This window comes from Anastrepha ludens, chromosome 3 (assembly GCF_028408465.1).
Source record: "Anastrepha ludens isolate Willacy chromosome 3, idAnaLude1.1, whole genome shotgun sequence".
NCBI lineage: Eukaryota > Metazoa > Arthropoda > Insecta > Diptera > Tephritidae > Anastrepha > Anastrepha ludens.
In genome coordinates, this window is record NC_071499.1 from 28,730,125 (window position 1) to 29,018,482 (window position 288,358).

Sequence of the window (288,358 nt, forward strand, 5' to 3'; positions counted from 1 at the left end):
CCTTTTGAACCACCTATTTTTTTGAGAATGGTAACACAAATGACATGTCAAATGTGTTCATAATTCACTTAAAGGTTTGACATTTACGAAATGGGACGCTATACGCTTGAACAAAATTGGGAAATATTAAAAACCTATTTCCAAAGTGGTGAGTCTTCTATCTTCTACTCAAACTGTGAGAAATTTAAAAAAAAGATTTGCCAACAAGACAGTCAATTTGTTAATCGTTTTCGTGAAAGTGGATCGTTAATGGATAAAACAACACGTGAACGTGCTCCTACAGTGCGTACATCCGAAAACATTGCTGCTGTAGCCGAAAATGTGCGTCAACATCCAACAACCTCAACTCGTCATCGTTCTCAAGAATTGAACATTTGACGCTCTTTGAGGAGAATTTTGCATAAAGGCCTCGGTATGAAGGCTTACAAAGTTCAATTGGTGCAAGAACTGAAGCCTAATGACCATCCAATGCGTTTTCGGTTCGCTCAATGGGCAGAAAATCGTTTGACCGAAGATGAGCATTTTCACCGAAAAATCATCTTTTCTGATGAAGCTCATTTTCACATCGGTGGCTACGTCAATAAGCAAAATTATCGGATTTGGGGCTCAGGAAATCCACATGTTACTGTAGAGAAACCAATGCATCCACAACGAGTCACTGTTTGGTGCGGTTTTTGGTCTGGCGGCATCATCGGGCCATTTTTTTCGAAAATGAGCGAGGAGCCGCGGTTACAGTAAATGGCGAGCGTTACCGTGACATGCTCAACGAGTTGTTTCCAAAAATTGAAGAGGATGACATGGACGACATTTGGTTTGTCACACTGCCAAAGTTACACTCGAACTTTTGGCTACCGTTTTTGAATTCCGATATCAATTGGCCGCCTCAGAGCTGTGATTTAAGCCCGTTGGACTATTTTTTGTGGGGAGCCGTTAAGGACAAAGGCTATGCGAACCATCCAGAGACGATTGATGCTTTAAAATACGAAATCGAAGTTGCCATTCATGAAATTGGAACCTAAACAATCGAAAATGTGCTTAAAAATTGGGTTGATCGAATGGCCTACTGTAAAGCCAGTCGTGGGAGTCATTTGAACGATATTATTTTTCTGTCATAAATGACAATGTTCAATCTTCAAAATAAAAAAAAAGTTTGAAAAAATATTAATTATATTAGTTTTTTTTTTTATAGCCGATTCAAAAAGCAAATTTTATATGGCCCACCCTATACATGAATATAATTGACGCTTACACTCTTTTTAGGTGTTTGAGCGAGCTTCTCCTGGTAATTCTCCTTAATTATGGCACTGTTAGTAGAACTACGTTTTCAGCAGCATTTTCAATCCAAATGGCACCACTGCTAAACCGACATTAAATTATCACTCCGAGGCATGTATTGGCTTCTTGACAATTACTTACAGATTTTCTGATCACCAATTGTGGCAAAGACGCCTCATCTAAAACTTATTTCCATTGAAACAACGCAACACTTGCCTGTAGGCTACTAATCACAGATTTCTCTTTTAAGGGCAATATCGCTATTCTTTCGGATAGCCAAGCTGCAATCCAGGCACTGGGTTCGGCTACAATAAACTCTATGGTGGTGGAATAAAGTAGTAAAATCATAAAGTTTCCTTAATCTGGGTCCCAGGACATCGGAATATTGAAGGTAACGAAAAAGCAGATGAACTGGCAAGAGGAGGATGTGCTATGAATAACGCTCTTCCACACCATTAGGTGCAGTCAAGAATGCAATTTCCCTAAAATACCTTCGAATCGCAGATTATAGACGGAGAGACCAGACGAAATGCAAAACCAGCAGGACGTTAAGGCCCACTTACAGCCTCAAGCAATCGACGACATTGATAAACATGAAACGACGGGACGCCTGGAGACTAACGGCAGTCATAACTAGCTTCTGGTCTATCGGAGAACAAGCCTCCAAAATGGGCATCCCTCACAACACATACTATCACAGTTGCAAACAACCGAAGAAAAAAGAAGTAATCTTCCATTTCCTCTGCGAATGCCCTGCCCTATGGAAGTACAGAATGTTAACCCTGGGCCAACCGCTGTTCGAGAATCTCGAGCAACTGTCTGGTTTAGACGTCAACAACCTAACAAAGTTCTTAAACCGCATAGGCTGGATATAGTCATGCTGTAAATAACCGTTAAACTGGAAGAATCACCACTTTAACCAACGCAACACTTATTTGGGAGGTAATTTTTCAATATTTCCAAAAGTTTTCGTATGCAGTACGATCCATTCGATATTGCGAAAGCACCACATAGCTGTTAGTGAGCCAACCCTTTACATCACCAAAAATCAAACCCAAAACATATGGAAATACAATTTATCGAGTGGAACTCATTCGATGAAATTCTTTTTCCTTCGAAGCTTTAAGGTCACAAGTCCTGAACATCCTGTTCATTTTTTTTTTCTTTTCCTCTCTCTGGTGATTCCTCATATTTCATTCCTTTATCTTGCTAATCAGGAAACCATATTTTCCGCCCACGTAAAGCTTTAATGTATACTCATTTATGTATGAACATATTTACTGTTTCCTTAGGAGATAAAGAACGAAATTCTTTCACTATCTCACCCACTAGCCACTCTCTCGCCCTCCGCCAAAGTCCAACCCAAAGTGAGCAAGAACAATTGCAGCAAAAACACCCGACAAAAGCGAGAAGCACAGAGCAGGGACGGCAGCCACGAGAGGTGCGTAAGTACTTATATATGAAGGAAATGTTGAATTGTTTGGAATCGACGACATCATTTCCATACGAAATCAGTCAAACGGTCAAATGTGTCTGCGGCAAACAACTTCAACGCCTCAAAGCAAATGATTTGATTGTGGTGCTGCCTTTGCCGGCTGCAGTTGGTTCTGCTCTTTGTGCTGATGGAAGATGGCTATGCGACCATTCGTGACTCTGCGTCGTGTGTCGCTGCTGTTACGTTTTCCGCGCTTGCCGCCTTCTGTTGTTTTTTCTTCTTGTTTTTTTTTTTTTTTTTATTTGACGACGCGGCGAGGCAAGATGAATGAATTTATTATAATGTTTTTGCTGTACGCATTGTTGTTGTTGTGTTAATTTTTATTGCGGTTGCGCGAATTGTTATTCAACACCAGCAACTTTGTCAACGTGCAGCAGCATTTCTCTACTGCCATTCGCCGCGCACTCCTGCCCCACTCTCCAACGTCTGTCGCCCACACTTTCAAAAGTCTGTCGCTTTTCTCTTCCATTTGCCACTTGTGAATTCCACTGCCAATCGATCTTTGATAACTTTTCTCGATAAACGGTTTGCTCACCTTTACCTCTCAGCCACCACTTCTCGCTTGCGCATTTCTTCTTCACCTACAATGGCTGGCACAGACATCCATCAGCCTGGCCATGGCTTCAGCGTCTTTAACGTCTTTGATTTTTGATTCTTTGTGGCTATTGGATGCGTTCGCGTGATCGCCACCGGGAAATTTATCGCCATTCATTAGAATGCAGCGGACAACATGTGGCTATTGTGGATGGAAAAGGGCTCGGTCTCGAGATTGGTAGATGCGCATTTATCCACATACTGATGGCCGAGCTATACTTGAATGTAGCCACATACATTTAACAAATACACACTCATATTTTTAATCGCACGCATAGAGAAGCCTCAGCATTAAAAACTCAGGCACGAGTGCTTATGTATGCGCAGATGTGTTGGAATGCTGGAATTTATGCATATTTTGACCTCAACGGTTCCAAAGGCATTCAGTTACTTAGAAGCGAGTGGAAAACAGAAAGCTTGCTTCTACTCAAGCTTGGAAAACTCCACGAAGGACGAAATGCTCAAGACTTTATTATGCAAAGCCTTAAACTCTAAGCCTTTAAGATTTGTTAAATTTATAATTTGGTTTCAGAAAACCCCGATAAACTGTTTACGAGGCTGTCAAAAATCCACTACCAATAGAAGCTGATGCTACCGCTCAAAATGACAGTTGGAGAAAACAAGTATTATAATTACTACGAAAAGCTGAAAAATGGTAAATAAATTTCATGTAAGCCACTGGACAGTGCAAAGTCTTAAAAAAATATAGGGAAAAGTTTCCCTAAAAAGAGAAGAAGTAGACGAAGAAAGGTCAGTGACTCAGCGAGCATCGCCATCTTGCGAACTTGGTGTCTAGCAGTGATGTTGTCGCTACTAAATAAATGGCTAAATAGTAAAGGTTTTGCAGTCTTTAACTTTCTTGGTGTTCAAGAAAGAATGAATTTTGTTGTGGAAAACAGTTGGAGAGGCAGATCTATATGCGTGACAGCAAAGCTGCGCTTATGGTCTTAGACAGCCCTCCAACCACTTTTAGGGTAGTTGAGTCCTATAATCCATACTGAACTATGTCGGTAGACATAATATCCTATTGCTAACATGGGTTCCGGCTCACGTGGGTATAATGGGTAACGATACTCTTTAGCTAGGATGAGCTCTGAGGCCAACTTATCCGCAGATCCTCCTGTCATTAAGCAGAATGGACTGTAGGCAGCTGGTCGGACTGATGTCGGGCCACTTTCTTTGGGCGAAGCACATGAAAAAGGTAGGCAACTCAGACAGTTCAGGAGGATAAGATGGCGGACCACTTTCTATGCGTCTACAGATCTCTATGCGTCTCGGATCTAATTCTTATCTCTGTTTATGAAGATGAGTTTCATGATCAACTTAAAGAGGCAAAGCATATTTTCGCAGTTGCTAACGGCCCTATTTTTCAACGGAATTCAAAGTTTTTGGAACCAAACGTGGTAAGCAGCATCTGAGAGCCAAATATTGGGAGCTTTTTTAAGAGCTTGAGATCTTGAAATAATGAATACAAAATAGAAATATTGTTGGAATGAATTTTTATTATAATCTGGTAAATAATTTGACAGTGTTTATTTTTTGAATAATTATTATATGGTCCATACGAACACACTAATTTTTGACTTCTTTTTCGATCAAATCCCAATAAAAAATCTAAATGAGCCCAATCAGCAAAAAAATGTGATCAGTTGGCTTCAATTCTTGTACGAGCTGCATTTTACAATATAGACACGCAAGCCAAGTTCCTTACGTAAAATTTTCCATGTTGTCGAAGGTCAAAGCAGACAAAGTGAGAACGACGGCGAATGGACATTTCAAAGTCTTCTTCAACACTACGTGTTATGAACTTCGTGAACAGTTTTTTTTTAAACTAAATTTCCACAATTTGGAAGCGTTGTTCTGCCGTTAATCGATCCATTAAGACTTGCCAAACCCTCTTGTACAAAAATGTCACTACAGTTATCGATAGTTCCCATGCATCCAAAAAAAAACTCCCTACATCTGTATGTACAGGGTGGGCCAAATAAGACCTACTAATGTTAAGCACAAATAACTTTTATAATTTTTTGCCATATTAATTTTTCTCTTTTTGTAGGTTATAATTGAATTGTTGGAAATTTATTATGGAACCCTACAGTATAACACAACGCGCAAAAATTATCGAGTTTTTCTATTCTTGACAACGATCAATTGTTTTAACGCAGCGTAAATATCGGCAACATTTTAATTCCAGATCAGCTCCCACAGCCTTCACGATTAGATTATGTCAACAAACAAAACTGTAGATTGTGGGGCTCTGAAAATCCAAGGGCAGCACACCAACATCAGTTGCACCCATCTAAATGTACTGTTTGGTGCGGTGTTATGGCCACTAGAGTTAACGTTCCATATTTCTTCAAAAATGAGGATGAAACGCCGGAATCGATATCAGGAGCTTCTTACAGAACATTGATTGAAAACTTTTTGCGACCAATGACGGAACAGTATCCTAATTTGTGGTTTCAACAAGATGGAGCAACTGCTAGGCAAACAATGGACCTGCTGCGTTAAATTTTTGGCGAACGTGTGATTTCTAAAAATTCAGATTTCCCTTGGCCATCTCGACCATGGCCACCAGAGACCATTAGACAGCTGAAGCAAAATATTCTAAACGAAATACTGAGCCTTCAACCAGAAACAGTATGTGATGTAATGGAAAACGCATTAAAAAGAGCCAATCTTTGTATCGAGAAAAATGGTGGACATTTGTCTTATGTAATATTTCATACATAATTTCCATAAAATATACTCAATGTATAAAAACAATTAACCAAAATAAATGATTATTGCAAAAGTTATTTGTGTTTAACATTAGTAGGTCTTATTTGGTCCACCCTGTATAAAACCTTGCGCTTACTTTACCTTTTTACAATATTTGCAATATTTTTCTTACTAGATTTTTTTCAGGCCGATTAACGCTCTCATAGTATAACAAAAATCTTATAAATCAAAGCTCCAAACATTATACAAAGTTCACTAAAATGCAAACAATTTTCATAAAAATTTTCTGGGTACTCAGTTTTATAGCCCACTAAATCACCTCAATTAAAACTTGTTTTTTTTTTCATACGATGTTGACTATTTTTTCCATATAAAACTCTTCCGTACGTTTGATTATGTACTGTATTGTGTCACGGAACTGCTGATGGGCTGGCTTCCTAAATTTATATATGCAATGTACAGACAGATAGATCAAAAGGTTTGGCCATCCGAAGCAAGAGAGGTTAACTTCGGCTGTCACGTCATAAGGAACTCGGCAAAAGAATTCCGTTCGCTCATTTCACATGTATGATGATAGATTTACAAGGTTTGCTCTTCAACCGTGGTGAAATAGAAAATTGTGAGGAGAACTTCAGTTGCTACGTCACATGAGAGATTTGGCACTCGAATTCTCGAATTCGAATTAGTCGTCAGATAGCAACGAAGTGGCATTGTGTTTATTTTTTTCGTATATCAACAACATAATCTCAGTTTTTTTATAAACACATCTCAAATGACACATCCGAAGTTTTTGGTCTTTATGTGTTTTGTTTTTTTTTTTTTTTGTACGGAAAATTAGTCTTCCAATTTTGTTTTGAAAAACTTTTTACTGAATAAGGTTAAGTTAGGTTGTGTGTGGCTGTCATCCAACACACTTAAGCCTGAATGGTCCCATTGCGATACCACTAAAGTTTGTCCTTTACAATCCGAAGTCGGCTTCGAACCAACCTGTGGATTTAATGAATTTTATTCATTTCGGCAACCCTACTTGAGCGACCTCTTCAATGCTGTCAAGAAAGGCGAATGCGAGCGTGAAAAACCTCCTGTATAGAGCAATGCCTGTACACAGGAGGTGTTTCACGGTTTCCTCTTATTCAATATCTTGACAGCTTCGACAAAAGTCATTATATAGTACCCCCGTATATTTGTATACCTTCCAATTAGACAATGCCAGATACTAAATAAGGAAGGAAATAATTTTGAGTGATGGCAATCTTTATTTTGACGCGTTCCTTTGTTTGCCTGTTTGTATGCTGCAGATGCGTGATTTACAAGTGTGAAATATGATTGACGTACGACGCCATTTGCAAAAATTATAAATCCTCCTTTTGTGAAGACATTTTTTTTTATTTTCTAAAAATAAGAATCTTATTTCACAAAAACACCCAAAAAAAGGCATAAAACCATACAAAGCCAAAACTTATTTAGTTTCAATAAAATCCATAAATCATATTATTTCATAGAAAAATGAAATATTTTAATTTAATCTTTTCTCAATGAATTTTTAAGCCAAAGATATGCACATGGAATATCTGGTATTTTAAAAACCGGCAAATTTAGTGCATAAAAGCTAAAAAATGCGAAATTGATTTAGGCTGTTTTGCCAAATGTCCACACATATATGCATACATACATACACACATACCAATTTCATTTACTTTTATATTTAATTTAATTTATTTTTTGTCGCACGCCATTTTTCAATGGTCAAAATAATTTGCAATTACTGTCAGTTGTGTAGTAGGCGTGAGAAGCATGGAAAACGCCAAAAGCGAATGGAATTGGAATGGGTGGTCAAGATGTTAAAAACGTAGGTGCACATTTTGCATACTTATGGATATATACACATACTTATGTATATTTACAGACCCTGACACATGACAGCACATCAACTGTTAACAATTTTTCTTGTTCTTTTTTTTAATGTTCATTAATTTTGTGAAAAAGTATAGGTAACTGTTTAACTAAAACTATGCAAAACAAAGTTTCAAATTTATATAAAAATGGAGTAAATTCCATAATTTTTTTTAACAAATTTTTTTGCTTTATAGCTTATTAAATCCTAGTACAATAAAGTGCAACTTTGCGGTTGCATTCCCGTTGATTTTTTATAGTCTTTGTACAAAATTTAGGAATTTGATTTATATGGTTTTTGTTCGATTTTTTATAATTTCTATCATTTTTTCCCACACTATGTTGCCTATTTTCTCCATAAAAAAGTCGTGCATTGGAAATGAAAACTTTGTGGAATTTTCCCAATTTTTGTATAAAATTTAGAAATCTTACTAGATTTTTTATAATTTTTTCTTTGACTATGTTCTCTATTTTCTCCATATATATATTAATATTATATTATAAATACAAATGTCGTGGAATTGGGCTGGACATTTATTGAAATTTTCTATCTTTTGTGTAAAATTTGGAAATTCGGTTTATATAGTTTTTGTTAGTTTTTTATAATTTATCTCCTTAACTGAATTGCCTTTTTTCACCATCAACAAAAATTTCGTGAAATCTAGGTTTTGTATACAATTTGTTAGATTTTTAAAATTTTTTTCCTTAACTGTGTTGCCTATTTTATCCATATTCAAAAAAAGTCGTGGAATCATTTTTTTTTCTTAACTGTGTTGCCTATTTTCTCCATATAAAAGAGCTTCGTAAAATTGAGATGAAAATTTTAGCTTTTGTATAAAACTTAGAAATTGGATTTACATATATGGCTTTTGTTATATTTTTTATAATATTTTTCCTTGACTATGGTGCCTATTCTCCGTATGAAAAAATATCGTTGAATTGAGAAGAAAGGTTTGTGGAACTTTTCTAGTTTTTGTATAAAATTTAAAAATTTCATTTATATGGTTAAATGTTAGATTTTTTGAAATTGTTTCCCCTTTAACTGTGTTGCCTATTTTATCCATACAAAAAAATTTCGTGGACTTGAGATAAAAAGTTTGTGGAATTTTCCTAACTTTATTATAAAATTTAAAAATTTAATTTTTATGGTTTTTGTTAGACTTTTTATGATTTTTTTCTTAGCTGTGTTGCCTATTTTCTCCATTAAAAAAAAATTTCGTGGAATTGAAATGAAAAATTTGTGGAAATTTTCTAGACTTTCGTGAAATGTAGAACTTCGATTTATATAGTTTTTGTTAGACTTTTTATAATTTCCCCTCTCCCCTAACCATGTTGCCTATTTTCTTCATTAAAAAAGACGTGGAATTGAGATAAAAAGTTTGTACAATTTTCATAACTTTATTATAAAACTTAAAAATTCGCTTTAAATGGCTTTTGTTAGATTTTTTATAATTTTTTTCCTTGACTATGGTGCCTATTCTCCGTATGAAAAAATATCGTTGAATTGAGAAGAAAGGTTTGTGAACTTTTCTAGCTTTTGAATAAAATTTAAAAAATTTATTTATATGGTTTTGTCAGATTTTTTGAAATTTTTCCCCCTTTAACTGTGTTGCCTATTTTCTCCACAAAAGAAATATCGAGGAATGGAGATGAAAAGTCTGTGGAGCTTTCCTTGCTTATGAATAAAGTTTAAAAATTTTATTCATATGGTTTTTCTTAGATTTATTATCTTTTTTTCTTAACTGTGTTGCCTATTTTCTCCATTAAAAAAAAAATTCGTGGAATTGAAATGAAAAATTTGTGGAAATTTTCTAGACTTTCGTGAAATGTAGAACTTCGATTTATATAGTTTTTGTTAGACTTTTTATAATTTCCCCTCTCCCCCTAACCATGTTGCCTATTTTCTTCATTAAAAATGACGTGGAATTAAGATAAAAAGTTTGTACAATTTTCATAACTTTATTATAAAATTTTGTTAGATTTTTTATAATTTTTTTCCTTGTCTATGTGGTCTATTTTCTAAGATGGATTGAGATGAAAAGTTTGTGGAACTTTTCTAGCCTTTGTACAAAATTTAGAAATTAGATTTATATGGTTTTTGTTAGATTTTCTTAAACTTTTTTTCCTAAAGTGCGTTGCTTATTTTCTCCATAAAAAATATCGTAGAATTGGCATAATTTTTTTTTGGAATTTTCCTAACTTTTGTATAAAGTTTAAAAATTGGTTCCTTTTAAACAACGAACTATACTTTTAGACAAAAATAATGAACATTAAAAACCAAAAACCAAAATAGTCAAAATTTAACGAAAAATGTATGTGCCATCGTTTTGTCGCGGAGTGTACGTTTATGCTATAAACGCAATTGATGTATTGATAGGAAGCGATAAACTTAAATTCTTTTCGATTTTATATTCATTAAATTTGATGGAAACAACGCCAAAGATTTTTGTCGAGAAATCCACAAATTAAGCTAAAGTGGAAAATTAAGCAGAGCATTGGAAATAAATTTTGGAATATAGTGCGCAAAATGCTTTCAAGATGTGCGTTTGTGTTGTTATGCAATAAAATAAAAATTGATACAATCTTGAATTCGAAATAAAGGCTTAGATGTAGATATAACTATAAGCCCATACATGAAGATATTTAAGCACGCACTTAAATGTAAAAATATATGCCTGTGTACATGTGTATGTGCCCCCATAAAGTATATTAACCCTTTAAGAGCCAAGTTTAATTTTTGTCATACTTAATGAAAAGGCAAATTTTTTTTAAATTCTGTTTTTGCACCCCGGCAGAAAAGGTTTTCTGAAATGTGTTAGTCCACAGAATTCAGCTGAGAAGTGCCTAAGACAATTGTACTTGTTATAAAATAAATGACAATTTGTTTCATTTCATTAGAACAAACGAAACTTTAAAGGAAACATAAATGAATATTTTGAAAAATTCAGCTTATGACATTTAGATTTCAGCCATCTTTTGTGCGATAATAGTTCGTATGACATTGTAAAGGGTAGTTTATAGAGTGTTTGTTTTAATTAAAAAAAATGATTTTTGTTATTTTAAAGGGTAGTTCATACAGTTGTGACTTTTTAAAGTTTCGGAAAAAAAATCATTTTTGTTGTTGTAAAGGAAGTTCATGTTGTGATTTCTTTTTATAAATAAATTAAAAATGTTAATTTTTTTATTGTAAAGTGTGGTTCATATAGGTAGAGGTTTCTTATTAAAAATTCAGAAAAAATTAATTTTTTGCCATTGCAAAGGGTAGTTCATGTAGGGGTTACTTTTAAAAAATTCCAAAAAAAAAATATTTTTGTTATTGTAAAGGGTAGTTCATATAGCGATTTATTTTTAAAAATTGAGAAAAAAATATTTTTTTCTATTGTAAGGGGTAGTTCATGTAAGGGTTACTTTTAAAAAATTAAAAAAAAAATTATTTTTGTCATTGTAAAGGGTAGCTCATGTAGCTGTTTCTCTTTGAAATTTCAAAAAAAAAAATTATATTTGTGATTTTAAATTTTTTTAATTTTAAATATTGTAAAGGGTAGTTCATATAGCGACTTATTTTCAAAAATTCAGAAAAAACTATATTTTGTTATTGTACTTTTAAAAAATTCATAAAAAAATTATTTTTGTCATTGTAAAGAGTACCTCTCTTTCTCTTTGAAATTTCAAAAAAAAATTGTATTTGTGATTTTAAATTTTTTTAATTTTAAATATTGTAAAGGGTAGTTCATATAGCGATTTATTTTTAAAAATTCAAAAAAAAACTATATTTTGTTATTGTAAAGGGTAGTTCATGTAAGGGTTACTTTTAAAAAATTCGAAAAAAAAAATAATTATTATTGTAAAGGGTAGTTCGTCTAGCGATTTATTTTTAAAAATTCAAAAAAAACTATATTTTGTCCTTGTAAAGGGTAGTTCATGTAAGGGTTACTTTTAAAAAATTCGAAAAAAAAAAAAAATTATTATTGTAAAGGGTAGTTCGTCTAGCGATTTATTTTTAAAAATTCAGAAAAAAATAATTTTTGCTTTCGTAAGGGGTAGTTCATGTAAAGGTTACTTTTAAAAAATTAAAAAAAAAATTATTTTTGTCATTAAAAAGGGTAGTTCATGTAGCGATTTATTTTCAAAAATTCAGAAAAAACTATATTTTGTTATTGTACTTTTAAAAAATTCATAAAAAAATTATTTTTGTCATTGTAAAGGGTAGCTCATGTAGCGGCTTCTTTTGAAAATTTCAAAGAAAAAAAATTATTTGTAATTTTAAAGGATAGTGGTTCCTTTTCAAAAATGAAAAAAAAAATATTTTTAAATTAAATTTTCGGTATACGTGTTATTGGTTTGTTCGAAAGAGCGAACAGCGAAAAAGTCTACTGGCGTCAAATCGCAGCTCTGAGATGGCTAATTGACATCGCCGAGACGGCTGATAAAACCATTACCGAACTTGGTGTCCGAAAGATCGATAGCGGAATTCCAGGCCATCCTGCTAAAACCAAAGATCGTCTAAGATCTTATCATCTTCTAAGGATGCTTTGATTTCTCGACTATCACAAGCGGGCTTTCTGATCCCCAGATGCAGTAGTTTTGCTTTTTAACATGACCACCGTTATATTAACCACCCTGAGAACATTAAATATTTCCATATTATATAGTATGATATTTTTTAAATCACTGTTTGTCCATTGCAAGGCACGAGTGTTGTCCTGAACTTCTTTTTTGACTGGCCATTCATCCATTTTGGAATAGAAAACGACGTTTCTTATTTTGTACCCGATGCTGTACCGATAATCGTTGCACATATAAACGTAACACTTTTTGATATGATAAAATATTTGTTTTCAAGAATTTTCTTAATCCATCTAACAGCTTCGCTTATATGGATCTCAATGGGTTAAATAAAAATGGTATACATCAATAAACAAATAAATAAATAAATACTTCAGTGCAATTGAAAAACATTCAATTCATGCGCCGCAACAACTGCTGCACGCACGCATGCGCAGTTGAAAATCTGCAATCGAAAAATCGCCATAAATACACGCGATCAATATCCGTCGATGGTTGATGGGCTGATGGTGGATTGTTGATGGCCAGTAGCATGCCATCACCAGCGCCATCACATTGCATACAAACATACACACATACATACAAACATATGCATGAGCTTCTGAGCATACATAAGAGTGCATACACAGGTGTGTAGAGATGTGCACGTCTGTGCATGGTGGCTGACCCAAAATGCACGATCGTCGCCGTCGTCCACTTTAGCCAAGGTGAGAGAAGTAAACAGTAAATAGTAAACAGAAAAGTAACTGAACGGCCGCTGATGAATATGATCGTCTCAATGATTTCTTTGTAAATGCGCGCATGCGCAAGTACCCATTACCTACCTAGTACCTTTGAGCGATACTTACGTCTGTATGTATATATGTGTGTACATTCATATCTACATGCCGCTGTATTTTATATGTTTGTGCGAAAACAATTACACTTAGCCAGTTGGCGCTCTGCATATCGCACTGACTTGACGCCTTGAGAGCACTTTTGCGCATGCTCAACACGTTTTACAGTAGCCAAACGAACAGCAGCAATAAAATCGAGCAGAGTTTCATCATCACATACAAGGGGAATGCAGAATTTGCTTCTGATCAACTTTTTGTAGTTGGGTGAATGGATGGATGGGACGGGTGGTTGAAGAGGTACATGCATATATTATATATGTACTTATGTATGTATGGATGTATGTATGTATATATGCAGATGAACTAAAGGCAACTTCAAGTGAGCAAGTCGGCCCTTTTAATACTTTCAAATGACATTGAAGCATTGAATACATTTTCGTTGCAGTGCCCAAGTGATTTAATAGAGTCAGTATACTACATACCCATACTATGGGGCGGTATATATTTATAAATAATTTTCAACGAGTCATCTGCCTATATTGATAAGATACTAAATGCGTCTCTTTGGCCAGCTAAATTTAGAATAAAGCCGTTCCATTTTTTTTAAAGCAAACGGTTCAATCGCGACCAATGTGACACTGAATGAGCCTAGTGAAGTTACCGAGACAAATGATTGGCCGAAGGTCTACTATCACAATGTTTCGGGCATAAGAACAAAATCTTAAATAGTGCATCAGTTTTGTACTGAAGAGGCTTATGACATTATTGTTATTGTTGATACGTGGTTGACCTCGGACTTTTATGATAGTGAATTCTTTCACTCAAATCTTACGATGTTTTTCGTAAAGGCCGTGATGCCACTAAAACATGTCCCTTTAGATGGTAGGTAGGTAGGTAAAATGGCCTGGCACTCCTCAAGTAGCACTAAAGCGCTGTTTTGATATCATTATGAGTCCTCCAACAGGTAGATATCTACAGCCAGCCAGAGCTGTTGATATAATGGAGAAGATTGATTGGATTTAGGTTGGTGCACGGCCCCAGTGACCTTAGTCGTCTAGCTGCCAAGCCCGGGCATTTACAAAGAAAATGCTCTACAGTCCCCTTCTCTGAAAGGTCCCCACAGCTTCTGCAATGGGAGTTAAATGGTAACCCTAGCTTTTCCACAAGTGTGTCGATCATCCAATGACCGGTAAACACAGCTAGGAGTTTGAAAATTGAATGGCGACGACTCCAAGGGACTTTCTGAGTCCTTCGTATATTGTACTGGGGCCAAAGGGTTTTAGAAATAGCACATGAAGAAATGGAGCTCCATCTTTTCTGCGCTTTCCTGAGAAATAATTTGTGCAATTTCCCTTTAACAACTGTCAAGGGGATGCCGATGGCCGGGTAGGAGATCTCACAGCCCAATTCAGTCGACCTCCTTCACAGCAAGCTAATTAGCAATTTCATTCCACTCTATGTTCCTTTGTGTTGGAACCCAAATCATAAAAATGTTACCTGCACAACCAACCTGGTCGCCTCCTTAAAAGAGTGGACTAGTTGGGATCTGCCCATGGCCTCGTCAGAGCCTTCATCGCGGCTTGACTTGTGCAGAAAATGTTAATATCTCCCTCGCTCCCGCGTTCCCTAAGCATTTTGTATGCGTGCAAGATCGCAAAGACTTCTGCTTGAAGAACACTAGCAGTGTTTGGCAATTTAAAGGAGATAGATAAATTGGCTGATTTAGAGAAAGCCCCTGCTCTGACTCCCGATTCCATCTTGGAACCGTCAGTGAAGACAGAGGTGCAAGCTTCGGTGCAGATTTTAACCGATCCGATCCTGCCTATTTGAAAGGATTGCTGTGCACGACCCTTCCTTGAGATATTAAACTAAAATTTCATCAGTTTTTACCATTATCGTGTATCGAGAAGCTAAAATCATTCCCTTTTAGAATTTAAATGAGATGAAATATTATCCGACTTGGGCATTCATAGTTGTTTTTCTTATTTAAATCAGTGATGCTTGAATTTTGCCTTCATAATTGTTAATTTTTCGACATTACTCTTCGTGGATGATTTAAAAGTTAAATTTAAATTAAATTTTTTTTTTACTCTTCGTGGATGATTTAAAAATGTTCTCATCTGTTAAGGACTCAGTAGATGCTTGAGTTCGCGTCCATCCTTGAATATTAAAAAATGTTTTCATTTAACATTTTCGAGGCGTCAGTATATTTATCAAACAACAAACAAAAAAAATCCGTTACTAGCGCACACAATTAACACCACCTCACCAAGTACTCACCCCTCAATTTATGGCAGTTACCATAAAATATAAGAAAAATCCGCATACTCACATCCAGATGTCGCTGATAACGCTGGTAGCTCCGCTTATGGAAACAACTTACAGATGGCGCCGTAAATTGTTTGTGACTTATTTAATCTGACTATTTTGCGCGCTAAAGTCGCGGTCATAAAGTTGTGGCATTCTCCATAAAATGTAATTGGCAAAGTGCGAGCAACTACAGAGAACGTTTAGGTATTGAGAAGTCTGAAGGGGAAATTCTTAACATTATTGGTTTTTGTTTCTGTACGCAATCAGATCAGATAGACTAACTACCGACGGGCTTTTGCCGAGCATTTGAATATGTTTTTATTTTTATGTTCTTATGTAAAAAGAAATTTTATTCATCCACATTTTATTGCAGGGAATAAAACATGGATTTTCTAGTCCTAAAGTCTTTTTATTGCCCAGTTCAGTCTTGAGGCGTTTAATAAAATTGAACATCGGAAGAATTGTGTCCCATGGCATTGAGATCTTGGCTGGTTGTTGGACCAACACTGTGCGTAGTTTCGTCCTGATAATTGCCTTTTGCGATTACCGCCGAAATGTCTTTATATATACATATATATATATATAATTGGCGCGTACACCCTCGTTTGGGTGTTTGGCCGAGCTCCTCCTCCTATTTGTGGTGAGCGTCTTAGTGTTGTTCCACAAATAGAGGGACCTACAGTTTCAAGCCGACTCCGAACGAGTTTTCATGGCAAAAATACACTCGGAGGTTTGCCATTACCTGCCGTGGGGCGAGAGCTATTGGAAAAATGTTTTTCTTAATTTTGGTGTTTCACCGAGATTCGAACCTATGTTCTCTCTGTGAATTCCGAATGGTAGTCACGCACCAACCCATTCGGCTACGGTGGCCGCCAGTCTTTACTTGCTTACTTAATTTGCCGTAAGAACCCGTTACCGAGTTAAAGCCTGCCGAATAATGTCTCGCCAGGTGTCTCTGTTTTTCTCATACCTTTTCCAGTTTCTTAAGCCAAGAGAAGCTAGGTCATCTTCAATTTTGTCCTTCCAGCTACAGGACGCCCTCGTCGCCGTCGACCGCCAATTACCGTTTGAAACGCCTTCTCGCTGGAGCAATTCCTTCCATACGAACGACATAACCCAGCCACCTTAGTCGCTGCAGGGTAACTCTTTTATCTTCGTAAAGCTTCTACAGCTGATTCGTTGGAATGCGTTAATCGTCATCTACGCGAGCAAGGCCAAAAATCTTGCGAAGTACTTTCCTCTCGAAAACTCCAAGAGCGGCTGCATCTGATTGCTTGACTGTCCCGGCTTCAACGCCACAGAGAAGCACAGGGATGACGAGCGTCTTTGTTAAGTGTTGTTTTCGTTCGTCGAGAGAGGACTTTACTATTCAATTGCGCACTTAGTTCAAAGTAGATCCTGTTGGCAAGAGTTATCCTTCGCTTCATTTCAAGACTGACATCGTTGTTGCTGGTACTAGCGGAACCAAGGTAAATGAATCCCTTGACCACATCAAATTTATAATTGTTAATTTCGATCTGTGGTTCAAGATACCTCGACTCCCGCCAGGACGCCAGCATATACTTGGTTTTGCCCTCGTTTACCGTCAGACGTTACCGCTGAGACGTTTTCGGCATCGTGAAAATTTATGTAAGCGATATTAGTGATGACCATCATTTCTTGTTCTTCTTCACCGCTTTTCTTCAAACTGTTGTTATGATCTCCTCATAATGTCTGACAGTGATACACCTGCGAAGCCTTTTATACAGAGTTAACGAGATAGCTGACAATAACGACTTTCGTGAGGTAGCAGCGAGACGTCCACAGTCACCTTGCTTTCGCCCACTTTTCCGGCTACCTTTGCCGCTACGTAATCTGGTATTTTGATCCCAGTGATGACACCGGATTGATTACTGTATTCTTCTTTAGCTGAGCTTTCCGCAACTTCTACGGGTGTTTTTAATGCCGATTTCGCTTCAGTCGCAGCTTCTTTATTACCTCGTCCTTTGTGTAAGTGAACGACAATCGCGTCGAATCTGTAGGATATCCTACAGTTGCTCTCCCTGTTTGCTTTTATTGACTGGTTATCGATGTCTATAGTTAATATTCTCCCAGTTTTCAGCTCCTTGCTGCTGAGTACAGCAGCCTGCTCTAGGTGATGATGTGGCCCAGAAACTTCTTAGCTTCAATGCCAGCTGCTGGTAGTAGGTGCATGATCATTTGGTGGGCACTCGGTATATTGCCTCCGTTACATGTGCCTACCTCTGGATCTTCCCAGCCGGACAGTTATGGCGCCACTTCATGCAACCTGTCGGTGGCTGCATCTGTTTCATGTTGGATTAATATTAAGCCTGGCCGCTAACTGACTCTCAGCAATTTTTAAGTAATTAGCTGATTTGCTGACGTAACAAGGCATGTGACAGCGGATGGTATTCAACTAACCTCACTTTACACATCCTGTTTTCATTTCATTCTCCTCTCTCTCTCTCTGCCAAATACCCTGTGACGTAGCAACCAAAGTTATGCTCACAATTTTGCTTCGAATGGCCAAACCTTGTAATCTCTCATTCTTGGCTATGGTATATATCTCTGGATAATGGCAGGAAGACTTCACATTTTGGTGATAGTTTCCTGCGAGTAGCTCTCGAATATGTAGAAGAGGTCATCTGGCTTTTGAATGTTACTCCCAACTTCTTGCAATGATCCATAGTAACAGTCAGTGATTTCCCAAATAAGCTCAAGTCACTTGACCGAAACGTGATCGATATGCGATCCCGCATAACTGTTTTGTAAATGCTGATGCAGTAGCAGTTCTCGGCCAGATGAATAATTGGGTGGTGCTGATAACATACAAGGTGAACTCCAAAATAAACAAAACTGAGCTAAAAAAATAGAAATGACAGGAGCTTTATTCTGATAACTTCGAGTTTATTTAATCAAAATTGTTCCCTCTGACCTCGATACACTGTTTTGCGCGATCTAAAAGCTTTTCGAAAGAGTGTTTCAGGTCATTGACCGGAATTTCCTTCAGGATGTCGGTGGTACAAGCCTTTTGGATGGCCTCTACGGACGCAAAACGTTTTCCTTTCACGGCCAAATACAATTTTCCGAATAGGTAGAAGTCACAAGGAGCCATATCAGGCGAATACGGTGAGTGATTGATGGATGGATTGATGGTTCAAATGCGATTTGTAGTCAAAAAATCAGTCACAAGAGTGGATCGATGAGATGGTGCATTATCATGCAATAAATGCCAGCTTCCTCCTTCGCGGTATTCAGGGCCAATTCGACGAATGCGATGTAACAAACACTTCAAAACGCCAAGATAGAAAATTGCATTGAGGGTTTGGCCCTTTGGCACGAACTACTTGTGGAGCATCCACTTGATTTTTGACTTCTCCAAACGCGATATTTTGGGTGGTGGCTTGTCTGGGGTCTTCTATTCGGCACTTTGACGCTTAGTTTCGGATCCATGTTGGAAATACCACGTTTCATCGCCAGTTACAATGTTGGAAAAGTAAGTTCTCGTCTCTTCTCGCCTCTTTAATGAGGTTTTTCGAATGTTGAATTCTGAGCAATTTTTGGTCCTCAGTTAACTTGTGCGGACTGAAACGTGCACAGACCTTCCATAAGCCCAAATGATCAGTTAAAATGCAATAAATCCATGCTTTGGAGATATTCAACGCCGATTCCATAAATTTCAACGATGATTTCGGTTCATTTTTTATAAATTTACGAACAGTTTCGATGTATTGTAGTTTTCGGGGATTACTGATTTAGGGCGGCCCCTATGTTCATTGCCATTTATGTCCTCACAACCATCTCTGAAACGTGTAAACCACTCTTGAACTCTGGCTCGAGATAGACAATCAACGCCTTAAACTTTTTTTATCAATTCAAATGTTTCGGTAAATGTTTTACTGATTTTAAAACAAAATTTGATGATGTTGTTGTTATAGCAGCATAAACATTCCCCGTGCATATACGAGGAATGCTGCTGAAGTGACAGTCCTTGGCCGGATATAAATTCGGGTCGTTCCGGTTACGTAGAACCGACTGTCGTGGGAACGTTCTTGAATTTGATCTTAGCTATTTGTTCGAAACTCATTTTTGTACCGACGACACAAACGGACTGACACTTTAGACGCAATAACTTCGCTTCCACCGAACCGAATGTCTCCAAGCTTTCACTGGAAGTCAGCTAGGGGTGTAACTTTTAACGCACTAACTCCTTCATTAAATAAATGGCGCCATCAGCAACATTTTTATGACGCCAGTCTTGGTCTTATTTATTTTGGACTTCACCTTGTGGAACCGACATCTCGTACATATATTTGCCTCCCAAAAGAAAAAATTGAACTTATTTTTCCATTCTTTCTTTGAATTTATTTTGAATGATCAATTAATTGCATAACAAACTAAGATAAAATTTATTGTAAATCTGCGATTGTAATTATCAAAAAAAAAAAAACCTATAACATACGTTTAAGCATTAAAGAAGCTACAACTACGAGTATCTGACGTAAACTGTAAATACAACTACATGCACACATGTAAAAGCATGCCTTAGAAATATTTTTAAAACTAGATGAAAGTAAAAACTCTCCACTCATCCATTCATTTGACTACTACACATACACCGTTTCTGGCTCTGATTTCTTTACTTGCTGTTCTGAACAGCTTCCGGCAGCCGGCACAGCAGTCGAGCGATATTTGTCAAAGAGCTCTTGCAATTTCTCCGTCGGTACGTTCGCGTTCAGACCGTATCCCCAATTTTTCATAACCACATTTGAGCTGCTGTTGCTCATGTTAATATCCATAATGAAGCGCTCGGGAAATACTGGCTCATTTGACTCGATACCTTCACCTACCGATTGGTTCAATTCCGATGGCGTTTTGATATTCAATTTTTTTATAGGTTTTATAGCTCGATATATTTCGGACATATGTTTATAGTAGCGATGATTGAGACGACAACGATTCGCAGGATCGCGCGCTGCATAAAGACGATAGTTTTTCAGTGCGTATTGGAATGCGAAACGGCAAGAAGTCACTGGAAAGAGAAAATTATTGGTCAAGGATTTAATTGAAAGCAAATAAAATTTTAAAGAAAAACTGTATAGAAAATTTGAAAAGAAAAATAAATATGAAAGTAAAAAAGAGAGTCAACGATTCAACTCAGATGGCATTTATTCCTATTGAGACACCGTTTTAATCCTCTAATACCCAAGACCGCCTTTTGGTGGAATCTACAAAAATACCTCTAAACACTACAAAAATAAAAAAATTACAAAAATGGGATTTCCAAAACTTAAATTTGTTTTTGTTCAAAGCCCACGGGCTTGGCTTTTTTCGATTCACAGAAAATTCATTTGAAATTTGGCAGTGCGCCGGACATAAAAAAATAAATTTATTGGAACAGTGATTTTTATAATAAATAAAAGAAAAAATATAGTTAATTTCAACGTACAGAACTAAAAAAATACTGGTGAGTAGAAAATTTCAAATATAGGGTTTTCCAATAACAGGTGTTACAGGTGAATGGATTGCGCTATCGAGAGATGATTAACGATTTTTTATGGCCGGAATTGGATGGTATTGATCTGGATAACGTTTATTTTCAACAAGACAGCGCTACGTGCCACACAAGCAACGAAACCGTTGATCTTTTACGGGAAAAGTTTCCGGACCGTGTTATCTCTCGAAGTGGTGATCACAATGTGCCACCGAGATCTCTTGAGTTAACACCTTGTGACACCACGTGAAAAAGAAGGTCTACGCCAACAGCCCAGGGTCGATTCAAGACTTGAAAGATGGAGAGGCTATCGAGGACATAGGGCAGCCACATTGCAATTCGGTTATGGAAAATTTCATGAAAAGGATATTGTCCTGTAACCGTGGGCATGGTGGTCATTTGCCTGACGTTATTTCCCACTATTAACGACATACCTTCCTTCCTTCCTCTTTATGATGAAAACAACATTCGATCATTTATATTAAAAAATAGCATTTTTCCCTCTGTTATTATATTTATGAGATGAAAAATATACCGGCATTTATAAATTAAGCGTATTAAAACTGCTCCGAAAGAGAAACCGCCCAAAGGTGGAGCTGGGCATTGCGCTCTAGATATATAGTAATGTGTGCTTTTAAGTTTTCGTTTTTGGCCGAGCAAATGAATTTATATGCTCGTCATAGAGAGAGCGCGCGAGAGAGGGCGAGAGACAGAGCGAGAGAGAGAGAGAGGGAGAGAGAGGGCGAAAGCACATTACCGATATTTGGCCGTTGTAGCTCTTTAACTCGCCTTCTTTGGGATCGCATAGAACATTTGAAATAAGTAGAAGTGCTTTTTCCCGAAGATTTTGCGCACCATGAATCTATTTTACCTGTTTATTTAAGCAATTTTTGATTAAAACGAGTTCCTTTGTTTCGACAAAAAAAAGGACCTACGCACCTCTGAAACAAATGTTCTGTGAAACCATTCTTCAAAAGCTTTAAAGCTAAGGGCATCCAAGCACTTTTATTTGCTTTGTAGACAACTGACATATAAGTAAAAATTTTAATGAAAGCGAATTCACAGCAAATTAATCTCTGATCTTATGCCCAGGAGCCGAGATTTTTTTTAGAGCGGGTAAGAGCTCTTTTAATCGAGTAATAGCTTCCAAAATAAGCCAAACTCGTCGTCATTATAAAGGGTGGTTAAATTTCAAGGCCCTATGTTGAATGTGAACCACACCTAAACGTCAAACTTTTTTCTGCATTTCAGTTGACATTTTTCAATTTGAACAATGGAAAGATACACAATCGAGCAATGCGTCAAAGTTATTCAGGCTTATTATGAAAACGGGCGTTCAAATCAAAATGCATATCGCGCACTTCGTGAAGAAAATCATCTTCAGTGATGAGGCACATTTTCACCTCAGTGGATTCGTCAATAAGCAGAATTGCCGCGTTTGGGCGAATGATAATCCAAGAGCCGAAAATCCAATACACCCACAAAGAGTGACTGTTTGGTGCGGTTTATGGGCCGGCGACATCATTGGGCCGTATTTTTTCCAAAATGAGGCCGGTCAGGCAGTTACTGTAAATAAGGTTTGCTATCGTGAGATGATAACGAACTTTTTATGGCCCGAATTGGAAGATGTGGATGTGGACGATATGTGGTTTCAACAGGACGGTGGCACTTGTCACACAGCTAAATAAACAATGGCTTTTTTGCGCGAAAAACTTGATGGCCCAATAATCTCACGTCGCGGCGATGTCAATTGGCCGCCAAGATCATGTGATTTGACACCGTTGGACTTCTTTCTTTGGGTTATTTGAAAGAAGAGGTGTACGTCGATAAACCAGGAACAATTCAAGAGCTAAAGGATGAGATAATTCGGCACATTAACGGCATAGAACCTCAATTATGCCTCAGCATCATCGATAATTTGGACCATCGGATGGAGGTGTGCCGCCGACGCCGTGGCGGCCATTTGGCCAATATTTTGTTCTATACGTAATTGAGCCATACCAATATTATCATAATAAAGAGAAATGACAATAATTTCCTAAAAAAATTGAATTTTATTCAAAATCAACACCGGCCCTTAAAACTTAACCACCCTTTATATCTCCGCTTTTGTCTAACTCAAATCCATAATTGTTTTGCTAAATTTGTCCAAAAATGGGTTGATGGAGTCGATCTTATTTAATATTTTTTCTCCACAAATTTTTAGCCATCGTTTCATACCTCTTTTTAAACATTGCAACCCAACCATTGCTAGCGTGGAAGCCTAGAGGTTTTCCTGAACTTAGCTTTCTCTTTTAGCATACCATTTGAAATTGATAAGTTTTTGACCCTTTGATCTGCAAACCAATTGAACAACGCCTTTTCCATTTTTGGAAACTCAGAAATCTTAAGAGTTTTCCTTTTACCTGAACCGGCTTCAGATCGCGTAACAAACTCTTTATGGCAGGTTCATTTTTTTAATGTGCGTTATTGTTGATCTATGCACGTGAAAACTAATGCATTCATGGAAATTCCCACATTTAATTGCTTCAGAATGTCAGCTTTTACTTTTATTCTAAGCAGCGTAAATTTTCTCTTTGCCAATATGAGGCCACACCATGCAAAAGTTAACTCAAAACTGTTATTTCGTCAGCAAATGAATTAGACGGTACGTCCTCAAAATTAACTCAGCTGATTCAATTCAAAAAATGTCATCATCACAATGACATCGACGATATTTTCCTGAGCTTTTTGCTCAAAAATACAACGTAAAAAGAGAAAAAGAGAAAGGTAAAACTACAAAAATGTTGTAAGTATCGAGGTAAAAAGAGTCTAATGTCGCAAAGTACTTAGTACGCAATGAAAATTATATCGCATGTATCGAGTTTCTACCGTATATACATCCTATGTTGAGTGTTGCTGTTCCACAAATCGAGGGACTTAGCATTTTAAACCGTCGTCGAAAGGCAGATATTTTTTACGAGGAGATTTTTTATCGCAGAAATACACTCGGAGATTGGTCATTGCCTGCCAAAAGGCGTCCGCTATTAAAAAACACTTTCTCTACCATTTGGTTTTTCATGTCCGAGTCCAAACAAATAAAGTCCCGCACCAGCTCATTCGGCAACAAAAACCGCTTAAAATATGAATTGAACAGAAAAAAGAAATAATTATTTATTTATATTCGTTGGGCACCCGGGTCTGGACGTGACTTTAATATATTTCTATTATAGCTAAAGACTTGAGCTTCCAGGTAGCTTTCTAAAATTAAATTTTCTATCGATTTATGGATATAACTTTTGAAAAATAATCCTTAAACAGGACGAAAAAAAGGCCAGACCCGGGTACCCAAACGAAGATTTTAAAAAAGGTTACCAGCGGAGGGTTAAATTTCCTAACATAGAAAATTTTATCAACCACCCTGTATTAACAGCATGTATTGGCCTGTGGACAATCGGTTGTACGCAACCGAAACGAGCCAGGTTTATAGCCGCCAAGGAGACTGTCGTTGTTGTTGAAGTGGTTGAGTATTTCCACTCAAATAATCCTAATTAGTGACCAGCACCGTTTTACTACCACCGTCCTCGTATAATAATGTTTTTTTTTTTTTGTTGTTCTAAGTCAAATCCATTTAGTGAGGTCCAAGTATAGCAGCAAATTCTTTATCTCGATGTCTGAGATTTCATTAATTTGCTGCAGGAAAGGCTTACCAAAACAGCGGAGTCGTGCCCTAGCTAGCCCTGGACATTCACACAAGTAGTGGAAAAGACTTTCCTTCACACCTTCCGCTTGACAGCTCCTGCAGATAGGATTGAAGGGTAGATTGAGTCTAGCTGCATGATCCCCTACTTTCCAATGACCTGTAAGGGTTGCAGTGATGCGTGTGATGTTTGGCCGGGAGCATCCTAACAGATCGTTCGTCCTTTGGATTTTGTATGACGGCCATGAGTTTTTTGTTGTAATATTTATATATATATATATTAGTTAGTTGCTTCCATCTCCTTTCGGCTAAAGCATGATAGTGTTAGGCAATGGACGCTTTTAATGTGTTGAGTGGGGTGGAGACTGTCACCGCCTCTGCTATTTCTAGTGTCGAACCTTTTCTTGCTAGCTCATCCGCTATCTCATTTTCCCGTATATTCCTGTGACCGGGAACCCATATCAGAGTAACTTCAATGACTGAGCAATTCCAGCTCCTCTCTACACTGTAAGACTAGTTTGGATGAAATGGAGTTGAAGTCCAATGCCTTTCCTTGTACAGTTTTAGTGATTTGCATGCTTCTCTGATCGCTAACAATTCTGCCTGGAACACGCTGGCATAGTCAGGAAGACGAATTGACTGGGATAGGTTGAGCGGCTCCGAATGGAAGCCAGCTCCCGCACCATAGTTCATCTTAGAACCGTCGGTAGTCTGTCACTTCACACTTTTATGGGAATGTTTATGCTATTACAACAATAAAAAGGCACCTGTATAATTCTTTCTCTATCAACGATCTGTTACACTATAGATTTTGTTTGGTCTGTGACCCGCCGTAACCTGCATTTCACTCATTCGCTCCATTTTATGCTTACCACTCGTTTGCAATTCCATCGCAACTTGTTCCCACGCGTTATTCTTCTCATCCTCGGTGGCCTTTTGGTAAATTTGCGGATAACGGCGCACGGCCTGAATCACTCGGTAGCTATCTATGTCGGGTATCGTTTGCAGCAACGGCTGTACAGTTTCCATTTTCAATAAGCCCGCATTCAATTTCTGCTCCTCCCTGATACACCGTTCACATTCGGCAAACATTTTATTTCGTATGATATAGTAAAAAGGTTCCATATTATGATAGAGTTCTTCTATGAAAAAATCCAGCTTGGCCAATACGCGCCACCATTCCAGACACCAGTAGTTGACGACACCGACCTCCAAGTCGCGCATAAATTTAGCGAATGCGCTCCTGAACAGATTCCATGTGGCGAACCAAAGCTCTGCAAAATAAACAAAAACAAAATTATTTATAGTTTTTTTTTACTTTTTTTTCTAATCATAAAGATTCTTACTGTTGGACACGCGCGCATTCGTTTGTCTGGCTGCCTCTTGCCAATCGACGGCAAATGTTAATTTCTTTCCAGGTATTCGGGGAATATTTTCCGTCTGATCTCTGATGTTGTCGAAGAATTTTTCAACGGCATTTTTGATGTTTGGCAATCGCAATTGGGCTGTATTGAAGAAATGAAGAAATGCAAAAACAAATTAGTTTATAACAAACAGCAATTCAATACAAAAGAAGTTAAAAAAAAAATTAATAGAATTGGGTTCAATATAATCAAATATGTTGTTGCTGTTGTTGTTAAATGCAATGCACGCACATATAATTATTTAACGATTGAGTCCGAGTCTGTGCTTTTTAATTGAAATGAAGTCATTTATATTTCTTCTTCTTCGTAGTGGATTAGGATAGAAAAATGTGTTTGTAATGGTTGCCCAGATAGTGGGCCCACTTGGACGAAAGAAGTTTGGTTCATCCTTTGTGATACCATTGCAAGGGGGAAAAAAGGGGTGAGGTAGAACAATAGGACGAAAGGGAGAGGGGTGGGGGTTGAGGATTTGTGGACTATGAACGGTGACTAATTTGCGGCTGTGTTAGCCGTTTTATGCTGCTGATGAAGTTCATCAGATTTTTGATATCAAAATCTGCTATATCAGCAGGCGCAGAAAAGAAGTGAGAACCAAGATGCTGAAATCTTAGTTCCGCGAGAGCGAACATCTAAGAGCAGGGGCTGCTCATCCTCCATACAACTAATGCAAAAAGGACTCGAAGTAATTCCGAGTCTCACGACATGTTTGCCCCGCGGATAGTGCCCACCAAATTTGAGAGCTGAGATTTTGTCATCCTCCCACTTCGTAGTTAACAAGCGAAATTCGCCACGAAACTGAGAATAATTTATGAGTAGACAATACATACGAAGAAAATCAAGAATAACGGAACTTTTTTCTGCGAAATTATTCTGTACCATTTGTTGTTCTACAAATGGAGTGGCCTACAATTTTATGAAGCTACCGATGGGCAGATATTTTTTCTATAAAATGACTACCGAACATCGAATGCTATTGAAAAAACGTTTTCTATCATTTAACCTTTTTTAAAACCTTCGGTTGGGCACCCAGGTTTGGCCTTTTTTCGTCCTGTGCGAAAATCCTTTTTAAATGGTTATATCCATAAATCGATAGAAAGTTAAATTTTAGGAAGCTACCTGTAAGCTCAAGTCGTTAGCTATAATAGAAATATGTTAAATTCACGTCGAAAGTCGAAAAGGCCAGTCTGGCAAGATCCGGGTGCCCAATGGAGGGTCCACGCTGGATTTCAAATCCAGACCCAACTGAAAAAAATCACACAAATTCACTCGCCTGCGACCGTATAAGAATCCCCGCGAAATTCACGTCCAAAGTCGAAAAGGCCAGACCCGGGAGCCCAATGGAGGGTCCACGCTGGGTTTCAAACCCAGACCCAATTGAGTAGAATCACACAAATTCAGTCGCCTACGATCGTATAAAAATCCCCGCGAAATTCACGCCCAAAGTCGAAAAGGCCAGTCTGGCCAGATCCGGGTGCCCAATGGAGGGTCCACGCTGGATTTCAAATCCAGACCCAACTGAAAAAAATCACACAAATTCACTCGCCTGCGACCGTATAAGAATCCCCGCGAAATTCACGTCCAAAGTCGAAAAGGCCAGACCCGGGAGCCCAATGGAGGGTCCACGCTGGGTTTCAAACCCAGACCCAATTGAGTAGAATCACACAAATTCAGTCGCCTACGATCGTATAAAAATCCCCGCGAAATTCACGTCCAAAGTCGAAAAGGCCAGTCTGGCCAGATCCGGGTGCCCAATGGAGGGTCCACGCTGGATTTCAAATCCAGACCCAACTGAAAAAAATCATACAAATTCACTCGCCTACGACCGTATAAGAATCCCCGCTAAACGGCGGGTTATAATAGGTAATGAATCCATTCGGCGCGACACACAGACCACCAGTAGTATTTATAAAACAAAACGTATAAATCAGTTAAGAATTACAAACAAATGTTGCATTACCTGCTTTCTCATTGAATGTTTGAAAGTATACGGCCGACTCTCGCCACACTTTAATGCCGACCTTGACGGGTTTCGTTAGCTCTTCTATAGGCGCGATTTGAGGGAAATGTGTGAAGTTTTCTGATAGGAAATTCCAGCAGGCCTTGCAAATATGCACTGTAACGGTAAAAAAAAAATAATTTCGTGAGCACAATTTTGTACATTCCATCAGGAAAAGGCTCCCTCCCTCTACTTACCGGGCAAGTTGAAACGCTTAGCCAAATATAGCCAACACATATGAACCTGCGCTGGCTTATTGTAGTCCTTCTTGTGCAGGTATGGAATGGATAGCACTTCTCTGATTAATAGCGCTGTTGTGCTCATTGGCAGCGAATATCTCTGTTCCAATGGTGGGCCATGCACAACCAATTGATTGCCATTCACCGAACTAATTAACTCGATCATAATTTCGTTAGCATTCAGCTGTGAGGCTGGTATTACACGAGGACGAGGCAGAACTGTAGTTGGTATTGCCGGTTCGAGTGAAGGCCGTGAAGCAGTCGGCTGGGCATTTGCAGTCGGCTTAGTATTTGCAGTTGCAGTAGGCCGTTGCACAGTGGGAAGCGGCGCAATAGCATTCATGTTTGGCACGGGCGCCACAGCGGTGATCGGATTACTGTTGAGCATATTTAAAGGTGGTGGACATTTGACAATATTTGTATTATCCGGCAATGGAAATGGTAGATTTAAAATGCCTGCAGTGCCCAACGCCCTTGAGAGTGGCTCCAGCGTGGGCAACGGCGGCCTAGACGATGTTGGTGCAGCAGATACGGGCACAGTTGGAGCAGTTGCGCGCATTGGCAGGAGTGGTGGTGGTGGTGGTGGTGGTGTAGCAGAATTGCCCGATGCGACCGCAGTTATTTGTAAACCTTTATTGGTGAAAGGCGCTGAGAAGGATGCACGCGGTGCCAAGCTAACGGCCGACACAATCTTTGGTGTTTTAATCGTATCTAATGGTAATGTTTGATTTTGGACGCATGGTGGCTCGATTGCAACAGGTGGCAATAGCTGGCCCATATTGGTGGGTATAATTTGACTTTGAGTCTGCATATTTGATTGAGCTTTAGATGCCGCCTTCGATTGCGCTTGGATTGGCGTGAGCGGGAGCATTTGAAATTGTGCTTGTTGTGGATGTGGTATGCATGGCAGTGTTATGGTTTGCAGTGGATTTGGCACCTTCGGTGGTGCTTGTAAGCGTAGTTGAAGTTGCGATGTCTGTGGCACTGCCAACTTAGTCGGAGCTGAATTTTGAGCTTGAATTGGGAGCTGTGGACGCTCTGAGACAAACATTTTTACTGGTGGCGATTCTGCGTGCAGCTCTGCATGTGATTTTACGCGAATCTGTGGAGAATTCGATTGTGGGTAGCTGGGTTGCGAATCAAGTTGCGTGGTTTTGGTACGAGCCATCGGTCGTGCGGTTCTCAGCGTGACCAATAAGTTCGACGAGGGTAAGGTGGTGGTAGTGGGGGTCGTAGTAGTAGTAGCAGTGGAGATAATGTTTTCGAACTGCTTACTTTTCGTTTCGATTTTTGAACAACTTATTTTATCCTCATCGAAGTTAACCGGTATAGGTACGATGGTGCTTGGCATTGGAGGTGGGATTCGTGCTGGAATAGTGTCCATAATGCGGTTTATTGGCGTAACTGACGCAAGTGACGTAACTGGCAAAGCGGGCGCAACTGGTAAAACGGGCGGAGCTGGCAAGACGGGCGAAGCTGGCAAAACGGGCGGAGCTGGCAAAACGGGCGGAGCTGGCAAAGCGGGCGCAACTGGCAAAGCGGGCGCAACTGGCAAAACTGGCGCTCCCAAAGTAATGGTGACGACTTTTGAATGACTTATTGGTTTTTGATTGATCAGTTGGTTAGTATTACTTGTTGGTTCAGATGCAGGTGGTGGTAGCGGTGGTGGTAGCGGTGGTGACGGTGTAGGCGACTCATCCGCACATATCGACGACAAAATGTGCGTTCCAACGTTTTGCTTCGATTTTGTGCGCAACATTTTTTGCGCCTTCGCCAGCGCATACAATTCGGAAATAATCGTCTCAAAATACCACTTGTCCTGCAGCTGATAGCTGTGTTTGCGCATATTGACCAGCTCCCAGTAGAATGTGCGCAAAATAATCCAAGTGGCTTCACATTGGCCAGGCGTTACCGAACCACCTAAGGGTAAATTTAAGGTAAGTATACAGCTAATTAATTAATTTAATCAGAATATATGTATGTGCATACCCTTTGCCGTGGCAACATCGCCCCAAATGGTTGCGTAGTTGGCACTAACAGCGACGCCGTTGTTTGATGCGAATCCTTTCGTGACCGTTTCGGTAAGTGAAATTACCGCTGGATATTTCTTCATAGCCACCAACAGACTAAAGATATTCTTAAAATGATCAATGGGCTCGTGCCAGGCCTGCTTAAGGAAGTATGAAGATTTATATACAGTATTGGGCCTGAAATGAAATGCAAATGGAATAAGCAAATGAGAAATATATACATTTTTTTTTTTAATATCACTAACACGTACATTTTCAGTATATGTGGCTTGAAGAATGTCAACAGACTTTCTAGCTCGGTTTCAGGCCGCGTAGCTGACTCGTCACTATAAAGAAGCCGTTGCGTAATTTCCCACTCATAACGGGTTTGTATTTGAATCCAACATTTCATTAATTTGGTTGCTAAAATGACACAAAGACTGTATAGAACTTCGAATAAGATTTCGTTAAAGCGCACCACACACCTTTGTCGCCCACTTCGTTCGCAATCGCATTCCAAATGATGCCCTTACGTCGGTAGTCTTGGTAATATCTGTGATAGCTGTCATACAATTCTTCGTAGGGTTCTATACTAGCCAATAGCCGCCTGATCTCGGGCGTGATTTGGAATTGAGTCTTGAATTGTTTCGTGAACGGTCTTGCAATATTAGTCGCATCGTCATCCAAATCAATTACTTCGACGTCATCCTCTAGCACTACAATATCATCATCCTCTACGATATGTTCTGCTGGCGGCTCTTCTTTTTCCACCTTCTTTTCATTATATGGCAAAGGACAAGAAGCTCTAAATATGAAAATGAAAATATAGTTTTTTTTTTCAAATTCCCACCATTTTCTTTTGTATTCTCTAAACTCACTTGTCCGAAATGAAGCGCCAAAGAAAGAGCATTTCAGTCTCGAATGCCATAGCCGGCCTATGCAGGCGCTTATCGCCTCTTTTATTGGCAAAGAATTTACGCAATCGACGCACATATTTCTGATAGCAATAACGTAAATTTATCCAAGCATTCCTACAGACATCAGCTGGAAGTCATGAAGATACACGAATTCGCAAGAGTTTAGAAAAGTAAATGAATTTCATACTTAAATTAGCACTAAGAGCCCCCTCCCTCTACTTACCATCACATCTCATTTGCTTCGCTATTTTCTCCCACACTACCAATTTAGCTTCGGCGCTGGAAAAATTTGCGTACGCCGGATCGTAGAGTATTCGATGCCTTCGCACGTGGCGTATGAGTCGCTTATTGAACGCGTCATTTTGCTTGACGGAGTCCTGTGATGTTCTGTCACTTAGGAGCATGTCATATACTTCAATTGGATCTTTCTGGAATTAAGAGGAAAGAGAGGAAAATTATAAGGTATTCGGCTCTTTCTTCCTCCCTGGATTCATAGGAAATAATATGGTGGGCACTAAAGATCTTTTAGGTCTAAGTGTCGGCCATTGGACACACTACAGATACTAAATTATTTATAGGAAATAATTTGAAAAATATTCTTGGCGGAAGTTAAGTTTCTAGGAGTGATACTTGACTCCAAACTCCACTGGAAGCTCCATATTGAAAATCGAGTAAAGAAGGCAAAAAATGGTGAACCAAGCCACAGGCCGTTTTCCGAATGCACAACGTAGTGTTAAAGGAGGTTGGCCTCTGGACGACGATCTCTCAGGTGACATTATAGCATTTTTAGGCAGTTAACACCATGGTACTCTTAACTTCGTACAGAGCGCTCTATCCGCAAACTGGAGTTCGACGGTCGTGCCAGGGCAATCTTTCCAAGTAGGCAGGACTGGAAGGTTAGGTTAGGTTGAAGCGGTTGTCCGGTGGGACACATTCAGGCTCATAGCCCATTGTGATGCAGCGTAGGGAGCTTGTCCCTATCACTCCTAAAACCAGTGCGAGCTTTTCAAAAATTTTAGAATATCTCATATTTCTGCAGAACTGAGGAATTCCAATTTGATAAAAAATTGTCTGCCTAAAATAGTTAATCTCCGTCTGAATAGAGCAGGACAATGGCACAGAAGATGCAAGCTTGTCTCTTCCTCGTCCTCATCTAGACAACTTCTACAGAAGTCATGTGCTTGCACACCCATCCTTTGGGCGTGTCTACCTATTAGGTAGTGCCCCGTTTTGACTGAAATCAGTGTGCTAAGACTGTGTTTATTTTGGCTTCTGTGCGTTTAGCATTGAGAGTCGGCCACAGTTGACGGGCGACTTAGCAAGTGACTTCATTACGCCATCTTTCGTTTGCTTTCCTTACAATTTCTTCAAGGATGAGAAGCTTGCATGTTTGTAAGAGTATGTCTATGTCATTGACATGTACTCATGGTTCAATTTGGTGCCGAGTCTCACTAGTTCATCGGCTCTGCAGTTACCCTCAACGCCGCGATGGCCAGGAGCCCATATTATCCCTTAGGGAAATGACTCAATCATCTCGTTAGGAAATCTGCGGCATTTCATGGCTACCTTGGAGGTTGTCGACTGCTTTGTGAGAGATTCTATCGCCGCCTGGCTATCAGTGGCAATGTCATCTCCAAGTATCGCATCACACTGTCCAATGACACGGCTTTCATTATTGCCATCAGTTCAGATTGAAAAACACTACAATAGTAGGGGAGGCACTACAAATGAAAGAGATCCGAAATTTTCAGAATACACACCTCCGCTCACCCTGCCCTCGAGCTTTGAGCCATCTGTATATACATGGATGGGCTCGCCCCGTCTTACATCGTCTCGTTCCCACTCTTCCCTCGAGGGTAGGATGGTCGTGAACGTTGTAATGACAAGTATAGGCAGGACTGTATAGTCCACCAATCCGGGAAGCTCCGAAGTGCCAGCCAGGATTTCGCCCTCACCGTAGCTCTTATTTGACCACTTACTTAGAGTGTTCAGCCTTATTCCCACACTACGCTATATTTTGCCTGCAGATCTAGCGGCTTATAATGCTTTCGATGGTGTGATTGACATCGCGCCAGTCATGAGAACAGATGTTGGTCTTTGAACCTTGTCATGTTTTTTGATGTTCACACCCTTCTCAAGGACATTCCACCATATTACAATCCCATAGTAGGGAATAGGCCTAACCATTGCTGTGTACAACAGTCAGTATATCATTCTGGGTTCCAATCCCCATTTCTTTCCAATTAGCCTTCCGCAGGAGTACAACGCCATCATAGATTTGCGTACTCTAACTACGACTGTGAGGACTGAAAGGAAGGGGAAAAATCTGCACCGAAGCTGGTACCTCTATATTCCGATGGCTCCAAGATGGAATCGGGAGTCGGAGCAAGAGTTTTCTCTAAACCAGTCAATTCATCTATTTCCATAAAACTGACCAATACTGCTAGTGTTTTTCAACGATGCTGCAGGCATGCAGAATACTTAGGGAATGCGGAAGCGAGGGAGGAAATATAAACATTTTTTCCCACAGTCAAGCTGCAACACCATGATGCAGCTCCCAATTGGTCATCTCCTGTCAGGAAGAAATCAAATCTCGTGAGTGTACAGGCAAAATGTCTCCCCGCTGGACCCCAGGACATAGGAACCTGGAGGCAAATGAAATTGCTGATGCGCTTGCTAGGAAGGGAAGTCCACTGAATTGGTCTCAGAGATGTCCCAGCCGGTCATTGGCATCCCCCTGACTGTTGTTAGAGGGGAATTGCGCAATTTATTTCTCAAGAAAACGCAGATCAGATGGAGCTCCATTTCTTCATGCGCTATTTGAAAATTGCTATGGCCCCAGTACAATAGACACAGGACGCAGAAAGTCCTGGGAACTTCACGCCATTGAATTTACAAACTTGTAGTTGTGTTAATCGGTCATTTGACGATCGACACACATGTGGAAAAGCTGGGTTTACCATTTAATCCCCATTGCAGAAGCTTTGGTGTCCTTTCAGATAAGGAAACTTTTGAGCACTTTCTCTGTAAATGTCCGCATTTGGCAGCCAGACGATTAAGATCGCTGGATGCTGCTTTTTTCGACAGCCTGGAGCAGTGTTCCCACCTAAATCCCATCAACCTTCTCCGTTACATCAACAGCTCTGGTTGGATGTAAATATCTGCCAGTTGGTGGTCACAAAATGGTATCAAGATTTCCTTTAGTGCTGATCGGAAAGTGCCAGAATAGGAATAAGTAATATTTTTAAGTTTATTAAAAACTTGCTAATACCCGGTAAGCGTTGCTCTAACTCAATAAGTAAAGCAAAAACAACCATTTAAAAAATTGAACAAAACTATTCTTTTTGTTTTTGAATTTTTATCTCAGTTCAGCGGATAAACAACATTTTTGGCCTTCCCCATGTGGCATAGACGAACAATTTACCAATGGAAAACCAAGAGTTTTTGGGTTCTATCATTGAGTAAGTAATAACATAGAGTCACAATCTCGAACAAAAATTATGTTGTATGTGGGGTGCCAGTACATAAAGTAAGGAGTATAAAAATAATTGGATACGCAAATCAATCGTGGCGAGTAATAAAGCCGACCAATGGCTTTGCTCGTAAACACAAAAATTAAACGCTCAATATAAACAGTGGGCAAAAACGGATGAGTTTTGACACAAAATTGTGGACTAGACTACGCTGAATCATTGATATTCGGGTTTATTTATTTTATTATTTATTTCTTTATTATTTTTTTTTTTTTTGGATTTTGCATAGCTCACTGAAATTAAATCTAAAAGGTGGGTTAAACAATGTTTCTCTGAAGCATTTCAACAATCCAAATACCTCCAATTTCGAACAATAAAATTTTTTAATTGTGCCCGTTGAGAAGACACTGTGCGACGCAATCAAGCAAATTCTGTGCCGGGCACACAGAAAAATGTATAAGCAAACATAGATGCACTGCAGCAAAAAAAAGCAGCAATCTGGTTTCAAAGTAAATTTCTAACTTCATTTTTTTTTTTCTTAACTGGATAATCCCATACCTGAAGATATATCTTAATTCAGTATTTATTTTCTATAAGAGAACAAAAGGAAGCAATTTGAAGTTTTTAGTAGTATGAAATAATATCGAAGACGTGAACTTGTTTTAAGTCAACGGCGGCTTTTCTTTACATCATTAATGTATGCTGCTGCGAGCACTTGACACACACACACAGCAGCTAAAACAATCACCATTCGCTGCGACTATCGCCATGCTGTCGCGCATTTAGAGAACACATTCACATATATACGAAGATTCACGACAAAAATTTACGCTTTATCAAATGTCTTTGCCTTCCTCAAGAAAAATATGCTTATGGAGAGCAGAGAACGTTAATGTATAGCGAAATCTCAACGACAGGAACGTATGGAATTTTGAGGGATACTCGTCCCACGAAGACTAATCACCACCACAAATGCATTTTGCACCAAAAGTTAACAGCAATAGAGTGAATTATGTTAATTTAGCAGCAGTCGATTAGAATTTGTTCATGATTAGAAACAAAGAATGTTAACGCTGTTGGCGAAATTTTTTGCAAATCATCCAAAATTATATACACACATACATATGTATGTACATACAGTGGCTCACAGCTATTTCATACAGTTTCAGTTTATGCACTTAAATTAGTGCAGAATGAAAAATTGTCGCAATTTAAGAAAAATTTTTATGTAAATATTTAGTTAAATGATTTGCTAATATAATGAGTAGAACAGAATTCGTGGAAATATAGTCCCACTCACACTACGAGATGAAATGCAACCACAATGCGATGTCTTTGCTCACAGCTTATTTCAAGCAAGCAGTTGTTAAATGTTGTGGCGGCGGCTAGTCGCTTGGTTAACGGTATTTTGAATTTCTAGTTTATGTGACTAGCGCATAGTTATTGTGCAATGCAAATTTTAGCTTGTTTGTGATTGTCAAGTGGACAATATAAAAATATATGTATGTATGTATATAAAAACGGGCCGGCGTACTACGATTGAACAGCAAGAAGTGGTCATCAAGCATTTTCAAAGTAGTGCTACAGTACAAAGAATCATTGAACGCTTCGCTCATGAAAATCAGGTGCAAAATAAAGGTCGATGTGCCCCAAATAAAGTTTTTGACGAACGTGATGAGCGTTCATAATTGTTTGAAAAATAAAAGAAAACCCAATGCTATAGGCTCCAAAACTGCTAAACGAAATTCAGCAGGAAGTGGGCAAATCATGTTGCGCCGAAACAGTGCGACGAGTACGAGTACTACGTGAAAAGGACTTTAATGGTCGAGTAGCACGAAAGAAGCCATTCATAAATAAAAAAAAAATCATGTGCAGCACTGTACACGTGATAGAAGTGAAACTTCTGTGTGTGAATGAGTGTGAATAAGAGAGAGGGAGTTGAGCTCACACACTGAGCAAATACTACCAAATGAGTTGTCGAGAAATTTTACTTTGAATTCACGGTGAGCTTGTTCATGGCGATGATATTCACTATATTGCACACTTGAATGTTCATTTTGAATGTCATTCGCATTATCATTAACTGTTGATGTCGGTATACGGTTGATGTTGGTCCTTGGATTATGATGAGTCGATGGCAAGGGAGATGTCGCATTGTTGAATTGTACACTGGTTAAAGATCCGGGAGTACATACTGGTTCGTCAAAATTTCGATATGTACGACTTCGCCCTGCGCATTCTTGACTTGCGGTGGCTGTTGCCGTGTTGATTACTTGTTGAGATGGTTCACCAAGTACAGAAAAGTCATCAACGTGTTGCCGGTTGGCAGCATTTTTTGCAGCCTTTTGCCGTTCTCTATAAGCACGAACACGTTCTGCTGATGTTTTCGGAGTTTTGCCACGTCTCCCCAACTTTGATGTGCCACGCAGAACTTGTGCATTACTGCTCGTTGACGGAGCATCCGAAAGCGATGGCAAAACTGGTTGATGAACATCAACTCGAACAACAAATTCTCGATGAGTATTCCCTGCTTCCTGATCACTCTGGCTACTCCGTTGACTGAGGCCAGCAACATTGCTTATAGATGCAGCCGCGGCTACATTCTCGAAAGCCCTTATGCGCGCTCGGTATGCGCGAATCCGCTCTGCTCCCGTTTTGGCTATTTTTTTTACTTTTTATGCGTTATAGTTATCTGTGATGAAACACGTGGCGTAAATCAACTATTTTTATTTTTTCAGCCCAATATAGGCTTAGAAATATTATTTATAATAATATTTTAATAATTTAAATATACTTACATTATAGCGGTTCAAGGATATTATCAAATAATCACAGAATACAGATGTAAATAACGTAAATAATCACAACAAAATACAATGATATGTATATCAAGTATACACACGTGCTGTTTCAACTGCTAATATATAGCGTCTGACGCGTACATCTATAATACCCGCATGCGCGATAATGTAGCTATCCTATTCTATTGCTTCGTACTGAGTGTATATATCGCTCTCCCTTGCTCCACTGTCGTATGGTGTCAGAGCTGTACAGAGCTGTTATTTTCTTCTAGTGCCTGGTATTCAATGAATACGTGGCTCTCTCTCTGTTGCTCGTACGATGCTTCCTAAACTATTCCCCCTTCAAGCAAGTTAGACTCTGGACTAGGACCGCACAAAAGGGAGACGCGGATAGCCTAAACTGATGTACATATATGATGTATAGCTATCTTTCTCTCTATGTTATATATCTGCATACTCTGTCTTACAACGAAGCCTATGTCTTAGGTATAGAAAATGTATAGCTCTCTTTCTCCTTCTCTCTACGTTGTATCTTTTTTCTCTCTCGCGTAACGAAATTTCTAAACGTTACATTTTTTCCAATTCACTCTCCATTCTCGCTCAAATATCAGACCGCCGCTAAAGAAGTTTCACTTCAAAAAATCAATTGAGCCAAGTTGCCTTCGCCAGAGAGCTCAAAATTAAAGATTTTGATTTCTGGAAAACGGTAATTCAACCTATTCGGCTTAGATGGAATGTCTTACGTCTGGCGGAAACCTAATACAGAGCTCCACAAAAGCAACATAAAACCGAATGTGAAAACATGGTGGCGGCAGTGTAATGGTGTGGGCAGCCATACATCCCCAAACCATCACAGAGCCCCCTCTATGCTTCACAGTGCCGGTGATATTGTTTGGATCCAATTCCGCGTTAACTTTTCTCCAAAATTTTTCACGGCCATCAGATCCACAGATACTGAACTTACACTCATCATAAAATATGACTTGGTTCCAAAACGTTTGGTCATATTTTTCATGATCTTTTGCGAATGAAATTCGTTTACTCCGATTGACACTACTCACGATGGACTTTTTCCTAACATTGCGCCCATGATAACCAGCACTATGAATTGTTTTCCAGTACCATTTTCAACTTCAAATTTCAATTTGGGGGCACTTATTTTGGGACTTGTCCTGATTTTCCGTACTTTCTCTGGAACTTAAGAGCGGCGGACGTCCACAACGCTCTTTGTTAGTAGTGCTTCCCGCACTTTTATATTTATTCACAATCTTTTGAACTGTAGCTAAATTCCTATCTATCAAACGACCGATTTCTCGGAATGATTTATGTTCCTTGTGATATTTTATAAACAGTTTTTTTAAATCATCAGAAAGCTCTTTTTCTCTTGGTGCCATTACTAAAAATGTCGCAAAAATTAATACAAAACGTACTTCCCTAAATTTTTATACTCACTTTAATTATTTCCTTTTAATAGTTTTAACTTTTTTAATCAATGCGTAAAAATAAATGTTATGCTAACTGAACAATCATTTGCTGTATACTAACTATTGTGACATAAATTTCCCTGGCATCAAAGACAAGGCAAAGCGTGGATAACGGTACCTAAAATTTACAACTAAATTAAGGCGCGTAGGAAAGCTTATCCCAGTACACAATTATCATGTCTAAAATATTTTGATTACATATTAAGGAAAGCGTTATCGTCAAACAATTCCTTAAATCAGGCTCCAGTATACTTATTTATGTTACTAACTGTATGTACTCGTATGTACATATGCGCCTATACCATCTTTTTCCGAAAATAAGACATCCTCCGAAAATAAGCCCTATCGTGATTTTCGAAAATAATGTGGCAAAAAGAATTCGTTAAAAAATGCTGTTGATTTATTAAGTATAAGTAATAATATCTAAAAGAAAAATGAGAGACAAATGAGAAAAAACCCAGAGTTGGATTAGGTCGGCAGCCGTTACTTTCTGAGTCGGAAGATTGCAACTGGGAATGGATTGCAGCCAGGAGAGCAATGGTTTGGGTTGTGCGCAGGGCTGATATTCAAAAATTTGCCCTTGAAACAGCAATTGAATTTGAAATACCCACAGAAGAATTTAAAGCATCGTCAACGCTTGATTTATCGATAGTTATTTCGAAAATATGCGAAGGCTATTGCAGAAAAAGTTAGCGTACATCATTACGTACGGGACTTCCCCTGTTAAATTTCGTGATCGCTCTTCCAAAATTTTTAAAATAAATACGTGTATAGGTTACTACAACTATAACTGTGCTAATAAATAAACTTTTCATAAATTTTGTAAAATAGCTCCAACACGAAAGTCAACAAGCTCTGCCGAAAGAGACATCATGGTCAAATTATGGAATGAAGGAAAGTCTTTGCGCGAAATTGCCGAAATAGTGGGCAGAACTCATACTACAGTGTAAGGAGTTATCAAAAATTATAAATGTAGAGATGCCACTGCATCAAAGCCGAAATCAGGACGCCCAGAAAAGTTAACTGAGCGGGAAAAACGACATATTCTAAACGAAGTGCAAAAGGAACCAAAAATATCGGCTTCCAAAATCGCAAAAAACGTGCAGGATATATTTCATAAGACCATTTGTAGTGATACTGTGTGCAAGATTTTTAAGAAAACAGGTTATCGTAGTCAAATCGCACGCAAAAAACCATTTGTATCATTGGTAAACAGACAGACTAGCATCTCTTTCGCCCAGGAACATTTAAATAAGCCGATTGAGTTCTGGGAAAACGTAATTTTTTGCGGTCAAAAGCAAGTTTTGTATATTTGGAATCTGGGGACGCAAGCTGCTATGGCGAAAGCAAAGGACTGCCCTCGACAAACAAAATCTTGCGGCCACAGTAAAACATGGTGGTGTAGGCGTAATGATGTGGGGTTGTATGGCCAGTAACGGTGTGGGCATACTTACATTTGAACATACTTAAATCAAATTTAAAGCAGAGCGCTACCAAATTAGGTTTGGGGAATACTTTTATGTTTCAACAAGACACGAATCCCAAGCACACTGCTGAAATGGTGAAGCTCTGGCTACTGTATAATGTCCCAAAACAGCTGCGTACACTACCACAATCACCAGATCTCAATCCAATTAAGCATTTGTGGGACTTGTTAGAACGTAAGATTCGCCAACATAAGATAACATCAAAATCGAGGTTAAAGGACGTAATTACTGAAGAATGGAGCAAAATAACTTCGGAAGAAACGTCAAAGCTAGTAAAATCTATGCCAAAGCGTCTAGCAGAAGTTATCAAGCGCAAAGGCTATCCCACAAGCTATTAAATGAGTTATTTTCATTTTACTGTCAATGACTTAACTTTTATGAGCAGTGTACGTTAACTTTTACTGAATTAATTTTCGTATGTATTTTATTTTTGTTATTGTTGTTGGAATTAATTTAAGTTTATAATTTTTATTTATCCTTTTACTTAAAGACTGCACTGTAATATGTAATCTAAACTATTTTTTTTTATAATAAAATGTCAATATGCATTATAATTTGAAACTTGTTTCCATGTAAATATAGTGTACGTTAACTTTTTATGACAAGTGTATGTATGTATGTATGTACAGTAACCTCCAAATAAGCCGCATTCTATATTTCAGAGTAAGTTTCTAACCTTGCTGATATGTAAAGGGTGGCGCAAAATTAATCGGGTGGCGCAAAATTAACCATTCAACTTTTTACTAAAAAAAAATTATTTTGAATGACGGAAATCTTTATTTTGACCCTTACGTGATCCATTGCTTGTATGTTTGTATGCTGCAGCTGTCTAGCTCACAAGTGTCAAATATGATTGCCGTAGGACGATATTTGCAAATATTATAAATCTTTCCATAATTGATTAATTTTGCGCCACCTGTTATATGCAATGTTTATGCGCACTTTTTATCAATTGAAGAACTATATACATATGTACGTCACGTAATATACTAATTAATTATTTCCTACTATCAGAGAACATATAATAATTCTTTCCAAATTTTCTCCTAGTATCGAAGTGTGCGGGACAGAACTTTTTTTATACGCTACATACTTATTCCTGTCCTCTGCATCTTACTGTACACTCATGCGCGCACCAGAGAACGTTAACGTTCTCTGCACACACTAGACGAAGAGCAGCTGCGGTCGTCGAGCATTTAGAAGACATATTTACATACATAGATGAGTGCAAACATATACATAGGTACATATACGGAGCCGCGACCATTCGATATGCCAAAAATTCACGATTCAACAAATATGGGTAAATACTTTTTCTGTAAGAAATACGAGTATTACAGTAATGGCTATTTTGATTTGATTTCTTCAATCTTAGAAGTAAATTTTTGTCATTGTTGAGAAAAATTGGCATATGGGTGGCTCGTTTTATGAATGAAAGTACTTTGCTCATAGAAATATGAGCTCGAGCTTATCAATGAATTGGTTTTGCTTTTATTTGAAAATGGTCAGCGTCATGGCAACTATGTATTTAGAATCATGGCCGCTACGGTTGCGCGCCTATGAATGCATTTTGTTCTTGTAGTCGCTAGGCATAGAATTTTAGCTTTGGACGGTATACGCATTTAGCGGAATAAAATGAGAGGCCTGTGTGTGCGGTTGTATGTGCATGCATATGTGTATACTAATAAGCATAGTTTTGCTGGAAGTTCAGAATACAAATACATACATATGTACGTACATAAGTTAGGGCATGAAGTGTGCATACGCGCATACAAATATGAAAATATGCATATGCAAAAGAGAATTGTTTTAGCATTTGGTAGGCAGGAATTCGTTCGACCATTCGGGCATTTACTCTCTAATTATTTCATGAAATATGATAAGGCGATGCTCGTGAGGTAGGTCATGTTGCTTCAGTGCGTATGTACATACGTAACACTATAAGCATTGAAGATGCAATTGAACTTAGTTGTCCCATAGATGCAAATACGTTTCCTTGAAGTTTTCTTTTATTTATTTTAAATTTCAAAGTTTTATACTATCGGGAAAATGCATGCCTACATTATTCCCTGTAATAAAATGTTAATTGGAACAGGAACAAATAAATGCATTTGAATGCCGTCGGCAATTTGATTTCATACAGAAGCCAACAACTGAGCAGAGCCAATGTACTTACACAGAATTCACTGTAATCAGCTCTGTTAAGAACTTCTCCGCTGTCGAGTTGGGCGAGGGGAAAAAGTCTGCGCGGTTTTACTTCATTTTAGACAATTTACACTATTCGTAGCCGGTGAGACGTTTTTATACATTAACGTTCTCTGCACAAAATTTGGAATATCCACTACCAGGGCTGGCGGAAGAGGGAAAATTCCGAGTATTGGGCTAACGAACCATACCCTTATTCGTTCTAATTAATCATATTTTTTAAAGAAATTTACAAGCAATAAGAAATCACACAAACGATATGCTTTTATTTTCCAAATAATAATAATTAAATCGTCTTACAACAAAACAATCTACAAGATTCAACGATTTATCTACTTCATGGCAAACAAAGCTGATCGTTGAGGATTTTTCAAGATAAATTCGTTCAACAATGTTTTAACATCCAAAGTGTCAGTGAGATCTGAATACAGGGTTTGATTGAAAAGTAACGAGTCTTCCCGCGCGGAGCGTCTGCCAAGCGATCAACCGAATCGACTGGCGGGGGAAAATGATCGTTGGACCTTACCCTTCCACTAGAAACCGGTCCCAGTTCGCTGGCAACAGCGGTGCAGTCACCATCGCTCCGCGCGTGAAAGCTGTTTTAAAAGTGTGTTAGGATTTTGCAGTGGTCAAAACTATGCTGATAATCTTTTTCCGACTCTCGAGGCATCGTCCACAAGGAATTTGTACCTCCAGGAAGGACTGTAAACGCGGCATTTTACAAAGAAGTGCTCCTTCGGCTGAAAAACCGCGTCGCCCGGGTTCGGCCCGACCTCGTCAACTATTGGACCCTTCATCCCGACAATGCGCCGGCGCACACCGCCTTCCTCTGCACCTCTGCATTGGCCAAGATGGGGGTTCCGGTGCTTCCCCACCCTCTCTACAGCCCAGACCTGTCCCCTCCGGACTTCTTCTTGTTCCCGCGCCTGAAAAGAGAGCTGAAGGGGAGGCGTTTCGACTCCATCGAGGCGATCCAAAAAACTGTGATAGCCGAATTGAACGCGATTCCGGCGGATGAGTTTAAAAAATGTTTCCTGCAGTGGAAGGACCGCTACCAGCGGTGTATTGACACTCAAGGGTCCTATTTTGAAGAATATTAGTTGTATGGCGGACCCTATATAAGCCAAAAGGTTTAATAAAACTGCTTAAAAAAAATAAGCCCCATTACTTTTCAATCAAACCCTGTATATGTGTAAAATAGCTACATCGTTCAACCGCTTTTGGGTCATAGTTGCGCGAAGATAATTCTTCAATCTTCGGAGAACTGAAAAAGATCTTTTGTTCGTACAGAAAGAGTCAGGTATAGTAGTCATCAGTAACTGTACAAATTTTAAATATTCATTTTCGCGGAAAAAATCAGCAATATCCTTTAATTTTTAGAATAGCAATTATGCATAATCTCGTCTACTTACGAATCTTATGATCCTATTTAACATTTTTCTCTTGATTGAAGTCTGCTTTGTTGGCACTTTCACTCGGTGATGCCGAATTTTTATTTGATTGCGAAAAATTGGGATTATTTTCGAGAATGGTAACACAAATGACATGTCAAATGTGTCATAATTTACTTAAAAGTTTGACATTTACGAAATGGGACGCTATATTTCCAAAGTGGTGAGTATACTTCTTATTTTCTGATTTTCACATCGGTGGCTACGTCAATAAGCAAAATTGTCGGATTTGGGGCTCAGAAAATCCACACGTTACTGTAGAGAAGCAAATGCATCCACAACGAGTCACTGTTTGGTGCGGTTTTTCGTCTGGCGGGCATTACCGTGACATGCTCAACGAGTTGTTTCCATTAAGAGGATGACATGGACGACATTTGGTTTCAACAGGACGGTGCAGCAATTTGTCACACTGCCAAAGTTACACTCGAACTTTTGGCTACCGTTTTTGAAAACCGAATAATCAGCCGAAATCCCGATATCAATTGGCCGCCTCGGAGCTGCGATTTAAGCCCGTTGGACTATTTTTTGTGGGAAGCTGTTAAGGACAAATGCTATGCGAACCATCCAGAGACGATTAATGCTTTAAAACACGAAATCGAAGTTGCCATTCATGAAATTGGAGCCCAAACAATCGAAAATGTGCTTAAAAATTGGGTTTATAGAATGGTCTACTGTAAAGCCAGTCGTGGCAGTCACTTGAACGATATTATTTCTTATTCATAAATGACAATGTTCAATCTTCAAAATAAAAAAAAAAGTTTGAAAAAATATTGATTAGTTTTTTTTTTTATAGCCGATTCAAAAAGCAAATTTTACATGGCCCACCCTATATTTATCCATTTTATCGGATTTTCCGGTGCACGAGTAGCACTCAATTTCAAAGGATTTTACCGGCAATGCAATTCGTGGTGACCACGAATACGTATATGAAATGACAATAATAACGAACAGCTGATATACGCATACAGAGAAACAGAGAGGCATGAGAATTTACGCTGGTTCAACAAAGGTGGCGCTTTTAGCTAGGTTAATTCACATGGACGGACATTTGAAATGTAAAATTTTGAGAAAATGTTATAGTTTGTTTTGGTTTTCATTAATTTTATTGTTCTTCAGATAAAAATTGATCTTTGTTTCAAGATTCCGAGTATTGGGCACCCTATACCAACAACATATCTTTCGCCGGCCCTGTCGACTGCAAAATTTCATTGAATAAATAATAATATTTGTATTAACCTTTATAGAAATATGCATACACACGCACAAAATTATTCGCACAGCAACTAATTTTTCAAACGATAAGCTGTATCTTCAGAAAAAATTTATGTAATTAAAAATGTTATGCTAAGAAATTTACACAAATTTATTATGTATTTAAAACCAACATAAACTTAACAAAACTTTACTCCATGAATGAAAAATTAACAAAAATCACAGAATTCTTCAAATTTAAATTCTAAACCTCTTCTAAATTATTCACACAATTCAATTTCACAAATAAAATACTAAGTTCAATGATATATTAAAGTAAAGTGATTTATTCATAATACCAACAATAAATACGAGATTACCCACGTCTGCCGTCGACATGCATCTCCATACCATTACAACACCTCCACCATGATTGTGACTGTACTTACTGTATCGCTTTTATCGAATTCGCTATTGGGTTTTCTCCAGACTCGAATCCGTCCATCCGTTTGTAAAATGTCGCTGAAAATGGCGTTGCTTGCCTTATTTTTATATTCCTTTGTGAACTCTATCCTTTTATTTTCATTGACTTTGCTGATGAGTGCTTCCCTTCGAGCTATTCGTGACCTATACCCGGCACGTCTCATGACCCTGAGAACTGTTTTCGGATGGACTTTTTTATTAATTTCTTCAAAAAGTTTTGCTACTACTTGCGTTGTTGTAATTTGTGGATTCTCTTTTATTTGTCTTATTATAAGGCCTTCATCACTCAGGCTCAATTTGCGAGGTCTTCCAGTAAGACATCGGCGCTGCAGATTTATTTCCCCTTTAGAACGTTTTATTATGCTATAAATAGTAAAACGACTTCGATTCAACGCTTGGCCGATTTCTCCACATGATTTGCCCTCATTATACATTTGCAAAATTATTTTTCTTTCAGCTTCAGTTGTGTTTGCTTCTTTCCGACCCATGATGTACTAATATAACGCCAAAGCAAGACTTGAAATGCCAAAATAAGTTGAGTTTCGAATGCTCTTATTCACAACGGGACTTATTCGAAAGCATACATAGGTTGCTTTGTTAGAAAAATTAAATCAGTTAAAATTTAAAACTCATACTTTGTATGAATAATTCTGTCCCCTGAAAATATGAGGAATCGTATGATTTTCGTTAATATTTCATTCTTGAAGTAAAGTTTTGTTAAGTTTATATTAGTTTTAAATAAAAAATAAATTTTGTGTATTTTTCTTAGAATAATATTTTTAATTACATTACATACAGCTTTTTGAAACCAAATTTAGTGCTGTTTGAATAATTTTGACAGTGGGTGTGTGTGTTAATATATATCAGATCCTCTAACTCCTAGTAACAGTAAGTACAAAATATACATATCTTTTGAATTTGTCACGTTGATTATCCTTTTTTTTTTTAATTTAACCAGTTTTTTTTAGAAAATTGGCCGAAACTCGGATTTGACATCGGGACAAAAGCAACAAATTGCAGTTCTTTTGAAAGCCAAGAACCTGATTTATGCAGACATAGCAAGAATCGCTGGAATATCCAAGGCGTCTATGGTAAATATTGCCAAAAAGTGGAAAAATACTCAACAACGTTTTAGCGGTAACTTGAAACTATCGCCAAAATTGTCCCCGAAAACGCATCACCTCAACCAGGTAGGATCGCAAAATCGTCCAAACAGTTCCCTGGAACAGAAATGTTTCAAGTCGGATGATTTTAAGAGAGGATCAGGAATCTGGAGTAAATATTCCGGAAAGAACGTTACGTCGACGTTTATACGAAAATGGAATTATACGAATTTGCAGACGACCAGCAAAAAAGCCAAAACTGACACCGTGTATGCGAAATCGGCGGAAACTTTGGGCACAACTTTACAGAGACTTCGACGCGGAATATTGGAAAAAAGTAAGCTTCATTATCATTAAGGGGACCTGGTGGTCTAGAAATTTCAAAGAATCTATTTTTTGGTTTTTCGATATTTCGAAAGTATAGTATCTTTGGAATATACTGTGAAATTTTCATGCGGAAGTTCCCAATATTATAGCTTCTACAGCCCAGTAACTATGTAGAGAGCGGTCCGCGCGCTTATGTACCTCAAACTTTAAACTCATTGATCTCGAGACAGCGGGGATGTAAACAAAAAAGCTATTCAACCGAATCACTTGAAATTTGGATATATTGTTCACAACATGTATTGCTATGGTCGGAACTAGAATAATTTTATTTAAATAATTTCCTATTTTTTAAACTAAAAAACTAGTGAAAAACCCCCGATTATACGAACTTTTTTTTCAAAAGTGCGCCATTTTTCAATTTTACATTTTTTCGATTTAACACAAATGTCTGTATGCAAAATTATGAATGGCAAAATTTTGTCGATATAACTAAACACAAACCCACGCAAACCGATGTATTGTGTAAATATGTAACCAAACGAAAGCAGCTGTTTTCTACGGGCTCAATTGTGTCTATCTCACGACCATCAGACAGGGACTACGGTAACGTCCGTGAGTGTGGGCACTATTAGGCAAAGACAAATCAACAACGCACTTTCTTCGTGTTGCATTTTTTTGTGTATACGAACAAAGACATCGTTGCTCGTCTACTGCGCGTCGCGTTGCCCTTCCTCTTCTTTTCTCCCTACCGACCGCATCAATATGCCCGTTTCCATTTACCAAAAATTTAGTGATTGCGACCATATATTATTATTTACTCAACGGTGTAACTCAAATATAGCTTTTTCTTTCTTTTTTTTCAAATCCCTAAATTTAATTTAAAACAAACAACTTTTCATAATTTCACAATTCGTTCACCATATTTGTTTTTTGTTTTGTTGTAATACCACACTTTACACTTTTTGTTGTGCATTTTCTTTTCATTTCATTCGCCTCTCCCAAGTGACGTGACAGCCAAAGTTCCCTTCACAAGTTCGTTTTTTTTTTCTCAGCATAGCTGTCAAGCAAACCTTATAAATCTATCATCCTTGATTTCATTCATAAAGGCAAGCATATATTTCTCAAAGTAAGGCTCGTTCATTCACTTACCACATCGTGAAAAGATTTCAAAGGTGAGCTCTTTAACAGACCCTCATTCGGCTCTGAGCGAATTTGACAGAATCGATTGATGGTCACGAAACGGGTTCTTTACGAAAAAACATATACATGTATAATTGGCACGTACAACCTTTTTGGTGTGATTGTGTTAGTGATATACAAACAAAAAAAAAAAAACAAAAAAATAACCAATCGCACTTCGTTGCTATCTGGACAACGACTTGAATTGGACGAGTGTATGAATGCACGTGAAAATGATCGTGCATAATTCGGCTGCCAAATCCACAATTAACGTGGCAACCAAAGTTCCCCTCACAATTTTCTTTTACCCCATAGTGAAATACCAAATCTGGTAGTCTATCATCCTTGGGTCTGGCCAATATCAGACCGTTAACCGGCTCTCAGCGAATTTGAGAGAATCAGCTGATGGGCTGACAAATCAGGGGATATCTTAACAAAAACAACTGAGATTGGGCGGCGGTATACGAAAAAAACTCAACACAGTGTTTGCTCATGCTGCTGCTCTGCTGTCTGAATAACGACTAAATGAAAGAGTATATGAATATGTCCTTGCATTTACCAGGTTTGGCCATTAGCTATGGTGAAAAAAGTCTGTGCAAGGAAATTCGGCTGCCACGTCACAGGGCCCTCGGCAGCCGACTTAGCGCCTGGGCGATGCTACTACTAATAACATTCCGATGTCCTTCGATTATTTCTGTGATTTTATCGACATTTTCGACATTACGGACATGTTCTTTAACATCAAAAATTCCTGAACGGAATTGAGAGAGAGAGAGAGAATACAAGATATCGATCAGTATTGCCATCTACCATGAAAATAATGGATTTATTTGCTGCCACACTAATATTGTGTCGAGCTAAAACAGCAAGTGGAATTACCTAATATAACTAACGAAATCACATTGTTACAAAAACAAATATAATTATGGTATGTTTACATAGACTGAGTTATCGCCATTTTTGAGCAGAGCACGCAAATTAGCGCTCTTCAAGCAACACTGTTTTGTAAATTGTTTTTGCAATGTAGACGAATGACTACAATAATCAAAAATGAAGGCTGGCAAGGGGAAGTAGAAAAAATTGATTTATAAAAAAATATTTAAAATTATTCATTTATTATCGTTACATTTATTGAAAAAAAAAACAACAATACTAATAATTATAATAATCACAATGTCACAAAGAAGTATCTCAATTTCTCAAATTATAGGATAGTTAATCTTTTGTTTGACTGTGGTAATCTAATTACAGTAATATGTTAAAAGTAAACATAATTTGTCTTCTGTAACTCAGACACAAACCACTTATTCGATGATGCACCGGATCAAACGATCCCAAAATCATTCGCTACCTACACGAACATATAATACACTTGACTCTTTCTAACAAACAGCAACAACTTTTCATAATCGTATAATCACCTACGACGACCGATCATTCGTCCCCTCTCAATCCATTCCAACATTCAAATTTACTATAGCAATTCTCTTTACTAACAGGCTGTTAAATTTTTCTCTCTCTTTTGTTTTGTTTTTCCTTTACCCGTCATTCGTTTGTACAGCCCTTAAAATGGTTAATACAGCAGCTACAATAGCATATCTAACTTGAAATTTAATTTTATCAAGACATTTATTTATCTTTTCACTTACCATTTCATCACACATTACACAAAATGTTGATCGTTATTGCAACTACTTTGTCAAACGTTTTTACCCGTCTGCTTCAAACAGAAATTATTCCGCGACGCACAGCATAAAACACAAACTAATGCATTGAATCGACAAAACAGACTGAAGCCCGAAAAAGAAATAACATGAACGAAAATGTGACCCGAGCCGCTGAGAAATTTGTACAGCCCGAACATGGACTATGCATATATGTACATACACACAAACACATGTGATTGCTGCGAGTATATCGTATAAAGCACGAGATGCCAAATATCCAGCAACATTCTGAGCATGCAAGTATGCGCATACACACATATGCACACATATACACACGGAATTGCTCTTTTCAGAGTAACTGATAAACTTAACAGCACTCTGCAGCTCAAGTAATATGTAGTTATATCAGAGAATGTTAATGCAATGAGAAGGAGCAAATGTTAAACGAGCTTTTTTCGAGTTCTAATTTGTAGATTCATAATAAGGTCATTTCAAATTCAACTTTGCTCACGAGTGGCGAATTGCAGATATTTACCACGCGAGTGACGCGAGTGGAGGGTTTCTATATTTACTTACCACGCTAGGACAGAAATTCAGATTTTTTCTGCGTTTACCATACTACTGAGGAAGTTCATAAGATTTTTCGGCACACTACTAAGGAAATCGAAGCGAATAAATTAGCGATTAAGAAGACCGCGCGGCAGTTAGTTTGTGGTGCAGAAGCTAAAGTCGGCGGAATTATTCGTTTTGTTTTTTGGCACGTATATAATTCAGGTTCAAGTCCTGAAGTCATATTTTTTTTCTTGCACATTTTTTTTTTTACAATTCAAACCAGGAAAGTTTGGTAAAATTTTTGAGTTTATTTTAATTAAAATTTCTTTAAAATACTGTTTTTTTTTTGTATTTTATAAATGGAAATTTCTTTTCGGTATAAAATAGTTCATACTGGATATGACCTGACTTTTATATAAATCAATCAAAACAGAAAATATGTACATATATCTATAATCTATTTCATCAAATCCAAATTATATTGATGAGAAAATATCATTCTAATATCCGTCCAGAAAGCCAAACGCGCATACACACATGCATATTCATATAATTACGCATACAAACTTTCAACTAACGCAGAATATGTGCATATAAAAGTACGAATCGAATAAATGAGTGATTTAGAAAAGTTCATTAATAATTGTAGTTTAGCTCAATCGTGAAAGACGTGTCGTGTATGCAGTAAATCGTCTCATGTTTGACTCAGGTTCAAATCCTGTGCACAGTTTTTTGTTCGATATTTTTATTTCATTTTTTATATTTGGTTTAATTAGAATTGATTTAAAATAGTGTATTCAGGTTTTTCTAATACCTGTTATTTAGAAATTTATTTTCTATATAACATTATTCATACTTCTTTTGAATTAATTTATATGTAAAACAGCCATAAAGGCAATCATATGAATATGCATTCCTATATTTAATCTCTTCAGTCAAATCTGAACTACTTACATACACATATTGATGAGAAAATATTCTAATATCCATGGATGCATCCAGAAAGACAAACGCGCATACACGCATATGTATATAAATATATACAAACCTTCAACGAACGCAAAATGTATGCATATAAAAAACAGCAACTGCGACCGTCTTCTTGTCCGTCAGTGAAAAGATGGGATATGTATACCCTATGAGCAAAAAGAACCGGGAAGGTGATGTTGACTGTTTTCTTCGATTGCCAAGGCATAGTGCACCATGAGTACCTTCAATCGGGCCAGACAGTCAATAGAGAATATTATTTATCCGTTTTGAAACCTTAGAGAGATGCTGTGTGTTGGAAACCCCCGGAAATGTGAGCAAACAATTCCAAGATTTTGCATGATGATAACGCGCCATCGCACTGATCAAAGAGAATACAAATCGGCCTGCCGGGGGTGTTTGGAGGACTGGGTTAAACGTTGGCACATGTGTGTTGCTTCAGACGGGTCAAATTTTGAAGGAGATAATATAAATTTGCCTTAAATTTAACTCTGTTTTGTTTAATTTAAACATTCCCGGTACTTTCTGATCATAAGGTACATATATGCGGCTTTGCGGACAGCAATGTGTGATTCGCTGGAAGTCGCATTAACTCGCGACTGTCGCACAGTTAGAAGACATATTTACATACATATAAGGGTGCATACATACATACGGAGGAGCGGCCACTCGACATGACAAAAATTTAAGATTTATCAAATATTGGCAAATAATTCCACGCGAAATATTCCAATATTGACTATTTTCGAATGGTCGCGAAAATTGGCATATGGGCGGCTCGATTTATGAATGAAATTGAAATATGAGCTCTAACTTATGAATGAACTTTTTGTTTTTCTTCTAAATTGTTCAGCGCCGTCGCTGATAGAATCATGGCCGCTGCGACTGCGTCTACGAATGTATTTTGTTTTTGTAGTCGCTAGGCTTAGATTTTAGCTTTGGGCGACATGCGCATGTGAGGTATGTGTTTTTGTTGTGTTCTAGAACATTTTAGAATGTGTGGTGGCAAAGCGGCCATCGCGTTGCGCTTGCTGTTGCTTTTGCGTCTATCAAAGTATTGTGTTTTTGTAAGTACAATATTAGGAATATCGACTGGTGAAAGACAAAAGTACACGGAAGCAAGAAGGGAGCGCTGTACTCGCGCATATGTATATGTATGCTTGAATGAATATATGAATACAATTATTTTGTAGGAAGTTTAGAAGGCAAGTAGGTATATATGTATGTATGTATATATGCTAGGACATAAAGTCGGTATATATGCATACATAGAGCAGAATTGTTTTTGCACTTGTTAGGAAGAAACTCGTTCACTAGTGCGTATGTGTATTTGATTTCTTGTAAGAATGTGATGTGCTGTGACATGTGTACATACATAAGTCAAGGTTATTTGGGCATACTTGCATATGTGATATGATGTTCTTGCGCTTGTGCATTATTGTTTTTCATATACAAATGTACATACATACATATGTATGTAAATGCTGTCGAATACATAAACTATAAATTGACATACAATATAAAATAAGTGTTGATTTATCTTAAACCGTTCTTTTTTTCTGAATGCAAATACCTCCTATTGACATGTACATACATATTATGTACTTATGTATATTTCATATACCATCATTTATTTACATATAAAGTATACGTTCATTTATGTACATATGTGTGTAATGAAAAACTTCATGAATTACTTTCAGAACTTTATTAAAATTTATTCGCGTCCCGCGCATGCACAAAACCTTTTGTTCACAGGCGCAGAAATAAACGCTCTGCGTATTTATCCTCCCCACGTGACTCGCCATCAATTCTCGGCACAAATTTTTTTTTTCGTTTTTAAATTTTTTTTTTTTTAATGTAATCGTAAAAAAATTTGTAATACATTTTATGAATCCGCTTAACATTTCAAAAGTAACAAAATGGTCAAAAAATAAGCAGTCGAAGAAATAAACGCACCGCCTATTTTTCCTCGCCACATGTTAGACTCGAGTTCAATTCCCGGCGCAAACCTTTTTTTATAAATTTTTATTTTTAAATCGTTTTTTTTTAATGTAATTGAAAAAAAAAATATGTAATAAATTTTACGTATTCGCTTATTATTTCAAAAATACGAAAATAGTAAAAATTTAATTGGTTTAATGTCGAGGTGAGAAATGTGTTGTGTGTTGAGGTGAAAAATGTGTGGTGTTTCTAATTTTTGTGTGGGCAAAAGTCAGTGAGGTGTCTATAAACTCGGTGTGCTAAATGACCTTACTACAAATCTTTCAAATCTCAATTGTACTAAAAAAAGCTCACAGTAACATTTGCACCTTCTCATTGCATTAACATTCTCTGGTTATATGTACGTTGGCAACATTTGGGTAGTCTGGTTCTCAAAATTTTAAATACAGCGCTGCTAAAATTTACTTACATATATACCCGAATGAGTGGTTTGTATGTGCCATATATATATGTACTGCCCTTTTTAGGAATTCGGGATAACTGTACCATTGGCAAATGAGTGAATAGAAACGACTTTTATTTTGTTAAAAGTAGTTGTGGAAATTATAGCACGAATTTAAGTAAACGAATTCGAATGACACATTCTTTGGTAGGAAAATAATTATTATTTCTTTTGAAGGTTTTTGATTATGGATATGAGGGCTTAAAGATTACATAAGGTTCGGCAAAGGAGCTAGATTATTCTAGATTATTTTTTGAATAATTGTTTCTGCGCTTGCAATAACCTAGCCTAACTTTTCATTGTAGGTTATAAAATGTTACTCTCTTCCCCCACTTTCCTCTCACTACTCTCTTATATTTCTCTAGATTGAAGTCAAAATTTCAAGGTTCGGTTTGGCCATCCGAAGCAAAATTGTGAGAGTAACTTCGGCTGCCATATCATAGGCTGTTCGGCAGCAGATTTATACTTGCTCTTTTCACACACATACACATCTTCGCACACCCGTCGAAACCAAGTGTGCCCACACTCACCGACGTGTCTGTTTGATTTCAGATACACAAAATTGAGCAAAACTTATACCCGTATGGCAACTTAAAAAAACCTGCTTTGTGTGTAAAATTGTGTTTGCTTGTATCGAAACAATGTTGACATTCATATGTTTGCATGCATACTTTTACACACATACATGCATACTTTCACACAATTACAGTTTCTCATTGTAGGATAACATTATTTTAAACATGGCTTTTTAATTATTTTAATACAAATATTAATTTTTAGAAGTTCATTTTGTTATTGATTTTAAAATGTACTGTTAGGCAACAACACTGCCAGGATGATAGATTACTAAGTTTGCCCAATAGCTATGGTGAAAAACAAAATTGTAAAGCGAACTTCGGCTACCACGTAAAGGGGGTGATTCGCCGGCCGAATACTGTACGATCATTTCACATGTATTCACGCACATATTTACACATTTGTCAAATCTCTCGTTGTTCAGACATTGTGTTATTTTTTTCGTATCGTAATCCCTTTCCGTTGCCCGTAGGATACACAAAATTGAGCAAAACTTATCGCGTAGGAAACAATTGCGTTCTTTTAGTTATATATGTACACAGTACAACGGTTTGTGTGTGTATGTGTTTGGTTGTATCTACACAATGTTGCCATTGATATTTTTGCTTACACACTTTTTCACACACCCGCGTTGTCAGTTACTTTTCATTGTTTAATAAACCAAAGCCAAAAACCAACAAATGCAAATAGTTCATTTATCTATAATTAACATTATTTAACACTGTTTTTAAGTTATTTTAACAAAAATTAAAATTTTTTAAATTTATTTTGTAAACGATTTTGAAATATACTGTTTGGCAACACTGTGCGGTGAGAGAGCTGAATCAACTGACAAGATTCTACGGAAACAATCCAAAATGCCACGTCAGTCATCTACGATACTACGGAACGGAACGGTGGTGAGAATTTATTTACATGGGGCTCTCTTTAGTTTCCTAGTGTCAGCTGATACAGGCGTACGTTTACATTGGTGAGTGTAAGCACCATAACTCCTGCTACATCAGCTCAGTGCTCATTTACACAGGGAAACATTTTGTTCGTGGGAGAAGGATGGACAGGGAAGAGAGAGGGGATTTTGCCGCCCACACTAGCAACTCGCTTTGTGCTTCTTATTCGTATTGTCAATCTCAAAGTTGGCTGCAAAACAATTCGTTTTCTTCCTTTGTGGGAGAATACGCTGAGAGCCGGCTAGCGGTCCGATATTGGACACACCCAAGGCGAATTGAGTACCACAGGTGGCGCCTTCCCAATGCAGTTACTTTATTTTTCGCAATTTTGACAAGTCTGACGCCAGTGCCCTTCCCAATACAAAACTAACGAAAAAACAAATAAACAAAAGTAGGAGAAATTACATGTTTTTGCAAATTGAGATTTGTGAGATTTAAATCAAACAAATTAATGAAAATGTGCGTTAAATTGCGAAAGTATAAATGTATATAAAGCTTCCAAATGTGTTTTGTTTTTTGCGTTTTTATGCGGAAGGCGCCGTGGCAAGAGAGTATGAGCGTGTGATTTCTTGTGTTTGGTTGCTTCCATTGCTTTCCCCTACTCGTCCTCTTCACAAAGTAATTCCCCATCCTTTTGTTTATTTATTCATAAGTTTATAAAACACGGCGAATTCGGAAGGTGCAAACATGAGTCCTATCATCCTTGCGTTTACGTCGGTAAACGGCAGGATTCGAAAATCTTTTACTCGTGAGAGTAAAATTTGAATTTTTCTTAGTCAGTGATGGCACACCGGAAGAGACATTATTGGGTGTTTTTTAAACAAAATTGGGAATTATTTTTACGTGAACATACTTTTCTGATGTGCTTTTCACATATTGAGCTAATTTTGAAGCATTAACCTTTGAATGTTTGCCCGCTTCTTTGCTAATCAAACTGATGTCTGTGCGAGATAGTTTATCCTGGCGGCCATTGCGCGGCTCATCTTGGTAGAACCAATATTTTTAATGTTTTTTACAATGCCCAGTACTGTTGGTGGACAGAAATTTAAGTTTTGAAATTTCACCACATAACCAAGAACCATTACATTTTTGAACGTTAACTTTTGAACGGGATTTCGTGTTGCAGAAAGCCTTCGGCGAGTGTGTTTTATAAAAAACACGGGTCTACGACTGGTATAAGGCTTTTGCAGACGGCCGAGAAATCGTAGAAGATTTTCCCTGATCGTTTCAAGAGAATTGAATTCCTTTCAAAAAATTCATCGGATGAAGGTGGCTGAAGACATGCTTTAGCAAGTGACTGCGGACCCAACATTTATCCAGCGCATCAGAACAGGTAATGACACATGGGTATATGAGTTTAGCATGCAAACTAGTCAACATGCAACCAGGCGGCCGAATGGCGCTCTTCACATGAGTCGAAACCCAAAAAACCACGTCAAAGTCGGTCAAAAGTGAAAATCATGCTATTCATTTTCTTTGATTATCATGGTTTTGAGCACTCGGAATTCGTTCCAAATGGTTGTACGGTAAACAAGGAATATTATTTGGAAGTTATGCGACGTTTGTGAGAGAATATGTATGCGTACGAAACGGCCCAATTTGTGGAAAGAAAACTCATGGATTGTGAACACTTTTTTGACCAAAAACTCGACAAATATCATCGAACAAATACCGTATTCACCGGATTTAGCCCCCGGTGACTTTTCCTTTTCACAGAACTTCAGTTGCCACTTCCCGGACGCCGCTTTGAGTCGATAGAGCCCATTAAGGTGAATTCGCTGAAGGAGCTGAAGAAGATCTCTTCAAACGCGTTTAAAAGGTTGATGACTGGACTAATCGTTGGCATATGTGTATTGCTTCGAATGGAGCATATTTTGAAGGCGACAAAATAAACAATTATTTTGCGTTTTATTGAACAATTCCCGGTACTTTTTTGACAGAATGTAAGTAAAGCAGGAAACATAACTCTAAAAAGCGGATGTTTCCAGTTTATTGCGATTAGATGGAAATTTCAACTAAAAATGTATCAATGCATTTTTCAATAAACTTTTTGGACTTTCAAACCAACGATAATAGACAGTATGCAGACTTTTGCTTATCACTGTATTTTGTATACAATCATTTTTAGAAACAAAAAACCAATCACAATGCCTTGGAAGTTGGGCTGCGATCGATATTTAAAGTACATGAGAGGGGGCATGCTAGTTTTCAACTGCATCCACAAGTGGCAGGGAACGCGGAATAACTCCACAAAATGGCGTTGGACACACAAATTCACACCCCCAATCCAAAGCTTTAGCTAATGAGGCCAAATAGAGAAGTATACTCTTACCTCACTCAGCTCTCGTAAGGACACAGCTGCTTCAAAGTGTGACCAATATCATACAGTTAACCGGCTCTCAGCGATTGTGAAGGAATCAACACATTGGCTGACGTAACCGCTTGCCGCCCGAAATGAACAGGTGGAACTCGACTGCCGAATCGCCGACGACATGGCAGCCGAAGTTACTCTCACAATTTCGTGTCGGATGTCCAAACAGAATCTATCAGTTTTGCTCTGCAATAGGAATTGCGCCAATGCGAGGTGGGCTGTTGCTCCATCTGCTGAGTGGTGGATTATCAAAGTGTGAGTATTTGTCTCTTCATCCCTTTTCTTTCTTCGACTGAAGTTCGGCAATAGCCCACAAACATGTTGTATTTGTAGAATCGATTTAACCTTGATAAATTCCCTTTAAGTCACATTGTGTGGACGACACGGAGAATACAAAAATAAAATTCGCAAAGCAGCGCCGGCAAAAGTTGCCCTGTAAGAACACGGCCATACGACGCTCACATTGAATTGTGCGCTTGGCACATTTTTCCACCCTTTCGCATTGACGGAGAGCCGTCAACACCAAAGAGAATTTCAAACTGCTGTGAAGCATTCAAATTTAGAGACGAACGCGCAATTTATATGCAATAATAATATGTAGAATAGCAACAACAATGGAATACAAAACAAGTTTGTCTTTTTTTTAATTTTTCTCGCCGATTCAGTTTCAGTTGCGCGCAATATCTCGATTGAAGGTGACAAAATGGGACGACGTGCGGATTTACTATTAGGAATGCGTAAAATTGTTATTAAATAATAACAAATATTAAATAATACTGGAAAATTTGAAGCTTATCACCACCAAGTCGGAAGGCGAAATATACTGACTCTACGTGAGGAGCGCAAGAAAGTAGCATCAGTCGCGCAAAATCCAAAAAATAACCTCCACGTTACTTTGTTTCAATAAGAAAATGACCCAAAACGCTCATCATATCTCGTGCAAGAATAGCTTTTTTACCACTATAAGCAGCATGTCTGGGACAAAGACATTATTAAAGGCAGCTTTAAGTACTGAGTGGGAGAAAATTGCAGCTAATGAAACCAATGTATAGATAAAAAGTATGCGCCGACGTTTGGAAGCAGTTATAAAAGCTAGATGCGGCCAAAAGAAGTCCTGAATGCTTGCTTTTTCTAGTTTTTTTTTAATAAAATGTTCTTTATATGACTATGAACGAATAATATTTTTGCATAAAATTGTGCTTTATTTCCTCATGAAGTCAAGTTCTTTAATTCCAGAAATGAATTTGGAAGTTTTTATTCCTTAAATATTGAATAAATGCGTTATTTTTTACGAATATATCCAAATTTTGTTCTTTTGTATAAATCTTGCTAAGTATCAGGTGTATCTGTTTATAAACTGTGAGTGTACGAATAAATTGTGTGACCACTGTAAATGACAGAAAACTATTGCTGAACAATCTTCGTAAGCATTGGTAATGGGGTAAGATTTGCTATTAACTTACAGTGTTGAGTTAAGTTTGACAGCATATTTCACGGAATTTATAAATTTACATAAATCCAAAACTTTTAAGCCGAAAGGTTTTATGATCCAAATCATTATTCCATGATAGTAAAACGAGAGTCTCTACCCGTTCGGAGTTTAAAAACTTATTACAGTTGATAATATTATATCAATTGCTTAGAAAGAAAAGCCATAAGTAGAAATATATGCCGCTCATTTCAGTTCTCACATATTCAGTTTTGACTGTATATTTAAAATCTTTAGTTTCGGTAACGAAGTCGGTTTCAACTAAAATTTGGATTCACTTAAATACTAATGGAACTGAATAACTGAAGGTGATTTCTAATGAGGCCCTGGTTATGCTAAAATTTTGTATGTCGAACACCGTGCAATTGTTGTTGCACCGAACACGAAGAGAGAGAGTACGCCGACTATCAGAGCGAACAAAAGTTGTGTAGATTAACACACAGAGACATTTAGAAGGGAGACACTGGAAATTCTCTTTTGAAGTTTCATTTGTGGTCACACGGGCAAAATCGTTTATTTCTTTAGTATTTTCTGGTTCGTATATATTCTACAAACCGTGAAAATATAAAGCGGAGAACGTTCGCCAACAGTTTGTTAAATATTGCAATGAAGAAAGCAAATTGGATTGGTTAAATAAAAAATATTTATAGTAAACTATTATAAATTGTCAACGTTGATTTCTTCCATTTGATTGGAAACCAACACAGAACTTAATCTCAGAAAAGAAAAAGAATGAAGCAACTTTTAAGAATTGTTTTGCAGCCAACTTTAAGTTTACGAATAAAAACACAAAGCGGGGTACCAGTACGGGAGACAAAAACCCCTCTCTCTTCCCCGTTCGTCCTTCTCCCACTAACAAAATGTTTCCCTGTGTAAATCGGCACTTTATCCCTGCCCCACCAGGCAGACGTAAAAACGGTGTTGCCATACACAAAATGTACTGAATATATGATGACATGAATGATCATAAACGAAAAAGCAGCAAAAAAAAAAAAAAAATATTGTGATCTACCGCGTCTACGGTTTTCAAACTCCAATAATGTTTCCATAAATGTTACGTCTTTTCTTCTTTCTAAGTTTCTATAGTCTTCTGCCCAAAACAAGACATTTTCTGCATACTCGTTTGCCATGTGCATATTTCGTTATCAATTTTACACTATTTTTCTGACACTTCACTATACTAATAGCAAAGAAAAACAATGCTCAAACTAAACTTCGAGTTAGCAGAATACAACTCTGTAAGAAACTCAGTATAACCAGAGAATGTTAATGCAATGAGAAGGTGCAAATGTTACTGTGAGCTTTTTTTTAGTACAATTGAGATTTGAAAGATTTGAAGTAAGGGAATTTAGCACACCGAGTTTATAGACACCACACTGAGTTTTTCCCACCCAAAAATTGAAAACACCAAACATCTTTCACCTCAATACACAACACATTTCTCACCTCGACATTAAACCAATTAAATTTTTACTATTTTCGTATTTTTGAAATAATAAGCGAATACGTAAAACTTATTACATAATTTTAAACGATTTAAAAAAAAAAATTTATAAAAAAAAGTTTGCGCCGGGAATTGAACTCGAGTCTAACATGTGGCGAGGAAAAATAGGCGGTGCGTTTATTTCTTCTACTGCTTATTTTTTTACCATTTTGTTACTTTTGAAATGATAAGCGGATACATAAAATTTATTACAAATTTTTTTACAATTACATTAAAAAAAAAAAATTTAAAAACGAAAAAAAAAAAATTTGCGCCGAGAATTGATGGCGAGTCACGTGGGGAGGATAATTTTAATAAAGTTCTGAAAGTAATTCATGAAGTTTTTCATTACAAACATATGTACATAAATGCTTTATATGTGAATAAATGATGGTATATGATAATATACATAAGTACATAATATGTATGTACATACATGTCAATAGGAGGTATTTGCATTCAGAAAAAAAAACGGTTTAAGATAAATCAACACTTATTTTATATTGTATGTCAATTTATAGTTTATGTATTCGACAGCATTTACATACATATGTATGTATGTACATTTGTATATGAAAAACAATAATGCACAAGCGCAAGAACATCATATCACATATGCACGTATGCCCAAATAACCTAGACTTATGTATGTACACATGTCACAGCACATCACATTCTTACAAGAAATCAAATACACATACGCACTAGTGAACGAGTTTCTTCCTAACAAGTGCAAAAACAATTCTGCTCTATGTATGTATATATACCCACTTTATGTCCTAGCATATATACATACATATACGAGTATACCTACTTGCCTTCTAAACTTCCTACAAAATAATTGTATTCATATGTTACTACATCCATGCACGTTCATACATTCAAGCATACATATATGCGCGAGCACAGCGCTCCCTTCTTGCTTTCGTGTCCTTATGTCTTTCACCAGTCGATATTCCTAATATTATACTTACAAAAACACAATACTTTGATAGACGCAAAAGCAACAGCAAGCGCAACGCCATGGCCGCTTTGCCACCACAAGGGTCCTATTTTGAAGAATATTAGTTGTATGGCGGATCCTATATAAGCCAAAGGGTTTAATAAAACTGCTTAAAAAAAATAAGGCCCATTACTTTTCAATCAAACCCTGTATATGTGTAAAATAGCTACATCGTTTAACCGCTTTTGGGTCATAGTTGCGCGAAGATAATTCTTCAATCTTCGGAGAACTGAAAAAGATCTTTCGTTCGTACAGGAAGAGTCAGGTATAGTAGTCATCAGTAACTGTATAAATTTTAAATATTCATTTTCGCGGAAAAAATCAGCAATATCCTTTAATTTTTAGAGTAGCAATTATGCATAATCACGTCTACTTACGAATCTTATGATCCTATTTAACATTTTTCTCTTGATTGAAGTCTGCTTTGTTGGCACTTTCACTCGGTGATGCAGAATTTTTATTTGATTGCGAAAAATTGGGATTATTTTCGAGAATGGTAACACAAATTACATGTCAAATGTGTCATAATTTACTTAAAAGTTTGACATTTACGAAATGGGACGCTATATTTCCAAAGTGGTGAATATTCTTCTTCTTTTCTGATTTTCACATCGGTGGCTACGTCAATAAGCAAAATTGTCAGATTTGGGGCTCAGAAAATCCACACGTTACTGTAGAGAAGCAAATGCATCCACAACGAGTCGATGTTTGGTGCGGTTTTTGGTCTGGCGGCATCATCGGGTCATTTTTTTTTTCGAAAATGAGCGAGGAGCCGCGGTTACAGTAAATGACGAGCGTTACCGGGACATGCTCAACGAGTTGTTTCCAAAAATTGAAGAGGATGACATGGACGACATTTGGTTTCAACAGGGCGGTGCAGCAATTTGTCACACTGCGAAAGTTACACTCGAACTTTTGGCTACCGTTTTTGAAAACCGAATAATCAGCCGAAATTTCGATATCAATTGGCCGCCTCGGAGCTGCGATTTAAGCCCGTCGGACTATTTTTTGAGGGGAGCCGTTAAGGACAAATGCTATGCGAACCATCCAGAGACGATTGATGCTTTAAAACACGAAATCGAAGTTGCCATTCATGAAATTGGAGCCCAAACAATCGAAAATGTGCTTAAAAATTGGGTTTATCGAATGGTCTACTGTAAAGCCAGTCGTGGCAGTCACTTGAACGATATTATTTCTTATTCATAAATGAATGTTCAATCTTCAAAATAAAAAAAAAAGTTTGAAAAAATATTGATTAGTTTTTTTTTTATAGCCGATTCAAAAAGCAAATTTTACATGGCCCACCCTATATTTATCCATTTTATCGGATTTTCCGGTGCACGAGTAGCACTCAATTTCAAAGGATTTTACCGGCAATGCAATTCGTGGTGACCACGAATACGTATATGAAATGACAATAATAACGAATAGCTGATATACGCATACAGGGAAACAGAGAGGCATGAGAATTTACGCTTGTTCAACAAAGGTGGCGCTTTTAGCTAGGTTAATTCACATGGAGGGACATTTGAAATGTAAAATTTTGAGAAAATGTTATAGTTTGTTTTGGTTTTCATTAATTTTATTGTTCTTCAGATAAAAATTGATCTTTGTTTCAAGATTCCGAGTATTGGGCACCCTATACCAACAACATATCTTTCGCCGGCCCTGTCGACTGCAAAATTTCATTGAATAAATAATAATATTTGTGTTAACCTTTATAGAAATATGCACACACACGCACAAAATTATTCGCACAGCAACTAATTTTTCAAACGATAAGCTGTATCTTGAGAAAAAATTTATGTAATTAAAAATGTTATGCTAAGAAATTTACACAAATTTATTATGTATTTAAAACCAACATAAACTTAACAAAACTTTACTCCATGAATGAAAAATTAACAAAAATCACAGAATTCTTCAAATTTAAATTCTAAACCTCTTCTAAATTATTCACACAATTCAATTTCACAAATAAAATACTAAGTTCAATGATATATTAAAGTAAAGTGATTTATTCATAATACCAACAATAAATACGAGATTACCCACGTCTGCCGTCGACATGCATCTCCATACCATTACAACACCTCCACCATGATTGTGACTGTACTTACTGTATCGCTTTTATCGAATTCGCTATTGGGTTTTCTCCAGACTCGAATCCGTCCATCCGTTTGTAAAATGTCGTTGCTCCTTTTATATTCATTGACTTTGCTGATGAGTGCTTCCCTTCGAACTATTCGCGTGCTATACCCGGCACGTCTCAAAACCCTGAGAACTGCTTTCGGATGGACTTTTATATTAATTTCTTCAAAAACTTTTGCTACTATTTGCGTTGTTGTAATTTGTGGATTCTCTTTTATTTGTCTTATTATAAGGCCTTCATCACTCAGGCTCAATTTGCGAGGTCTTCCAGTAAGACGTCGGCGCTGCAGATTTATTTCCCCTTTAGAACGTTTTATTATGCTATAAATAGTAAAACGACTTCGATTCAACGCTTGGCCGATTTCTCCATATGATTTGCCCTCATTATACATTTGCAAAATTATTTTTCTTTCAGCGTTAGTTGTGTTTGCTTCTCTCCGACCCATGATGTACTAATATAACGCCAAAGCAAGACTTGAAATGCCAAAATAAGGTGAGTTTCGAATGTTCTTATTCACAACGGGACTTATTCGAAAGCATACATAGGTTGCTTTGTTAGAAAAATTAAATCAGTTAAAATTTAAAACGCATACTTTGTATGAATAATTCTGTCCCCTGAAAATATGAGGAATCGTATGATTTTCGTTAATATTTCATTCTTGGAGTAAAGTTTTGTTAAGTTTATGTTAGTTTTAAGTAATAAATAAATTTTGTGTATTTTTCTTAGAATAATATTTTTAATTACATTACATACAGCTTTTTGAAACCAAATTTAGTGCTGTTTGAATAATTTTGACAGTGGGTGTGTGTGTTAATATATATCAGATCCTCTAACTCCTAGTAACAGTAAGTACAAAATATACATATCTTTTGAATTTGTCACGTTGATTATCCTTTTTCTTTTTAATTTAACCAGTTTTTTTAGAAAATTGGCCGAAACTCGGATTTGACATCGGGACAAAAGCAACAAATTGCAGTTCTTTTGAAAGCCAAGAACCTGATTTATGCAGACATAGCAAGAACCGTTGAAATATCCAAGGCGTCTATGGTAAATATTGCCAAAAAATAGAAAAATACTCAACAACGTTTTAGCGGTTACTTCAAACTATCGCCAAAAACGCATCACCTCAACCAGGCAGGATCGCAAAATCGTCCAAACAGTTCCCTGGAACAGAAATGCTTCAAGTCAGATGATTTTAAGAGAGGTTCAGGAATCTGGAGTAAATATTTCGGAAAGAACGTTACGACGGCGTTTATACGAAAATGGAATTATACGAATTTGCAGACGACCAGCAAAAAAGCCAAAACTGACACCGTGTATGCGAAATCGGCGGAAACTTTGGGCACAACTTCACAGAGACTTCGACGCGGAATATTGGAAAAAAGTAAGTTTCATTTCATTATCATTAAGGGGACCTGGTGGTCTAGAAATTTCAAAAAATCTATTTTTTGGTTTTTCGATATTTCGAAAGTATAGTATCTTTGGAATATATTGTGAAATTTTCATGCGGAAGTTCCCAATATTATAGCTTCTACAGCCCAGTAACTATGTAGAGAGCGGTCCGCGCGCTTATGTACCTCAAACTTTAAACTCATTGATCTCGAAACGACTTCGAGACGGCGGGGATGAAAACAAAAAAGCTATTCAACCGAATCACTTGAAATTTGGATATATTGTTCACAACATGTATTGCTATGGTCGGAACTAGAATCATAATTTTATTTAAATAATTTCCTATTTTTTAAACTAAAAAAAAAAATACCAGTCTAACGGTTAGACGCGATAGAAGTGAAACCTTCCGGAAAACAAACTGAGAGAGAATGAGACGAAAGCAGCATTACGAGCGAGATAATTATAGGTTCATTATAATATTGCTATAAAGTTCATATTTTATTTTCTTCATTTTATTATTATTCATCCTCAATGTTTTCAATTTCAACAAATGATACGAGTGGCTTATTTTTCTGTCGATATTCACGACACTTTTCTGAATTATTTTTCGGCATAATTGCGGTAAATATTTAAAAATGAAAATATTTACGAATATAAAAATACGGACGCAATACAGCACACGCGGTTGCTATTATGAGCGTCGTAACGCGTATATTACCCAGACGTACTAACTTACACACAAACATTCGTAGGACGCTTGGTTTAAGCAAGTATTAGGTAGTGTAGTATAGGTTTACATAATGCCTTCTCGCTCACTGTGGCTCCGTAATACGCAGGCGCGCACACATACGTACTACCATACATACAAACATACATACGTATGACGCTTGAACTAAACACCAAAGCAAGTAATAGGCAGTGTAGTATACATACTACAATATTCACTATACTAGCGTGGCTCAGCAGTACGCAGCCACACACATATACGTATATCAACATATAACGCTTCGTAGCCAAGAGTGTTGCTTTTTCGTTTCATCGAGTCTCAAATCCCTCCCAACGATTCTAAAGAAGTTTTCACTTCAAAAACTAGTGAAAAACCCCCGATTATACGAACTTTTTTTTCAAAAGTGCGCCATTTTTCAATTTTACATTTTTTCGATTTAACACAAATGTCTGTATGCAAAATTATGAATGGCAAAATTTTGTCGATATATATTAACTAAACACAAACCCACGCAAACCGATGTATTGTGTAAATATGTAACCAAACGAAAGCAGCTGTTTTCTACGGGCTCAATTGTGTCTATCTCACGACCATCAGACAGGGACTACGGTAACGTCCGTGAGTGTGGGCACTATTAGGCAAAGACAAATCAACAACGCACTTGCTTCGTGTTGCATTTTTTTGTGTATACGAACAAAGACATCGTTGCTCGTCTACTGCGCATCGCGTTGCCCTTCCTCTTCTTTTTTCCCTACCGACCGCATCAATATGCCCGTTTCCATTTACCAAAAATTTAGTGATTGCGACCCTATATTATTATTTACTCAATGGTGTAACTCAAATACAGCTTTTTCTTTCTTTTTTTTCAAATCCCTAAATTTAATTTAAAACAAACAACTTTTCATAATTTCACAATTCGTTCACCATATTTGTTTTTTGTTTTGTTGCAATACCACACTTTACACTTTTTGTTGTGCATTTTCTTTTCATTTCATTCGCCTCTCCCAAGTGACGTGACAGCCAAAGTTCCCTTCACAAGTTCGTTTTTTTTTTCTCAGCATAGCTATCAAGCAAACCTTGTAAATCTATCATCCTTGATTTCATTCATAAAGGCAAGCGTATATTTCTCAAAGTAAGGCTCGTTCATTCACTTACCACATCGTGAAAAGATTTCAAAGGTGAGCTCTTTAACAGACCCTTATTCGGCTCTGAGCGAATTTGAAAGAATCGGCTGATGGTCACGAAACGGGTTCTTTACGAAAAAACATATACATATATATATATGTACAATTGGCACGTACACCCTTTTTGGTGTGTGATTGTGTTAGTGATATACAAAAAAAATTAACCAAACGCACTTCGTTGCTATCCGGACAACGACTTGAATTGGACGAGTGTATGAATACACGTGAAAATGATCGTGCATAATTCGGCTGCCGAATCCACAAGTAACGTGGCAACCAAAGTTCCCCTCACAATTTTCTTTTACCCCATAGAGAAATACCAAACCTCGTAGTGTATCATTCTTGGGTCTGGCCAATATCAGATCGTTAACCGGCTCTCAGCGAATTCGAGAGAATCAGCTGATGGGCTGACAAATCAGGGGATGTCTTAACAAAAACAACTGAGATTGTGTTGGCGGTATACGAAAAAACTCAACACAGTCTTTGCTCATGCTGCTGCTTTGCTGTCTGAATAACGACTAATTGAAGGAGTGATGAATACGTCCTTGCATTTACCAGGTTTGGCCATTATGCTGATAACAGTGAACGACGTACGCAGTCCCTTACCGCAGCCCCTAACGAGCACAAAAAACATACCAAATTAGTAAAAAAAAAAAAAAAAAAAATCTTAAAACTCACACAACTCTATTAATTTTGATTCAATTACAGTCAAATATAGCTCATTCGACGCAAAATTAAATTTACTATAACAGTAGTGTACTAAAAAAAATCCTCAATATCGGTTAATATCGTAAAAATTATGTCAAAGTTGAAAAAATAGAGAAAAAATAAAAAAATTCCAAATACTTCCATCTACAGTCTCGTCAGTTGTCATTTCAGAAAAATTGTCAACACACTGTCAAAAATGCTTGTTTTTGTTCTTTCGAACTAAAAAAACAAATTCGAAATCGGATGGAAATTGGCGAAGTTAGGAGTCATTCTTCACATCAACCTACTGAAAAACGGTTTTATGGCCATAAAACGAGATTTTGGGGGTGTATTGGAAATTTCTCCTATAGCATTTTTCTTAGTTTTACTATACCTACAAATTGTACTAGGTCTCCATAAAAGTATAAAATCACTGTCGCACAGTGTTATTCAACAATATTCTTAAGTTATTTTAATAAAAATTATAATTTTTCTAAGTTTATTTTGTAAATGATTTCGAAATGTACTGCTTGGCAACACTGTGTAGTGAGAGAGCAATCAGCTGACAGGGTTTTACGGGAATTTCCAAATATCGTGAAATAAAATCTACGATACGGAAGAAAGGAATTTTTCATTTACATGTGGTTTCTCATCAGTTTGATCGTAACAGCTGACAGGGGACTGCGTTTACGTCGTTCACTCTTCTCAGCATTAGCTATGGTGAAAAAAAAGTATGTGCAAGGAAATTCGGCTGCAACGTCACAAGGCCCTCGGCAGCTGACTTAGCTCCTGGGCGATGCTACTACTAATAACATTCCGATCAACTTCGATTATTTCTGTGATTTTATCGACATTATGGACATTTTCTTTAACATCAAAAATACCTGAACGGAATTGAGAGAGAGGAGAGAATACGAGATATCGATCAGTACTGCAGAAAAAAATAAACGATTATTTTGTCGCCACACTGAGGGAAACTGTAAAACTGATGAGCTAGCCAGAAAAGGTGCTGCTCTTCAACTGTTCCGTGATAAAAGTACCATTGGAATACCTTTGGCCACGAGTAAATTAATAGTAAAAAACAACATTACCCAAGAGGTCAATGGTCATGGGAAGAAGAAGATACATGCGTAACAGCCAGGCTACTATGGCCGCAAATAAACAAGAAAAGAACAAAGGAATTGCTTAGCCTCTCAAGAGAAGATATCTCGAAGGTCGTGGCTTGTGTCACCGGCCACTGGCTATTTGGAAGGCATTCCTTGAGACTATGAGTACTCTCCCATGAATATTGTAGAAGCTGTAGAGATAAGGAGGAGGAAGAAACAGTAGAGCACTTCCTTTGCAATTGTCCAGCCTTAGCTAAAATCAGAGCAGGTTTTCTAGGTAAACACTTTTTCAATTCTCTTACAGAACTATCTGGCGCGGCGATTAGACCAATCCTACGCTTCATAAGAGCCTCAAAATGGTTTCACGAAAGTAAATAAACAAGGTTGCCGTGTCGCACAGTAGTATCACAACGGACCTGCGAGGTCTACCATAACCTAACCTTACCTTGACGCTACACTAATATTTTGTCGAGCTAAAACAACAAGTGGAATCTCCCATCTAACGAAATCACATTGTAACAAAAACAAATATGATTATGGTATGTTTACATAGACTCGGTTATCACCATTTTTGAGCATAACGAGCAAATTAGCGCTCTCCAAGCAACACTGTTTTGTAAATTGTTATTGCAATGTAGACGAATGACTACAATAATCAAAAATGAAGGCTGGCAAAGGAAAGAAGTAGAAAAAATTGATTTATAAAAAAATATTTAAAATTATTCATTTATTATCGTTACATTTATTGAAAAAAAAAACAACAATACTAATAATTATAATAATCACAATGTCACAAAGAAGTATCTCAATTTCTCAAATTATAGGATAGTTAATCTTTTGTTTGACTGTGGTAATCTAATTACAGTAATATGTTAAAAGTAAACATAATTTGTCTTCTGTAACTCAGACACAAACCACTTATTCGATGATGCACCGGATCAAACGATCCCAAAATCATTCGCTACCTACACGAACATATAATACACTTGACTCTTTCTAACAAACAGCAACAACTTTTCATAATCGTATAATCACCTACGACGACCTATCATTCGTCCCCTCTCAATCCATTCCAACATTCAAATTTACTATAGCAATTCTCTTTACTAACAGGCTGTTAAATTTTTCTCTCTCTTTTGTTTTGTTTTTCCTTTCCCCCATCATTCGTTTGTAAAGCCCTTAAAATGGTTAATACAGCAGCTACAACAGCATATCTAACTTGAAATTTAATTTTATCAACAAATTTATTTATCTTTTCACTTACCATTTCATCACACATTACACAAAATGTTGATCGTTATAGCAACTACTTTGTCAAACGTTTTTACCCGTCTGCTTCAAACAGAAATTATTCCGCGACGCACAGCATAACACACAAACTAATGCATTGAACCGACAAAACAGACTGAAGCCCGAAAAAGAAATAACATGAACGAAAATGTGACCCGAGCCGCTGAGAAATTTGTACAGCCCGAACATGGACTATGCATATATGTACATACACACAAACACATGTGATTGTTGCGAATACATCGTATAAAGCACGAGATGCCAAATATCCAGCAATATTCTGAGCATGCAAGTATGCGCATACACACATACACACGGAATTGCTCTTTTCAGAGTAACTGATAAACTTAACAGCACTCTGCAGCTCAAGTAATAGTATGTAGTTATATCAGAGAATGTTAATGCAATGAGAAGGTGCAAATGTTACTGTGAGCTTTTTTTAGTCCAATTGAGATTTGAAAGATTTGAAGTAAGGGAATTTAGCACACCGAGTTTATAGACACCTCACTGACTTTTGCCCAAACAAAAATTAGAAACACCACACATCTTTCACCTCAATACACAACACATTTCTCACCTCGACATTGAACCAATTAAATTTTTACTATTTTCGTATTTTTGAAATTACATTAAAAAAAAAACGATTTAAAAAAAAAAATTTATAAAAAAAAGTTTGCGCCGGGAATTGAACTCGAGTCTAACATATGGCGACGAAAAATAGGCGGTGCGTTTATTTCTTCTACTGCTTATTTTTTTACCATTTTGTTACTTTTGAAATGATAAGCGGATACATAAAATTTATTACAAATTTTTTTACGATTACATTAAAAAAAAAAATTTAAAAACGAAAAAAAAAAAAAATTTACACCGAGAATTGATGGCGAGTCACGTGGGGAGGATAAATACGCAGAGCGTTTATTTCTGCGCCTGCGTTGTGAACAAAAGGTTTTGTGCATGCGCGCGACGCGAATAAATTTTAATAAAGTTCTGAAAGTAATTCATGAAGTTTTTCATTACATACATTCAAAAATGAACGTATATTTTATATGTAAATAAATGATGGTATATGATAATATACATAAGTACATAATATGTATGTACATGTCAATAGGAGGTATTTGCATTCAGAAAAAAAGAACGGTTTAAGATAAATCAACACTTATTTTATATTGTATGTCAATTTATAGTTTATGTATTCGACAGCATTTACATACATATGTATGTATGTACATTTGTATATGTACAACAATAATGCACAAGCGCAAGAACATCATATCACATATGCAAGTATGCCCAAATAACCTTGACTTATGTATGTACACATGTCACAGCACATCACATTCTTACAAGAAATCAAATACACATACGCACTAGTGAAAGAGTTTCTTTCTAACAAGTGCAAAAACAATTCTGCTCTATGTATGTATATATACCCACTTTATGTCCTAGCATATATACATACATACATATATACCTACTTGCCTTCTAAACTTCCTACAAAATAATTGTATTCATATGTTACTACATCCATGCACGTTCATACATTCAAGCATACATATATGCGCGAGCACAGCGCTCCCTTCTTGCTTCCGTGTACTTCTGTCTTTCACCAGTCGATATTCCTAATATTATACTTATAAAAACACAATACTTTGATAGACGCAAAAGCAACAGCAAGCGCAACGCCATGGCCGCTTTGCCACCAAACATTCTAAAATGTTCTAGAACACAACAAAAACACATACCTCCATGCGCATGTCGCCCGAAGCTAAAATCTAAGCCTAGCAACTACAAAAACAAAATAAATTCGTAGACGCAGTCGCAGCGGCCATGATTCTATCAGCGACGGCGCTGAACAATTTAGAACAAAAACAAAAAGTTCATTCATAAGTTCGAGCTCATATTTCAAATTCATTCATAAAACAAGCCGCCCATATGCCAATTTTCGCGACCATTCGAAAATAGTCAATATTGGAATATTTCGCGTGGAATTATTTGCCAATATTTGATAAATCTTGAATTTTTGTCATGTCGAGTGGCCGCGGCTCCGTATGTATGTATGCACCCTTATATGTATGTAAATATGTCTTCTAACTGTTCGACAGTCGCGAGTTAATGCGACTTAGATTCCTTGAACAATTCCAGCGAATCACACATTTCTATCCGCAAAGCCGCATATACATACATATGTACCCTATGATCAAAAAAGTACCGGGAATGTTTAAATTAAACAAAACAGAGTTCAATTTCAGACAAATTTATATTATCTCCTTCAAAATATGACCCGTCTGAAGCAACACACATGTGCCAACGTTTAACCCAGTCCTCCAAACACCCCCGGCAGGCCGACATGGCCTTCAGCTCCTTCGTCGTATTCTCTTTGATCTTTTTGATCGGTGCGATGGCGCGTTATCATCACGCAAAATCCAAGAATTGTTTGCTCACATTTCCGGCCGTTTGCAACATACAGCATCTCTCAAAGGCTTCAAAACGGATGAATAATATTCTCTATTGACTGTCCGGCCCGATGGAAGGTACTCATGGTGCACTATGCCTTGGCAATCGAAGAAAACAGTCAACATCACCTTCCCGGCTATTTTTGCTCATAGGGTATACATATCCCATCTTTTCACTGACGGACAAGAAGACGGTCGCAGTTGCTGTTTTTTATATGCATACATTTTGCGTTCGTTGAAGGTTTGTATATATGTATTTGTATACATATGCGTGTATGCGCGTTAGGCTTTCTGGATGCATCCATGGATATTAGAATATTTTCTCATCAATATGTGTATGTAAGTAGTTCAGATTTGACTGAAGAGATTAAATATAGGAATGCATATTCATATGATTGCCTTTATGGCTGTTTTACATATAAATCAATTCAAAAGAAGTATGAAAAATGTTATATAGGAAATAAATTTCTAAATAACAGGTACAGTACTATCTCGATAATCCGGACACCCTTAATGTTAGGGGTCGTCCGGATTATGGGGGTGCCCGGATTATAGATGATTTTTGTTTTTCAACTAAACGTTGTTTTTTTGAAATGAACATAACGCAATTCAGATATACATATGTATGTACATAAATAGTTTTATTAAATACAGTACAATCATACTTACATAATAATATGTACATCTGTACATAATCAAACATTTTTTTTATTTAGTATGTACTATTTCATTTCACATTTAGTCGCGAATTTTCTAATGGCATCACGTTTCTTTTTTATGTCAAAAACAGTAGATTTGTTGACACCAAATTCTGTTTCAAACCATCTTAATGATTTTCCTTTATCAAGGAGATCTAAAATTTCACATTTTTTCTGAAGAGTAAGGGTTTTATGAGCCCTTTTATTAAATTTTCCACTGCTCATAATAGTAATGTCCACTCAATTCAGTTCGTCACTAAAGAATAAACACAAGGCGTGATTTATGCTGTTGCATTTCGTATACATATATTGTTGTTAAAGTACCGCTATTTTACGAAAAAATCACAAAGCAAACTAAAAATTAAAATACATATGTATGTACATATTGCGAAGCAAATTTGAAAAATGTCCGGATTATAGAGTAAAAAATGTTAAACTGTCCGAATTATGCAGTTGTCCGGATTATAGATGTGACCGGACTACCGCGTGTCTGGATTATCGAGATAGTACTGTATTAGAAAAACCTGAATACACTATTTTAAATCAATTCTAATTAAACCAAATACAAAAAATTAAATAAAAATATCGAACAAAGAAAAGCGTGTACAGGACTTGAACCTGAGTCAAACATGAGACTATGTACCGCATACACAAAACGTCTTTCACGATTGCGCTAATCTATAATTACTAATGAACTTTTCTAAATCACTCATTTATTCGATTCGCAGTTTTATATGCACATATTCTGCGTTAGTTGAAAGTTTGTGTGCGTAATTATATGCATATGTATGTGTGTATGCGTGTTTGGCTTTCTGGACAGATATTAGAATGATATTTTCTCATCAATATAATTTGGATTTGATGAAAGAGATTAAAGACATATGTACATATTTTCTGTTTTGATTGATTTATATAAAAATCAGGTCATATCCAGTATGAACTATTTTATACCGAAAAGAAATTTCCATTTATGAAATACAAAAAAACAGTATTTTAAAGAAATTTTAATTAAAATAAACTCAAAATATTTACCAAACTTTCCTGGTTTGAATTGTAAAAAAAAATGTGCAAGAAAAAAAAATATGACTTCAGGACTTGAACCTGAATTAAATACGTGCCAAAAAACAAAACGAATAACTCCGCCGACTTTAGTTTCTGCACCACAAATAACTGCCGCGCGGCTTTCTTAATCGCAAATTTATTCGCTTCGCTGTGGGCATGAAATAAGTCGATTTCCTTAGTAGTGTGCCTAAAAATCTTATGAAATTCCTCAGTAGTTTGGTAAACGCAGAAAAAAACTGAATTCCTGTCCTAGCGTAGTAAGTAAATATAGAAACCCTCCACTCGCGTCACTCGCGTGGTAAATATCTGCAATTCCCCACTAGTGAGAAAAGTTGAATTTGAAATTACCTTAGTATGAATCTACAAATTAGTACTCGAAAAAAGCTCATTTAACATTTGCTCCTTCTCATTGCATTAACATTCTCTGCTTATACAGAATTCACTGTAATCAGCTCTGTTAAGAACTTCTCCGCTGTAGAGTTGAGCGAGGGGAAAAAGTCTGCGCGGTTTTTCTTCATTTTAGACAATTTACACTATTCGTAGCCGGTGACATAGATAATAAGATGTGAAACTTCTTCATTTTGAGAGAGAGCGCGCCCATGAGGACGTTTAAAAACTTGGCAGCACTCACACATTATGGGATTTTGAACAGCTGATAGGCGAAATGGCAGACTGCCAGAAGAAACGCGCCGAAAATAACAGACGAAAACAGTTCGTTTTTGCTTAATGAAGAAATGACGTGTTGAAATGTTTATAATTAATTGTCTTAAAATTAATTCAATTGAAATGTAATAATTTGAATTTAGTGAGTTTGTAGAATCCAAAGCTCGTTATAGCCTTTTCGACTTCTACTTTTAATTATTCTTATGTACATAATGTAATTTTATTGAAAACTGTGTGTTGGTTTATGTAAATTTGTATATACGTAAATATTCTATGGTTGAAAAGCGTAGGTAAGGGTACTGAATTTGTGTTTGAGATATTTTACAAAAATTAAAGGTAATCTGCTTTAACTTATTCTGTTCGTTGTTTGAGAATTTTTTTTTTGTTACCCAATTTCTGTGTTATATTAAAAAATCGCAATAAGTCATGTTTTTAATTATAACTTATGTTTTTCGCGTTCATTACTTTATTATTATTAATTTACTTTTGTATTTCAGTTTTAAATAATTTCATTTACATATACATTTTTAAATTTTTTTCTTATTTATGTACATATTTATTTATTTATTTAATTCAATTAATAGTCTAAAAAATACAGTATTTCTTGCAGACTATGAAAACAGATTAATGCTAAATCATTAATCAAAGTAAAATTAAACTTATAATTAACTAGCTTCAATTGTAATGAGTAAAAGAAAAATATAAACTTTCTTATAACTTAAAGAGGAGGATTAGTCATTTTAGTAAGACAAGAAAATACAAAGTTTCTTACAGACTACATAGAACTAAGAGTATTTATATTATATATAAATAGAAATAATTAAGAAAATCAGAGCTTAGAAAACTAAATTAACAAAATATACTCGGTAATTATTTAGAATTCTTACAAGGAAAAAATTTTTTAATTTGGATTTAAATACATGTTTCACCCTGGAAAAGTCTAGATCCAAAAGGGAGGCGAGATAGTTAATGTCAGACAGCATTCTAACAAGAGGCACTTTGGAACTATATAATGTCCTCCTAACGCCAACATGAAAAATTTTGACACTGCGAAAGTTCCTGCAAGGAACATTATAATGTATTCTTTCTAGAAGAAACGGGCAGTCAATTAGTCCATTAACGAGATCGAAGATAAAAGAATACGGATTGTGCTTATTTTTAGTATATGTAGGTGTTTACGAGTAATATAAGGCTATTGGGCAACCGCACACTAAATACTAACCTCAATGGTGGTGTGGAAACTAAAAATTCCAGACCTTTGGTTCGAAAATACCCAATTCATGTTTCTACCGGTGTGGCAATATTGGAAAATGTTATAAAAAATGCACATTTTTCAGCGCTCTCACGAGAAAAAGAGTTTCACATCTAGTCATCTATGGCCGGTGAGTCTGCTCTATACATTAACGTTCTCTGCACAAAATTTGGAATATCAACTGCCAGGGCCGGCGGAAGAGAGAAAATTCCGAGTATTGGGCTAGCGAACTGTACCCTTATTCGTTCTAATTAAAAAAGTATCTCATATTTTTTAAAGAAATTTGCAAGCAATAAGAAATCACACAAACGATATGGTTTTATTTTCCAAATAATATTAATTAAATCTTACAACAAAAAGATCTACAATATTCAACGATTTATCTACTTCATGGCAAACAAAGCTGATCGTTGAGGATTTTTCGAGATAAATTCATTCAACAATGTTTTAACATCCAAAGTGTCAGAGAGATCTGAATACGGGGTTTGATTAGCTACATCGTTCAACCGATTTGATAATTCTTCAATCTTCGGAGAACTGAAAAAGATCTGTCGTTCGTACAGGAAGAGCCAGGTATAGCCATTAGTAACTGTATAAATTTTAAATATTCATTTTCGCGGAAAAAATCAGCAATATCCTTTAATTTTTAGAATAGCAATTATGCATAATCACGCCTACTTACGAATCTTATGATCCTATTTAACATTTTTCTCTTGATTGAAGTCTGCTTTGTTGGCACTTTCACTCGGTGATGCCGAATTTTTATTTGATTGCGAAAAATTGGGATTATTTTCGAGAATGGTAACACAAATGACATGTCAAATGTGTCATAATTTACTGAAAAGTTTGACATTTACGAAATGGGACGCTATATTTCCAAAGTGGTGAGTATTCTTCTTCTTTTCTGATTTTCACATCAGTGGCTACGTCAATAAGCAAAATTGTCGGATTTGGAGCTCAGAAAATCCACACGTTACTGTAGAGAAGCAAATGCATCCACAACGAGTTACTGTTTTGTGCGGTTTTTGGTCTGGCGGGCATTACCGTGACATGCTCAACGAGTTGTTTCCAAAAATTGAAGAGGATGACATGGACGACATTTGGTTTCAACAGGACGGTGCAATTTGTCACACTGCTAAAGTTACAATCGAACTTTTGGCTACCGTTTTTGAAAACCGAATAATCAGCCGAAATTTCGATATCAATTGGCCGCCTCGGAGCTGCGATTTAAGCCCGTTGGACTATTTTTTGAGGGGAGCCGTTAAGGACAAATGCTATGCGAACCATCCAGAGACGATTGATGCTTTAAAACACGAAATCGAAGTTGCCATTCATGAAATTGGAGCCCAAACAATCGAAAATGTGCTTAAAAATTGGGTTTATCGAATGGTCTACTGTAAAGCCAGTCGTGGCAGTCACTTGAACGATATTATTTCTTATTCATAAATGAATGTTCAATCTTCAAAATAAAAAAAAAAGTTTGAAAAAATATTGATTAGTTTTTTTTTTATAGCCGATTCAAAAAGCAAATTTTACATGGCCCACCCTATATTTATCCATTTTATCGGATTTTCCGGTGCACGAGTAGCACTCAATTTCAAAGGATTTTACCGGCAATGCAATTCGTGGTGACCACGAATACGTATATGAAATGACAATAATAACGAATAGCTGATATACGCATACAGGGAAACAGAGAGGCATGAGAATTTACGCTTGTTCAACAAAGGTGGCGCTTTTAGCTAGGTTAATTCACATGGACGGACATTTGAAATGTAAAATTTTGAGAAAATGTTATAGTTTGTTTTGGTTTTCATTAATTTTATTGTTATTCAGATAAAAATTGATCTTTGTTTCAAGATTCCGAGTATTGGGCACCCTATACCAACAACATATCTTTCGCCGGCCCTGTCGACTGCAAAATTTCATTGAATAAATAATAATATTTGTGTTAACCTTTATAGAAATATGCACACACACGCACAAAATTATTCGCACAGCAACTAATTTTTCAAACGATAAGCTGTATCTTGAGAAAAAATTTATGTAATTAAAAATGTTATGCTAAGAAATTTACACAAATTTATTATGTATTTAAAACCAACATAAACTTAATAAAACTTTACTCCATGAATGAAAAATTAACAAAAATCACAGAATTCTTCAAATTTAAATTCTAAACCTCTTCTAAATTATTCACACAATTCAATTTCACAAATAAAATACTAAGTTCAATGAAGTTTTAATATTTAGTAGGCATTTCTTTTTGCCTGATGACTTCATCAAGTCTATTTGGCATAGAGTTAACTTATTTTTTAAGTCACATTTGGACTCAAATTGCGTCATTTCTGTTGGAGTAGCGCCTTTAGTTGGGTTTTGCTAGTTACGTTTATTTTAGCGACACGCCTACCGAGTTCATCCGACAAATGTTCGATGGCATTCAAGTCTGGAGACTTAGGTGGTGTGGGAAGAATGTGAGGCACATGGAGAAAGATCCTACGCACATCGTGGGCAGTATGCTTGGGATCATAGTCTTGTTGGAAATAAAATATATTTCCAGCACACAGTTTTTACGCACTTTCATGCAAGTTTTCTTTTAAAATATTAAAGTAAAGTGATTTATCCATAATACCAACAATAAATACGAGATTACCCACGTCTGCCGTCGACATGCATCCCCATACCATTACAACACCTCCACCATGATTCTGACTGTACTTACTGTATCGCTTTTATCGAATTCGCTATTGGATTTTCTCCAGACTCGACTCCGTCCATCCGATTGTAAAATGTCGCTAAAAATTGCGTTACTTGGCTTATTTTTATGTTCCTTTGTGAACTCTATCCTTTTATTTTCATTGACTTTGCTGATGAGTGCTTCCCTTCGAGCCCTTTGCAAGCTATACCCGGCACGTCTCAAGACCTTGCGAACTGTTTTCGGATGCACTTTTTTATTAATCTTTTCAAAAACTTTTGCTACTATTTGCGTTGTTGTAATTTGTGGATTCTCTTTTATTTGTCTTATTATATGGCCTTCATCACTGCGGGTCAATTTGCGAGGTCTTCCAATATGAGGTCGCCTCTGCTGATTTGTTTCCCCTTTAAAACGTTTTATTATGCTATAAATAGAAAAACGACTTCGATTCAACGTTTGACCGATTTCTGCACATGATTTGCCCTCATTATGCATATGCAAAATTATTTTCCTTTCAGCTTCAGTTGTGTTTTCTTGGCTCCGACCCATGATGTACTAATATAACGCCAAAGCAAGACTTGAAATGCCAAAATAAGTTGAGTTTCGAATGCTCTTATTCACAACGGGACTTATTCGAAAGCATACATAGGTTGCTTTGTTAGAAAAATTAAATCAGTTAAAATTTAAAACTCATACTTTGTATGAATAATTCTGTCCCCTGAAAGTATGAGGAATCGTATGATTTTCGTTAATATTTCATTCTTGAAGTAAAGTTTTGTTAAGTTTATATTAGTTTTAAGTAAAAAATAAATTTTGTGTATTTTTCTTAGAATAATATTTTTAATTACATTACATACAGCTTTTTGAAACCAAATTTAGTGCTGTTTGAATAATTTTGACAGTGGGTGTGTGTGTTAATATATATCAGATCCTCTAACTCCTAGTAACAGTAAGTACAAAATATACATATCTTTTGAATTTGTCACGTTGATTATCTTTTTTTTTTTTTTTTAATTTAACCAGTTTTTTTAGAAAATTGCCGGAAAGTCGGATTTGACATCGGGACAAAAGCAACAAATTGCAGTTCTTCTGAAAGCCAAGAACCTGATTTATGCAGACATAGCAAGAACCGTTGGAATATCCAAGGCGTCTATGGTAAATATTGCCAAAAAATAGAAAAATACCAACAACGTTTTAGCAGTTACTTCAAACTATCGCCAAAATTGTCCCCGAAAACGCATCACCTCAACCAGGTAGGATCGCAAAATCGTCCAAACAGTTCCCTGGAACAGAAATGCTTCAAGTCAGATGATTTTAAGAGAGGTTCAGGAATCTGGAGTAAATATTTCGGAAAGAACGTTACGACGACGTTTATACGAAAATGGAATTATACGAATTTGCAGACGACCAGCAAAAAAGCCAAGGAGGATGGTTCCATGTGTAGAAGTCCACGCAAGTGGGGAAAGTTACACCCGTTCGGGAGTGAGCTAACGTGAGAAGGCGAAGCATTCCAGGATATCTGGTTGTGCGCTGGGTTTGGGACCCGCCACTTAAAAATCCCCCCCAATGAAAAGAATTACAAAGCCTCGGATGAGAACTGCCTTTACTGATGACGACCCCTGCAAACGAAATAAGGAATATGATTTGAGGGCATGCACCTGGAATGTCCGGTCCCTTAATGGGGAAGGTGCCTCTGCCCGGCTGGTTGATGTCCTCGTGGGAGTAAAGGCTGACATCACTGCCATCCAAGAGATGCGATGGACGGGGCAAGGTAAGAAAACCATAGGACCTTGCGACGTCTACTACAGCTGCCATGTAAAGGAGCGCAAATTCGGTGTCGGATTTGTTGTGGGAGAGAGACTTCGTCGCCAAGTACTGTCGTTCACTCCGGTGGACGAGCGTCTCGCAATAATCCGCATCAAAGCGCGATTTTTTAACATCTCGCTAATTTGCGCCCACGCCCCGACGGAAGAGAAGGACGATGCGACCAAAGATTCCTTCTATGAGCGCTTGGAACGTTCCTATGAGCGCTGCCCCCGCCACGACATAAAAATCGTGCTTGGCGACTTCAACGCCAGGGTGGGCAAGGAGGGAATTTTTGGTCCAACAGTCGGAAAATTCAGCCTGCACAACGAAACATCCGGTAACGGACAGAGGCTGATCGACTTCGCCGGGGCCCGAAACATGGTAGTCTGCAGCACCAGATTCCAGCACAAAAAAATCCACCAAGCTACCTGGCTGTCGCCTGATCGAAAAACGCGAAACCAGATCGATCATGTTGTGATAGATGGAAGACACGTTTCTAGTGTATTAGATGTACGTACGATCCGAGGGCCCAACATCGACTCGGATCATTACCTTGTTGCAGCCAAACTGCGCACACGCCTCTGTGCAGCAAAAAACGTGCATCTACCTACGCAAAGAATGTTCGACATCGAAAAGCTGCAATCACAACAGACAGCCAGAAGATTCGCCACTCGACTCTCACTCCTGCTCTCAGAGAGTACTGCCCAACAAACCGGCATCCACAATGGAGTATCATTTCTCGTTCTCTACGTACCGCCGCCGAAGAAGAAATCGGATTCCGGCGAGCCCGAAAAAACAATTGGTACGACGAGGAATGTCTTGCTGCCGCAGAAAGAAAGGATGCCGCCTATAGAGCCACGCTGCGATCGGGCGCAACGCGAGCCATGTGAGACCGCTACAGAGAGCTGAAAAAGGAAGCGAGACGTATTATCCGAAAGAAGAAACGAGAGGCCGAAATACGTGAGTGCGAGGAGCTTGAGATGCTGGCCAATAGGAACAACGCTCGAAAATTCTACCAGAAAGTTCGGCGGCTTACAGAAGGTTTTAAGACCGGGGCGTTTTCCTGCAAGAACAAAGACTGCGAACTGGTGACTGACGTACAGAGCACCCTTAAATTATGGAGGGAACACTTCTCGAACTGTTAAACAGTGATAGCTGCGCATGTCACAGAGAATGTGAAGATCCCGATACCCCAATCGTTGACGACGGAATTGTCGTTACGCTACCTGATCATGACGAGGTGAGAATAGCGATAACGCGGCTAAAGAACAACAAAGCCGCGGGCGCCGACGGACTGCCGGCTGAGCTATTAAAACATGGCGGCGAGGAGCTGGTAAGGCCATGCATCAGCTCCTATGCAAAATATGGTCAGATGAAAGCATGCCTGCCGATTGGAAATTAAGTGTGCTCTGCCCAATCCATAAGAAGGGGGGTCCGGCAATTTGTGCCAATTACCGCGGGATTAGTCTTCTAAATATCGCCTATAAGGTTCTAGCGAGCGTATTGTGTAAAAGGCTGAAGCCCACCGTCAACCAACTGATTGGACCTTATCAGTGTGGCTTCAGACCTGGAAAGTCTACCATCAACCAAATATTCTCAATACGCCAAATCTTGGGAAAGACCCATGAAAGGAGAATCGACACACACCATCTTTTCGTCGACTTCAAAGCTGCATTCGACAGTACGGAAAGGAGTTACCTGTATGCCGCTATGTCTGAATTTGGTATCCCCGCAAAACTAATACGGCTATGTAAGATGACGTTGCTCAACACCAGCAGCGCCGTCAGAATTGGGAAGGACCTCTCCGAGCCGTTTGATACCAAACGAGGTTTCAGACAGGGTGACTCGCTGTCGTGTGACTTCTTTAACCTGATGTTGGAGAGCATCGTACGAGCCGCAGAACTTAATCGCTCAGGCACAATTTTTTATAAGAGCGTACAATTGCTGGCGTATGCCGATGATATTGACATCATCGGCCTTAACAACCGCGCTGTTAGTTCTGCCTTCTCCAAACTGGATAAAGAGGCAAAGCGAATGGGTTTGGTGGTGAACGAGGACAAAACGAAGTACCTCCTGTCTTCAAACAAACAGTCGGCGCACTCGCGTATCGGCACCCACGTCACTGTTGACAGTTATAATTTTGAGGTTGTAAAAGACTTCGTCTATTTAGGAACCAGCATTAACACCGATAACAATGTCAGCCTTGAAATCCAACGTAGAATCTCTCTTACCAACAAGTGCTACTTTGGACTAAGTAGGCAATTGAGCAGTAAAGTCCTCTCTCGACGAACAAAACTAACACTCTACAAGACTCTCATCATGCCCGTCCTAACGTATGGCGCAGAAGCTTGGACGATGACAACATCCGATGAAGCGACGCTTGGAGTGTTCGAGAGAAATTGAGAGATTCTGCGTAAGATTTTTGGACCTTTGCACGTTGGCAACGGCGAATATCGTAGACGATGGAACGATGAGCTGTATGAGCTTTACGACGACATAGACATAGCGCAGCGAATAAAGATCCAGCGGCTTCGTTGGCTGGGTCATGTCGTCCGAATGGATACAAACGCTCCGGCTTTGAAAGTATTCGATGCGGTACCAGCTGGTGGTAGCAGAGGAAGAGGAAGGCCTCCTCTGCGTTGGAAAGATCAGGTGGAGAAGGACTTGGCTTCACTTGGTGTGTCCAATTGGCGCCGGTTAGCACGAGAGAGAAACGACTGGCGCGCTTTGTTAAACTCGGCCAAAATCGCGTAAGCGGTTATCGCGCCAATTAAGAAGAAGAAGAAGCAAAAAAGCCAAAACTGACACCGTGTATGCGAAATCGGCGGAAACTTTGGGCACAACTTCACAGAGACTTCGACGCGGAATATTGGAAAAAAGTAAGTTTCATTTCATTATCATTAAGGGGACCTGGTGGTCTAGAAATTTCAAAAAATCTATTTTTTGGTTTTTCGATATTTCGAAAGTATAGTATCTTTGGAATATACTGTGAAATTTTCATGCGGAAGTTCCCAATATTATAGCTTCTACAGCCCATTAACTATGTAGAGAGCGGTCCGCGCGCTTATGTACCTCAAACTTTAAATTCATTGATCTCGAAACGACTTCGAGACGGCGGGGATGAAAACAAAAAAACTATTCAACCGAATCACTTGAAATTTGGATATATTGTTCACAACATGTATTGCTATGGTCGGAACTAGAATCATAATTTTATTTAAATAATTTCCTATTTTTTAAACTAAAAAACTAGTGAAAAAACCCCGATTATACGAACTTTTTTTTCAAAAGTGCGCCATTTTTCAATTTTACATTTTTTCGATTTAACACAAATGTCTGTATGCAAAATTATGAATGGCAAAATTTTGTCGATATAACTAAACACAAACCCACGCAAACCGATGTATTGTGTAAATATGTAACCAAACGAAAGCAGCTGTTTTCTACGGGCTCAATTGTGTCTATCTCACGACCATCAGACAGGGACTACGGTAACGTCCGTGAGTGTGGGCACTATTAGGCAAAGACAAATCAACAACGCACTTGCTTCGTGTTGCATTTTTTTGTGTATACGAACAAAGACATCGTTGCTCGTCTACTGCGCATCGCGTTGCCCTTCCTCTTCTTTTCTCCCTACCGACCGCATCAATATGCCCGTTTCCATTTACCAAAAATTTAGTGATTGCGACCCTATATTATTATTTACTCAATGGTGTAACTCAAATATAGCCTTTTCTTTCTTTTTTTTCAAATCCCTAAATTTAATTTAAAACAAACAACTTTTCATAATTTCACAATTCGTTCACCATATTTGTTTTTTGTTTTGTTGTAATACCACACTTTACACTTTTTGTTGTGCATTTTCTTTTCATATCATTCGCCTCTCCCAAGTGAAGTGACAGCCAAAGTTCCCTTCACAAGTTCGTTTTTTTCTCAGCATAGCTATCAAGCAAACCTTGTAAATCTATCATCCTTGATTTCATTCATAAAGGCAAGCGTATATTTCTCAAAGTAAGGCTCGTTCATTCACTTACCACATCGTGAAAAGATTTCAAAGGTGAGCTCTTTAACAGACCCTTATTCGGCTCTGAGCGAATTTGAAAGAATCGGCTGATGGTCACGAAACGGGTTCTTTACGAAAAAACATATACATATATATATATGTACAATTGGCACGTACACCCTTTTTGGTGTGTGATTGTGTTAGTGATATACAAAAAAAATTAACCAAATGCACTTCGTTGCTATCCGGACAACGACTTGAATTGGACGAGTGTATGAATACACGTGAAAATGATCGTGCATAATTCGGCTGCCAAATCCACAATTAACGTGGCAACCAAAGTTCCCCTCACAATTTTCTTTTATCCCATAGAAAAATACCAAATCTGGTAGTCTATCATTCTTGGGTCTGGCCAATATCAGACCGTTAACCGGCTCTCAGCGAATTTGAGAGAATCAGCTGATGGGCTGACAAATCAGGGGATGTCTTAACAAAAACAACTGAGATTTGGCGGCGGTATACGAAAAAACTCAACACAGTGGTTGCTCATGCTGCTGCTCTGCTGTCTGAATAACGACTAAATGAAAGAGTATATGAATATGTCCTTGCATTTACCAGGTTTGGCCATTAGCTATGGTGAAAAAAGTCTGTGCAAGGAAATTCGGCTGCCATGTCACAGGGCCCTCGGCAGCCGACTTAGCTCCTGGGCGATGCTACTACTAATAACATTCCGATGACCTTCGATTATTTCTGTAATTTTATCGACATTTTCGACATTACGGACATGTTCTTTAACATCAAAAATACCTGAACGGAATTGAGAGAGAGAGAGAGAATACAAGATATCGATCAGTATTGCCATCTACCATGAAAATAATGGATTTATTTGTTGCCACACTAATATTTTGTCGAGCTAAAACAGCAAGTGGAATTACCTAACTAACGAAATCACATTGTTACAAAAACAAATATAATTATGGTATGTTTACATAGACTGAGTTATCGCCATTTTTGAGCAGAGCACGCAAATTAGCGCTCTTCAAGCAACACTATTTTGTAGATTGTTTTTGCAATGTAGACGAACGACTACTATAATCAAAAATGAAGGCGGGCAAGGGGAAGAAGTAGAAAAAATTGATTTATAAAAAAATATTTAAAATTATTCATTTATTATCGTTACATTTATTGAAAAAAAAAAAAAACAACAATACTAATAATAATTTTAATAATCACAATGTCACAAAGAAGTATCTCAATTTCTCAAATTATAAAGGGTGTTTTTTTTAGAGGTTAGGTTTTCAAGATGAAATAAAACGTATATAATTTAATGTTATGGCCAAGAATTTAGCTTTATTATAAAGATAAGGGTTTTGCCATTATGTTTTAAAAATGATTTCGGGCAAGTGGCCGCCGCGGCTGGCTCGAATAAATTCCAGCCGAGAGGCCCAATTTTCGACCACTTTTTGCAGCAATTGGGGCCGTATGTCAGCAATAACGAGCCGAATATTATCTTCCAAGACGTCAATCGTCTCGGGCTTATCTACGTAGACAAGCGACTTCACATAGCCCCACAAGAAATAGTCCAGTGGTGTTATATCGCACGATCTTGGAGGCCACGCCACAGGTCCACGGCGCGAGATAATGCGCTCACCAAAAGTTTCCTTCAATAAATCGATTGTTGCGTTGGCTGTATGGCATGTAGCGCGGTCTTTATGGAACCAAAGGTCGTCCACATCAACATCATCCAATTCAGGCACGAAAAAGTCATTAATCATGGCTCTATAGCGCTCTCCATTGACTGTAACATTATGGCCGGCTTCATTTTTAAAGAAATATGGACCAATGATTCCCTCTGCCCATAGAGCACACCAAACAGTGACTGTTTGAGGATGTAACGGCGTCTCAGCAATGGCTTGTGGATTATGTTCACTCCAAATGCGACAATTTTGCTTATTGACATACCCATTCAACCAAAAGTGAGCTTCATCGCTGAACAAAATTTTCTTGTGAAAATCGGGATCGGTAGCCATCTCGTTTCGGGCCCTAATTTGCACGATTTGCGAACGTTGTTCAGGTGTAAGTCTATTCATTATGAAATGGCAAACCAAACTGAGCATAAATCAAGTGACAGCTGTCAAAAAGACCATCTACGAAAAAAGTAGTGCCAACTTGAAAACCTAACCTCTAAAAAAAACACCCTTTAGGATAGTTAATCTTTTGTTTGACTGTGGTAATCTAATTACAGTAATATGTTAAAAGTAAACATAATTTGTCTTCTGTAACTCAGACACAAACCACTTATTCGATGATGCACCGGATCAAACGATCCCAAAATCATTCGCTACCTACACGAACATATAATACACTTGACTCTTTCTAACAAACAGCAACAACTTTTCATAATCGTATAATCACCTACGACGACCTATCATTCGTCCCCTCTCAATCCATTCCAACATTCACATTTACTATAGCAATTCTCTTTACTAACAGGCTGTTAAATTTTTCTCTCTCTTTTGTTTTGTTTTTCCTTTCCCCCCATCATTCGTTTGTACAGCTCTTAAAATGGTTAATACAGCAGCTACAATAGCATATCTAACTTGAAATTTAATTTTATCAACAAATTTATTTATCTTTTCACTTACCATATCATCACACATTGCACAAAATGTTGATCGTTATAGCAACTACTTTGTCAAACATTTTTACCCGTCTGCTTCAAACAGAAATTATTCCGCGTCACACAGCATAAAACACAAACTAATGCATTGAATCGACAAAACAGACTGAAGCGCGAAAAAGAAATAACATGAACGAAAATGTGACCCGAGCCGCTGAGAAATTGTACAGCCCGAACATGGACTATGCATATATGTACATACACACAAACACATGTGATTGTTGCGAATACATCGTATAAGGCACGAGATGCCAAATATCCAGCAACATTCTGAGCATGCAAGTATGCGCATACACACATACACACGGAATTGCTCTTTTCAGAGTAACTGATAAACTTAACAGCACTCTGCAGCTCAAGTAATATGTAGTTATATGTACGTTGGCAACATTTGGGTAGTCTGGTTCTCAAAATTTTAAATACAGTGCTGCTAAAATTTACTTACATATATACCCGAATGAGTGGTTTGTATGTGCCATATATATATGTACTGCCCTTTTTAGGAATTCGGGATAACTGTACATTTGCAAATGAGTGAATAGAGACGACTTTTATTTTGTTAAAAGTAGTTGTGGAAAGTATAACATGTGTTGAAGTAAGACGTATTCGAATGACACATTTTTTGGTAGGAAAAAAATTATTATTTCTTTTGAACGTTTTTGATTATAGATATGAGGGCTTGAAGCTTATGTATTCTTCACAGCACAGGAACTAGATTATTCTAGATTATTTTTTGAATAATTGTTTCTGCGCTTGCAATAACGTAGCCTAACTTTTCATTGTAGGTTATAAAATGTTACTCTCTTCCCCCACTTTCCTCTCACTACTCTCTTATATTTCTCTAGATTGAAGTCAAAATTTCAAGGTTCGGTTTGGCCATCCGAAGCAAAATTGTGAGAGTAACTTCGGCTGCCATATCATAGGCTTTTCCGCAGCAGATTTATACCTACTCTTTTCACACACATACACATATCCAGACACCCGTCGAATCAAAGTGCCCACACTCGCCGACGTGTCTCTTTGATGTGAGATACACAAAATTGAGCAAAGCTTATGCCCGTATGGCAACGTAAAAAAACCTGCTTTGTGTCTAAAATTGCGTTTGCTTGTGTTGAAACAATGTTGCCATTCATATGTTTGCATGCATACTTTTACACACATACATGCATACTTTCACACAATTACAGTTTCTCATTGTAGGATAACATTATTTTAAACATGGCTTTTTAATTATTTTAATACAAATATTAATTTTTAGAAGTTCATTTTGTTATTGATTTTAAAATGTACTGTTAGGCAACAACACTGCCAGGATGATAGATTACTAAGTTTGCCCAATAGCTATGGTGAAAAACAAAATTGTAAAGCGAACTTCGGCTACCACGTAAAGGGGGTGATTCGCCGGCCGAATACTGTACGATCATTTCACATGTATTCACGCACATATTTACACATTTGTCAAATCTCTCGTTGTTCAGACATTGTGTTATTTTTTTCGTATCGTAATCCCTTTCCGTTGCCCGTAGGATACACAAAATTGAGCAAAACTTATCGCGTAGGAAACAATTGCGTTCTTTTAGTTATATATTTACACAGTACAACGGTTTGTGTGTGTATGTGTTTGGTTGTATCGACACAATGTTGCCATTGATATTTTTGCTTACACACTTTTTCACACAGTTACTATTTTTCATTGTTTAATAAACCAAAGCCAAAAACCAACAAATGCAAATAGTTCATTTATCTATAATTAACAATATTCAACACTGTTTTTAAGTTATTTTAACAAAAATGAAATTTTTTTAAATTTATTTTGTAAACGATTTTGAAATATACTGTTTGGCAACACTGTGCGGTGAGAGAGCTGAATCAACTGACAAGATTCTACGGAAACAATCCAAAATGCCACGTCAGTCATCTACGATACTACGGAACGGAACGGTGGTGAGAATTTATTTACATGGGGCTCTCTTTAATTTCATAGTGTCAGCTGATACGGGCGTACGTTTACATTGGTGAGTGTAAGCACCATAACTCCTGCTACGTCAGCACAGTGCTCATTTACACAGGGAAACATTTTGTTCGTGGGAGAAGGATGGACAGCGAAGAGAGAGGGGATTTTGTCGCCCATACTAGCAACTCGCTTTGTGCTTCTTATTCGTATTGTCAAACTCAAAGTTGGCTGCAAAACAATTCGTTTTCTTCCTTTGTGGGAGAATACGCTGAGAGCCGGCTAACGACCCGATATTGGACACACCCAAGGCGAATTGAGTACCACAGGTGGCGCCTTCCCAAAGCAGTTACTTCATTTTTCGCAATTTTCACAATTCTGACGCCAGTGCCCTTCCCAATACAAAACTAACGAAAAAACAAATAAACAAAAGTAGGAGAAATTACATGTTTCTACAAATTGAGATTTGTGAGATTTAATATAAATCAAACAAATTAATGAAAACGTGCGTTAAATTGCGAAAGTATAAATGTATATAAAGCCTCCAAATGTGTTTTGTTTTTTGCGCTTTTATGCGGAAGGCGCCGTGGCAAGAGAGTATGAGCGTGTGATTTCTTGTGTTTGGTTGCTTCCATTGCTTTCCCCTACTCGTCCTCTTCACAAAGTAATTCCCCATCCTTTTGTTTATTTATTCATAAGTTTATAAAACACGGCGAATTCGGAAGGTGCAAACATGAGTCCTATCATCCTTGCGTTTACGTCGGTAAACGGCAGGATTCGAAAATCTTTTACTCGTGAGAGCGCTTTCAAAATTTGAATTTTTCTATAACCTTAGTCAGTGATGGCACACCGGAAGAGACATTAATTGGGTGTTTTTTAAACAAAATTGGGAATTATTTTTACGTGAACATACTTTTCTGATGTGCTTTTCACATATTGAGCTAATTTTGAAGCATTAACCTTTGAATGTTTGCCCGCTTCTTTGCTAATCAAACTGATGTCTGTACGAGATAGTTTACCCTGGCGGCCATTGCGCGGCTCATCTTGGTAGAACCAATATTTTTAATGTTTTTTACAATACCCAGTACTGATGGTGGATAGAAATTTAAATTTTGAAATTTCACCACATAACCAAGAACCATTACCTTTTTGAACGTTAAATTTTGAACGGGATTTCGTGTTGCAGAAATCCTTCGGCGAGTGTGTTTTATAAAAAACACGGGTCTACGACTGGTATAAGGCTTTTGCAGACGGTCGAGAAATCGTAGAAGATTTTCCCTGATCGTTCCAAGAGAATTGAGTTCCTTTCAAAAATTCATCGGATGAAGGTGGCTGAAGGCATGCTTTAGCAAGTGACTGCGGACCCAACATTTATCCAGCGCATCAGAACAGGTAATGACACATGGGTATATGAGTTTGACATGCAAACTAGTCAACATGCAACCAGGCGGCCGAATGGCGCTTTTCACATGAGTCGAAAACCACGTCAAAGTCGGTAAAAGTGAAAATCATGCTACTCATTTTCTTTGATTATCATGGTTTTGAGCACTCGGAATTCGTTCCAAATGGTACGGTAAACAAGGAATATTATTTGGAAGTTATGCGACGTTTGCGAGAGAATATGCGTACGAAACGGCCCAATTTGTGGAAAAAAAACTCATGGATTGTGAACACTTTTTTGACCAAAAACTCGACAAATATCATCGAACATATACCGCATTCACCGGATTTAGCCCCCTGTGACTTTTCCTTTTCGCAAAACTTAAATTGCCACTCCGCGGACGTCGCTTTGAGTGGATAGAGAAGGAGAAGTCGCTTAAGGAGCTAAAGAAGATCTCTTCAAACGCGTTTAAAAGGTGATTTGATGACTGGACTAATCGTTGGCATATGTGTATTGTTTCGAATGGAGCATATTTTGAAGGCAACAAAATAAATTTTGATGATTAAACCATTATTTTGCGTTTTATTGAACAATTCCCGGTACTTTTTTGACAGAATGTAAGTAAAGCAGCAAACATAATTATAAAAAGCGGATGTTTCCATTTTATTGCGATTAGTTGGAAGTTTCAACTAAAAATGTATCAATGCATTTTTCAATAAACTTTTTGGACTTTCAAACCAACGATAATAGACAGTATGCAGACTTTTGCTTATCACTGTATTTTGTATACAATCATTTTTAGAAACAAAAAACCAATCACAATGCCTTGGAAGTTTTGCTGCGATCGATATTTAAAGTACATGAGAGGGGGCACGCTAGTTTTCAACTGCATCCACAAGTGGCAGGGAACGCGGAATAACTCCACAAAATGGCGTTTGACACACAAATTCACACCCCCAATCCAAAGCTTTAGCTAATAAGGCCAAATTGAGAAGTATACTCTTCCCTGACTAAGCTCTCGCGTGGACACAGCTGCTTCAAAGTTTATTTACACAGGTTCAACCAGAAGGATCATGGCGAAAAAATTTAGAAGGTCTGGCCAGCATCAGACCGTTAACCGGCTCTCAGCGATTGTGAAGGAATCAGCTCATTGGCTGACGTAACCGAAGGCACGACAGCGGTTTGTTTACAAAAAAAAGTGTGAGATTGTATTGGGATTTACGAAAAAAAATCAAGGCAGCCATTGCTCATTTTACTTCGCTTGCCGTCTGAACAACGACTGTTTGGACGAGTGTAAGAATACGTGTGAAATGAGCAGGTGGAATTCGACTGCCGAATCGCCGACGACATGGCAGCCGAAGTTACTCTCACAATTTCGTCTCGGATGTCCAAACAGAATCTATCAGTTTTGCTCTGCAATAGGAATTGCGCCAATGCGAGGTGGACTGTTGCTCTATCTGCTGAGTGGTGGATTATCAAAGTGTGAGTATTTTTATCTTCATCCCTTTTCTTTCTTCGACTGAAGTTCGGTGTTACGGAGAATACAAAAATAGAATTCGCAAAGTTGCGCCGGCAAAAGTTGCCCTGTAAGAACACGGCCATACGACGCTCACATTGAATTGTGCGCTTGGCACATTTTTCCACCCTTTCGCATTGACGGAGAGCCGTCAATACCAAAGAGAATTTCAAACTGCTGTGAAGCATTCAAATTTGGTGCAATTAGAGACGAACGCACAATTTATATGCAATAAAAATATGTAGAATAGCAACAACAATGGAATACAAGATTACAAACAAAAGGATAAACGAAAGCAATGCCAAGCACCAGAAATTATAAACATATCCATACATACATACACACTTTCTTGCGCGGCGTCATCGGAAATATAAGGCATTTGGAGGTATAGTTATAATTCGTGCTTTCACAATTTTACACGCGGCATTGCGTTTAGTTTTGCTTAATCACACTATTACAAAGTCATTTACTGAATTCTACATGTAATCTCTCCCCCTTTTGTTTGTTTGTTTTGTATTCTTAAGGTGCCTGACGTCTTTCTTCTCAAAATCGCGAAAAAAGTATTCAATTCTGTATTCAATTCGTTTTGACCCGAACAACGACTGATTGGACGAATATGTGAAATGAGCGGGCAGAATTCTACTTCCGGGTACCCGGTAACGTAGCAGGCAAAGTTACTTGCTCAATTTCGTTTGTCACCATAGCTGAAGGCCAAACCTGGTAGTCTATCATCCTAGAGGACGACAATTCCTACTGTGACTTCTTCTTCTTAATTTGTGCGATAACCGCTTATGCGATTTTGGCCGAGTTTAACAAAGCGCGCCAGTCGTTCCTTTCTCGTGCTAACCGGCGCCAGTTGGACACACCAAGTGAAGCCAAGTCCTTCTCCAACTGATATTTCCAACACAGAGGAGGCCTTTATCTTCCTCTGCTACCACCAACTGTTACCGCATCGAATACTTTCAGAGCCGGAGCGTTTGTATCCATTCGGACGGCATGACTTAGCCAATGGAGTCAACGGCTGGAAGAGGTCCTTCCCAATTCTGATGGCGCTGCTGGTATTGAGCAACGTCACCTCGCACAGCCGTATTAGCCCTACTGTGACTACTACAACGGAAACGTTATACAAGATGTTCACCACATATTCTTCACATGATATTCGCGCTTCCATGCTCCAACTGAAAAACTCTACCGAGCCTTTGGAAACGTCCTTCGCCAGGAATATTCGTGCAACATATGCTGCCATGAAAGGAAATGTGGAACGCGGCATGCGACTTGGTGGCCGAGACTATGAAATCGATGAGGATGCAGCAGCGGCGGCTAATTAGCTTACCTCTTCCGCGATGTAATACTTGATTGTAGTTCTGTGTGGAGAGGAGATTGGAATAAACAGACTTAGTCTGTGAAGAGTGTTCATCGCGCGCTCAGGCCAACTTCTGGCTTACATAACCGTCCTACCGAACGCTCTATTCGGCAACTCAGCGACAAAATTGAGAATAATTTTACATTATTGCGGCTGTAAATGAGAAATTTTCCAATGACCCGAAATAATCGATTCGGTGCTGATATCGGCCGGCCGATCTTCCTAAGTGTCATAATTTTAGTCGTTGGGCTCTTGAAAAACTCGCCAAAAATCCGCACTTTGGGACCCGAATTTTATTTAGCAACGAGGCCCCTTTTGGCTTAATGGCTACATCAATAAGCAAAATTGCCGTATTTGAGCTGAAGAGCAACCCGAAGTCATTCAAGAACAGTCATTACGTCCATTGAAAACAACCGTTTGGCTGCAGGAATCATCGGCCCATATTTCTTCAAAGAGAAGGCTGGCGCCAATGTAACAGTGAATGGCGAAAGCTATCGCGCCACGATAAACCCCTTTTCGAAGCCGGAAATTGAAGCCCGTGATCTCCACAACATTTGGTTCCAAGAAAACGGCGTTACTTGCCATACAGTCCGTAATACAATGGCTAAATTTGCTAATGAAGGCTCTGTAAGTATGCCACTAAGCCCTGAACCCTTTCTAGATGTCAATTCCGCATCGATTCAACTATGGATTGTCGACTTCATGCGGTCTACCCATAGAGGACGTTGGTCTGAGTTGAACTCATGCAGAGTACCCAAGTGCTTTGTGAAAGAACCAAACAGGAAAATGGCGACCTTCCTCTTAAATCTCAACAGAAAGGACCTGAGAGTACTGGTGGGTATAATCCCAGGGCATATGGCTGCCATGGGGGTCGTAGACAACCCGATATGCCTGTCCTGTCTTGAGGGTGACGACACTACAGAGCATTTTCTCTGTACCTGTCCGGCGTTTTCCAGAATCAGACTTAGGATACTGGGTTGCGATATACTGAGTATTGATAAAACTCATACTCTTCCTCTTCCAGATGTCTTAAGATTTATCAATGAATCCAAGAGATTTGTGGAAGAGTGGCCTCAAACTAATTTATCCGTCTAACCTTTTTATTTTTCCTAACACTATTCTTTGTACTGAAATCTATCCGGGTGTAGTACAATGGTCTCTTGTCCAACTACCCACAAATCTAATCTAATCTAATATAATCCCAGAAGTTACCGTGCCTCGCCTGCAATACACGGATCCGTAATAAAAAAGCCGATATATTCTCAATTTCTTACGTGTGTCCATAGACACTTTGGTCTGTGATTGTTTTTTTATAAAATGTGATATGAGATTTCACATGCGTATTGCTGCCATAATTTCTGTAACCTCAGTAGACATCGTTTATGGATTTCTCCCAAATGTCAATTACTAGCAGGCATAATTGAACAAACCAAAAACACTAAAATATTCTACCAAACCAATTTCTATGAAGAAAAATCCTCCAGACCAGTCTTGACAACTCTTTGTCAATTTTGCAGCTAATCTTCCATATGTGAACGGGTAGTTTAATTTTTGTGGATTTATTATCATTCTTTGGATATGTGAACGAGTATTGCCCTGGGACACAAACCACTTAACTTATGTACACATATAAAGGGTGATTTTTTAGCTATTATCTTTTTAAACAGATGGTTTAAACAGCTGACGCACGTTTCGTGTTTTGTTTCACTTTCAAACATCTTCAGTTTGGTCTATAATTAAACCATGAATCGTCTTACAAACGAACAACGCTTGCAAATCATTGAATTTTATTAAAAAAATTCGTGTTCTGGTAAGAAAGTTTAAAGTCCAAAAATTGTGTTCAGCGACGAACCTCATTTTTGGATCAATGGGTACGTAAATAAGCAGAATTGTCGATTTTGAACTGAAGATCAGCCAGAAGAATGGGAAGAGCTACCAATGTATACAGAAAAGGTCACAGTTTGGTGCGGTTTATGGGCTGGAGGTATCATTGGACCGTAGTTCTTCAAAGATGCTGCGAATCGTAACGTAACTGTGAATGGTGAGCGCTACCGTGAAATGATACCCAATTTTTTTTTGCCCAAAATGCAAGAGCTTGACTTGCACGACATGTGGTTTCAGCCAGACGATGCCACATGCCACATTGGACTAAGCGGATGGACCATTTGAAGCGCAGTCGCGGTCAACATTTGCATGAAATAATCTTCAAACATTAAATTATTTGGACTGTACTATCGATTTAAATAAAACTTTCATGCATTTTTCTGAATTTTACGTGTGTTTTTTTGAAAAACTTTCCTATAGCTCTTAAAAAATCACCCTTTATATTTCCCACGCGATCGAAATTTCGATAAACACACGTATTCACATCTCTACTATAGCCATCTCTTTCTTACAGTCCATGATGCCATCGCCATCATACCAAAATAACATTATTCATATCATAAAATTCCACCCTTCAGAGAACTCATTCTGTTATACATATGTATGTATACTTTTCTCTGGCGTACTCTCAAATTGTTGGTGTTTTCCTTTGCTTTTTTCTTTCTATTCGGTTATGCTGCCTTGGAATGTGGTCGCACATGGTACAAAATATAATACGCGTTTGCATTCAAATATGTATTTGTATTTCTATTGCACTTACTACATTTTCTTCACACCCAACAAAATTACTATTTTTAATAATTTGGTGAATAACTGCTTCTGGTCTGTTTACTTTAACCAGCCTTCAATTTTTTGCCTCACTCCTAAAGCCAATATGCGAATTTTCTGAGCAGAAAGAGACTGGCGAAGCAGAAACGAAATTCAATAAACAGCACAGAGCGAATAGCACGCATTCAGCGATACACACATCCACACACACACACGCACATATATTCCAACGAGAATAGTGTGTGGCCAAATATTCTATATATGCATGCATATATGAGTTTCAGTTTTGGTCTCGGCTAAACATCGAGTGGAATACAGTGGTCACACAATTATTCGTACACCCTGCGTAGTACGTAGCGAATTTTAGTTTTGCGCAAAATATTTGCTGTGAAAATATATTTCTTTTGGGTCACTGTAAGAATGTTACTCTCGTGATGAATTGCCGCAAACAAAACTCCCGTTATTTCAACTCACACTGAGGTGTTCCAAGGAAAGCGGGCAGACGTAGGCCAATTGCTGGAAAACATTTATTCGTACACTTTCAGCTCATGATATTGTTGCTGCAAAAGTAACAGTAAAAATCATTTGTGTTTTTACTAATACTGCTGAGAACGAAACAAGATTGGTTTTTTTTTTAATTTTTCTCGCCGATTCAGTTGCAGTTGCGCGCAATATCTCGATTGAAGGTGACCAAATGAGACGACGTGCGGATTAACCATTAGAAATGCGTAAAATTGTTATTAAATTGTACTTGGAAAACAAGTATCTTCGCGAAATCGCCAAAACAATTGGCAAATCGCATTCCACGGTGTAAAGTGTTATTGTTAATTACGTTAATACTGGTAAATTGGAACTAATCACCATGAAGTCGGAAGGCGAAATATATTGACTCCATGTGAGGAACGCAAGAAAGTAACATCAGTCGCGCAAAATCCAAAAATAACCTCCACGAAGCTATGCCCAAATATTCAAGAGTCTTTGCATAAACAAGTAAGCCCACAAACAGTTTGTAATTGTCTGCAAAACGCTGATTATCATAGCAGACTTTTCAGATATATGTAAACAGAAAGAAGAGATTGAAGTTCGTCAAACGCTATATAAATCAGCCAGACTATTTTTGGGAAAACGTCATATTCAGTGATGAGTCGAAATTTAATGTTTCCGCATCAGATGGGCCTCCAAAAGTTTGGCGCAAAGAAAATACAGAACAGAATAAAAAAAATCGTATTCCAACGGTTAAGCATGGAGGAGGAAATGCCGTCGTTTGGGGGTGCATAGTTGCATTTGAAACCAATGTATAGATAAAAAGTATGCACCGACGTTTCGAAGCAGTTATAAAAGCTAGATGCGGCCAAAAGAAGTCCTGAATGCTTGCTTTTTCTAGTTTTTTGTAATAAAATGTTCTTTATATGGCTATGAACGAATAATATTTTTGCATAAAATTGTGCTTTATTTCCTCATTAAGTCAAGTTTTTTAATTCTAATATAGAAATGAATTTGGAAGTTTTTATTCCTTAAATATTGAATAAATGCGTTATTTTTTACGAATATATCCAAATTTTGTTCTTTTGTATAAATCTTGCTAAGTATCAGGTGTATCTGTTTATAAACTGTGAGTGTACGAATAAATTGTGTGACCACTGTAAATGACAGAAGACTATTGTTGAACAATCTTCGAAGGCATTGGTAATGGGGTAAGATTTGCTATTAACTTACAGGGTTGAGTTAAGTTTGACAGCATATTTCACGGAATTTATGAATTTACTTAAATCCAAAACTTTTAAGCCGACAAGTTTTATGATCCAGATCATTATTTCAAGATAGTAAAACGAGAGTCTCTACCCATTCGGAGTTTAAAAACTTATTACAGTTGATAATATTATATCAATTGCTTAGAAAGAAAAGCCATAAGTAGAAATATATGCCGCTCATTTCAGTTCTCACATAATCAGTTTTGACTGTATATTTAAAATCTTTAGTTTCGGTAACGAAGTCGGTTTCAACTAAAATTTCGATTCACTTAAATACTAATGGAACTGAATAACTGAAGGTGATTTCTAATGAGGCCCTGGTTATGCCGAATTTTTGTATGTCGAACACCGTGCAATTGTTGTTGCACCGAACACGAAGAGAGAGAGTACGCCGACTATCAGAGCGAACAAAATTTGTGTAAATTAAGACACAGAGACATTTGGAAGGGAGACACTGGAAATTTTATTTTGAAGTTTTATTTGTGGTCACACGGGCAAAATCGTTTATAATCGTAAGTAAAAAACCTTTATAGTAAATTATTATAAATTGACATCGTTGATTTCCTCCATTTGATTGGAAACCGACACACAACTCAGAACATTCTCTCACCAAAGAAGAAAACGAATGAAGCAACTGTCAAACATTGTTTTGCAGCGAACTTTAAGTTTACGAATGAAAACACAAAGCGGGGTACCAGTACGAGAGACAAAACTGCCTCTCTCTCTTCCCCGTTCGTCCTTCTCCCACGAACAAAATTTTGCTTGTGTATATCGGCACTTTATCCCTGTCCCACCAGACAGACGTAAAAACGGTGTTGCTATACACAAAATGTATTGAAGATCATAAACGAAAAAGCACCAACAAAAAAATATTGTGATCTAGCGCGACTACAGTTTTGAAGCTCCAATAATATTTCCATAAATGTTACGTCTTTTCTTCTTTCTAAATTTACCAAAATAAAACATTTTCTGCATACTCGTCTGCCATGTGCTTATTTCGTTATCAATTTTCCACTATTTTTCTGACACTTCACTATACTAATAGCAAAGAAAAACAATGCTCAAACTAAACTTCGGGTTAACAGAATACAACTCTGTAAGAAACTCAGTATAACCCCCCACATCAAACAGACATTTACATTTCGTGTTCGCCGAACAAATGTCATCCAGCATAACCACGGCCTGAGTGATTTCCAGTAAAATGATTCTGCTCGGCAATACGAAGATGTTTAGAGAGAAACTCTACTTAACAGAGCTTAGGTAAATGTACCTCTACTGCTAGCGCGCATTCTCACTCCTCCCTTTTAGAAAAAGAGTTGCCATAAACATATTTTATAAAGCTTAAAATAATGAAAGGACTTTGAGTATTCCTATAACGGTTGATTTTAACAGCCAATGGCGAAACCGAGCCATATGTAGATCAAAATACTCATGTTAAATTTCAATTTCAATCGGTTGGCGGGCAATTTGTGGGAATGAATGTTTGTATGTAGATAAATACAGTATTTTCTGCATATAAATAATGTATCCCTAACGGATACAAGAATAAATAAAACTATTAATTTTACATTTAGTTTATATAAGCGATATGGATTTTCAATGTCAGCCAAACTGGACTAAAAAGCGCTACCTAACGGTATATATGATATGAATTTTTAATATGGGCCAAATGGGATCATAAGTATGAATTAAAGATTATCCAGATCCATGGCCACTTAGGGGTCAAAACGCAGTTGTTGCATGGCTGCAATCATACATTAAAATTTTTTCGCAATCAGGTTAACGTTGTAGGGGTGTATACCGTACAAACAGACAAACAAACAATAATTTGTATGCACTAAATTAAATTAAATTTACAGAAATACATATGTATGTGCACTTGTTTGCAACAGAGACAAATTTGTGTTTAAAAAATCACCCAGCTTCCTCGTATTTCCAATAACACTTATTTCCTCTTTCCATTGATCTGGCAGCCTCGATCAACCATGACAACATCACAAAAGAAGTGAGGCACAATTAACGAGATCGTGAACAATCATTACATTTGTTGGCAAGCCCGACAAGAATCACCATCAAAATAGTGACTATCTCAACAACGCCTCATAAAATATACACATACATACATATGAATGTATACACATATCTTGTGTCGTGCTGCCCTAAGAGCGGCATTACAGTATGTTAACAGCATTGGTTTGCAAAAACTCTCATCAATAAAATAGATGTATACATATAAATAGATATGTATATACGTGGATACGACGTACGCACATCGTTCAATATCATAGGATTCTTGGTACCACAGCTCGGCTTCTTTGCATGAGAAATGTGTGTAGACACATACATACATATACACCTCTTGCTATGACTTGTAGGAGGGGAAAGATGTTGCATGCATGTATTTTTATTTTTGTATGTAAATACAGTGGCAGAGTAAAGTCGACATATCCCATTGAAAAGCGAGGTTTGGAGATTTCTGTGAACATTGTATCATTAGAATATATTCCAAACAAATCCAATCTAACAACAAACAATAAATTTTAACAAAAAAATTTTAATCCAAAAATATTTATTAACCAAAACAAACAAAATTCATTTTCCGAACACAGAAAAGTCTGCATACTTTGTAAAAAGAATGTGTTTCACTTAAAAGGAAATAAAAAGACAACAGAATTAATACTTGGTGGGTGCGCCACGACTTTCTAGAACAGCATTTAATCTATTTTGCGTGGAATTTACCAATACTTTTGTGTAATTATTCGAAATTAAATTCCACTCTTCAAGTAAAGCATTTTTGAGGTCCTGTTTATTTTTAATTGTCCTTTTCCTAATGCCACGATCCAATTCATCCCATAAATTCTCTATGGGGCTCAAATCCGGCGACTGGGGTGGGGAATGAAGTTGATGGGGCACATTATATAGTAGCCATTCTTTGACAACACCAGCGGTATGTTTTGGGTCGTTATCTTGCTGAAACTACCAACCCGCTGTAAGACCCAGTTTACTCGCGGATTATCTTTGAGAATGTCCAAATATACCATGCGATCCATATTAATATCAATTAATGTTAAATTACCCACCCCAGCTGCTGACCTGCAGCCCCAAACCATTATGGAGCCACCACCGTGCTTCACCGTAGGAAGCAAGTTTTTGGGCAATAATGCTTCATTATTTCGACGCCATACTTTTTGTTTGCCATCATAGCCAAACAAGTTGAACTTGTTAGCTTAGCCCAAAAATCTTCGTATGCATCAATATATTTCTTAGCAAATTCGACTCGTTTCTCCATATTTATTTTGCTGATGAATGGCTTCTTTCGAGGCACACGGTTGTGGATTCCATTGCTTCTCAATAAATGTCTCACCGTTTCTGGATCCAATTAAGCAATATCCTGATTTTTCAGGGTTTTTGCAATTTCTATTGCTGTTATTCTTGGATTTTCTTGCACGTCTCACAATATTTTTCGCTTAGCACGAGGAGTCAGTTTAGGTGGGCGACCACTTCTTGGTTTGTTTTCTACACTATTAGTGTGATTATATTTCCGAATAATTCTTTGAATGCTTGATTTTGGATGTCCGACCAGTTCTCCAATCTCTCTTAAAGATTTTTTTTCCTTATAATATTTCACAATTAGCCCACGTACTTTAACACAGATTTCTTTACCCATTTTGGTTAAATTAACACAGCTACAATATTAATATCGAAGAACTAAACTTCTTTCTAACTAACGGTATCTAGTAAAGACGCCTGAAGTGATTGGTAGCACTGTTTGAGTACAGAACTGCATTTTGTGTACTCCACTAGAAAGCCGTATGCAGACTTTTCTGTATTTGGAAAATGAATTTTGTTTGTTTTTGTTAATAAATATTTTTGGATTAAAATTTTTTTGTTAAAATTTATTGTTTGTTGTTAGATTGGATTTGTTTGGAATACATTCTAATGCTACAATGTTCACAGAAATCTCCAAACCTCGCTTTTCAATGGGGTATGTAGACTTTACTGTGCCACTGTATGTACATATGTACGAAGGTAATGAGGCCAATTTCAGGTTTGTGAGAATTTTAGGACTGACGCTCATGTAATATATTCCTACTGGAAAAAAATCAATGTGAGCAGAGAGCACGGAGTTTATTGCTGTGCTATGATTTAAGGTTATAAAATATCAAGAATGATATAAACAAGATTGCGCCCATCAGAGCGTACGTGTCGTCACGTTTGCTGAGTTGTGCAGTATTGCCAACCATTTGCTCTTCGCAATAAATTTAGTGCTTTTTTATACCGAAAATGCGAAAATTTTGAAGTTTCGTGTTTGTTTCTTTTTGCGTTTAATTTAAAGCTACCGAATGCTTCAATGCTATCACTAGTAAAATGCTTCATACATATAAAGCTCGTTTTTCGATTGAAGGCATTTCCTCGCCGGCAGAAATGCATCCACTGTTTGCAGAGCGCCTCATCCTTTGGAAATATAATATAAAAAAGCTTATATCACACGCTTTATTGAGGTTCTTACTAGCACAATTTTTCACTGCACATTTCATGTTTTCTTATTTTTCACTTATACGAGTACACTTTCACGAAATATCTTATTTTTGCGTAAATATTCACTAAAACGTTTGTTACCGTTTGTTCTTATTAACGCACATTTCAAATAAGAAACGAATATTCATAAACATCAACAATAACCGCAATCATGGGCAATGTGACCAGATCTCTGAGAAGATTTTAGTGCTAATGAAAATTTTTTTACTCTTATAAAATTTGATAATTTGAAAGTGCAAATTTAATTTTTGGCTCCATTTAAGGTTATGCAAAAATATTATTTGCCCCGCTCCCAACTCTTCTTAAGATTGAAAACCCTTTTACACATTTTAAAAAGCCTTTGAATTTATTGAATGCGAATTAAAACCTTAGAGGTGTAATTGTTTCTTCCGGTCATAAATCTTTAGTGAGACATAGGACATTAAGAGTTGTATTCATTGTAAAAATAAGCCACAAACTACCAGAAAATACTAAAGAAACCATACTGACATTTTTACAAAAAGAGTACCTTATCTAGTTACATAACTTCAAATATAGCAAAAAAGCCGTTCCCTTAACAAAAGAGTCTCGTTTAAGAAAAACCTCATAAATTAAATTGTACATAAGCATGACATATTTATTTAAAAAAACCCACATTTTAAAGACAATTTGTCACGCTTACAAAGTTCTTTAAGTGATTCAATAAAAATTTGTTGGGTTATTTTCTTTGAATGGGCATTTTAATGCGTTTTTATATCCAAAGCTAGGCAACACTGCAGTAGCGAGAGAGAGATTTGACTGCCGAAAGCAGAAGAACACCAACAACACCTGCACTCGCGGGCAATGCCACCAGATGTTAAAAAAAAGTAAAGCTAAATAAAACTGAGTGAATTATTTAAATAATTATTAAAAAATGCATATTTTACAAAATTATAAACATGACATTTTAATTAGAACAACTAGAAAAATGTCATGAAGAAAGAACTAAAACTCCGAGACACAAAATAATAAAAATAACAAAAAAAAAATCATAAATCAAGTTACGAAAATGGTAATCTGGCCATACTGGAGCTAAAATCACGTAACTAGTTGTCAAATTCGCTGAGCGCAAAGTAACGGGACCACGATGGGCGCCATCTCATTATTCTTTGCATCATGATAAAATATGATGACAAGATGTTATTTTAATCTCTCGAGAGATTAAATGCTTCTGCGCATATTCCAACCACCTTCAGTTTGTGCTCTAAAGTACAATACAATATACATACTTCTTCTTCTTAATTGGCGCGATAACCGCTTACGCGATTTTGGCCGAGCTTAACAAATCGCCAATTGAAGCCAAGTCCTTTTCCACCTGATCTTTCCAACGCAGAGGAGGGCTTCCTCTTCACCTGCTACCACCAGCTGGTACTTTCAAAGCCGGAGCGTTTGTATCCATTCGGACGACATGACCCAGCCAACGTAGCCGCTGGATCTTTATTCGCGTGAATAAAGCTCATACAGCTCATCGTTCCATCGTCTGCGATATTCGCCGTTGCCAACGTGCAAAGATTCCAAAATCTTCCGCAGAATCTTTCTCTCAAACACTCCAAGCGTCGCTTCATCGGATGTTGTCATCGTCCAAGCTTCTGCGCCATACGTTAGAACGGGCATAATGAGAGCCTTGTAGAGTGTTAGTTTTGTTCGTCGAGAGAGGACTTTACTGCTCAGTTATATATACATACACACATAAGTAATTCCAATACAATTTGGAACGAATATCGTCCGAAGTCGATCGAAGACATCGATAAAGACGAAGTGCAATTTAATAGAACAATTTCTGTACTTCTGTTCTGTGCGAGTATTCATCAAATCACTTTAAATCGGAAAGGTTGCTGCCTTTCACTTTACCGTTTTAATTATACTTTTCTCTCAAATATATTTTGAGGGAATTTCAATATCTTGGGAAAACGTATATTAAAAACCGGAAACGTATTTTAAATATTAAATATGAGTAATAATTATGACTTTCTGGAAAAGGAAATCATAAGAATGTACGCCAAGAAAACCATAAGGGCCATCAACTTCCGGTCGGAGAGTGTTAAAGTACGGTTTACCGTTCTGTAGTCAACAACAATAAAACTGTTGCTATAAATAAAAAAATGCAGAAAATTTTAATAAGTGTTTAGAGTGGGGAAAGAACGTGAAAAATATCAACAAAAGATTTTACGGATAGGAGCTGTGGATCCGCATTAAGAGGCTTCATATCCAAACTACCGATTCGTAATTCATTCAGACAGTATTATAGCCAAACCATTCAAGGTAATGCTAATGATCGCATTTGTTGGGAATTTACACGAAAAAAAGAGGTTGTCTGTTAAGTCGGTTTACTGACGATAGTTTAACGTGGCAACGTCATAAGAATATACTGATGGAATGAAAATGAATCAAAAGAAAATTTTAATTTTATTTTATTGTTTGATAGATACTTTGTATGGATATAGAGAAGGAGGTAAATGGAATCGCAATGGAATAGATCAAGTTACATTTACACAAACGTGAAAAATTACGCAACATTTATCAAATTCATGAAAGATATGTTCAATTTCAATAGTGCATCAGACGTTAATAAGTCAACAACAACACTAAGAGGCACCATCATCGATTTGACTTTTTCAAGACACATTATACTCGAAACACTCCCTTTCATTTCCACTTTTCCTATCATCGTCCTATTCTCAACAGAGAAATGGTTCATTACCATGCACACAGAAAGAATCCATATGCAAATATCATACAAATATGTGAATTTATAGTAATGTGATATTTAATTTCTTACTATTTGTGTTATTGGTTCTGCAAATGGCGTCGCAGAGGTAGATGCAACAGCTTCTTGAAACTCCATGAGAACAAAAATTGCCGAAAAGAGTGGCTCCTTTGCGAGATTGACACGCTCATCTGGTTGGTCTTCAGTAGTGGTAGATTGTTGCGCGTGTTGTCGCTGACATCTAGGTTGGACATTGTTCGACTCTTCCCCTGAACGAGATGAAGATGTAGTTGTCGCTTCAAGAGAATCACCGGCAATAGCCAAGTTAGCAGCTTGGCGTAATCTGTTGTTTCGATCTCTTACATTACGTGCTTTTCTTGCAGCTGCTTTCTGTGCAGGAGTCATGGATGCAGCAATCCGCTGTCTGTACTCACGTTGTATTTGTGCCTGTGTTTTTCGAGCCTTTGCAATTGGCTTCGCCAAATGGCGTTCCGCTGAACGAGATGAAGATGTAGTTGTCGCTTCAAGAGAACCACTGGCAATAGCCAAGTTAGCAGCTTGGCGTAATCTGTTGTTTCGATCTCTTACATTACGTGCTTTTCTTGCAGCTGCTTTCTGTGCAGGACTTTTGGATGCAGCAATCCGTTGTCTGTACTCACGTTGTATTTGTGCCCTTGTTTTTTTTTTAGCAGCGATTATTGGCTTCGCAAAAAGCGTTGCTAAAGTAGATGATGCAACATCTTGAAACTCCATGGATTCACTCATCGAAAGTAGCGGCTCATTCTTGACATACTCTGGTTCGTCCGGTTGTTTTTCCATGGTGCGATTGTAAGCGGTTCTGCAAAATGAATCGTCGTTCTAAACAATTTAGAAAAATTTTTCATAAAATTCTTCGTTCCGAAAATCATTTTAATTTACAAAACACTTTAATAAAATATTGTTTCAATTTCTACTCGACTGTGAAAATTTAATTTTTGATTTTATTATTTTATTTTAATAATACATTTTGTATTAAAATTATTTCTTTCAGCAAGTAAACTGAATAAAAGTAAAGGAAACATCAAAATTTTTGTAACTCTAGCTTTTAAAAAGCCCTCCTCCATGTGTTCGATATACTATGAGAAAATTGTTCCCTTTGACGGCTGGCTGGTCCAACCTATCATTTCAGACTTGTTGTTGTGACATGTGAAATCATAGCTACGCTCGATAATTATTTCAATCGCCATTGATTTTTTACTCATCGTGAAATACTTCTGTTAACTTATTGTTGTATAGTTTTGTCAATATTGCATAACCTACAAACGCTGCACTAGTGGGCCGATGTTATTTATTTAAATGATGAAAGCACGAATATTCGACAATATATCACTGAACATATATTTATGGTAATATCGAAAGAATCATTACCTTTATCGCCGTAATTATCGTTGCTAATAAACAATTGACACCACATTCACTTTTCACTTCACTTCAAAATTAACGAAAACGTGTACATGTATATGCGCGCTTCGAATTAGTCTAGTATTATCAGAGACATTTTGGGCTCTAACAAAACACGAGTAAGAAATTCAACTCAGAAACTACTTCACCACAAGTTAACAGTAGGAAATTAATGAATACGGCTGTCGGAGTGAAATAAGAGGGAGAGAGTGACACGCAAGCATGATTCAATGATAAAAGGTTTGCTCAGTAAGCAGCTTTCTCGTTCTTACTTGACAAATCGGCTCCCTCAGCAAGACACTGGATTGCTAGCTCTAGACTTTTTAGTAAAAGTGGAGGAAAAGTTAAATTTGTAGAAAAAACATTTCATTTTCAAAATGGTCTGCTTACGAGCAACAAATCGCTCAATAGTTTTCATCGGGATGTTCAGGACTATGGTAGTATGACATGGAATACATACCGCTTAGGTCGGGACATGACAGAGTATTTGACGTAATCCAAGATCGATGAGTGGAGAATTCACGAAGCTTTATTTCTTGTGATGTGTTGATTTAGAAGGAATTCATGTTTTGCAAAGAGCTAGCATTTCTCAAAGAGTTACGACAGGGAGAATAATTGGATAGTGCCGACGCGATCGATAACATTGCATACCTCATTATAAGAAAGTTGGGATAGACGGAACTTGTTTCCAATGAGCTCACATTCAAATGGATGGGCGGAGTGTCCAGAGGAGGCTTAGCAAAGCACAGTACCAGCTTGAAAAAGCTTCTCATAAAAAAAAATGTGGGTCCTTCCATTTGTGGAATAACATCAAGACCCGCGCTACAAATAGGAGGAGAATCTCGGCCAAACACCTAACAGAATTGTACGTGTCAATTACAATATTTATTTATTTTTAACAAAATAGTTTCATATTTGCGAAACTTCCAACTTCGCGATCGGTTTTAAATTTAAAAACTAATTCACAAAATAAAATCTGGGATTAAGTGAAATAATTTCTTTTTTTAATGTTAGACAGGCAATAGGCAATTTCCGCTTATAACTTCTATTTGTACCATTATTTACATTCAAATATTAATTAAAATTTAGTTTTTAAACCGTTCGCAGTTTGTTTCCATTTGAGTAAGAAAATACTTAATTGCTACCATTTTTACCAAAAAGGATTTAATATTTTCCACTTTATTCACCTTCTTAAATACAACCTTTTGTAAGAGAGTGTCAAAAATCGAATGTCACTAGTGAGCAAACCTTTAATAATTGAATCATAACACGCAAGTGTGAAAAAATGTAGTTTACATTAGCTTACATTTGCTTGCGTATGTCCATATGATTTGTATGCATCTTTACATATAGATTAGTCCTTTTTGTTTGAAAATTGCGCGAAATTGTATGTAAGTATGCATGTATATATACATATATTAGTATACAACATATCTTATAAGGTATGTGGTGAATATTACCGTGAGCCGATTGTGCCTCTTTGTCGTTCGTTCCGCGCTCTCGCTTGCAGTTCAAGCAAGGTAACGCCGCATGAGCAATGTCACGCCGCATTTTGGGGGTGCGTGCAACCGGCTACATCGAATTATAAGACGTTATCACGTCAAAAGAAATTAAAATCAGTTCATATGTATGTAAGTCTTCGAGAAATCGAGGCCACCGTATTCCGAAAAGTCGTTTTGAGAAAAACGTGTTTAAAGTTTTCATTGGCCATTGTAACTCACTACCTGCACTTATTGTATTTTTCAATTTTTTTTGAAAAATCACAGTGGTGTTCTCCCTTAAAAAAGAGAAACAAACACCAAACTTAAACATTTTCGCATTTTGGTTATAAAAAACACTAAATTTATTGCGAAAAGCAAATGGTGGCAACACTGCACAACTCAACTAATGTAACGTTACGCACTCTCTGATGGGCACACTCTTGTTTCTGTCTTTCTGTCTACTTGTATATATTCCATTTCACAATAGATCCAAATTTCGATAAACATACGTATTCACATCTCTACTATAGCCATCTCTTTCTTACCGTCCATAATTTTTCGCCGTCATACCAAAATAACATTATTCATATCATAAAATTCCCCAATTCAGAGAACTCATTCTGTTGTACACTTTTCTCTGGCGTACTCTCAAAATGCTCGTATTTTCCTTTGCTTTTTTCTTTCTATTCGGTTATGTTGCCATGGAATGTGGTCGCACATGATACAAAGTATAATACGTGTTTGCATTCAAATACGGATTTGTATTTCTATTGCATTTACTACATTTCCTTCACACCCAACAAAATTACTATTTTTAATAATTTGGTGAATAACTGCTTCTGGTCTGTTTACTTTAACCAGCCTTCAATTTTTTGCCTCACTCCTAAAGCCAATATGCGAATTTTCTGAGCAGAAAGAGACTGGCGAAGCAGAAACGAAATTCAATAAACAGCACAGAGCGAATAGCACGCATTCATCGATACACACGCACACACACGCACATATATTCCAACGAAAGTAGTGTGTGACACGCATGCATATATGAGTTTCAGTTGGCTTAACATCGAGTGGAATACAGTGGGCACACAATTATTCGTACACCCTGCGTATTACGTAAAAAACTTTACCTTTGCGCAAAATATTTGCTGTGACAATATATTTCTTTTGGCTCACTGTAAGAATTTTACATTTCTGATGAATTGCCGCAACCAAAACTCCCGTTATTTCAACTCACACTGAGGTATTCCAAGGAAAGCAGGCAGACGTAGCAAAATGCTGGAAAACATTTATTCGTACACTTTCAGCTCATGATATTGTTGCTGCAAGAGTAACAGTAAAAATCGTTTGTGTTTTTCCTAATATGGTTGAAAACGATATAAGATTTGTTTTTCTTTGTTTTTATAGGGTGACTCGCTGTCATGTGACTTCTTTAACCTGATGTTGGAGAGCATCGTACGAGCCGCAGAATTTAATCGCTCAGGCACAATATTTTATAAGAGTGTACAATTGCTAGCCTATCCCGATAAGCGGTTGTCGCGCCAATTAAGAAGAAGAAGTTTGTTTCTTTTTTTTAATTAAAACTTAAAATTATCTTGAGTATAAAGAAATGGGAAAACTTAGAATTCAACATAAACATTATACCTACCTACTTCTCTAGCAAAAATCATCATGTATTTCCCAAGCAGCGTTCTGATGCTGATCATCGTTGATTTCCTCCATTTGATTGGAAACCGACACGCAACTCAGAACTTTCCCTCACAAAGGAAGAAAGTGAATGAAGCAACGTCAAAAATTGTTTTGCAGCCAACTTTAAGTTTACGAATATAAACACAAAGCGGGGTACCAGTACGGGAGACAAAAACCCCTCTCTCTTCCCCGTTCGTCCTTTTCCCACGAACAAAATGTTTCCCTGTGTAAATCGGCACTTTATCCCTGTCCCACCAGACAGACGTAAAAACGGTGTTGCCATACACAAAATGTACTGAAGATCATAAACGAAAAAGCAGGAAAAAAAAATATTATTGTGATCTAGCGCGTCAACGGTTTTTAAGCTCCAATAATATTTCCATAAAAGTTACGTCTTTTCTTCTTTCTAAATTTACCAAAATAAGACATTTCCTGCATACTCTTTTGCCATGTGCTTATTTCGTTATCAATTTTCCACTATTTTTCTGACACTTCACTATACTAATAGCAAAGAAAAACAATGCTCAAACTTAACTTCGAGTTAGCAGAATACAACTCTGTAAGAAACTCAGTATAACCACCCCACACCAAACAGAGCATTTCGTCGAACAAATGTCAGTCAGCATAACCACGACCTGAGTGATTTCCGGTAACATAATTCTGCTCGGCAATACGAAGATGTTTAGAGAGAATCTCTACTTAACAGAGCTTACGTAAATGCATTTGTACTGCTAGCGCACATTCTCACTCCTCCCTTTTAGAAAAAGAGTTGCCGTAAACATATTGCATAACGCCTAAACTAATAAAAGGACTTTGATTATTCCTATAAGGGTTAATTTTAACGGCCAATGGCGAAACCGAGTCATATATAAATCAAAATACTCATGTTAAATTTCAATTTCAATCGCTTGGCGGGCAATTTGTATGAATGAGTGTTTGTATGTAGATAAATACAGTACTTCCTGCATGTAAAAAACGTATACATAACGGACACAAGAATAAATAAAAATATTAATTTTACATATAGTTTATATAAGCAAAACCGGACCAAATACACGATTTTTACAAATCTCTCGACTCCAGCGCTACCTAGCAGTATATATAATATGAATTTTGAATATGGGCCAAATGGGATCATAAGTATGAATTAAAGATTATCCCAGCCCTATAGGGACTCGCAATCGGGTTAACGTTGTAGTGTAGGGGTGTAAACCGTACAAACAGACAAACAAACAATAATTTTTATGCACTAAATTAAATTAAATTTACAGAAATACATATGTATGTGCACTTGTGTGCAACAGAGACAAATTTGTGTTTAAAAAATCACCCAGCTACCTCCTATTTCCAATAACATTTATTTCCGCTCTTTCCATTGATCTGGTAGCCTCGACAAGTAGCCATGTATGGCAACATCACAAAAGAAGTGAGGCGCAATTAACGAGATCGTGAACAATCATTACATTTGTTGGCAAGCCTGACAAGAATCACCATCAAAATAGTGACTATCTCAACAACGCCTCATAAAATATACACATACATACATATGAATGTATACACATATCTTGTGTCGTGCTGCCCTAAGAGCGGCATTACAGTATGTTAACAGCATTGGTTTGCAAAAACTCACATCAGTCAGATGGATGCATATGTACATATAAATAGATATGTATATACGTGAGTAGTTGGATACGACGAACGCACATCGTTCAATATCATAGGATTTCTGGTACCACGGCTCGGCTTCTTTGCACGAGATTTGTGTGTAGACACATACATACATATACACTTCTTGCTATGACTTGTAGGAGGGGAAAGATGTTGCATGCATGTATTTTTATTTTTGTATGTAAATATGTACATATGGACGAAGGTAATGAGGCCAATTTCAGGTTTGTGAGAATTTTAGGACTGACGCTCATGTAATATATTCCTACTGGAAAAAAATCAATATGAGCAGAGAGCACGGAGTTTATTGCTGTGCTAATATATGATTTAACGTTATAAAATAACAAATATAGGCACAAGATGTAACGTACGCATTTTAATTTCTCGAGAGATTAAATGCTTCTGCGCATATTCCAACGAGCTTGAGTTTGTACTCTTAAGTACAATACAATATACATATGTACATACTTCTTCTTCTTAATTCGCGCGATAACCGCTTACGCGATTTTGGCCGAGTTTAACAAAGCGCGCCAGTCGTTTCCTTCTCGTGCTAATCGGCGCCAATTGGACACACCAAGTGAAGCCTAGTCCTTTTCCACCTGATCTTTCCAACGCAGAGGAGGCCTTTCTCTTCCTCTGCTACCACGAGCTGGTACGGCATCAAATACTTTCAAAGCCGGAGCGTTTGTATCCATTCGGACGACATATCCCAGCCAACGTAGCCGCTGGATCTTTATTCGCTGCGCTATGTCTATGTCGTCGTAAAGCTCATACAGCTCATCGTTCCATCGTCTGCGATATTCGCCGTTGCCAACGTGCAAAAGTCCAAAAATCTTACGCAAAATCTTTTTCTCAAACACTCCAAGCGTCGCTTCATCGGACGTTGTCATCGTCCAAGCTTCTGCGCCATACGTTAGGACGGGCATAATGAGAGCCTTGTAGAGTGTTAGTTTTGTTCGTCGAGAGAGGGCTTTACTGCTCAGTTATATATATGTACATACACACATAAATAATTCTAATACAGTTTGGAACGAATATCGTCCGAAGTCAATCTCACATCGATAAACACGAAGTGCAACTTAAAAAAACAATTTCTTTACTTCTGTTCTGAGCGAGTATTCACCAAATCACTTTAAATCGGAAAGGTTGCTGTCTTTCTTGCCAAAAGCGCTGTTTACATACCATTTGAACAAGAAAACGACATACTGAAACCTTTGAATGCGGTATTCATTGGCATGGGACGCTGGGGACATGAAAACACGAATAGACAAGAGGTGGAATAATCTAGCCGCTTTTTTGCCGAATTTTTGACACTTCGAACGTGATTCTTTTGACAATGTTGCCAGAGTTTCACTTTCACAAATCATGCAACACTGCGGTTGTGATTGAAGCTCGAACAAGCCTACATTCTCTTAGTCGTGGATTTAAGTCATACGATTGTGCGGACGAATTACAATATTCCGACCTAATTGGCGCTTATACCCTTTATTAAGGGTTTGGTCGAGCTTCTTCTCCTGAGGAGGAGGTACTAAAACCATCTATTTATTAATATTAATTAATTTTATGGTACTTATTTTCTTCCATTCCTTTTTTCTGACTAAGTAAAGAAATTAATTGAAAATATACAACGAGAAAAATAAAACAAGTTGTGTTGCTGGTTCTTAGACGAAAGTAGTATGTATATCCCAGGGTACAAGACAATATCAAAAATGTTAAAATTTTAACATTTTTATCATTTTAACTCAAAAATTTAACATTTTTACCATTTAACTCATTTTTTTAACTTACAGTTACTCAAAATTTTAACATTTTTTAACATTTAACTCATTTTTTTAGCTTATATTATCTCACAAAATAAACGTTTAAATTTTGATGTGGGTCGAAGAGTCCAACCCTAAATTATTGTTACTCGTAGTTAATATTTTTAAGATATTAAAGATATCTATTTTTGATGTACTAGTAATCAATATTTAGGTTGGTACAGTTAAAATTTTGTGTTGGGTCGATGTCTATTAAGTGAAAAAATGTTAAAATATTGATTACAAAATATTTAAAGTAATCTATTCAAAAAAAAAAACAAAAAAGGATACATTTATTTTTTAAAGTACCTTTCAAAAAAAACGACGAACTCCTCAAAACAAGAGTCTTTGAGTCAGATTTGAACTTGCAACAAAATTATTGTTATAATTCCAACTGCTTAACCAACTCATCTAAACATCATATTCTGAAGTAATGTAATTACAGCTGAGTAGTATGCAAAGCAAGCAATGCTGATCTTATCAACATTGCTCACAATCTATAAATAGAATAAGCATAAGCACAAACCAAAAAAAAATGAAATACTGTTGAATACGAGTCACAAACTGCAAGATAAGCATAATATTTGATAAGCTTTTATACATCAACACATGGTTACAAGTGCAGTATGTATTTAGCGTTAGAAGAGGGTGGACGCAAAAAAAAAACAAAACAAAAAGATTTTATAACTATGGCTGGTAAGTTTTTTTTTTTGTAATTTTTTAAGTTTTTATTAATTTATTTATTTGTTTCAGAAGAAAGTATGGATTTCGATGAAAGCAAGGATGGATTTGATGAAGAAGGGGAAAAATTTTTTAAAGATCTTGAAACCTTCACCAGTTTTTGTATAGAAAAACGTATTTCTTCTTTTAATCAACTAAAAGAAAAATATATATTTGAAGGCAATGGCCTAAAATTAAAAAATGAAAAATATAAAAATTTTTTGGATAATATGTTTATGGATAAAAAAGATAAAAAAAATTATAAGAAAGATAAAAGAGAATTTGATTTCATCGATTTAAAAGAATTATTGGAATCAAAACGTGTAAACCAATCTAAACCAGTTGGTTTAGATTTTAAAATTGATAATGAATTTATACAAAATTTACAAAAAGATAGTATTGATGATAATATTACAAAATTATATAAAATTAATAAATTATTATTACAAAATAAGAAAAATACTTTTTATATAAATTGTACAATAGGATTAATTTTAGAAGAATATGCAAGAAAATTGCAATTAGAAAAAGGTTATAAAAAAATTGGTGTAAAATGTAAATATACAACTATGAAAGATATATATAAAAAATTTAAGATAAGCGAAAGCTATGCTTGTAAATTACGTTATATAGGCTTTTTGGTAACACAATACCAAAAATTGCAAAATTTAGATATAACCATTGATGGATTATATAAATATAGAAAAATATTAGATATAGTTTTTGATGAAAAAAATGAAAAATATAAAGATTTCCAAAATAACTGGATATAATAAAAAATAAAAATCTTATTCAAACAAAAATTCAAACATTTTTTTATATTGTAAAGAAAAATTCAAACATTTTTTTATATCTACCATCATTTGTTTCTTGTTCTTTATCTATTACTAAAAATCCAAACTGTTCTTTCCAACATTGAATACACATATTTTTTAAAATATCATAATCAATATCATTACAATGATCATTAAATATGTGTTTCAGATTAGTCTTATCTTGTTTAAATAAAATTATATAGTTTGCATTATCTCTTATCAATTGTTTAGGTATTTTTGAATATGTTTGACATAAATAAAAACAAGAAATGTTATTGTGTCTACCATAAGCAAAATAATTGGCAATATTATCTTGTTGTTCTGTAGAGATATCGTCAAATATTATTACAGAATATGGTTTAATATTTTCAGGTGTTGGTAGAGATTGAATTGATAAACATTTTATATCTTTAGATTCCAAATCATTTTTAACACACAATTTATTGAATTGAATTATCATATCTTCTAAAAATTTATATTTTTCTTGATAGCAAGTTTTTGAACAAATTATTATATCAGAATAATAAATCTTTGATAATATATTTAATAATACATTTGTTTTTCCGCAATTACTTGGTCCACAAATAATTGCTCTAATAATATTCGGAAATATTTCATTTAATCTTTTTATTGGTTTATGAGTATCAAAATTTTGAATAGTTAATTTAATTTTATTATCTAATTTAGTAACTTTTAAATGACCATCCATAATTTAGAATTTTAGACAAATTTTTTTAATCTATTAATATAATTAATTACATATTTATTTCAATTAATTTTTAGTTAATTTAAATTTTATAAAAATTAAAAAAAAACAAGTCAAACATGCATTACTTGATTTGTTAGTGGATTATATGAATAACTATCATCACTAATAATTAAACAGTGAATGACTGTATTTGATGGAAAATCTTCTGTCCATTTAAATTCAATTTTAATATCAATAGCAGCCTCTTTAATTACCTCATTCTGTTTAGATGTATCAATGCATATTATTGGATATTCTTTTAAAAATGTATCACAATTAACTATTGGTAAATTATTTATACTAGAACCATAATATGAATTTTTAAAATCTAGAAACATATTATATAATGTATCAAATTTATTTTGATTAATAGATAGTTGCATATCATAGTTTGGATATCTATTTGTATTTAATTTAACTACAACATTTTCTAAATTACAATGGTCAAATTTACTATTGTCTTCATAATTATTCTGATTTCTTGATGTTTGAAATGCAATAAGAAAATATCTAGGTTTAGCACTAGATGATGTTATATTCCAGGTATAAGTCTTTACAGCTGGAATTGCAGTAGTACAATAGTATCTCCAATTTCTAAAATACATTTGAAAGTTTGTATTATTTGAAATTTTTTTATTAATTTCATGATCAACTTCAACTGAAAATTTAACATGAGGCATTCTCCATATAATTTGATTAATATCAATAGAAAAAGTATGATCACTTAAACTATTATCAATAATTAAACAATTTGTATCATCATTTGATCTTATTAATTCTAATTTTTGATTAATTCTAAAAATGAAATTTTTGTAATCATCAAAAAACCCAATTAATATACATAATGGAATGCTAACAGAAAAATAACCTTTCTTATTACAAACACTACCTTTATTTACAATTTGCCAACCAGCATTATTTAATGATAAATCATTAGAAAATGATGCTAAGCCTTTAATTGTTGTTGTTATTCCAGGATTTTCAATTTTATCAATTTCAACTGAATTAATAAAATATGTAATTTTACTAAACAGATTTATTATACCATTATTCACAAAATTTATTTTATCAGGATTAAGTTTATCTAATATTTTACCATCTTTATCTTTAGCAATAATTTGACCTCTAATATTAAGTAAACTTTTTGATGGTAACGTTTTAATGTCTTGATTATTAATATTTATTTCTATTGGTCTTCCATATTCATTTAATAGTGTAGAATTAGATGGCAAATGTTCATAAAAGTCATAAGATTCGATACCTTTTTCTTCTTTCATTTATTTAACTAAAAAATATTATTAAAAATTTACTAATATGTTTTGACTAGGTCGAAACCTATGTTTAAAATAATTGTAGTCTTGTATTTAATTGTCTTATCAAATTATAAAAAAACATTATTAATAGAATAATAATTAGTACCATTGAAATGTATTCATTTTGCATTATTTTATCTATTCCATTTGAAATAATAAAATCTATTTTTGATAATTGATTATTTTTATCAAAATTGTTTTTACAATTATTCATTTAATGCAATAGAAAAAATCCTAAATATTTTTAATATTTTTTTTTTTTGTTAATCTTTTTACATTCATTTTCAATTACCTTTTTTTGTATATCTAAATATATTGCATAAAATATAAGAATTGCAATTACAATAAAAATTACAATAGAAATTAATTTTAATAAAGACGGATCCATTATGACACATCTACATCCTCCATTATATTTATTATTAGCATCAATTATGTATAACTGTGATATACAATCATTTTGATATGGAATAATATTAACACAAGTATTCATTTATTAACAATATTTTTTTTTTTATTTCATTTTACTTACACTTTTCAATAAATCATTGAGTTTTTGTGTTGTAATTTTTTTATTTACTAGTCCAATCTTCATTGTTTTAGATTCTTCAATAGCTTTTTGTCTTTTAATAAAATTGTTCTTATATTTTTCAGCTAATGCAGCGTTTTTATTTTCAATGCTATTTATAAGGTTATTATGTTCTGATTCAAGAATATCATAATTTACTTGTAACTCATACATATCATCATTTAATTTGCCAATAATTTCTTCATAACTCATTAAACTAAATTCTAATATAGCTTTCTCATTTAATAATTCATTTACTAATATTTTATTTGATTCTGAATGTAATTCAATATTATAATCTTTAATATTTTTAACACTTTTCATAATACAAACAGCATATTCATGCCATACATGATCATTATTTTTAAGTGCATCATTTAAACATTGAACAAAACCACTTCTATTATTAAACTGAGATTTATGTTGCCTAATAAATTCTTGTGTTTGTTTAACCTCTTTTTCTATTTCTTCTTTATTTAATAGTTTTATACTAGATCCTCTTAATTTCAAGATAGGCACATCAGTATTTGTTTTAAATTCTTCAATTGTATGTATATTCGACATTTATTATAATAAAAATTTTTAATATTTTTTTATATTGAAACACTAAGAAAAATATAATTATTTTAAAAAATTTTTTTATAAATAAATTAAAATTAATAAAATGTATAAGAATATAACTAATTTATACAATCGTCCAAGCCCTTCTACTAGAACTGTTTCACCACTTGTATCACTACAAGGGAAAACAAAAAGTTTTAGAAATTCAAAAAATATTCATATTCCAAAAAATGCTAAAGAACTTAAACAAATTAGAGAAAGAAATTTAGCTATTAATTATTTAGAACAAGCTAGTACTTTAAAATTAACTAAAGTAAAATTTTGCGAACAAAATCATATTTCACGCGATTCTCTTAATAATGGACTTAAATTACTTGGTATTGAAATTATTGGCAAAAACACTAAAAATGAAGACAATTCTCGACAATTCTCGACAAAAGAAGACAATTCTCGACAATTCTCGACAAATGAATACAATTCTCGACAGACTAAATCAAATAGTTTAACAGAGGAACTTTTAAAGAATGTAACTAAAATAAATAAGAAAAATAAAAACGAATTGTCTAATATTAATAAAAAAGTTGATGATGATATTTCAAGTTTACCTTCAGTTCATGATTAATAATTATCCAAATAAATAAATAAATACATCACATTTTCTATTATAATAAATGGTGCGATATTATGGTAGTGGTATTATAAATAATCTTATAAATAATCTTCCATTTGAATTACATTCTCCAGGATATAATTATTTAGGACCTGGTACTAATCTTGAATTAAAACTTGAAAAAGATATACATCCAATTAATAAATTAGATGAAGCAGCTAAAGAACATGATATTGCATATTCTAAAAGTAACGATATAAAGAAAAGACATGAAGCTGATAAAATTTTAGAAGATAAAGCATGGTCAAGAGTTTCAGCAAAAGATGCTAGTTTATCAGAAAAAGTAAATGCATATTTAACTACTAATGCTACGAAATTTAAAAGAAAAATGGGTATGGGTTTAACAACTCACAATTCATTAACTGAAGAATTGATAAATGTTGACTCTGTTAACGGTTCACAAAGTGAACATAATACAAATGAAAATGAAATTAATTTTATTCCAAAATGTGGACGATATATTAAATATCCAATATCTCTAAATGAGGATCAACAAAAACAAGTTTATGATGCTATGAAAAATAAAACAGATATTACTATAAAATTAGAACCAATTCAATTACAAAGAACTAAAGAAAGTGTAATGAATGAAACATATTTACCATTAACTAGAAAACAAATTAATTCAATAAAAAAACATTTAGATAATAATAAAACTACTTTTAAAATTTTTATATTAAAATTATCTATGTCTCAGTTACAAAGTTTTAATAATGAAAAAATTGGCGGATTTTTACCAGCACTATTACCACTTATTCCAGCAATAGGAGCTGCAGTTACTGCAGGAACGACATTATATAGAGCATATAATGATAAAAAAACTAACGATAAATTATTAGAAGAAAAAATTCGTCATAATAAAGCATTAGAAGAAAAAAATATAAAGTCTGGTAATGGTATGCTACTTAAAAAATCTGGTAATGGTATGTTACTTAAAAAAAATTTGATTTTGAATTAATTCCAATTAAACCATTAAGTAATTATGATTTAAAAAAATATGCTAGAAAATTTAATATAGCAAATTTTAGAGGTGTATTCATGAAAGATAGATTACCAAAAAAGATAAAAGATATAGAATGTGGAATAATAAATTTAGATAATAATAATGGTAATGGTACACACTGGGTAGCATATAAAAAATATAATAATCATATTTTTTACTATGATTCCTTTGCTATAAATAAATTACCAATATTAATAGAGAAATATTTCAAAACTAATGAAAATACTGTAATTTTTAATAATAATATTGATCAAGAAATAAATGAAATAATTTGTGGTCATCTATGTTTAAAATTTTTACTTAATTAAATAATGCCGACTATATCATTAGATGGAAATACTTCAATAATTTCATGTAATTTTGATGAACCAATAATTTTAGATAATAAACATATTTCAACAGAGTCAAATGAAGTTAAACATGATTTTGAAATGTGTTTGCTTAATTTTTCTACTTATAATTCTATACCGAACATATCTGAAAAATTAAAAAATAATATTTTACATTATGTTGACTCTGTCATTGGTTCACAAAGTGAACATATTTTCGAAGGAAATGATTCACAAGATAATTTACATACAATTAACAGTGTTAACAAAAAAATTACATTTCCAACTGGTTCATATGAAATAAATGATATAAGCAATTTTATAAAAGAGAAAATAAAGGGTATTACTATTAAACCAAATATGACAACATTAAAAGTTGAAATTAAAAGTAATTATATTATTGATTTTACACAAAAAAATTCCATAGCTTCATTACTAGGATTTAGTGAACAAATTATTCAACCTAATACATTAGTATCATCTGATTTACCAGTAAATATTATGAATGTTAATTCTATTAGAATAAAATGTAATATTGTAGGAGGTAGTTATGAAAATAATAAACAAACAAATATTATTCATGAATTTTTTATTAATGATAAACCTGGTGAAAAAATAAATGAAATACCTAAAAATTTAATATACTATCCAGTAAATACAAATACTATTAGAAATATAACTATTTATATTGTTGATCAGGATAATAATTTAATTGATTTTAGAAAAGAAAAAATTAGTATAAGATTAAATATTAGAAATGTAAATTGATATAAAATTTAAAAAAAATATTTGTTAATAAATTGGAAACAATGGGTGAAATAATACAACAACAACAAAGATTATATCATAAAATAGTAAATGGTGAAAAAATATGTTTATCTATTATAAATAGTAAAAAAATATGTTTTTCATGTTTGGAAGAAACAAATATTTCTAATTTGAATAAGGGGTATTGTAAAAAATGTTACAATCAAAAATTTGCATATCGTAACACATTACCAAGTAGAAATAAAAAAATAGAGTGTGAATGTGGTGTAAATTATACTTTATCAAATAAACAACGTCATTTTAAATCTCAATTTCATATTAAATTTATTAATAATAAAGAAAATAATGAAAAAATTAATGATAAAAATTAATATCCAATTAAGTTTAATAAAATTAATTGGTATTTACATCACACTTTAAAGTATTATAATTTTATATTGTATAAAGACGAGAAGTTAATTTATTTAAAAAAAATGTTTCTATATAAATAAGGAAAAATTAAGTAAAAATATCAACCAAATAAAAATGAATCCATTTAATATTAAAGAATTGAAATCTAAAAATTTAAAAAATTTAAAAAAATATATTAGAGCAAATAAACATATTTTTCAATTGCCAAAATATTGGTACAATAAAAATAAAAATAGTTTATTAAACATAATAAGTGTTTTAATAGAAAAGCATAATAATGATGTTATTCAAAATATATTTCAAAATTTTGATGATTATGATTTTGATATTATTGATATTCAAGAAAAACAATTAAATGGTTCATGTTTTAACAATATGGTTGCTGATTTAGAGTTTACAAATAATGAAGAATTTGATATTGAAAAGCATTTAGAATTAATAAAAAGAAATTGTTTCAAATATTTTTTCAAAGGTTTTAAAAAATATAGTAATGTAATTTTAAAGTGTCTTTAGGAACAGCGGTAATTCTTACGACTATTAATAAAAAAACTAATGAAATTGAAGAATATGAATATTGGTATAGATCAGAAATACATTATGTTAATAAATTAAACTATACAAAAGAATTTTATTTAATGATAGAGGAAATAAATAATAAATTCTCAGAAAAATGTACAATAAAATCTGCTACTAGCTTTGTTAGAATAGTAAAAACACATATTAGTAGAGATAAGTCTCAAATTCTTGCTGGATCATATATTCCATTTACTAATAGAAATTGTGTTAATATTAAAAATACTGATAATAAATGTATTTTATATTGTATCTTATATTCTATTTATCAAGATGTGTTAAAAATTCATCCAGAAAGACCAACAAAATATAAAAAATATCTTGAAGATTTAGAAAATGATGATAAATTTAAAAATCTAAATTTAGAATTTCCATTTATAGTTAGTAAAGAAAATGTTAAAAAATTAGAAGATTATTTTAATATTACCATGAATTTTTATCATTTTGATTCAGAAGAAAATGATACAACTGAACAAATTCAATTAATATATAAAAGTAATTCTTTTGGTTCTTTAGTTAATGGATTGTTCAGAAAACATATTAATATTTTATATATAGAAGAAAATATTACTAAAGAAAATTACAAATCTCATTTTGTATTAATTAAAAATTTATCTGGATTTTTAAGTGGTAAAATTCACAAATATGATAAGCATCTACATATTTGTAATAAATGTTTTAAACATTTTGAAAAATCTGATAAATTAGAAGAACATATAAAAACATGTTATTTATTAAAAGATGATAATAATATAATACAAAATATAAAGTTACCTAAAGAGGGTGAAAATATTTTAAAATATAAATCTAATGGTGCAGAATTATTTCATCCATATACTTTATATGCTGATTTTGAATGTACTTTGGAAAAAATTAATAAAAAAAAATCTGACAAATGTAAAAATACAATATTACTTCATGAACACATTCCAAATAGTTATGGTATTTATAACACTTATAACAAACAATATATTTCAAAGAATACTTCTAATAGAAAAGTGCTATTGAAATCATTCTTAGATAATTTAATAAAATATGCTAAAGATTATTATGAAGTAAGAAAATTGAATAATATAATTCAGGATAAAGAATCGATATTAAAGTTTGATAATACTAACAATTGTGAAATTTGTGATATTCCATTTTCTGAAGAAAATAAAAAATGTTGGGATCATGACCATACAACTGGTAAATATAGAATGGCTTTATGTAATAAATGTAATCTAAAGTTAAAGATGCCAAAATTTTTACCAATTATTATTCATAATTTAAAAGGTTATGATTCAAAATTATTTCTAAAATATTTAGATGAATTTCATCCTGAAACTGAAACTAGTGTTCTAGCAACGAGTACTGAAAAATTTAAACAAATTAAAAAACCAGTTATTGTAGGTGAAACTAAATATTTAAAATGTAAAAATGAAAAATGTAAATATCAATATAATTTAAAGACAAGAAACACTTGTCGTAATTGTAATTCAACAGATTTAGAATTATATACAGTTGTCGAAAAAATAGAATTAAGATTTATAGATTCAATGGAATTTATAAATACTTCATTAGATAAAGCTGTTAAAAATTTATTAGATGTTAATGATATATATTGTGTAACATGTAAGAAAATAAGAAAAATGGATTATGTATCTTATAAAGTTAGTAAAAATACTGAGAATAAAATATATGCTTGTAGTATTTGTTCAGTTTGTAATACTAAAAATATAAAACCTATTAATTTTGATCATTTAGAAAACTTTAATAATATTTTTAAAAATCTATCATTAAAAAATAAATGTTATTTACTTAGAAAAGGTGTATATCCATATGAATTTATTGATGATTATAAAAAATTAAGTATAACAGAATTTCCAAATCTTGAAAATTTTAATTCATCATTAAATGGAAATATTAATATTAACGATTATAAATTTGCAAATAAATTTTGGAAACATTTTAATTGTAAAACATTTAGAGACTATCATAACTGGTATTTGAAATTAGATGTTATACTTTTAAGTGATGTATTTGATAATTTTAGAAAAGAATGTTTTAAAAATTATAATTTAGATCCTATACATTATATAAGTTCACCACATTTAAGTAATTCATCTGCTTTAAAATTAACCAAACAAAAATTAGAATTATTAACAGATCAAGATATGTATGAATTTTATGAAAGTGGAACTAGAGGTGGAATATCACAAATTGCACATAACTATGCTAAAGCTAATAATTGTTATTATTACATTTCCGAAGGAAACGGTTCACAGAGTGAACATATTGACCATGTCAACGGTTACCGAAAGGAACATGCTGATATTGTAGAACAAGTTTATAAATTAAGTAAAGAGGAAGCTTCTCTTAAAGGTATATACGATTCTAAAAAATTAACAAGTTATATTTTATATTTAGATGCAAATAATTTATATGGATGGGCCATGTCACAAAAATTAAGTGTTGGTAATCATGAATGGTTAAATGAAGATGAAATTAAATATTTTTGTAATGTTGATAATATTTTAAATAAAGATTTTGATGATAATAATATTGGATATACATTAGAAGTTGATATAAGTATTCCTCCGGAATTACACAACTTTTATAATGATTATGCTCCAGCACCTCATCATTATGTTCCACAATTTGAAGATTTATCACCAAATCAAACAGACTTAATTAATAAAGGGATTGGTAGTAAACCAAATGATAAAATTAAAAAATTAATGTGTACGTTGTTACCAAAGAAAAATTATATAATTGATATAAGATTATTAAAAGAATATTTAAATAATGGTGTAATTTTAACTAAAATTCATAGAGGTATTAAATGTAGACAAGAAGCATGGTTAAAAAATTATATTGAAAAAAATACAACACTTAGAAAAGAAGCTAAAAACGATTTTGAAAAAGATTTTTTCAAACTTATGAATAATAGTGTATATGGTAAGCAAATGGAAAATGTTAGAAATAGACTTAATGTTAGAATAGTTAAAACTGAAAAAATTATGAGAAAACTAATAAGTAGAAATACATATCAATCAAGAAAAATAATAGATCATAATATGTGTGTAGTGTTTGGTAAAAATACAAATATTAAATTAAATAAACCTATCTTTGGAGGTCAAAATATTTTAGATTTATCAAAATTATTAATGTTTAAAATGTATGTACAACTTAAAACTAAATATGGTAATAGAATGAAATTATTAGGAACAGATACTGATTCATTTATTCTTTATTTTGAAGGTAAACATATTGATGATGATTTTGATATTTATTCTGAAATGAAAGATGATCTAGATAATTATGATACCAGTGATTATATAGATAATTTTCCAATTGAAGATTTAAAATCTAATATTAATAAAAAAGTACCAGGAAAATTTAAAGATGAATATAATGGAATACCAATTAGAGAATTTTGTGGACTTAGAAGTAAAATGTATGCATTTAAGACCGATGTTTGTGATAAAAAAGTTTGTAAAGGAATAAAGAAAAATAATATTAAAAAGTTAACAATTGAAGATTATAAGAATTGTTTAATTAATTTAAAAAATAAAAATGAAACTGTTCATAATATTAGATCATATGATAATAAACTATATACTACAGAAGAGAATAAAATAGGATTGTCACCCTATGATGATAAGTTTTATTTCAATAAAAAGTTGAATAATAATGATAACGATAAGTTAAATAAGACTTACAAATTACCCTGGGGACATTATGAAATAGGAAATGTAGGTAACTAAAACGAACCCCTCCTATTTACTATACATTAAATTATTAATTATATTAGATTAAGTTTTTTTTTTTAATTTCAAATGAAATATGATGTGAACATATTTCAACGATGTTGAATATTTGAATTTTTATTTTGATTTATTATTTTTGTTTATCATTTATATATGTATGAATTTTTTAAATTATTTTTGAATTATATTTGTTTCAATTTGTAGTTTACTTTCTTCAATATCTGTTTCACTTTCTTCAATATTTAATTGTTTTATATATTCATCTACTTGAATACTTTTATCAATCTTATTATTAGTTTCATCATTTTGTTTAGTAATATTATTTTGATTAATATTGTCTTTATTTTGTAAAACTAAATCTTTAAGATAATTATCAATTAAAATTTGTTTTTCCGAATAACTATCCAATTGTTTTTCTAAACTGTTTTTAAAATTTTCAATATTTGTTTCTATAAAATCTACTTGTTTAGTTATGTTAATAATATCTTGATTTAAATTATTTTCTAATTGTTCTATTTCTTTATATACAACACCAAAAGCTACCACATTATCTTTTTCTTGTTTTTCAACTTCTTTTTGAAGTAGTTGATTTAATTCCATTAATTTACTAATAATATCTTTCATTTGATCACTATTTGAACGAATTTCTTCAACTTCATTTTCTAATGATATTATTCTATTAAGAGAATATTCATTAGATGAATTTATTTCTGAAAAAGATTTTTGTCCAAACTTATCAATTCCCATTTATTAGAAAAAAATTTTTTAATTTATTTAAATTTATATGTAATTTAATTAAACAGTTAATACGTTTCCTTCGGAGAGAGTCAACATATTTTCTTCTCTTAGTTCCTCAATAATATTCATAATTTCATTATGTATTTCTGGACTATCATTTCCTGCATTATACTCTCCTAACAACAAATTTAATCTATCTTTTAATTCATTAATATCATTCCAATAAACACGTTCACATTGTGAACGATTCGCAAAACGAACATATTCAGTAGGTAAACTAGTTTTAATTTTAAAATTTTGTAATGATTTTGAAAGATTATTTTTTGAATTTAAACCAGATCCTACTTTTTCTTTTATAATTTTATTTTTAATCAATATTGGTCTAATAAAATTCATATATTTATTTCCAACGCTAGATTTAATACGTTTAGAACTTTTGTCATTATTTTGCATGTAAGCATATGTTGATAATATAATTTCTTCATAATTTTGTAAATCATTATTTGTTACAGCTGTTGATGGTTCTTTTAAAGTTATTAATTCCCATAACCCTTTTGTTCCATTATAAGTTTTATTACTTAAAATAATATCATTATTACTAATTTTTACTTCAGTATTACCAATCCATAAATCTTTTCCATCTTCAGATCTTAGACCAAAAATATTGTCACATAATTTCATATCAGAATTATTTAAATTTAAATATTTCATTGCCATATTTCCAATTTTGTCTGAAATAAATTGTACTGGTGTAGATAACGTTTCATTTGCACTACGCAAAAGAGCGTCTTTTGATGTTGATGGAGTCAACTGTTCGCTCCGTGAACCTGTGCTAGTTGTTGGTGTACTTTCAACTAATTTTTGTTTGTTTGTTTTTCTAATTGGTGATAGTTGCTTTTCGTTAAATTCATTAGTTTGTAAATTCACATTATTGTTAGGTGGTTTATATTCATGTTGTGAATCGTTTCCTTTGGAAGTATATTCACTTTCAGTGTCGTTTCTTTTGGAAACTTGCTTGACATTGTCAAACGGTTTCGACTCCGTTGAAACATGTTCACTTTGTGAATGTCCATCTATTGTTTTTTTATATGATTGATTTGATTGATTTAAATCTACTATTAAATTTTTAAAGCTATCATTTAAATTGTGAACATTAATAACTGATTGATTTAATGGTTGAATAATTGCTTGAAGATCTTCATTAATTTTTTCTTGTTTTATTACTTTGTTTAAATTAAATTGTTGAAGTTTATTTTTTAAGTCTTTTTGTGTTTTAATATATTCTTTTAAAACTTTATCTGATATCATTGTTATTTAATTAAAATACATTTTAAATATTTTTGAAATGGATAAAGATGAATTTATTGATACTAAAAATAATGATTTTAAAATAGCAAAAGAGTTGCATAAACCAGTAAGAAAAAATTTTGAAAGAAGAAAAATTATTACTAAAGGCATAAATGAACTATGGGCAGCAGATTTACTAATTATGACAACAGTTAATGTTAGAATTAATAGAGGATACAAATATATGCTTAATGTAATTGATACATTTTCTAAATTTGCTTATATAGAACCATTAAAAAAGAAAGATGGAAAAACAACTTCTGAAGCATTTTTAAATATTATTAAAAAAGCAGGTTGTGCACCAAAATTACTTCATACAGATTCTGGTAAAGAATTTTTAAATAAACATTTCCAAGAAGTTTTAGATAAATACAATATTAACATGTATCAAACATTTAGTGAAAAGAAATCATCAATTGTAGAAAGATTTAATAGAACCATTAATGAAAAACTAAAAATACGATTTGAAATTCAGAAAAATACTAATTGGGTTGATGTAATTGATAAAATATTATATGAATATAATTACAAAGATGTACATAGAACTATTGGTATGAAACCATGTGAAGTAAATGAAAAAAATGAACAATTAATTTTTGATAATTGTTTTAAAATTAATAGAAACAATTTAGAAAAACCAGTTTTTAAAATTGGAGAAAAAGTAAGAATTCAATCACATAAAAAACAATTTGAAAACAAATATAAAAATAATTGGACTCGAGAAATATTTTATATTAGTAAAATTTATCCATCTAATCCAATAACATATTTAATAAGAGATTTAAGTTATGAACCAATATTGGGTAAATTTTATAAATTTGAACTTCAAAGAGTTCAAATTTGAAGTTTCAATTATTTTGCGTCCACCCTCTTCTAACGCTAAATACATACTGCACTTGTAACCATGTGTTGATGTATAAAAGCTTATCAAATATTATGCTTATCTTGCAGTTTGTGACTCGTATTCAACAGTATTTCATTTTTTTTTGGTTTGTGCTTATGCTTATTCTATTTATAGATTGTGAGCAATGTTGATAAGATCAGCATTGCTTGCTTTGCATACTACTCAGCTGTAATTACATTACTTCAGAATATGATGTTTAGATGAGTTGGTTAAGCAGTTGGAATTATAACAATAATTTTGTTGCAAGTTCAAATCTGACTCAAAGACTCTTGTTTTGAGGAGTTCGTCGTTTTTTTTGAAAGGTACTTTAAAAAATAAATGTATCCTTTTTTGTTTTTTTTTTTGAATAGATTACTTTAAATATTTTGTAATCAATATTTTAACATTTTTTCACTTAATAGACATCGACCCAACACAAAATTTTAACTGTACCAACCTAAATATTGATTACTAGTACATCAAAAATAGATATCTTTAATATCTTAAAAATATTAACTACGAGTAACAATAATTTAGGGTTGGACTCTTCGACCCACATCAAAATTTAAACGTTTATTTTGTGAGATAATATAAGCTAAAAAAATGAGTTAAATGTTAAAAAATGTTAAAATTTTGAGTAACTGTAAGTTAAAAAAATGAGTTAAATGGTAAAAATGTTAAATTTTTGAGTTAAAATGATAAAAATGTTAAAATTTTAACATTTTTGATATTGTCTTGTACCCTGGGATATACATACTACTGACGAATACTCAAAATGTAGCTTTCGCACTCTTCAGAGCAATCCATATCCCTACTATTTACTGCCTATCCTTAGTGATAAGTATATATATATCGTCCTATGACTCCGAGGGGGAGACAAGGGCCGCGACAAGGTTCCTACATTTCCCCTCTGTCATTCGCCAACCTCTTGCTTTTACTCCAGGTTTTGTTTGTTTTGAATACATCGGCTTCCAGATTGCTCCTTCAGATCAGTGCTAGTGTGCCTCTACGACGGCTGCCTTGAGGCGGTTTGGCCTCTCCTTAACACGTGCCCGAGCCAGCCTCATTTACTTTTCAGAATTTCTAGGCGCATTGGTGCCTGGTTACAACGACTCTACAGGTCAGCGTTTGATATCATGTCGGGCCAGAAAATTCTTAGTATTTTGCGGAGAGAAAGATTGGTGAACACCTGCAGCGTTTAGAGGTTAGAAGCTGCAAGATTCCAGCTTTCGCAACCGCGCATAAGAGCGGACTTCACTTTGGAGCTAAATATTTTTATTTTTGTGCGCCGTGTGATAATCGTCGAGTTCCACACTGCATTTAAAACACCGAAAGCTTGCTTTGCTTTCTTTATACGGGTTTCGATGACTTCTCTTGAGCCACCATTAGTAGATTTAATACTCCACAAATAGCAAAGAAGTCCACGTCTTCGGGCTCAGCGTTACTGATTTTTGCGTATAGTTAGTGTTTACACGCATCAACTTTGTTTTGGCAATGTTTATTTTTAGGCCTACTTCTGCGGCAGTTTGTGCTACCAGCGCTAATGTCTGCAAAAGTGTGAGCCATAAGACAAATATCGTCAGCATAATCAAGATCTTCGAGACGTCCATTTAGTCTCCATGTTATTCCTTTAGTTTCGGGTGTAGCTTTGCTCATCACGACTTCCAAAACAATGTTAAAGAGTAGAGGTGATAGAGCGCAGCTTTGTCGGACTCCAGTAGTGACCGATAGAAGTCCACTCAGTTCCTTTTTATGTAAGATGCGACAGTTAGCGTTTGTGTATAATGGTAGGATTAGCTCGATTAGAAGTTTTGGTATACCATTAGGTTAGGTTAGGTTAGCCTGGTTGGCTACAAGCCACGCATAGACCTTTTGCTCCCTAGCGATACCAGATGGAGACCTCTATGAATACTGAGAGTAGACATCATGTAGGATGTCAACGCTTTTGGCGAATATAAGCAGAGCTGGAAGATCCGCTTTTGAGACGTTCTCCAGACCCTGAAACAATGGGGCTCCCAGGCATTTTAAACACGTTTTTAGTAATGGCGGACGAACGCACAGAAGGTGTTCTAAAGTTTCCTTAACCTCCTCTCTGCATTTCCTGCATTTGTCTGTGTTAGCAATCCCTATCTTGTACGCATATGCAGCCAACAGATTATGACCTGTTAGCATACCTATGATAGTTCTGCAGTCCTTTCACGAGAGCGTAAGTTCAAATTGAGTCAGTTTTTTGACGTTAGTTCCACACATGACTTGCTGTTTTGCATGTGGTTAGATTAGTCCACCTAGCTTCCACTCGCCTTTTCATGTAGTCGTCCATTTCATTGTATATTGTATTTAGCGGTTTTGGTATGTCGTTCTCTTGTTCAAAAGGTTTTCATATCTTCAATACATTCGACACAGAGTGACGTAGGACTATTTCGACGGTTTAATTTAAACAATTCTTATACATTTTTTTCAGTACTACAGATTTTTTGTGATCTCATATTTTTTATCCTCTTTAACAAGGATATTGACCACTTTTTTAATATGATCTTTTCGTGCCCAACGATGAAATTTTCTTTGCCAGGATCTACGATGTAACAAGATTTTCCTCCGCTTTTAATTTCATTCATTATAATTCAGTTTTTAGTTAAATTTTTAATAAGAAGAATAAAACAGAAAATTTGTGCTTTTTATTAATATAAATGGTCTCATGAGTTAATGAATGAACTAACTCTGAATTTATTAATCTGTGTGTTTAAAGCCACACAAAATATTAAATTTACGTCCATTGTCTATACAAATTCACTCTATACACATTTATCTTCCCCTTACAACAAAAACTATACGTAACAGGAGACAAATTATCTCTACACAGTGAACACGTAACTTTATGCATCCCTTACATACATTCGATGAATTCATAAAATTGATGGGCTCATTCCCTCTCTTTCTACTACTAGAAAATCACGAATTGCTTTGAAAAATATCTGCTTTACAGGGTTCGTTTATCTTACAACAAAAAATATCTCTGTGCAATGAACTCTACTCGATACGTCGTGTAATCGGTTTAGTAAACCTAAAACAAAATGGCCTACACTCTATCTCCTGCTGCTCTCTCGAGGCATATTTTCAAAATCATTCAGAACTCACGCTCTTCTTTACGAACGACTCTCTCCCGCTCAAAGTGCTACTACCTCTCTGATTACCTTCTTTCGCCTTTGTTTACTCATCTGCATATATTATCACACACAAACACACACACGTACTTCTGAACAAACGTGCAAAACAAAATGAAAAAAACTTGGGAACTTTTGCATATGTGGCAGAAATGTTTGGGACACTTTACAATTCTTATTATTCGAACAACTTACCAATTCTTTTTCTACTCCTGCAGACATTTTTAAAGTTTTATTTACTTTTTCACTTTAAATAATTTCACAATTTAAAGAGCAGTCACAACTCGTCACAAACAACATCTAATACAAGTCGGCACTAACAAACTGAATGGGGAAAATGAAAGGGAAGAGCAAAACTCTGTAAAATGCTGCTGCTTTCTGGTTGGCAAAGTGTACGTGTATACGTACTCGTACATACATATATATTGACTGTACGTTTAACAGGTCAACCACTGTTGTCTGAGAAATCATCACGAGAGGAATGTTGATGGTGATATTTGCTGTTGTTACATTAGAAAAAGTACTTGAATCAAAATTTACTATTTTATGAATCATTTAATTATTGCTTAGATTTATAACGGTAATCAGTTAGCAAATCATTTGTGCCTTGTGTTCATATCCACTTATAAAAAGCGTTATTACCAGCTAAAATAAGAAAAAAAAACAAGTCATTCTCACCAATTTTTCGCAGTGTTTTAGCTAAACACCGTTCAAATAATATATTTATGTATGTATGTTCACTTTTGCCTCCCAGGAAATCTCTTCGTTATAGAATCGATAGAATACCCTACATCGACCAGATAGTGCTCATCAGTTTGCTTCTCAATAGAATCGTCGACACGTGTATGTATGTAGATGTAATCAGCTGACATAATAAATGCAACGGGATAAAGTACGGAAAATCATTTACCAGTTTAATATATCGCACATGTTACGTTAAAGCGTAACAACTTAAAATCTGAACATTTTCAGTAGAGACGAAAAACTGTTTCCGTAAATATTAATAATATATTACAAGGAAAAAATATGTAATTGCACGAAAATATCATTAAAAGCAATATAACGGTTGTTTCATTCTTATTTGTTTAGTAGTTGCGCTAAAATAACAAATTTTTGAGTTGTTACTCTTTTCCTGAAATTTTTTTATACACTTAGTGGTATATTTTAAACAAATCGTTTGGTTGTAAACAGGCACAATTCAAAATGTTACACTTTATGTGACACAAATTTGTTCAAACACTTGAAGACAATTAAAAATGTAACTCTTTAGTTGAGACGAAGGAGTCATTCTGAAAACAAAGAGAGAGTCATAACGGTTTTTTTAACGAAAGACTAGACAAACCACTGAACGATTTTTACAGTGGGTAGAGATGACCACTGTACATTGTTTTCTTGCAAAAAACTAAAATTTGGAAATTTTGAGTTGTTACGCTTTAACGTAATAAGTGCGATATGTAAAATGTGCCATTGGGTATTAATTGGGCACAACAAAGTAGCAAAGAAAATGAAATATAAGTAAAGATAAATGAAATATATTAGGCGCGCAATTAAGTTCTCGCTGGTTTTTTTTTGATGAAAATACATTTTTACCATTTCTGAAAAAAATACTGGCTATTACTTTTTCCCATCTTTCTGCTAGATCTCGTATACCGTCGCGTAAAACTGTTCATCTTTTGAGGCTATCCACGGATCAAGTCATTTTTTGACGTCGTCATATGAAAGGAACTGCTGGTCAGATAGACCAAGTACCATCGATCGGAACAGGTGATAATCGGCCGGCGCAATATCTAGAGAATATGGCGGGTGGGGTAGGATTGGCCATTCCAGTGTTTCCAGATAGGTTTTAATGGGTTTGGCAAAGTGTGGCCGAGCGTTGTTATGCCTCTCCGCGTATTGCGGCCGCTTCTAGAGCAGTGCTCGGCTCAATCGCATCAATTGAAGTAGATACCGATCCCCAGTGATGCTTCCGGTTGGTTTTAAGAGTTCATAATAAAACACACCAACTTGGTCACACAAAAACCTCTGCTGAGTGGACGCAAACACGAACTTTTCATAGGCGGGCAAAACATGAAAAATATGAGTGGAAAAGGGGGACTTCTCGAATAAAGTGTGATTTTTCTCATTCATACATTAGGTTGGTTTGCGGCGTGACTTTATGAACGCTCACGAGATAAACAATTTGTATTTCCGGGTTTTTGCCAGTAGTTAAGTTTCACTAAGGCGGGCGCCGTAGCCGAATGGGTTGGTGCGTGACTACTATTCGGATTTCACAGAGAGAACGTAGGTTCCAATCTCGGTGAAACACCAAAAATTAAGAAATACATTTTTCTAATAGCGGTCGCCCCTCGGCAGGTAATGACAATCCTCCGAGTGTATTTCTGCCATGGAAAAGCTCCTCATAAGAATATCTGCCGTTCGGAGTCGGCTTGAAATTGTAGGTCCTTTCATTTGTGGAACAATGTCAAGATGCACGCCACAAATAGGAGGAGGAGCTCGGCCAAACACCCAAACGAGGGTGTACGCGCCAATTATATATATATATAAGTTTCACTAATCAAATCTTGCAAACAATAGATAAAAAATAATTAATTCAGTGCATTTGGTAAAATGTTCTCACTGAGCCTCTGTATGAAATTAAAAAAAAAATAAATCCGATTTTCCTTATTAGTATCAAAAGTGGAGAAAGACATACAAAAAAAAAAAAAATATTCAGACAAAATGCATGTGTGGAGACAGTAACTTTACTCTCTCATGGGCGGACAAAAGTTGACTGATGGTGAGTGTTCGCTTAAGGGAGGTTTCCCTGTATATGTATAAAAATGATAAGGGGCGTTAGTTTAAATTATCAATTAACATAAAATATTTAACAAAATCAAAAGAAAAACAAAAAAAAAAAAAAAGGATTGTCATGGCAATGATCAGATATACATATATCTTTTTCGAAACCGTTTTGAGTTTCAACTTATTTACTTAGAAAATAAGCACATAAAATTTGTGGTAATTCTGTTTTGGTGGTTCAAATGTCAAAGTCGGTTTTGTTTACATTCTGATTGAAATTCGTCAAAAACTTAACCTTCAAGCAGTACACTTTTTTTGTATTGGAAACAGCTGTTGGAATGATATCCTTGATTAACCTAATTGTCAAATCTGAATGTCACGGTTGCCTTAAGGTCCAATTGGGAATGCCATAGCATAGCCATAACCATAAAAATTAGCTCTTCTGATCGCAAGTACGAAGAGCTTTGCGAACGATTATTGGTGCTAACTATTAACTAAAAACATGCCCGCAGGTACCTATTGAATTTTGGGTTTAGCCATACTTATAAGCAACACTGAAATAATTGGCAAAGCCATCTGGATATTCCAGACAGAAAATTTGAAAAATTTTAGAAGAGCAACAAAAATGTATTGACTTAGTGGAAGTTTAATATTTTGATTTTTTCATTACTCATCTTTAATTAATTATCAAATCAGACTATAGAACAAAACAACTTAACTACTTCTTAAAAATAATTAAATAAGGGGCATCATTGCACTCATATATGTCTCTAGTCAAAGGAGCCAATATTTGGCATAACTGTACTTTTCAATTCCTACAAAAAATATGGAAACGCTGGTAGGGCCGGCGGAAGAGGAAAAATCTGAGTATCTCAACCTCAACAAATTTTCCAGTTGCGAAGGCTTGAAGAGATTTGAAAAATCGAGCAGAATTCGTATCGAATCGACCTTCTAGAGGTCGAATACTTCAAAACACATCTTTTGGAACATTTCTTTTGGCGTTGAAAACAGATGTCCTTGTTCTTGATTAAAGTCGTAGCGATTTAGAAGTTTTCGTCGTCGAAGCAATTGTGGCTCATCGATGTCAAATTTTCCCGAATTCTTGATGCATTTTTCCCATATTACGTCGAATTTCGCTTCCCGGGAGTCAATCAAATAATACGAGTATTTCACTGCCTCAACTTTTTGGTACGAATCATTGGCGCTATATTCAGAATTTTGTAAATCCTCGTTCAATATTTCGGTTCTGTCAATTCATATTGTTTCAATCATCATATTGTTATTCAGATAAAAATTGACCTTTGCTTCAAGATTCCGAGTATTGGATCCAGTACAGCGTGATGTATGATAGTTTTTCTTGATCCCACTTTTGTGTAACACTAAACAAAACATAATAATTCCATTAAAAATATATTTCTTAATTTTCGTATATCACTAAACATTATCTAAGTAAAAAAATATATATCTTAATGCCATTCAAAAATATTAGCCCCAATTTTCATAATTAATGTTATAAATTTTTATTTTATTGAATGTCAACACACATATGTATACATATATACCTACAGATGTAGAATCCCAATAGTTAAAATAGCACAATATTTATAGGGTAAAATGTTATGTTAAATGCCGCCAAACTTGTGTGCTTTCGTATTTGCCTATTCGTAGTAGTGTAAAGCAGGATAGAAATACATACAAAGCAAACAAGTCTACTCACATTTAAATGCTGGTGGATCAACGCTTTGCGAGCAACAGATACTCAAGAAGAAGAAGCAACACTGAGAGAGTAGTTAAGCAGCTGCTGAAAAATCCACTGGCAACTAACAGAGCAGCAAACCAGTACTGTTAATAGTAGAACAGCTGACGAGCAAAGTGGAATTGTGATAGAAATTTAGTGAACGCAATTTTCTTTTATTTGCTATTACTAATGATTAAAACAAGTGTTAAATTTGTTGATTAAACTTTTTCAACAATGTTCCAGTGACGAACAGTTTCTAAATTTATTAAATGCGTGCTGTTGCAAAAAAGAAACAAGCAACAAAAACAAAAGCGGGGGCATTTACAAACCTCACTGAAAAGCAGCTGATTGTTAGCGTACACGCGCGGGCACAACGTTTGCTGTTTTTATAGATTGTCTTAATTTTGTGTTGTTATGGAATAGTGCAGCAAGTTGAATAAAAAACTTCAAAATGTTCAGCGTGCCTTTAACATGCAGCAGTTTTGGTAGGCTGCGTGCAATCTATCAATTGGTAGCCGCCAACCCATTAAGGAGCAGTGTGCCAGTTAATTAAATTAAATTTACAGAAATACATATGTATGTGCACTTGTTTGCAACAGAGACAAATTTGTGTTTAAAAAATCACCCAGCTTCCTCGTATTTCCAATAACACTTATTTCCGCTCTTTCCATTGATCTGGCAGCCTCGATCAACCATGGCAACATCACAAAAGAAGTGAGGCACAATTAACGAGATCGTGAACAATCATTACATTTGTTGGCAAGCCTGGCAAGAATCACCATCAAAATAGTGACTATCTCAACAACGCCTCATAAAATATACACATACATACATATGAATGTATACACATACCTTGTGTCGTGCTGCCCTAAGAGCGGCATTACAGTATGTTAACAGCATTGGTTTGCAAAAACTCTCATCAATAAAACAGATGTATACATATAAATAGATATGTATATACGTGAGTATGTGGATACGACGTACGCACATCGTTCAATATCATAGGATTCCTGGTACCACGGCTCGGCTTCTTTGCACGAGATTTGTGTGTAGACACACACATACATATACACTTCTTGCTATGACTTCTAGGAGGGGAAAGATGTTGCATGCATGTATTTTTATTTTTGTATGTACATACATACATATGTACGAAGGTAATGAGGCCAATTTCAGGTTTGTGAGAATTTTAGGATTGACGCTCATGTAATATATTCCTACTGGCAAAAAATCAATGTGAGCAGAGAGCACGGAGTTTATTGCTGTGCTATGATTTAATGTTATTAAATAAAAAAATATAGACACACGATGTTACGTACGTATTTTAATCTCTTGAGAGATTAAATGCTTCTGCGCATATTCCAACCAGCTTGAGTTTGTGCTCTAAAGTACGATACAATATACATACATACTTCTTCTTCTTAATTCGCGCGATAACCGCTTACACGAGTTTGTCCGAGTTTAACAAAGCGCGCCAGTCGTTTCCTTCTCGTGCTAATCGCCGCCAATTGGACACACCAAGTGAAGCCTAGTCCTTTTCCACCTGATCTTTCCAACGCAGAGGAGGCCTTTCTCTTCCTCTGCTACCACGAGCTGGTACGGCATCGAATACTTTCAAAGCCGGAGCGTTTGTATCCATTCGGATGACATGTCCCAGCCAACGTAGCCGCTGGATCTTTATTCGCTGCGCTATGTCTATGTCGTCGTAAAGCTCATACAGCTCATCGTTCCATCGTCTGCGATATTCGCCAATGCCAATGTGCAAAGGTCCAAAAATCTTATGCAGAATCTTTCTCTCAAACACTACAAGCGTCGCTTCATCGGATGTTCTCATCGTCCAAGCTTCTGCGCCATACGTTAGGACGGGCATAATGAGAGCCTTGTAGAGTGTTAGTTTTGTTCGTCGAGAGAGGGCTTTACTGCTCAGTTATATATATGTACATACACACATAAATAATTCTAATACAATTTGGAACGAATATCGTCCGAAGTCAATCTCACATCGATAAACACGAAGTGCAACTTAAAAAAACAATTTCTTTACTTCTGTTCTGAGCGAGTATTCACCAAATCACTTTAAATCGGAAAGGTTGCTGTCTTTCTTGCCAAAAGCGCTGTTTACATACCATTTGAACAAGAAAACGACATACTGAAACCTTTGAATGCGGTATTCATTGGCATGGGACGCTGGGGACATGAAAACACGAATAGACAAGAGGTGGAATAATCTAGCCGCTTTTTTGCCGAATTTTTGACACTTCGAACGTGATTCTTTTGACAATGTTGCCAGAATTTTACTTTCACAAATCATGCAACACTGCGGTTGTGATTGAAGCTCGAACAAGCCTACATTCTCTCAGTCGTGGATCTAAGTCATACGATTGTGCGGAAATCTCTTCGTTATAGAATCGATAGAATACCCTACATCGACCAGATACTGCTCATCACTTTGCTTCTCAATAGAATCGTCGACACGTGTATGTATGTAGATGTAATCAGCTGACATAATAAATGCAACGGGATAAAGTACGGAAAATCATTTACCAGTTTAATATATGTAAAATGTGCCATTGGGTATTAATTTGACACAACAAAGTAGTAAAGAAAATGAAATATAAGTAAAGAGAAATGAAATATATTAGGCGCGCAATTAAGTTCTTGCTGTTTTTTTTTGATGAAAATACATTTTTACCATTTCTGAAAAAATGGTTACAAGTGCATCATTGAAAGTATTGCCCATCGCTGGCTACTACCTTTTCTTATCTTTCTGCTAGATCTCGTATACCGTCGCGTAAAACTGTTCATCTTTTGAGGCTATCCACGGATCAAGTCATTTTTTTACGTCTTCATATGAAAGGAACTGCTGGTCAGCTAGACCAAGTGCCATCGATCGGAACAGGTGATAATCGGCCGGCGCAATATCTAGAGAATATGGCGAGTGGGGTAGGATTTGTCATTCTAGTGTTTCCAGGTAGGTTTTAATGGGTTTGGCAACGTGTGGCCGAGCGTTGTCATGTTGTAGAATCACTTTTTCATGCTTCTCCGCGTATTGCGGCCGCTTCTCGCGCAGTGCTCGGCTCAATCGCATCAATTGAAGTAGATACCGATCCCCAGTGATGGTTCCGGTTGGTTTTAAGAGTTCATAATAAAACACACCAACTTGGTCACCCAAAAACCTCTGCTGAGTGGACGCAAACACGAACTTTTCATAGGCGGGCAAAACATGAAAAATATGAGTGGAAAAAGGGGACTTCTCGAATAAAGTGTAATTTTTCTCATTCATACATTAGGTTGGTTTGCGGCGTGACTTTATGAACGCTCACGAGATAAACAATTTGTATTTCCGGGTTTTTGCCAGTAGTTAAGTTTCACTAAGGCGGGCGCCGTAGCCGAATGGGTTGGTGCATGACTACTATTCGGATTTCACAGAGAGAACGTAGGTTCCAATCTCGGTGAAACACCAAAAATTAAGAAACACATTTTTCTAATAGCGGTCGCCCCTCGGCAGGCAATGACAATCCTCCGAGTGTATTTCTGCCATGGAAAAGCTCCTCATAAGAATATCTGCCATTCGGAGTCGGCTTGAAACTGTAGGTCCTTTCATTTGTGGAACAACGTCAAGATGCACGCCACAAATAGGAGGAGGAGCTCGGCCAAACACGCAAACGAGGGTGTACGCGCCAATTATATATATATATATAAGTTTCACTAATCAAATCTTGCAAACCATAGATAAAAAATAATTAATTCAGTGCATTTGGTAAAATGTTATCACTGATCCTCTGTATGAAATTTTAAAATAAGTTATTCCGATTTCCTTATTAGGTTCAAAAGTGTAAAAACTCAAGTTGCGCTCGTTACCAAAAATAAAAAAATTATTCGGGCAAAATGGATGTGTGGAGGCAATAACTTTACTCTCTCTTGGGCAAACAAAAGTTGACTGACGGTGGGTGTTCGCTTAAGGGAGGTTTCCCTGTATATGTATAAAAATGATAAGGGGCGTTAGTTTAAATTACAAATTAACATAAAATATTTAACCAAAACAAAAAAAAAAAATCAAGAAAAAAAAATGAATTGTCATGGTAATGATCTTTGTCGAAACCGTTTTGAGTTTCAACTCATTTATTTAGAAAAGAAGCACATAAAATTTGTGGTAATTCTGTTATGGTAGTTCAGATGTCAAAGTCGGTTTGGTTTACATTCTGATTGAAATTCGTGGAAAACTTAACCTTCAAGCAGTACACTATTTTTGTTTTGGAAACAGCTGTTGGAATGATGGCCTTGATTAACCTAATTGTCACATCTGAATGTCACGGTTGCCTTAAGGTCCAACTATTAGTGCCATAGCATAGCCATAACCACAGAAATTAGCTGTTCTGATCGCAAGTACGTCTTAACTATAACAATGACCGCAGGTACCTATATAATTTTAGTTTTTAGCCACACTGAAATATTTTAAGCAACACTGAAATATTTGACAAAGCCATCTGGATATTCCAGACAGAGAATTTGAAATGAGGAACAAAAAATGTATTGACTTAGTGGAAGTTTAATATTTTGATTTTTTCATTATTCATCTTTAATTAATTAACAAATAAGACTGTAGAACAAAACAAGTTAACTGCTTCTTAAAAATAATGAAATAAGGGGCTTCATTGCACTCATATAGGTCTCTAGTCAAAGGAGCAAATTTTTGACACAACTGTACTTTTGAATTCCCACAAAAAATATGGAAACGCTGTGCAGATTGGGTATGGGAACTTTGGGAATTCACCTTTTCGAAACGGTAAGACAATCCACTGAATTATTCAGAAGGTGAACTACAAAATTGCATGCTATTTTTGCGAATTCCACGTTAATATCAAGTTTTTATGGTAATTTCATGAGTAATCGACATCAGCAGCTCTAATTTAGCTTTTAAGCGCGTAGTAATTTAGAAGAACAATACTCTTGCGAAGGGGTTTCAGCGTGATGTATGATAGTTTTTCTTGATCCCACTTTTGTGTAACACTAAGTATCATCTAACTTAAGGGGTTATACGCAGTTATGACTTTCAAAAAAATCGATTTTTTTATTGCATTTTTGTAATGTACATATATTCAAAAGTATACGCACGAAATTTGAAGTAGATCTAAGCAATACTTTCGGAGTTATACCTAAATATGTAGAGATGCCTCGGCACGTTTTAAGGTAGGTATTGAAACTTTAAACGTGTTTTTTTCAAAACGGCATTTTTCAAGTCGGTGTACACGATATCTCGAAAACGGCTTGTTTGATCGGTCAACCGTTTTAACTCAATCTTTAAAGATACATTTTCTAGTAATTAATCGTTCCTTTTGTAAATCTGATACTTATTTTCCACTTTATAATCAATTTACGGCCAAATTTTAACGTAAAAATCGAAATCATTCCTTTTAAAAGCTGCCATTTTGTGAAAATTCACTATTTTGATTAGCCGAACGATTAATTACTAGATAATCTAATATATTAACAAAATTTGTTTGGTTTTTTGATTTCAGATAATCCAATCCTGAGTTACGATGTACACCGTAAATCGTCTTTTTTTAAAGGAGGTTCCAGAAATCGCCTGCAGCGCGCTCTATAATCAACATTTTCATAAATAAAAAATTTTGTTACTTCTTGAAGGATGCTTTTATAACCGCCAAAAATTTTCAAATTAAAATATTCTGAAGTTTCTTCAGGATAAATCCTTGACAACCCGTATTTTATTTGCTTCATAACTGCGTATAACCCCTTAAAACAAAACATAATAATGCCATTAAAAATATATTTCTTAATTTTCGTATATCACTAAACATTATCTAAGTAAAAAAATATATATCTTAATGCCATTCAAAAATATTAGCCCCAATTTTCATAATTAATGTTATAAATTTTTATTTTATTGAATGTCAACACACATATGTATACATATATACCTACAGATGTAGAATCCCAATAGTTAAAATAGCACAATATTTATAGGGTAAAATGTTATGTTAAATGCCGCCAAACTTGTGTGCTTTCGTATTTGCCTATTCGTAGTAGTGTAAAGCAGGATAGAAATACATACAAAGCAAACAAGTCTACTCACATTTAAATGCTGGTGGATCAACGCTTTGCGAGCAACAGATACTCAAGAAGAAGAAGCAACACTGAGAGAGTAGTTAAGCAGCTGCTGAAAAATCCACTGGCAACTAACAGAGCAGCAAACCAGTACTGTTAATAGTAGAACAGCTGACGAGCAAAGTGGAATTGTGATAGAAATTTAGTGAACGCAATTTTCTTTTATTTGCTATTACTAATGATTAAAACAAGTGTTAAATTTGTTGATTAAACTTTTTCAACAATGTTCCAGTGACGAACAGTTTCTAAATTTATTAAATGCGTGCTGTTGCAAAAAAGAAACAAGCAACAAAAACAAAAGCGGGGGCATTTACAAACCTCACTGAAAAGCAGCTGATTGTTAGCGTACACGCGCGGGCACAACGTTTGCTGTTTTTATAGATTGTCTTAATTTTGTGTTGTTATGGAATAGTGCAGCAAGTTGAATAAAAAACTTCAAAATGTTCAGCGTGCCTTTAACATGCAGCAGTTTTGGTAGGCTGCGTGCAATCTATCAATTGGTAGCCGCCAACCCATTAAGGAGCAGTGTGCCAGTTCGGCCACCGGTTGCATGCTTTCATCTTAACCACGCGAATGCGTCTAAACTTTTCATGGACAAGGAGAACAAGCACGCACACGATGTACTAGAGCAATCACTAAAACCATATAAAATTTTCCGTTTGGATGTAAACGCAACAGCTATTGACATTTTGCCTGAAGCGCCAGAGCTGCCTGCATTGGCGCTAACCTTAAAAACGGCTGATGCTACAATTGACGAAGTGTTCGGTGCTTTCACTGCCTTGACACAATATTGCATACGCACAAATACCCGCATCTCGGATGAGCGTTTCACGGAATTTTGTCAACATTTCTGTGATCAAAGCCATCAGCTAAGCGATGAACAGCTTTTGGCAACGCTGCGACAATTGGCGCAATTGCCAGAAGAGGTGTCCGTGCGTGAACCCAATTATATGCAATTGTGGAACAATTTAGATGTGGAGAGTTGTCGCCGCATTGAGCGTTGGACCAGTGATGAGTTGTTGTTGGCATGTGATGCTTGGTACGCATTGAACTTGGCGCGCGTTTCAGAGTTCGTATGGGAGGCGTTGCGTAAGTTGGGACGCAAGATAAGACGCATGCAACCCGAACAAATGGTGCAAGCCATGTTCTACTGCAACATTTTACGACGGCCTGTGTTCGAAATGTTTGAATTCGAAGTGAATTTGGCGCGCTGTGCCGACACTATGTCCTTGCAGGAGTTGGGTGTCATGTCGATGGGATTCTTTAAGACAAAAACCCCCATACGAAATCCAAAATTGCTGGATCATCTGTACACGCGTTTAATGAGCGAAACACAAACTGTGGATGATATTACATTGGTGGCTATTTTAAAAGTGCTCCGTTATAGCAGCAAGCTGCCCCAGGTGCCGCAAATGATGCAATTAATGGACGTCTTACAAGCACAAGTAGCGCGCATTTCACTAATGAGTTGCTTGCATTTGGCGCTCTTTGGCGTTGAGTTGCAGTGCTGTCATGATGGCGTTTTAGAACTGGTGCTGCAACGTTTCAACGCCGAAATAGAGCATGCACGCCTAAAGGATATGGAGCGCATATGCTTGGCCATTAGCGTATTCAATTATCGCAGTCCAAATGGTGTGGAACAGGAGTTATGTGCAAAAATTTTATCCTTACTTGGCACGAAACTTGATGAAATCATGAAGTATCCGCGTTGTTTTGCCGCTTGCGTGCATTACCTAACTTTGTGTGGCTATCATAATGAGGAAATGCTGACATCTGTGCTGGACAAGCGCTTTATAGATCACGCCTATGGCAAAAATATAACATTAGGGCGTGAAATCTTCAATTTAGATTCTTTTGTGAAAATTAATTTGAAAGAATCTGGTTATGCGGGCAATCAATTGCCGGAGAAATCGCGCCGTTCAATGGGCAAAGTGCTGACGCAGTATATACCGGAACGAAATACCAAATTTAGATTAAATCATACGGACCGTATTTTGCTGGAGATCAAGGAGACATGTGAACGCATACTGCGTCCAAATACGTTGAAGCATATTTTGCCACACTTTCAGCGACCGGATGTGATTATTTGCTATGACAATAAAAATCGGCAAGCGTTATCGCTTGCAAGCAGCTGTCCAGAAGATTATAGCGGTAGTTAATTGTGCATTTTTGTTTTATGGTAGAAAGTTAAAATTAAATTCACATCTTTTATTACAGGTGATATTTTGACGCGAACACTACTTTTGGGTGATTCTGACAGTCCGGAAGTGGACACAGTAGCTATCGTGATTGTGGGCTGGAATAATATGGTTAAGGAGAAGCAAAGATTCACGGGCTTATTTGAGATGAAGCTAAAACAGTTGCGCCTTCTCGGACATAAACCTGTGCCAGTGAGTATTTAATGCATTATTAGTAGAAAAAACACAATTAGTGGTAATCCGCGGCTTTTTAGTAGAAAAACCAAAATTTGTGGTGATCTGCGGCTTTTTAGTAGAAAAACCAAAATTTGTGGTGATCTGCGGCTTTTTAGTAGAAAAACTACAATTGGTGTTGACCTGCGGCTATTAAGGGGGGAAACCGGTTAAGGAGGCCGAAATTTTGGTGTTTTTCGAGAATTCTTTTATTAAGGAAGGAATAATCAGAAATTTTTTAAACATGGAGCGTATTTTACTCATATTTTTAAGTACATTTTAAAATTCTTTCAAGCCATTTTCGCCGGAAATAGTGGTGTTAGAGCGTGTTGTCCATGGACGAATGTCATCCGAGTATCTTGCTGGTGGGCATTCCGGAAATTGCAATTTTTTTTTTTTCGTTAACAGCATGTTTCCTAAGAATATGAACTTAATTGTGATAAAATAATATTGAAAATTGCATATCTGCGAGGCGCTTGAAGACAATGTAATTTTTTCATACCATATTTTTTCATCTACTTTGCTTAAAAAAAACATTTTCAATGATAATATTATCCCAGAATGAGGTTCATATGAATTAGGATTGAATAAAAAATACTCCGAAAAAAATTTATAACGATTGGTCGATCGCTTTTTGAGCTAGAGTGCCCACCAGTTGAAAAAAAGTAGTTTCGAGAAAAACGTCGTTCTAACTAATGCTGAAAACAGTAAAGCCCGTAAACGCAATTCCGACTCAGCTGTTTCGATCAAACTAATGAGAACCCCATGTAAACGAAAAGTTCCTTCCTTCCGTATCGTATTACCGTAGATTTTATTTCACGATTATAAAAAAAAATTCCGTAATTCCGACCCAGCTGATTGCTCTCTCACCACACAGTGTTGCTAAGCAGTACATTTCGAAATCATTTACAAAATAAACTTAGAAAAATGATAATTTTTGTTAAAATAGCTTAAAAATACTGTTGAATACTGTTGTAAGGCATTCCGTGCGGTCTTCAGTGTTTTCAGCATAACGCGCGCTACGGTGCGGAACCAACGGGCAATCACTTAAGTGCTCCTAGAATCGAGAATAATGCGAATTTCGCTTTAAAATTTTTACCACATTCTTGAGTAGTTACACTAACAATTTATGCAATAAAAAAAGGCGATTTTTTGATATGTCTAAACTGGTTTCCCCCTTAAAGAAAATTTCGATTTTATTTTTTTACAAATTTAAATTATTTTACATGGTGTTTTAAAATCGTGGAAAACTATCAAAAATATTAGGTATGTTCATGTAAAAATTATCCAGTAACTTGCCAGTCACTTGATTTTCCAGAACTTGCTCTCAAATAAAAATAAATACAAATTAGAAAAAAGGATATGAACGCAAAACCAGTAACAATGTGCAAGTTTTACGAAGAGCTGATTAAATTGTTGTTGGGGAAAAATCACAAAAATTAAAACAAATTTCACTTAAACTACCTCGTATTAAATTCATGGAAAAATAAAGCAAAATAACGAGCTTCGGATTCACATGATTTCATTTTGTGCACAATAATTTGTTCCATTTAATCTTCCCAGTGTACAAAAAAGGAGACAAGCGAGTATGTGAAAATTATCGTGGTATTTCACTGCTTAACTCTGCTTATAAGGTTTTTACTAATGCCCTCTATCATCGTATCAATGAATATGCAGAGACCATTATTGAAGACTATCAGTGTGGATTCCGCAAGGGAAAGTCCACAATCGACCAGCGCTTTGTCCTCAGTCAAATCTTTGAAAAACACCACGAATTTGAAAAGGATATTCACTGCCCTTTTATAGATTTCAAACAAGCGTTCGATAGCGTCAGGAGAGTTAAAATTTTTTACGTACTGCTTAGCCTAGAAATTCCAGCAAAACTTACAAGGCTAATCATCGTTACGCTCACGGATACAAAAGCAAAGGTAATCATCCAAGTGAAGCTCACAGAGTCATCCGCAATTGAATCTGGTATCAAGCAAGGTGATGCACTATCCTCTGCCATATTCAATTTGATGCTGCATTTTGTTATAAAAGAAGTCAGCAAAGGTGGTACATTACTAATTACAAAAACAACGCAAATATGTGCCTATGCAGACGATATCGCCATTCTTTGGAGGAATACGAACGACTTAAATGAAACCTTTTAAAAAATTGGCAAAATTGCCAACGATATTGGCCTCTTCGTTAACGAGTGTAAAACGAAATACATGCTGAAAACAAGACGGCACACAAATGCACAGAATTTTCATGTAAGTGCATATACTTTTGAAGCCAACGGACCAATTAAAAATGAAGATGGCAGCTACAGAATTAGGTACAATTCGGAATCGAACAAACTTATCCAAGACGAGACAGCTGTGCGTTTTGTAAAGGCGCAGCGTATTTGGTGGCTAGGTCACGTGCTCCGTATGCCTGCTGAGTCCGCTGTAAGGAAAGCCATGACTGGCAAGATAATTGGTGCGGAGGCGAAGGGAAGACCGAAAAACCGATGGATAGACGCTGTAGGAAGCGATCTCACAGCAATTGGAATTCGCAACTACGAAGGCAAAGCAAGCGTTAGAACAGTTTGGAGAAGTTTTGTGAAGAAAGCTTTGACGCACCCTGCGTTGTAATGCTGTGAATGAATGAATGAATGAATGAATTTTTCCATTTCATCATCGCTGTCAGATGGAGAACATTCCAGTAGAAATTGCAATTCGCAAATTCTAATTCGGGTTTATTTTTATTTTGCGATCAGCTGTTTGTCTCCTTGCGAATTCTTACAAGCAAAAGTTTATTCGGGTAAAAACTTGCAACTTCCCCTCAAAATGAAATGCCATTTTGCTCTCTCACTTTCCCCTGCTTTGCAAGCTTTTTTGGGAACATGAACTCCAAAATGTGATAGTTTGTTACAAATGATTTGCTTCATTAACAGACCTATTGTTATATGTGCGTATATATGTATGTATGCGAAAATATATGCAATTTTTTGGTTGAATAGATTGAAAATTTTCGCTTCAACTTTCATAGTCTCACCAATGTAGTCTACTTCCTGAAAAGGCAGTAAAACTGTTTACATTCTTGTCAATATTTATTTTTTCTAAGCAGATTTTAAAATGCCTGTTGTCCTTACGAATTCTTAACTTAAACTAACATATGTACATACACGCATACATAAAGCCATACTAGTTTAAAATTATACATTCCGTTATTTTGTTACGCTTTCATAACCAAAAAAATACACTTAACTGAGTTTTACTTAAAATTAACGTTTAATATTTCTTACATCTACTTAAATATTGCAGATATATTGGCACGAATGGCGCGCACTAGAGACCCCAATCGACCGTCAGCAATTCCTGAGAAGAAAATTAGCAAATGCCATTAATTATTAGCATTAAATGTACAAATAAGTATCTCAAAGTTAGTTAGCAAATTTTGTACCTAAGAAAAATAATTCAGAACGAATTATAATGGAAACTCTTTCTGGTCCTTCTATACATTTAATGCATCGAATTTTTTGTGCAGCATCTTTTTCGTATATTCATACACTACAAAGAGTGTTGCAGTTGCTGGAATGGTGCGCAGCACTGAGGGTAGCAGCCCATTATAGAGCGCCATTATGCCTTCTTTGCGTAAAATATCAAGTCCCACTGACATCATGCCGCGATTCAAATTTCGCACCTGTATACGACTCTTAATTACATCGGCGGGGAAGATCATTGTCCATAGCATGACGCCACCTACAGCGCCGGCAATCATTGTATTAAGTGGACCAATATCGTCCTTTGATTGACCGGGTCTGAAAGGGAAATTTATTATTATTATTTTTTTTTTTTAAACTAGCAATTATACAGATTTATAAGATTATTAAACTTACTTCGCCAGCAATTCACGCGTTGCCTCATAGCTGCCAAAGAAGAAAAAGTAGCCGGGCATTTCGCGCATAAAAGTCGGCGTGAGACCGCGAAAGAAGCCGGGAATACCTAACGTAGCGCGCCAAAGCAAACATTTATGGTAAATTTACGCTTATTGGTTATTTGTATTATAACTCACCCTCTGCTTTGTAGATCATTCTAGTTAATTTCCATGGCGTCATGTGTTCATTTGCTGGTACTCCAGGACAACACTCGGCTGACTAAAAATACATTTAATATACTTAATTTAATATTTAGATTAGAAAATAATGGCGAGTGGCGAATTGCTCGTTGACATACCTCCCGTAACGCCTGTAATTTACACTTCACCAACTCCGTCGGACACAGCGCGAATGTGGAGAAGAATGCCGCAAAGAAACCGGCGAACGCATTTTCTGTTGTATTCAATTGGTTGGTGTGTTGTTTTCCCACAAGACATGCGACAAACGACTGACAACCACCATACGCCGCAAATAGCACTGAATTCTCAGCAACATTGGCTACTACAGCGGGCACGCTGCCCGCATACAGACCATGAACGATGCCGTCCTTTTTGTAGGTATTCACAAAGCAATCGAACATATTTTTGTAGAGAAATGGAAAAGTTTGTTGCTTCACCTTGACAGTGTCCAGTGGCTGGGAGACATATACTTGCGCCGCACCACCTTGAGGAAAAGGAAAGAAAAAATGTATAAATAAATTGTCAATAGAAATTAAAACCATTTGAAAAAAAGCAAAGGAGAGCTCAGTATCCGGACAATTGACGTGTCAACAACTAAAGGGGTTTCCAATAAGAGGTGTTATTGTGATATTCAAAGAATGGTTTCGTTGCTTGTGTGGCACGTAGCGCGTTTGTTAAAAATAAACGATTTCTAGATCATTACCATCCAATTACAGCCATAAAAAATCGTTAATCATATCTCGATAGCGCAATCCATTCACCGTAACTGTTGCTCCAGCTTCATTTTCGAAAAAGTAAGGCCCATCCGCAAACTGGGCTTTGAGGGTTGTGCTAGGGCTATCTTTCCGAGCAGGCAAGATTGGAAAGAGGGGAGAGTCCATACGGATATAGATACCTCTGTTTTCACTGACGGATCCAAAATGGCGTGTGGAGTGGTCAGCCAGCATTTCTGTCTGCTTTAAGCTGCCGGAAACAAGCAGTGCTTTTCAAGCAGAGGTCTTCGCGATCCTGCAGGCATGCAGAATGCTTCGGGATCGCTGTTGGGAGGGAGACATTAATATTTTTTCCGATAGTCAAGTTGCGATCAAGGCCCTGTCGTCCCCGTATTGCAGCTCTCTTTTGGGGGAACTCCTGTAAGGAGGAATGTCAAACGTCTCGAACGTGCAGGAAACATTTCCCTTATCTGGGTTCCTGGGCACAGGAATATAGAGGGAAATGAAATTGCCGGTGAGCTTGCCAGAAAGGGGTTCGAGTTTTACGAACCGTCTCTGCCAAATTTTCACCATTTTTATAGTGAATTTTAATAATTTCAATGCGTTGTTTAAGCGTGTATCGTTCCATTTTTATTAATGGTGTGGTTTCTACTTGTCAAATATCAAAAAATTACAGCTTCAAAAGTTCCAGCTGTCCCCTTCTCAGACATCGGAGTCCCCTTGACCGTCGTTAAAGGGAAACTACACAATTTCTTTCTAGAAAAAGCGCAAGACAGATGGTGGTCTGTCCCATCGTGTGCTATTTCGAAAACACTACGGCCTCAATACGATAGAAACAGAGCGCTTAAGGTGACGGGAATCCCCCGCCATTCAATTTCCAAACTCATTGCGGTGGTCACTGGTCACTGGGTGATCGGTACTCATGCTTGGAATTCCGTACAACCCCTATTGCAGGAGCTATGGGGATCCTGCAGAGAAAGAGACTGTTGAACACTTTCTCTGCAAATGTCCGGCTCTGGCGGCTAGGCGCTTGAGATTCTTTAGCGTGCAACAGCACTGGATGCCTACCTACCTACCTAAGGTCCAATGACTTCGCCGGACCATAAACCGCACTAAACACTCATACGTTGAGGATAGAGAGGCTTTTCAACAATAACTCTTGGATTTTCTGAGCCCCAGGTCCGACAATTTTGCTTTTGACGAAGCCACCGAGGTGGAAATGGGTCTTATCACTCAAGATGATTTTTCGATGGAATTTCGGATCATTTTCATGCATTTCAACAACCCAATCAGCAAAGACACGACGTTGTTGATGATCGGCCGGCTTAGGTTCTTGTGTTAACTGGACTTTATAAGCCTTAAGAGTCAAATTTTTATGCAAAATACGGTGTAACGACGTTTGTGGAATTCCTAATTCTAAACAAACGACGAGGAATGGACAGACCTGGGTTTTTTGGGCTGTTCTTGAGCGACGTGCATGGGATTTATTCTTCACATCACTAACTTGTCCCAACAGCTCGCATTTTTTCACTAATTTCTGAATTGCGGTCCGACAAGGTGCTTCTCGAGGACTCAAAAATGTTCCGAGTTTTACGAACCGTCTCTGCCAAATTTTCACCATTTTTATAGTGAATTTTAATAATTTCAATGCGTTGTTTAAGCGTGTATCGTTCCATTTCTATTAATGGCGTAGTTTCTACTTGTCAAATATCAAAAAATGACAGCTACAAAAGTGACATCTACCGAAATAGCGGACTATTCAAAATAATACCTGTTATTGGAAAACCCTTTATTTTATGTTTAGGCGGTTCTACGCTACTGGAATGATTTGGGTGTATACTCGGCCAAAGCCTGTCACTCCAGCAGCTTCCCCAAACATTAATGGGAAATGATTATGCTATTACAAGAACAATAACTATTTTATATATTCAGTAAATGTAAGTAAGTGGCCGTCGTAGCCGAATGATTTGGTGCGTGACTAGCATTCGGGCGTGTGTAGGTTCGAATCTTCGTGCATGAAACGGCAAAATGATAGAAAAAGCTTTTTTTTTAAATAGCGGTCGCCCTTCAGCAGGCAATGACAAACCTCCGAGTGTATTTCTCCTCATAAAAGCCAATTTGCCGGGGTTTTAGGCCATTCCATTTGTGGAATCAAGACGCACGCCACAAATAGGCGAAGGAGCTGGGCTAAACACGTAACACGAGAGTACACGCCAATTACTTATTTATTTATTTATTTAATTGAATAGTAATATTTTAGCCTTTGCCATAAATAATTTTTTTGATTAGCGGCGAATACACAATAAAGATAGACAAAGTGCTTGTCGAGATGCCAAAACAAAAACAACCATTTCAATTATTTACACACGACTTTTGAGGTATTTAGCACGGCGAAAAAAATCTAATTTTGCGATAATTTGTTAATCAGCAATTGATTTATAGCAGTGCATAACGCATGTGAAGATTTCTATGGCAAAGATTTGGTACATTTGACCGACGTCTTCTCTAGTAATGGGCTACTCATGATGTCGCTTTTCTCATCCAATTAAAAAACATAATTTTGTTGCGCTGTGTAATTATCTTTTATCGAATTTTCTATTTTTTTTTCAAAGTATTTTGAATGGCACACACACATTTAACTCAATTGATAAGCTTGGGGGTCTGGCACTGTTATCACCACACACATTAAATGCATGTACCTATGTATGTTCATATATTATAAGGCAGCTAAACTCTTCCACAATGCTTTAATAAACGAGTAACCAATTTCCATTTCACTTTATGACACTTTCTTGCATCATTCATTCATTCATTCACGCGCCCGATACACACAAAGCGACATACAAATACGCTGCATAAGTACAACCACACATACATGCGTAGGTGTATGCAGGTATGTTCATGTTTTTATTTAAGTCAAAAGCGCCTCTACACGTGCCTTTGCTACACTTCTGTATATAAATTTTCATTTGCATATATACATATACAAATACACATACACTTGGTTGATTCCTAAATTCATTGCCCACTTACCCAGTGATCCCGCCACAAATTCAACAATTCGACTCCGTACAACACTTGGTGGCGTTGGCGGTCCTGATTCGTTATTCTCCCAAAACATTGCTGCTCGATATTCCTTCGCTTATAATTAGATGATGAGTATCATAAAAAAAACACTTGCTTTCACATCCAATTGTAACAACAGTTAATTCGCTCAATAGTTATCGGTGGCTCAAATTTTTCCACACGCCCATTTATCAAATACTTGAATCAACTTTGGAGAACCGACAGCGTCTGCGCTGCCTCAACTAAATATAAATATCTATCCCGCCACTTAAGACTGATCAGCTGCGCTTAAGTATGACTGCCACTTGGTGTCTGCTGTGGAATACTGCGCTGCCGCTGACTGGACTCGAATGCTGCTCGCGCACAGTTGTTGTTGGTTTCTTATCAACGAGAGCGTAAATGCGAAAACACAAAATGTTCTGTTGGCTCTCTGTTCCCCTGCGTCAGTTGCTCTTTCGCCGTTTCTTGCATGTGTGCACATACATTTGCACTCGTACTCGTTTAATGTGGCAATGTGGTTGCTCTTTCGCGCCTTCAATGCTATGTTATCAAAATTTATAAGTTATTGAAATTACTTTAGTTTTATTGCGATTTTTAGATTTTTGTCTCAATTTTTAATCTTTCTAATCTTAACTTTCAGCTGATAAAAGCGGGGAGTGAAATTCGTATCGCTACTAATACAATTCACATAAAGTTTATATTTGCTTAAGTTCATAGTTGTTTTTGTATATTGACTTTAGGTTGATACAGTTGAATAAACAGAAATTCAAAAATAAAATAAAAATAAAACAGCTACGTTACTTTTGGTGCGAAATAAGAAAGGTGACAGCGAGTTTCTGCCAAACTTGAAGGAAATATATTTTAAATAGAATAAAAAAACTGAATGTATTTATAGGGTGTTACAATATGTAATACTATAAGCAATGCTACGTCTGAAACGCGAATGATGCGCGAATGATTGTTCAGAATTAATATAAAAAACAAAAATTATTTTCGATTTTTGTTTTTAGAATTCAGAAAAATCGCAGGGAAATATTTAGTATAATGTCCATCGCTTTGAGAAAAAAGGTTAAACGGGGGGGATAGAGGGGTGTATCCCCATCTTAAAACTGAAAACCGCACCTGCCGGAGGCTTATAGTTTTTAAGTAATTTAATGTTAAAGTTCTGCAATTTAATGAAAAGTTGGTGTTGCCATACACCTGAAATAAAAACGAAGTTCGTATGCAGGGATGTTCAGTGGAAGATCCATTGTAAAACTGCAGTATTTTTTGCTGTCATTAAAAATTAAGAAATATTTTTGAAAATAAAAGCATACAACTCATCGAAATTTAAAAACAATGGTATTAAGCGTATCACAAAAAATAATAAAGTAATTAAAAACCAAAAATTACGATTGCTTCCATCAGTTTTACAAACGGGTCCTTATGCCTTTTATAAACAGATTTTCTCCATAAAAATTCGATTATCATGTCTGCAAACCAAATAGGGCGTCGTAGTTGTCTTTATTAAAAAACTCGTTTCCTTTCAGAAAAATAACCCTCATCAGTCCAACTTCGTCTACGCAATCCACAGTATTTTTGTGTAGAACTCCTTTCCGTGTTAAAACCATTAAACCCAAAATGAAAACGTCATATGCGTGTATGTAGTAAGGAGGCACAAATACCCCCATCTCCATCATTAACACTAATCTCAAATACTTAAGTTTTGCTCATATTTTTGTTTTCCTTTTTCCTTTGCAGGCATCCGGCAACACCATACAATTGTCATTCGAATCTTCTTCTTATTCGCGTTTAAAATTGGAAAGTGATTGTATGGACAAATGCATTTGCATTTAATTTTAATAAAAATAATTTAAATATAAGGATAAAAATAAGTGAAAACACGCGTGTGAGTGTATTTTTGGTGAATTTTAGTGAAGTGTTAAAAAATATATAGTGTAATGTGGCAAATTATAGTGAAGTTCCCGAGGGCACATTGAAGGCATATAATTACGAAATTATTATTTCTCGCATAGATTGGAGTTATAAAGAGTGTTCCTTAACACCTCACTAACATCTCCACCAAGTTTCATTAATAAAGACATTATAGTTTGCCAAAAATTGCCATTATTCTAAATTCCAGCCAAATACCAGCCTTGGCCAGACTTCTACACTGTTCTTAAAAATTTACAAATTTTCAACGTTGTTGCTTTTTTTACCCACTTGTAGCTAATTTTTTGGTAACCTTGAAAGGTTGAAAGGTCGCCGAAAGGTGCAGTACCTAATTTATGCTTTATTTTGGATTTGAGAGGAAATTAATTATTTAAATAGAAAATTAGGATGGGATAGGGTATTGGATAAGATTTCACTAGCAATTTTATAGGACCTGCCAAGACGACCTGAGTGATTTTAGACGTTTTAAATTGCACCCAATTATAAGCAACATAAATAGTTTCATTAGTAAAGACTAAGACTTAAGGCCAAACCGAACCGAACTTTGGCTAGTTTCGGCCGAGACCAAGCCAAAACCGAACGGAAGATTTTAAAGGGCCAGAGTAATAAGTCTCAAGCGCTTAAGTCTCAACCACATTTATTTCAGCTCATAACAATATGTACACACATACATATGCTTGCAAAAATAAATAAAATTTTTAAGTGTGCAGTTGTAAGAATTATTTAATACTCACAGTTGCATAATTTTATATTGTAGGGGGAAAACAGCAGCTAATCGTTTTGGTTCTTGTTGTTGTAGAAGTTCAGCCACTACGATGTAGTCCAAGGATGATAGATTACCACGTTTGGTCTACAGCTATGTTGAAAAACGAAATTGAGCGAGTAACTTCGGCTGCCACGCCACTGGGATCTCAGCAGCAGAAGAATTCTGCACACTCGTCCAATCACAAGGATGATAGATTGATTACCAGGTTTGGCTTTGGTGAAAATAATTGAGAAGGTGTGACTAATAACAGACCATTAACAGGCTCTCAGCGAATATGAAAGAATCAGCTGATGGGCTGGCGAAACAGGGGATGTGTTTACAAAAACACTTAGATTGTATTAGTGATATACGAAAAAAATCAACACAATATTACTTTTGTGGACAAGTGTGTGAATATGTGTGAAATTATCGTGCAGATTTCGTTGGGCGAAAAAATTGATACGAGTGATATACGAAAAGAAATCAACACAGTCTTCGCTCATGTTGCTTCGTAGCTATCTGAATAACGACTGATTAGAGGAGTGTGTGAAATGATTGTATAGAATTCGGCTGGTGATAAGATTGTATTATGGTGCGCACACTCACCGACGTAAACGTACGTTCAAACTTCTGACAGCGCCATGTAAATGAAAACTCATTATCGTGTACTTCCGACGGTATCGTGCATTTGTGTAAAATGAAAATTTTAGATTTTTCCGTGAATCCGTGTCAGCTGATTGCTCATCCCCTGTGACGTGGCAGTCGAAGTTACCCTCACAATTTTGTTTTTCACCATAGTTATAGGCCAAACCTTGTAAATCTATCATCTTTGAGGTTTGGCCAATCTGTTTGGAGAAAGTGTGCGAGCAACTTCGGTTGCCACATCACTGGGTACCCAGCAGTAGAATTCTGCCACGTATTCATAGATTTACCCAATCAGTCGTTTTTCAGAAGGCAACGAAGCAGCATGAGCGAAAACGGTGTTGATTTTTTCGTATACCAACACAATCTAAATTTTTCGGTAACAAAATGCTGTCATGATTCGATGGCGTCAACTGATCCTTTAAATTTCGCTGAGAGTCAGTTAATGGTCTGTCCTTGGCCACATCTTTTGAATTCTCTTCACCATGGTCCAATCAATCGTTGTTCAGACGGCAACGAAGGAACACGAGCGAATACATCGTTGATTTTTTCGCATGTCTCCAACACAATCTCAGTTTTTCCATAAACAAACCGCTTACATGACCTCGGTGGCGTCAGCCAATCAGTTGATTCTGTCAAATTTGCTGAGAACCGGTTAACGGCCTAATATTGGCCACACCAACTGAATTATTTTCGCCATGGGTGTAGTCACCAATCGTTATCGTCTAACGGTATGTCCACGAAATATGCTGTTTCGACGGGTTGGGTCCAAAGGAACAATCCTTGTTCCACTGTTTTGAGCTTTGGTCTCGAAAGAGGACAGACAATTGCGGCGCCCGTCTTCGATTTCGGCGAGAGGGTCGGCTGATGGATAGATATTATTTAGTAGCGTTGAATGGCTGACTGTATCGAAAGGCTTCGATAGGATAGCCCTCTTGCAAGGGTGGTTTTTGGTTAAGCCCATGAGTAGCCTGCGTATTTATGGCGGTTAGTGCAGTGTGCAGTTACTGTGCACTCTATCGAAGTTGCATGCTGATCTGTAGCTGGAGTCAGGTGTTTCGTAAAGAGTGGGAGTAAGCTGGCCTCAAGTGACTTCACTATTGCGGAAAGGAGAGTTATTGGATGGTAAGGCTCCCCTTGATCAGCGGGTTTCCCAGGCTTCAGTAGGGGGACCACTCTCTCTATTTTCTACTTGTTAGGCCGAGAGTGGCCAAAAACAAATTGAAGACCCTTGTGAGATAGATATGTTACTTCCGTCGGACACAAATTTTTCAACATCAGCTGTTGATACCGTGTGGTTAATAGTTTTGGAAGCTGTAGCTTTCCTGATGGATACCTGCTTTTCATCGCTGGAGAAAGTATGCGGTGTACAGTTATTTGTCAGTTTGTGCCGCCGCCTGGTATCACGACGCTTGAACCTGTCGACCGGACGATGCAAGCCACCCTGTCGTTGTGTATCATCGGGTTCGACATGAGCGTTACGGTGTACCAGAGCCAATTCACACCAGAGGTGAAGTTGCATTTCTTCAACTGCTCAGCACATTTAGTCCGCTTGTGTTGGATAACCAGATGCCGAATCCTTTTCAATTGAGATCCTTTATAGGTGGTTGCGCTCGTTTGTTGGACTAGCTGCTTCATATCGAAAATTGAGACGAATGCTCCGGAGCCTTCCAGCTGGGATGAGGCGAGCAGGAGCAGCAATGATCAACTTGCGGAATGTACGTTCGCCTAAGGGCACATCAGTGGAAATTGGAACAGCGGCGAAGGTATCCTTAGTGAATTCCGCATTTAATATAGGAACGAAGGTACGTGGAAGTAAAATCGACGGGTTTTTCAATCGAGACGATAATGGGCAAATGGTCACTTGCAAGAGATAGCATAGGTCGCCAAGTTATGCTATTAATCAGACCAATCGTCGAGGCTTGTCCGCAGGCAACAATCTTTGCGCCAATTGAATCTTATACGGGAATAAATGCAAATCAATGCGGATAATTCGTTGTAAAGTGGTCCGAGCAATGCCCAACTGCTGAGAACGGCGATTTTGGGATGTCCGTGGCGACGCCTTGGTCGGTTTTGATTTGACCTTTCGTACAAACGTTTGAACCTTTCGTACAAACGTTTAATGGTGTTCTTAGAAGGCGCACTTTCCACATTATTTAATTTTTTATACGCACGTTGAGTTTTCACAATTGACTTCTTTTGTTGAATATAAATTTCAACAATTTGGGACCGCGTGTACTGTTCCATGGTAAAAATCTGCTTGGACTGACGCTTCCAAAGCGGTATGTCATTAAGCGATCTGACGTCTCTGTCAAAAGATACAGGGTTGCCAGGTGGGTCCGTCGAATATTGGCAACCCTGTACGGTGAAAAACAAACTTATACGAGCAACTTCGGGTGCCACGTTAAAGGAGTACTCGTCAGTCGAATTACCCACTTATTTCACACGTATTCTCCCACTCGTCCAATCAGCCGTTGTTTAGATGGCAACGATCTAATTGGAGCGAATACTTTTCCAGATAGCAACTAAGCAAAATGAGCGAATACTGTGTTGATTTTTTTCCTATATCACCAACACAATCTCAATTTTTTTGTGACCATATCCCTTGTTTCGTCAGCCAATCAGCAGATTCCTTCAAATTCGCTGAGAGCCGGTTAACGGTCTGGGCTTTTCACCATGGGCACTGACCGATAGGAGCTCTTTCTCTTCTCACTGCTACTCTCCAGCAAATAAAATTCATCAAAATTTTTATTCCATATGTAATTTAGGTTTATTTTTTTTGTATTTATTTATACGCTTGTTATTGTTTGTGGTATATAATGTATTAAATGTAATATTTAATTAATTATGTTTATGTATATATATATATGTATTTATATATGTATATGTTGTTTTCATTTTGTTTTTGTTTTTGTTTTTGCTCTTTGATAAGTAATTTACACGAAATGCTAACCATAAGATAATCTGCAAATTCTTATATTTTCTAATTACGATTATTTCTTAACTTCACTCTAATATTTATATATTTGTATATGCATGTAAGTGTATGTGTGTGTAGGAAAGTGCGGATGTGTAAGTGTTAATAATAATGGATGGGAGACCTTAAGTGACAAGTAAATACATTTACATACAAAATCAGCAGCATTTAGTCTGCTACAATTCACAAAATCCTATATCCGACATCGACAGTTATTTGCTGTACTCTTTCAATGCGATCTCTCCTCCTATACCAGCTGGATATTTAGCCAAAAACCCTGGTAATGTGTGTGTGAATGTTTGTGTGCGCATACATATATAACTTTTTTCTGTAGGAAAGACAGCTCCTTTTCGTTTGGTTTTCACTTTGTATACAGCTTGAGAGGGGTTTCCTGATGTGCGGTATTTCTTATACTTTTTATTTTAAGTTACTTATGTATATAGATTTTTTCCTCATTATTTGAGTAATTTGTTTGATGCTATAATGCATTACATTTCTTGGTATTAAATTATTATTATTTTCTTTAATACATACACATTTTGTTAATGATATTATTTGTATGTATGCGTATGAATTTGTGTAGCAAATATTTATTTTAACTTTTCTAATATTTTCATTTGTATTACTTAGCGGACATTCATGCACGTGTGTATGTACGTAGGTACATACATATGTACATGTCTGTATACGCTTTAAAGGCAGTACAAAAGGGTACAAAGGACCAAATGCGGAAAAGTTATAATAATGAAGTAAATTAAAAAATTTTAAATTTAAGATTAAAAAAAAAATAAAGTAATATAAAAACAATTAAAGATGAATTAATATAAAAAAAAAAAAAATAAAACTGAAATAAACTAAAATTAAATGAGATTATGATAAAAAAGTAAAACTTAAATAAAAAATAATACTAAATGAAATAAAATAAAAAAATAAAAATAAAATGAAATGTAATAAAATAAAGAATGAAATAAGATCAAATAGAATAACAAAAATTAATTAAAAAAAAATGAAGTAAAAAAGTATATAAAAAAGGAGAAAAAAGTAATAGAAAAAAGTAAAATGAAACTAAAATGAAAATGAAACTGAAATAAAATAAATTTTGAAATAAGATTAAAGAAATGAAATAAAGTACAATAAAAAAATTAAAAGTTATTGTAAAAAAATGAATTAAAGTAAAAAAAATGAAAATAAAAAATAAAACTTAAATAAACTAAAATAAAGTAAAATAAAACAAAATTAAATGACATTGTAATAAGAAAAACAAAATTTTGATTTTAAAATTAAATAAAAAATTAAATTTGAATAAAACTAAAATAAAATAAAAAACAAAAATAAAAAAAGTAAAAAAATGAAAAAAGAAGATAAAAAAAATTAAGTACAATAAAAAAAGAAAAAAAAAATGAAATAAAATATAAAAAAAATTAAAATAAAACTGAAATAAAAAAAAATAAAAGAAAATCAAATGAGATTATAATAGGGAAACAAAAATTAGTTTTAAAATAAAATAAAAAATAAATTAAAATAAAATTAAAAAAAAATTAAATAAAAAATAATAACAAATGAAATAAAATAAAATAAAAAATAAAACTAAAATAAAATGAAATGAAATAAAATAAAGAATGAAATAAGATCAAATAGAATAACAAAAATTAATTAAAAAAAAATGAAGTAAAAAAGTATATAAAAAAGGAGAAAAAAGTAATAGAAAAAAGTAAAATGAAACTAAAATGAAAATGAAACTGAAATAAAATAAATTTTGAAATAAGATTAAAGAAATGAAATAAAGTACAATAAAAAAATTAAAGATTATTGTAAAAAAATGAATTAAAGTAAAAAAAATGAAAATAAAAAATAAAACTTAAATAAACTAAAATAAAGTAAAATAAAACAAAATTAAATGACATTGTAATAAGAAAAAAAATTTGATTTTAAAATTAAATAAAAAATTAAAATTGAATAAAACTAAAATAAAATAAAAAACAAAAATAAAAAAAGTAAAAAAATGAAAAAAGAAGATAAAAAAAAATTAAGTACAATAAAAAAAAGAAAAAAAAAATGAAATAAAATATAAAAAAAATGAAAATAAAACTGAAATAAAAAAAATAAAAGAAAATCAAATGAGATTATAATAGGGAAACAAAAATTAGTTTTAAAATAAAATAAAAAATAAATTAAAATAAAATTTAAAAAAAATTAAATAAAAAATAATAACAAATGAAATAAAATAAAATAAAAAATTAAACTAAAATAAAATGAAATGAAATAAAATAAGGAATGAAATAAGATCTAATAAAATAATAAAAAATTAATTAAAAAATAAAATAAAGTAAAAAGAGTATACAAAAAAACGAAAAAAAGAATACAATAAAGTAAAATGAAACTAAAATGAAACAGCAACTGAAATAAAATAAATTTTGAAATAAGATTAAAAAAATGAAATAAAGTACAATAAAAAAATTAAGAATTAAAAAAAATGCATTAAAGTACAAAAAAAAAAATGAAAATAAAAAATAAAACTTAAATAAACCAGAATAAAGTAAAACAAAACAAAATTAAATGAGATTACAATAAGAAAAAAAATTAATTTTAAAATAAAATAAAAAATTAAAAATAAACTAAAAAAAATATTAAAAAATATTAAATAAAAATTCATAATAAATGAAATAAGGTGAAATAAAATAAAAAAATAAAGCTAAAATAAAATGAAATAAAATTAAGAATGAAGTAAGATCAAATAGAATAATAAAAAAATAAATTAAAAAATAAGATAAATCAAATTAAATTAAAATAAAATAAAGCAAAATAATAGTTCGAAGATTTTTAAATATTTAAGCAATAGCAACCGCATGGGCGTAGAACTTGGACTACGCTTCACCAGAGCACAATCTCTTGAAAATTTTATCCAGGATGTGTAATCTGCGGCAATAGCCGAGATGGATCCAAAGCACCACTTCCGCTTCGTTATCGCTTATAGCAGCTCGATTGGAGCTTGAGTGAAAATGATTTAATCTCAGTTAATAATATATATAAAAATGACTCATTGTTTTTGACGTGAATCGTAATGCCTAATGCAGTGTTGAGTTTAAAAGACAAAATTAATGTCATTTCAATTCGTGAAAAACTTAGTGAACGCGTGTTGGCAAAGAAATGTAAGATCAGCAAAACTCAAGCTGCTTGCATCATCAAAACCAAAGACCAAATTTTACGTTTGTGGAACACTGATGTCAATCCGGAGAGAAAAAAGAGTCTGCTAGAGCCCAAAGGTTTTAGGGGACCCGGTGCTCTAGAAATTTCAAAAAATCGATTTTTTGTTTTTTCAATATTTCGAAAGTGCAGTATCTTAAGAATAGGTATACTGTGAAATTTTCATGCGGAAATTCTCATAATTATAGCTTCTACAGCCCATTAAATAGGTAGAGAGCGGTCCGGCGCTCCAGTACTTCAAACTTTAAACTCGTTTTTCTAGAAACGACTTTTTTCAGGCTGGAGCTGTCAAAAAAAATTTTTTTTTAACCGAATCGTCTGAAATTGTAATATGTTGTTCACAACATCAATTTCTATCGCCCGTACTAGAATCATATTATTATTTCAATTATTTCGTATTTTTTTTATTAAAAAACTGAAGAAAAAAAACTCGATTTTTAGAGTGCCAAATTCAAAAACGCTCTATTTTGTCAATTGTTTTTTGTTTTTATTCCAGTAGCGGGACATAGCTACAGTCATACTGATTAATAATTTTTTTGGGTTTTGTTTTTCAGATAAATAACGGGTGATTTTTTAGCTATTATCTTTTTAAACAGTTGGTTTAAACAGCTGACGCACGTTTCGTGTTTTGTTTCACTGTCAAACATCTTCAGTTTGGTCTATAATTTAACCATGAATCGTCTTACAAACGAACAACGCTTGCAAATCATTGAATTTTATTATAAAAATGCGTGTTCTGTTAAGAAAGTTTAAAGTCGAAAAATTGTGTTCAGCGACGAAGCTCATTTTTGGATCAATGGGTACGTAAATAAGCCGAATTGTCGATTTTGGAGTGAAGATCAGCCAAAAGAATTGCAAGAGCTGCCAATGTATCCAGAAAAGGTCACAGTTTGGTGCGGTTTATGGGCTGGAGGTATCATTGGACCGTAGTTCTTCAAAGATGCTGCGAATCGTAACGTAATAACGAAACGTAATGGTGAGTGCTACCGTGAAATGATATCCTACTTTTTTTTGCCCAAAATGCAAGAGCTTGACTTGCATGACATGTGGTTTCAGCCAGACGGTGCCACATGCCACACAGCACGCCTAACAATGGACTTGTTGAGAGGCGAGTTCGGTGAACTTTTACTTTCGGGACCTGTCAATTGGCCACCCAGATCGTGCGATATAACGCCTCTAGATTACTTTTTGTGGGGCTATGTTAAAGCTCATGTCTATTCAGATAAGCCTGCTTTAATTAACGCATTGGAAGACAACATTAAAGCATTTATATGTGAGATACCGGCCGAAACATTGGAAAGAGTATCCCAAAATTGGACTAAGCGGATGGATCATTTGAAGCGCAGTCGCGGTCAACATTTGCATGAAATAATCTTCAAATATTAAATTATATGTACTGTTCTATTGATTTAAATAAAAATTGCATGCATTTTTCTGAATTCTACGTGTGTTTTTTTAAAAAACTTTCCTATAGCTCTTAAAAAATCACTATATTAGATGTTGTTTATTTCATACACAAAGCGTGGGAGCAAGTGAGTCCACAGACCTTACAAAATTGTTTCATCAAAGCTGGGTTTGGGAAAACAGATATGCCCAATAACGATAGAGGATAGACCGCAGAAGATGAGCTTCAACTATCAGCACTTGCTCAGTTCTCCAACATTATTACTCGAGAGTAGCTACCTCAAGAGAAGACACTGTATTAATAAACCTATATTTAACGTAAGGAAAGAATTTAGCTGCTTATAAGAGCCGCTCATGAGACAGAGAGCCAGACACTGCAATGAGGCTTTAAAAAAATTTTACTCACAGAATGAGCTACTCCAAAGCGAACCGAAGCAGACATCAGTATGGAATCGTATACCATAAGAAGGAAACATTTCACTTATCTGGATTCCTGGGCACAGGAATATAGAGGGAAATGACCCCCAGGAAGAGGTCGACAAAAGTGGTTTCAGTTGTCCCCTTCTCAGACATCGGTGCCCCTTTGATCGGTGTTAAAGGGAAACTACGCAATTTCTTTCTAAAAAAACGCAAGACAGATGGAGGTCTGTCTTATCGTGCACTACTTCGAAATCACTGTGACCTCAATATGATAGAAGCAGAACGCTTAAGGCGATGGGAGTCCCCCGCCATTCAATTTCCAAACTCATTGCGGTGCTCACTGGTCACTGGGTGATCGGAACTCATGCGGAGAAACTTGGAATTCCGTACAACCCCTATTGCAGAAACTGTTAGGATCCTGCGGCTCTGGCGGCTAGGCGCTTGAGATTCTTTAGCGTGCCCTTTCGGGATGACTTCAAGAAATTCTCCAGCCTAGATCCCTTTTCTCTCCTCCACTACATCAACAGCACTGCATGTCTGTAGACGGTTTTCTCTTCCCAAACATTTTTTCGCAGATAGTGGTCCACATTATGGTAACAAAACGGGACGTAAGTGCAACATGTAGTGTACCTGGAGTACTCTTGCCATCTAACCTGCCTACCTACGTTCCCACGACAGTCGCTTCTACGTAACCAGAACGACCCGGTTTTATATCCGGCCAAGGACTGTCATTTCAGCAGCATTTCTCGTACATGCACGGTGAATGGGTATGCTTCCACAACAACAACAACAACCTACCTACCATAAATAGTGGAAATGTGGAAAATTAAACTTGTACTATATTTGTACCACCCTTTGCTAATGCAAATAAATTTTGATGAAATGCACTCAGTTGATTTTGATAATCCAATTGTTGCCTACTTTTTTGTAGTATTGAAAGTTTTTTTTTTGGTTTTTTCTCTTGCTATTCTGTGTTTGATGTTTGTACTTGTAATCTTACGCTAATCATGCTTATACAGGGTGTAAAAATAGCGATTAATCTGCTTTTTATTGTTGCTTTGTTGATTATTTTTTTTTTCTCTCTCTCATTTCTTTTTCGTTATTTTTGTTCTTTATGATTTATGATTAGTTTAGATTATTTTAAAAATGCTCAGTGATTTTTACAGGCAAGCTGCGGCTGCTTAGCAATTTTTTTAGCGATAATATTAACAAAATGGTTTGCATGCGTATCCATTTTTTTTGTCAAATTTCTATGGAATATTTTATTATCAAATATTTTTGGGTGTTATACATTACGTTTCGCATATAAAAACATTTGATAATGTCTGCTAAATAGTTTAAGGTGTAGCGTTGGCCTTTACTAAGTATTTTATTTTATTTTTTTTTTATTTTGTGTTTATGTATATACTGATGTTTTTTATGTGGTTACATGTGTATGTATAATACAAAGATATTTTTTTTATTATTTTTTTTGTTTTCATTTTACTTCCTATGCTTACTTCGCTAGAGAAAATAAACATTTTATATTTACTTTTTACTTTAAACATTGGCACATAGTATTTTATTTGATTTTTTATTTTTATTTATTTTATTTTTTATTTTTTTTTTATTATTATTTTTATTTGCAAACTAACTCGATTACTTGTCTAGAAGTAAACTTTTACATTTTCACTTCACTTTAAACTTCAGTTTCAGTTAATATAGTTTTCTAATGATAATACCACAAAGGGAAAGGAACAAACACATTTATTAGTAGCTGATACATACATACACTAACACATATGCAATGTGCAAGAAAAAACAAAAACAGTAAATATGCAATATAAATACGTTTGACAGTTAGGGATAAAGATTTCATTTTAGTTTTCTTCTTTTTTTCTTGGTTTTTGGTATCCTTAGATTTGCTCAAAAGTCAAACTGGCAGACGAACTACCGAAATTAAAGTCATAAATTTATGATGTCACAAAATTAAGCTCACCGTATTAGTGTTAAAATACATGCAGTTGTGTATACATATACTTATATATATACAAAAACTATGTAAATATATGCATTAAATTTTCTGCAGTAGTGTTTTCATTATATGCGTCTATGTATACCCACCTTTATTTTACATTATATTTGTTGTTCTACAGCTGCTGCCTAAATCTTCATTTCTTAAGATTTCACTTCACGCTCCAATTTCCTTAAAATCCATTTACACTTTTTACGACTTTTCATTTCTTTCTACTTCACAAAGCTTTCTTTTTGTCATTTTTTACTATACAACGACGGCTTTACGACGCTCGTGTCTTAAATTTAGTTGGCCAACGGGTGGCGAAACCAATAGCATCATTTCGTGTCGGAAAATGATGGGTTTTTACTGCTCTAAGTACAATCAACAGCGTGAGACAATGTGAAAAAAAACGGAACGATTTCAGCACAATTGTAAAGTAAGAATAGCGAATCGAAGCCTGGAGTACTGGCCTTAAAATTAAAATTCAGATGTGGAATAATTACTAGAGTAAAATAGTGAAAGTTGGTACTGGTTTTGCCTTATACTGGCACCGTAGAGTACTCAAATATTGAAAAATTTGAAAACAAAAAAAATGCAAAAGAACCAACCGACGAGTATAAAAGATTCTGTATAAGCAGACACCCGCAGCTCGCGAAAGACAGAGCAGTACATATTTGAGGGTATCAAAACGGCGCTTTAGTGCTACTTGAGGAGTGCCAGACCGGCACTTCAACCATTTCACCTACCCACATATTTGAGGTCCAACTTCTCCAAAACATTCCCCTCGCTGATGGATAAATTCAGTAAATCAAGTTGCAACAGCACTAACTTGGGCCATCATTCAGCGCAGAAATGAACTCAAAAGGCAACTCAACAGCCATGGCTCACTTCGGTCAACCTACAGAGCGGCAGCGAAGCAAGTAAAGAAATCGACCAGATACGTTAAGGGAAAGTTCATTGAATATCTTGCTAGCGATGCCGAAGCCGCAGCAGGTGCAAATAATATGAAAATGCTGCACCGCATAGTTGGCCGCCTAACGAACCAGCAGAGTAAGAGTAACCAACCAACCAATAAGAGATCTGATTGGTGCTTTACTAACCTCCAATGATGACCAGATCCGTAGATGGAAGAAACACTTGGAAACAATTAAAAACATCGCTATTGGTAGCGAATCTGGGCAGCCCAACAACCAGCAGCAAAATAACAACTTCCTGCCCTAGTCTAACGGCGATCCGGGATGCAATCAAGAAGCTGAAGCTTAACAAAGCCGCGTGCGAAAATGACATACAGCCATAACTACTGATAGCCGACCTGCAAATTTCACTTCAAATTCTGCATCTCCACATCAGCGATGTCTGGGACAATGAAAAGCTGCCCCCGTCCTGGACAAACTCATCATCGTGAAGCTGCTTAAGAAATGCGATTTGCGTGACTGTGGCAACTGGCGAGGAATAACCCTGCTCAACGCCACCTACAAAATCCTAGCCACGATCATACAAAGCAAAGTCCAATGTATCGAACGTTTATTAAGCGATGAACAAGCTGGATTTCACCCTCATCGAAGCTGTGTTGTCCGCGCCTTACACGCTGTTCGTAGACTTCAAGAAGGCCTTCGACACAATAAAACGGAACTAAATATGGATGGCGCTGAATAGAAACAGAATGCCTGCTAAGATAATCCGTGTCTTCAGAGTCCTTTACGAGAACTCCGAACTGGCAATGCTCCACAACGGCAACATTAGCGACCCATTCCTCACCAATGGAGGCGTAAGGCAAGGTTATTCCCCGTCGAGTATCTGGTGGAATTTGTCGAAAGCTTCTGCTGCCTCGGCTGCACTATCACGGCAGACGGCGGAGCAGATGAAGATGTTAACTGTAGGCTAAACGAAGCAAGGGTGGCGCTCGGGTGAGTTCGCAAATCGCTAGGCGCATTAAGCTGCGAATATTCAGGTCATGTATGAAATCTCTATTGTTTTATGAAAGTGAAACATGGCTGGTCTCTAACACCATTACACAGAGGCTACAATCTTTCACCAAAAAATGCCTCCACACCATCTGCAGAATATTCTGGCCGAACACCATCAGTAACGACACGCTGTGGAGATCAACGAACGAGGAGCTCATCCTATGGCAAATCAAACGCAGAATTGGCGATGAATTGGACTAACAAATGCCGACATCACATGGGACGGCGCAAAAACAACAGAACCGTGTACGATGGAAGAGTCTTGCCCAGGCTCTATTCTCCGGAGTGGAGTGAATAAGGATATTAAAACTTAACAATTTTCTGTGAAACTGCAGAATTCCATTGATCAGATAAGTGGCAATTGAGCAGTGAGAGCCGTAAAGTTTTGGAAATATCAAGTGGAGAAAAACGTATGCAATGAAAAGTGTGATGAGAAATGGAATTATGAGTAACGAAGCTGAACAAATTTTTCGTATGGAAGACGATGCTTGAAAGAAAAGGCCTTTCGATTCTTCATTAATGCTGGGATATCTAAACTTGGTTGGCTATTGTTTTCTGATATCGTTGGAAATCGAAAAACTGCTGTGAAAAAGCCCTTCAATCTTTAGAAATCAAGTGGAGTTCTTAAGTTAATTTCAATTTCTGAATGAGCGTTTGGCTGGCCTGTATTATTCAACTCAAGGAAAAGTGCCTAAATGGCTCAAGGGCTTTCGGAAGAAAACTTTTCCGTCAGATTTCTGGTAATAAGACATTTTATGGAATCAGATTTCAGTCGATTGTATTTAGAAGTAAGGACTCAATCAAAGAAGAGTCTTGTATCTCTTTTGATTCGCAATAACGAAAAAATATATTCTTGTTGTATACCTAAAATTGTTTGTGCTTCAAATTTCAATAGTTCGCTTTGAATGACATAAAACAAATTTTTTCTGTGACCATCTTCTCTTACTCTCGCTTTTAATAGTACGCTGGGAAAGGATGATAATTGGAGGGATTGGAAGCATGATGATTTGCCGATGGCAATACTGGTGGTCGTACACTGGGATGATAATTGCCCGAGGCTACTTGATGATAAGCACCGAAACTGCGCGCCATATGCCTATTCTGCGCCGTCTCGCCAAGAAGTCTGGACTGATCGGTGCCCAATAGTCGATTGTTTTGCTCCATCAACAGATGTGCGGTGGGATCGACGAGTAGGCGATGCTGATCCGCAGCCACATTGGAGGCTGCCAATATGCGATGCTGTTCTACTGTGGACAAAAGACGATGATGTTCGAGGCTTTCACGACTCTGATGTTGCATTTGTGAGGAAAGGAAAGATCGATTATTGCCAACGGACATATTGGTGTTCGGCGTTAAATCCAACGAAGCCATGCGTAGCATATCGTGATGTGGATGGTTGTAGGGTAATTGCGGCGGTGATGGCACCACATAATTAGCTGTGCGACTCAAGTCTACCGAAGTGGTCTGATCGTGATCCTGCTCGCCGAGTTGATCGGGAAGCATGTTATGCATGGCGGATTGATGTTGTTGCATGACAAGCTGACTGGAGTGCTCCTGTTGCTGTTGGTGTTGTGCAGCTACAGCTGCAGCGGCCGCCACAGCCGAACTGTGGTGTTGTTGTTGCTGTGTTTGTGCCTGTTGTGTTTGTTGTTCACGCTCGGAGAGTATGTCGTAGATGTGATGATGGTAACGTCCGATGCCGGATATGTTTGAGCTTGCGCTACCGGGCAGTTGGAAGTTGTGATGGTAATTTGAAGCGCTAACACTGGAACGCGACATGTCGAGCCCTTGCAAATCGGATAGATCGTTAGCGGTGGGTGCTGATGTGGTGTTGCTATTGGCGCTGCGATAGTCGGCTGGCGAGTCGAGCTCTTGGCTGTTGTACTTGAGATTCGCGGCGTTGGCGGCCATACTCTCGTACTTGGTGTACATGAGATCCATTTGCGACTGGGAAAATTTCATACGCATGTCTTGACCCGAGCTGTGAGAATATGCATAGTAGTTACTAAATATAAAATATATGATAGACTGATCTTACCTATTTTGTGGAATAATACTGTTCTCATCGTCGCTTGATAAATGCGGATTATGTCCAATCGTTTGCCTTCTATCGCTTTCGTGTTCGGCGCGTTTATGACGCATCATTTCGCCGTTAAAATTGTATCGTGGTATGGACGGCGAGGATGCGGGCGATATGAGCTCGTGATCTGGATATGCGCTGCCAACGCTGGAGGCATTGCGCCGATGCGCTTGCATGGTGGGCAAAGGTGAGGATGCTGATATGTTATTGTTGCTATTGCCGCTGGCGCTGTTGCCACTGCTGTTGCTACCAGCTGTGCCTGGGCCCCCAGGTGTGCCATTGGCGCCTGTAGCATTGGCATTACTGAACATACCGTAGTCGCGGCCAGGTGATATGGGCTGCGGCGAGGGCGGTGTGCGATGATGTACCGAAGAGAAGCCATCCGAATCAGCAGCGCTTCCGCTCAAATGCTGTGGACGTGGCGTCGAGCCAGCATCAACATCTACGTCGTTATTGTTTTGGTTGCTTTGAGGATTTGTCGGTGTCGAAGCGTTTGGCGATATGTTGCATGGAGTCATGTTGTTGCCTGAGTTGGGAAACATTGGCAGTGGTGGTATTTGCATGGGGAAGTTACTGAGGTTCTTCATCATCTTCAGCTCGTTTTCCAGGTTGTCAATGCTGTTGATGGAGTGGTGGTTGGCGGCAGTGTCTGTGCTGAAGCGATTTGACTCCGTGTCCACGTGATGGGCACTCATAGGGCTGTCGGTGTTGATATTCGACTCATTTGCCACCTTCATATCATTATTTTCCGAGTCGATCATATTTCCTACGGAGTTCAACGCTGCTTCTACGAGCATGCTTGCCGATGTTGAGGCACTGCCTCCGCCGCTCAGTCTTGCATTGGCATTGTTGTAAAACGAACTCATAAATGATTGCGAATGCGCCAAAGAGTTCATTTGCAGTTGAGCATCTTCGGTTTGATGACTTGGTGTGCTGTTGGCCCCAGTACCACCCATGTTGTTCGCATTGGCATTGCCCGCGTTAGCGACGTTCACAGCCGCTCCGATAGTTCCACCCACGCCTGCACCTCCACCGTTATGGTGATATTGCTGCATTTGACCGCCGCTGCCATTATTGTTATTATTGTTGGATTCGACCACATCGAGAAATGAAGAATTTTCATCTTCCTCGCCACGATTGTTATGATGCGCATGATTAGCACTAGCCGAATTCATCAAACGCGCCAAGAAGTCCCGATTGTGACCGATCAATTTGCTGGCATCGTCGACTGCATTCGGAGGCACCGCAAATGGCGGCAAACCCATATCATTTGCCACACCAACCCCGACGCCACCAGCGTTTCCGGTCATACTGCATGCGGCAGCTACAGCCGCAGCACCGCCCATAGCAGCAGCAACGGCCGCATCGGTGCCCACCCCACCGCCAATACCCACACCACCACCTATGCCACAGCGATCCACTGAGGCGGCGCAATCACGCGTCAGATGATGATCATCGCCGCTAATCCATTTCTTGCTTCCTTTGCTCACAACCAAATTCTGTCCCAAGGCGTTCATACTTGTATGATGGCGATAGCTGTTATTGTCATCGTGCGGCTCGCCGTGCCCACCGTCATGCGGATCGTCCTGCCCATTATCATCCTCATCATCATCTTCGTCGTCGTCGTCGTTCAGCATGCCGGCCACAGCGTGTCCACCCATCGCCATGGCATGATGTTGGCTATTCAGCCCAGACATCATGTGCATTTTATTGGGATCTTCGGTAGCTGTCGCCGCTCCAGCACCGGCCATTGCCGATACAGCGGCAGCGGCGGCAACCACCTGTTGCACTTGATGCTGTGCGGTGAGACGTTGTGCGGTCGTGGTCAAAAACGACTCCACAAGACTAAGCTGAGCATTTGCTTGTTTGCGGCGCACCTGCTCCATATGTTCATCTTCGTCCTCCTCCTCAGTACCGTCGACGCCGACGCCTACACCGACACCCACTCCAGGAGCGCCGGCGCCCATTAAACTCATATTTGGCGCGGGTGGCTCTTTCTTTTTCTTACGTTTGCGACTACCCACCACCTTTTCACCGAATATGCTCGAGATCTTGGACGAGAGTAGCGAGAGATTGGGCTCGTTGCGACATAAGTCTTTGATCGATTTGCCAGATTTCTTGATAGCCTCGAAGATGTTGTCATCGGAGAATTCGGTGTCGCTTTGCATACTCGAACTTAGGCGCGAGTTTTGGTCTTCCAAGCTCTTGCGTCGCCGCCGTGGCGCTTGTTCTGCGTGTTAGAAATGATAGAAAAAGGTGAGTAAAAAGGTTTACTAACAAGCGCAGTCAGCGACTTACCTAAGAAGTCCACTTTCATGCCACCCGAATAAGCGTCGAAGGTGTATGCAACGCTACGCTCGATCTTCGGCATCTGTTCCTGTGTATAATTGTGCACCTTCTTATAATGGAATTGAAGACATTGTTTTGTGGTGAAAGCGGCATTACATTCCGGCTCCGAACATCTGCAAAATGGACATTCACAATATGAGAAAATATACGTGAACAATGGCATAAGGACATGAGGTATCTTTTGGCATAAATGAGTTTATTTATTAGTTAGTTCGAACTGAACGTCGAGACATACTTGAACGGCCTGACGCCCGAATGTGTGAGCATATGAATTTTCAAGTTACTGCGATTCTGGAAGAGCTTCTGACATCGAGGACAGCTAACCACCGTCGAGTTACGACTGTGCACCTCCTTGGAGTGGCGCTGCAGTGCGGCACGTGATCCTAGAAGTTTTGAACATAATTTACACTGAAAATCTCGTAAAACTTCAGCCATATCTAAAATGAAATTTATGAAGAAAATGAAATTTTGTGGTGGATTGTGGCGATTTTGAAAATAATAAAAGGAAAATGAGCAAAAATAATATACAAAAAGCGAAATGTTGTTAGGTTATGTGGGTATGCTGTAGCAGTGACTACCAGGGTTAGTATTTTTCCATAAGCAGCTACTATCCATCTAGGTAAATATGTTGTTGTTTTTTATGCAAAATACTACAATTAGAGGTTAGTAAGTTCACAAAGTGGTAGTGTATAAATACATATCTCGTTATATTATTCTATTTCATTAGTTTGATTAGCAATTAAAAGTATTGGATGTTTACTGGTACTAAGTAGGTACACATAGGGGATATACTTATACAGCAAATGACATGTCGAACGGTAATTCGGACGATAAAAGTCGAGGAGTCTTCTGCCAGGAGTGTCCAATCCGTTTTAGCTTAAGCTTCTCAATCATAACAGGGCATTTTCAGAGTAGGTATACCAGTTAAGAGGAAGAAGTAGTCGATAAGCTGCTCGTAAGTGTAGAAAAAAAGATAAACATTTACTTGGATAATAGGGCCTGACTTGCTAAGGACGGAGAGTGCCTGACTTCCATTTAGGTTGCAGCCAAATACTTCGCAGTCAAGCTTACAAGGGTCCGGGATCACAGCGCTATTACAGTCAACTGCATGGCAGATGAGCTAGATAGGCAGAATACTTGGCAGTTTCCTCGGAACTCCGTGATCTGCTCTTGAGTAGGTGGTCTTCGAGTCAGTCTAGAGTGTACGCCTTCTGGTCACGTGTGAATCGAAGTGCTTCAAGGAATACAGAGAGGCTATAGAGAAGGTCGCTATTCGCATTAGTGGTGGGTGTTTTAACCGACACTTAACAGAACTTTCAGTACTGTCTTTTCCCGGTTCCCGTATGGGGGATGATGAGCTGAAATCAACTCGATGTCTTGTCCTCAGTTGCTCTGCTTTCGCGAGGCTACGCATTAGTAAGTCTGAATGATGAGTTTGGATATTTCTACCTAGGCTACACATTAGCAAGTCTGAATGAGCAACTTAGATGCTTCCGCGTTAGCAGACCCTCAATTCTTATTCACTAGAATTGGTCGTTCAACTTAACGGGATAATACTAACCTATCCGCAAGCTAGACGTAGACATACGCTCTCGAAACGAAAAAGCCAGAGGGGCATTCGGGATGTTGTACCCTGTGTGGCGAAACAAAAACCTGAGTTCCAGTTGTAAAGTTAGACTCTTCAAGTTGAATGTGCTGCCTGTACTGCTGTACTGTAGCTCTATCTGGAAATTCACTACTGCTATAACCAGTCGCTTACAAGTTTTTGTCAACTGCTGTCTAAGGATTATATTCCAAATTTTCTGACGAAAAATAATGCCAAACAAGGAATGGCTGGAAAAAGTAAACAGGGAGCCGCTAGACATTTAGATTAGAAGGCACGAATTGAAGTGGATTGGTCACACATTCCACAAAGAAGACGGTAACAGAGCGAAGAAGGCAATGGAATGGAATCCACTCACAGCGATAGGAAGAGCGCCAAGGGAAACTTGAAAAAGAACTGTGGATCGCAAGACGTCTCAACTCAGGTTAAGCTGGAAGCAGATGAAGCCGCCATCCCGTAATCGGGCGAGAGGCGCGCAGGTATTTTGGTGCGCCATGTCCCGCTAAGGATTTACGGAAACAATGAAGATGCTGATGATCCGCAAGTTATGGTTTGCCAATTTGAAAGGGCCTTGGACTATCAATTGGATCATAAATTTCAGTTTTGTTTAATCGTTTGGATATGAAAAGGCTGTCCGTGAGATGGGAATTGCGCTTGCTTGTAACTGTTACCAAACGCCACCTATGGGTAACTTGGAAATAGTGTTTGGCGATCTTTGTTCACAACCTCTCCGATTTTTTGTGTCGATTCACCACAGTAAACCGGAAGCTAAGGAACAGTCGAGTCTCGTCGTGATTCGAGCCCAGAGAAAGCCAATTTGCGATGTCATCCACATCGATTACCGAGAAAATGGGCAAAGTTTTCGTTAAAGTTAACGCTCCGTTTGGCACCCGGGTCAGACCAGACCCTCTTTTTCGACTTTGAACGATAATTTAACATATCTCTATTACAGTTAACGACTTGAGCTTCCAGGTGGTTACCTAAAATTAAATTTTCTAACGATTTATGGTTTATATCCAAAAAGGGATCCTCGAACAGGATGAAAGTAGGCCAGACCCGGGTGCCTAACCAATGGTTTTAAAAAAGGTGTTCAACTGAGGTTTAAGCTCCTTACAACTATTTGCTGTTGCCATGTATGAAGCTCGGGGATAAGCCATTTGGGTTGAATGAAGAGGCCGTCAATGAAACAGAGATCCTTTTAAGCGCTTTGAGAATTCGCATTTTTTTGTTGAGCTTCCAAAAATTAGGGAAAGTTCGGATGAGGGGGATCTAGCTAAAAGGAGATTTAAAAAATAAAACTTATTTTTGGACGAATTTTTGCGAGCTTCGGCAAAATCCAAAACAAGGTTTTTGTGGATGTAAAATAAGAGAAAATATGTGAGAAAAAATAGGAGAATAATGTTTGTCCAATTTTTCAAACAAATGCCAAAATATAATGAAAGTTTGTTATGTTAAGCGAATGATGGAATGAATGTATTAGTACTGGCATACATACAACAATAAAACTATGAAATACATACATACATACTTAAGGCTATACTCTAAGTGAGATTCGCTCTGCATTTGCTATTCACACTCGCAAACTCAAACTCACAAACTACAGGCGTTTGCCAAAGCGCTACATACACACAGACACAAACTCACTGCTGCACATACGTATGTATTGGAATACATTTACATATAAACAGGTGCGCAGCAGTGGGGCCACATGGTGACCGACCATACGTCTACCGCAAATTATGAATTGTGCTTCTTCTTACCACTGTGCATGCGCTTGATGTGGGCCTTGAGCTTTTGCGGTTGGCAAAATTTACGACCACAAAAATCGCAAAGTGGCCGCGCACGATTCGGATTGGCCGCACAGCCGTAGGTGCGATGCATTTCCAAGTAGTTGAGCCGCAGGAAGAATTTGTTGCAAAATTGGCATTGGTAAGCGCCTTTGCCTTCGTGTTTCTCTGCTGCATGTTTCATGATGTTGTCCTTGCCGAGCACCGCCTCGCCACACACTTTGCAATGGTATTTGCGTATGGTGAGACTCATTGAGGGATCGTGGAAAATGGAGCAGTGCGTGCGATAGTAGAGCGGATGGTCGAAGCGCAAATTGCAGCCACCACAATCTGAAAGGAGAAGGTCAGCAAGAGAGAGAGAGAGAGAGAGCAGAAGATCTAATTAAACTCATTGATATGATTCAAATGAAATTACTCGTTTTCTCTGTGTGCTTTTTGCGCCACATCGTATTGCAATCGTCGCTCCAATAAAGCAGTTCCATGCCATTCTTTACATCCCGACAGGTGACAAAGAACGCATGTCGTTCAATCGAGACCAGATTCACGTTGCGTTCATCGTAGGTGGGCGCTGGTCGTATGTAGCGCAACCAATTGGAAGTATTGGGATTGTCACATGCTAGCAGTTCAGACTTCTCCGCACCCGCTTCGCAAATCTCGAAAATCCATTTCATATCACTACCTTCACGTACATCGCTACTCTGTACTGGCTGTCCAATTAGCGGACCGAGTTTGGTGAAGGCACGTACCTCGGTTCGCGCAAATACGCCTGTCACATTCGGCTCGACATTGTGTAGTTCGAATTCGGCTGGCACCGATGCCTCGGCGAACGTTATCAAGGGTTTCGTTTCGAGCTCAGACATTTGTGATGTTTCGTCCATGTCCTCGTCATCGGGATCGTGATCTTGCTTTGCTTGACGCTGTGCATCGTGTTTGAGTTTAGCCAAAGCTTCTAGATTCTTACGTTCAATCCATTCGGCCAGATCTACGGCATCGGTGATAGTACCGATTGCTGTGCGCAATGGACAAATTTTATAGTCGTGTGTGATTGAGCATTCGCGACACGATTGTTGCGAACGGAAGGCAATATCGTGCTCGTCCTCTTCTTCAACGAAATTTTGTTCGTTTTTCATTTCGCGCGCCAACGCTTCCTCGTCCATTTCCTCATCGTCGTCATCGCCATCTGTGTCGCCATCGAGCTCATCTTCTTCCTCGTCCGCAATGCTGGTACCCAAGCTGCTGAATGCACTGTTAACTGGCAGTGCTGACACGTTTTTGGGGCCTCGCTTGACTTTCACTCGCGCTCGAAAGTTGCTCGTCGACGGCGCAGATAGGGCATTGAGTGAGAGGGTTGGTGTTGCTGCTGCACTGTTGGCATCTACTACATCTCCGATAGCAGGAACAGTAGCAGCGGTGGCGACAGCGACAGCAGTTGTTGCGCTTGCTGTACCTATGCCAGTATCCGCTTCTGCTTCATCATCCTCGTCTTCATCGCTGTTGTGCTGCTGTTCCATGTCCCCACCCTCGCCCGGCTTTTTCAGACACAATGCATTCTGATGTGGTGGAATTTTCGTTGCGGACTTCTCCTCCAATTCGCTTTTGATCTTTTCTGCTATGCGGCAGTCCAACACTTCGGGCAGTGTGTCGTTTGTACTGCCACTGCCGCTGGCTGTACTCTTCATTTTTTGGTCTTGTTTCTTTGCTTTCGCGGAAAAATTCGAGAAGTCCTTCATTTTCGGGAAACCATTAAGTGCATCGCTGAATTTCACGCGCTTTTTGTATTTCCTGCGTGCTGGTGCTGGTGTTGCCTCATTGCTGTTCTCTGTTTGACTTTTGCCAAACTCCTTCACGCTGAGATTGGGCTCCAATTTGAAATTATTGGCGAAACTCTTAGTAGGGGTTGTTGGCGCCGAGGGCGGTGGCAAGCTGTAAAAAAGAGAAAAGTTTTATTCAAGTTACTTAGTATAATAGAAATTTTTAAGAAGCATCTCAATCTCTACTATCATTATTAACTTTATTTTATATTATAAATTATAGGAGTACGCAGAGTTGGTTAAAATGGCCTGAAGTGGGCTAATTGTCAAAAAAAAATCTCGTTTGAATTGCTTTAGCTGTGCCGTTTCTAGACACCAAATATTGTGGAGTAAGCACAATACAAATTTCTGAGCGTGTTTCTCTAGATGTCTTTAATGTGGCGTACCACTTCTTAGGACCGAGCTTACGCAATGGTTACCATTATAATCCACATCTCCTTGACAACGAAATAAGTGCATCTAGAATGCCTGTCCACTTAATGTGAATAACGCCTCTAGCCGAAGGATTGATGTCCTTGTAAGAACGAAAGTTCATGACCATTCAAGAGATGCGATGGAGTGGGAAAGATTAGAAGTCCATCGAATCATATAAAAGAGTGCAAATTCAGGCTTGTAGTAGAAGGTCGGCACCAAGTACTTTTGTTAATTCTGGTGACCTCAACCCCAAGATTGGTTGACAGGGAAGGCATCTTTGGTTTTACAGTCGATCGAGTTCGAAGGGTTGTAAAAGAAAGCATAAAGATTTTAAGATCAGTTCAAGTTTCGCGGCGGAGAACTCTCTTGGTGTAGTAGCTTAAACTGAAAAGTTGAGGATAGTTTTTAATTTATTCATGTTTGCGCTTTTCAAATCTGTATTGGAGATGCCTTCTTTGCCAGATTTGTGCCCTACGAAATAATTTATTTGTGATTTTTTTAACTGAAAATAATTCGTCGTTTAACATTTTCTATCCTTTGTGAAACACCTTTTGAATTATCCTTTTACCAGTGTTGCCATTCACCAAGCCTATGAGTCCCACCCTAAGCCATAAAAAAGCGAAGAAAGTATGCCAACTTAAAGAGGACATGTATTAGTTACATGGATAAATATTTGGATATGAAAAAGCACACGAGAGATTAAGTACCAGTCGTGACGGTCTCATGGTGAGCGGAAGCCGAAGACGGTTAAGGTGAATCAAAATCAGGACGAATGCTTTTGGAGATGCACAGAGCGTCATTCACATTAAATACCGTAAAGAAAAAGCTACAGCACTTGGAGTGGCAGAGTTCTCTTCTACGGACAAGGCATCAGTGCTTTTGTACGCAGGCGTAGTGGCAAAATTACATGAGTTGGGCTACAAGTTGCTCCCTTATGAATCCTTTGCGACTATTTTCAGTTGAAGAAATTAATCAGATGGATGAAATTTGCGTCGGTATCATTGATGAAAGTAAGGTTTATTAGAGTTGAAAAATAAAAGGTTGTTTCTTAATAAACGATCTTCATAGAAAGAGTTTATCCTACTCAGTTTCTCAAGCAGATGTAGAAATATGAAATTCAAGGATCAGCACACAATCTTTGGGTTCTTCTAATTCGAAAATGTATGCTGTGATTCAAGATATCATCCCTAATAGTGAGATTTTTGGTTTAAAACTATAGTTTGAAAAGGGTTGCCACCTGTTTGATAAGTTGCATTTAATCTATTTTTAGTCAAGTTATATCAAATATTTAAATATGGGTGACAAAGGGTTCGTATCACAGGGGAGAAGGCTAATAACTTTATTTTGAGGAGGGTTGCCACATGTTTCAGAGCGTTGAATATAATTTGTTTTTACACAAGTTATAAGAACTATTAAAATAGGGGTGTCAAATAGTTTTTAACGACGAAGAGAAAGTTTGAAGTTATATTTTGAGCAGTGTTGCCACCTGTTTGAGAAGTCGAATTTTTTTTTTTTTTTTACTCAAGTTATATGAAATATTAAAATAGGGGTGTCAAATGGTTTGTATCGACGAAGAGAAAGTTCGAAATTATATTTTGAGTAGGGTTGCCTCTGTTTGAGAAGACGAATTTAATTTATTTTACTGAAATTATATGAAATATTAAAATAGGGGTAGCAAATGGTTTGTATCGATGAAGAGGAAGTTCGAAGTTATGTTTTGAGAAGGGTTGCCACCTGTTTGAGAAGTCGAGTTTAATTTATTTTTACACAAGTTATAAGAACTATTAAAATAGTGGTGTCAAATGGCTTATATCGACGAAGAGAAAGTTCGAAGTTATATTTTGAGGAGGGTTGCTACCTGTGTGGAGAGTTGAATATAATTTATTTATAAACAAGTTATATGGCATATAAAATATATGGGCGTCAAACGGTTCGATTCGCTGAGGAGAAGGTTCACAGCTTTACTTTGAAGAGGGTTGTCACCTGTTTGAAGAGTCGAACATTGCTTTTTCGTCTGTCCGCAGTTTGAAACCGAATGGTCAAGTCATCCCAAGGTCAGTCAATAAGGTAGTTGACGACCTGATGGATATTATATATATACTTTCCTATGATTCCGCGAGTTAGAAAAGGTCTACTGTGGTTTTGTTGGTAGTATACGGTTTAAGATTAGCATGGCACCAGCCTTCCTTTCTGATTCTGGTGACGAGGTTTCGGCTAAAGCCCCCAAACTTATAGCGAAAATTTTTGGCTTAATCAATAGCATTTCTTCCATCACAGGTTGCAAAGTTACGCGGCCGTCAGAGACTCGCCAATTTTAAACAGGGGGTAGCGCGTGATGGTGAGTTTGACAGTTGGGAGGGTTACCAACCCCATATACTCGCATTGGATGTTATTTTGCGGTGGATATTATGCTTGAGTCAAAGGAAAACTGATCCGCTTCTTGTAATATGGCAAAGAAAATCATGACAAAGTTGTGCTGCGCAAATTTTCCAAGAATGGCAAAAGGCCGCTCTCCCTCCACGAAAAAATACCTTGCCATAGTTCCACGGGCAAAGGCAAACGGAACAGACGGGGATTTTTTAGTGCAGTGAGGCGAAATACAAGCCCCACACTTCGCCTTTCAATGCTTTGTGCACTCCATATAGTTTTTAGGGCAGAATTGCCAGTCTTTTAATATTAACCTTTATGAATTTCTCGCAGTAAGTTAGTAGGTGATACCACGGGAGCTTGTCCTTTACTTAATGAATTTTGTTAATTTCAGCAACTCTATATATGAAACCTCTTCAACGCTGTACAGAAAGGCGAGTCTGAGCTTGACAAGGCCAGGAGGTGTTCCACGGTTTCCTCTTCTTCAGTATCTTGATAGCTTCGACAAAAGTCATTATGTGGTACCCCCAATCTATTTGCATGCCTTCCAATTAGACAATACCCTGTTAGTATCCCTATCATATTTCTTATATCCTGTCTGCTAAGATTCAGCAGCAATTTCATGTGGCCTGGTTCCCTTCTGACCGAGTTTGCCTGCTTATTTGGCAAAAAGTTGATTGCCTCCAAAGGGCATTAGCAACATTGCTAAGCTGTCTATCTATTGGGTTGGGGAATAAGTTCATAGCGTTTTTATATTTTCCTTTGTTTTACTAAGATTTGTTTGCTGTCTGGCAATGGGTAAGTATTCATTCGATAGAACTTTTTCTGATGTACAAAACTTTAATTGTATTTTTGAGTTACTTCATTTTTTATTAGTTTTGAGGCTTAGAAATGGAATACCCAGGAGGCAAAAATCAAAACATTTTCGACACCTGCTCTTCTCTGCTTTTCACCGAAGCCAAAAAGCTGCCGTGTATGAAGAAGATGTTATAGGGGAGTCTACAGCACGGAAATGGTTTGCAGAGTTCAAAATAGCGACTTTCACATCGATGACACTTCCGCGGCGGAAGGCCTTCTGAATTCGATGAAGAACGTCTCTAATCACTTTCGAAGGAGAGCGGCCTCCAAGCCAGTCGTGAATTGGCGGAAAAAATTACTGCGATCATAAATCGATTCCCCATCACCTTCATTTAAATGGATTTACCGAAACATTGGGAGCCTGGGTGCCTCACGAGCTCAACGAAAGAGACCAAGAAAGTCTACTTCAAAATGCTTCTCAGCATCTCGCTCGCTATCGAGCAAAACACGGTCATAAACAACGTTTTTTGTACCGAACCTTCATGGGAGATGAGAAATGGTGCCTCTACATTAATATGAAGCAAAGAATGAAGTGGGTGGCTCCAGGAGATACGCCAAAACCGAGAGTCAAGCCGGATATTCATCCAAAGAGGATCATCATATGTGTTTGGTGGGACTGGGAGGGCATTGTGCACTGGGAAATGATCGAAAAGAATGCCAGGGTCAACAAGGAGCTCTACATTGCCCAGCTGTAGCGCGTGAATGAGGCTATTGGACTGAAAATACCTGATCGACATGGTCAAACCATACTCCTTCATGGCATCGCCAGACACCATGTTGCACAAGTCATTAAAGCCACACTCCAAGAGCTCGAATGGGAGGTCCTTCAGCATTCGCCGTATTCTGCGGACCTTGCACCCACCGATTAGCATCTTTCCCGTTCCCTGTCAAACCATATGAAGGGCGTTACCTTCGATAACAAAGAGGTCCTTAAACACTGGCTCAACAACTTTCTTGACACCAGAGTAGGCGATTTTTGGCGGAACGGCATCAACAAATTGATGGAGAGGGGGGAAGAGGTTGTAAATAGCAACGGCAAATATAAAATTGATTAACTTCTTGACATAATTATTGTTTTCTGTTTAAATAAAAGCCTGAAACCTGGATCTGGACCTTTCAGATGTAAAGGGTGGTTAAATTTCAAGGGCCGATGTTGTATGCAAACCACACCTAAGCGTCAAGCTTTTTTCTGCATTTCACTTGACACTTTTCAATTTCAGACTAACTTAATTTGAACCATGGAAAGACACACAATCAAGCAATGCGTTAAAGTTATTCAGGCTTATTATGAAAACGGGCGTTCAAATCAAAATGCATATCGCGCACTTCGTGAAGAAAATCATCTTCAGTGATGAGGCACACTTTCACCTCAGTGGATTCGTCAATAAGCAGAATTGCCGCGTTTGGGCGAATGATTACCGAAAACCCAATGCACCCACAAAGAGTGACTGTTTGGTGCGGTTTATGGGCCGGCGGCATCATTGCGCCGTATTTTTTCCAAAATGAGGCCGGTCAGGCAGTTACTGTGAATAGTGTTCGCTTTCGTGAGATGATGACGAACTTTTTATGACCCGAATTGGAAGATATGAATGTTGGCGATATGTTGTTTGAACAGCTAACGAAACAATGGCTCTTCTGCGCGAAAAATTTGATGGCCGAATAATCTCACGCCCCGGCGATGTCAATTGGCCGCCAAGATCATGATCGACACCGTTGAACTTCTTTCTTTGGAGATATTTGAAAAAAAAGGTGTACCTTGATAAGCCAGCAACAATTCAAGAGCTAAAGGATGAGATAATTCGGCACATTAACGGCATAGAACCTCAATTATGCCTCAGCGTCATCGAAAACTTGGACCATCGGATGGAGGTGTGCCGCCGAGATTGCGGCGGCCATTTGGCAAATATTTTATTTTATACGTAATTGAGCCATACCAGTATTATCATAATAAAGAGAAATGACAATAAGTTTGTATAAAAATTGTATTTTATTCAAAATCAATACCGGCCCTTGAAACTTAACCACCCTCTAGATAAGGAACTATTTGAATTTGGTGGTCTTTGGAGGTGTGCCGCCGAGGCCACGGCGGCTATTTGGCCGATATTTCGTTTCATACGTAGTTGAGCTGTTCCAATATTATCATAATAAGGGAATTACAATAATTTTCTTAAAAAAATTGTATTTTTTTCAAAATCAATACCGGTCCTTAAAACTTAACCACCCTTTACTTATAAATATCATAGAAGACATAGTAGATCTAGTCAGCAACGAAGGCGAATCGTGAGTGAGACTTTCTTTCTTTATCTATTTCGATCTTTATTTTCTTTACCTATTTCTTTTTCTGTATTTCCCTTTTTGTTGGAAAAGGCTTTAGTGGGCAAAGATACTCTCACTTCAAGTTTATCCAACAGTTGCAGGCTCCAACGTTGCGCCATTTCAGGAAATCTACTGAATGCTTGAATGCTTTCAATGTATGCCGTTGCAACGATACGCCAATGCCTGCATAATGACTTCGAATATCCATAACAAACCGTTATGGCTGCTCACTTGGTTGGTGTTCAAAATCAAAAAAAGAAAAAAAAGACTAAAAAAGCAAAAAATAAAAATAAAAAATAAAAGAAATGGGAATGAATAAGAGGAGATGCACAAAAGCGACAACATAAAAGGCGATTCATGCGCGAATGGTTTGTGCGCGACAAAAGCATTGCCGCCACTTTGCCAACCGAATGCATAGATGCGTACATACACACGCACAAGCACCGAACATACACCGATGCAGGAATGTGTGCGAAATTCGTGCATGTACGGCATTATAAGATTCGATATGCCCGCGAAGTATAAAGTAATGCCGTGTGGCTGCGTGTGAGTGATTGCAAAGTGTGCCTACACTCACATATTCGTATTGGTTTGTGTGTATGTGTATGTGTCTGTATGGAGGTACCCATGTGTGTATGTGTAATCTCATGTGATTTTGAATGCGTGCTGATAGCGTGTTAGCGGAAGCGGAAATACAAAACACGAGGCAGCTAAATAACGAAACGACATAGAACCATACGACGCATGTGTGTGTGTGTGTGTGTATTGCATTGTTAGTGTGCATATGTGTGTATGTATAGCTCAGTCCGCAGTGTATTGGTTGTATGCGAATATGCGTTGCTTGGCGTGCACGAACAAAATGTGCGCTGACATACAAACATTTACGTTTCTTCAAATTTCGCCATGAAACGTCAGCGCTGGGCAAGAAGCGTTGGCTGGCAGTCGTCATAGGCATTGCGTGCGCACTTGCATGGCCCTACAGGGCGTACGAGCTCGTTAAGGCAACCAACTACATGCAGGCGTGCAACTACAAGCACACACTTATAGCCGCTTAGCCTCAGTTTTGCACCCGCTCTCATCCGACCACTCCAATTGTATGCATATGCAAGTGCATTCATGCACTCCTGTGCCCATGTGCGTTATCTACTCATATACTTATGAACACACACACACACACATATAGACACTTAGTGCATACATATGCACCTGCAACTTTGCTCTTTCGCATACGACTCTGCGGTAGCTGATTTTTGGCGAAAGGCAGAAATCGCAAAAAAAAATGGTGGAAATTCAAATTCAAAAGTTGCATAAGCGCGTGCAATCTGCACATTCCAACTTTTATGGTGCTCTACGGGCTTATCCAAGCACGACAACGGCATTCGAAAGCAAAAACAAAACAAAAAACGGAACGGCTTGTGTACAGTCGTGCTTGTGCGATGGGACCCCCAGCATTGCACCGATAACAACAAGCCTGCGTACATAACTAACTGCAACTGCAATCGTCAGCTACCTGAAGTGGTGCAGCTCTTAACCTCTGTCTCGACCCCTGGCCCCTCTTTGCGTTCGCTATATTCCACAACGTTCATGACAGCGCCCTCAACAATTGTTGAAGCCAGTTGGCATTGCCGCCGTGCAGTAACAAATTTTACGGCTGCTAACTTGGATAGGCGTTTAGCTTGGCCCGAGACAACTTTGTTAGTATTTGCAATGTAGCCAAAGCGAAGAATTGAGCTACTTTTTAGGTTTAGGGATACAATCCTCTAGATTCGAGGTTGGGCGAAGCATATATGGAATCACATATCAAGCCTATAAATGTGAAGCAGTAGATTAGGTTAGGATATATCTATATAATTGGCGCGTACACCCGTGTTGGTTGTTTGGCCGACCTCCTCCTCATATTTGTGGTGTGCGTCTTGATGTTGTTCCACAAAATGGAGGGACGTACAGTTTCAAGGCGACTCCGAACGGCAGATATTTTTATGAGGAGCTTTTTCATGGCAGAAATACACTCGGAGGTTTGCCATTGCTTGTCGAGGGGCGATCGCTATTAAAAAAACTTTTACTTAATTTTTGAGTTTCACCGAGATTCGAACCTACGTTCTCTCTGAATTCCAAATTGTAGTCACGCACTAGCCCATGGCACTAACCTATGGCGGCCGAAGGTTAGGTTAGGTTAAATGGCTGCCCTTGCTAGGGGCCCTCTTCTACAAAACTTCAAAATTTGTCCGTTGTGATACCTTACAAGGGCAGGAAAGGGAAAAGGAGAAGGGAAGGAACCAGATAGGTGAAAGTAAAGGAAGAAGGAGCATTGAATTAGAGGATGACGACCAACAGTGGCCATTTACATTTGTGTTAAGTACTTCAAGCCACCGATGAATTTCACCAGGTATATGATATTTGAACCCGCAATACCCACAGGTATAGCGAAAAAGTGTGAGCCCAGATGTCTAAATCTTTGCCCGATGAAAGCAGGGCAGCTGAGAAGAAAGTTTTGCGATGATTTCACCTCGTCCTCCAGACAGCTTCTGCAGAAAGGACTTGAAGCAATTACAAGCCTCGTCGCATGTACACCTATCGTACAATGTCCGCTGAGGATACCTACCAAATTCGAGAGCTGCGACTTTGTTAGCCTTAGAAGTTCCCTCGAGCGCCCCCGATCTACCCGTGGCCAGAAGGATCTCGCGACATTGCACTTATGCGCACTAACTCAGTGCTCGCTGAGTTGACGAGAAAAATGGGTCTCTTTCCAGTAGCAGACCACAGGTTCTCAACAGGTCTCTCTCCCAGCTCATCGGCTCGTTGAAGCAGTAAAAGACGTTCATTTGGAAATTCACGTTCACACTATTAATAATGCCAGACCTGAAATTTTAATGAGGATCTCTCTTGCCAAAAAGTGTCACTTTGTACTAAGTAAGTAATTAGAAAGAGAAGTCCTCTCTACCGACGAACAAAACCCACGTTTTATAAGTGTCTCTTCATGTCCGTCCTAATGTATGGTGCAAGAGTATGTCTCACACATCAAAACGTTCTGAGGCATTTCTGGTAAAATAGGCGAATCGTTCCTATGGGAAATACAGATGGCACCAACAACACAAGAAATTCCCAAGTTCAGAAATATAAATAGCAACCCTCGTACATTCGAATATGGCAAGCATTAAACGACATGATATCATAACTTTTGAAGTTAAAAAGGTTTTAAATTGAATAGTTTGCAATTTAACTGAAAGATTTGTCCAAATTTTCAGATGGCGCCTGGCAACACTAAACGCGTTCAAATCCAGGAATATAAGTATATTGGCGCGTACATATTTTATTGGATATGTGGCTGAGCTTCTGCTTCAATTCGGAGATTTGGAGATTTGCCATGCTTACCGAGGGGCGACCGCTGTTCCAAAAACCCTTCTCTCTGATTTGGTGTTTTATGTCCGGCCAAAGTAGCCGAATTGGTTGGTGCGTAACTTCCATTCGGGAGTGTGCAGGTTCGAGTCTCTGGCTAGATCATCTCGTACGAATGTATACAGAAGTTTCAGCATTAAAAGTATTCGATGCGGTATCTGCTGATGGTAGCAGAGGAAAGAGACGCTGTTGGAAAGATGAAGTGGAAAATACTTGGTCTCACTTTGTGTACCTAGTTTGCTCCGTTCGCGCAGAGGATAGCAGAGAAAAGACACATCTTTCAAAAGAACGCGGTCTAAAATGCCGATTTCTCTCTGACCCAGATTCTCAGCGGGCATGGTGGCTTTCCTGCGTAGCTCCACCGCTTAAATCTAGCAGATAATTCGACCTCAGATTTTACGAAGAGCGCTCCGAGCTCGCAAATGTTCTCGGCGTCGTCACCACAGCAGATAACCTGGTAACACAAATGCTGAGATCGAAAGAAAATTGGAAATGGAGGAAGCAATAAAAGAGTTTGCAGAAAGAATTATAATAAAACTCCCAAACATAGAATACGAGCGCAAAGTGGAAGCAAGGCGAATGCGACCGAGCTAAAGCATCCAACAGATGCGTCATTCAAAGAAGCTATGTTGAATCAGATTTCCTGTGGGGGTAACTGTATGTACGAACAGACGACAAGCACGAGCACCTGAGGTAATCCTCAAGACAAACCCAAACAGACGGCAGGTCAATAACGAGCAAGGATATTGCGCACTTTCTGATGCCCCATCGCTCACAAAGTAGTAATGGAGGCTACAGAAAGCGTATAATCCCCATACGCACCTAGAAGAGGAACCTGGACGCAGATACTTGGTGTGTCTAAAAGGCGGCTCTACCTTAATAAAATGGTTTTAGCAGTCCCAGGGTGGAATCACCCTATAGGTGAGAAATACTATAGTGGCGATATTTCTGACATTCTCGATTTTAGCCACTTCTGACAAAAAAAGGCTTAAATTATGTCGTACTGATCTGACAAATAATTTTATGCTGATAACCATTTGAAATACACGCCACTTTAAAACTTAATTCGGAGGGTTGCTGAACGATTTTGATCTTGAAGGGAAACGCCGGTATGGCCACAAGCAACTTGGGCACACCTGAATTAAACAGGGTTGATTTTTTCTCTCAGATGACTGATAAAAACAGCAGAATACATGGATGTGTATCCGAAGCAGTGATTAGTGATGCAGTGAAAGCTGCATAATCCGAACCTGAAAAGCTAAAAGCCTGTTACTTAGAATTTATTGTGCTCTACTCAATCTATAAGAAAAGTGATCCTGCAAGGATTTGCAATTCCATATGCCAGGGCATAGTGACATTACAGGGAAACAAATTAGCGAGAGAAGAATGCAGAAGCAGAAGCTCCAAGAATGAGGAGGAGCAATAGTCCGTTAGACACCTTCTCTGTTACTGTCCCTCGTGACATGCCACTAGGAGATCAATGAGTTTGCACTTAAAAGAAAATGGGGTAACGAGAACTAGCTGATAAACTGCTACTGTGATATCAAAATATAATACATCGGCAATGGTCTAAGTGAGTTGGCTTGGAGACCCACTGCTACTTATACCTACCTACCTAATGCTAAAAAGACAGTTTGAGTTGCAGAACTAGATCTTTAAGCTACCATTTTCAACTCAGCGAGCACTGGGCCAGTGCGAAAACGTGCAAAGTTGCGAGATCGTTCTGGTCACAAAAACGCATTCTCGTTTAGATTCCCCATCACTCCAATTACGGTTATAATTACGTGATCGCAAGGAATTATCGACAAGATTGCTATAGCTAGGTTTCTATTCGTAAATTTGAACGCTTCGCATAACTTCTTCTTCGTCTTAATTGACGCGATTTTGGCCAAGTTTAACGTTTCTTTCTCGTACTAATCAGCGCCAGTTGGACACACCAAATGAAACCAAGTCCTCTGATATCACCAGCTGCTACCACAAGGAATACTTTTAGAGACTCGGATGCCTTACATATAATATATAAAAACCGCAAAACCAGCAAAAACCAGCCAGGGGACGGTGGTTACTATACTCAAACAGGGCAAGCCATCTTATGTGAAGCCAAAGGACTTTCAACAATAAGCTTTATCTATTCTAAGCTCAACTCTGTGGAGACTGGACACCTGCGCACTCCTTTTCCGTGCTATGAAGGCTTTCCTTCTGCATCCGTTGATAGTAACTCCTCCCTGCGTACTCGAAATTTCTTTAAACCTTTCCAATTAGACTTACACTAATCTTTTACTCTTTTTTTTTAAGTAGTATTTCAGAATAACCTTAGAAACACCTAATAGAGGACGTCACGAACTTAGACTGAAGGCATATTGCCATCTTTAACGATGGCTCCAAGACAAATGAAAGGGTGTGGTGTCGCCACCCCGAATGTAGCTGTTGAAGACTTTGAAGAACACCCTGAATAAGTTGACCTATTACTCAACATCACAAGCATCACGGATGAGCTAGCAAAGGAAGTTATTCACCTTAGTGGAAGATAACAAGATGAACCTCGTCAAAAGCCGATGAAAAAAGGTCTAAGTCACAATTCACTGCTTACTAGGTTTAGAAATACTTATGGCTAGGGTTAGTTTAGACTCTTATCCGATACTAAATTACGGTTCGAAGACATTCTTATAATCTCACATAATGAATAGTAGTTCTTGTGGCTCCTCATGAGGATTGAAACTCAATGTAGAGGAGTTTACGTGGAGGAGAAAAATTAATTGACGATTTAACTACGTCCCCGCCAACTGGAAGAAAACGAAAGTTGTTTTTATACTCAAAGCAGGGAGAAGGGGTGAAGACTCGGCCAAGGACTTCAGGCCTATAAGTCTTACCTCATTTATCCTAAAGGTGGTTGAGAGATAGATCGATTATCGCATCCGAGAGCCCATTGAATTCAAATTATCTCCAGCGCAGCATACTTATCTGAAGGAGAAATCCTCGGAAACAGCCTTACATGAGGTGATAGGGACTGTGGAAAAATCTGTGGAGGGTTAAACAATTCACTTGGGCGGCCTTTATAGACAAAGATGGTGCTTTTAATAATGTTATGCCGGAGTCGATTGGCACTGCGTTAGATAGACTAGAGGTGGAAAGACTAACTGTCTCTGAATATCGTCCCTGCTGGGCTTTAGGGAAGTTAATGCGGTGGCAGAAGGGGCAAAAGTCATCAAGCTCCAATAAAGAAGATCAACATAACTTTCTATTCTTTCAAATCTATATTGGGGGAAAAAATTGGGACTCAAATCACAAGTCGGTGTCTGGATGTACAACGTAGGTTCCGCCAGTTTTAACGTACGGATGCCTGGTTTGGTGGGAAGCTCTTAACTAAACAGCAGAGGGTTCAAAGGACTGCTCCGGAATATGTAGAACTTTTCCCAGTGCTGCCGTTAATGTCTTTTTGTATTTATTTCCCATCGAATTTCCCGCTATTTCCATCGCTGTTCAAAGAGCAATCAGGTTAAAGAAGTTTGGTGTACGGGGGTAATCTTTTAATGGACGGGGTAGCATTTTTGGGCAGTTAACTACGTGCAGATCTCACTCTATCAATCTTTCCAAGTAGGCTGGATTGGATCGAGGGGGAAATCTGCACCGAGACTGTTACTCGCGGGAGCGAGAAAGATATCAACATCCGATAGTCAAGCTGCAATTAAGGTTCTGACGACGCAAATTGGTCAACTCCAGTAAGGAGGAGATCAAATCTCCTGGGTGTAAAGGTAACATTTCTCTAATCTGGGTCCCAGGACATAGGAGCATAGAGGGGAAATGAAATTGCTGATGAGTTTCAGAGAAAGAGGATTAGCACAACTTGTTTCTCAGGAAAGCACAGATCAGACGGTATTTTGTATCCTGTGGACACAGTACAATAGACGTGGGACGCAGATAGTTCTGAGAACTCCACGCCATTGAATTTTTAAACTTATATCTATGCTTGCCGGTCATTAGATGCTGGGTTTACCATTTAATCTCCAGCAGCAGTGCTACTTGGTGTGTGCCAGTAAGGTACTTCAACCATTTCTCTTACCTACCTACCTAGATTCGTTATGGTGTTGCATTTTTAGGCATCCTATCCTGCTCAGTACAGTTACAACTGCAATAGCAGATCTCGCCCTGACTAAGCTGATCATTTAGATTTAGACCGATGTCCAATAACCGGTTAAAAATTAATTGTAGTGCAAAGCTTCGGAAATCACTTTAGGGACTCGTTTTTTCGGCCTTCTAGTACGAAATATCTAACGAAAGGGTAGGGATGTGCAACTTGATAGCTGATCCTACGATATGATGCTTCTCACCTCTCACTATCAATCTCCTTGCTTTTCCTTCACTTTGGTGGTGCTGTTAACCTTTACTCGAGACTGGGTGGACCATCATCGCATGGAAAATTGCGGTGGAGAGTAAGCGAACAAATAAAGCAAGGTGAACACCGTCCGGAGATGGACTAGGGTCTCGAATCTGACAACCTCCTACCAGAAACTAATTGTCACGAACCCGCAACAAGCAGTGGTCCGCCCAGGACTGCCATGTGAAGAAAAAAAGAAGAATATCTAACGAAAACTAACATTTTTTGAGTCTCTCATCAAGTCCGTCCTAACGTATGGAGCAGACGCTTGGACAATGACAATATACGATGATGAGTTCCATGGAGAGTGGACTTGAAAGAAAGATTTGGCCGAAGATTTTCAGATATTTGCACGTTGGTGACGGCGAATATCGCAGGCGGCGGAACAATGAGCGGTATGAGCTATACGACGACATAGACATAGCGCAGCGAATAAAGATCCAGCGACTTCGTTGGCTGGGTTATGCCATTCGAATGAATACAAAAGCTCCGGCTCTGAAAGGAATCGTTGCGGTGCCAGGTGATGGTAGCAGAGGAAGAGAAAGGCCTCTTCTGTGTTGAAAAGATCAGATGGAGAAGAACTTGGCTTCACTTGGTGTGATCAACTGAGGCCGGTTAATATGAGAAAGAAACGACTGGCGCGCTTTGTTAAACTCTGCCAAAATCGCGTAAGCGGTTATCGCGCAAATCGAGAAGGAGAAGAGGAAGAGGTACGAGAATTCAAAATTCTGTTATTAAAAATTATTTTCTCGGCACTTCATAAACTTCATTATTTGAGTTTACTCAGTCATTGCATGAAAACTCAAACAGTTTTTGTCTTAAAGTAAATAAAATATTATCCAATACATCCCCATAATTTAATACTCACTTGGCTAGACGCTCCGTATCGTTGTCGGCCAAATTCAACAAGTACGTCACGAACTCCACATCGTTCTTGAATTGCAGGCGCGTTCGCGTGTGTTCCCACTTTTCAGCGTTCTTGGTGCCGATGTAAATGTTTTTACTATAGTTTTGATGTCGATACTTTTTCCGCTCACTATGACCCGAACCCGTTGTGCCAGCAGCGCTGCCTGCTTCGCTTGGCGCACCACCACACATGCTCTCACCACCAATACCACTCACGATACCACCACCGCCGCCGACCCCACTAACACCACCACAAATGCTGCCATTGCCACCACCGCCTCCACCAGTACTATTCGCATCACCACCAACACCACTGCCACCTCCTAACGCCGTAGCAGACGAGCTATTGTTGCTCAAACTAGCGCTACTGCTCCGTGCGATTTCATTGCAATTGTTGCCGTTACTCGCAACCGAAACGCCATCTAAAAGCGTGCCAACGCCAGTGGCACCGCTTGTTACCGCGCATTGGTTATTCGACTCTGTTGTGTCAGTTGTAGGCATTGCGCCACACATCTCGCTGGCGGCGCCACCATTACTTGTCCCGCTGGCGCTCGCATTGGCAATTGCAGCCATTAGCAGTGCATCCGCGGTGTTGTTGTTATTGTTGTTGTGATGGTTACTGCTTGTGTTGGCCGTTGAGCGTTGGTTGTCACCGACACCCATACCACCCAAGTCGCGCATACCATGACAAAGCATGTCATCGCTGCTGGCGTTGCTGTTGTCATTGTGCGCGCTGCTACTATGGCTGTGTCTGCTGTTGTTGCCGTTGTCATCATCATCATCATCATCGTCATCGTCTTCGCCGTTGCCAGCACCATTGGTATTACACGCATTGCTTAGCGTACCAAGAGATGTTGCCTTCGCTGCAGTGGACGCATTTGGCGCTTCAGGAAACCTCCCATTGTCGTGAGCTGCACTGCCTAATGCATTGCTGACCGCAGCGCGCGTCTGTTCCGCGTTGGTATTAATAGCGGCAACCTGGTCGCCTTCCTCAGCTTCATCCGCATCGTCGTCTCCTTCCTCTTCATTTCCGCGTGCAGGCTGAGCATGCTGCTCCTCCGCCTCCGCCTCATCCTCATCGTCTTCTTCTTCGTCATCCTCCTCATCGTCCTGCTCCATGGCGCCGTTGAGGTTGGGCGCTTCATCAGCGGTGTGGTTGCGACAGCTGTCGATGCACGCCGTTTCTGCTGCACGGCTATTGGCATTGTTGTTGTTGTTATTGTTGGTGTTGTTTGCTAAATTGTTGCTATTCGTCAACCGATTGCTGGTGTTGGTGTTGGAGTTACTGTTGTTGTTATTGGCGTTGCTAATACTGTTGCTGGTGTTATTGTTGTTACTGCCGCCGCCGCCGCCACCGCCACCGCAGCCACTGGCGCTGCTGGTGTTGTTCTGCACATTTGCGCGACTGAGGTAGGAAGGCGGGCGCGTTTGTATATCGGAATTATCGGAGCTGTCATTAAAGTCGAATGCGCTAAAGTCGGCCGCATTCGCTTTAGGTACTTCACTGGCCGCATCGGTCACGTTGCGTTGCGCGCTGCGTAGTGTTGCGGCATGCGACTTCGCCGGCTTTGTTGCTTTTGGCAACGCTTTTCGCTTTGTGCGCGTCACTTTGGCTATTTAATGGCTACAATTTTTATGAAAATTCGACGCGAATTTTGCTGTAGCGTTCGCGCACAGTTTCACTTGAACAGATCAACGATTATTTGCTGTTTGTGCTTTGAATTCTATAAACGCGCTTCGTGCAAGCTTTGCTTTGCAACGCGTTAAAAGAATTTCTTATTTTTAGCAGGCGTTGAATGCTGCGCCCTCACTTGCCTCCTTGCGCGTTCACACACGCACACATAAAAAATCAACGAGCGCTCAAGTTAAGCTCGAGTGTGGCGTATCCTGCACACGCAGCAAGTTAATTTTCTTCTTCTTCGTTGTGTCCCTTGCCACTGTGCTGTGCCACTAACACTAACACTAACACTATCACTACCACTTTTTTCTCCCACTCACACCTCCTTTTCTACTTTCATAGTTTTTCCTACGTAGCTTAGCTTTTTTCTTACTTTTTCTTGTTTCGCTTTTTTTCCTTCTTCACTTTTACTTGTTCTTTATGCACTCAGTATTTTTGTTTTCGACACGTTTGCTTTTCGTTCGCTTTCTCTTATTCTTCTGCGCCTCACTACGTTCACTCGCATACCAATACGCACCGCACAAGCACATACACGTGCGCGCACACACCAACAAAGCGGTCTAATTCTCAATGCAAAATAAAAAAGAAAGTTTCATATGCCATTTGGCGATTCTCTCTTGTTTCTTTCTGCTACAGCTGCCGCTGCTGCTGCTGCTACCACCGCTGCGGCTACGGCTACGGCTGCTACTTCAGTTTCTTTTTCTGATTGTGAATCAGAAATTTTTTCGCTTTATTCCATTTTGCCCGTTGTTTTCCGTTTTGTATATCTACACCCGCGATGCTTCGATCCGCGCAATACGACGCGTAAGGCGACGCCAACCGCGCAGCAGGCGCACGGAGGAGCTACAGACTCTGCACTTTGGCTTGTGCAGGGTGTTCAGAGTTGCCTTGTCGTGCGGGCGCTGCGTTGTGCCTTCGCGGTGGCGCGGTGGCGACGGCTGTTCTATCTCTGGCAGTGGCTCTAGTGTTGCCTCTAACTTTGGTTATGTCTATGATTGTGTCTTTGCATGTGCCTGCTACTTTTACGAACACTCCCTAAAAGGCTGGGGTGTTGGTTGGTGGCACCTTCGCTGCTGTTATGGCTTTCGCAAACGTCGGCACCAGCGCCCCCATTGGCCACTGAGTGACGATCACCCAAACACTACGCCGCCGCCTTCACTTCCGTTTTCCACGATTTTTCTCCGTTTGATATAGATTTTTTTCACTGCTAAGTATTTTAGTAGAATATTTTTAGTTTATTTGAATTTCTTTTGGAATATTGCAATTTCCTTGCCACACAACCGTCGCGTCATTTTTCACGTCCAACAACGCCCATAAATTCGCGCAGGAGTCCAAATGTGCTAACACCAACAATGCTGTCGCTATTTCCTATGCACTCCCCCGTCTCCGCTGTGCATTAAGGCTGCCACACCATCGCACTGGCTGGGCCAAGGTTCACTATTTGCATACCTGATTGTTGTAAATAATTTTTTATTTTCGAAGTCCTTGCCGCCGTAATAAAATAAATTTTTATCTATCGTCGCCCGATGTGGTCGAAGAAGAAAAAAATTTTCGCTCCACTGCTTTACTGTCTCATCGCCTGCGGCTGCCTGCCTGCCAGCCTGCCTGCTGCTAGCAACCAGGTTCTTTGTTCGCGAAAGCACTCGTCTTCCTAGCCACGAATTATTTGCACCATCATCATTATTCACTCGATACGCACGCAATTTTACAATATTTTATTAATTTTCATTTTTATTTATCTCTAAAATGTATTCACTATTCTATATTTTGCTATTTTTTCACACCAATAAATCTGCATTTAAAGTCGTCGCTTTTCAACTGTATGGCTGGGAAATTTTTTCTTTCGGTATTTCGTGTCATTCGCCGTTTTGCAGTCGTCGGAATGAAAAACTTTTTTATTTATGTTGCCTGAAAGTTGCTGTCAGTGCGAAAGTTTATTTGCCTTCCTCTCTACCCGCACGACGCGTGCTCTCGCGCTGCGCCCGCTGTCCAACGCGCAGTGTTTCCGCCGTGCCGTCGTCCAGCGCCGCTTCATTCGCCACTTTTCGCCAACACCGCGCCGCTCAGCTGCCGCCAGATTCGCACAATCAAACGAATCGTTGAATTATGTTTGTTGGCGTTGGTGTTCGCTGTGGGGTGGTCACTGTTGTCGCGCTATATTCATTGTCGTCGTCGTGCTCCTTATCCTCCTTCCACCCTTTCATTGAGTGCGCGATTCCTTATCGTCTATCCTCCATTTATATCCTTTGCCGTCGCTACGTTTTGTATACGCGCGTTCGCTCATTTGCTCTCGCGCATAACTTTTCCATGTGTTGGTCATAAATCGAAGTTTGCTTTATGCCCGAGTAGTAGCATCGCGCACAAGTATTTCCTACTGCCTGCGCCGCGCCACCTCGTTGTGCTCTACGTTAAGCGCCAACCACCCGCGCGCAATAAGTTAGCATTGTTTTCATGTGTATGTGTGCATGTGTGCGTTGTAGTTCCACTCAGTGCTCATCGTTTCGTGACTCCCTTCGCAGGATGCTTTACGGTTTGTTGTGCTTTGCTGTTTGTTGTGTGTTCGTGTTCGCATTTTAGCCGCGTTGTTGGCCTTGTGCTGGTGTTGGTGCTAGTGATGGTGCTGCTTGCTGGGGTTGTGTGCGTGTGCGAGAGCATTCCTACGCTACGGTTTTCCGCTTTTGTCGGTGGGTGGTTGGGTTGTTATATTTCTTATGCTCTGCCTCTCAGCCATTCTCTTTTGTGCATTTTCCTTGTCCATACCTTCCTCTAGCTTTGGGTATATGTCATTGCCTTGGGGATGGTTTCCAACTGAGCCTCCAATTCCCTTTTCTCTTCGTTTGCAGAATTATTGTTGTAGTCGAGAATACATTCACAAAAGAAATGGCATTTTGTGACAGCTGAAGTCCTTGCAAAATTCTCTTCTACTACAATTGCTGACCATCTATTACAGAAGCGCGGAAAATAATTCAAATAAGTAACTAGAATTAATGAAGCATATAAAACATGAATCTGCGAAGGATTTTAGACCAATCAGTCTTTCGTACTTTTTTTCTAAATGTTTGAAAGGCTTTTGGATATAAACCTAAGAAGCTCATTCGAGAGTTCTGGCATACGTATTAACTGCACAACACGCATACCTTAAAGGCAAATCTACGGAGACAGCGCTTCACGAGATAATCCGAACAATGGAGGGCTTTCTAGAGGACAAACATTATACCATCTCTGCATTTTTCGATATTGAAGATGCCTTTAGCTAATCAACTCTTGGGCTACAGGCTATGGCTTAAGTTTGAATCCACGTAAAAAAGAACTCATGCTTTCAATGCACAAACTCTTTCAATTTCATCCAGCGCAAAGTACTTAGGAGTAATCTTGGCCTCTAAACTTAGTTGGAAAGTGAACATTGAAGAACGGGTAAGGTAAGCAGAAATTACTCTGTATAAATGCAAACGTATGCTTGGAAGAAGATAGGGTCTTCAAGATGGCTTTATGGCTGTATAAGGCGGTTATACGACCAATTTTATCATACCGGATCTGTTGTTTGGTAAAAACTTCTTGGAAGAAATTATAACATCAAATGCCTGAGCAATAACGGCCGGTGCAATTAGATTTTGTTCTAGGGAAGCTCCCAAATAACTTACAAGAGTTATTCTTGTAGATCTCCATATCAAAAAGATGGCTATTATGAGTGCATTTAGGTTAAATGAAGCTGGTCGCTGGAGGGAAAAAACTCACGGCCATGTCAATCTATTACTACGACAAACCCAGTATACCTCGGAGAGGACTGACTACATCGTCACGATGGTAACATTCAACAGAAATTTTGTCACTAACTTTCCATCTCGGGAGGAATGGAGTAAGGGACCTTCATTATAGTCTACACAGATGGTTCACAAATGTACGACTATTGTGGTGTTGGAGCAGGTACTCGTATATACATATTTTCATAGACTTACAGTTAAAAAATCTGTGCAATCTAGCAATGTGTTCCAGGCTTAAGTATCGGCAATAGGGGAAGCTTGTAGACTACTAATCGCAGATTTCTCTTTTAATTGCAACGTCACTATTCTGTCGCATAGCCCAGCGGCAGCACTGGATTTAGTTACAACAACCTCTTAGCTGGTGGAACAAAGCGGGGATAGACTTACCACCTTGAGTGTTAACCATAATGTTACCTTAATCTGGGTCCCGGGACATCGAAACATTGAAGGGAACGGTAAAGTGGACGAACTGACTAGAGGAGGTCTGCTTTGAATAACATTCCTGCAGAATCGGTATTCACACCACTGGGTGCAATCAAATACGCAATCTCCTCAAAATATCTACGAATCGCGGATTGCCAGCAGAATGTTATGGTCCACCTACAACCACAAACAAATGTCAACATTGACAAATATGAAACGAGTGGATGCTTGCATACTCATGGTAGTGATAACTGGCTTCTGGTTCATAGGAGAGCAAGCAGTCAAAATGAGCCTCCAAATGAGCCTCCCCTTCACAAGCCGCTTCTTGAAAACCTCGAAAAGCTGGCCAGCATGGGCGTAAATAATCGTATAAGGTTTCTCAATCGAACTGACTCTATATAGTCGTGAATTGAATAATCGTATAACTTGTTGGTAGCGAGGATGTGTCAACAAAATGGTGAGGAAACACTAATTGGATTCCTGGTGAATTTCTGATGCATTTGGAAAATATTTAATAAGCCCTGTGGGTCCAAAACTGTTTGATTGTGAATGCGGTAGTAGGTGCTGGTGAAATGATTAGCCTTGAACGCGAGAGAACAGTTGTTTTGCTGGAAGCGCTTTGCAGCGGAAAAAACCTAAGATGAAAATTCATATTCAGCCTCCTCACAAAGCAAAGAAAGTGTAGGTGCTGGGCTCCACAGCCACTGGTAGACAGATACGTTTTTTTGGTATTTTATTGTTAGTTTTAAATTCAATATTAGCTATGGGAGATAGTAACAGCTACTGCTTTTTTTCATATTTAGTACTTGGATGATCGAACTTTGGTCTACTTTTATCGTTTAGAAACTTAAAGAAAAATCACTGTACTCATAATTGATGATCTTTTAGATATTCACACGCCAAATTATTTTTAAGGCCCACATATTGATAAGTTTTGACTATTTACTTATTTATTTTTATTTTAATAGAATAGAATTTATAAATTTAATTATAAAAACTCGAATGTTCAAAAAAAATTTCAAAATTTTTTAATCAGAAGTTTTGAAGTAAATTTGGGTACGCAGTTGTATAGACCATTGCATTTTAATATAACAAAGTGCAAGTTTGAAATCGCCAAAATTTTCGTTGATTTTTGGAAATTTTTTCCTCTGACGACTTTTCGCATTTCCTGTGTATAAGCCAAGGCGAATCTATTAAAGGTGGTGTTGGTAAATCAGCTTATTTGTTTTTTTTCTCTTTCGCCGTGTTCGTGTGACTGTCAGTCTAGAATGAAACAGGGCGAATTCGTTCTTTGTTCTCTACTTTGCCAATACTTTTTTTTTGAAAATCAAACGTTCAAAGCATTGTTGTTGGTCTAGTGGCACCCCCTTTAATGAATTCGGCGTGGTATAAACAAAAAATATTGTGCATTCCTTATTAAAAATTTTAAAGTTCTGATGCAAAGTGCTCGAATTTTTATAAATCTTGTACAAAGTTTGAAACTTGGATTATTATGGCTAAGGGTGGTTAAATTTCAAGGGCCGATGTTGAATGTGAACCACACTTAGACGTCAACAACACCGTTGGACTTCTTTCTTTGGAGTTATTTGAAAGAAAAGGTGTACGTCGATAAGCCAGCAACAATTCAAGAGCTAAACAATGAGATAATTTGGCACATTAACGGCATAGAACCTCAATTATGCCTCAGCGTCATCGAAAATTTGGACCATCGTATGAAGATGTGCCGCCGAAGGCGCGGCGGGCCTTTGGCCAATATTTTGTTTCATACATAATTGAGCCATACCAGTATTATCATAATAAAGAGAAATGGCAATAATTTCCTAAAAAGATTGTATTTTATTCAAAATCAACACCGGCCCTTGAAACTTAACCACCCTTTAGAATAAACTATATTTTTATAAAAAAAAAATAATTGAAACTAAAAGCTAAATTAGTATGATAAATAGTACAAACTTCTCAATAAGTGGTGTCTTTTTAATAATTACGGGCAGCTCATAGCTCAAAGCTCAAACTTCAAGGCCTAACTATGGAGCTTGCTAGAGTAGACTTAATATGTCAGCATACCCGCCATCCCAGGTGTTACTATTAAATAACTAAATTGCCGCTCTAAAATTTGCTATTTTATTTTGAGTTCAGACATATTCACGTGCATTTTCATTCGCATCCCTCACCTATCCGTAAAAAGCTCCATGGGAAATAGTGTTGAAAGCCTTTTCCTTCCAGATACTTCAGGAGGCGCAAAAAATAAGTTCTTCCACCATTGCTTAGTTAAATACATTCATTCAACGCATAATTACTGAAACGAGACGTGAGATTATGAGTGCGGCACGCAATTCGGACCTCAGACGAATGAGTGGAGAACTCCAAATGAGCCAATACCTAAAAAGGTACGACGTGCCTCACGTATACTTAGGACTCGTTCTATCAGCGAGTAAAGACACATCAATTGCAATAGATTCAAGATGTATACAATTTTGATACGCCCGGTTCTTACTTATGGTGCTGAAATCTGGACACTGAAAGTGAATGATATAAACCAGCTATTGCGATTTGAAGGAATCATAATGAGAAAAATCGACGGTACTATTCGGCTTAAAAACGGCACGTATCGCATCCATTACAACAACGAAATTCATAACCTTATTGGTGGTGAAAATGTAATAAGTTTTATTAAAGCGCAACGGATTAAATGGATTTGCCACATCATAAGAATGCCCAACGAAGGAATCCAAAAAAGGATGTTTACTTTGTGTCCAATTGGAGGAAGAAGGAGAGGCCGACCAAGAAAGAGATGGCTTGATAAAGTACAAGCAGACTTAAAAGCAATGAACGTTCGTAATTGGATAAATGAGGCAAGAGAGAGACTAGATTGGAGGATGATTGTTGACGAAGCTATGGTCTACCACAGACTGTGAGGCTAAGAGAGAGAGAGAGAGAGAGAGAGAGAGAGAAAGTTATGAGACGTTTACGTGAAATCACTCGCCACAAAAGGCAAGGATTTGTGGGTAAACAACTCAGAAATTTTGCACCATGATAATGCACCGTCACACAGTGCCATCATTATACGTGAATTTTTGATCAAGAACGAAACGAATACCATTTAACAGCCATCGAATTCACCTGATATTGCTGCCTGTGATTTTTTTCTGTTTGATCGAGTCACAAAACCACTACAAGACGCGTTTCCGCCTGCTTTTCTAGAAAGGCTTTGTGTAGCTCTTTAGCCCAAATACATCAAATTGCTCATCCTCAAAACTGGGTCTCATCGGACCAAATCAAGGCTTATCGGTGGCCGAGAAGATGTAAACGACGAAAAACGTGCCGGACGCCCGAGCACTTCAACAACAGTCGAAAAAGTTGATGAAGTGAAGAAAATGGTATTGGCCAATCGTCGAATCACCGTTAGAGGAGTTGCTGAGGACTTAGACATATCGATTGGGTAGTGCCATTCGATTTTTTTAATGATTTGCGCATGAGACGGGTCGGCGCAAAATTCGTACCAAAACTGCTCAATTTCGACCAAAAACAGCATCGCATGAACATTGCTAATGGATTGTTGGACTCTGTCCGCGATGACCCAAATTTGATGCAGAGGGTCATAACTGGTGACGAATAGTGGGTTTATGGTTATGACGTGGAAACCAAAGCTCAATCATCTTAATGGAAGCTGCTGCACGAACCAAGACTCAGAAAAGCGTGCAAAGTTTGGTCGAATGTAAAAGTTTTGCTTATCGTTCTCTTCGATTGCAGGGGCGTTGTGCATCATGAGTTCTTGCCACAGGGTAGAACGGTCAATATAGAATATTAACTGCAAGTTATGTGCAATTTGCGCGAAGCAATGCGCCAGAAACGCCCGGATTTGTGGAAGAACAAAAATTGGCCCTTGCATCACGATAACGTCTCTGCTCACACATCGTCGTGTGTGCGCGACTTTTTGGCCAAAAACAACACACTAATGATGCCACAGCCGCCGTATTCCCCAGATCTGGCCCCGTGTGACTTTTTCTTGTTCCCGAAATTGAAGAGGCCCATGAAAGGACAACGCTACGCTACGATACGATTGTCGAGATAAAGACGGCATCAAAGGAGGAGCTGAACAAGATAAAAAAAAAAAAATTATGTGCTTCGAAGATTGGCACAAGTGCAAAATATCTCATGGGGGTTACTTTGAAGGGGACAAATATGAATAAATAAATCATTTTTGAAAAAACACAAAATTCGCGATACTTTTTGAACACACCTCGTATGTGCACCATAAGTTGACCTGAGCGCGCGATGAACACTTTTCACAGAGCGTCGACTTTCGTAATAAATACTTTTGTACGATTTGTAAACGTTGTTGAGGCGTGAATTTTCCGTGAATACTGAAAAAAAGTATATATTTACTTTGACAGTAGTCACGAGTATTCTGTCAAAAAAAAAAAAAACTACGTCCAATCTGAACACCCTTTATACGAGGCGCTGCATAGTTACTCTTAAAATCATACCATCGGAACAGGCATTTTCTTGTTAAAGTAAACGACGTATCCACCGACCTCCACCCCATCAAAGAAGGTGTTTAACAGGGAAGCGTCCTAGGGTCTGTATTACACACCCTGTTTACAACCGATCTTCCCTAATCGACGAACACATCCACCGCCACATATCCAGATGATTCGGTTGATCCAAAGACCACCAAATGCAAATAGTTCATTATCTACAGGGTGGTTAAGTTTTAAGGGCCGGTATTGATTTTTAATGAAATACAATTTCTTTAAGAAATGATTTTCATTTCTCTTTATTATCATAATATTGGTATGGCTCAATTACGTATAGAATAAAATATCGGCCGAATGGCCGGCGCGGCCTCGGCGGCACACCTCTATCCGATGGTCCAAATTTTCGATGACGCTGAGGGATAATTGAGGTTCTATGCCGTTAATGTGCCGAATTATCTCATCCTTTAGCTCTTGAATTATTCCTAGCTTATCAACGTACACCTTTTCTTTCAAATAACCCCAAAGAAAGAAGCCCAACGGTGTCGTTGCCGTTTAGGTGTGGTTCCCATTCACCATCGGCCCGTGAAATTTAACCACCCTTCACAAGGAAACTTCGAGAATGTCTGCGCCTGGTTGAAAAAATGGCGGATAAAAGCGAACGAAAGCAAATCCATGCGAAAACCTTTCACCCTTCATAACGGATCTTGCCCTCTTGTAACGTTAAACAACACGCAAATTGGCTAAACAGGTTGAGCTAAAGACATACATAGGTATTCTGCTAGACCAGCGTCTTACATGACGATCTCACATACCATCTCATACCACGCTTTTTGTATTGGTTACTTGGCAAATAATTGGTGTTGCCGCTAGTCAATAGAGTGCTTATATACCAAGCCATACTCAAACCAATCTGGACCTATGGAGTTCACACATAGAGTGCTTGGAAATCCTGCAGAAATTTCAGTCTAAGGTGCTCTTGCGTGTCAATCCGCCTTTGCTTGTGAGCTATAAGATTTTACTGCCTTATCTGAAAGTTTCAACAATTTATGAAGAAATTGGCAACACCCGTCAGAGGTACAGCAATCGTCAATAAGAATTGACCCAATTTTAACTAATTCTAGAATTTTTCTCAAGTAGTTTAAACTCCACATGCATACAAAATTTAGTTATCCTAGGAATACTCCTTAAGTTTTTTACCAAAAACGTATGAAACTTTACCACTTTACGGCGTTTCGTTTTCCCCTTTCACTGCCTCGATGGACTCTTGCTTTTTTGCATGCAGATTTCACCTTAGAAAACGGGTAGAAATCGCTAAGCGCAAGATTCCAATGACAAAAAAAATTAATTAGTCTAATACTGAGAAGCTCTACTTGCCTAGAAACTTCTTCAAAAGTACTCTTTTGCAGAGCTCCAGAAGCATCTTGAAGTCTTTGACGCATATTTTTGCGCCACCGTCTCCTGTGAACTCCCAAACTGTTTAAAGACTCATGGGTTCTAAACAGCGATCTTCTAGCGAGCTGGTCAGTCTGGTGCATCCTGAGTCGGTTATTCGCTGTATACACAGATTCTTTCATAATTCTACAAAATATATCTGGCTGGCAGCTCATCAGATCCACATTTGCCGCTGACTCCTCGGGTAATACAATAGCACATTCTCGTCATTGTTTAGACGCAAATTTCGGAGTTAGTTTACATGCTTCTAAATGTGCCAGTAGGTTCGCAAGAGAGAGAGAGAGAAATAGCAGCTCTGAGAGCGATAAAAATCAATTTTTCGGACGCTTTCTGAAACTGAGTTTCCACATTCAGAGAATCAGTCGGTACCAATTATCTACATATCCTTACGTTTATTTGAGCTCTTCAGCTCGAGCAAACTGCCTGTTAGGTCTCAAGTCTATAGAAAGTAGTTACACAACTTCCTACAGATATAAACTGCTTATTAGTTATCAAAATTTTGTTGGCATGGATTTCTTATTGTTAATTTAACTTTGAAAATCGGTATTTAATTTGTAGAACTTATCGGCATGATCCCTTCTTCGATCAAGTAGTACGTCTTCCTCGTACCACACTTACTGCTGTCTGCCCATGAGTAATTTTTCGTGAATATTTTTAGATTAAATTCCTCTCAATATAGTCTCATGTACACAGAATGAGTCGAAAACTCTTTAATAGTACTCTGCCGCCCCTGATGAATCGCAGTGATGAAGAGAAAATATGGCTCATGCGTAAATTCTTTTGAATTAGTTGGTTTTTCAGAATATGCTACACAAATTTAAAGTCCGAAGATTTGAAGTTCCCTGGTCTTGAGAGTCAAAGTGAAACGTTTCGATTTTTCCATTCTGTTAGATTCTACACTATTTTTAACTTAGTCACCCGAAGTTGTTATTGTAGCATTTTCACCATTATGATGTGCAATATATGGAGCCCCTAGTCCCAGAAATGTTGCTCTGTATTTTTCTTCAGCTAAGAGCTTCAAGGTATGCCCCAATAAATTGAAGAGTTAAAAGTCTTAGATCTCGATATTTTTTCCTTATAACAACTGCTTGACAGTCGTCGACATAGCCGAAGTCATAGTACAACTTACAAAATTACTTGAATTATCTCTGGCAATGTTCTGAAGTATCAGTTCACATTGGGAATTTGTGCTGACTAGTCCTTAGTCTAGTCTCTGACATCTCAAAAATAAAGATAAGAGGGTTAGTCAAGGGGGAAACTATCCCCATTGTGGCTGGGAAAAAGTAAGAGTGGTTCCACAAAACAAACGTCTTGCCCATATAGCTTTACCTAGAAATTATATTAGAATTTAGTCACTGATTGTCGTAAGATACTACTAATTAAAATGTACGCATAATCTTGACGCTTTATGCCGAGTTTCACCTCCAACTTGCAAATGAAATTTTTCTAGATTTTTTTATTAGAAGAACTAGAGCAAGCCAGTTTGAATTGTAGCGCTTATTCACTATGGGATACACTCAGGCTCACGACCTCTTATGGCACCGCATAGGGAGTTTGTTCTGATCTCTCCTAAAACGAATATGTACTCATTGAGAATTTTAGAAAATCCCTTATTTCCACAGTGCCGAGATCCTCCAACTCATTAAAAATCATTTGTTGACTTAAGTGAATCTTCGTCTGTATAGAGTAGGACAGTGACACACACACAGGTGGGCCCCTAACTCGATCGTTGCTTTAGACCTATCACTTTGTACCCACTTCACTTTGTAGGACCAGGTGCCTGTAAAGCCAGCAGGAGTTGCCTATATGCCGCGAAGTCTGAATTTGGTATGCCCGCAAAACTAATACAGCTACGCAAAATGACACTGTTCAATACCAGCAGTGCCGTCAGAATTGGGAAGGACGTTTCCGAGCCGTTTGGTACCAACGAAGGTTCAGACTGGGTGTCTTACTGTCGTGCGATTTCTTTAACTTGGTGTTGGGAAAGATCGTGCGAGCCGCAGAACTTAATCGCTCAAGCATAAGTTTTTATAAGAGCGTACAATTATTGGCACATGCCTATGATATTAACATCATCGGCCTTATCAACTGCGCTGTTAGTTTTGCCTTTTCCAAACTAGGTAAAGAAGCAAAGCGAATGGGTCTGGTGGTGAACGAGGACAAAACGAAGTATCTCTTGTCTTCAAACAAACAGTCAGCGCACTCGCGAATCGGCACCCACGCCACCGTTGACAGTTATGATTTCGAGGTTGTAAGAGACTTCGATTATTTAGGAACCAGCATTAACACCGATAACAATGTGAGCCTTGAAATCCAATCTCTCTTGCCAACAAGTGCTACTTGGGACTAAGTAGGCAACTGAGCAGTAAAGTCCTCTCTCGACGAACAAAACTAACACTCTACAAGGCTCTCATCATGCCCGTCCTAACGTATGGCGCAGAAGCTTGGACGATGACAATATCCGATGAGGCCTCCCTCGGAGTGCTTGAGAGAAAGATTCTGCGCACGATTTTTGGATCTTAGGTTGCTGGTAACAGCGAGTATCGCGAGTAGAACAATGAGCTGTATGAACCTTACGACGACTTAGACATAGCGCACCGATCTAGCGGCTACGTTGCCTGGGTCATGTCGTCCGCTTGGATACAAACGCTCTGACTCTGAAAGTATTCCAAGCGTTGCTGGTGGTAGTAGAGGAAGAGGAAAGCCCCATCTGCGTTGGAAACTTCAATTGGAGAAGTGCTTGGGTTCCTTTGATGTGCCAGATTGACGCCGGTGAGCACGAGAAAGAAATGACTGGCGGTTTTTAAACTCGGCCAAAATCACGTAAGCGTTTATCGCACAAAAAGGAGATGATTTGTCGGCTTTCCCTATTGGCGTATACAAAACCAAAACATTACTGCCATCGCAACGCATTTCGCACCCTTTATTTTTCTAACAAACGTCAATGTTCAACGATAGATGGCGCACCGGTATTTCTTTCACTGCAGGTTTTTCTATAGCAGAGCTTATTCAGCGCCACACCATCACCAACCCCGCCATCACATAAAGAGAGCCCACAAGCGCATTCACACTTTTGACATTTAAAACCGTCGAGGAAAATCAGTTAGTTCGCTGCAACAGCGTGTGAGTGTACACGTGCACACACACACATATCCGCACACACGCAACCAGAGGGTAAAGGGTGGCAGAATAGTCACATGTAAAATTCGATAACTAGCAAGTGTTCATTCAGTGCTTGCTTGTGACAGTCAGCGACTGGGGTGCAACGAAAAAAATGAAATAATGAAGAAGTTTACTTAGAAGACCAAAAAGAAAAGAAAAAAAAGTTGTGTCAACACAAATAAAACGCATTTGAATGAGCAATAAAATTAATAGGGCGGGAGTTAGTTTAGCAGACCGTCAGACAGACGATCAGTCGCTCCACCGTACGGTTAGCACAGCCCTTAAATTGCAATTAAAGTGTGGGCGTGTGTGTGCGCGCTTGCGAGGGTGGTAGAAAATCAACCCTCAAGTCGGCTATGGCATGCAAAGGGGGTACACATATGGACGTGCATACGTAGCAAAGAACAAAAAAAAAAGAGTGTTGCAAGTTGTGCAAGTGTTGACATTCGATATTGAATATTGAACGGAAATATGTCAAAATACTCAAATGTGTCTTCAGTACTGTGCGCGTCGGCCGACAGGCAGTGTGTAGACTAGCGAGACAATTTCCTGGCGTGCATTTTGAGCTGAACTTTATTAGTATATAAAAAAAAAATATTTTTAATAAAAAACGTAAAAAACGTGCGTTTGGGTATTTGGAAAACAAATGCAGTGAAATTTCCAATCGCACTCTGTCTTATTGCAAACTTTCCACCTGTGCGTACTGCTGATTTGAAAATAATTAGCATTTGACTTGGTTGACATTGAAGTGCTTGTGCTGACATATTGTTGTGAAAAGTGCTTGCCAGAGTTAGTCCCTATGTGACAGCATTTCTTTGGAGGAAAAAAATCAGACCGCCATACGAGTTTGAGTAGATATGACAAGAAATTCACATCGAATGCGAAATTTTCGTTTTTCTGCTTTAAATTTTGCATGGCGAGGATTTTTAGCTAGTTAGTCATGAGATGAAAAAAATATGCAGCGCAACATGTCATTTTCATATTATGAAATGTCAAAGGCATAAGCTGCACACATTTGCGCTTGTAGAGGCGGCGAAAAAATTCTCACACAAGGAAAAGCTCATGTCGCGCGCTCTTGCCAAGTGCTGCCAGCTGATTTGATTTTGTTGCAATTGAGCGCAGATGAATTACTGTTATGAGTGTTGAAAGGCATATTTTTACTGTAAATATGTGTGCATATCGTCATGTGAAATGCAAAAAGTCGTAGCTAACAAAAAAAAAAAAAAAATTTGTATATCAGAAACTAAAAAAGTTATAAAAGTAAGAGTATTTGAGAAAGGGAACTACGAGTCGCAATTACTCAATAATAAGTGTAGTCTTCATCGTTGTCGAGTGTAGCCTGGCATTTTCTTTATGCTTTGAACCAGCTTTTCTGCGTAGCTCGTCGACAAAGAGGACCAGATTTCGCGAACTTGACGCACGAGTTGCTTTAAATCATGGACTGGCCTTCCGGCAGGATGCGTTTTCATAGTTTCCTACACATTTTCAATGGGGTTGGCGTCTGGGGACTGGGAAGGCCAGCCCAATACTGTGACGCCATTTTCTTCTTTTGTTGTTTCTCAATGTGTTTTTCTGAGAGCAGTGGTTTTGATGATAAGGGACGGTGGGATATAAATATTTGCCTCCTTCAGTCGACGCTCGATGGTGTTGATACTCATATATATTCTTTTTTTTTTAAGAAGAACTCATCGTTCTTGGCGTAGACACAAGGAAGGGTCCCGCTTAGAAAGTTGGACGATCACTATATCTTGCCTTTTTTGTCGTCACTCGCTTCAAGCCACGCTTGGAAAAGTCATCAATATTTTTGATTCTACATCATAACAAAGTTTTTTTATTTTTTAATTACTTTTGCAGCCACAGCGTAAGATAATTTCGGCCCTTTCGAATGCGTGCTTAAAAATACCGCCCCAAAACACTTCCCGTACTTCTCACTCATTTATGTTTGGTTGCGTTTACGGGAAAGTTTCGAACGACACTAACCTGAGTTAGCACTGGAGTCGTAGCCTTTGAGTGGGACTATTACGCAGCAAAAAGCAGAGCTAAATATATCTTGAACTTACAAGAAAAAACCGGTTCTTTTCTTCTGACACAGACTGTATATGGCATTTTCGCTAAAACGAATCCCTGTGATTCTGAAACTTTTTCGATTTACGCCCTAAAATGATACATTATATGACCAATAGCTGAGTTGGATTTTTATTTTGTTTGTATTATACGCAACTTACTAAAACCTAGCGCGCAGAAAGGTATAAGGGGGCAGAGTCTGCGATTTACAGGCTGCAAAAATCTTGGCGAGGGCACTTTTTTACTTCAAAATTATCCCGACGAAGAACGCAGTGATAAAAGCAGCTGTAACCATCAGCTAAAAAAACATTGTAAACAAAAGTTGAAATGATGGCGAAGCAGACAAATTGGACGCATATTTTAACCTGAATTCGTCAGGGTTGCTACGTCGGCGGTGTCCGGGCTCGAAACACCGGGCATGAAACACTTAGTGATAAACAAGTTATTTCTTGTTGTTGTTGTAGCAGTAATACAATCCCTGTCAGTTTAGTGTATAAAACCGGTCATCTTCGTCTAACTCATCTAAAGGTAGGCCCAGGAAACATGCTGTTTCGACAGGTTGGGCTCAGAGGGAGAGGGATGTTAGATGAGTGGGTTTTGAGGGGCATGTGAAAAGGTGGTTAGTGTCGTGCGGGGTGCCTTCACATGCAGGACATGTGTTCGGTATGTCGGGGTTGTTTCGGGTCTCACGGGGAAGCTGGAGCTCTTTGTCTGCTGTAGGTGGAGGTTGGATTCCGATGACGGCATTTGGTGGTCGGGAGCTTAGAAAGGGGGTGATGGTCTCCCTAACTGTCTAAGCATTGTCTGGTCCAGTAGATGTCTGTTAGTTTTGTCCTGGATCTCGTCCACGTAATTGTGGAGGTGTCTCCCGGTGCTGCATAGTTTAGAACCGGCCGGTCAATTGCCTTAAATGTCGATAGCAACAATTCTTTGTCTTTTCCCCAAGTGCTGCCGGCGAGCGATTTGAGGACCTTGCTGCGATTTTGGACTTTAGTGGCAATTGCGGTTGTATGCGCAGAGAAGGAGAGCAAACAGTCAAAGGTTACACCCAAAAATTTTGGGATTTTTAACAGTCGTAATTGGTGTGCCATCGACTTTTATCTTGAGTTGCAGTTTGACCTCCTTTGTCAAGGTGGTAAAGAAGGTCATCATAGAATTTGTGGGGGAAGTTAGAGATTCCTTTCTAATAGCGGTCGCCAATCGGCAGACAATGGCAAACCCCCGAGTGTATTTCTGCCATGAAAATATGTCCTCATAAAAAACTATCTGCTGTGCGGAAACAGCATAAAACGTTTTTCGGAATGACGCCGGTGAAGAGGGAACTCTCATGAGTACTGCTACGACTTGTAGCCTCAAAGCTACGCCTATATACTGAACACCTCTCCAAAATCTACCACTCTTTCCGCGAAACTGCCTGATAGATATTACCTTACGGAGCTGGTTAGCTCAAAGTCTCCTGATTATTGTTGACGTCTAAGAAACTCCGCGCGTCTTAGATCATTATGAATATGTGCTACATGCGCACAGATTTCTTTCCAATTATCAGCTGATTTCTGTGTAAAATTCACAATATTTTCTCCGGTTAAAATGGTAAAGGTTTAGGAAGCATAGCTTGGGCATTATAACAAGACGTGATCAACATCTTTTTCCCTCTCCATGCACCTTGGGCAATTTGGTGAACTGCCATGACCAAATCTATGCAGAAATTTTCTAAATATGCCGTGCGCTGAAAGGAATTGAGTTAGGTAGCAATTTGTTCCCTCATGGTTCATTCCTAACCACAACATAAGGGTGGGTAATAACTCGTGTGCTCATCTTCCTTTAGGTTTTATATCATAGGTTCCCTTTTATAAGGGTAAATTTAACCCCTTTTTAAGAAAAATCTAAAAATTCTTTTAAAATAAGATATTTAAGGACTAAAAAGTTCAAGTAAAATATTTCTCGGAAAACTTCAGGGGAGTTTCCAAAGATGCAAAAGCCAACGCCCCTTGTAATTGGCAGCATGACAGAAATACTCGCTACTCACAAATAAACTACAGAACTGATAGACGTTCTTTTGGCGCCCTGCGGTCAGTTCATGCACACTGTGGGTCTCGAGTTAAATGAACTAGCGCGTGGAGGAGAACTTTATGCTGCAGAGTAGTAATATTTTTCTATACAAGACTGGCTCGGATGGCGGTTGAAAGAATTTATGTATCTATCACAACCGCACTTCTCGTTGTAGGTGAGTGTTTTAACTGTACACTCCTATGCGTGAATCCATGCAGTGAGCCTCCACATAACCTCGAGTCTGTACTCCTCAATTGTTCCGCTTTTGCAAGGCTTAAATTTAAAAATCTTGGCTATCACTTTCACACACGCAGCATTTTGTCATCCATATTTCTTATTAGGTTCGGTATATCTGGCTTATCTGAATAGATCTCACATAGACTACAAGGCTCTGTAGAGTTACCTGTGTTGTTGGGGTCGTGTTAAACATAGTTTCGTGATACTAGGTTTGGCGAGTTTTAATAAACATTTTAAACTTTTGTTAGTGATATCATTCAGAGATGAAAACTATATCGATCCCAGGCAGTTGTAAGGAGTTCTGCCTTAAGCAGGACAGTGGCAAAGGAGGTGTTCTATCTGTTAGTAGTTTCCATTTCTTCTTCGCATAAGTTAGAGCGTCGTTCTGGATCAATCCCATTTTAGCTGCGTTATTTGGATTGAGCCAATATCTCGTCAGTACTTCAACCGATGTTGAACTTTCCTTCCTTGGGAGTGATAGAATAAAGTTGTTTGTTTTCCTGCTGCAAGCTCTTAGCACTATTTTGGCAATTCTGTGGGAGGTCGACGCTTCCCATAAAGACTGGCTTCCAGAGTTAGTTCCTCGTCTAACCCGTCTTCAAAGCTGCGAGTGTGGGATAAAAGTGCGACGTACTCATCCTAGGCAAGCGGGTGCCTGTCTTAACAAGCTCGTCAGCTCTCTAACTTCCCTATATTCCCTCGTGCCCTGGTACGCAGTAAATTGTGACCTGTCTATATTATAAGCTATAGTTGGAACATATTTTTAGTAGCCCAATTCTCAGTGGCGGCTGCCGTAGCCGAATGGGCTGGTGCGTGACTATCATTCGGAATTCAGAGAGAACGTAGGTTCGAATCTCGGTGAAAGACCAAAAAGGAAGAACAAGTTTTTTCTAATAGCGGTCGCCAGGCAGGCAATGGCAAACCTCCGAGTGTATTTCTGCCATGAAAAAGCTCCTCATAAAGAATATCTGCCGTTCGGAGTCGGCTTGAAACTGAAGGTCCCTCCATTTGTGTAACAACATCAAGACGCACAGCACAAATAGGAGGAGGAGCTCGGCCAAACGCCCAACAAAGGTGTACGCGCCTACCATTCGTGCGTGACTACCATTCGAGCACAACGTCTGTGGTCAGCATATGGCTGCCGTGGAGGTCGTTCTGTGTAGCTGTCCGGCGTTATCCAGAATCAGACTTAGGATAGTGGGTTGTGATATACTGAGTATGGATAATGTTCATACTCTTTCTCTTCCGGATCTCTTAAGACTCATCAATGAATCCAAGATATTTGCGGAAGATTGACCTCAACTAATTTTTCCGTCTTACCACCCACTTTTTATCTTTCCTATTTCTCTCTTCTTTCTACTGAAATCTATCCGGGTGTAGTACAATGGTCTCCTGACTGAGTGCTTGGACTGGGACCCCCCACAAATCTAAAATAATCTAATCTAATCCAACCATTCGGTGGGGTCCGGGTTCGAAACCCATTGGTGGTACGAATAATAAAAATTAGGAAAAAGGTTTTTTTCCCAATAGCTGCTCCCCCTCGGTAGGCAATGGTAAACCTCCGCCTGTATTCGTGCCATGAAAGCTTCTCATAAAAACCATCTGCAGTTCGGGAAGCGCTCAGTTTTTAATTGTTTCCATATTGGTTAGTCTTCCAACCTACATAGTTAAAATGGTTTACTAAATCTTCAGTAAGTCTTAAAAACCTTTATTGCTAAACTAACAGCTGGCAACACCACGTAACTGGCCGAGCTTTTACAGCCCACCACTTCGTGCCCACCCTCGCGCACGCTCTCGCACTGCTTCGCTCGCAAGAACTCTCGCGCGAATTCAGCAAACTTGTCAGGAAAATTTCACTTGCACTCGCATATCCTGACAGCAATGCATTTCTGTTGAGTTTTTAGTCCTTTAGTGAATTCGGAGCAGTAAAGTTTTGAAAGGCGGTGGAAAAGCGCAAAAATTCCAACTGCTGTGCCATACAATTCAAGTGAGCCAATGCAAAGACAATAAAAACCAAAAATAATTAAATAATTATTTTTCAAAGACTTGTGTGCGAAAATGTGTTTTACATTTTAAAAAAAGTACATTGAAAGCGCGTGTGTGTGCGTATTTAAAAAAAAAAAAAGTTGTGTTATGCAAAAACTGCTGAGCGACATTTGAAGAAAAATGCAGTGAGCCATAAATGTTATAAAAATACAATTTAGTCATATCCTACATGTGTACATACATACTAACATACATACATACACACACATAGTATTTGACGTTGTGCTGTGCTGGGCTGCTTCGTGGTTTTGTAGTATTAAAATCCCTTCGGCTGCGGGCGCGCATGTTATCGCTGTGTCGTGGTGTTTTCGTTGCCATAGTGTGCGTGCGTGTGTGTGTGTGTGTGTTTGCATATGACGCGTTTACAAAAAATTTTTTGCTGCTTCTTCTTAATATATTTCTAAAACAAAAAAAAACAGAAAACTGTTGGTGCCTCGTTGTCGCTTGTTGGTGCCTTCTTTGAGTTTTTTCCTTGTTTTTTATTGCGTTTTTTTTTTTCTTTCTCAGTTTCTTGTGTTATGCTGGCGTTAATTTTTCGCTCGTGCATTAACACTGCGCGTTTTCCACAACTCGGGCATTCGTCCGCCTGAGTCCTTCGATTGCGCGAGCCAAATGTGGTTGTTGTTGCACAATTTTAGTGATTTTTTTATGCTATTTGATTTTGTTGACTTACAATTTGCGTTTTACGACTTTGAAACTTCACTTTTTATGCTTTATTTCTTTTTTTTGTGCTTTATTTTCCTTTTTTTCAAATATTCTTCGAGTTTTATTAAATTCTAAGCTCTTCCTCGTTTTGGTTGTTATCTCTTTGCTTTTGCAGATGACGTAGTCATTTTAATATTTTCTTTTAACACCAATTCCTTCTCTTATTTGTGCCGAACTTCGTCGCATTTCATCATGAATGTCGTCATCTAGTCAACGCCAAGTGAAATAAAAGAGAAAGTGTAAAAAAAAACAAAAAACAAAAAAAAAAATTCGCCTAAGCGTAAAGTACTCAAAAAAATGAACCAGTAAAAGCATTATTAATAACAGAAAAATAAAAAAAAGTAAATCATAACTTTAATACAAATGCTAACGGAACTGTGCAATCAATCTCAGGCGCGCCTCCAAATGCGTTACGCTCGAAAACGGAAGTGATCCGCACCGAACGCACTCGAACGCTAGCTAGCGGCTTGAATTTATGTCGTAGGTGTATATGTAAGAGTGTAGTTTTAGCAGCAGCAGCAGCAGCAGCAGTAGCAGCGGCGCCTCCAATTAGCGCCACAAAGTCAACCACCACAACCGCCACAGTAAATGAACTAAACACACAAACTCACAGCGTCAGTAATGAGCGTCTATGCCCGTGGTTATATGTATGTGTTTTTTGTAGTGCAGTGTATGTGATGTGCTAGTGTGTGCGTAAAGGCTCACACACCAACTAACAGCTTGGTCGCCTGCCCTACTCTACACCTGTCCAACGGACCGTCCACCGTACTTGCGTCTGCTTTTAATTCACATTCACTGGTGCTTTGGTGCTTTTACGTTCCCGTATCCGTTTCCGCTTCCGTTATTGCACAATCCAAACACGCACTCGTCCTCACATACATACACATACTTATGTACATATACCAGCATACTTGCATACATCATTAAGCACTCAAAAGAAATTATTCGCGTAGCAAGCGTGCGAGGTGCACTCTCTCTCTCACACTCTCTCTGTTTTGACTCGTGACTGAACTGTTAATGCACTGAAAACACGCAAAATGTGTCAAATCAATCAATTAAAATGTGAGAGCAACAAAACAAAAAACATAATATGTACCATACTCGTTACTACTCGTTATTCCCCTAGTCGTTCGTTGTTCATAAAGTGTTTTGAATTTCCTTTGCTATGCCCTTTTAATCCTGCATACAATTAACCTTCCTCTACTACTTACTACTAAATATGATACTAAATACTAAATACTAAGTTCTTAATACTAAATACTGAATACTACTTACAATACTCGTATACCAAGGAATCTAACGAGAGGAAAAACAGAAACAACAACAAACAACTTTCAAACTTATTTTTGTCACAGTTATTATTTCAGTTTATAGGAGTTGAATAAATATATATCATACTTACATACATACCTACATACATACATACACACATACATACATACATACATACTTTACGTCCTTCACAGTACTAAAATTGATTCTCGCCTCTGTTAATCGGCCATCCCATAGTTTTAATTGAAAGCCTAAGTCCATATCGATGTACTTCCCGAAATAGTTATTGATTCTAATAAATTAGTTTTGAGGAAAAATAAATCTGCATTCTGTGTACACATGATTTTAGCGGTTTTGCAAATGGCTAGATTATTCCATCTCCTGTCTGTCCGTGTTTTCATGTCCGGAGCGATGTCATTGTATACCGTATTTAAAGGTTTCAGTATGTCGTATAGACATGCAACCGTCTGTCTGCGGCTAGTCTCTCTATGGCTTCTCTACTTTTTAGAACATTTTTAGATGAAATTTCATATGAGTTTATTGCTTTTATCGCCACTTGATCAACGTATGTATGTATTTATTTATTTTGGCGTTGCTTGATGTCTTTGCGAATGCTATTTTCGCAGCATTACCTACAGCAAAGACTTCTGCTTGAAAGATACTGCAGTGCTCAGGGAGCTTAATTGGCTGCCTGATGTCTAGCTCTGCGCAATAGATCTCTGCCCCTACTCCGTCTAACATTTTCGAGCCATCAGTAAATATATTAAGAGTATTTGGGCTAGGTTTTATACCTCTTTCCCATCCCTCTTCTTCTATTGTTATGCAGAATTTCTTCACCCAATTGCATTTCATTGTCATATAGTCCATCTGGGCCATCATGCCTATTGAGCTATGCCTGAATGTTTTACAGGTAAATTCGCCTGTCGCGCTGAGTCTTCCGGCGGATTTAGCAGCTAGCACCAAGACGTTGAATACTTTCCATAGGTTTTTTATATGTCGGTTTTCTTAGCGCAGTCCACACCGGAGCACCGTGTACAGGGTTGCCCATATTCGACGGACCCTGTATCTTTTGACAGATACGTCAGATCGCTTAATGACATACCGCGTTGGAATCGTGGAAGCGCACCAAAATTGTTGACTTTTACATTCAACAAAAGAAGTCAAAAGAAGAAGAAGAACAAAATCATCATGTCCGATGAGGCTCATTTTTTATTGAACGGTAAACAAGCAAAATTGCCGTATTTACCCACTGAAAATCCTCACGAAATTCAAGAGGTACCTCGTTACGACGAAAAAGTTAATGCGAAAACGGTTATTGAGGCGTTTTTCACTTTTGTGATGCCAATTATTCGTGGAGAGCGTATGAGGCAGTTCTGGTTCAACAAGATGGCGCTATACCACACACAGCTCGCACCACAACCGATTTTTTGAAGAAATTGTTTCCTCGTCGTTTGATGTCGAAAAATGGCGATTTTGACTGGCCACCGCGTTCGCTCGATTGAACGCCACCTGACTTCTTCTTGTGGGGATATTTAAAATCAAAGGTTTATATTAATAAGCCAAAGACCATAGAAGAGATCAAGAACAACATCAAACAACAGGAAATAGCCGCTATTCCAGCCGAAATGTTAGCTAAAACTATGGAAAATCCTGCAAAACGGGCACAATACGCCGTACAGGCTCAAGGCGGCCATTTGAGAGATATCATATTCAAAAAGTGATGTCAACAAATCTACTTGATACCAAATAAAATGATTATTATCGTCAACATTAAAAAAATTAAACACATGGGTCCGTCGAATATGGGCAACCCAGTAGTAATATTGGCTTTACTATAGCTGTGTAGCACCAATACTTTATAGCAGGAGGTAGACCCCATGTAACTCTCATCATCTTTTAACATGCGTATAGTGCGTTACTGGCCTTTTTCTTCCTCACTAATATATTGTGCTTCCATGATAGTTTACTATCCAAAATTACTCCAAGTGTAGAACATTTTTCGAGGTGGACCAAATATATGTTGGTTCCTCACCACGGTTTGCTACTTCAAGGCTACTTTGTAAAATAAAATTGAATAGGGTCTCACCTCTATCGTTTATGTCGGAGCTTCCCCAGATGGTATGATGTGAGTTTCCACTGGTGTCTATATAGTATTTTGAACCATTCCACACTTACCTTAATTAATCACGTCTCCGTTCTTCCATTGTGATGTTTAGCACACACGTTTTTTGCACTGCTCTTTTAATTTTAGATTTGGCTACTTTTTCTTGGAATCAATAACGTAATAAAAGGCGATCATACCAGTACCGGTTTCAATGGAATTTTTATATTTTTTTCTTTTTCACACAAATTTCTATGAAAACAAGAACAACCAAATAAGTGGTATGTTTTGCACTGAGGGTGGACTTTTGCACTTTTTCCTAAAGAATTGGTAAAGAATATTTGGAATAATTTTGCAGTCATTTCTCATTCTTACTGCCTTTTTGCTTACAAAAATGCTTATGAAATTGTTATGGAAGAAAATACACTTATTTTGAGGTTATATAGGAATTAATCAAGATCCGACCAAGATAGACCGAAAGCCGTTAATCGGAAGAAATTATAATCAAGTTAAGGTGCGTTGAAAACCAAGGGTTAAAATTATTTTTCATTTGGTGATTTTCAAGAAGGTTTATACCTATGAAATCGGAATTTTGTTATAAATATTTTTTATTCCAAAACAGTTAAAAAATATTTTTAAATTCTCATTTTTCCATCTCCCAGGACATTTGTGAGTGACTCGCCAATATAGTTGTTCATCTTTTAAGTTCAACCAGTTGACGAATCATTTTTTCACATGTAAATAAATTTTATTTCGCTTCGTATTGGAGCCCGCACTGAAGCTACTCCAAACGGCATTCACTTTTTTTGCAACACAATTGCTTGCTCGATCACGAACGGAGCCATTCGGAACCAGTTGGTATCCGGGGAATCAACAGCAAATTTTGTTCAAAACGATGTAGATTGTGATTTGTCGTCAGTGTGACTGGTTAGCCTAGGCCGGCATATGAGTTCCATCGATTGGAATTTCACAAATATTTATATAACATTCCAGTTTACTTTTAGCTGGAGGCGAAAACTAATAACACAAATTTTGACTCTTTTTGCGCACCGGATGCCATTTCGAGGTAAAGGATTTTAAATTAAAGTAAAACAATAAAACTTCAAATTGATTGGGCAATCTTTATAATTTTTGTGTAGCACCATTCATGACATTTATTTTTTAAAGATAAACCCCATCGAATGTTGGCCGCAACTGCGCGGTGATTAGGTCAACCGTAAACACCAATTTTGAATGACTCGCCGGAGGACTTCGGTCGGTATCTTGTGAATAACTTTATTAATGTTCGCTTGCAATGTCTCAATTGAAGCTGATTTATTCATAAAGCATTCAGACTTTACATACCCCCACAAATAAAAGTCCAAACGTGTGATATCACACGATTTTGGTGGCCAATCAAGTGGTCCGAGGCGAGAACGAGAGATAAATTGCTCACCGAAACGTCGATGCAGTAAAGCCATTGTTTCACGGGCTGTATGCAAGTTGCGCTGTCCGCCGTCTTCTTGGAACCAAATGTTGTGGAGATCATGAGCTTCAATTTCCTGCATCAAAAAGTCGTTTATCATGGCGCGATAGCTTTCGCCATTCACTGCTACATTGGCTCCATCCTCGTCTTTGAAAAAAATAAGGACCAACGATTCCTTCAGCCTTCAGGCCGCAGGAAACAGTTGTTTTCAATGGATGTAATGGCTGTTCTTGAATGGCTTCGAGTTACTCTTCAGCCCAAATACCGGAATTTTGTTTATTAACGTAGCCATGTAGCCAAAAATGTGCCTCATTCCTGTACAAAATTCGGGACCAAAAATGCGGTTCTTCGGCGTGTTCTTCAAGAGCCCAACGACTGAAATTATGACGCTTTGGAAGTTCGGCCGGCTTCAAATCTTGGACTAGCTGTATTTTATACGCTTTCAGTTGGTTTTTCAGATCGGCACCTAATCGATTCTTCCGGGTCTTCGGCAAACTCTCATTTATAGCCGGAATATTCTCTTCACTTCGAGGTGAACGTGATGTAATCGGTCCGAGTATCATCCAATAATATAAAGTTATTCTTGCTTTTGCCGCTGGTTTGCCGAATAGTGCGTTCGGTAGAACGGTTATGTACGTCATAAGTTGGCCTGAGCACGCGAGGAACACTTTTCACAGAGCGGCGATTTTCGTAATTATTTTGTACGATTTTTAAATGGTGTTGAGGCGTAGGTCCTTCCACGATGAAATATTAATGAATATTGAAAAAATTATGTATTTAGTTTGACAGTGGTCCCTCGTGAGCTGTCAAAAAAACCCTCTTGGAAAATGTACCTCTTATCTGATTACCCTTTATAATCACTCGCTGATGCCGAAATCGAGTTCTTGTTTTGGCAAGGTTTTGAGAGATTTGAGAAATTTAGTCACATGTCGGACTAGTTGGATAATTTTAATAGGAATTGTAGCTGAATTACACTACTTTTCGATAGGCCTAGTTGCTGAATTGATTAATCATTTCAACTGTTTTTTTATGAAGAAACTAAAAAAAATCACGTGGGAAAAATAAAAAACGAAAACTAAGGAATTTTTTGTAAGTTTTTCCTGCTGCTGTTTTTTAGGAAAAAATCAAGCTACTAACGATGAAAATCGATGTTTATTTATCCCTTTGTGGGAGCCTTATTTTTTGAGGGTCTGGAGGACGTCTCAAAAGCGGATCTCCCAGCTCTGCTTAGAGCTACATGAAGTCTACTTTCAGTACTCAAACAGGTCGGTCTCCATCTGGTATCGCTAGGGACCAAAAGGTATATGCGTGGCTTAATGCCAACCAGGCTAACCTAACCTATCCCTGTGTAAATTCCGGTTTCATAGGTATACACCTGAAAAGGCTGTGTGTGTGCGGATCAGCGAGTGCTTATTTAAGCGCAGAAAAGTACTCTTAAAAATTAGTACTTAAGTATCATACTTTCTAGTATGCGCTAACATACATACATACCTATCAATACAAACATCAGCTACCAATACATCATCTACAAATACAAACAATTTCCACTATAGCAAAGAAATTCGTTCAGATTTATGTCTCTCCTCCTATTCGAACTCCTTTGCATGCTTGACTATAAAGTTCACCTTTTTGTCTTCATTAGCAAAAAAAGTTAGTTAAATTTAGAATTTGTTTAAACAAAAAATTAGAAACTGCATATATTACAGTGTAAAAAAGTTCCGTTTTTCGTTTATCAAAAAAAAAAAGTGTAAAATATTAAAAATATCTACAGCGTTCTTTCGTTTCGTCTTAATGTTGCAAATTTGTGGTTAAAATAACTGCGACCAAAATTTCTTACACACAAAAATCTGTATCTATGTTTGTTACTTACTTATGTTTGTAAGCGAATAAGTAGAGTTAACTCTGTTTACAGCCGTTTGCTTGTCCCGTGATTGGCTTGCGGATGTAGTTGCGTTTCTTATTTGTTAATTACTTGAAAATGCGAAAACAACAACAAAACAGTTAATTAATTCGTGATGTTAGTTGAATTGCTCGTACAAAAAAAAAAATAATAAATAAAAAAATTTTAAATAAATAAAAACAATAACAATTCGTTGTTCGTTCGTTTACACTACTGACATCTCCTGAATATCCTTCTACTATATCTACTACTCGTTCTTTTTCTTCTACATACTCGTATAATTAAATACATACATACTAAAAAATAAAAATAAATAAAATCGTCTGCTTTATATCTCCCTCATAACAACAACAACATATACACCAACATCATACGCGACCGATTGATGAATTAAGGTAAGTGAAGCGAAAATTTCGGCATTATTTCTAAGGTATAAAATTAATAAATTAAATTTTTATTAGTCAAATATGGATTAAGTAAAAAATGTTTGGGTGTATGTAGGCGCCAACATTAGCAGTAATTGTTCAATTCGGGTTTACTGCATATTTTTACTATAATTTCGGGAGTTTGGGATTCGTTGAGGAATATTTCTTTATTAAGCTGAATAAAATGCCTTTTGTTTTTTTATAAAGAAATGAGAAAATTTACACAATTTTTTAATAAAAATACTCTTCTACCTCCTGCGTTCCTACATTCCACTCTTTGCGTAATTCGACCGCGGCATAGTCACTTCTTCCTCTTCTCTTCTTAATTGGCGCTATAACCGCTTACGCGATTTTGTCCGAGTTTAACAAAGCGCGCCAGTCGTTTCTTTCTTGTGCTAACTGGCGCCAGTTGGACACACCAGGTGAAGTCAAGTCCTTCTCCACCTGATCTCTCCAACGCAGAGGAGGCCTTTCTCTTCCTCTGCTACCACCAGCTGGTACCGCATCAAATACTTTCATTGTCCATTCGGATGACATGACCCTGCCAGCATATCCGCTGGATCTTTATTCGCTGCGCTATGTCTATGTCGTCGTAAAGCTCATACAGCTCATCGTTACGTCGCCTGCGATATTCGCCGTTGACAACGTGCAAAGATCCAAAAATCTTACGCAGAATCTTTCTCTCAAACATCCCAAGCGTCGTTTCATCGGATGTTCTCATCGTCCAAGTTTCTGCGCCACAAGTTAGGACGGGCATGATCAGAGCCTTGTAGAGTGTCAGTTTTGTTCGTCGAGAGAGGACTTCACCGCTCAGTTGCCTACTTAGTCCAAAGTAGCACTTGTTGGTAAGAGAGATTCTACGTTGGATTTCAAGGCTCACATTGTTATCGGTGTTAATGCTGGTTCCTAAATAAACGAAGTCTTTTACAGCCTCGAAATTATAACTGTCAACAGTGACGTGGGTGCCGATACACGAGTGCGCCGAGTGTTTGTTTGAATACAGGAGATACTTTGTTTCGCCCTCGTTCACCACCAGACCCATTCGCTTTGCCTCTTTTCCAGTTTGGATAAGGCAGAACTAACAGCGCGGTTGTTAAGGTCGATGATGTCAATATCATCGGCACACGCCAACAATTGTACGCTCTTATAAAATATTGTGCCTGAGCGATTAAGTTCTGCGGCTCGTCCGATGCTCTCCAACATCAGGTTAAAGAAGTCACACGACAGCGAGTCACCCTGTCTGACGACGGCTGACGGCGCTGCTGGTGTTGAGCAACGTCATCTTGCAAAGCCGTATTAGTTTTGTGGGGATACCAAATTCAGACACCGCGGCATACAAGTAACTCCTTTCCGTAGAGTCGAATGCAGCTTTGAAATCGACGAAAAGATGGTGTGTGTCGATTCTCCTTTCATGGGTCTTTTCCAAGACTTGGTGTATTATGAATATTTGGTCGATGGTAGATTTTCCAAGACTAAATCCACACTGGTAAGGTCCAATCAGTTGGTTGACGGTGGGCTTCAGCCTTTCACACAATACGCTACCTAGAACCTTATAGGCGATATTTAGAAGACTAATCCCGCGGTAATTGGCACAGATTGCAGTATCGCCCTTCTTATGGATTGGGCAGAGCACACGCAAATTCCAATCGGCAGACATGTTTTCATCCGACCATATTTTGCATAGGAGCTGGTGCATGCACTTTACCAGCTCCTCGCCGCCATGTTTGAATAGCTCAGCCGGTAGTCCGTCGGTGCCCGCGGCTTTGTTGCTCCTTAGCCGCGTTATCGCTATTCTCACCTCGTCTTGGTCGGGTAGTGGAACCGTCATCAACGATTGGGGTATCGGGATCTTCACATTCTCTGTGACATGCGCAGCTGTCACTGTTTAACCGGTTCGAGAAGTGTTCCACCATAATTTAAGTATGCTCTGGATGTCAGTCACCAGATCGCTGTCTTTGTTCTTACGGGAAAACGCCCCGGTCTTAAAACCTTCTGTAAGCCGCCTAACTTTCTGGTAGAATTTTCGGGCGTTGCTCCTATTGGCCAGCATCTCAAGCTCCTCGCACTCACGTATTTCGGCCTCTCGTTTCTTCTTTCGGATAATACGTCCAGCAGAGATTTTATTTTGCGCTGCTTTTTATGGCAGAAATATACTCGGAGGTTCACCATTGTCTGCCGAGGGCGACCGCTTTTCTTTTTCTATCATTGGGTATTGCATCCAGGAAGATTCGAATCTGTCCACTTCCGAAGGATAATCATGCGCCAACCCATCCAGCTACTGTGCTCTTCTTTTACTAGTATCTTTTCGTACCAGTATCAGCCATGTTTGGTTTTAGTCCTGAAGTATTGAAATACACATTTTTACACATTTTTTCATTATTGAAGAAATCAACGTTGTTTTATGTTACTCACGCAGCGTTGCCGCTCTGGTTTATCTATGCCACTGCAGATTTAACGCTAGCCAGCAGAAAACCATTATATTTCATGCATAGAAAATATTCAGTTAATTTACAAAAAAAAAAAAAACAATCATACCAAAATACTTTTTCTTAAACTCTTTGTTCTAGCGCCTCTTTTGGCAAACCCTTTACATTTGTGCTTGAAAACACATCTAAAAGCTACAAAATGTTGCCTGCTTTCCGGCGCACTTATGTACGAGTACGAAATAGCAGAGCACACAAGCAAATATGTACTAAGTGGCGTTTGTGGACAGCTAAGTTATTTATAGATCCAGCCCACACACATTCACATAAACAAACGCATACGAATGCACATATGTGAATGTATAGGTATTTGCATGGTAAAAAAGTATTTACGATTGTCTTCACCAGCAGATAATACCCAAGCACCAAAGGACATTAATTTTTACAAATACTAAAAACATAAAATTTTATTTGTGTTGGTCCTTTGTTGATGTCAGAATTGGAAATTTATTGCAAATTTGGTTTTATTTCTTAGATATTTTTTATTCATTCTATCTGCTCCCCGTTGGAGCCATTCGGTGCTTAGTATAATTGCAAGCAATTCGCAAACGAACTAACCAGGTACCTACCGGCGTAGAATATGTCTCCATTTGGGCAAATTTGCTTGTACGAAGTAAAATATATTACAGTTGACTTCTACTAAAATATTACCTCACATATTTTAGTCTGTTTGTGCAACTAAAATCTATAAAATTTCGGAGTAGTTTGCGCAGATTGCAGGGTAGCCTTTCTTGTGGATTGGGAGGAACACAATTTTGGTGTTTTCTTGTTACGAAAAATGGAAATAAACCGTTCAGTTGCATTATAGCTAACATATATGCACTTTGTTTTTATTATATTCAATATAAAATTTGAGAAAGTGTTGCATTTTTCTTGTACTTTTTCCATATGGAATTAGGAACATTTTCGGTGCGTGTATGGCAACATTTTCGTAATGCTATCGCTGATGATGAGATGTGATGACATTTTTCTTTTCCAGAGAAGAAACCACTTTTAGATTCCAATCAGCAGGCATAATTCGGTCGCTGTGTAGAAGTAGCTTATCAGCTTCTGGCCTTGTTTGGGTAGCTCCATCAGCAGTTCATCAGCAACGTTACAACATGTAACCCAAGGCGCATTCATTAAAGGTGGTGGCACTAGACCAACAACAATGTTTTGTACGTTGCATTGTCAAAGCAAAGCATTGGCAAATTAGAAAACAAACAATGAATTCGCCTTGTTTCATTATGAGCTGACAGCCACATGGACACGGCAAAAGAAAAATAAAACAACTCAGCTGATTTACCAACACCACCTTTGATAAATTCGCCTTGATATTTCAAATAACGAAAAGTGTGACGAAATATGTGACTTCATTGCATCTGACATTTAGCTATGTAGTGATGATTTTTAGATCAACAAAATGTATGGGAAATATAGCATTAAGGGCTTTTGTAGATGTGATTGAATGTACTACGGCCATGTCAACAGTACCTGTCAGTATCTCTGAATCCCTGGCAACATTTAGTAAAGTTCATCTTATTCTTATTATTATACTTTTTATACTTCTTTCGCACACTTTAATAGTCCATTTATGCGATCAGATACAAGCGTGATATCTGGTGTTGCCTTTTTCTCAACCGAGAAAATGTGGTTGCCGCTCCTGTGTTCATGATCGTCAGTCCGAGCTTGTCCGCCATATCTAGAACCTTCCTGCCTCTTGAATTCGTAGTTGACATACGCCATTCGATGGCTTTGGAATTGAAATCGCCGGCAACAATTGCCGATTCCCCGATTTCGCGTGCCATATCCTCAAAGTCATCTGGTTTATTTCGAAATTCTTCGATGCTATCGCTGAACGTCAGATAGCAGCTTATTAGTGTGCTTTGTTGGATGCGCGATAGTTGTGATAGGAGCACGTCTGCATTTTGCTTCTGTGCATCCAGTTCACGTCATGGCTCTTATATACCGCGCATCTCCCCAATCTCGTTACATGATTAGTCGAGCTATGAATTTCGTCAAAGCATAAACAATATTTGGGGTTTTAATGCATTCTTTGAGCTTGTGGCCCGGTTCGCTGTAACTATTGCAGAGATACTGACCCCTTCCGTCGGACTCTTCACAATTCCATGTTAGGCGCCCTGTTCCGAAGCACTTGAAGCGGCGCTGGATACTTAGCTGCGATCGAATTATACAGTTCATCCAGCCCATTTTTATGTGTGACTTATTGAGGAGAATATCGACTTTCTCCTATGTTAAAGTCACATGAGTACGAACCTCGTATCTCTACCGTAGTTTTGTGTTTATGGAGGAGAGCAGTGAGCAGTTCATGGCAATACGCCTACAATGATACGATGCTAGATCGGACTAGAACAGAACTGAGCCTTTATGTTGTTTCTTGAATGGCAGCAAACGTTCTTAAATTTCTTGATTTATAGTGCCCGTGGTAATGAACGGTTGGCTTTTCATACCACACTGGCAGATGGCTTGCCAAACCAAATATTTTTTAGGGAACTTCTACAACACTTTTAGGGCACCTGGGACTCCTCCTCTTTTCATTGCAGTATAAAACGCAGCGCGCTGAATCTGCTTAAAGTCCACTTTGACGTATGTTTCATAGTCCATAACAACACATTCATATTTTAGCACTCTTATTTTGTTTATCATTTCGATTGGGTGTTATTTAAATACAATATTTTTATATGGTCGTTAATGTTCACCTTTATGCACTTTTTGTATGTAACCTTTCAACATATGGACCTGTTGTCCGGCATCTCGAAGTGAAAGGCAAGTCTTTTTTTTAAATAATGACACCACTTCATTGGCTTTCACTGGGACACAAATCCTTTCTTTCTTCTACTTCCACTTTGAATTGTCGACTCATTCGGGCGAATTTCGCGAGATATTGTGCTTAAAGATCGACCATTTTTATAATGAATTCGAATAGTTTTAACGCAATATTAAGGGTTACAGGCAGATCTATATGTGCCTGCAGCGACAGCCAAGCTATGCGAATACCCTCCAACCACATCAGGGGTAGTCGAGTCTTGTAAATCCAGGCTTAACTATGTCGGTAGACATAACAGCCTGATGCTAACACGGGTCCCGGTACACGTGGGTATCGCGGGTAATGAGATCTCTGACTCTCTGACAAATTTCTTTACGATTAGCAGGTGGTTAAGCCACTTTTACAATAATAACGTGGTGCTGCTCCGTAAATTTTTGTTTTTTATGGTTAGTATCATGCTATTTGAACTATGAGTTAGCTCACGGTCTTCTGCTGGATGGGCTCTGAGGCCAACTTCTTTGGTTATTGCCGAGCGAGCTTGACAGGCTGAGAGAGGCTGCAGATGGACTAAAAGGATGTTACCTGTCATGTCCAACCGACTGTCGGAAAAGGTAGGCATCTCAGACAGTGTACTTTGCCCTCCCTTGTGGAGAGGAGGATGAGACGGCAGACCACTTTCTGTGCGTCTGCCCCTCCTTCGCTCGAATCAGGTTTGAGGTCTTTGGCACTGACGAGTTAAGAAGCAACCACTTTGGCTCCTTGGCACCACGAGATCTACTCAGATTTCTTCGGAGGTCGATTAGATTTAAAGAAAATTAAAAGGGAATCCGAGTGCACTACAATGGATTTAAATGTGTCTGAGTGCTGCACTTGCTAGTTGTCTCGACAAAAAAAGGGTTACATCCAGCAGCGCCAAAAATGCGCTAAAAGAAAAAACGTTTTTAGAAGGGATAAGAATAGAAATAAATATAAAATAAGTTATATTAATTTTTCTTTACAAAAATTAGTATATATAAAAAATCAAGTACAATGAAAAAAATTTGTTCCAAGGTCGGCATCATTTCTCCTTGAAATGTTGATGGATCTGAAAAATGTAAAAAAATTCTTGTAAAATAAAGTTGTAGTTATAGTCTGTCAAGTCGGATTTTTGAATTTCGAAAAATTTTGCAATTTACGGCATTTAAAAAAAGTATGAATTTAACGTAATAAATGTCACACTTTAATTATGTTTTAAAATATTTTAATATCAAAAAACCGGCTCGACAGACTATGGAGAAAACACTTTGCCGGAAAGAGTAGTTTCGAGAAAAACGAGTTTAAACTTTCAAGTGGAAACGATGGACAGCTACCAGTGCACGTTAAACTCTCGTTAGGCAGTTACATTTTCTACCATAACTTTGTATCTATGGGGAATTTTTACTATCGACTTTCAAATACGCCTAAAACTATAAAGAATAATAATCTGAAAAAAAATCGATTTTTTGAAAATTCTGGACGTATATAACCCCTTAAGGTAGTCTGGTCAAATACTCATTTTTTATGGATATTTTTTAAGAAAATAAAATGCGATCGTTTTGATTTTATAGTACGTTATTATTGACTTCAAACAGTATACAAAAACAATTTTTTGTTTTTTTTTACATATTTTTTTGTAGTAGTGTGGCACCAAAGTAAGCGTCTTAAAAAAAGATAGGTGGCTTGCCAACAGGATTTTGGCTCTCTAAAATGAAAAATTTAAACTGATTATTATTTTGTAGGCTTGTCAGTCTGGCAGATGCTACAATGGGAAACTTTTTTTTTTAAATAACAAAATGAAAAAAGCTATGTTTTTCGGGTGGAAATCAGACTGTGGTATGGAAAGTTAGGAGTGAAAAAAAACGAAAAGGTCAGTTCTGAAAGACCTTTTATTATATAATATTAGTAAATAAATTCTTGGTATTTTAAATTAATTTTTTGTGTAGAGAAATAATGTAGTCCGGTTAATAAACCATGCTTTCTGAGGCAAGGTATTTTTCCCCTCATAAAATATATGGAAAACTCAATAGGCCTTGAGGCGCCACTAAATATCATTCCACTTAAAATAAAAATAAATATTTTGTAAATTTAGAAAATCTTTCCTGGACGAGAGCGTAACATTTTAATTTTTTTTCACAAGTATTTTTAGACCCTCCTAATATTGAACCTATCACTTCAGTGGAACTTTATTTTTTCAGTTACATATGCACTTATTTTTTGGCGTATATATGTGTATTTGTATGCATTAGGGCGGGTCGATTTAAAAATCGCTCATTACTCTGTGAAAATCGTATTCTAGGGATCAAAATAAGAAACTTTGCCGAAAGAGCCATACCTCTAAAACGAATTCTGATGTCCCACAATTGGTTCCTTCGCCAAAGTTTCTTATTTTGATCCCTAGAATATGGTTTTCACAGAGCAATGGGCGATTTTTTTGCCTCCACACAAATCGACCCGGCCTAGTATGCATATATGTGTGTATGTATGCATATGTGTGTGTATGTATGCATATGTATTTATGTTTACGCATTTGTACGTGAGTGGTTCTACACACGCATTTGTATTACTACAACCTAACCTATTTTTAGCCTGCCAGCCCATATCTCACATTAATAACTTCACAAATAATTCATTTTTGACGAATAAAAATATTTATGACACATTCATCAAAAATCAATACGAGTAATTAACATAGACATACAAGCGGAAATATTTATAATCCCATATCACACATAAATCAAAGATAAAAGGAATAAACCACGTTTTTACAATACCCAGTAAAAGAAGTATAATAATCTACCAGGGTAAAAAATGCACATTGCGGTCAAGAAGTCGTTAACAGGTGTGACTCGTCATGTTCTTATAGCTCAAGTCGACTACAGAAACAACCTATGAAAATTGCTTTTAGGCTTCCAATAGGCGTGAACCCTTTTTTCCGATAGTCAAGTCGAGATTAAGGATCTGAGCCTTGCTGCGGATTCAAATTAGTTAACTCCTGTAAGGAGGAGATCAAATCTCTTGGGTGTTCAAGTAACATTCCTCTGATTTGTGTTCTAAGGCATGGGGACATGGAGGGAAATGAAATAGCTGATGAGCTTGCCAGGGAGGAATTGAATTGGTCTCTGAGATGTCCTACCCGGTCATCGGCATCGCCCTTACTGTTGTTAAAGAGAAATTGCAAAATTTATTTCTCATAAAAGCACAGAAGAGATGGAGCTGCATTTCTTCATGTGCTAATTTGAGAACCCTTTGGCCTCCAGTACAATAGCTGCAGGACTCAGAAAGTCCTTGCGACTCCACGCCATTCAATTTCTAAACTCGTAGCTGTTTTTATCAGTCATTGGACGGTTGAGCAGTTTCGCTGTGAATGTCCGGGTTTGGCGGATAGACGATTAAGGTCACTGGGTGCTCCTTTCTTCGACAGCCGAGGCAATCGCCCAACATAAATCTCATCAACCTTCTCCGTTACATTAACAGTTCTGGTTGGGTGTAGATATCTGCCCGTTGGAGGTCTCATAATCGTATCAGAACGGCGCTTGAGTGGTACTTGGGGAGTGCCAGACTGGTACTTCAACCATTTCCTTAGGGTAGATAATGTACATGGTGGCGCAGAATTAATCACCCTATCGGAAGATTTATAACACCTAAGTATTTTGCTTGTTGGGCTTGCGTAGGACTAACGCCGTTTAATTTTGGGTTATTAAAATTTCTGTCTCTTGGCTTTCTTCGCAAACAGCATGAGTTTAGTCTTACTCGGTTTTGCACATAAACTGTGGTTTGTGGCCCAGTGGCTGAGTATGAGCAATGCCAGAGCTCCTTCCATGATCGCACTGATATGATATGCATTTACATAGATTAGTAACGGTGTAACGACCGACATTTCGACGTTTTTTCATGAATCTTTTTTAAAAGGAAAATAAAATGCGATCGTTTTAAAGTTTTTACATGTTTTTATTGGTGTTTTGAAGTATATAAAAAAAATAGTTTAAAGTTAATTTTATATTAATTTGTTTAAAATTTTTGACGTCAAAGTGGAGTCCTCAAAAAAAGATGAGTTGGTGCGGGGAAACACAAAGCCTTCCAAAGTCATCTGAAATAAAAAATGCAAAGAGATTATTATTCTGTAGACTTTATTTTAGGTCCCGAACCTAAAATATACATAAAAAAAAAAATGGCGGACTTGTAAAAAAAGTTCTCAAAATCTAATTTTTTTCTTCATAAAGTGTTTAAATTAAATAGTTTATTATTAAAAAATGAAATGTTTTAAAGGTCCGGGATCTAGATGTGTGTGTCTAGAATAATGGGTTAAATTTTTAGCCAAATCGGTTGAATAGTTTTGAGTCAGTGATTACCCGAAATTTTGAAAACATAGTTTTGAGAAAAACGCGTTTAAAGTTTCGACTACAAATGCTGCTGGCGTGTCACACGCTTTCATACACTCTATAGCGCGCTCTCTTATTTTAGCTATAACTGTAAAAATAATTAAAATTTCTGTCTGAAATTTTTATAGCATATTTTTAAGATGTTTTTCTTCCGAAAAATGTGAAAAAAATCGATTTTATGAACCCGTCACACCGTGCTACTACCATAAATCATGGCCTGAGGTGGTCTTCTGATCACGGATTTAAAGAAAACGAATATATTTTAGTGCGAACGGTCCCGTTTCTAGCGAATGCTATGCCCTTGCAAAAAATAAGATCTGCAGGCGCTGTAGGAATCACATTAGTATAGAGTATCTTGTCTCATGCAAAATCTGTGCATCCAACTTTAATAAAAACTGTACAAATGCGGAATTTATTGATTCATTTGTTATGCTCATCATACGATATCGCTCTTATCTAAAGAGCTCACTCAATTTATTAAAGTACCACGACATTTCTTATACATACAAATCCATATCAACGCGTATCAACTGCTAAACCTACTAACAATGCGTATAATCTACGCTCATGAAAAACTGTTTCAACTAACACGAATGAAAGGTGATCGATCGCCCGCTGTTCTGCCTAGTGAAAAGTCTCGGTTAACCGCATATCATCTGCTAATGCCACTATTGTTGTGCCGGGTGCCGTGGTTGTTGTTCCTAATGCTGATTTGCACACTGTTTATACTCTCGTTTTGAAAGAAATTGGATCGCCTGCTGCTGCTCTGTGTAGTGAATAATCAATCAGCAGCATATCATTAGCTATCGTAACTGTTGATATGAGCGCTGTTGTTGTTGTTTCTGCTCCTGTTGTTGTTCCTGCTCCTAGTATGCGCTCTCCTGGTATTCTCGCTTCGAGTGACGTTGGCGCTAATTTTTGTACTCTTTCGGCTGTATCTCTTTTGAGCTCTTCTACTTCGGTTAATTCTGCTGTATCCTCTGCTTCGCATGCCGCTGCTGTTGATGATAATTATCAGTTTTTTACTGCCTTTTCTAACTACTCCACTGATCCTCTTTCTGTGATTGCTAACAGCGCTGGAAAAACTTACAATTTACGCTGGAAAGTTGCATCTATTACACAGATTTGTTAAAAGCTTTCGAAACTGCCTCGCATAATTCTATATATTTTTGCTGAAGCTTGAAGAGTTTGGTTTCTATTCACATTTTTCTTTATTGCGTAATGTCGAAAAAATCTATATTCGTATTATCTTTTCAACCTCGGAAACAAAACTTCAATGGAACTCTGATATACAGGGTGGGCCATATAGCGTTTGCTTTTTGAACCACCTATTTTTTTGAGAATGGTAAAACAAGTGACATGGTTTGACATTTACGAAATGGGACGCTATACGCTTGAACAAAATTGGGAAATATTGAAAACCTATTTCCAAAGTGGTGAGTCTTCTTCTTCTTCCGCGGTTACAGTAAATGGCGAGCGTTACCGTGACCTGCTCAACGAGTTTTTGCTTCCAAAAATTGAAGAGGATGACATGGACAACATTTGGTTTCAACAGGACGGTGCAACTTGTCACACTGCCAAAGTCACACTCGAACTTTTGGCTACCGTTTTTGAATTCCGATATCAATTGACCGCCTCGGAGCTGTGATTTAAGCCCGTTGGACCATTTCTTGTGGGGAGCCGTTAAGGACAAATGTGCGAACCATCCAGAGACGATTGATGCTTTAAAACACGAAATCGAAGTTGCCATTCATGAAATTGGAGCCCAAACAATCGAAAATGTGCTTAAAAATTGGGTTGATCGAATGGCCTACTGTAAAGCCAGTCGTGGCAGTCATTTGAACGATATTATTTTTCATTCATAAATGACAATGTTCAATCTTCAAAATGAAAAAAAAGTTAGAAAAATTTTGATTAGTTTTTTTTTTATAGCCGATTCAAAAAGCAAATTTTACATGGCCCCCCCTATACTACAATAGATTTTCGGGCATCAAGAGCTTGGCCACCGGCAGCATTTCAATTAATTTGTCATTGAAAGTGCAGTTAAGTTGATCAAACGGTACAAAGGCACACCTTTGTATATCCGAAATCCCATTTTTGTTCTAAAAACTCATGTCTATGGAGAAAGGGATTGCCAGCACTCCAATAATTCTTCTTTCTATCTACCATACAACTTCTGCCCTTCAGATGCGTTAGCTAACTTACCCTACCATAGTTTGCCCAAAAGTTTAGGTGCTTTTGCCTGTCACAAAGTATGACTTTCGCTGTCTCAATTCATGTTTGGATTTACAAATCTCGTACATTCATTTATGCATACATCCTGCTGTGCCTTCATTTAGGCCTTTGCTGTGTAGCCATGCTTCCATACTTTGAGCGAACCCCGTGGGCAAAAGCATACACACATCGCTGTTAGCCATCACAACAACATAGATTCGTGCACGAAATTTTGTGCTAGAACAAAAACAGGCAGGTCGGCAAGCAGGCAGGCAGACAGTGGTAAAACAGGCTGCACCTGTCCGTCTATCCGTCTGTTCACATGTCGGTCCGTTTGGAATTAGGTTGCAGTGAGGTTGGATCTGACTTTGTACGCGCCACCGCACGTAGAGAAGCAAAATATGAACAACAGTAATTACCCATACAAGCAAATGTATGTGCGGTAGAGAAACAAACTTTGCAGTATGAAAAGAGGAATAACTTATAATTAACACAAATAACGGGTGTTTTTAGATGAGCTTAGAGCTTTCAGTATGATTATCTGTCAAACTAAGCGTACAAGTAAGCATGGATGTATAAGCTTCTCAGTTTTCCGTTCAGCATAATGTTTGAGAGAGCCGCGCAATTCTTCAATTATATCCTGACAAAATTCAAAGTTTGGGTTGATTTGCCGCAGGCACTGTGTAAGTATGTGGAGTCACTGATTACATCAATAATGAGCGCCTACGGTAAAGCAATTGGGCTTTTGATTCTTCACATCAATACTGGTCGTCCAGGTGCTGAATGGGTGCAGCAAGATGGAAGGTGCAAAGTGTCATTAAGACTCGTTTTTGGTAACGGAATCGCATCAAGGGATGGACCAGTCAATTGGAGGTCTACAAGATGTGATTTAACTCGTATATACTAGGCGTGTAGGTGAAATGGTTGAAGTGCCAGTCTGGCACTCCCCAAGTAGCACTGAAGCTCTGTTCTAATACCGTTATGAGACCCCCAGCGGGCAGATATCTATAGCCAACCAAGCTGTTGAAGAAAAAAGCACTAGCTGCCAAAACCGGGCATTTACAGAGGAAGTGCTTAACCGTCTCCTTCTTCCTCTGAAAGATCCCCACAGCTTCTGCAATGGGGATTAAATGGTAAAGCCATCTTTTCCACATGTGTGTCGATCGCCCAATTACCGGTTAACACAGCTACAACTTTTTTAAATTGAATGGCGTGAACTCCTCAGGACTATCTGCGCCCTGCGTGTATTGTACTGGGGCCATAGCAAGTTTCAAATAGCGCACGGAACAAAAGAGCTCCATCTGATCTGCTCCATCTTGAGAAATAAGTTGTTTAATTCCCCTCTAACAACAGCCAGGGGGATGCCAATGACTGGGTGGGAGATCTCTGAGACCAATTCAGTCGACTTCCTTTTCTGACAAGCTCATGAGCAATTTCATTTCCCTCTACGTTCTTCGGTTCCAGGGGAGAGAAATGTGATCTCCTCCTGACAGGAGATGACCAATTGGGATCTGCACCATGTCATCGTCGGTGCCTTGATCTCGGCTTGACTATCGGAAAAGAAGTTGATATCTCTCTCGCTACGTTCCCTAAACATTTTACATGCTTGCAGAATCACAAAGACTTCGGCTTGCAAAACTTTAGCAGCATTCGGCAGTTTTAAGGAAATAGATAAATTCGCTGATTTAGAAAAAAGCCTTGCTCCGACTCCCGATTTCATCTTCGAGCCGTCAATGAATAAAGAGGTACTAGCTTCGGTGCGGATTTTCTCATCGTTCCAATTGTGCGCACTTGGAAAGATTACCCTGCCATGACCCTCAAACTTCAGATTGCGAATGGAGAGATCTGAACGAAGTTCAGAGAAAAACTGTGTTAATTGCCTAAAAATGCGACCATGTCTCTTGAGAGTTATTGCTTCCAGAGACCCTCGTGTGTACTACTTTTTATAGAATTACATGAAGCCAGTGGCTTGTTACTGTTACTTTTGATGCATGAAAGATAATTCTCATTTTTGAGTTGGCCATACACCTGAACTTTTTTTAAAACAGCAAATGCCATAAAAGTTGTCAAGTTAATAAAGTCGGACAGCTTGCCTCGATGTCCATTGGTGATGCAAAACTTCAAATAATTTTATGCCTTTAGTTACTCAAATTTATTAAAATTAATAAACAAAGAATAAAAATAAATAAAAATTATATAAAGAAACTAAAAATATTCGGCATTTATCCACTATGGCCTTCAGTCCAGATGATGAAAAATTTGCGGCCATTTTTCGGTTGGCGATAGAAAACCTCCGATTGTGTTTCTGCGATGAAAAAGTTTTTCCTAATAAACAGCCAATGTGCGCAAACTCGACTGGAGGCTCCACTTCTCTACATTTTTGCAACACAAAATCAAGGCGTACACCAAAAATTGGAGGAAGAGTTCGGCCAAACGCCTCACAACGGATGAGTGGGGTGCTCGATACAGTTTTTTTATTTTTTTGAATCAATTGAATCACAGTTTATTGCATCAGCCAGAAACCGTCACCAAGGTATGGGAAAACTGGGTTAACAGGAACCGTTACTGTGAAGCTGTTTTGACTGGGTACCACGTGTCCATAAATAATGAAAATGTTTGCTAAACAAATAATATATCGAAAAAAAAATATTTTAATAAAATATAGGGTAGCCTATATATTTTTTTTTTTGTAATAAAAAAAATAATTAAAAAATAATAATATTTTTGTTAATTTTAAAAAATTATAATAATTTTTATTTAATTATTTTGTTGTAAAAAATCCAAAATATTTGAAATTTGAAATATTAATAGGACTATGAATAAGTTCGTGCGGTTTTTTTTCGAAATTTGAAACTTTATTGACGTAAAATGGTTACAAATTTAATATTCAAAATATTGTCCATCGCTTACTACTACTTTTTCCCATCTTTCTGGCAATTCACGGATTCCCTTTGTGAAAAATTCGGTCGGTTTTGCCGCAATCCACGAATCGATCCATTTTTTGACTTCATCGTAATTACGGAAGTGCTGGTCAGCCAGGCCATGTTGCATCGATCGGAAGAGATAGTAATCGGATGGCGCAAGGTCTGGACTATACAGCGGGTGGGGTAGGACATCCCATTTGAGCGTTTCTAAGTATGTTTTGACCACTTGTGCAACATGTGGCCGAGCATTGTCATGTTGCAAAATAACTTTGTCGTGTCTATTGGCGTATTGCGGCCGTTTTTCTCGCAGTGCTCGGCTCAAACGCATCAATTGTCGTCGGTAGACATCCCCCGTAATCGTTTCATTCGGTTTCAGTAGCTCATAATACACAACACCCAGCTGGTCCCACCAGATACACAGCATAACCTTCAGGCCATGAATATTCTGCGCCGACGTCGATGTTGAAGCATGGCCAGGGTATCCATACGTTGCCCGACGTTTTGGATTGTCGTAATGGACCCACTTTTCATCGCCAGTCACAATTCGATGCAAAAAACCCTTTCTTTTGTGCCGTTGAAGCAGTTGTTCGCATGCCATAAAACGGCGTTCAACGTCTCTTGGCTTCAATTCATACGGCACCCAATGGCCTACCTTTCGGATCATTCCCATGGCTTTTAAACGTTTGGAAATGGTTGATTGATCAACTCCCAAAGTTTTTGCAACCTCTTCTTGCGTTTGAGCCGGATCTTGATCGAGCAATTCCTCCAATTCGGTATCCATGAACTTTGGCGGCGCACCCTCGCGTTCTTCGTCTTCCAAGCCAAAATCACCACTTTTAAAGCGTGCAAACCACTTCTGGCACGTTCGCTCAGATAGAGCATGCTCACCATAAACTTCCACCAAGATACGATGACTTTCGGCTGCTTTTTTCTTCATATTAAAATAATGAAGAAGAATTCCCCGCAAAAACACATTATTTGGCACGAAATTCGACATTTTCAAGTGTGGTAAAAATATTGTTGTTTACGCTTCAAATAAAAAACTTATACTGACGTTTGTGCCTTACGACAGTAGCTCTCCAATGAATGTTTGGAAATGTGGATCGATGGAATAATAATCAAGTTACGCCATCTGTTGTAAAACCGAAACGAACTTATTCATAGTCCTATTAATAGTGTTTTTTGTAATTAAAAAAAAAAATTTATTAAAAAAATAATAATAGTTTTTATTAAATTCATTTTTATTTATTTAAAAAAATTATAATAATTTTTATTTAATTATTTTGTTATAAAAACCCAAAAAAATTTGGAATTTGAAATATTAGTATTGTTTTTCGTAATTAAGAAAAAGTAGTTAAAAAAAATAATAATTTTTATTAAATTCATTTTTATTAATTTTAAAAAATTATTGGGAGGTTGAATTAGTTTTAAAGGTGACACACAGATGGCGCTATTTATCACTTTATCGCGTTGGCAATACTGAATATATATTCATGACAAAGCCTCATCCCTAGGCTTTGTTTATCAGTATCTGTCATTTCGCTGAAGTATAAACAACGCAGTGTTTTCGTGCTCCGAGTATGTCAACTTTCGTGCCGTCGAAACGCAATTTGCGGGAAGCTTTGCTTTTCTGCTTCAATTTGAAAAAAAAATACAGCCCAAGCCCGTGAATTGCTGCAGGAGGCCTACCCAGACCATACTCCGTCGATTTCAACATGTGAGTACTGGTTTCGACGATTCAAAAGTGGTGATTTTCACACCGAGGACAAGGAGCGTCTTGGCCAGCCCAAAAAGTTCGAGGACGCGGAATTGGGGGAATTGGTAAACGAGGACTCGTGCCAAACCCAAGAAGAGCTTGCTGAATCATTGGGCGTTGATAAATCAACCGTTTGCAAGCGTCTAAAAGCGATGGGAATGATCCAAAAGCAAGGACATTGGGTCCCGTACGAGTTGAAGCTGCGCGACGTCGAACGGCGATTTTTTACTTGCGAATTGCTGATCGAGCGACAAAATCGGAAGGGTTTTTTGCATCGGGTGGTGACTGGCGGCGAAAAATGGATCCACTACGATAACCCAAAACGCAAAAAAATCATGGGGTTTGCCCGGCCACGCATCAACGTCGACGGCCAAGCAGAATATTCACGGCAAGAAAATCATGCTCTGCATTTGGTGGGATCAGGTCGGCGTCGTATATTTTGAGCTGCTCCAACCGGGCGAAACAATCACGGGGGATCGTTACCGACTGCAATTGATGCGTTTAAGCCGGGCATTGAAAGAAAAACGGCCGGAAACGGTAAAAAGGCACGACAAGGTTATTTTTCAACATGACAACGCTCGGCCGCATGTTGCTCAACCTGTCAAAAAATACCTTGGAACGCTTGGCTGGGAAGTGTTACCCCACCCGCCGTATAGTCCAGACATAGCTCCCTCCGATTATCATTTGTTCCGGCATATGAGCCTCGATTTGGCGGACCAGCGGTTCTCCTCGTACGAGGCTACCCAAATATGGGTTGAGTCATGGATAGCCAAGCAGCGGCCAGAATTTTGGAGAAACGGCATCCGGAAATTGCCCGAAAGATGGGCGAAAGTTGTAGCTAGCGATGGCCTATACTTCAAATAAAATATTTTGTACCGTTTTTTCACAATAAAGCCCCAAATCTTCGAAAAAAACCTTTAAAACTAATTCAACCTCCCAATATAATAATTTTTATTTAATTACTTTGTTATAAAAACCCAAAAAAATTTGGAATTTGAAATATTAGTAGTGTTTTTTGTAATTAAAAAAATAATAATTTAAAAAAATAGTAGTTTTTATTATTTAAATTTATTTTTATTAACTTTAAAAGATTTATAATAATTTTTATTTAATTATTTTGTTATAGAAAATACAAAATATTTGGAATTTCAAATATTAGTAGTGTTTTTTGTAATTAAGAAAAAGTAGTTAAAAAACAGTACTTTTTATTAAATTTATTTTTCATTAATTTTAAAAAATTATAATAATTTTTATTTAATTATTTTGTTATAAAAACCGAAAAAAATTTGGAATTTGAAATATTAGTAGTGTTTTTTGTAATTAAAAAAAAGTATTTAATTTAAAAAAATAGTTCTTTTTATTAAATTTATTTTTATTAATTTAAAAAAATTATAATAATTTTTTTTAACTATTTTGTTATAAAAACCCAAAAAAATTTGGAATCTGAAATATTAGTAGTGTTTTTTGTAATTAAAAAAAGTAATTTAAAAAAAATAGTACTTTTTATTAAATTTATTTTTATTAACTTTAAAATATTTATAATAATTTTTATTTAATTATTTTGTTATAAAAACCCAAAAAAATTTGGAATTTGAAATATTAGTAGTGTTTTTTGTAATTAAAAAAAAGTATTTAATTTAAAAAAATAGTTCTTTTTATTAAATTTATTTTTCATTAATTTTAAAAAATTATAATAATTTTTATTTAATTATTTTGTTATAAAAACCGAAAAAAATTTGGAATTTGAAATATTAGTAGTGTTTTTTGTAATTAAAAAAAAGTATTTAATTTAAAAAAATAGTTCTTTTTATTAAATTTATTTTTATTAATTTAAAAAAATTATAATAATTTTTATTTAATTATTTTATTATAAAAAGCCAAAATATTTGAAATCTGAAATATAAGTAGTGTTTTTTGTAAGTAAAAAAAAGTAATTTAAAAAAAATAATACTTTTTATATATTTTACTTTTATTAATTAAAAAAAAAATTTTATTTAGTTTTTTTTATTTAAAAAAATCCAAAATATTTGGAATTTAAAATATTCCTACAATTTTATTTTTAAAAAATTGCGCACTCTAACAAAACACCCATTTTATATGCACACACAACCATTAGAGGACATACACCTGCACGTACATAAATGTATGCGAAAAAATTACTTACGTTTGCGTGACTTAAAATCGACTCGCTTTTCCTAGCCTCACCGTCACTTCTTTTTCGCTGTGCTCACAGTTCGCTCCTTTGAATTTCCTTTTACATTTTCAAATGCAAATGAACCCGTATTTATGATTTTTATTCGGATTCAAATAAACCAGACATTCATTCAAATAAATGCCCCATTCGAGAACATAGTAGAATATAAATTTGGGGTACACGAGAAAAAAGTGTACCACATTTAGGGGGAAAATGGCGTTAAATTATTTCAAAATGAGCAAAGCTTCCGAAAATATTAAAAAACATTAATAATGCTGCTGTAGGGACTATCTGCTCGAGGGTTAAAGACATTTCGCTGGGGGCTACGCTTCGCATTTAATCAAAGTTTGTCTCCCGCATCCATACTTTTGGTATGCCGAGGTGGTAAAAAGCCACTCAGTTTGCACTCACATATGAACAGGCACATAAATATTTAAACACATTAGTAATAATGATAGCAATCGCCATCGAAAGCAACAAAGGAAGCCGCACTGGGTTTCACATAACAATCAGAGTACGAATTTCCAACAAAGCCAGCTTTTTGACCTGTTATATGATAACTGAAAATTAGTATTGTACTATAAATCCCAAACCATTTACAAGGTATAATTAAAATGCATTAAATGCATGGGACCATTAATCTAAAATCAATATATGCAGGTGAGCACACACAAACATACATATAAACAATAACTTGATGTGGTGCGGGTGTAATGATTTTGGGAAATTAGTCATATACGAGCACTGCCCGCGAACAAACCATTCACTAAGCGAAATAGCTATTTATAAGGGACAAACCAATCTGAGTTTTTTCGTAAACAAACCACTTCGTGACCCCAGTTACGTCAGCCCCTCAGCTGATTCTGCCAAAATCGCTGAGGGTCGGATAACGATCTGTTATTGGCCACACATTCTGAACTTTTTTCGCGTGTATTGCATATGTATTCGCATTCGGGTTCATATTCATTTTCATTTGTATTCGTATTCGTGTTCGTTTTCTCTCTTTGTACAGTCGTCTCTCGTCAATTCAAACCTGCGATATATCATTCATAATCATTGCGGTAATTCGAACTCATATGGTCAAACACTCGACAATTTAAACTTGCAAAGTTTCTTGGTGTGTTAGTACGTACCTTTACTGTGCGTGGCACATATGTAGGCCCGTTTTGACGCACGAATGGCTTCGTTGGTAGACAGATTAAAAATGTGTATTAAATATGAATGCTAAAAAGCATTAATGTTTGACGATTGCTGAAAAGAAGAAGCAAATAATTATGGATGATGAAGAACCATCAATGGTACCAGTGGCTGACATCAGCGAGTTTTTCTGACTATGTTCAAGTGGATGAAGATATTGCTATCTCAGGATCACTAACCGATGGCGAAATTTTATCTGCGACAGATACGAATGAAAAGAGCAACGATGAAGATGAAGACGATACGTCAGAACCTTTTGGCAAAGGTGTCAGTTAAGGTAGCAAGAGCCTCATTCGATAATTTACAAAGCTTTTGTCTACAAATCGAAACTGATGAAACAGCATATCAGGCACCTTTTCTCCTTAAAAAAAATTGTTGAAAAGTCTGAGCAGCAGCAATGTGCTTGGAAGCAAACCCGTATAAACGAGTTCTTTTCAAAGATTAATTAATTCACGTTATGAATATGTAAAACATTAGTTAAGTTTTATTTATTTTCTCTCAAAAATTTCGAACCACTTAATATTTCAAACACTCGATAATTCGTAATATTTTAAGAGTCCCTCGAATTTCGAATTAACGAGAGTCGACTGTATTTGTATTCGTTCTCTGCTCATATTCGTATTTTCCCTGCATTCCTATTCGCATTCAGTTTCTGGATCATATTCCCTAATCGTATTCGCATTCGTTACCTTTTCCTATTTACATATATTTTTTCAATTTATATATACACACAAAAAAGAAAGCGAAAATAGTCAACGCTGTAAAAAGTTTTGAATATTAATTTTGCTAATGGCAGAGGATTTATTTCGTATTTGATTACGTTGTATTAACTATCGACTTATATTTATTTAAGCGCTAAAAGCATTTTTTGTTTGTGGCTTCGTCCCATATTAAATTGAAGTGTGCCGGCTGGATGTGGTAGCAGTTGTGGTTTTTATGTCAGTGCCCGTGTCAGTGTCAGTGACTAACTGTCCCTCGGAAATTTCTTATTTATAAAACCATTGAATCTGTATGCATATTAGGGCAGGACTAAACCTTTCTTGACTTTGCTTCTGTGTCGACAGGCGAATAGTTAATTTTGAACAAAGGAGTCCCTACGAGCATAGTTCTTATTTTTTTTTTGTTTAATAGACGTTATTTGAGTTAACAATCCTGGAATGTTTTGGGAGATTTAATTATTATATTTTTAACATTTTTATTCTTCGACTTAAATTATTCCAAAATAAAAATATTGCGATAAGTAATTTTTTTACGAAAGTAGAATTGTTTTTATAGTTTCTACTTATAAAAATGTGTTATGTATACTCTGTTTTTGAGTTTCCTTTTTAAATTTTTCCTATCTTTTTATTTTTATTATTTTTTTTGGAATATTATTTATTAGTTTGAGGAATAAGTTCGTATCGTTTTTACAGAAGATATATTCGCCGTTGCTGTTTACAACCTCTTCCTACCTCTCAACCAATTTGTTGATGCAATTCCACCCAAAATTACCTGGTCTGGTGTCAAAGAATCTGTTGAGCCAAGTTTTAAGGACCACTTTGTTATCAAGCTAACGCTCTTCATATGGTTTGACAGGGAGCGGAAAAGATGGTAATCGGTCGGTGCAAGGTTCGCAGAATACGGCCGTTCGAACTCTTGGTGTGTCGCTTTGACGAGTTATGCACCATGGGGCCTGGGGTTGTCGTGAAGGAGTATGATTTGATCACGTCGATCAGGTGTTTTCAGTTGAATAGCTTCATTCACGTGGTGTAGCTGGCCATTGTAGAGCTCCTTGTTGGCCATGACATTCTTTTCGACCATTTCCCAGTGTACCATGCCCACCCAGTCCCACCAAACAAATATCTTGATCCTCTTTGTATGAAGTTCCGGCTTGACTCTCGGCTTTGGCGTATCTCCTGGAGCCACCCACCCCTTTCTTTGCTTCATAATAATGTATAGGTACCATTTCTCATCTCCCGTGACGATTCGGTACAAAAAGCGCTGTTTATGATGTTGCTCGATGGCGGGCGAGATGCTGTGAACCAATTTGAAGTTGACTTTCTTTGTCTTTTTCGTTGAGCTCGTGAGGCACCCAGGCTCTCAATGTTTCGGTAAATCCCTTTAAATGAAGGTGATGGGGAATCGATTTATGAGCGCAGTTAATTTTTTCCGCCAATTCGAGACTGGTTTGGGTACCGCTCTCCTTCAAAAGTGATTTGAGACATTCTTCATCGGATTCAGAAGGCCTTCCGCTGCGGAACATGTCATCGACGTCAAATTCGCCGTTTTTCAACTTTGCAAACCATTTTCGTGCTGTATACTCGCCTATAACACCTTCTCCGTTAACGTCGTAAATGCTCCGGGCTGCTTCGACAGCTTTCTGAGCTCGGTGAATCCCAAAGAATGATGATGATTTTTGCCTCCTGGGTACACCATTTCTAAGCTTCCAAAATAATAAAAAATGAAATAACTCAAAAATACAATTAACATAGTTTTGTAGACTATCGAATACCAAAGAGCAAAGAAATCGTTGTAAAATAAAAGAAAATATAAAAATGCTATGAACTTATTCCCCAACCAATAAGCATTTCCACCTGGTCCGGCTGTAGGCTAGCAATTATCGTGCATTCCACGATTTTCTCCATTCAACGACCCTTTCTTGTAGCGATCTTCTCCATGTGGTCTTAGGTCGCCCCTCTTGCGGCTTCCTTGGGGGTGTCAATCAAGAGCTTGTCAACAGACTTCCCTTGCATGTTTTCGCAATGTGTGGCCAATACATCTCCACTTTCGTAATTGTGTATGGTTGGTTATTGGCTGCAAGTTTTACTTTTTATACAATTCATCATTGCTGATGACACCTTGAGAATACGGCGGACACATCTGTTTACAAGACTTTGAATATTTTCGGTTAGCTGGCCTGTTACATGCCATCCATCTCGCGGCCATAGAGCAGTACTGAGATGACATTTGATTTAAATAGTCTCATTTTTGTTTGGGAGAATATTTGTGATGAGTTCCAGATGTGGCGCACCTGAGCTTCTTTATTTATTCTGGCCAGAATATCCTTTACCGCACTATTCTCAGCAGATATTACACCGCCTAGGTAGGTAAAATCTTCGACTTGTTCAATTTCTTTGCCATGCAGCATAAAATTGTTGAGGTTTTTGGTGTTTATTTTTATTGATTTCGTTTTGTCGATGTTGGCTCGAAGGCTAAATTTAATAAACCTGATAATAAGCTAAATTCGGTGAAGTTCCAGTAGATGCCTCTACGGAATTGTGTGGGATCTCATGAATAACAATAAGAAAGATGATTGGCGAAAGTAAATCTCTTTAAGAAGTATTTATTTTCCACTAGTAAATTTTGTTCAGCATTCAGTTATTCTTTTTTTAACAAATTGACCCACCCTTACGCACCCTAATTCATACGCTCTGGTCACCATACATACATAAATGCTTAAGCAGATTAGTAATATGATATGCAAAACACCATCTAAAGTAACAAAAAAGCCACACCAGGTTTCGAATAACCAAAGTCGGAGTTTCCGCCAACGCCAGCTGATGAAAAACTTAAACCAGATTTCGAAAATCATTTTGGCTCGTGTTGGCTAATAATAAGTGACCATGTAAATTTCGCTCGTTAATTTTTGTTTCCCTCATCTCCACTTTTTTCTTGCTTGCATGCCGTTATTTGCGGAGAACTTTAAAAACGCTAAATCAGCAGGAAAGTGGCATACACAAAAATTGAAAAATTCCTTAAGCTGAAATTGATAGCCGTATGTTAGCCACATGACCGAGACTCCACCACCACTGCCATCCATCACACTTTACTATTTTATTTGTGTGCATACAAACATACAGTTTTTGCAGCGCTTGCAGATTTACATATTCTGAAAAATATCAAGTTTTGCATGTCGATAAATTTCAAGTGGCCCGTGCGTGGTGTTGGCAAACGAGTACGCAGGCGAGAGGGTACGAATAGGTTTTACACATTTTTGTTACGTAAAGGATTTTGCTGTAAATTATTACACATTATTTACCTAATTTCATTTCAAGCGGAAATGTGTAGTCAACAATTTTATTCAACCCTCCCTTTTTGGGTGTTCGGCCGAGCTCCTCCTGCTATGTGTGGTGTGCGTCTTGATGTTGGGTTCCACAAATGAATGGACCAACAGTTTTAAGTCGACCCGAACGGCAGATATTTTGTTTTTTGAAGTGAAACTTCTTCGGCGTCGTTGGACGGGCGAGAATGGAGAGTAAAATTTCAAGGCAATGCAACGTTTTGGGCATTTTCGTTCCGCGAGAGAGAAAAAAGATATAACGTAGAAAAGGAGAGAGAGAGATATACCTTATTTATATCTTAGATACACTTTAGGCTATTTTTCCTGAGTTTTTCCTTGCGGTTTCTAATTTGTAGTGAGAAAAAACATTGCCTGCTTTTTGGCGCTTGTTTGTTGGGGCAAACCTGTAGGAAATATATTTTTGGTACCTACTTTTTGGAGTTTTTTTTTGTGCCTACTTTTTAGCGCTTATTTTCGTTTCCTGGCTAGTGCTTGTGCGTACTATAAAGTGCTATCCATTCCGACGTTGGATTTAATGGTATTACCGTGCGGTAATTTGTGCCATTGCTGCGGTCCTGAAATCGCTGCGTTTGTGCGGGTGATAAACGCTCGGAGTAGTGCGCGTTGTTGCCACAGTTTGTGTCCGGCGTTTATCTACACCGGTCGACCCTTCTCCATGTTTTGTAAATTTTGCCTATTTGGGTTTCTCTCTCTTTCTTTGTCTGCCTTGAAAGTTTCAGGTCTGTTATGTGTACTACGCTACACGCACTCTTTTTTTTTATGAGGAGCTTTTTCTCCTTAGGCAGATATAAACCCGTAACGTAGACTGATTGTTCCGGGAATGACACAACAAAGAATATTCGTTACACGTTATAATGACGTCATTGGGTTCAACAACTACGCTGTTAATTCTACCTTTTCCAATCTGGTTAGAGAAGTAAGACGAATGGGTCTGTTGGCAATTATGAATTTGGAAAAGTAGAGGGCTTCGACTACTTGGGAACCAACATCAGCAACGATAATAACGCCAGCCTTGAAATCTACGCTAGCATTGAAATCCAATGGAGAATCTGTCTTGCTAACAAGTGAAACCTTGGACTAAGCAAGGAATTGAGTAGTAAAGTCCATTCTCGACGAACAAAAATCACACTTTATAAGTCATAAATCATGCCGATGAACGACGAGCTATTTGAGATGTACGCAGACATGGACATGGTCCAGTGTGACTCCGTCTGTTAAGTCAAACCTCACAGATTTTGCTTACGGCCAACCTGTAGAGCTGCGCTGATCTATGACCCTCGCAAGCGATGAGCTTCGCCCTATCTTGGTACCAGCCGTTATCGTGAGAGAGTGTAGGAAGTCCGTGGTTTTCCCTTAGAACCTTCAGGTAGACTTCGGCAATAGATTCTTTAATCCACCTCCATTTCTCCTTGGGGCTATTTTCTTCCTTCTCTGCTCTGTCAAAGATGGCCAGTACCTCACCGCCGCCTTTTACAGCTACACTAACCATCAATTACTTCCCCTGTGTGCTCAGCCGGCTTTTGCCTTTTTGGGTAGTATCGGCCGGTTTTCTCAATCAGGGTACCACCCCTTAACCCATTCAACAACCCTGGTCAGTTCCTCTGTTAACGGATCAGCTCGTAGATCTCCTAACTTAGAGTAGATCCTGATGTTCGCCTTCCTTTCATAATAGGCCGGCTTTGAGGGACGGACATGCTTAAGCAGTCCCTCTGTACCTCTGTGTGCAGCCTGTTTTGAGCTGCCTGACCTTTAAACAGACACCTACCGGTTAAACCTTAAAGCAGGTGTTTCCAACAGTACTCTGACTGGCGTTAGAGTGGAATGGGGTCTGTTTGTCCTACCTACTCAACTCTCGCCGTATAACGATCGGAGGTCGGCTTTACCAGTCCTCCGCTTCCCCCACTGCCTGCCCTCATACTAGGAGGAGCCCTATCGCTGAAGCCCCTCTTCCTCCTGTCACTGGCGGTCTAACCGTCGTACCAGCTACATCGTTTTTTTTTATTTTTTAAAATTGTTGCTTAGTTTTGGTCCCACGAGTACCCGTGCAGATGGACCTCTATCTGCACAGAGGTCCGAGTACACAGAACCGGAAGTCGCCAGGGCTATTTTGAAAATCTGGATCCCCAGCAAGCCTGAACCTCAGCACGGTTGGTATTACACACCTTGTTCCAATCACACATTTTGCCAGAGGTTTGCTCCTCTACGAAGTCCAAGTAATCAAAAAGTGCAAACTATAGACAAAATATAATAATAATCAAATATATGAATATTATTAGTAGATTTTGTTCCTTTGTGACTCATTAATCCATAAAAAACAGAAAGTCTTGCAAGCAATTTCTAAAACCATTTATAATTTTCTCTCATCCACTTAAGTGTTAGTTTACAAAGGAAACCTTTCAAGTGTCGAAATTTATGGCGATTCTGTTAAATGTACTTTTAAGTTGAGAAAGTTAGTCAATCAAGGCATGTCAAGTATAAATACGAAAGACGGCCCTTGTGGCAAAGTGAGCGAAGCCAAATAATGTGGAGCATTGAAGTGATTTCATTAGCATAATAAATCCATTCAATTAAATGTAAATATTTTACATGGCATGCCACTGTAATGAATGAACGAAATCACTTAAGCAGAACGACCACAAACAATACACACACACACGCGCGTGTATATTTTGATACGATACTCGCATGGACACGTATTAGCAATGCAAACTATTTGGCTAACGTCATCTTTATAGTCCCAAAATCATTCGATTGAAGGCGAGATTTCATGCTCAATTTAGTGAAAGCAGGCTAAGTAAGCCCAGCAAACAACAAACCAGTTAAGCAACCTCAACGCAACTGAAATTCAAACGGCTCAATACTCACCGCCAACTGACCCACAAACTTATGAGTCAGCTGCGAATGTGCGTGTATGTGCGTAGTTGGCAAAGTAAAGCCTTCAAAAACATGGTAAAAGTCAACTGCCATCTCGCTCAACAAAGGCGGCTTGGTGGTCCACTGTGTGCTGAGGTACCCCTTGTGCGCACTCCTACTCCCTCTCTCTCGCTCGATCTAGCAAATTTTCTCCTTATTATTCCTCTAACTTTTTGCCCATCGGTTTTGTTGTTCATGTCATTCCAAAAGTTTCAACTGCTCGGTCTTAATTTGACTTTGAATGTATATTTTGTATATTTTGTTTAGCTAACAGTGATTTGGTATGTTTGTGTGTTGAAGGTGGTGCGTCAACTCGCCTAGCCATTGTTTGTTGTCCTGTCTCGGACACTCTTTGAAGTTTATATTTGTTCTCATTTTTGCTTTGGATATTCATTTTCTTTTGTTTGTTATTGTGGTTATTTTTTGTTATTCTTGCTTTGCCAACACTTTAAGTGCAAACAATGGAACAAAGCAGGTACTGGTAGCGAGAAAAGCAAGGGGAAGAACAGTAATGGAGGAAACTTCAACAAAACTAAATTTAAAATTCGAATAAGGCGAAAATTAAATTGAAAGAACAGTTTTGAATGGACGCCAGCATTTTTCCAAGGCTGATAGATGACAAGTTATGGCCATCTGAAACAAAATTCTGGGAATATAAATTGGTGTGGCACGGACATAAGGGATTCGGCAAGGATGATAGATTACCAGGTTTGGCCTTCAGCTATGGTCACAAACAAAATTGAGCGATCAGGTTCGGCTGCAATGTAACCGGAAACTCGGCAGCAGAGTTCTGATCGCTCAATTCACACGTATTCTTATACTCGTCCATTCATTTCTTGTTCAGACAATACAAGGACGATATATAATTTTTACCAGGTTTCCTCTTTAACTATGGTGAAAAGAAAATCATGAGGACGATGTCAATTGGGAGACTCGGCAGCCGAATTCTGTACAATCATTTCGCACACTATTTTGAAATCAGGAGTTGCTTAATTCGACGAACGAACTCCCCATCGAGCTGCGCATCAAACCCAGCTGGTTTGGCTGGATAGGCCACACTTTGCGCAAAGATGGCGGCAAAGTATGCAGGGCTGCTCTATAATAGAATCCGTAAGGTGTTAGGAACCGTAGTAGAGCAAAATCGCCGGGAGTACGCAGGGTGAATACAGACTTATCGAACTCATATACAACCTGGAATTTTTTGAAACGACTTGCTCACCATCGAAATGAGCTCAAGGCTTCCATTCTGGCTCTTCGTTCCAACTGGAATTAAAGGACGAATTATATAAGCATATAAAGGGAGATCAATTTAGAGGTATCAGATTTTAAATTGAAATAAAATAACGAAACTTCAAATTGATTGGTCAATCAATATTATTTTTGTGTAGCACGATTCCTGGCATTTAATTTTTAAAGATAATCTCTTTCAAAAGTTGGCCGCAACTGCGCCGTGATTCTTTGTGCTGGAAGACTTCGGTCGGTATCTCGTGAATACAGGGCCGTGCGCACGGGGGGTTTGGGGGTCGAAACCCCCCCGTGTGCAAACGCAAATCACATAGTCAGTTTTGTGCTGCATTAAAAATATTTCATATAAAAAATTTTTGTTCCAATTATTTTATATTTGAAGCTGCCGTTGTGATTTGTAATCAATATAAAATTCCTATTGAAAAACCAAGAATTTCTCGAAAGCAGATGCAACGTTGCAACGTCATGACTGACACCGTTGAAGATTATTATCGCATTAGCATCTACATCCCATACTTGGATAAGTTCACTACACAGGATCGATTTTTGAAGCATCGGAACATCTTGGCGAATTGCGCTTGCCTTTTCGCCAAAAGAATGCCAATTTTTGATGAAACGTCTTGAAAAGATCTGTTCCAATCGTATGCTCCAATTTTGAAAGATACGTTCCCGGAAACATGGATAAGTGAAGTTCAAATTTGGAGAGATCGAATCGCAGGTACAGACATCCATAATCCGCTTGAAGCCCTAGACATTTGCAAAAAAGACGCCTTTCTAAATGTCCACCAAATTCTTCGGATAATGGCGGTTTTGCCCGTTACCACATCTTTTTCCACGCTGCGACGCTTGAAATCTTACTTGAGGTCTACAATGAGAGAAGATCGTTTGAATGGAGTTGCTTCTATGAATATCCATCGCAACGTGAATGTAGACATTGACTTGGTATTGAAAGAATTTTTTTCCGTACCTCGAAGAGTCGCAATGTTATCGGAACATTGATCAGCATTGCGAAAAGTGCATGCAGCCATTAGACTTGGAATGAAAGCGTGTTAAGATATTTTTAAAAATATTGAAATTAAAATATAAAGACCTAAACCTCTTCTTGAAGGTATGCGAGCATTAGAAAGATTTGGCGAAGTTACTTTTCATTGCCAAATATTTTTAATGTATATTACTCTAATATATTCATTGTATAAAACAGAACAGAAAAAATGTTTTATTTCTTTTTACATGTAATCCCTGCACACGATCCTTAAGCACTCAAAAAAAAAGGCAATTTTTCTTTACTAACTCTTTCAACGTATATAAAAAAGGTTAATCGCATTTATCAAATTTTATTTGTGAATGAAATTTCAATCCAGAGCGCCCCACGTGGGCTGGGTCCTGCGAACGGCTCTGCGTGAATAACTTTACTAATGTTGGCTTCCAATGCCTAAATCGAAGCTGGTTATTCACAAAGCATTAAGACTTTTCATAATCCCATAAATAAAAGTTCAAAGGTGAGGTATCACACGATCTTGGTGGTCAATCCACTGCTCTGAGACTAGAACGAGAGAAAAATTGCTCACCGAAACGACGACGCAGTAAATCCAATGTTTCATGAGCTCTATGGCAAATAGCGCTGTCCGCTGTCTTGATGGAACATAATGTTGTGGATATCACGGCCTTCAATTTCCGGCATTAAAAAGTCGTTTAGCATGGCGCGATAGCGTTCGCCATTCATTGTTACATTGGCGCCAGCCTCGTGCTTTAAGAAATATGGGCCGATGATTCCTCCAGCCCACAGGCCGCACAGAACAGTTGTTTTCAATGGATGGAATGGCTGCTCTTGAATGGCTTCGGGTAGCTCTTCAGCTCAAATATGGTCATCTTGCTTATTAGCGGAGCCATGGTCAATAAAAGGAGCTGAATCGCTGAACAAATTCGGGTCCCAAATTGCGCATCTTCATCTTTTCACAGAGCTTCGATTTTGGTAATGCAAATTCACGAATTGTAAACGTTGTTGAGGCGTAAGTCCTTCCATGATGAGATGTCAATGAATACTGAAAAAAATTATGTATTAAGTTTGACAAAAGTCCCGCGTGAGCTGTCAAACAAACCTTAATGGAAAAAGTACCTCCAATGTGATCACCCTTTATTTTATTTATGTAGTATACTTCAAATCATTTCCCAAGCTTAACGACAAGCAGCTCATTTGCTAACCAATCTGCTAGGAAAGAACCTAAGCATATGTGTTTACTTAGAAAAATCTTTCCAAATGAAATTGGTTATCTCAGAGTAGTACATCCGAAATAGCAAAATCATATGTTTTATAAATACATTTATGCGCCAAAGTACAATGGAAGATGAAATGGAAATTTTTGCTCATTCGAAGGCTCACCAACCACACAAACAATCATAGTAACAATGCTCGCCCAACACTACACATGCAAATGCATATAAAGCACTTAGCCCCTAATACTTCTATGCCAATTACCCACGCATACATACATACATGTGTGAGTGTACTAGCGCAGGCATGTGAGTCGGTACACGCTTTCTGCTGGCCTTCGTATCTGGGCAAAATGAAGCGTGGAAGACATTAAATAAATATGCTAAACACGCACAAGAGATCCTTATCGTTGGCGTCGCTGTACTTGCCTGCAGTCACTGGCAGCGGTTACTCTTGTCATCGAGCAAGCCGTTAACGCCCACACTTGCGTGCATACACATACACTTATACACTTACACCCCTCCGACACAGGCAACAATCAGCCCAAAGCAGGCAATCTTCTAACGTGCGCTTCCAGGCAAGCTACCACTGCTGCCCTCCCTTGAACGTACTCGTATCGTCGGTATATTAGTGTCAATCGCCGAGTGGCGCCTCCGAGCTGCCACAAACGAAAATCGATAAAATTTGCTTGGATATTATTGTATGCTCTTTTGTGTATGTGTGCGTGCCTACATCAAATAGGAATGCAAAGTAGGAACTACCAAACGAACTGGGCTAAAACAAACACCGAGGAGGTATGTTTGAAGGGGCGCGCTAGCGATTATTTAGGTTTCTCAGCGTCATTCGGTGGAAGAAAATCATGTTACAATAGGCGCAATTTTGATTTTACGGGAGTTGTATTTGATGTTATCATTTCAAATACAAAGCCAGCAACGAATTGTATGATTATTAAATATTATAATTTTTGTAATGCGCTTTGCTCTTTGATTTCACGTATTACAATGCCTACAGCCCTAAAGGCGATGCTTAAATATTGTACGAGGGCGGGGAGTACCTACGAAAAGTTTCAGTTTTAGTGACTTCTATTGAACTAAAATTTTAATTTCTGAGTAGCAGGCGCCGCAAAATAAGCTAAGGGCAATGCACTTAACCACTGTTAACTCGTATCCAGCCAAGAACTGTCTGTGCAGCAGGATTCCCCATATATACATCCTATTTGGAGCATAGGGCGGCAAATATTGTTCTTGTTGGTAGCTGTATCAGCGTCTCGTAATGTTTTTATATTCCAGAATCCTATCTTAGTCCTAATACGTTTTTTTTATTGGTTGAGGTGGGGTTCAAAATGCCCTCGCACTTACAGCGACCGTCGTCTACTGCGTCGAGTGGTGTGAGCACTAAAACAGTCCCTCCTCTCCTCCTGGGGAGACACTCTTCCCGGAACTGCTTTCTATATGAATTCAGGAGGGCCCAGAACGGCATCCATAAAGGACCAATTCTATTCACCCACGTCTGGGTCCACCATTTTTGTAGCCAGCTTTCATGCTAAGAGCTCGTCTTCTTGTGTCTCTATCTGTGCGGCTTCGCTTTGTTGCACTCTGTTGAGCTCAATCTTTTTTTTTTCGTAGTTTCTCGATGTATTTCTTAATCGCGTTCCATCTGTCCTCATGTTCGAGCATTTTGTTGATTATGTTGCTCGCCGCGGTGTCGCCAATCTGTTTCCTCAGAGCATTTCTTTCAGCGAGCCATCTATTGCAATTAAAAAACGTGTGATCAGCGTCATCGCTCGTCACTTCGCAGTATGTGCACTTGGGATTGCTTTCTTTGCCCATGCGGTATAGCTATCTCTGGAAATATCCGTGGCCCGAGAGGAACTGGCTTAAGAAGTAATTGAGTTTCCCGAAGTTACTTTGAACCCATTTGCCTATTGTAGGAATCAGCTTCGCCATCCGTCTGCCACTCGATTCAGTGTCCCATCATCCCAGTGTCAGTTGCCACCGCAGCATGGTCTAGCATGTTCGTTCTGAGAAGCTAGTGATGACGTGTTTCTTCTTCGAGTCCCACGCATCTATTCGTTCCCAGACCATGAGGTCGATAGCCGAAGGCCGTCAACGGTGGGTTTGATTTTGTTCTCCGATTCGATAGCATGAAAATTTCAGACTAGTAGGTTGCTAGCCCGCCTGCTCTAGCTTAGTGATAGAAATATTACCTACACCTCTAAGCAGGGGTTTGCTTGTTTTTGGTCCCGTATATCTACCGAGCTTTCTCCTATCCGCCTGTGGATGCGTCCGTTGGCAGACAAGTAATCTTCACGCGGATACATGTATGGGGAGTGTTTATGCTACTACAATAACAACAAGAACCACAATAAAGGAGTTGCAATATGTGCAAACTGGTTCATCATCCACCGGATTTTGTCGATCTGACTCCCACCGACTATTATTTACTTCCAAACATGTAGAGATATCGTTTGGGAAACAAAAATTCACGTCGAGTCCGGAAGTAATCATCAAAACGGGGACATATTTCAAATATATATATATATATAATATAATTGACGCGTATACCCTTTTTGTGTCTTTGGCCGAGATCCTCCTCCTATTTGTGGCGTGCGTCTTGATGTTGTTCCACAAATGGACCTACAGTTTCAAGCCGACTCCGAATGGCAGATATTTTTATGAGGAGCTTTTTTATGGCAGAAATACACTCGGAGGTTTGCCATTGCCTGCCGAGGGGCGACCGCTATTAGAAAAATGTTTTTCTTAATTTTGGAGTTTCACCGATATTCAAACCTACGTTATCTCTGTGGATTCCGAATGGTAGTCACGCACCTATTCGGCTGCGGCGGCCGCCAATACCTCGTCATATTTTTATTTTAGTTTGCTTTATAAAAATGTTGGAGAATCGATGGATTAAGTTATTGATCTGAACGGAGACCTATCCAATAAAAGAAATAAACATAATGTTGATACAAAAATTTATATTTTCCTTACCAGGCTCCTTTCCATAGCAATGCTGCAACTGCTGTACGAGTATTTGCAAAAGACTCAGCGGGCTCCACACAGGACCGTATTAACTCGTCTCATTACCACAACGACTCGTTCCAACTTGAGTATTATTTGCTTAACTTTTCGTTGTTTTCGTCATCACAAAGGTGAATCAATGACCGAAACCACACAAATTTTGCGTTTAAGTTCTTTGAGCTGCTCGCACTAGCCTTTTTAGTATTGCCGAGACACCGTTGGCTATTGTCAATGTTTTCAATGCTCTCGCATTTGATATTTTTTTGTTTTTGTGTGTATGTGGTGAAGACGACCGAACAATGACTGCTTTACAGTGGCGTTAGTCGCTTTGTACTGCTGATGAAATTCATCAGGTTTTAATATCAATCCTTACTATATCAGCAGGCGTAGCAGAAAGATAAGAGTCAAAACACAAGAGATCCAACATACAGGGCAGTTAAGGAGAAATGGACTTGAAGTAATGCCGAGTCTCACAGCATGTATATCACGTGGTTAATGTCCTGTAAAAGCATCCACGAGTTTCCAAGGCTGAGATTTTCTTAACCATCGATCACCCCCAATCCACTCGTTTCCAGAAAGATTTCGCGACCTTATAAGATTGTGCACTTGTCCAGTCATCGCTGAGTTCATGCAAATCACACCTCTCCAAGAGCAGACCGTAGGTAGTCAACAGGATCCCAATCCTCTCGTTCCGCGGGGTAATAACCTCACAGGTCCTCTGTCTAGCCAGCTCAGACACCTCACAGTTTTCTGTAATTTCCCTATTATTAGGTACCTAGATGAACCTTAGCCGAATGGGTTGGTGCATGACTACCATTCGGAATTCAGAGAGAACGTAGCTTCGAATCTCGGTGAAAGGCCAAAGTAAAGAAAACGTTTTTTCTAATAGCGGCCGTTCCTCGGCAGGTAATGGCAAACCTCCGAGTGTATTTCTGCCATGAAAAAGCTCCTCATCAAAATATCTGCCGTTCGGAGTCGGCTTTCACAAATCAAACATCAAGATGCACGCCACAAATAGGACGAGAACCTCGGTCAAACACCAAAAAGGGTATGCGCGCCAATTATATATATATGCAAAATATATATAGATGAGCCTTATATCAAAGAACTCAGATGCGATCGAAAGTGAAGTCAATCATTCTTACAACAGTTTTGAGTGCACCATCATCGGGCCCAGGGCTCTGATTGCCGCTTGGCTGTCGTATTAGATATTAACCTCAGTGACAGTTATTACAAAAGTAAGCTTAGAATACTCCGCAGTGGTCCGCAAACTTGAACTTGTGTTTGATCGGGAGCCCCTTGCAAGCAATTTCGAGCCATCCGTGAACAGGTCTACCAGGCTTTGCCTCCAAACACTGCACTCCATCTGCTCTTCCCTTGACGAAGCAGTGGCGTGCATTGATCAGCCGCCAAAAGGATGAAACTAAAGTTTCTAAGCATACTGGAGTGTCCGTAATTGAGCTCAAGCTTGTAACCCGAACCTTTCAGGCAAATTGCGGCACCTTTGGATTCTCGCCAGCTTCTTCACCGATGACATCCCTTCGAGAGAGTTCCATCAGATATCAACTCCATACAACAGAATAGGCTTTATAATGGTATTATAGAGCCAAAATACAAGAGGCTCCATCTTTTTCGAATAGCGCACTTGCATCCATACAAGGCCCTATATTGAGGGGAGTTGAGCTCTCGGTATTTTGTATTCCCTCGTGAATAGAACGAGCTCCGTCTTGAGAACACACTAATTTCTATCATACCAATGTACAGTCTAATAGGTAGACTTGCCCAGTGGCTAATCATGCAGGCACATGATTTCTGCAAAAGCTGTACGAAAAAGCGGAAGAGACGAGTTTGTACCTTCTGTGCCATTGCTTTGCTCTAGCCAAATGAAGACTAATCATTCTGGTTAGACAGTTCTTTGATGAGTTTGAGGATTTCTGCACTGAGGAAATCGGGGATCTTATAAAGTTTATGGTCAACTCACATTGGGTTTTTGATCACTCAAAAGTTCGCAATACGACATTATAATGATCTTCAAGCCTGATTAAGCCCATAGTGGACAACTGCTACGGCCTCATTTACCCTTAAAAGTCATATCGAAATGAGCTGACGGCGTAGAGGTAAGATTAAAGAAATTGCGAAAATTAATATTTCATAATATTATTGGGAATGCTTCGGGCTTTTGTCAAAGGGACAACTACATTTTTCGCACTTTATATCACAAATCAAATTTCCTCACTTTTTGTTGGGTGTTTTGGCCGAGCTCCTCTTCCTATTTGTGGTGTGCGTCTTGATGTGTTTCCCTAGGTATCTACAGTTTTATACCGCCTCTGAATGGCATCTGTTTTTTATGAGAAGCTTTTTTCATGCCAGAAATATACTTGGAGGTTCACTATTACCTGCCGAAGGGCGAGCGTCAGTAGCTTGAGTGATAGGACTGAATATTTCAGATTCAGTTTAATGAGAAATTGCGGCTAATTTTTCTATGCAAATTATTAGCTTAGCAAATTTTTCCTCACGTCTGCAAAGCTTACGGCTGTATGTTGTAGTTTGCCTACTATGCACATGGAGATTTTGTAGATTTTATACATTTTACCAAATATGGAATTTATGGCGATATTTTTTAATCCTTGCATACAAAAATGAGGTTAACAGCAATTTTCTATCGTCACTTCCTCGCTGATATTTCTATTACTCCTATACAAATACAGTACGATGAAATTGCTCGAGTTGCCATAATTCCGGCTAAGCGAAACATTTGCCATCAAAAACAATACGACGATAATGAGGTTGCAAAATTGGGGCACTATGTCCTGCACAGTGAAGGATTAAAAATGCAAAGAATTTTATGAAAGCGCCAACAATGAGCAAATGAGCAGGATAAGACTAGAAACTCGAGAAAAGCTGCTTCAATGAGTAGCGGACAGACAGGCATTCGCTTGTTATTACTCAACTCATAACCGACGTTGGAATAAATGAAGGAAAATGAAATGAAAAATATTATATAAAAAATAATACGAGTTGAATATTCACGATTTTTCTGCTTCTTGTTTTCGTTAACACTTCATCGCACTTCAACTGCTTTAGTTTTCGTTTACTTTTCATGATATATATGCACATTTTTATGCACATACATATCGACATATGTAAATATTTGTGAACTCATGTAGTGTCTTGTTTTTCTTTCGTCTGGCTTTGCCTTTTCTCATTATCCTTTCGTTTCACTTAGGAAATCTTTGCTTGGCTTTTGGTTCAAAGATTTGCTCATTTAGCTCGGAAGTAGCGTTTGCATAACGTTTGCTCCCATTCAAGCGAGATACTTGAAAGTTTCCGCGACTTTGATGAGCAGCGCTGGTGGCTGCTGCTGCTGCTGATGGTGGCGGCTGTTGGGAGTGGTGATATTGTGTTGTGCTGAACCTTAGAAGATAATTTTAATCCCGAGCAAACTGCTAAGCGCAAAATATACGAAAAGGTACAAAGTAATATATAACAAAAAGGTTCGCTGCCAACATGCACAGCCAGCGCTGGTAACTTTTCAAGCGGCTGTTGATTGACTCGCTAAATCACTGACAGCTTAACTGACTGACTGGCTGACTGGATAGCAGCTTGCAATTATCGTGCAATATTTAAGGTAAATCAAGCTTATGAAATGAAAAAATGAAATAAAACTGGTGGAGGGCGGCGAGTGAAGGAAAGTGATGAAATAAAAATCCATTTAGCGAGCACCACACACGCAAAAAGAAATATTGTGTGAAAAATGTTGCATACTTTCAGGTGTCTGTCCCTGTATGTGCGACATGCGAGTTGCTCACGTTATTAACCTGAAAATTTATACATTAGTGTGTGAGATTTTACTTATTTATTGCATGTATTTTCGACACGATTGTGTAGCGCTGTCGGAGCGGATTTTATAAATTTGTTTGTGTTTGTTTTTTTTTTTGTATCATCCATTAGTTATTCCATTAGTTATTCCGAAAACTTGAATTGATTTAAGGGGTTTGAGGGAAACAGTAATAAAAATAAAAAATAAAAAAAAGAACTGAACAAATTTACAAATTATTTGAAAGCTGTTTGAACGTTCGATGAGAAACTGCATGTGGCTGCAACTTGTGTGATACGCAATTGAAAATTTCAATTGAATTTTATGTTTTTTATTGCGGTTGAAAATTTTTGAAATTTCAAAAAGGCGAGCCAAGAAGAATAGAGAGATTGGTAACTCCTAAAACACTCAAAATAAAAAGCGCGTTGTACTCAAAGCTCTGGAAAGTAAAAGGGTTGATAGTCAAAGAGGAAAAAAAAGAAGGAGAGAAGTGGCAGACAGAAAGAGATGGGATAGGATAGAGACAGAAACAGAAACAGAAACAGAGATAGCTAGTCTTGTGAGCATTTTCTGGCTCTTTGGCAAATCTGAAAATATCCTAAAGTTTGAGCGCACAAATTTTACTCATTCTCATGAGCCAAAATCTGTAGACTTGCTCTAGCAAAGGCAGTATACTTGAAAGAAAATGCTCAGTGCTATCTGCTTCCTCTAAGGTGGGTCCTCGCTGACTTCAATGGTGGTCATATGCTGATTCCATGGATTGTATCCTCTAATAACACCGACCATCAACCAAATGTCTTTTCCACCAAGTCTTCGAAGAAAGTTCGACAGTTTTCTGTTCGGCCTTGTCAAAAAATAAAGGGTTTTCCAATAAGATGTGTTATTTTGATATTCAAAGAAAAATGGTATTTTTTAATATAAAAGATTGGATGTTTATTATATTATAAAGAGGAAAGTATGCCGTTAATAGTGCAAAATAACATCAGGCAAATGACCACCACGACCACGCTTACCGGACAATATCCTTTTCATGAAAATTTCATTCACCGAATTGCAAAGTTTCTGCGCTATGTCCTCGATAGCCTCACGAGTTCCATCTTTGTGGTCTTGAATAGACCCTGGGCTGTTGGCGTAGACCTTCTCTTTCACGTGGCCCCAAAGAAAAAAGACACAAGGTGTTAAATCACAAGATCTCGGTGGCCAATTGTGGTCACCTTTTCGAGAGATAACACGGTCCGGAAACTTTTCCCGTAAAAGATCAATGGTTTCATTGCTTGCGTGGCACGTACCGTCGTCTTGTTGAAAATAAACGTTGTCCAGGTCAATGCCATCAAATTCCGCCCATAAAAAATCGTTAATCATCTCTCGAGAACGCAATCCATTCACCTGTAACACCTGTTATTGGTAAACCCTTTACTTTGTAGTTCTGCAGCGTTCTAGACGGCAGCATCACTTTTTGTGTAAAAATGCATACATAATCACTAATTCGATTCCTATAGAACTGACTCCGTCTATTGGCTGTGGCCTCTGTGAGGTAACCGCTGATCCGCAGTTGGCCAATTCATCGACAATTTCATTTCCTTGAACACCGCAGTTTTCCCATATAAGTAAGGGCTGATCAGATTGGAGGTACTATTTTAATAGGGGTACTTTTTTCAGTATTCATTGATATTTTATCATAGAAAGACTTACGTCTCTACAACGTTTACAAATCGTACAAATGTATTAGGCAAATCGACGCTTTGTCAAAAGTGTTCCTCGCTCGCGCAAGCTAACTTATGGCGTACATAACCGTCCTACATAACGCGCTATTCGGCAAACCAGCGGGAATATTGAGAATAATTTTACATTATTGGATGATGATCGACCGATTCCATCACCCTCAGCTCGAATTGAAGATAATATTCCGGCTATAAATGAAAGTTTTGCCAAAGACCTGGAAGAATCGATTTGGCGCCGATCTGAAAAACCGACGGAAAGTGTATAAAATACAGCTAGTCCAAGATTTGAAGCCGGCCAATCTTCCAAAGGGTCATAATTTCAGTCGTTGAGCTTTTGAAGTACTCGCCGAAGATTCGCATTTTTGGTCCCGAATTTTCTTCAGCGATGAGGTTCATTTTCGGTTTGATGGCTACGTTAATAAGCAAAAGTGCCACATTTAAGCTGAAAAGCAACTCGAAACCATTCAAGAACAGCCATTACATCCATTGGATACAACCGTTTGGTGCGGCCTATGGGCTGGACAAATCATCGGGGAATACTGTTGCGCCATGATAAATAACTTTTTGATACCGGAAGTTCAAGCCCGTTATCTCCACAACATTTGGTTCCAACAAGACAGCTCTACTTGCCATACAGCCCGTGAAACAATGGATTTACTGCATCGTCGGTTCGGTGAGCAATTTATCTCTCGTTCTCGTCTCGGACCACTTGATTGGCCACCAAAATCGTGTGATACCTCACCTTTGGACTTTTATTTGTGAGGGTATGTAAAGTCTGAATGCTTTGTGGATAAATCAACTTCGATAAAGGCATTGGAAGCCAACATTACTAAAGTTATTCACGAGATACCGACTGAAGTCCTCCAGCGATTAATTCAAAATTGGTGTTTACGGTTGATCGTTTTACGACGCAGTTGCGGCCAACTTTTCAAAGAGATTATCTTTAAAAACTAAATGCCAGGAATGGTTCTGCACAAAAATAATAAAGATTGCCCAATCAATTTGAATTTTCGGTGTTTTATTTCAATTTAAAATCCGATACCTCTAAATAGAGCACCCTTCACATGTTTATTCCGTTTAGCAACAGAGTTCATGTTTTTTTTCACACTCTTCAGCAATCTTTGAGATTCGCTTTGCATTCTCCAGGGCCTTCAGTGCAGCCTGACTCTCACTTAAGACTCCAACTTGTTTTCCGCTCTATCTCCTCCCAATTATCCATTCTGCTACTTTCAGAATGGCAAAAATTTCCGTTTGGAGAATAGTCAACATTATTCCCATAGCATAATGATACTTATTACTATCGTTTAAGTATCATTCGGCTCCAGACCCTATTTCATTCTTGGACCCATCGGTAAAGAAAATATCCGTCAAACCTTCCTGCATGCATTCTGGATTGCTGACATCGAATTTCTTTCCTATCTGGAATCTGGCATCACATTTCCTTCTAATTAAAACTATGGGCATAAGATCGTCTTTAGCTGCCAAAACCAGTGGATACTCAGATAGCAGCTTAAAGATTTCTCTGTATCCCGAAATTCCGTTCGTGTCAGCAACCATATTTGTGCAGTTTACACATTGCTTCCTGCTGTGCCCTAAGATTTGAGGGGAGCAAATCAAGCTTAGCACTTAGGGCATCGCCGGAGGTTGTACTCATGGCACCTGGAATGTATAAGCATATGTTTACAGTTTTGCAGTCTGTATGGTTCCTGACGAGTGGACTTAAGGGGTTAGGGGTAGTTAGAGGCCCGAAAAAAGATGATTTTCAATAATTGGATTTTGCTAGTCAATTGCTTTATTTTACAGAAATAAAAACATAACATTAATACATCATGTTTCGACTTGATTTTAGCAAAACTTCAAAACAAAAATTTAATAATTGTAAAATTTATCGCTGTTTGTGTGGAGCCCGTCTCTACAGAAGTCCCTTGCGGTGATCATCACAAGTCCTTGGAGATTCTTCTAAAATCAATCGGACAAGAGAAATTAATTTTATTAATAGATAATCTTGTGCCTGATCGAAGCCTTTTTTTCAAAATTAACAATATGGCGGCCTCAGGAAATATATTTCAGATTTGCGAGAAAAAAACCGACAATTAATTGTTTACAGAAATCGAAATTTATGGAAAAATAAATCCTTCGATCAGGCACGAGTTTTTTATGTTTTTAAAAGCAGTATAAATTTTATCTCCAAAATCTACCAAGCGGTTTTTAAGTTACAGTGATCACCAGTTCAAAAACCATAGTTTTGAGTTTTGCTATCTGCTCCGGCACGCCCGATCGCCCTTTGCTAATTGTTGAATAACTCGCAAAGCACTTGTCGGATTCACTTCAAATTTTCACACAATATTTTTAAGATATTTTACTTTAAGAAAGTGCAAAAAATCGAATGTTTTGAAAATTCTGACTACCGCTAACCCGTAAAGCTCAGTCCGTCGTCACTAAACCATAGAGGCCTAAGTGAAACGAATCTTTTCACTCCATTCAGAAATCAGAGAGCAGTTTGCCATTAGTGATGGCGCAAAATATTCTAAGTAGTTGTGTTGAAATTTTATTTTCTGTCTTCTCACAAAAATGCTCCCGCACTGAAGCTTTTGGACTTGAAATCGCACTATAAGTACTATTACTTAGTGCTCCGTAATTTGGTCTAATTTTATCCAACGGAAATGAGTTGGTATAATAAATTTTCCGTCTACCGACACTCCTTGTAATTCTATGTGTAATTAATACTCATTACGCATAGGCACACGACTACATATCTACAACGCAATGCAAAGTAGGTATATGCAAATATGTGTTTGATGTGCCGTAGACCTAATCTGCAATACAACAACAAGTATACATAAAGGCATATGTCACGGCATCAGTTAAGTTTTCTACTCTTATTTTCGCAACACATAGAAAAATAGTATAATATTTCAGTTAAGAACTCAGGCGTTAAATGAGCTTTACCAAGTGGACGAGACGGCATCGTCCTTGACTCCTGAAGTGCTTGCTTTCTGCGCATTTTCGCATTGGTTGCAAATAGTTACGTGCACATATGTATGTATGTGTATGTGTATGTATATATACCATACATGTATGTATGTATGCATGTATGTATGTACCATATGTATGGACGTATGTGCACAGGTTTCTAACAACTTTCCAACTGTTATTTTTGCCCGTACGCAGGCTTTTTAAGTCATCGGACTTTCGTTATTTCGCTTCGTGTCCATATTATGGTAATTTATTGCATGCAAACTTTTTCTCTCATTGCGAGGCAGTGCAATGTAGGCAGCGTTTTTGTTACAGAAAAGCGACCCTATAATCGTGAAAGTAACTCACGAGTAGGTCCCAGCTATATTTCGGAATACAGTTATATTCCAACAAGCGTCAGGTTTTTTTACAATGCGTCGAAATGTCCGTTTTACGCTCAAAGAAATCTTTAAAGAATTTCTAAAAAGTGCTAGAAGTCGGTTTCTGATGAAAATATTATGGCCATTATTTTATGATAAAATTTTTCGAGGTTCATTTAAACCTCGTAACCACTCCTTTTACGGTTCAAAACCAAACATTTGAGGACTAAAATGTTCAAGGAAAATTATTCATAGAAAATTTCAGTGCACGTTACCGAAGACGAAGCCACAAGTCACTATAAGCGCTTGCTCGCAATAAACAGAATGAGAGGAATATCCGCCCATCCATAAATAAATTCTGGCCCTATGTTTGTCGTATTTGTGCCGCGCGTGTTAATGTTAATGGGAGGCCTACAGTTTTAAGCTGACGCCGAACGGCAAATGGTTTTTATGAGGAGCTTTTGTATGGCAGAAACACACTCGAAGGAGTCCCAATCCAACTATCCAAAGAAACTAAATATCTTGGAGTAATCCTCGATAGTAAACTCCTCTGGAAATCACACATTGAAACAAAGCCATCTAAAGCACTGACAGCCTTCTGGCAGCGCAAGAGTGTTTTTGGGAAAACGCGGGGTCTTTCTCCTAGCAAGGTCCTATGGATCTACACGGCTATGATAAGACCTATTATCACCTCTGCATCAGTGGTCTGGCTGAGTAGACTCCCTATCGTGGGATTCAGGCGAACCACAACGTCAGACGACTACAACGCATTGTGGCCATCTGTTGCGTCGGAGCTTTTCCGACTACTTCAAGCCCAGCATTAGAAGCTCTGATTTGTCTACCACCACCTGATGCTTTCATCCAAGGAAAGGCCTTAAAGGCCATCTGCAGGCTGAAATACAATGGAAACTGGTACAGCCCCTGTCCGGCATTGGACAACAGAGTACGCATGGACCTCGATCCAACGATCCTCGTCATGCTCCTTGACTCCATGTCATCCACAGTCGTGCTTGACAAGAGATACATTTTGGTGCTGCCAGAGGCTCAACTGCGGTCAAATTCAGAAAATGAGCTCGGCAAACACTCTTTGCGCATTTTCACGGATGGCTCCAGTACCGAGCACGTCTCCGACTTTGGGGTCAGCGGGACAAAACTGCACTTTGCTCTTGTGTGTTTCAAGCCGAGGTGTATGCTGTTCAAGAAGCGATGAACTTTGTTGGGGAAAACAGATGGAAAGGCAGATCCATATGCGTCTTCAGCGACAGCCAAGCTGCGCTCACGGTCTTAGACAGCCTCCCAACCACTTCAAGGGTAGTGGAGTCTTGTAAATCCAGGCTGAACTATGTCGGTAGACATAATAGCCTGATGCTAACATGGGTCCCGGGACACGTGGCTATCGCGGATAACGAAAGCTCTGGCTCTTTAACCAGAATGGGTTCCGAGGCCAACTTTCTCGGCCCGGAGCCCGTTCTTCCATTCCCTTCTGCAGCCATCAAAGCCACGGTTAAAAAACGGGTTACTCTAATCCACAGCGAGCTGGGTAAGCTGGGAGAGGCTGCATATGGACTAAACTGATGTTACCTGTCGTGTTCGACGGACTGTCGCAGTTCCTCCAATCACAAACCAGAGGGGAATGTAGGCAGTTGGTTGGACTGATGACGGGTCACTTTCTATGGGCAAATCACATGGAAGAGGTGGGCATCGCAGACAGTGCACTCTGCCCAGCATGTGGAGAGGGAGATGAGATGGCGGACCACTTTGTGTGTTCTTCGCTCGACTCAGGCTTGAGGTCTTTGGCTCTGATGTGTTAAGAAGCGACCACATTGGCTCCTTGGCACCACAAGATCTACTCAGATTTCTTTGGAGGTAGAGTAGATTTAAAGAAAACTGAAAGGGAATCCGAGTGCAGTACATTGGATTTAATTGTGCTTGAGTGCTGTATTTGCTAGTCTGTCGCGACAAAAAAAAAAAACAAGCACTCGAAGATTTGTCATTGCCTCCCGAGGGGCGACCCCTAATAGAAAAAGCTTCTTCTATCATTTTGGCGTTACCTGTACGGAGATTCGAACCTACGCAATCCTGAATGGTAGTTATGCACCCACGGCTATGGCGGCCGGTCAATACTTAAATAGTAAATATGCACTTAAAAAGTGCACCATCCGACAGAGTAAAATTCGTTCCTTTTAAAATGGGGAGAGTTGCCAACATTTTTACTGAATTTACAAGTTGCGTAGACATAAAACAAAAGAACAATTTTTAATTATGTTATTATTTTGAATAAACTACTTACTAGCTTTAGTAAAAAACAAAACATATTTAAGAATTTAAGAAAAATTTCCGCATTAAAGGAAAGCTACACAGCCTGACGGATTATACCATAAATATTTCAGAATTAGTTGGCACCCAGTTCTTGTTCTGAAAACTTTATCTAAATGGCCTGTGGATACAATTGTCGGAAAATAACTTTAAACTAGGAAATTTCTACACCCGGCCCTACACATTTATATCCACATCCACAACCACTTACTCACCGCTTTCGGTACAACAGAGGCATTCTTCTTTGTTGCTTTTGTTGTTGTTGCCTTTATTGCTGTTGATGTCAACAAGCAGCGACATTAATTAAACATACAAGTCAACATGAACTGCATTTATTTACTTTTGTATTTGTCATTTATCTCATTTCACTTATTCTCGCCCAACTCCTTCAGCCTTCAGCCTTCAGCTTCGTCGTACTCATTACAATTCGTTTTGCTTGGTAAGACATTCACTATATAGTTCGTTGTTTGCGTCTGCCTTTGTGTCTGTGTCGGTGTCTGTGTTTACCAACAACTTCAAGCAGCCAAACGGTGTGATTTCATTTCATTTGGTATCAGCGACTGAAAGTACATTCGGAAAGACATTTGCACACGCTTGCTTCAAACCGTCCACACAACAATCACACCAGTCCACGCAGCCCTTTCAGAAAGGCAGACTTACGAACAAAGTGAACAAATTTCGCTGAAAGAGATATTTTGAAAGAGGCGGTGACGCACCTTACATTTTTTTCACGTTTTGTGTCGCATCCAGAAGGTCGTAAACTACATTTGAAAATTTGTTGTATACTTCTGAGTGCCGCATTCAATTTAATCAACTGCGCATTGACTTCATATGCTCGTATGTAGGCTAGCGTGTTGATGTGCGCTCGTGAAGGTAACGGTGCGTAACATTTGATGAGATTGGAGTTGTGTAGAGCTGAGTTGTAAAGGAAACAAATCTTAAAAATGGCTTTAGAATGCTGCTACTTTATTTAAATGAAGCATACTGACTGCCTGATTTTTTAAAGTAGAGGGATGAATAAAATATGGATAACATATGAAATACTTGAGTGAAAAGCTGACAGGAAAGTTGTTCGGAAAATATATCAGAAAGATTAATAACGTAGAGATAATTTCCAGACCGGGGCGAAAATGTTGACAGTTCTCCGCGCGTTCGAACCTGACATGGACGATGAAGTAAACGCACCAGTAGCAGGCGAAATAGAATAACAAAACGGCATACAGTTAAGCTCCAATTAGTCTTTTCAATCTGTTTGTTGCTTGGAAACGTCTATCGAGCTCGTTGTGCAGGCCTCCGTTAGTCAACAGCCTGAACCACATAAATGGGCTACTGAATGCACCATGGATGAGATATTGGTGACATCTAAATCTAGGGAAAGGTTTCAAACGAAAAATAAAAGCATGTTTTTGCGTCTTTTCGGCGATTTTTATGGTGCTTTCGACTACTAAGCTTTTGAAAAATGGCAACTAGTAATGCCACCTCTTCTCTACCATATTTATATATATATATATAATTGGCGCGTGTAGAAAAAACGTTTTCTTAATTTTGGTGCTTCACCGAAATTCTGCTCTACCATTGCTCTAATATAATTGGGAAAAATTAAGTGACTCTGTATTGTGCGACTTTTTTATTCTGAAAACGCTTTTACAAACTGCAAAAACTTTTATGATAGCTTCCGATTGCTGGTGTACGCCAACGATATTGATATCAGATTAAAATCCAATGGAGAACCTCTCTGTCAACAAATATTAATTTAAACTGAGCGAGGAACTAATAACACTAGTCTACAAGGAAAAGTATCCGAAATAATTTAAACTAATATCTGCTTCTCTGTCCATGCAAAATTCGGATTGATAACTAAAATTAATTTATTAGTTTGAGTTTTCGAGATATCCTAACCTAAAAGTGCAAAAAACCCCATTTTTGCCAATATTTGAGGTTATGTAGCCTTGCAGATGTTTTCTTTCACCAAAATTAAAGGATGGCATCTTTAAACACAATCCTTCTTTTTTCAAATGGCGTTTTGTTTGCTCAAATATCATTTTTTTTCGCAGAGATATCGCATTTTGAAATTTTCATGTTTCGAAATTTTCCTACACCTGAAAATCGATTAAGATAACATAGACAAAGACACCCCTTTGCTAACCGTGGCTTTGATGGCTGCCGAAGGGAGTGGCAGAACGGACTCCGGGTCAAGAAAATTGGCCTCAGAGCCCGTTCTGACTAAAGCGTCAGAGATCTCGTTAGCCGTGATACCCACGTGTCCCGGGATCCATGTTAGCATCAGGCTATTATGTCTACCGACATAGTTCAGTTTGGATTTACAGGCTTTGACTACCCTTGAAAGGGTAAGGGGGCTGTCCAAGGCCATGAGCGCAGCTTGACTGCAGACACATATAGATCTGCCTTTCCATCTGTTTTCCCCAACAAAGTTCATCGCTTCTTGAACAGCATACACCTCCGCTTGAAACACAAATGCGAGAATTCTAAGAGCAAAGTGTAGTTTTGTTCCGTTGGATTCCACGTAGACGCCGAAATTGGAGCCGTGCTCGGTCCAGGAGCCATCCGTGAAAATGCGCAAACAGTGCTTGCCCGGCTCATTTTCAGAGTTTGACCACAATTGAGTCTCTGGCAGCACTACACTGTATCTCTTTTCAAGTACGACTTTTGTTGGCATGAAATCAAGGAGCATGACGAGGATCGTTCGAGCCTTCTCTGTTGTTCAATCCTGGATAGGGGCCGTTCTGCAGATGGTCTTCAAGGCCTCTCCTTGGATGAAAGCATCAAGCGGTGGTAGACTAATCAGAGAATCTAAAGCTTTGGCTGAAGTCGTCAGAAAAGCTCCGACGCAACAGATGGCCACATTGCGTTGTAGTCTCGATAAGGACCTCCTGACTCCCACAAGATAGAGTCTACTCATCCAGACCACTGATGCATAGGTGATAATAGGTCTTATCATATGCGTGTTGGCCCATAGGATCTTGCTAGGAGAAAGACCCCATGTTTTCCCAAAAACACACTTGCACTACCAGAAGGCTGTCAGTGCTTTGGATGTCTGATTTTCAGAGGAGTTTACTATCGAGGATTACTCATAGTAACGTCTCGTTCTGCTCTCTACAAACGCTCTCTAACGCACTCTTCTCTTTAAGTTAAAGAAATCCAATTGCGTTTTTTGTCTGCCTCTTCCAACTTAAATGTAATGTAAATGTAATTCCAACAATACTGGCGAAAATGTACATCGGATAAGACTCCCTACAATCATAGCTACGATTTATTCTGATTTTTATGTAGAAATGGTTTTAAAATTCAAAAGAAATCATTGCAAGCAGCTGCTGCTGCTCACTGCTTACAAAGTGCTTAATTATGATAAAACGCAGCAGTAATAAAAAGTTCATGAGAAATATTGATGCATTTTAAAAATAATTATAAATTCCAATGACAAAGCCAACTGAATGCAAAGGTAGTAAGAGAGTGAGACAAGGCGCGAGTTGCCGCAAAAGGACGACGAAGGCCGGAAATTGCGAAATCTTTACAACAGAACTACTTATGGTCGCGGTCAAGGATTGAGTTATTGCCTTTACGCGCTCTACCGCTGTGCAAGTACATACACACATACATACATATGCATGTACGTAAGTTGGTAGTTGTGTAATACAAGTAAAATGAGCTGCCGCTGTCGCTGTCGCTACTGGCGAAAACATTTCACAGCAAGGCAATTAATGCTGCTGGGTAAAAGTTTTCTAATGGATTGCAATGGTGGAAACTTGAACGTTGAGTGAGGTACGCCGGAGGAATGACGCACAGTTAGTCAACTAGCGAGTCGAGCAGCCAGTCAGCGAGTCAGCGCAGCACTCAAGTTCGGGGCAAACGCTTCACTTGCGGCGTCTGTGGCGTGTGGAGCAAAGTTTTGGTGGTGCACTCTCTGACCGGAAATTAGCTGCCCTGCTTATGAAGTGCTGCAACTTTAGCTTGCACTTACGATATATGGTTTTTTCTTTTTTAACATTTTTTTTTTTACTTTTTCCATTTAACTATTTCCTTATTTTGGTTTAGTTAGTGTTGTGGTCAACTGTGAAACTTCATAATAAATTGCGCTAAATGAAAATTTAAATGTTCTAGAAGACTCGACTTTGCATTCGCGGATATGCTTGGCAACTTCAAGTGTGCTTGTCATTTGCTACATCAACTGCAACTGTCACTTAAAGAACCATTTTTTTTTTTGGTATCCGTTATTGCGCAATTTTTTGTTTTTGCGTTGCAGCTGCAGTGGCGCTGTTTATTAAATTACAAAGCTGCGTTGTCGTCAGTGATGTTTTAAGTGTGCAAATGCAGAGGAAGGGAAAGAGGAAATTAAGAAAAAGAAAGCAACGAGTTTGATAGTGAAATAGAACAAGTGAATTTAAATGAATTTGTCCAACTTCACAAAGGCAAAACCGTGCGCATATACATTCTGTCATATAAGTACCAGGAAGTTGTAAATTAAAGGCAACATAAAAATTAAAAAAAAAATAATTGGCGCGTACACTTCTGTTAGTAGTTTGGAGGAGCTATTTGGGGCGTGCGTCTTGACGTTGCTCTACAAATGGAGGGACCTACAGTTTTAAGCCGAAAATGTGCGTGATTTTATTCAAAGTATAAAGATATCGTCTGCGAAAATCATTGAAATGGAGTTACAGATTTCTCAGACCACTCTGAATCGCATTTTGCTCGAGTGATTGGGTTCTCGTAAGCTTAATTCAAGGCTTGTGCTGAGCTGACAAATTACCAAAAAAGTGATGTCATTGGTTACAGGTTGCGAAAGAAACCCGATATGAATCGATGTGAATTCTTTTAGTGGCTCTGACGACCATATCAAGCAACATTCCTAAACAATACGTAGATAGCACGTTTGATAATTTCCATATTATCGTGCGAAACAATTTTCAATGCACATAAGCTGAATGTATTGATTAATAGAAAATAATACTTTTTCTTCTTTATTTGCGAATTCCTAATACAGAATGTATCTGATCACAGTAATAAATTCTTCTTTAATATTAAAACAAATATGAAAAATTATTTTGTCTTTTTTTACATTTAATAAAACAATAAATTATTAAATATAATATTATGATAATTATCTCTGTTTCGTGCTGCTTCGACCAACTACCCAATAGTCCTTAATCCTGTCCACTCTTTTATGTTACGTAGCCAAGACATTTGCTTCCTTCCAATTCCTCACTTGCCTTCGATTTTACCTTAAACAATAAGTTGCAACAGCTCATATTTAGTGCCACGCATAATATGACGAAAATCCTCTCTAGCTCCTCTTCTCTCTCTCTCTCTCTCTCTCTCTCTCTATTCTTTCTATGTTCCTTTAACATTTATTTGCAATTAACTTCGTCTGCCTACGATATTTTCATCATCTGCCGGTACCACCACATCTCATGTTCCTGCTTTTATTGGAAAGAACTTTCCTGAAGAAGAAAAAGCTTTCATGGAAGAAGCTTCCCTCGCTGCTTCAATTCGATAGCAAATTTCTCTGTTATTTGTTCATATTTCGCTAGGCCAACAATTTAGGCACTTAAATCGCTATACTTTTTGCATCGGATTGTATAAATGCTTGTATTGGTGATTTGTTGAGAACTTTTTGAAACAACCATCAAATTGGTTTTTTGGTGTTAATACTTAGGCCGTATAATATGGTAAAATAGACTTATAGAGAATACCATACCATATGAATTTTAGGAATGTTTTGAAAATCTGCTGATCCCTACTGCCAAGGACAAAGAAATGTTTCATACACATAACTTCCAGGCTAATGATCTGCTTGGGGTAGTTTTTTCAAAAGACAAAGTTAGATCTGGGCTAAATAAAGTTAAATTAAACAAAGTTCCAGGAATTGATAAAATGCCTAACAAGTTCTTAAAAAAACGGCTGTGGCAAGTGCTTACAAAATTTTTGTATGAAAAATGCAAAGCAGACGAGGCTTTTAGAATTAGTGCAGTTTTTCCAATTTCCAAAAAGGAGGATCCTGCTATAGTTGAAAATTACAGCGGAATTTCATTTCTGAACTGCATTGCTAAAGGTATGATGGGCACAATTAATGAAATAAGTGAATAGTTAATGAATGAAAAAGTAACTTCTTGGACTGAAAGAAGCAGTATTTCAAACGAGTATTAAGCCGGTTTCAGATAGAATTACTTCACAGCCGACAATTATATTGTGAAAATTAAATTGAATATATTAATTTAACCACCATTTTTCATTTAGAATTCGAAGAAAAAAGAAAGCTTACGCGTATTTTTTCGGCTTTAAAAGGACGTTTGATAGGGTATGGGTATGATATAAGTTTGTTAGTGGATTACCCAGGCAAACTACAAGAGGTGGTTAATAATCTTGAAAGTTGCTGCAACTTAAGTCACCTTGAAGTTAACCGCTTAAAGTCACAAGTAATGGTGGGGAGAGGGAAGGGAAATGTAACGAGAAGAAATGGTATTACAGTAAGATTGTGTCTCGGTATATATTGTACTTACTTAAGAGTGGAATGAATTAAAAAAACGTGTTCAAAATAGAATAGTTGCAGCCAAAGCTAGTGTTAATACTTCATTGACTTGCCTCATAAAAAAGAAAGACATGACAACTTTTCTAGCGGTTTGTCGTTCAATACTGTCGTACGCAGCACAGGTGTGGGGTTCTGAGTGGTTTGAAACGGTTGATATACTGCAAAAGTACTTTGTAAAGCGAATCCCATTCTATCACCATCACATATACCTACGACCAAGGTAGGTAGGTAGGAGGGGTGGTTGTCATAGAGACACACTTAAACCTTTCGCGGGTCCATTGTGATACCACTGGAGCTTATCCTTACCCTACGTGTTCCTTTTCAAACCATCCGGGAGTTTTAATAACGAGCAGAGCTTCGTTAGTTTTAGATGGGCTATGCCCGCTACATCGGTTAGAAATGCTGTATCAAGAGTGCGCAGCCTCCTCATAGCTAGACTTTCACACTCATATAAAAGGTGTCTGACTGTTTCCTCTTCTTCTGTATTAAGACAGCTTCTACAGAAATCGAAGTACGGGAGTCCTAACCTTTTAGCGTGGCTGCCTATTAAACAATGACCAGTTAATACACCTATCATTTTTCTTATAGATTCTCTGTTTAACCTTAGCAAGATCGTCGATCGACCGCTGTTCCAGTTCGGCCATGTCTGTCTGCTTAGTTCGCATGTTGTGAGGTTTTGCCAGATTGTATTTTCCTTTTTGATGGTTTCCCTGTCTATAAGTAATTTACAAGTGGCTATGGGTATGGGTATCAGCGCCTTATCTACGGCCAAATTATTATAAAGAAAGAAGTTTTCTGGAGTAGAGTTTTAAATTACTTATTTCGTAAAAGGGATGTCACCAAGCAACTATCAAAATGTGGTGTATTTGCAATAAATACTACTACTACTTAGGCCGTATTGCAGCATTTATTTTGTCAGCAAATCGTATATTATTTATTATTTCGCCGTTGACTTTTATTCCTAAGTTGACTGATGTCAAAGCTCCTTCAAATATATATTCCCCTCTTGATTGCAACGTCACTCGTCACATCATTTTGTAGGAGTCTCAATGGGAGTTGGAAATGCAATTTATTTCTTGTTCATCAATGTCCATTTGTCTTAAAATGTAAATAGTTTTGTGTGCAGTCACGCACCTTATCGAAATCCTTTTCATAGTCAATGAAGCATATCTACATAATAAAAAAATAATAATATCCTATATGTCATAAAATACACGCCAGGTTTTTCCATTTGAGAAAACTGAAGTTTAAGTTTTGGAATCCCATAAATTGTGTATTTACCCATATATTGGTTTCAAAGCTGGTGGCCCAATGAAGTAATTTATTATCTATAAAATATTGATAATAATTTTTCTATAGAAAAAATGAAATCTGAATTCATATTTTTTTCTCTTTTCATAATGAAATCGTTAAACGGTGTAAAAAATTAAGTCTACTTTTTTATTATATATTTGCGCTAAAATTAGTTGCGGCAATATAAGCAGGTGAAGTTATGAAAAAGTGTGTATAAATAACGGTTCTCGCTGATAGCAAATATCGTGGCAAAAAGAGAATGCATCTCTGATTTCATTTTAATGAAAAGTATGCAAAATAGTGGCGCATATTATTTTTGCACAGATGATTTAACTGCAAATGTGTGTGGCGGCTTTTGTGCCGTTTCACAGACTGACACGTTTCATTGAATTATATTTAGTGGTTTTTTTTTTGCTGTTTGCTTTAGAAATCATTGTGAAGCGTTTGTGTTGCTTTGTCTCTTCAATATATCCTTTTACTCGTATCACTGAGGTTCGCAGTTGCTGCAAGTTTTTAATGAATTTGATTCTTTACTTCCTTTTCACATTTCTTCCCATTCACTAATTCTTTATTATCAGCTTGACGTATATGGCATAATATGCCAGCACTATCAACACATATTGCTTTTTCATAGTTTGTTTTTTTCTTTTTTTAATTTTTTTATTTATATTTTTTCTTTTGTGCTTGACAGTTTTTTCCCGTTTCATTAATTTTAATGAGTTTTCATTTGGCTTTAACAATTTTGCTGACGTCCATCTTTCATTACATTTTGCTTCACCATCTCTTTGACTGTTGTTTTTATTCGATTCCGTTGCCTGTGCTGGACTCGTCACTGTGGCTCGACATGGCGTATACGTAACTCGCATACACTTCATATGAACTATGGCGCGCGCATACAGCCTTGGTGATTATCGCGCTTATCTCTCACACACACACATATTAGTACCAGCGAGCGTCTGTTTGCGCGTATGTGAGTTTGCTTTTGTGTTAATCTCACGTGTGCTTAACTCAATTCACACCATTTGTGGCTTGGTATATTGCTTATCTAGCCAGTTTGACTCCGCTTCCTTCCTCAAAGCGTCCGCAAGGGAAGCCGCAAACGGGAAAGAGCGCCTTTCAACACCTTGTTTTTATACATTTCTATATACTTTGTTATCTCGGCGCCGTCTCTGCTTGTGGATTTCGTTTCTCATTCAAATCACATTCTAATATTGTATATTTTCTCGCCAATGTAGTTCATTTACTCATCCTTTTCTTTTTTTGTTTTTTTCTTTTTGGCTTGTTTTTTTTTTGGTTTGTGTGTGTCCTTCTGCTTTTGTGGCCGTTATTTATTTGATTTATACGTTTCATAATATTCATTAAGATCTTATCAACAGCGGACTTTAGCTGCCTATTGTAGAAAGATATATTCCATGCGCATATGTATATGTATTAGTGTGCATGTATGAGTATGAGTACACGACAAACCATTTGTGCCTCACTTCCGATTGTTTTTGGAAGAGAAATATAGCGTCCTCTTAGTCCTACACTGTCCCTTGTTCGGACGATAGGACTAATGAAGCGATGTTTATGTTCGATGTTCTGAATTTCTACATAAAACTGTTTAGGTTTGCGAATAAAGTGTCTATTATAGTCCTGGAAAACAGATGACCCAAATTTTTGTACTTCCACAAGTGTTTCCAATTTTTGTTAGTTCCTCACTTAAGGAGGGCAGCTACTCCAGCACTTTAAAATTTTCCATTTTTTTGCTTTAAATATTCATTTACAATCTAACGAATATCTTTTTAATGTTTTAAGCTTAAAAGAAAGTCTAAAAAGTCCTTATAAAGTCAATGCAGTGATGAGCGTCGAACGAAAGATGAGTAAGACCGAAAACTCTATTTGCGTTTTACTCGTTTCTTTCCACGCTGTCGAATATAACGCAAAAAGTAATTCAAATATCAATTTAAAATTTTACTGGGATATTCTTTGCATATACTCGTACTTCAAATTTTATATTAATTAATTATCACTAAAAATATTATTTTGATCAATTTGTTTATAAAAAACAATTTAATTTTTTTCTTTTCTCTTCAAATTTCCATTGTTTTTTCGTTAAAAATAGGTAAGTGCAAAGCGGAACAACTTATTTTAATAAACGATTTTTGTCTGATTGATTTCAGTTGATTACAAGAGGCTGTATATTCAACGACGCAAATTAAAGGAGCCACGTTTGAGTAGCTGTAGCGCCGCCATATTTTTTTTTTTGTAATTAAAAAAAAGTCTTTGTATATTCATTTAAGCATTAATATTAATATGTAATTTATTTTAAGATAATAAATACTCTCAGTTTTTTGCAAAAATGATTGAAAAACTGGTTGTCTGGTGGAGCTGCGCCCCTTAAAAAGAAAGCAAGAAAATTATATAATACATTTTAATAATCTCTAAATATTGAATATATCGATGACAATTGAATGATTGAGTTTGTGACGTCATGACATACAACCAACCTAATCATAAATTACCTAATTAATAAGGTTCTCAAGTGCTTAGGACGATTTTCGAGGTGACGTCCCGTACGATGATACCAAATATTAAGATAATTAAGAACTAAAGTAAAAAGGAATTACCATTGATAAAATTTATTTCACTAACTATTAAAATGAAAATAAGTGAAGATTTTTTGTATTAATTCCTCTAAATGTTGACGTTACACTTTTGCAATCTGGTTTCACACCCCGAGCCACTCAGAGAAAAGTTGCCAGGATGCCCTTAACCTCGCAAAAGATATTTTCTTTTAGAGCTGATCACTAGGTTTGTTTAGACTTACCTTTGAGGTACGCCCAGAGGTAATGGGTAACATCGGCTTATCAGTTTGTTAGGGAAGAAATCACGCAGTATCGCCATGATCTCTCGGGCCGTGTGTGGCGTGGAGCCATCTTGCTGCAACTGTAGGAAAGTTGTTCTCTCATCATTGGCAGAAAATAGTCGTTCATCATATGGCAATAAGAAACACTGTCCACAGTAATTCTTTGCAGTCGACGATTTTCAAAAAAAAAAACAAAAAAAGAGAAAAGGTCTAATTATTTCATTGCTTGCACATCGACCCATCGCTTTGTGTGGGTTCTGTTCTTTAGGTGATCAGTAATGGCAATTTTGCTTATTAACATCATCACTAGCACTACAGTCTTGTGTAGACCAATACTTCTGCAACTACTGCTCCCCACTTTGATCGATCATCTACACACTATGTCTTTGCAGTTTGTGATTCGCAATTTGCGCAGGTCAGCTGTGACCTCATCAGTCCAGCATTTACTGGGCCTCCTTCGTCCTCTGCATCTAATCAGTAGGCTATGGAATGCTATACTGGAAGCTCTGGTTTTGGATATTTTGTGGAAATATACACACATAAAGTAAATCTAACTAAAACTTCAATTGAAAAATAAGCGTTGAAATAAAAAATAAATAAAAAAAAAAATTAAAAGGTTTAATTGAGAGACGATCTATTTTTCAACAGCCTCTGTTTGGCTAGATACATTCCATCAAACATTTCTAGAGCTTTTTGATACCCTCCAAATAATACAATTTCTCGAGTCTCTCATCATCATCATCATCATTCACGTTACAGCCCGGTGTAGGTTTTAGCCTTCTCCACGATATTCCTCTAGGCCTCTGTCTCTTGCTTGATATTTAAAGTTGATTACCTCGAGTATTCGTAGTTATTTTTCCATGCAGTCCATTAGTTGCCTACGCGGGCGAGCTTTACTTCTCGCTAGCATAGGTTTGTGCTGCATTATTAATTTTTGAGCTCTGCACTTTGATGAATTTGACAAAGTCTTCGCCACGCATACATAAATTGGACTAACTCTTCGTTGGTTCTTATTATGTAATCACCACTTTCGTTTAGCCTGGAGCCATATGAGTATCTTTCTCTCAAAGTTTCTTCTGGTGCTGTCATGAACCACACTTTCGAGCCATGTGTAGCAATGGGTCTAACTATTCCAGGTTTCGAGTCGCTCATAGAGGTAAATATTTATTTCATCGTTGATCTCGTAGTTCGACTAAAATTTCTTACCAACGAGCCATTTCTTCCTCTTTGGAAACTAGAAATAATCACAGGGAGTTAAATCTATAGAAAAACTGCATGAGGGAGCCATTTTGCCTAAATTTGTTAACTTTTGAAATTGGCAACTAAATAAGATGGGTGTGGTTAGTGAACTTTCCATCCACTCAATAAAGATATTAACTTATAGCGTAGTTATTCTGTGAATTCGAGTTGTTCTTCTGTTAGAGTAGGTGGTGAAGCTGCTACCGTAGCCGAATGGCTTGGTGGGTGACTACTATTCAAAAGTGCACAGGTACGAAATCACATGCATGAAACATTAATTTATAGAATAGTTTTTTTTTCTAGTGGCGGTCGCTCCTCGGCAGGCAATGGCAAACCTCCTAGTATATTTCTGTCATGAAAAAGGTCCTCATAAAAATATCTGCCGTTTAGAGTCGGCTTGAATAGCAGCAAGACGCACGTCACATATAGAAGGAGAGGCTCGGGGTTTAATGAGATTTTGCTCGATTTTACGAAATCTTTTCTTTTTATACTGTCTTTTGACACAACAGAAACGGTATTGCCTGCTAACTTTTTTAGCAAAAGTTTTCATTTGTATGCTTTCGAGCACTTTTTCTTTAGAATTTTTCCTGAAATAAAAAAAAAAAACGTTTCAAAGAGGGCATCGCGGATTTATTAAGGTGACAGATTCCTGTAAAATTTCGAAAGAAAAAAATTTTTTTTATAAAATGTTAATATAATCCTTTAAGAATATGTCAAAAAAACGTAACGTAGAACGTAAATTTAAGTATTTCTTATATTATAGATCGTCAACCGTGACGGCTCTATTCTTTGCGTTCGAGCGCTGGGAGGGGTAGAGTTACGTTGCCGACTTTAGACGTGTTTTTCTCAAAACTATATTTTTCGAATTGGCGTACACAATAACTCGAAAAGTTATTGACCGACCTCTCTGAATAATTTTTTCGAAGGGAAAATAGTAGGAAAACTCGCCCCAAAATTCATTTTTTTTAAGCATTTTATTCTGCGATTTTTTTTCAATGTTTTTTTAATTCATATAGAAATTATGACATTAATAAACAAAAAAAAATTTGGTTTTTTGTATTCAGGTCACTGTCGCCGATGCTACAATGCCCGCCAATTGAGAAGCCGCGTACGACTTTCCTGGAAGAATTGAGTGTACATCGGCCATTTTAAATGATTAAAATAAAAAAAAAATTATATTATTTTAGTGTTTGAATAAACTATATGCCAATTTTGAAAAAAATATGTTGACTTCTTCATTTTAAATAATTTTAATGAAAATCAGGGAAAATATGGCCCTTTAGAGGTATCTGACCCCTTAAGTAGCTCAAGATGGCTGTCATAGGGTGAAAATTGGACATCTTACATTACCTTTAATTATTGCTTCATGGGCTTGGAATTAATATTCGTGTAATCATTCTGTCAAGCTTTTACCCTGTATTTGTCAATTCAACACGAAAGTTCCGTTTAATCAGTACCATTTATTTTTTCGTCTCTTCATTCGGCTATTACAATTTATTATTTCGGCTTCTGCTTCAGATGTACTTCACATTTGCCAATGAGTTTTTGCATATATTTTTACCAATTTTTTGTTATTTCACGCTTTTGATTCTGAATTTTATTTTATGTGATTCCATGTGGAGAAGTCCACGCAAGTGGGGAAAGTTACTGATCGCCATTCACTTGGGAATGGCTAGGACGATTCTTCTGCATATGGTCCAAGCAGCTCACAACGGCCGGGATTAGCCCACGTATCCTATGGGTAGCTTCCGAACACCCGTTCGGGAGTGAGCTAACGTGAGAGGGCGAAACATTCCAGGATAGCTGGTTGTGCGTTGGGTTAGGGACCCGCCACTTAAAAATCCTCCCCAATGAAAAGTTTGAAAAAGCCTCGGATGAGACCTCCCTATACTGATGACGACCCCTGCAAACGAACTAAGGACTATGATTTGAGGGCATGCACCTGGAATGTCCGGTCCCTTAATGGGGAAGGTGCCTCTGCCCGGCTGGTTGATGTCCTCGCGAGAGTAAAGGCTGACATCACTGCCATCCAAGAGATGCGATGGACGGGGCAAGGAAAGAAAACCATAGGACCTTGCGACGTCTACTACAGCTGCCATGTAAAGGAGCGCAAATTCGGTGTCGGATTTGTTGTGGGAGAGAGACTTCGTCGCCAAGTACTGTCGTTCACTCCGGTGGACGAGCGTCTCGCAACAATCCGCATCAAAGCCCGTTTTTTTAACATATCGCTAATTTGCGCCCACGGCCCGACGGAAGAGAAGGACGATGCGACCAAAGATTCTTTCTATGAGCGCCTGGAACGCTCCTATGAGCGCTGCCCCCGCCACGACATAAAAATCGTGCTTGGCGACTTTAACGCCAGGGTGGGCAAGGAGGGAATTTTTGGTCCCACAGTCGGAAAATTCAGCCTGCACAACGAAACATCCGGTAACGGACAGAGGCTGATCGACTTCGCCGGGGCCCGAAACATGGTAGTCTGCAGCACCAGATTCCAGCATAAAAAGATACACCAAGCTACCTGGCTGTCCCCTGATCGAAAAACGCGAAACCAGATCGATCATGTTGTGATAGATGGAAGACACGCTTCTAGTGTATTAGATGTACGTACGATCCGAGGACCCAACATCGACTCGGATCATTATCTTGTTGCAGTCAAACTGCGCACACGCCTCTGTGCAGCAAAAAACGTGCATCTACCTACGCAAAGAATGTTCGACATCGAAAAGCTGCAATCACAACAGACAGCCAGAAGATTCGCCACTCGACTCTCACTCCTGCTCTCAGAGAGTACTGCCCAACAAACCGGCATCCACAATGGAGTATCATTTCTCGTTCTCTACGTACCGCCGCCGAAGAAGAAATCGGATTCCGGCGAGCCCGAAAAAACAATTGGTACGACGAGGAATGTCTTGCTGCCGCAGAAAGAAAGGATGCCGCCTATAGAGCCACGCTGCGATCGGGCGCAACGCGAGCCATGTGAGACCGCTACAGAGAGCTGAAAAAGGAAGAGAGACGTATTATCCGAAAGAAGAAACGAGAGGCCGAAATACGTGAGTGCGAGGAGCTTGAGATGCTGGCCAACAGGAACAACGCTCGAAAATTCTACCAGAAAGTTCGGCGGCTTACAGAAGGTTTTAAGACCGGGGCGTTTTCCTGCAAGAACAAAGACTGCGAACTGGTGACTGACGTACAGAGCACCCTTAAATTATGGAGGGAACACTTCTAGAACTGTTAAACAGTGATAGCTGCGCATGTCACAGAGAATGTGACGACGGAATTGTCGTTACGCTACCTGATCATGACGAGGTGAGAATAGCGATAACGCGGCTAAAGAACAACAAAGCCGCGGGCGCCGACGGACTGCCGGCTGAGCTATTAAAACATGGCGGCGAGGAGCTGGTAAGGTGCATGCATCAGCTCCTATGCAAAATATGGTCAGATGAAAGCATGCCTGCCGATTGGAAATTAAGTGTGCTCTGCCCAATCCATAAGAAGGGGGGTCCGGCAATTTGTGCCAATTACCGCGGGATTAGTCTTCTAAATATCGCCTATAAGGTTCTAGGTAGCGTATTGTGTAAAAGGCTGAAGCCCACCGTCAACCAACTGATTGGACCTTATCAGTGTGGCTTCAGACCTGGAAAGTCTACCATCAACCAAATATTCTCAATACGCCAAATCTTGGAAAAGACCCATGAAAGGAGAATCGACACACACCATCTTTTCGTCGACTTCAAAGCTGCATTCGACAGTACGGAAAGGAGTTACCTGTATGCCGCGATGTCTGAATTTGGTATCCCCGCAAAACTAATACGGCTATGTAAGATGACGTTGCTCAACACCAGCAGCGCCGTCAGAATTGGGAAGGACCTCTCCGAGCCGTTTGACACCAAACGAGGTTTCAGACAGGGTGACTCGCTGTCGTGTGACTTCTTTAACCTGATGTTGGGAGGCATCGTACGAGCCGCAGAACTTAATCGCTTAGGCAAAATATTTTATAAGAACGTACAATTGTTGGCGTATGCCGATGATATTGACATCATCGGCCTTAACAACCGCGCTGTTAGTTCTGCCTTCTCCAAACTGGATAAAGAGGCAAAGCGAATGGGTCTGGTGGTGAACGAGGACAAAACGAAGTACCTCCTGTCTTCAAACAATCAGTCGGCGCACTCGCGTATCGGCACCCACGTCCCTGTAGGCAGTTATAATTTCGAGGTTGTAAAAGACTTCGTGTATTTAGGAACCAGCATTAACACCGATAACAATGTCAGCCTTGAAATCCAACGTAGAATCTCTCTTGCCAACAAGTGCTACTTTGGACTAAGTAGGCAACTGAGTAGTAAAGTCCTCTCTCGACGAACAAAACTAACACTCTACAAGACTCTCATCATGCCCGTCCTAACGTATGGCGCAGAAGCTTGGACGATGACAACATCCGATGAAGTGACGCTTGGAGTGTTCGAGAGAAAGATTCTGCGTAAGATTTTTGGACCTTTGCACGTTGGCAATGGCGAATATCGCAGACGATGGAACGATGAGCTGTATGAGCTTTACGACGACATAGACATAGCGCAGCGAATAAAGATCCAGCGGCTACGTTGGCTGGGTCATGTCGTCCGAATGGATACAAACGCTCCGGCTTTGAAAGTATTTGATGCGGTAGCAGCTGGTGGTAGCAGAGGAAGAGGAAGGCCTCCTCTGCGTTGGAAAGATCAGGTGGAGAAGGACTTGGCTTCACTTGGTGTGTCCAACTGGCGCCGGTTAGCACGAGAAAGAAACGACTGGCGCGCTTTGTTAAACTCGGTCAAAATCGCGTAAGCGGTTATAGCGCCAATTAAGAAGAAGAAGATTCCAAGTGACTTAAGGGGAGTGAAGGAAACAAGTCACGCCTATCATAAACTGGTTGCATTGGCTATCATTACCAACTACAAATAATTGATATGATTTTTGTTTTTTTTTGGTCACAATTTTTGTTGTTTTTTTTTAATGCACACGTGAATTGTTGTCATGTTGAATTCATTAATTATTTTTAACAGAACTCCATTTATTGCTGGTAGGAAGTGCTCTGACACACGCAACTCAAGTGACCAAATAATTATCTTTATTGATCTCCTGTCCCTTCGAAACTAATTCCCAATACTCCACTACGTGAAAAGTGAATTACGAGTAAATGTTTGATTGAATGTAAAGTATACAGATACGAATAATTACCGGAATAAATACTTATGAATTACTTATAAGTTATTAGTGTATGACTATAAAAAAAATGATAATTTTTATTTCTACTTTCAGGTATGTTTGACTCATATTCTGGTACTATTGGTAAGCGTGGTGAATGAGACCTATCGCCCATTTGCTGCAAGAGTTTCATATTCAAAAACATATAGAGTTTTTAGCTGAGTATGGAGAAATAATCAGCAGCTCTTATTTTATGCTGAGTTAATGGATTCTTTGATATTTGTTAACAGTGAATCATAAAATGGAAAGTTCAAAGTTGAACCTATTTTTCCCAACAATCTTTTTTTTTTTTGGATTATGAAACTCTTGCAGGAAATGAGCGATATGTATGTATATTAGGGCTGGTCGATTTAAAAATCGCTCATTGCTCTGGGAAAATCGTATTCTAGGGATCAAAATAAGAAACTTTGCCGAAGGAACCATACCTCTAAAACGAATTCTGATGTCCCCCAATTTGGGTCGAACGAAAAATACCACTTTGACCCATTTAGAGTGCTCCAATCGAGTCCAAATGTATGACCGACCCCCACTAACTTTGGACGGCCGATCCACCCATGCCAGTGGCATACCCCCTGGAGCTCCCCTGGGGGGTTCCCCATACACTCATTTCAAAATATCACCATTTTTGGCCTTTACATGAGAAAAGAAACTAAAAAGTTCGACCCAAATTGGGGGACATCAGAATTCGTTTTAGAGGTATTTCTTATTTTGATCCCTAGAATATGATTTTCACAGAGCAATGGGCGATTTTTTTGCCTCCCCACAAATCGACCCGGCCAAATGTATATGTATATATATACTACTACTTTATAATTTATGTTAGATTATATTAAGATTTAATAATTTTTAGAGGCTTAAGAGTTGAAAGAGGTCATTCTCTGATATGCAAATATTTTTAAAAATAGTGGCAAAATGACGTCTAACGACATAAAATGCTGTATCAAATTTCACTGTATGGCCGACATAAGAAAATCTGGCTGCAATAGTAAAATTGTAAATCTTTAAGTCAAGAATGATAGATTACAAAAATGCGACATCCATGAGAGTGTTTTTGGCTGTGACCTAACAAATGAGCAAACAAGAAAGACAAGGACTTGCTGCGATAAATTCGCTCGTCAATAACAATAAAAAATAAATACAATACAACAAGAAAATGGAAAAAAATGTCCCTTTATTATATCAGCTCAGTAGTTGATTCTGTCAAAATCACTGAGAGCGAGATAGCGGTACGGTGTACAGAATGTAGATGTGTGGCCAATATCAGACCGTTAAACGGGTCTCAGAGATTTTGAAGGAATCAGCTGATTTGCTGACGTTGCCGGGGTTGTTTACGAAAAAACTGAGACTGCGTTGATCACAAACGAAAAAAATCAACTCAGCCGCCGCTTACTTTGCCACTTACTTCGTTGCCACGCGAACAACGAAGGGGAGAATAATAAGGTGGCATAGATCGTGGTATCGTTACTTTGGTCTCACCGAATTTGCCACCAGCGCAATCAGCGATCAGTGATCAGTGCGCGACCAGATTACCATTTTCAGAACTTGATGTAGAATTTTTTTGTTCTCTAGTCTCGGAGTTTGATCGAAACTTCGCGACATAAATCATTATGAACTTCATGGGCGACTATTATAATCAGCACTTTTTCTTATTGCCATGGCGTGGCAACAACCGTCACTGGTAGTGTGGGCCTTGGTGTAAGTGCATGACTTTTTATTTGATGGCAGTAGATACTTAGTTTTGGCTTTGCTCACTCCACTTCAATTAACATTTAAAAGGTTGAGAAAGGATTGCGCGCCTTAAATCATAATACATTTTTTTGTATGATAATTTTAATTTCTAACCGATTACAGTGACTATAATCCATTTGTTTGCATATCCTGCAAGTACATAAAAATCCCCTCAAACCAATATTCCAGCAACTTGCAGTTGAAACCAATTCTCGTTTACAAATTGGTCGTGCACTTAATTTAGTTTGCGTGCAATATGAAAGCAGTTTATGTAGGCACACGTACGTGTGTGTGTGGGCGTGTGTCTACAAATGGCAGGTCATATTCTACTCTGCAGCAATAACAATCACAAATAATAGCAAAATTACAAAAAACAAGTGGCAACATCAAAACTGGCTGAGGGGGGTACGAGTAAAACATGCCACAGAACACGAACCGCAGGATAATTAATGGCTACACACCACATGCACATACATATATATTTGTGTATGTCAGTGCTTACATGTACGTACGTAAATTTGTATTTTTATATGCGAAGACATGAGTTCGAATGCCTTGTAGGAAAAGCAGGTGACTTGGAATTGGTGTTCTTCTACTCGGAGTTGTGATAACTACGCATTCGTTTTCTCTTCCGATATGCCAGTTATCTGACCACTCCCAGACTTTTTTGAAACTAGGCTCAGAGTTTTCATCGACTGATTAGGACTAATTCCAGCTGCATCACTTTTACAATATTTTAGCATAAAATTAACGGTTTTTTAATGGAATTATTATTATCAGATCAGTCCATAAGTTCGTGCGTATTTTACCCATAATTTCACTTTTGTACGATTTTTGCATACAAAAGATTATTAGCATAATATAACGGAGGTTAGGTTAGGTTAAATGGCTACCCCAGCTTGGGGCACACTTGGACAAATATTGAAAATTCGTTCATTGTGATGCCATACATGGGAGAGGAGAAAGGAGAAGGGAAGGAAGAAGGTGTAATATAATGGAACTATTTATATTTTCTTTGATATATTGTGCATTCAACAAGTGATTTTAATCGCGGATAGAAGCACGTGTTGTTAAAAAATAAAATGGAATCTTCGAACGCGTATAAGAGGCATATTTTGTATTTTTTTATAAAAGTGTTAAAAATGCAACAACTGCTGCTGCATAAATAAACACTATTCATGAGTGTAAGGACTGCGCAAAAGTGGTTTTCAAAATTCCGAAGTGGTAACTGCCGCGTGGAGGATGCCCCGCGCGCTGGTCGTCCTGAAGTCTTTAACTCCGCCGCCTTGCTCGAACTCGTGGAAGCTGAGCGAAATTTGACTGTCGATATGATAGCTTAGAGGTTAAAATCATCGCATGGAACAGTTCACAGGCACCTGGTTCAGATGGGAAAGGTTTCAAAGCCGGGAAAATGGGTTCCACATAGACTTTCCGTCGCCAACCTTCAGCAGAGAGTGAAAATGCAAGTTTTTTTAACCGTATCGTTACTGGTGATGAAAAATGGGTCCTTTAAAATAATCCTCGCAAACGCCAATGGTTAGATAAAGATGAAACACCAGAACCGACCCCTTGAGATGTCTTTCACCCCAAGAAGATTCTCCGGTCTATTTGGTGGGATGTGGCCAGTATTGTTTATTATGAACTTCTGGAACCAAACCAGACGGTACTCGTAACTGCTGATTATTATTCTCATCAGCTATCAAACCTGAATGAGGGACTTAAAAAAATCGAATGTCTTTAGTGAATAGACGCAAAGTTTTGTTTCACCACGACAACGCAAGACCTCATACCGCACGGGAAGCATTAGGCAAGCTGAACGAGCTCGGATGGACCTTTTCCGTGGACTTAAATTCCATATGAGTAACAAGAACTACTCCTCAAAGGAAGCTATAAAAAGGGATATCGAAGCGTATTTTGGTTTCAACGACACAAATTTGTTGAGCAGGGAATTAAAAATTTGCCTAAACGTTAGGAAGATTTTGTAAATAATGAAGGAAAATATATTTTTGATTAATAAATACTTTAAACATCTTTTTTATTAATTTTAAAATCACATTTAAAAAACGCACGAACTTATGGACTGACCTGATATTTCCTGTGGTTCTAGGGAGGAACAAAGAACCATTACAATGAAATAGGAAACTTTAGTTTACTCCAATTCACAAGAAAGGATGCCAAGGTTTGTGGGCTGTGTAATATCATGTAACAATGGAGAACTCCAAACATCTTCTATAATTTAGTTAAGCTTACTTTTGAGTAATTTTTTTAAGCCCAGTTTTGTGCTTTATCATTCTGAGGTTTTGGCTGTATCCAGAGCCTTCGAATTCAGAAACCTTCAATGATAAATTCAAGAAACATACTTAAGTTTTTGCGCACATTTACACTCGTGCCTGCGAGAAAACCATAGCACGACATTATTTTGAACAGTATTGACTACCTTCACTTCTCATTCTAACTAATTAATTAATTAATTTTAATTTTAAAAATATAATTCATTCTACACTAAATATGAATCAAAATTTCAAACTTTGTACAAAATTTATAATATCAAAACTCGACTAATTTTAATCCAAATTTTAAACATTAACATTACTGAATGCAAGACATTTTTCTCAGATGGAGAAAATGCGCCATCGACAGGGGGAAAAAAATTATCAAAAATCAACCAGAATTTTGAGCCACTCCGAATTTGCAATTTATTACACTAAAACTGGATTGACTAAAAAATTGCGTACCCAATTTAGTTTTTTGTTTTTTAATTCTAATTGAAATGCTTTAAATTTTGTTCGAAATTTTTTGAGCTCTTAAAAATTTCGTATATGGTTTGGAACTTAGATTTGTATGATATTTCTTGTGGAATTAACAATATATATTTATATAAAATTGGTAAAAAAAAATAA

General features: G+C 37.6%; 6 protein-coding genes and 2 long non-coding RNA genes across 19 annotated transcripts in view; 4 read left to right on the plus strand and 4 right to left on the minus strand.

Annotated features, from left to right (window-relative positions):
* The window catches only part of LOC128857434 (circumsporozoite protein), an 11,307-nt gene extending 7,825 nt beyond the window's left edge, over positions 1-3,482 (minus strand). Inside the window, exon 1 of the mRNA XM_054093192.1 lies at positions 3,356-3,482. Coding sequence (XP_053949167.1) covers positions 3,356-3,482 — 127 coding nt within the window. The remainder of the gene's footprint in view (positions 1-3,355) is intronic.
* A 16,708-nt stretch (positions 3,483-20,190) lies between these two features.
* Positions 20,191-132,638, minus strand: LOC128857269 (uncharacterized). 12 transcript variants are annotated; one of them, XM_054092949.1, is made up of 13 exons: positions 79,545-79,612; positions 64,274-64,919; positions 45,990-46,680; positions 31,672-31,876; positions 31,410-31,575; positions 31,017-31,336; positions 30,804-30,954; positions 30,512-30,729; positions 28,481-30,442; positions 28,245-28,400; positions 26,210-26,368; positions 25,736-26,137; positions 20,191-20,722 (listed from the first exon to the last, which is right to left on the minus strand). In XM_054092949.1, the coding sequence occupies exons 3-13, from the start codon at positions 46,509-46,511 to the stop codon at positions 20,298-20,300; spliced, it is 4,686 nt and encodes a 1,561-aa protein (XP_053948924.1). In that variant the 5' UTR covers positions 46,512-46,680; positions 64,274-64,919; positions 79,545-79,612; the 3' UTR covers positions 20,191-20,297. The 12 variants fall into 12 exon arrangements, with proteins under 12 accessions (XP_053948924.1, XP_053948925.1, XP_053948922.1 ...); XM_054092950.1 differs by lacking the exon at positions 79,545-79,612 and adding an exon at positions 70,666-70,807 and having other exon boundaries at positions 45,990-46,539; XM_054092947.1 differs by lacking the exon at positions 79,545-79,612 and adding an exon at positions 70,666-70,807.
* Positions 113,853-115,573, plus strand: LOC128857271 (uncharacterized). The gene is made up of 2 exons (XM_054092957.1): positions 113,853-114,654; positions 114,712-115,573. The coding sequence occupies exons 1-2, from the start codon at positions 114,585-114,587 to the stop codon at positions 115,449-115,451; spliced, it is 810 nt and encodes a 269-aa protein (XP_053948932.1). The 5' UTR covers positions 113,853-114,584; the 3' UTR covers positions 115,452-115,573.
* A 10,398-nt stretch (positions 132,639-143,036) lies between the features above and the next one.
* Positions 143,037-148,836, plus strand: LOC128857272 (uncharacterized). Its single transcript, XM_054092958.1, has 3 exons — positions 143,037-145,111; positions 145,178-145,350; positions 148,662-148,836. Exons 1-3 carry the CDS (start codon positions 143,401-143,403, stop codon positions 148,749-148,751), a joined length of 1,974 nt encoding a protein of 657 aa, XP_053948933.1. The 5' UTR covers positions 143,037-143,400; the 3' UTR covers positions 148,752-148,836.
* Positions 148,837-148,851: 15 nt separating this feature from the next.
* On the minus strand, positions 148,852-153,985 carry LOC128857273 (mitochondrial ornithine transporter 2). The gene is made up of 5 exons (XM_054092959.1): positions 153,201-153,985; positions 149,574-149,938; positions 149,413-149,494; positions 149,237-149,342; positions 148,852-149,158 (listed from the first exon to the last, which is right to left on the minus strand). The coding sequence occupies exons 1-5, from the start codon at positions 153,286-153,288 to the stop codon at positions 148,852-148,854; spliced, it is 948 nt and encodes a 315-aa protein (XP_053948934.1). The 5' UTR covers positions 153,289-153,985.
* On the plus strand, positions 149,178-150,280 carry LOC128857274 (uncharacterized). The gene is made up of 2 exons (XR_008453913.1): positions 149,178-149,373; positions 149,427-150,280. It is a non-coding gene; the product is annotated as an uncharacterized LOC128857274 (long non-coding RNA).
* A 15,405-nt stretch (positions 153,986-169,390) lies between the features above and the next one.
* Positions 169,391-198,627, minus strand: LOC128857435 (uncharacterized). Its single transcript, XM_054093193.1, is given in 8 exon segments — positions 169,391-170,501; positions 170,559-172,834; positions 172,837-173,062; positions 173,185-173,386; positions 176,313-176,669; positions 176,755-178,262; positions 192,745-194,395; positions 198,609-198,627. Coding segments are annotated over 8 exon segments (7,266 nt in total). The 3' UTR covers positions 169,391-169,474.
* A 14,844-nt stretch (positions 198,628-213,471) lies between these two features.
* Positions 213,472-223,331, plus strand: LOC128857275 (uncharacterized). The gene is made up of 3 exons (XR_008453914.1): positions 213,472-214,073; positions 214,953-215,899; positions 221,588-223,331. It is a non-coding gene; the product is annotated as an uncharacterized LOC128857275 (long non-coding RNA).
* The last annotated feature ends 65,027 nt before the right edge of the window (positions 223,332-288,358 follow it).

What these genes read in the sequence shown, in the direction of transcription:
- LOC128857273 (XM_054092959.1), bottom strand. Translation starts at nt 153,288, where the DNA reads ATGTTTTGGGAGAATAACGAATCAGGACCGCCAACGCCACCAAGTGTT. An exon ending in AATTACAGGCGTTACGGGAG is followed by an intron (nt 149,495 to 149,573) that starts GTATGTCAACGA and finishes ATGTATTTTTAG; the next exon opens with TCAGCCGAGTGTTGTCCTGG. An exon ending in AATGATCTACAAAGCAGAGG is followed by an intron (nt 149,343 to 149,412) that starts GTGAGTTATAAT and finishes GCGCTACGTTAG; the next exon opens with GTATTCCCGGCTTCTTTCGC.
- LOC128857272 (XM_054092958.1), top strand. Translation starts at nt 143,401, where the DNA reads ATGTTCAGCGTGCCTTTAACATGCAGCAGTTTTGGTAGGCTGCGTGCA. An exon ending in CTGTCCAGAAGATTATAGCG is followed by an intron (nt 145,112 to 145,177) that starts GTAGTTAATTGT and finishes CTTTTATTACAG; the next exon opens with GTGATATTTTGACGCGAACA. An exon ending in TCGGACATAAACCTGTGCCA is followed by an intron (nt 145,351 to 148,661) that starts GTGAGTATTTAA and finishes TAAATATTGCAG; the next exon opens with ATATATTGGCACGAATGGCG.
- LOC128857269 (XM_054092945.1), bottom strand. Translation starts at nt 109,386, where the DNA reads ATGTTATTTTGGTATGACGGCGAAAAATTATGGACG. An exon ending in GAAGCAAATGAGATGTGATG is followed by an intron (nt 31,576 to 31,671) that starts GTAAGTAGAGGG and finishes CATGACTTCCAG; the next exon opens with CTGATGTCTGTAGGAATGCT. An exon ending in GAATGCGCGCGTGTCCAACA is followed by an intron (nt 26,138 to 26,209) that starts GTAAGAATCTTT and finishes TTTATTTTGCAG; the next exon opens with AGCTTTGGTTCGCCACATGG.
- LOC128857271 (XM_054092957.1), top strand. Translation starts at nt 114,585, where the DNA reads ATGTATTTAGCGTTAGAAGAGGGTGGACGCAAAAAAAAAACAAAACAA. An exon ending in AGATTTTATAACTATGGCTG is followed by an intron (nt 114,655 to 114,711) that starts GTAAGTTTTTTT and finishes TATTTGTTTCAG; the next exon opens with AAGAAAGTATGGATTTCGAT.